General features: G+C 39.1%; 1 protein-coding gene and 1 non-coding gene across 2 annotated transcripts; both read left to right on the top strand.

Moving 5' to 3' along the window:
- Positions 1–71,985: 71,985 nt before the first annotated feature.
- On the top strand, positions 71,986–204,945 carry LOC149302910 (uncharacterized). The gene is made up of 29 exons (XM_089481700.1): positions 71,986–72,075; positions 75,536–75,542; positions 94,549–94,753; positions 95,748–95,899; positions 96,899–97,066; positions 97,405–97,579; positions 100,713–100,917; positions 101,936–102,021; positions 102,649–102,917; positions 103,020–103,158; positions 103,423–103,646; positions 104,129–104,377; positions 105,052–105,318; positions 105,780–105,956; positions 106,552–106,756; positions 106,957–107,108; positions 107,331–107,498; positions 108,701–108,875; positions 110,116–110,317; positions 110,736–110,821; positions 111,548–111,816; positions 112,711–112,854; positions 113,129–113,284; positions 113,594–113,842; positions 114,552–114,818; positions 115,630–115,806; positions 194,145–194,224; positions 202,173–202,253; positions 204,850–204,945. Exons 1-29 carry the CDS (start codon positions 71,986–71,988, stop codon positions 204,943–204,945), a joined length of 4,920 nt encoding a protein of 1,639 aa, XP_089337826.1.
- Positions 90,807–90,938, top strand: LOC149302911 (small nucleolar RNA SNORA35). Its single transcript, XR_016272062.1, has one exon. It is a non-coding gene; the product is annotated as a small nucleolar RNA SNORA35 (small nucleolar RNA).
- Positions 204,946–209,054: the final 4,109 nt, after the last annotated feature.

Here is a 209,054-nt window from a genome sequence, read left to right on the forward strand (position 1 = left end):
GTCTTGCCTTTATTTAAAGCAACTTTATGCTATGTTTAGTGTTAGGTTCCTTAAAAATCAGGTGTACTTTTCTAACCCATATGTGTAACCTACACACTTCTGCACTTTCACTGAATACGGGTCTCTTAAGGTCTCTTAGTGTAGTTAAACTTGTTAAACTTGCTTTATGGTACGAGAGCTTATTTATTTAATGTAAACAGTTACGCCCCCGTATTATGTCCTTCTGTTTCTTCTCTTTACTACGGTATATTCCTTCTACTGTTTTTTCTACTACATACATCTACTGTATGTCCTTTTGCTTTAAACCATAAACTAACGTGTTCGTATAATCAGATTTTATATTAAATAACAATGTTAAGAACTGATATGTGTACATTATGAGATTTGATTATTCTGCCTTTTGTTTGCCCTCCATTTTGGGAAAAGCAGGTATTGAGAGTGGTAGAGAAACACTTGTGTAGATACTGTTCCACTGATTCTGCCTAATTTAATATTGTTTAAATAAAATCGCACAATTTGAAACACAGTTCCTTGTAATGTTGAATGCTAAGGCGTTTAACAGGAATACATTCTATAACTATGTAAAATTTGGTCTCACTTTAAATTTTTGCCAGTAATATGTAATTGCCCTATGCCAGAAAAATAGATACTAATAGGTAGTTGCCTTGGCAATTGGAAAAAAAACTCAACTTAATCTGCTGGACAATGTGTGTAGTCTCTGTGATTATACCTTCTGAGATTTATGTGCTGAACAGCACCTTTACATATGACAAAGTCAAAGTGTTCATCCATCTCAAATGGTACACAGAATGCTCTGTTCTAAGAATATGATAACTACAGGGGTTGTAGCGGTCACTGCTGCAAACGGGCCCGTGCCACTAGGGGGCCCGGTTTCGCCCCAGCAACCCATTCTCCTTGTACCGGTTCAAACTAATTTAGAAAGGGCCCTTCTGACCCGGACTGCACTGATTCAGGTCGAAAGGGCCCTTTCTAAACTATTTTGAACCGGCACGGGGAGACAGGAACATATCGGGGTCACTTTACGTCACGTGGCTCTGTGTTGAAACTAGGGCTGCAACTAACGATTATTTTAATAATCGATTAGTTGGCCGATTATTTTTTCGATTAATCGGATAAAAAAAAACAATATGCAAATTTTTTGTTTATTTAAAATAATTTAATGAACTGGATGTTAAAAAACAACTTAAAATTTACATTAACATTCTTATTTTGTTATGATGTAATAAAAAAACAATATTTTCAAAGTACAAAAACCCAAACACAATATTTATGAAACAAAATAACCCCAAACATTCTGAAAAGAGGTGGACTATTACTGTTCAAGAAACTTTGCCCCAGCCCTGGTACTTTGCACCCAGCACTTTGCACTTTGCACCCAGCACTTTGCACCCAGCACTTTGCACCCAGCCCTGGCACTTTGCACCCAGCACTTTGCCCCACCCCTGGCACTTTGCACCCGGCACTTTGCACCCAGCCCTGGCACTTTGCACCCAGCACTCAGCACTTTGCCCCAGCCCTGGCACTTTGCACCCAGCCCTGGCATTTTGCACCCAGCCCTGGCACTTTGCACCCAGCACTTTGCCCCTGCACCCAGTCTCCAACTCTGCCCTGCACCCAGCCCTGCCCCCACATTCTGCCCTGCCCCCACACTCACACCCTGCCCCCACTCTGCCCTGCACCCACACTCACACCCTGCCCTGCATCCACACCCCCACTCTGCCCTGCACCCAGTCTCCCACTCTGCCCTGCACCCCCACCCCCACTCTGCCCTGCACCCAGTCTCCTGCCCTGCCCCCACACTCACACCCTGCCCTGCATCCCCACCCCCACCCCCACTCTGCCCTGCACCCCCACCCCCACTCTGCCCTGCACTCAGTCTCCTACCCTGGCCTGCCCCCCCACCCCCACTCTGCCCTGCATCCCCTGAAACCCCACCCCCACCCCCGCGAATCGCTCTGTGCGAATGGAGCCACTCGCACAGAGCGAACCGCTCTGTGCGAACGGAGCCACTCGCACAGAGCGAACCGCTCTGTGCGAACGGAGCCACTCGCACAGAGCGAACCGCTCTGTGCGAACGGAGCCACTCGCACAGAGCGAACCGCTCTGTGCGAACGGAGCCACTCGCACAGAGCGAACCGCTCTGTGCGAACGGAGCCACTCGCACAGAGCGAACCGCTCTGTGCGAACGGAGCCACTCGCACAGAGCGAACCGCTCTGTGCGAACGGAGCCACTCGCACAGAGCGAATCGCTCTGTGCGAACGGAGCCACTCGCACAGAGCGATTCGCACAGACATGAAGAATACTTACCTCCGGAACGCATCACATCCGTCACGCAGTGCAGAGCGTGTAGCGGAAGCAGGGAACGCTCGCGGAGGTAAGTAAAAGGAGCCAACAACGAATCGATCACTCGATTATTCGATAACGGAAATCGTCGACAACGATTTCCGTTATCGATTATTATCGATTTTATCGATTCGTTGTTTCAGCCCTAGTTGAAACCTAGGATGCTGGCACACTGTACTCGAGCAGCCAGAGATAAAGCTGCAGGAGCGGTGAGAGGTATGCAGGGGCAGGAGGTGGGATATATGTATATGTGTTTGTGTGTATATATATATATATATATGTATGTACGGATGTGAGCATGGATGTGTACTTGTTTTTGTGTGTGTGTGTGTGTATGAGCATGGATGTGTACTTTTTTTTATGTGTGCGTATGAGCATGGATGTGTACTTGTGAGTGTGAGCATTGATCTGTACGTGTGTGTGAACACGGATCTGTACTTGTGTGTGAGCATGGATGTGTACTTGTGTGTGAGTGTGTTTACATATGTTGTATGTTAGAACGAGGGGCAATGGGCAAAGAAGGCACAGACCAGCTGTGTGAGGGAAATGAGGACACAGATGACATCTGTGGAAGTTAGGGGCCCCGGGGCAATGTTTGCACCAGGGCCCCGTGGTTTCTTATTACGCCCCTGATGGTAGGTATGTTTTTATTTTATAGCTATGGACTTGAGACTTTACTGTCCATTTAATAGTTACGCATTATTTTGCATGGAATGGGTTGCGCTTCAGTCAATTTCGAGCCTAAAAGCACCTTTCCTACAGAAATGGCCATACATGTAACATGTAAGACTTTACATAGAACAGCTAAACATTGTGAAACTTTACATTCTACGTGACCACATTTCTAATAATCCATTATGGTGATGCTATTTCAACAAAATGAACATGAGTCATCATTCCTTTAAATGGGTTTAACCATAACATGAAGACAGTAGCAATATTATATTCATTCATTTACTTTGCACTTCCCACATTAAAGTCTGAAATGAACAGACAAATCTATTTATAAAGTATAATGTAACTTAAGATAAGGTCTAAGATGGGAGCAAAACTAAAGGTTAACCAATGTAAAATGAATATGTATATGACTTTGCTCTGCTATAATTTTTCCCACACATTGCATTAAAAAAACAAGCATTATTATGTACTATATATTATTATGTATTATATATCTTTTATTGGTACTAAATGTACCTCAGGATGCCTGTAGAACAGTCTCTGTGATGAGATGCATCAGTCTGAAGTTCAACCCCAGCACGTACACTGAGCAGTCTGTCAAAATTGTTATAGCCTTTAGTCTTATTAAATATTTTATGTGCAAAGCCATGATATTTTAGTAGTTGTACTATGCTTTTTCCCTTTCTAATATGGTTAACATTTATATGTGTAGAATTATTGCATGCCTGGTCATCAATCTAGTAATCATTCAAGATATTGAGGGCTTCTTTCAGATTCCAGCTTTTTACAGTAACTCTGGATACACATTTCACCATCCATTATGTCTAGACTGAAATTTCCAGACATATTAGTAGCCCTGCATTATGCTGCAGTACGGACATATTTTCATTAAAACCACTCTGAAAATCCATTTGGAATAACAATTTTGGAGGCGTTCTGCTGATCTTCATTGCTACTGTATTGTGTTAGAGAGAAAAAAACCCCAAAGTTTTAAATGAAGTAATAAGCTGTAATGTACGGATTTCATCTTTTGTGGTACAACAGGATTGAACTAGCTCGGATAAAATAGTAAAATTGGGAGTGAAACGTGATCCCATAATTAACATGGAATTGCTAAAGTGCAATGGAAGGTTTGATTAAACAGTTCCATAAGATCCTGGTGCTACAGAGCCTTAAAGATGTATTTATTAAATGCGCCTATTGTGGGCGCCATCAGTCTAGTCATGCGTGACCACCAGCCAAAGCTGCAGTATAATTGGCTTTGCTGTGAGGCCTGTGTAACATGTGAATCTGTCGGCCATAGAATGTCCTTCCTAGTGGCAGTAATAGAAGGATCGAAGGACAGGTTTGATCTGTACTAATGTACACATCTTTGTCCTGCTTCACACGCAGTTCAGTAAATAACCAAAGCATAATGGGGTTGATCAAAAAAAAACCTGCAGTAAGCAATTTAATGGCCTGACTAAACCACATACAACTATTGTACATTTAATGGTACAAATGCTCAGAAATTGCTAATAAAAACCTTCAATGAGGTTTCAATGTTTCAATGAGGTGCGCAGATAGATACATTTATTTCAGACCGTCAAATTTTTTATCTAACCTCCAGTAGAACTGATGATGATGATGTCACTGTACAAAAAAACCCCAAAAACACACTTCACATGTGCAGTAAAGCAAAAATAAACTCCAGCAAGGGCGTTTAATCATCTCAATGTTCACATAGTCTTCTATGAATAGTTTACTTCAATCAACATTACTCATAAGAGACACATGTTTCTAATTTGAGTTGGCTGAGATTCAAGAACAATTCTGAGATTTCAGCTAACTCAAATTAGAAAACATATGTCTCTTGTGATTAATGTTTATCGAAACAAATTAATTATAGAACTTGAAATTGAGTGATTCCATATTGATTTAGCACATTGTTGAATGATTTAATCTCTGATCGGTTTTGTCCAGCGGATTTATTCCACCTAGTGTTAAATAATGCTCTGTGAATGGACGAACGTCTGTTGCAAGTCCCCCATCCCAATTAACTGTAATCAGCATTGGCTGCAACAAGGAAGTGGTCCAACTTGGTTTTGTATCTTTGATCTCATTGGTGGTTTAGTGGTCTTGCTGTTCTCTGAGTGCATTTTTGTTCTATATGTTCTAGGTTTAGCTTTAAAAATGTCTAGAATATAAATAAGGTAAATACATAGTAAATAATAAGCAGGTTGATAGCTAGGTCAAATTTAGAACCTGTGCTAACCAAAAGTCTAAGATAATTGTCATTAGTTATACTGTAGGTTTGTTCCCGATTCAACAATGTGCAATAATATTCTGCCAATTAGGGAAGATTGTCTCTCTTCTAGAACCACGTACAGGAGGTGGGAAGCACTTTAGTCAGGAGACAATACCCATGCCTGGTTCATCCTCCACATTTGGCAAGCCAAATCACTTTTAATATGAAATGAAGTTCAATATGAAATTACTGATTTTTTTTCATTTTAGATGTTTTTTTGTGTGTGTTATGCATATATAGTAATATTTTGATCACATACGTTTTCAAACAGGAATATTTTTATTAAGATTAATTCTTTGCTACATGCCAAACAACCTGCTTAGCAGTGTAAGCAGTTTCTAATGTGATTTTATCCGTAAAATGTTTAATGAACTTAGTGATTGAAAAAACATATCTGGATGCAACAACTGGAAGTAACAGAACACTAATTGCCGTATTAGGATAAATACGTTTTATAAGCAAAGAAGTCAGAAAATATTGTTTAGCCTAGACCTATGTTTCATTAAAACATTTAGGTAGGCATTGCTGCATGAATATTAATTAACAGATATACTACAGTCTTGATTAGATTATCTATTCATATTAGTCAAATTAGATTAATTGTCTATTATTTCTTTTCTGGAAGCAACAGCAGTATCTTTGAAGTTGCTTAATCTTTTTTTTTTATCACATTTTAACACCCCCTCCCCCAAAACGATAGAATTTGTATTTATAATCATGGCTGAAAAAGTATCAATATTTTCCAAACAGAAAAAGTTACTGTTGTCACGAAGAAAAAGTTACTTTGTTACCATTTAATGATTTTATCTGTTCATCTCGTATATATTAATGTAATCATGAATTTATATATTTTTTTAATCGTGATTTTCTTGCTAATTATATATATATATATATATATATATATATATATATGCTTTATTCTGTGAAAAATGATAGTCCCTCTATTTAATTAAACCAAAGTTAGCCCATTAATGATCACGAGGAGCATTGATTAACATTAACTGCAACAAAGTGCTATATATCTACAGAGAAAAAACAAGTGGGTATATTTAAGGCACTGTTCCTTACCATTTCATGATGGATATATAATTATGAACGCAGCTTTTAGAAATGTTGTCTCCAGGGCTGTTTGCTTCATGTAAACAATAGGTTTGGATAGCCTTCTGGGCTGGCTAGGTAGTTACCAACAGTAACTTATGGATAGCAGATCTAGGACACACTTATAGGTCATAATAATAAAATAAAGAAGGGGTTGCCAGGGTATGAAACCCTGCAGCTAGAGTAACAATTTGCAATGGTTCAGTAGGTAGGATCCCCTTGAGCAGGATAGGTGAAGGAGCAGCTGCAGTGAGATGGGAAACTGGAGCTGAATTGCTGGAGAAATGTCAAAGTCAGAACGTAGCCGGATAAGAGACAAAATACCTAATTCGTGATGTCTATACCTGGGAACTTCTCGGCTCCGGCTACCCGGAGCCTTCCCTTGCGGGACGCGGCCAGGACTACACACTGACGTCAGTGGGCGGTCCCACTGACGTCGGGGTAGTTCCCGCTGACGGCAGCGGGAAACACCCCCATTTAAAGGAAAAAATGGGTGAGGAGCAGGGCGTGTCAAGGCCCCCACTCCTACAACCCAGAGGATTTGGGTCTTGACCCGGAGGAGCAGCGCTCACCCGGCAATCTCCGGGTCAAACCCGGAGAGTTTCCAGGTATTGTTACACCTACCTGTCCGGCCGGGGTCCCACGGCGTTCCTCGGCACGCACACGAGGGGGCGTGCGTATCGAGCAGGCACGCCTCCCAGCCAATGACAGCCTTGATCGGGCTGCCGCAGCATATCAGCGGCGATCGGAGAGACGATCCGCCGCTACATGCTCGCGGCGCCCGACCAGTACCTCTTCTGCCTGTGTGGCGCTTCCGCGTCGCTCGCGGAGGCAACACAGGCAGAGAGGACTTGGTGGTTCTTCTGGTTGAGCCGCCGCAGGCATGTCGGCAGCGATCAGGTGTTCGATCGCCGCTACATGTCCACGGTGGCTGTTACATTACCTCTCCTGCCTGTGTGGCACTTCCGCGTCATTCGCGGAGGTAACACAGGCAGGAGGTTTGTTGTATCGTTGCCATCGCGACAACGCTATTATTGCGCCGGCCGCGATTACGTCATCTTACCTGCTCTCCCGCCATTGGCTCTATTTAAACTTCCTTGTCCTGTGTTTCCGTACCCGTTCAACAATTTCATATCATTTTTTCTCAGGGTGTTAGTGTTGCCATTGTTATCTTCCTGATTTTCACGTGTACCAGACCTCGGCTTTCGTTTTTCGGACCTTGATCCTACGCTGCCTGTCCCGACCTCAGCTATTGTTCTTTGACTTCGCTCCTGTGCTGCCTGCCCCGATTCCGGCTTGTTTATTGGAAATTCTCGCCATTTCTGCATTGTGGGTCCATCACCTGTGGTGCCAGATCCGACCTTACAGGTATGGTGATGTCAAATTGCAAAACCGTAGATAGGACAAGCCAGGTCAAAAACAGAAGAAATCAAAACAATGCACAAACCACATCAGTGTGTTACATCAACAAAGGACAACTGCAAACTGAAAGTCCTGCGTTAATATAGGCCGTCAGGGCCAAAACCAAGGCATTTCCCCAGTAGCGTACCTAGTGGGGGGCGGGGGGGGCGGTCCACACCGGGTACCGCTCATCAGGGGGGTGCCAACTTGCCGGCACCCGGCACCCCTCCAGAGACGGACAGTAATGTCCGCCGCTGGAGGAGCAGGCTCGCAAGGGAGCGGTATCGGAGGCCTTTAGCAGACCTCCGGCTCCCTTGAGTGATTTTAAGCCGGGTTCAACCCTTGAACCCGGCTTAAAACCACTCAAGGGAGCCGGAGGTCTGTTAAAGACCTCCGATATCGCTCCCTTGCGATCCACGCGGCAACAGCTGCTGTGCGCCGGGATTTGTTGTCAGATCCCGGCGCACAACACTGAAGCCGCGCCCACTGCCGTCCGTGCCCTCTGACCCGGAAGAAGACAGAAGAACTGAAGAAGAGGAGCGAAGAGGAGGAAAAGAAGCTGTAAGGAGAAAAGAGGAAAGGTAGGAAAGCATTCAGTGAGTGAGAGTTGATTGGTATATGTGTGGATTGGTACGTGTGGATTAGTATGTGTGGATTGGTGTATGTGTGGATTAGTGTATGTGTGGATTGGTATATGTGGATTAGTATATGTCTGGATTGGTATATGTCTGGATTGGTATATGTCTGGATTAGTATATGTCTGGATTGGTGTATGTGTGGATTGGTATGTGTGTGGGTTGGTATGTGTGTGGATTGGTATATGTGTGGATTGGTATGTGTGTGGATTGGTATGTGTGTGGATTGGTATGTGTGGATTAGTATGTGTGGATTGGTATATATGTGGATTGGTATATGTGTAGATTGGTATATGTGTGGATTGGTGTGTGGATTGGTGTGTGTGTGTGGATTGGTGTGTGTGTGGATTGGTATGTGTGTGGATTGGTATATGTGCGGATTGGTAAGTGTGTGAGAGTGATGGGTGTTATGCTGTACCATTTCCAATGTATTTTTCATTATATAATTATGCTCTAGTACATCATAACTCCCATCACTCTATACTGTTCCATACAGTGGCAGAGCTGGGAGACAGAGGCCTTGCACCCCCACCGCAGGACTCCTGAAAGGTAAGTGAACTTCAAAGTGGGAAAGGGTAGATAGTTAGGAGGGGGTAGATAGGGAGAAGGGAGTGAGAAGGGGTAGGTAGGACAAAAGGGAGTGAGAAGGGGTAGATAGGGCAATCATACTCCTATCATGCCAAGTCTGCGAGTACATCCTGGAATCTGGGTATGCCTGGGCATGATAGAAATGTGATTGCTGTTAACAGTCATATATATATATATATATATATATATATATATATATATATATATATATATATATATTAATATTGTTATTTAATTGTTTTGTCCTGTTTTGGTGTGTTACTTACTTGAAATAAAAGTGTTAGATTTTTTTTTATGGTGTGGGGGGGGGTCATATTCAGTTTCGGCCAGGTAAATGCTGCATTTTCAGTTTCAGTCCAGAATTCGTTTCGGTGCATCCCTACTACTAATGAAGTGGTAGGCCTACACCACATCAATGTTTGGCTTAGTATATAGTGATAGGAGTTATGTTGCACGATTGTCAATGTCTGGCTCAATGTATAGTGATAGGGATTACGCTGTACCACCGTCAATGTGTGCCTCAGTATATAGTGATAGGTGTTATGCTGTACCACCGTCAATTTCTGCCTCAGTATATAGTGATAAGTGTTATGCTGTACCACTGTCAATGTCTGCCTCAGTATATAATGATAACAGTAAGTGTTATGCTGTACCACCTTCAGTGTCTGCGCCGGTATATAACGGTAGAAGCTATGCAGTTTTAAAGTGTGTGTGTGGGGGGGGGGTGCCACATACAGGATCCGCCCCAGGTGCCAAATACTCTAGGTACGCCCCTGCATTTCCCCATCAACCAGGGGTCAATGAAACATACGTGTTGGCCACTCATGTACCCCACCAGAGGTGCAGTCACACAGCAGAACGAGGTAGGGGCTCTGCACAGCAGGAGCCTGCTACCTCAGAAGACCCAGCAAGATGTCCTAGGAAGCCTGTTTTGTGCATTTGTGGGTAGTGCTTGGTTTCAAGAGGTGGCTAGCACACAGCTTGTTATATTACAAAAAAACTACAAGAGAACAAAGAGAAAACTTTCTCTTATTTTGACTATTTTGGGTAAAAAGGGTCAGAGTTATGGTTTTTGGTAGAGTGTCAGGACAAAGGAGTGTATACTTCGAAAAGTACATATGAGCATTTGACCAAAAAAAACAATCTTCCCAAAATACATGTTTGGTACATATACAGGAAAACATACATAATTATACAAAATATTAATGAATTAATGTGCTTGCAGATCTGGCAAAGTAGTCCAACAAAGTTGAATAACTTTTGAATTCGGCAGGAGCCTGGTTTCAGAAGGTGGCTAGCACACAGCTTGTGATGTTGCAGTAACACTTTTGAATCCTGCAGGGGAAGGTTTCAGAAGGTGGCTAGCATTACATTGCATTTATTTATATAGTGCCGGTAGATTCCTTATAGCTGTTACAATCAGTGAAATAGTTTTTAAATCACAAATAATAAACTAGTACAAAATTAAAAAGAGGGCACACAGCTTGTGATGTTACAGATGGAACATTGGCAGTAAATACAAGATGTTGCTTTATCTGGGGTCATGCACGCTTAACAACTCTTCCAAATGGGGCGCACAGCCACATAGGGAAAAAGAGATATTTGACAAAAAAATTTGTAACTCTGTATGGAAATAGGGGCTTAGCAGTATTGCAGGTAAGTTAGCACTCACATTTCCAAGGACATAAATGAGCTCATCATAAAATATTCTTTAATTCTTCATAGCTAAAAAATACATCCTCTTTCTCCTATCATTTTTTTTCTCTCATACTGACCCCACTCCTTCCTGCCAGCATGGACTCTGCATCTGTCCAGAGATCAGAGGAGATGGCTGGAGAAGGTAACTGAGCAGGTGGAGAGGGAGTGGCAGATACAAGACATGGGGAGGGTCCAGGGGAAACAGACAGGACTGGGGGGGCAGATAGAGAGAGAGGCTTTTTTTGGGGCAATAACTTTCGTCATTCACTTCAGAATAAAAAAGCCAAATTTTGTCCGAACCGAAAGGGCAGGATACGAAGTTCTTTGTCCAAAAATGTCTAAACTACATGATTGCAGTCCTATGGATTGCGTTAAAGATAAACTGCACATGATACCATTTCTATTTTAATGAGCAGTACAACATGGCAGTCTTGCACCATCTCCCATTTTATCTGACCTGATGTACAATCCCGCATTCTAGTTATGTATTTCTATTTTATGTACGGAACATATAAGTTGACAGTTGACTTTATCTTCCAAGTAGTATAAAACATCTAAAATTATTTCTCAGCAATGAACTTGCTCTCAAAAATCTATTTTCATCTCAGAAAAAAATAAGCATTTGATGATCTTGTAAACCAGTAGAAGAAAATAGTGAGAGTGTGGTTCCAAAGCTTAATGTCTTTATTGGATCCAATCATATTTATGACAAGAAGCACTTGAGTAATTCTCAAGAGTTTTAATTAGCACATGATAGCCATGAGTTTTTGAATAACTACACCTCATCTTCATTCCGCTAATGATTTAATTTTCCTTAGACCTTTCGTGAAGTATTTCCTTCAAGATGGTAATGTGTGCTGACATGCATTTAACTCCTCTAGTGTTAGAAAGTATGGTTGAACAACTTTCTGTCAACATTGCTAATATTGAAAAGGTTAAATCTCTTCTACTTCAAGTCACAGTCATGGGATATGATTTTTTTGATCTGTTCACAAAATGACTAATATCTTCCCCATAAATATGTTATTTTATTAGAATATGAGCATGTGTGTATCTTTTTAGATAGCTGTGTACATGGATTGACTTTGTATCATTTATTTTAAGCAGTGACATTTAGAAAGGAATGCCAGAGTAAAATTAGAATGATATTGCTCAATAAAAAGTGCATTGAAACGCAGGCCTTTACTCTTATTAAGAAGCTTCCTTCTAGGGAGGTACCAAGTAGAAAATATTTGTTGAATAAATGTATGTACTCAGACTCGGCCTTAAGTGTTCAGGAGAGCCTCCGTTATACCCCCTAGAGTCCCTTTGTCCTCTTCTACTACTCAAAAGTGAAGGGGATTCAGATTACCACACAAAATACGAAGTACAAGCAGGTGAAAGGTTTAGCGCTGTTAAGCACTGGAATACACTCAGGTGGGCTGAAGACATTGTGCTGCAAAGCAAAAGTCAATAAACTATATGGGGTTTCTTTTTAGGTATACTTAAACTAAATACCCCAAGATACACAACATAGTGATCAACTGAATAATACATACATACACTGTATTGCTTGATCAAATAGCCAACACATGAAAACACAGCATTGTAGTTATAGATCAACTCAATTAACACATACAGACCCTTAATTTGTATGTATAGATTAATTAAATAAGACATGGAATTGATGCCACAATGTGACACCTGTGCTAAATCATAAGGCACCAAATTAACATGTCACATTCATAGTCATTTCCATAGATATGGTTTTCAATAATATATTTTGATTGTTCCCTCTGCAACAGCAGAACATATATATATATATATATTTACAATGGGGTGAACAGACATTCAAACAAAAATCGGCAAACAAAAACATACTCACACTTCTAACTAATCCTTACATTTCCTTTCACTCCGGAACTTACTTTTACATAAAACAAAACTGGTCCAACTGTATATTAAATACGTAAAAAGACACTGACCTCAATAATAGGCACAGGGGTCATGGTATTTAGCTGGTCTGGAAAACATGATAATAACATGAACAAAAAGCCAGGGCATGTAAGTAGTTTCATGTCTGTAGCTGGTCAGGCCAGGGAGCAGCAAAAGCAGCAGGAGAGCAATATTATCCACCAAGAGTATCTCTTTATATCTGACAACAGAGCAACAGTGTGTTTCACTTATGGCAACATACAAGGTTGAGTGAGTGTTAGCGAGCATGAATGAGAGTGTGAGACAGTGTGAGTAAGTGCATGAATGACAGCGAGTGAGTGAGTAAGAAAACATGAATAACAGTGAGTGTGAATGAGAGAGAAAGATCATGAATAAGTGAGAGCTAGAGTTAGAGCAAGAGTGAGAAAGAGAGAGAATGAGAAAGTGAGGGAATCTGAGAGAGCATGAGTGAGAGTGTTAGAGAGCGTGAATAAGAATGAATTAGACTAAGGAAGAGAGTGAGAGAACATGAGTCAGAGTGTAAGAGAGCATGAATAAGAGCAGGTGAGTGTGAATGGGAGTATGAGTGAGCTTGGATAAATGAAAGCATGAGTGAGGGAACATGAGAGTGTGAATAAAAGTGAGTGGGTATGAGAGTGAGGGAGCAAGAGAGCATAAGAAAGTGAGTGTGAAAGAGCATGAATAAGAGTGAGTAAAAATGTGAAAGTGTGAGCAAAAAAGGAACGAAATGCAAACAAAAATGATGGTGAGAGATGGGAGCTATGATATACCACCCTCAGTGCCTGCCTCAGCATATAATGATGGGAGTTATGGTTACCACCATTAGTGCCTGGCTCAGTATATAGTGATGGGAGTTATAGTGTATTACCGTCAATGTCTGGCACTGTATATAGTAATGGGAACTATGGTGTACCACCATCAGTGCCCGGCTCACTCTATAATGATAGGAGTTATGCTGTATCACCATCTGTGTCTGGATATAAAATGCTGCATGTATGCCTGGTATGTACACGCTACAACTGGGATCCTACCGTGAACACCTTCGTTTCTTGCTTTGTCCCACTATTCTTTGTGGGATATCAACATTAAAACTATGACCCTGCCTTGAACCTTCTCATTTCTTGCTATAACCTATTTTTGTCTGCCTGTGTCTGTCACGACCCTGGTAAGCAGGTCGGGTAGGAGCCCAGTAGCAGGGGATACAAGGGGTTCTGTTTGTACCCCACGATGCATGACGGTAAGTGATGTGGTACGGACAGGCGAAATAACACACAGCACAACAGAATACGAGGAAAGGTACTGTATTGATATAGGATATCACCAGCAAGTAAAGGCAGTAGTCTCTAGGCAGAATGCCCACTGGCAGGGCTGACGGGTACGGAGGCCCACTGGGTGGGCTGACGGCAGGAAGCCCACTGGCAGGGCTGACGGGTACGGAGGCCCACTGGATGGGCTGACGGCAGGAAGCCCACTGGCAGGGCTGACTGGTACTGAGGCCCACTGGGTGGGCTGACGGCAGGATGCCCACTGGCAGGGCTGACGGGTACGGAGGCCCACTGGGTGGGCTGACGGCAGGAAGCCCACTGGCAGGGCTGACGGGTACGGAGGCCCACTGGGTGGGCTGACGGCAGGAAGCCCACTGGCAGGGCTGACTGGTACGGAGGCCCACTGGGTGGGCTGACGGCAGGAAGCCCACTGGCAGGGCTGACTGGTACGGAGGCCCACTGGGTGGGCTGACGGCAGGTAGCTCACGGTACAGGCAGGTAGCTCACGGTACAGGCAGGTAGCTCACGGTACAGGCAGGTAGCTCACGGTACCGGCAGGTAGCTCATGGTACCGGCAGGTAGCTCACGGTACAGGACACGGGTTTAGGTACAAGGCCAAAGCAGAGCGGTCCATGCACTTCAATGCAAAGGCCGTGACTACAGGGCAGGGCAGGTTAATAAAGACAGGTACCACCCCGGTGATCAGACCCAGCTGACCTGGTAATCTGATCCTGAGCACTGCAGAGAGAGGGAGAGGGTGGCCACTAGTGGTAGCAGCCGGACATAACGGCAAAAGTAATCATACATGGTCCGGGCTAGCAGGGTGGAATCCTGACAGTGTCAACGTGGAACGGATGGTCTGTGTGCAACAAAATCACTGTTGTTCATGGCGTCTTGATACCCAACCACCCCAGCCTCCTCTCTGTGACTGAAGCCTACTACCTGGTTGGCATGGGCCGAATGGTTCTTATCTGCCGTCACTTTCTGTGTTTATCCTGTTGCTGTTTCCTATGCTGGCCTACACTTCAGACACACCTAGACCTGGACAAATGTCTAAGTGCACCTTTCAATATTTACCATAAAGTCCCTCTATTTCTCTTCCTTCAATGTTTGCTTAACCTGTCTCTTTTTCCACCTATCATGCATCTGGCAGTGACTAACATACCTTCTCGTAAAACATCACATTTTTTTGATAATATTGTTAATCTTTACTTTCCCCTATTGTAACAACACTAAGGAATGTGCCGACACTCCATAAATAAAATGTAATGTAATATAGCAAGCAAGTCAAGCCAGACCTTCCTGGACTCAAGATGACCCAGGCTGATCCAGGTCATATGTCATTCGGGCATTTGGGGTTTTACACTGTCTTTACTACTCAAAGTTCTATGCATTGCTTAACACATCATAGTGAGGCCAGGCTATATTGCATGAAATCAACCATTTTTTCTTTTTTTTATATTCACAGCTTTTCTGTACACTTTTAAACCTAGACGATGGATTTAATAAAGCATTAGCTACCCTATGAAGCAGTAAAACATACTTTAGATTGCTAGACATGAACAAACATTGCAAAACCAGGTTACCATCGAGACTCTTTAAGCTTAATTAAAGTAGCGATCACATTTTGGTAACCAAGGTTTGAGTTTTATTTTGCTAATATATAAAATGTAAAGCATCCTAATTATCTTTCTCAAGTGATCATCAAGCTTCTGAGTGTTACTTTTTCTTTTTAGTGCACGCAAACACACAGCTTCATCTGTTTCACAAATGATAAAAACATATTCCCACAAAGGATGTTTCTTCTTCCATCTTCGAGAACCTTATTAGTGTTTACAGTTTCTGCTTACTAATTAATTTTACCCACGTGGGGTTTACGTTTTAATCCTATTGTAACCCTATTACTTAACAGTGTGTTTTTGCATGGCAAAATGTTGAGAGCTCTCTGTGTAATTATGAGTGGATTTGCTCATAATTGCTCGTGTTTGCTGTTGCCATTGATTGTGATTCATATATATGGACAAAAGTATTGGGACACCTGACCATTATACCAACAGGGACTTTATGATATCGCATTCTAAATACATAGACAGCAATATGTAGTTTTGCAGCTAAAACAGCTTCCATTCTTCTGAGAAGCATTTCCACAAGATTTTGGAGTGATTCTGTGGGAATGTTTGCTCATTCATTTAGTAGAGTATTTGTGAGGTCAGGTACTGATGTTGGTCGAGAAGGCCTGGCTTGCAATCTCTGTTCTAGTTCATCCCAAAGGTGTTCGATGGGTTTGAGGTAAGGATTCTGGTCAGTCAAGTTCTTCCACCAGAAACTCATCCAACCATATCTTTGTGGACCTTGCTTTGTGCACTGGGGTGCAGTCATGCTGGAAAATAAATGGGCCTTCCCCAAACTGGGACCACAGAGATGGAAACATTTTTGTATAAAAAAAGGGAAAATTTACATTTTATTATAGATAATTGTTTACATAAACCTTCTGTGCTTTATGGCTTAGTGCAGAGGCAGAGAAGTGTGTATCCACACAGGTTGGAGCTTCGGACCCAAAAGAGAAAACAATCGTTAGACAATAGTAGCACAACACATAAAATATTATGATCACAATAGAGTATTTTAGGTTTTGTTATTACAAACTACATTTGAATGTGCCACGTTGGTAATGGCAGGACTTTAAGACATGGAATATACTTGTAATAATAGGAGGGAGGGAGCAGTTGTTTTGTGTTTTAAAAGGCTTTTACTGTAGCAGCTGGAGCAGCATCCACTTAGACTTATGATGCCAACTGCACAAAGCTAGTATTACCAGACAAAAGGTAATTTTTCCAAAAATTGTGAAGGCAGGAGGATGCATACATTACATGTCACTATTAAAGGCTGAACTTGATGGACGCATGTCTTTTTTCAGCCTAACTTTGTAATTTCTTTCCTGTAAATTACTGCTATACCAAGTCCACATGCCAAAATCAAAGATACAGCATATTTTCCCTTACTGAATGCCAGTTAATTAGACCGCTGTACCACCATAACCGGTAACATTAAGTGTTCACATAGAGGCAGCAGAGGTTGGCTGCTAATGTGTAACTCTACAAAGAAAACAGGTTTTGTCATTCAGCGTTCAGATCACAGAAGAGTCTTTATACACATTCATGTGGTGTCATTGTCTGATCCAGACAAAGTTACTGCAAGTTGTATCTAAGGCTTCATGTAGCTACATTTGCTTCAGTTCTTCGAAACCCACTTCTGAATATATATACATCTCTGTTAAGCTTGCAGTCAGGTAAACAGTGGGAATTGGCAAGTGTCCTGAGCATGATCAGCCAAGTAGGAGTGTCCAAAGAGGATGATGCATTTGAGATTGAAAGACTTGACAATCAAGAGAGTGAGTGCTTAATAGCCAGTGAGGAGTGCTGTGATATACCCATCTGGCCTAACATCTTTACTCACATCTGTCCCTCTGCTCTCCAACCTTGGGGTCTGCTCATTAAAGGGAGAACTGGAAATAGAGTTGTGGATTCAACTCCTCACTTTATATTCTAAAACTTAAATGATCGTCTGCTGCACAATGACCTTGCCTGTCTCTGTATACCTCCCAAGTGTCCCAGTTTTCACACGACAGTCCCGATTTTAAGGTGGGGATCATGAACTGGTTGGGGAGATCCTCTTACCAGTCCAGGCAATTGTAAAATCAAGCTGAGTACAGCAAGGTGACTGTTTGGTTATAGTGGGCAGACGGTTCCTGTGTGACCATGTCCCTCCTGTGTGCAGCAACACTTCTCCTTGCCTCAAGCCATGCCACCATATATAAGTGTCCCGATTTGGACACTTGAAATGTTAGGGAGTATGGTATAATGTATAGATAAATTAGTGAGATTCCTTCACCTCCTACCCTGTTGAATTATACAGTATGCATTACCAACTCAACCCTTCTTGCTGAAGAAACCCATCAATTTTTTCAGTGTTCCCTAGACATAGGTGTAGGAGAGTTACTTTCAACAAAGATAACGGGCACTATTTAAATGGGAAACATGTTTTCTCCAGATTCCTGAAATTATTTTACATACTTTTATTTTGTTTCACTAATGAATAAAGCAAACCTCTGTATGTTCTGAAAACAATAATTTTAACACACATTTACTTTAATCTCTACTGCTTTAACTAACATAGAAACTTTTTTTGAGGAAATAGTTAAGGAAACACTGTTTCCAAAATAAATGATGCTGTACAACAGGCATTTGATAGACTTTGGCTAGAAAATCATGTTTGTAAGAAAGATGGCAGTGACTTTGAATATCGCTGAGCTATGAAATTGGAAATTATTTGTACACAAAGTATGCAACATCTTTGGGTTTCCGACATGAAATGCATCATGTAGTCAAAGTGAAGGTCAGAAGTAAAGACTGTGTACAGGGACGTTTCTGCTGGGAATTTGTAGCCTCAAGCTGCATACATTCAAAGTGATTATACACAAAGGTTTTTGATTCTTTGGAAATAAAATGTAAAGATCTAAAAGAACTGCCTAGGTGAGAAGAACTGTAAACTGCGTAAATCTAACATCCCTGAGTTACAGTTGCACCCTTTTTCAGATGTTTGTGAGCATTGAATACAGGACGACACAACTTTAAATTACTTTGGAGACAAATGTTTCAATATTTTTGTATCACAGTCATTACATAAGAGATTTAGTATCCCCTTATGTTGTAATGAAGCTCAACATTTTAAGAAATACTTCTCTGCTTTATTATATCATAGAAACATAGAAAGGTCCTGCCTGATGATAGAGAATCATGCTTTTTTTCTCAAATTCTACATTTAATGGTTAAGTACATGAAATAAACATGTGCAATGGTGTTTATCAATCAAAACAAGAAACAAATTATGAATTACAAACCTTCTTTGTGTATACTATGGGAGCAACCATCTTACTGTCCTGTTCTCAGGATCCTGCCAATTATTTGTCCCCCCCAACCCGCATTACTAATTTGCTGATTATTGTCGATTGGTTTAGACAACCTTTGCAAGGCTGGAGAACTTGGAATGAAATGTCGTAAATATGCTACACAACCCAGCTCAATTATTCCTTACATTAAAACAAAGTATCCAAAACAATTAAATTGGCTGAGAAGCAAAGCTATAGGTACATATGAACTACATACCAATATCAGTACATCAAAAGGATTTTAAACCTAAGGGAGTACCTGCAGAAGTAATACACCTTTTTAAAAAAGAAACCAATCAAAGACATTTTGTAATTTTCAGGAGCCAGAATAATTTGGCTTGTACAGTGAATATCCACGTAGGTGGTTTACAAAAAAAATATATCAACACCTTCCACAAACAGAAGTAATAACATTTCTTCCTCTTGTCAGTATATATAAAAATGGCCGAACACATCTGGTACAAGGATTTTGCAAAGGAAAGTGAGGAAGGAAACATTAAGAGAGGTCTGTGCCATCTGGTGCATAGACCACCACCAGCCTATAACATCTGGTGATGGGGTCCATGTGTTGCTGTTGTGGATCCCTTGTTGAGTCTGGGGTAATAGCCCCTCTTGGTCCGCAGTAAAGACAGCTATTTACATTTTTTATTTTACATGTTTTGCATTTAGCTGTATATGCTTCTGATAACTTGCTTTCATTAAAAGCAGTTTCCAATCAGTGCCTTAATTCAGAAGAAGCAGATAAATAATTTTATATAATAGAACAACTGGATGGTAAATATACCACTAGTAGAAATCTATAAAACGTGCTTGCATTCTTCCTATCACAACTTATTTAATCAGAATGGTTATTATACACTGTGCAAAAATGTCATTTCATTGTTATAATTTAGGTGCATTGTGGATGAAATGATCAGTCTATATTAGCGGCTACAAGGGACTTCTCAAAGGCTGACATTTGGCTATAAACCAGCTACTTATTTTTAGTGATCAGGAAGCAAGAGAGCACTTAAAAAAAATAAAACAAATGAGTCTTAGAAACCATATCGTGCATATTAATAGATCAAGTGAACAAAATCAAACATAATGAACCAGCTCACACTATCAATAAATAAAATGAAAAGCAAGTGTATTTAATCTCCATGGCAGGCAATGCTTGCATCCCTAAGGAGGATCCCTGGCTGGCAGCATATGACGGCTCATTATTTTTGATTCTGGCTGCATAAGTTGTAAGATATATTTCTCATGGTTATAGCGGGTAATACAGATTTCTTGTCAATGAAAGGTGAGGAAGTATTTTTTTTTAAATGCATATTTTATTGGCTAACTTTTAAAATGGATACATCAGCCATATCTTATTTGTCATGTGTTTACTTTGGAGGTTAAAAAAAGTGGCAGTGCTCATGAAGTCCCACTTTTACAATGATATTCCAGACATCCCAACTCTCCCAGAAGTTCCTGGAGTCTCCCGCATTTTAATAGCGGCTCCATGATGCCTGCAAACTGTAACAGACACCCTGGAAGTAGAGCAAGCCCAAGAAAGAGTTCAATTATGACCACTGAACTCTCTCTTGGGCTTCCTCTGTGGCGCATCCCGATTGGTCTCTCTTTGTGCCAACTAACTTATCAGTTTTCTTGGTGGGTGGGCTTTACAGTATAAATCGGAAACATTGGATACATAATAGGATAAGTTGAAGGATCCTACCCCTTACAGTGCTGAGAGGATACAAAGGGGTTAATGTAGAAGAAGACTGTTACTTGGTATTGTGAGACTGTAATTATGATGTGTCCTACATCTAAACCTTGTGTATCTGAGAGATTCAATCTGCATTTGCTAATGCACCATCTTCCTATAAATACCAGACAGATGCATTTGTATTTTTGTTTTTTCTATTATATCTTCTGTAATGCATCAGTCTCTTGTCAATGAAGGTTGTGACAGGGGAAATGGGTCTCAAAGATAAACTGCTCAATTCTTCTTCAGAGACCACATTTCACTCTTCCCAGAGGGACATATTACATAGTAGTTGTGCATACTGTAAACTCAGTATGTAAACAGAGCTTGGCATAGAGATCTCTTTCTACAAGGGGAAACCTTCAAGTTCAGTTAACCACTTAACAGTAAAATAAAACTGTCAAGAATATCGGGTTGTAAAAATGGCTTACACATGAAGGCATATTTGAGTTTGACTTAGGCACCAGAATTATTAAATTCTAGAATTGTGAGTAATACAATTAAAGGACAATGAACACAGTGAACAGTGCCCAGGTCTATACACTAGTTGACTGATCAGTAGAGTTAAGGGTTAACTCGGCTGATGAGACTTGACTCTAGTCCCAAGACTTTGCATGCTAACATTTGTAGAACAACTGTTGATTGTTTTCCAGGGCTTGTGTGTGATTGCGACTTTAAACTTTGCGAGTTACGTGTGAGGGCATTCACATTCAACGTGAAATTGACTGTACCAAATCCCAGCTGAAATTGTAGCTGTCCTTTGCGGATTTCTAAGTTGTTCAATGTCATTTAACACACCCATGTCATGCATAGGGTTAATTCTGGTAACCTCCATTTTTTACTAAAATAATACGTAGCTCCAGAAATTATTCCGGTGACTCTAACATTAAAATTCAACACTGTGGTAATGACTGACTTTCATGGATTAACTTCAGTGGAAATCAGTGGGAGATTTTGTTTGATTCTTCCCTGATTAGCATTATTACAGTACTCTTTTTAGACATACGTGCCTTTCTTTCGCTGATTAATGGAAGGTGAACCTATTGTCAACATTAAATAAACACCATTAAGTAACATGCTAAATTAGTGTATGCCTCCTAACAAATATAATCTGTATACAAAAATGTAAACGTTAATAGTCAATTTGGAGTCTTGTGATACAAGAATCACAAGATGGTTGCCTATATAAATCAGCAGCTCCTAGCATTTAGTGCTGGAGCATTACAGCCCCAATGTCCCAATTACTCCAATACTTCAAGTAGTAATAGAGGATGCCTTCTGAAATAAAAAATCCCACAAAAATGACCTTTGCTTGTTTGAAAAGTCAATATATACGTAGTGCTTGTGATAAGTCAGTTTAATTTCACATCATCTAATGTATATCTGATACTTGCTAATAAACTCTCAAAATTAGATGTTTGTGGTGTGCTGGTCAATGAAATATTTATTTCACATAGATCATGAACACTTTCATTTATTCATTGTCATCATATGCTGAGAACCTCCAGAGAACCTGTCCACTATATAATTATAATGATTGACATATCGGTTATTATTTTGCAATAAATAAACAACATACAAAGTAGCTTAAAGAATATAATTGTTCTATACATATGCAGTCCATGTAAACGTCCACAGCACAGGAAGGGCGTATAGTGCTCTTAGCACATCTGAAATGATTTCAGGTGCCACTTTCGCTGGAGATGCTTCCTGCAGATCCGACAACTTAATAACATAGCACTGTGAAGTGTGAGGACTACAGACAAAAAAGCCTCTGAAATCAAAATTAGAACAGGAGTTTAAAGTCTTAGGTTCGAAGTAATGCTATGGGTATTATTTGTGGACCTACCATTACCACCAAGGGGAGTCAACTGATGTCTATCTGTTTTCAAGGGGGAAGGGCAGACTTCCTCTGTTAAAAGCTCTTGAAAATGAAATCCATGACATGTGCTTACAGTAAATCGTTTCCTTTTAGCTAGCATGAAATGCATTTTAACTGCAGAGCGAAGGAGGTGTCAACCTTACCTCTTCAACCGTATGGCCAGTTAGATGACACCTGAGCAGGAACAGAGTCTCAGCTGGCTAATCCTCAATCTCCCATTTGCAGAACATGTTAAAACACCTTGATTTTTCATGAAGTTGAATTTTAAGTAATAGGTCAATAGCCAATAATATTTCACTTGACTATCATTAAACTAAGAAAACAAGACCACCGCTTGTCTTAAGCCTTTCTGCGCTCTCCTGTGGCAGGATTATATTTCTAAGCAGTCTCCAGATTTTCAGTCATGGTCCGGGTAGAGTATACTCAGTATATAGTATTTCAGGCTCCCCTAGTCACCCCTAGTCACAAAAGAAGTGACACCCTCTTTTTTTTAGTAGAACAGACTCCCAGCAAAAGTGATGGAGTTAATACTGTGACAGAACAGACATGGGATAGACATATTACAATCCAAGAATCAAAGACAAGACCCAGAACTGGTTAACGGTGTAGTCTTGACAGTAGAAATGATGGACAAGTTGGTTTTTTATCTGCTGTCCAATTTTGTTTCAGAGCTGTAAACACTTAACCCCTTAATGACTATTGACATATCAGTCACTATAATGTGCAAATAGCATGTCAATTAAAAAGTGCAGTAAAAGCCCTCAATGCGTTTTACTAGTAATTCCTGGCATCCTCAGGACAATGAAGTACAATCCCTCAAACACGATCCTTATATTATTGTTTTTATTTTAAAGCTATACTGCACCATTGGTGTCTTCTTATTACCATTTTTCAGAGCCAATAATTGGATATATTTGGCGAGCCTTCTCCTAACAGTTGTTTGTGAATTCATGGATATTATATTTCTTTTGTTGTAACTATGTTTTGTTTTCCATTTTATGTAAATGCACCTCTTTCTGGTGGGTTTGATTACTATGCGTTTTTCAAGAGGTCAAGCATCGACATAAGCCTGTTTGTGTGACTTTCCTAGAAAATTGAAGACTGTTGCCAGCTGATAATATAAACAGGACACTGAAGAGTTCATTAATATGATATTGCTTCCTTTTATCTGGAAATATAGCTAAACTGGGTGCCAGTGGCTAACTGAATCATATGCCACTGCTATTTTGTTCTTTGTATGGGCTGAATACCCCCAGTAAATCTGTGAGTTACGTTTGCAGTGTGTCTAGCCAAAAGCGTTCATTCCTTTAATTGATTTTTTTTTATGTTTGCAAAACTGACATCCATGTTGCTTTGGATTCTATCAAACAGTAGATAAAAGGCATATCTAATTGTGGTTTGACCTTGGCTACCCTTGATTTAGAACTCAAATCCTCGGAGATGGTACATGCTCTTATGCCCACTTTGCGAGTGTTATATGAGTGTAATAAGTTCACCTTCTATGTGAGATGGCATACTGTGTACTGCCCTATGAGACACATGGGCGATTGAAGGATATACCGTATTGGCTCGGATATAGGCCGCCCCCGTATATAGGCCGCACCCTAAAAGTTTGGTGCTTTTTGAAAGCACCAAAAAAACATGCTGCCACCCTGTTCTCCCTCCCCGAGATATGCTACCACTGTCCTCCCGCCCCGAGATATGCCGCCACTGTCCTCCTCCCCCCCGAGAAATGCTGCCACTGTCCTCCTCCCTGCCCGAGATATGCTGCCACTGTCCTCCCTGCCCGAGATATGCTGCCACTGTCCTCCCTCCCCGAGATATGCTACCACTGTCCTCCTCCCTGCCCGAGATATGCTGCCACTGTCCTCCCTCCCCGAGATATGCTACCACTGTCCTCCTCCCTGCCCGAGATATGCTGCCACTGTCCTCCCTCCCCGAGATATGCTACCACTGTCCTCCTCCCTGCCCGAGATATGCTTCCACTGTCCTCCTCACTTACCGGAGCACTGGATGTGCCGGCACCGGAAGTTGTATACGCGTATTGCGTAGGTGTCCCCCGCCGGCCCCGCAAGACACCCGGGAGTCTGCTCCGGTAAGTCGGGGGGGGGCAGAGGTAAAACGCATCGTGCGGATGGGGATTAGGATGCAGGTCCCCTGCACCGCTGCGGGGGATCTGTATCCAAACCCCGCTGCCTGCCCGGCGCCCGGGACTGCATGTCCCGGGCGTCGGGCGCTAGACCCCGAATATAGGCCGCACCCCCACTTTAAAAACTTAAAGTGGGGGGAAAAAGTGCGGCCTATATTCGTGCCAATACGGTATTATGGTAAAGCTCTCACAGTACATACAGGCACCCAGGAGACTACCTATATTTATGGGATCGGTGATGCCATAGCATGTATGTTGCAGAAAAGATTAACATTATCAAGTTTGATTTCCCTAGCTTTCTAAAAACAATGAACCTCAAAAAAGAAATTTTCTTTGAGGTTTAGTCACATACTTTTCATCAGTGACACGAAAATTGTGCACCATTTCTAGTTTGTAAAATAGCCTGGTGGCTGACAAAGTAATTTGTAGTTCAGATCAGAGCAGCTGGCAACCTCACTCCCTCCAAACACCCCCACCTAGCAAGCTGTCTTCTGCCAGTATGAGAGGAAAGCAAAGCTTCAACTCTTCTCCCCTGCCTCTTCATGCGTCGCATTCCCACTCCTCTCAGCCATAACAGCCACTATAAGGTGACAAAGATCCTGTGTGCTAAAAAAGGTGTAAGGCAATGAAAAAAGAATTGGTGGAGATGCTTGAAGCTAACCAAGAACTGATAGTGTAAAACAAATTCTTAGGATACTAATGGATTGGAAATAGGAAGACTTAAATATTATCTGGTTAAAATAATCTGACCATGAGGCACTTGAAATTTAAACACCTATAATAGTCTATAGTGACTCATCAAATGTTTTAACCAAATGGATCTAATACCTGTCCTCGTGGAACACTTGAGTTTAAAGATACACTTGAGTCACCTGCATTCAGGCAGGGATATCAACCATAATATACTAATAGAAAAAGTACCAGTTAGGAGTCTTTAGACGTGATGGAGTCTTTAGACGTCATTACAGCAGTGTAGAATTGGAAGGAGTCACTTTGAGACACTGAGATTGGGCATAAACCCTGAGACTCCGGGTAAAATCCAGTTCCCAGGTAGAGCCATTAGTAGACAGCATGATATTTAGCTCTTTCTGTCCTTTAGTACTGCAAAGTTTATCTGTTTTTCTTCTTGGAAGAAAATGTTTTACAGTCAATCGACTGACATTGATGCGATTTGTTAAATGTGATGGTGTTGCAGTGCTGCAGGACACCAGGTTGCAATGGATAGTAAACAAGCAGGCTGGTTGGCAGAGACACTTGCCTAAGGACCATAATGCAGACCGAATGGCGCCTCCACTCTCCCATAGTACACCCCATTCATGGGGGAACACTACATGTTTGTGCGTTGCCTAATTCATCCCATTTTGACTTTTAATATAGTACATGGACAGGAATATATATGATGCAGCTATATAAGTTTCAAAAAGGGCTTTCGCTTACGAAGATTGATGAACCTAAGCTAATCTTATGAAGGAGGAACATTAAAGAAAAAAATCTAACTGTAAAAATGAGTTTTAATCCTGGATTTTTAAATGCTCATTAAATTAGGATATTAAATTAGGATATCTAATTACTCACTTTCCTTATACATATCTTTTGGGACTTCTGAATTCTAGTTTGTAGTCTTTAACAAAAAGGGGTTCTTTGTAAAAAAATGAAAAGCATCTCTTCTTTTTTTATTTAAATAGACCTTTTGAGGCAATATTTAAAATAAACCTTACCTAGGGTTATTTATGTTACCTGATGGACGTACTCACCTAGTGGTCTATCTATACTATTTGGACAAAAGTACTGGGACACCTGACCATAACACCAACAAGGACTTTTATGACATTACATTCTAAATACATAGTATCCCACTCTTCTTGGAAGGCTTTCCACATGATTTTGGAGTGATTCTGTGGGAATCATGTCTTTAAGGACCTTGCTTTGTGCTCTGGGGCATAGTCATGCTGGAACAGAAAAGGACTTTCCCCTAACATAGTATTGTCTCTTGGTACGCTGAAGGGGACATACCAACACATTTCCAACAATGCTATGCTTCCAACTTTGTGGGAACAGTTTGAGGATTGTTATTGTCTGGTCCATTTGTCCAGTATAGTGCATGAGGAACTACAGCTTTGATTTCAGTTTTTCATGGATTTGTGCATATGTGCTAAACTATACATTTTCTAGATGCAAAATCAATATTCATATTTTTTTTGTTTTTTGGTCAGCAGACTACTTCATCATTTTAGTACTGGATGTATCAGCAGTGGCTACTTATATGACATTTAAAATAAAACAGTTGATCTGGTCCTAGGTACTCTTGTGTCTTCCTCAGGCCTATATGCCACTTCTGGCCCATCCATTCCTTGTGATGTTCTTTTTAGTAGTCCATGATTTATACTTAATACATACGGTTTCCAAACAGTAGAAGATGTTAGTTCCAGTTTAGTTAAGGAGCTTGCTTGTCCTAATATAAGTAACATTACTTTGGTTTGATGCCAGCGAGTTCTCGCAAATTAATTAAGGTGATATCTTCTTTACTTTATAGGTTTTGACCATGCCACATGAAAACTGTGTGATAGATAACATTTAATGCCTTCTGTTCTGACAGTGAAGAACAAGATATGTCTGATTTTTCAGAAAAAAAACCAACAGAAATATTTTGGTGTGTTTAGAAGCAGAAAACCTAATGGCTGTTCAAATAGTCATCCCAAAGTGAAGGGAAATATTACAGAACCAGGATATTTCTTATCTCTCTCTATGCAGCTATTCTGCGGAGGGTTGAGGACTTTATAATCTCTCCAGCCTCTTATAGATGAAAGTTACTTTGCTATAAAGCCATAATGTGTTCTTCATAATGCAAAGCTTTTTGGAATGAAAATTCCACCAATAATCCAAAGGTTCTTGCATACAACACAAAGTGTTTTAGGAGCTGATAAGATCTATTAATTTGATTAAAAGCTATTTTTCACAGGGTTAATGGCGCATTTATTGTTGGCGTCCATGCTCAGTCATATGGGTAATGGGAGCTCAGAGAGAGGAAGGCAGGCTGTGTACATATTTATTGAATGCATTCATGTCTTGCAATTAGAACACCAGGTTACACCAACAGAAAATAAATAGCGCTGAAGAAAGATGAGTTGCATTGCCATCTAATGGTGGATTAATGCATGTGCAAGGCATATCAATCCAAAACTAATATAAATTGTATACATTTCTGTATTTTACTCATCATTATTGAACAATCCACAAATATATTTTACATGGATGATGTAGTAATGTATGTTTCATGAGAACAATGGGGTTGGCCCAATAGACTTCCAAGTAAGGAAGTCGAAATGTTCAAATGACATTAAGACTCACTCTCGGGTGGATACACCCCATTGAGTACAAGCACTGCTGTCTCTAGGAAAATTACATATTTCCTTAGTAATAATTAGACTTGGGCACCAGGGGGCTCTTCGTGTTCGTCTTCGTGCTCGTCTTCGGCAAAAAAAAAAACTTCGTATTCCGCGAATATTCGCCTGGTCCTGTCTTCTCTTCGGGCGAATATTCGCGGACATTCTTCGTGTTCGGGTTTTCTTAGTTTTCCCCGGTTAAGCGGTTAAAACGGGGTTAAAGCCGCTCTGGCGCCAGGAGTTTAAATGTCCGTATGAGCAACTCTATTGGTCGTCAGCAGGGGGCTCGTCTGCCATTGGTTGATGGCAGACGAGCCCCCTGCTGGCGACCAATAGGGTCGCTCGTTCAGACTGTTAAACTCCTGGTGCCGTAATTGTCCGGCAGATCCCGCTGGTCTCCCTGTTCTATCATTTATTAACTGATAGAACAGGGAGACCAGTGGGATCTGCCGGGTAAATTGCAGCATTGGGATTTTAAAAGTCTGTACGAGCGACTCTGTTGGTCACTCGTACAGACTTTTAGGGTCCTGGTGCTGTAACTTACCCGGCACATCCCACTGGTCTCCCTGTTCTATCAGTTAAATGTCCATACGAGCAACCAATAAAGTCGTTCGTACGGACATTTAACTGATAGAACAGGGAGACCAGTGGGATGTGCCGGGTAAGTTTCAGCATTGGGGTTTTAAAAGTCTGCACGAGCCACTCTGTTGGTCGCTCGTGCAGACTTTTAAAACCCCAATGCTGCAACTTACCCGGCACATCCCACTGGTCTCCCTCCCTGTTCAATAAATTAAATGTCCTTACGAGCGAACAATAAAGTCGCTCGTACGGACATTTAACTAATTGAACAGGGAGGGAGACCAGTGGCATCGGCAGGGTAAGTTGCAGCATTGAGGTTTTAAAACCCCAATGCTGCAACTTGCCCTGCAGATGCCACTGGTCTTTAACTAATTGAACAGGGAGGGAGACCAGTGGCATCTGCAGGGTAAGTTGCAGCATTGGGGTTTTAAAACCCCAATGCTGCAACTTACCCGGCACATCCCACTGGTCTCCCTCCCTGTTTAATTAATCAAATGTCCGTACGAGCGAACAATAAAGTCGCTCGTACGGACATTTAACTAATTGAACAGGGAGGGAGACCAGTGGCATCGGCAGGGTAAGTTGCAGCATTGGGGTTTTAAAACCTCAATGCTGCAACTTACCCGGCAGATCCCACTGGTCTCCCTCCCTGTTCAATTAGTTAGGGGTTAACTTTATTTTTTAAAGGGTTAAGGGGCCGTGCAAGTGAGCCTATTGGTCGCTTGCCCTTTAACCTATGGATTTCCGCTCCCGTTAACCCCTTCGATGCTGTGTTAGATAACGCAGCATCGAAGGGGTTAACGGGAGCGGAAATCCATAGGTTCGCTGGCAGGGGTTACAAAGACCGTGCGAGTGAGCCTATTGGTCACCTGCAGGGTCTTCCGCTGGCATCAACCAATTGGTTGATGCCAGAGGAGGTCCCTGTAGGCGACCAATAAGCTCATTCGCACTGCCCTGTAACGGCGAACCTGCGGATTTCCACTTCCGGGTACTGCCGCGAAGACAAGGTAAGTTAGAAGAGGGGGGGAGAATGGTAGACGAAGACAATCACGAAGATCTTCGTGGTGTGTGTCTTCGTCTTCGCCTACGTTTTACCGCCGCCGTCTTCTCTTCGGCGTGTCTTCGGAACGAACACAAAAACGCACTCTTCGTGTTCGTTTCCATGTTCGCCCAAAGACGAATGCACAAGTCTAGTAATAATACATATTGTATAATGGGTTCCCCCTTTGAGGAAAAACTGTAAAATATGTGAATTATTTTTTATTTGTCAATCGTAATCCATTGTTTAGTTTAATTGCTAAAACTATTGAGTTTTATAACCAAACCGAGTTGTAGGTAAGAGGAAGCATTTCCAAAACAGGAGAATTCTAATTATGGCTGGCCCTTTATAATATTCACTTGATGTGGTTAGTTGATTTTTGTTTTGATTAGTTGCTACTAGCATATTGCTACCATTGCGTTTCATCTTGCTGATTACTATGTATTATGAAGTATGGACCCTGGTAAGTTTTTGGAAGAAGGTCCTTTATAATGCATCGATAATGTGTGAGATTTCTGAAAACTCTTTACTCTAAGTTTCACTCTGATTTACCAATGCATTATAAAGGGCCAGCTCAGCCATTCATATAGAAGAATCTCACTGGGGTTTACCCTTAATGATTTATAATATTATCCAGATGTTGACATGTACAACACACCTGCAAATTCTCTCTTTAGTGAATAGACCCCTTTAGGTTTTTTATGTTGCAATATAAATAAGAATTACCATTACCATTAACATTCAATAATTTATGATATACTTATCTTTGGGATTGAATCCAGCCCATCACCTCTTTTAAAGTCTATTCCACATAAACCGTCCTTCAGAAAACCAACAATCTCTTGTCTTATTCTGTGTGCAGCAGTGGGTATAGAGACATTAGATAATAAAACATTTGTCTCGTCTTACTTTGAAATCATGGATGCTTTATATTTTGTGAATGATGCCTTGATTTAATTCCACGGCAGACGAGAAGTGTTGAATTGCAAAGCACTAAAGCTAATTATCCTGCCTTCTCAACAAAAGTTTCTCTGCATACAGCTTCACACTGCCTTTGAGCATGAAGATATTAACTGTCCTGCCTTCAACACACCTTTATTAATGTTTAAAATTGTATTGCATTATTTTTTCATTTTATTTTTTTATTCATATTGTCTGTGGTCAGTGTTTCAGAATTTGGTTTATTGTTCTGTAATTGCATTCAGTGTGAGTTCTGGAAACAAAAAGTTTTCATCTGTGCTTTTCTCACTGACAAGATCTACTGACTAAGCATCATCTCCCTCAGCCCTTTTGCTAATTTCCACACCCTTTCCTAATTTCAGCCCTCATTCTTCATTTTTGTTCTTCCTATTTAATTCCTTCCTCTTACCCTGTTTGATAACCCTTCTTTTGTGTGTGCCCTATCTTTTTAGCATTGTATGAGGCTCTATACTAGGGGAGAGGTTCTGCAGACACCTTTCCTTAAGAATCCAAATCAAACTGATTTCCTTTTGTGAGTCTATACATTCCCTTACTGGAGAGTAGCAATAAAGGTGGTGGTCAACAACATATAAACATTTAACACCTCTCAAAAAAAATCGCAGATCGGTAAATCAGATCCCTGATCGAAAACAATGATAATGGTGAAAGTTAGAATGTGTTCCATACCAGCTACAATGCACTTGAAATGTGTAAAGTCAAAAAAAAAATAAATAGTATCCATTACCTTATATCCATGAAAGGGTAAAGCGCATTGAATCAGAATTAGTCATACATAGAATAAAATCTGGTAGTATATCCAAATAAACCTTACTTACTGGATTGGGTTATTATAGTTATCACATCATTCCGACATTGTGTCGCATTATATGTGTTCTGTTCACATCACTGTTCATATCTATATTTTTATAGATCTTGATGAAATTTTAATGGTTTTTTTTTTGGTTAAGGATTCCAAGCCAGATGTCTCTATAAGTGAAAATGAAGTAGACGAGGATACCACAGAGGATCTTCCATCTAAAATCTCTGGACCTAGAGCTGTAAGTAAGAAAGTCAGGTGGTATTTAGTTCCAGCAAGGCTACTCAAGATTTGCCCTATGGTTTCAGACAAATGCTGGAGGAAATGTGACATGAGAGGGTTGATGCTCCACATCTGGTGAGAGTGCCCAGTGATAGTGTCTTTGTGGCTCTGGATTTTTTAAATAATAATGGACATCACAGGCTAGCATATCATACCTACACCAGAGTTTGCCTTCCTTGATTTCATACCAGAATCGATCTCTGGCTTAATGAAAAAAATCATTACTATAACGAGGACTTAAACAAACCATAGCAAGAAACTAGAAATCCTCTAACCACATTCCTCCTAAAGGCGTGGTAGACACCCATATTGAAACATTATTTTGAACGACTGTCCTACAAGTATCAACACACTCTGTCCGCTTTACAAAAATACAGTCACCTTGGAAAATCTAGGTAACTAAGCAATCACCAAAGTACCTGCAACTTACCTGGGGAGATGTCCTAGATCCGCTGGGATCTCTTTTTTTTTCTCTTCTTCTTTTTTTCTTACCTCATCATTCTTTTCTTCGCATGTTCTCCTTTACTGGTTCTTGGCCATTAAGGACCATTAATGGAGACCTAGAGGAACAATTTGCTCTCTCTCTCTCTCTCTTTATATATATTAAGGTGAATAAGTCTCACTACTAATTTAACTAATTAAATGATTTTAATTAAATGTTTGCAGCTAAATTCAATGACTGTGTCCATGGAAAATCTAGTAGAAACGTGACCCAACGAGAAATTGTACTTATGAAATACCTACTTTTGTTCTCAGTTAATGAAGTCATGTATAAAGCACTAGGAATGGAATAATGTTCTTTAACATGCCACAGAGCAATACCATAAGTATATTACAGACACTGCTTAGCTATAATAGGAAGGAGGCCAGCGGAATCTCTGAATATAGACTGATTATACAATCTATAAAAGCACTTTTAGCATTTGGAAATAAACAGATTAACCCATCTATCACAGCCCCACAATCACAATTGTAATTAGTCATATATTTAAAGGGATCTTCATGTTTTTGTATACACCATAGAGAAAAGCTTATTTATGTACACTTTTATGGATATTGCGAACCTTATTGAAGCATTATTGTATATTGTATTTAAACCATACATTTGTCTCCAAGAATATTTATACACTAGACATTGTATGTGTGCACATTTTCTATGATTAAGCTAATCCATTCTGCAAAGGACATTGTGTTATTGTTGCTAATGGGTGCTTTGTGTATGAGTTACTATACAGGGTTGGATAGCCACTTCATATACTTAGACCTTTCACCAATCATTAAGTATATGTATTATTATCTTGAGCAAGAGCCACTTCATGTAGCTTTGCTGTATTTTTTGTCTGTGACATATTAAACATTGTAGTTATGATTTTTCTGATTGCTTCTTTTTTTTCCAAGCCTGTATCATCGGTTTCCTCGTTGTACCTAAAGCATAGAAGAAGAGACTCAAGCTGCTTTAACAAGCAGATGCAGCATACCAAGTAAGTCTAATATTTATAATAGCATACCAAGTAAGTCTAATTTTTATAATATATATAATAATATATCATTTCCCCATGGTAATTATAAACTCATTATATAAGTTTTTTAATGTGTTACCATTAATCTGCATTCATACCTGTCTATATACAATAGATTGTAAGCTCTCAAGAGCAGGACCCTCTTCTCCTTTTGTGCCAGTTTGTTATTGTGTGTAATTAATAATTATTCCACTGATAACAGCACTATGGAATCTGCTGGCGCTATATAAATACATGTAATAAATAATGATATTACTAATTCACTAATATTTCTATTCACTAGCTAAACAGAATTTCTGTAATTACCCATGTAAAACTATATCTACATATTTCATGTGCTTATGTGAAATTAAATACTATCTGATGTTGAATAACTTAATGGATTGTGGCAACAGTGTAATAAATAAAAAAGATTAATTCAGTCATGGAAAATGCAGAAGACACAGCCAATGCAGCGTTTGAAAAATACCTCCATAGTTCGGTCCCTGCTCTATGAGCCAAAGAAATATAAATAAGATGTTACGTTTGGTATAGAAGAGATATTAATCAAACATTGCTATTATTTTCAGTACACAAAACACAGGTTAACCTACAGGATCTTTTTCTGACCTCCTGATTATTCTGTGCATAATGGTTTTACTTTACCAATGGCTATAGGTGAGACCATGCATACATGCAATACATTAGGATTATAAATTTAAAATGACATATCTCATTAAAGCTGGGATCAGCCTATTTTAAAAGAGTGATATAGTCTTAGATTTAATGTCAGGAAGTTTTACTTTACTGAAAGGGTGGTAGAACAGCTTCCCATCAGAAGTGGTAGCGGCTAATACAGTAATTTAAACATGCATGGAACAGACATAAAACTTTCCTGAAGATAAGTAAGGCTGATTGAGGCTTCAGTTTATATCAGGAAAAACTGAAAGACTAGATGGATCAATTGGTTCTTATCTGCTGTCAAATCCTATGTTTGGATAAGTGTAGACTGGCCAACTGGTGTCCCAAAAAGTGCACTTGTGCGATCACACCATAAAAACAGAGAAACTACATCTAGATCTGACAAAATTAACTCATACATCCGCAACAGACATTTTTAAAGACTTATAACACAAGCACAATTAGCTTTATGTCTATCATAAACTTAATTTACCTTTATAAAACAGTGCCGTAACTCCTTTTTCTTGTCTCCTTGTACCGGTTTAACATTTTTTAGAGGCCCTTCTGACATAGACCACAGCGGTGCAGGTAAAAAGGGCGGCCCTTTCTAAACTAGTTTGAACTTTCATGGGGAGACAGGAACGTACCAGGGTCACGTTACGTCACGTGAGCCAGAGGTGAAACTGGGGGTGCTCACGCATTGTGTGTGTGTGAGGGGTAAGATGGAGTCTGTGTTAGAATGAATGTGTATGTGTGTGTTAGTGAGTATGAGTAAGCGTGTGTGGTTTCTAGTTATGTCCCTGTTCATAAATAACTATTGAGTTGTTTCACCTATTCTGTTAGATGTAAAGGAATTATACCTATAGGCAAAGCTACTAGTATTGAAGATATTAGACAATGGAACTTGCAATTGCTTGATTTGGGAAAAGAGACGGGTCTGCCTTAAGACCATGTGCACATTTAAAGAAGTGACACAGTTGATATTGAATAGTGGCACTGCATTGGATTCGCAAGGGAAGGACGTATGCAAGGGTTAGAGAAAGTTTAGGGATGGGTGATCAGAGCATCAGTGGTGAAATAAACTTTGTAGGGTTTTCTGTTCAAAGTTAACTGAAATATTTGGAAATTGTTGGGATTCGATAAATATAAATGTTCAATGTCGTGGGTCTGTCACCTCCATCTTCTGATGGAGGCAACAAAGACCAGTAGGGGTTTTAAGCAGTTGTTTAGCACATCCTATGGATTCTATATTGAAAGTTCCATTTTGCCTAAACTCATTATTAAGTTAACCAGCTTCACAAGTTGACTTCTAAAGAAGTGTTTGATATCAAGTCAGAATAAGCAATTCAGGGGTTTAGATTAAAGCTATCAAGCTAGCATTTCAAACTATACCTATGGATCTAATTTGCCAAATAGATTCTGTAACCCCCATATTTTAAGAAAATGCAAAATTGAAATTATTTTTTTTAAAGGGAATTGCATCAATTAGAAGTCATGTTTTGCTTTTAATGTTCTGATCTAGGCTGCTGGCATGTTTGGCAAACCCTCCCCTCTCCCTGCAGACAGAAAAGTCACACATTCCCTTTAATTGGGCACTAATTGATCCATCTTGGCCTGCACACCATGGATGAAAGGGCCTGTATTCACAGAACATTGTATAATAATTAGGGGGAACCAAAAACATGTCGTGCACTTCTAGTCAGGCCCAATTATGCAACGTAAATGGAAATTAATTTCATCCACACACTCTCAGACAAGGCGTTAAAGCATTTTGAGTTATGGTTTCATGCCCTTTGGAAATGTAATTCTAGGCTCGTATCAGAGGCCTTAGACATCAGCCGTGCTTATCAAATGATTACAGCAAGTGAGAGAGGCTGATCCAATTTGTTGCAATTGTCATTCCAGGAATTAGCAATACAGCTCAGTTTGTATTATAGTTATTTGAACTAGAGCACAGGGTAAGCACATAACGAATCCTGCTAGAAAGCGGTGGATGGACTGTGTCCTCGTGACCGCCGGGCGCTTGCTTAGTTCAAAGATCAAGGTTTTAGTAGCAAATTACATAGACATTTCGACAATGACAACATAGACGTTTAAACCTGAATAACTTAATTGGAGTGATCTTGTGAAGCTCTATATGCTAAATTTGAATAACACTTACAATATGTTTAACACAAACTAATTTAGGCCTTTTGAATTTTAGCCAAAGGGCTTATTCTCAAAATGGTAATTTGCGATAAAGTGGCTGTTTCAACTCATCAACTTTGCTATGCATTACGAAGGGTTGAACTCAAAAGGTGTCTCCTTGCCAATGGGACAGACTCGCCAATGTTGGCCCCTCGTAACTGTGTAATGAATGAGTTGAAATCCCAGACTCTTAGTTTTGTGAATACATCAACTTCCCCTTCTCGAATGCAAATCTTAAGGTAACTGGCTATTTCTGAGTCACGTTTTTAAATCTATGCTTAAAAAGCCAGGGATGTTATCAAAAGTTCCGGAACGCCATTGAGACTGGACAATGTTCTTAGCGCGATCATGGGGAAATGAGAGTATTAACAATGTATCATCTCATTTATTCTGTGGGTTTCGCATGTACAGTAAATGAACCATTGGCGTAAATGTATTCCAATACTACGTCTACACTGTCCATGTAGGTCACTTTTTCTTTACGTGAAAGAAAGTTATTCTTCTTTTGTTTTGTTTTACCTCTCAGCCAGTCACCGTTTAGTGAATGAACTACACAGGCTTTCCTGGTACAGTAAAATATTTTTATTGCATTCTTGTTTATCACCCTACACGAGAACTACAGGTTCTTTACCTGGTGGTTCAGGATATAGTATCTGATAACCAAGAGAGGTGTGTTTTCAAAACACATCATCTTCAGTTAATTAGGTTTATTTTGGCACCAACCAGGGGAGACATGTGCAACGTTTGTTTGTTTGTCTGTGCGATGATTGTTTGTTTTTTGACATTTTACTTTTTGCTTTCCCTCCCATACCATGTGATAGTCGATGTAAGGCAGTGCAGTGCGCTTAGTCCTCAGAATGCTAGCAGGGAAGCAAGTTCCAAAAGTAGCAGATTTTATCAATGTGTAAGGATGCTTTTCACTGCCTTGCTTCTCCTAGGTTTAAATGTGTGTTGTAGTTTAATTTATATATTACTAGTTTGGTTTCCATTTTAACTTTACTCCTAATAATCAAATACATTTTTTCCCTAAACTATTTTCTTTTTTCCTTCTTTCTTCCTTTTCTTTCCATTTCCTTTACTCCATATTCTTTAATAGACTAGATTAAGACTATATGAAGATAACGATGTGAGAAATCTGGCTTGTCACAAATACAACTTTTAGTCAATCATAGTTAAGGAAAAATGACATGTCAAAAAATTATATTACTAAATCCTAAAGGCTAAATTTACAGCTCAGTGTCTGGGCAGAAACATTGATGCTGTGTTGATAGTTACACTGTGACGACAAGCAGTTCAAATATTAGTCTTTACCCCACCACAAGATCTAAGTGTTAAAAATACACAAAATGAATCGTAGGTCCGTGCTCTTAAATAAGTATATCTATCCACACGCTCTGTCTAATTAATATGAGTCATTGTTCTTTTAGAGAAAAATGGGCAAAAAATAATTGTGAAAAATGTTAGGAACAGGCAATTAAATCGATTTTTCTTGCCTTGCAGCAAAATGGCAATGATTTTTTTGGTTTCCTTGACAACCCGTAGGATAGCATTTAACCAGTGGATTTCCAGTTGCTCGTGTAGTGCATTGTTGATCAATGTATTGCTCACTCAGCTGGTATGCATACGGTTAAAGCTGCAGACCGAATTATTTTAGTACTTTTAGTAAAAGCTGAATTAGCAATAATGTGGAACACTTTGGCTTTGCGGCTTCTAGCGTCCTTGGGTCTTCATATTCATGAGGGTGACATGAAGTCTCTAAACTGCACATCTCAGCGAGTGTTTTCTTTTACACAAATCTGAATTTCTCTTAATTAATCTAACATATGAAAACACATATTATGTTGTAGATTTTGGAATACTCCATTGCTGCCTTAAATCCCCCCTCCCCCCAAAAAAATTAATGACTTTGCTGTATGTCACTGGTGCTCTATGCCACTTTTCTTCCAAAAGCATGATCCTTATCTGCGAGATAAGACTGGAATTAACATCGAGGTAAGGGCATGGACACATGATTTATTAATATTAACCAGCCACACATGGTACTGCATTACCTAAATTAATAAAGACGTCTTCATCTCTTGCAGTGGTTCAAAGCTACATTTGTCACAAGAAAAAAAATAATAAAAGGGAGAGGGGAAAAAGTTGAAGTGTGTCATAATCTGGTCATTAAATGGCATAAAAGTACTCGTTATGCCTTCTTGTGAACTCCTGCTTCTTTTTTTTTTTTCAGTTCTTTTTTTTCGTTACTAAAGAGTTTTTTGTGCATAAAGTAGTATAAGAGCGTACATTAACAAGAAAATTGTGTAGAAAGACCAACTGTACCCGTAAAAAGGCAAAAGGTACTGAAGTACGATGTTGCCGCTTCTGTTTTTCATATGTTTGTCCAAAGGTGGGTTTTTTCAAAACATACTATAACTCAGGACCACATATTTTAGAAGCCTTACCCATAAATTAGTAACTTAACTACAATATATCATATTGTATCGACACAAATGGAAAAACAATAGGTTTTTTGAGTCTTTGGTTGTCTCATTAGGACTAACTTTTCTTCCAATGGCTCAATGTAATATATGACTTTGGGTTTATATTCACTGAAAGGAGCTCTTGGTGGATAATGATGTCTTCAACAGCAATAAGGTCTAAGATGGCCATATGTTTAAGGAGACTTTGGAGAAATCTCACTGACTATAACTATAGACTATACAGGGACAACCAAGCTAGCTCACTGGGGTTGGATTAATGAATAGTGAAGTTGAGGAGTTAAAACATAACTCTGCTACCGATTCTCCTTTTAGTGAATTGACCCCTTTCTTGAACGAATACCATGCAATTAGACCTATGACACTTATTTTGCCATAGCTAACATCAACCCAGCTCTGTACTGCACACACATTAAATGTAAATCACATTAGAATTATCCACGCATATATACTCTCCAATGGTAACAGGGCTGTTGACTGACATTTACATACGCAGCTATTAACTAAACAAGCATCACTTAAGGTTGACAAGCTGCGCGAAATCCATGTTGTGACTGAAAACTGACTGAGACTCAATTAAAGTAATGAATGTGTTCCAAATTTCAAGTCATTTGCATTTAGACTTTATTTTATAGACACTCCTCCTTCTTTTCCACTTGCTGAATTCATGCTCAGCTATCTGGCAGGCGGATTGATGGTGTGCTTTCTGTCAGATGTAAATGGAACCTCGCACCATAGTAATATGACAAAGCAGGATGAGAAACAACTTAAATTTCTCACGGCAGTTCTTTTCAAAGTATTGTCACTGACCATTTGTGGACGCTAATGCTATTAATATTATTTTTGTTCAGTAAAGACAATGGTAAGTGAAACATATGAACAGAATTTGATGGCAGATAAGAACAATTTGGCCCATCCAGTCTGCTCATTATGCTGATGTAGCGACTCGGACCTTAATCAGTGCTTGGTCCCGTCTTAGATTCAGGATAGCTTTCTGTTTATCCCTAGTTTTCCAAAAGTTTACTATTGAAGAGGATTTGTCACTATTTTACAGTTCAGCAGCAACCCGGGAAATCGATTGTCTATGCCTTTTATGCTATTTTCACTCTGCTCCCCGTTTTGTATATTTTTTGTGCTGTGCATATTTGCAGGTTCTGACCAAACCCAGCAGATCTGGAACATTGTGTCCAAGAGTGTCATCTGGGCTTGTGGTCTACAAAAAACACTGTATCTCGCAATGGTCTGACTCCTTCACTGTTCCAGGGTAAAAAGCATAATAGAAAGCTAAACACTACTACTTTTTATGTAAAAAAGGAAGTGGTCCATCTGCAAAGTTCCAAGTTAAAATTCCATAGGCATGTGTATAATTCTTTACGGGAATTTATTTTTGCTATAATAGCCAGGTTATAGTTTACCAGATGTAATTATGCAGACATGTTAAAGTATAAAGATATATATATATATATTAGTATGCACTTATTGTTGTTGTTAGCTTCAGATGTGACATTTTGTTTGAAGACAATGTTGTTTCCTAAGTCATTTCTATGCAAATGTTTGCTCTATTGCTGTTTATATATAAACATAGACGATATACAGCAATGCAAACAAAATAAGACGTTTCACCCCAAAGCAGTGAAAGTAATTTGAATTTAGTGATACTGCTTTATGAAGATAAGGAACCTGAGAGATAAAAGAGTATTTTAGGGAAATAATTTGCCATAGGGTATGCCATAGTTGTTTCAATGGGACTGGAAAAGAAAAAATGCTGATTGCAGAAAGTGTATATATTTTATCAGTATGAATAGGACATGAAAAAAAGATTAAAGCACACAAATGTGAGTAAGGTTTAATCATCTAGCATTTTAATTCAGCATAAGGTCAGTAAAATGATTTCCATTTTCAGCCATAACCTTTAGAATTTAGTGTTAATGGCTGTGTTCATAAAAGTCTTGGCATGAGATCATAGCAGAGACTGGATTAATCAACTTTGGAAATATGTCTATTACAAACTGCTAATTATATACCTACTTTAGAGATTTGCAATAACCCATGGAATTAATGTATAGATCTCAATGCTTGTGGAATGGGTACATTTTATTGTGCCATCAAGACAATGAAGTAAGTGCAATGATAACAGCACTGCAAATTATCCTAAACAAATTACTAATAAACTGTAGGTTTTAGGGACCTTTTCAGTGCTAACTGTGGTTTAGCAATGCAAACTCTAGATCACAAATATTATATAAATAATACATTTACTAAAAGGCAGTTTTTTGTTAGGCCAGCCCCAGCCACAGAGAGATATTCAGACATAGGACATAGCTCTAATGCAGCTTTACCCATTCAACAACACTGTAGAATATAATGGTGCTATATAAATCAATAAATAATTAATAAATAATAGTAATTTCTAACGTAGAGAAAAAATGAATTAGCACATACATCCTGATTAAGGATGCACGGCTTGGACCTCCCTAATTGCTATATTAATCAATAACTAACAAATTAACAAATAATATTAATCCATAATTTAGGAAAAAGTGCATTACTAAATGTACCCCTGAACTCTGAACGACATGGCAGTGCGGTAACCACCTTTCATATCACATGAAAAAACACTAGAATTAAAAATAAACAAAATGTTTTACATTTAGAATTAATACAGTATGTGCAATTACGGTACTATTTAATACACTTGATGTATTGATCTGTATTGCAGCTATTTTTTTATTGGACTTTTAATCATTTTGTAGGATTTCACCATTAGGTTGGTTGGGTGCAATCAGATAATTAGTGGTGGTAGGGACAAAAACCTGGAAGAAAGTAAATAAATTGCTAATATAAAAATAAAACAATAGATTTTGCCAAATAATTTTGGCAGTTTGTCATTGTTGTAATGCAGATGAAGCATACAAAAGCTGAGGCAGCATTATTAAGTGTCTGTGGGTTTCCAAGATGAGGTTCATCTAAAGAATGAAATCACAGCAGCACGATCTCGTGAATTTATTAAAATTACATATTTTCAAGCAGACAAACTGGGAGGCTCACACTCAAAATGTGGTTGAGGAGGGCATGGTTAAAGAAGATGAGTGAAAAAGCGGAATAAACTGAAAAGTATCCGCTACTGGTCAAGTGCTAGATGAAATATTATGTGATTTATATGGCTTCCAACATTTCAAATGGCCAAAAAGGACATTTTGTGGTTAGGCGTGCTTAAGAGGCTTTGTGAAGACCTTTTTGTGTGACATACTGAGACATACTGTCAGCTATCAATAATATAATTTAGAAGAAGGATTTTATTTAAACATGTGAGTTATATACCTACTTCCTGCAGGTTGTATGCTCATTTATGGTTGATTTAGGTCTATGCAACACCCAAAAAAAAGCTTTTAGAAAAGAGGGTCATCATGGTTGGAAAAGGGATGAAGGAATCTGGGTCCAGAAGAGGGGCTGGAAGGTACGATACTACCGTATACACCAACAAGCAGGGCCGGCCCGACAATGGAGCCAAGTGGGGCAACCGCTCCAGGCGGCACTTTTGAAGCCCTTTTTTTTTTAAAAAAAAAAAGCGAAAGAGAGAAAGGGGCGCCGAGTGGTTTTCGCTAACCAAGCAGTCAGTACCCGCTCGGCGCCCCTCTCTCCTCTGCGGCGAGTCTCCCTGTTCGGTCTCGGTGCCGGCTTGTAATGCTGAGTGCCGGAAGATTTCCTCATAGCCGGAACCGAGACCGAACGGGGAGACTCGCCGCAGGACTGCTGAAAGGTAAGTACAAGGGGGGGGGACGGAGGGAGAGGAAGGGTAGATAATGGGGGGGGGCGGCAGGGACGGAGGGAGAGGAAGGGTAGATAAGGGCGGGGGGCGGCATTTTAAAATTCGCCCCAGGCGGCATTTTGCCTTGGGCCGGCCCTTGCAATCTTGTATTCAGCAGCATCTATAACCTGGCTGAATCCTTTCTGTGTTACTTTTTTGCTATCCAATGTGATATATTACTACCCATATACGATTGGTTTCCTGCCTCTGTGAGATATGATTGTAACTCTTGTTAGATCTTTTAACAGTTTATGTCTTATTTGGCAGGCACCTAGTCAGCAATGTGAGGCGAGGCAAGGGGTACTTTCATCTGTTGCATAATGAAGAAGAAGCAAAGAAATTAGACCAGCAAGCAAAGGAACAACAACAAAAAGAGAAACGTCGGACTGAACCAAGGCCTTTCATGGACTCTGAAGAAGAATGCTCACAAGATCAGGAAGTTATATGTAAAAAGACAAATAAGACAAGGTGATTTACTTTTCTTTCTAAAATGCTCCTTTTACCACCTAAAATGGGAATTGCGAACATAAATAATATTTTGAGCATTACACTAAATTTAGTTTAGCATTGTTCTAGTCATCTGCAGACTGGGAGGTCACATTGTAGACCTTGCTATATAGGTAACACCATACTGAGCTTATTATTTATGACCATGCTAATGAAATCCTGCTTATCTACTACAGTCCCTTCCCCTATAAGTCATAGAGTCTCCTTGGATAATTAAAACACTTCTGCTGAGCGACTGAGTTAGAACACATATACACATTATATAATTGGAGTTCCCTCGCAAAATGTCTGTCGCACACGCTTAGGATTAGATGGGTTTATGACCTGCTGCTGAGCCAGTGATCCATAAAATATTAAAGAAAAATGCATTCATTCTCTTGAGTCAGTTATTTGTGGAGAGAGCATGAATTTCAGTCTAAACCCTACACCTTTCCAAGTTCCATTTGCTTCTGCTGCTCCTAATTAAGCAGGTTGCGTGAGGCAGTTTGGATCACCTTTATGCACTGGGCTGTGTAAACAGATGGAACGACAAGCTGTTAGGATGTTCACAGCTTTGATGCCGTATATTCTGTGAAAGTACTGTTGCCTTTGTGTTTGGTGATATCTTTATGCAACATTCTTCTCCTCGGGGTGTTTTTAAATTGGCCTTTTAGTTTAGCAGACTTGCCTGAGTGCATGATGATATCACGTTTCTTCCCCATACCTTGTTTTCCCTTGGCAGTCATCAGGTGTTTATTATCATGAACAATTTATTTGATTTAACTCTATGTGTTCTAAAGTACAGCCAGCTTTTGGCAAGCAATGTTTTAGAAACCTTTGTTCCATTGAGTGTTAGAATGTGTTCCTTTGAGTGAAAGAATGCTGAAATGTCAAATAATAGGTAAAAGTAATATTTCACACAGTATTTCTTCCTTCAGGTTCTTCCTAACAGAAGTCTCAGAACAAAAGAAGAAAGAGAACAAGGTCATAAGACGGCCATTTACTCCTATCCACAACAGCTTATTCTCCGATGAAGTCCTCAATGAAGACCCGTAGGTTTCACATTGTTTTGCATTACAAAGTTTTCTTCTGTTGTGAGTTTTTGAGGATAATGCACATGCTATACATTTTTTGGTCCTAGACTAAGAAGTATTGAACTGTTCAGTTGAGAACTATACCCCTGGAACAACTAGTCATGAGAGGTGTCTATAAGATCCACCACACTTTTCGTAGTATATGATGTTCCATAAACTGACAGAAGACCAATTGTAGAAAGGTTTCAGTTTCCTGACTTCCCCATGCATTGTGGAGGGCTGACGCCAGTGATTTCCTCATACATCATGAGCGGAGTTGCATAGTGTATAGTTCAATAAGTGATTATAATGGTGCCTTATTTAAGGCCAGCAAAGCTCATATTGCAAGTAAAGTTAACTGCATGTATAACTTTTAGTTAATGAACCCAGTTGTGAATAAATGTAGAAGGTTGCCTTTTAGGTATAATCTATCAGTAAATTGTGTGACACGTCATGTGTTTCCGCTGGGGCACCACCTTCCAGCATCGCATAGAGAGGGAATAACGCCAAATCAGCTCTGTATACAGCCGGTAAGGGTTCAGCAGGTGAAACGCTAGACAAAATGAGGCAAATTGTAGTTTCCATTGGTGACCAACGTCTGGGGTTTGTTAAACCTTGCGAGAAGGAAGATATCACTACTGTAGGAAGGAATTCTGCTGTGAGAATCCAATTAATTACAAAACTTAGAAAGGTTACAGTGAAGTACATTCTTCCTGCAACCCATGATTTAATAGTTAAACCCAAAAGCAGTACTTTTGGACTCAGGCTACTATACATTTTACTTGCAAACTGCAACCCAGATTTGGAAACACTGTGCACTTCTAACCACTTTTATACATGGGGTGCAAAGATAATGTAAGTGCAGATTTAAATCGCCAGCACAGCTTCATTGCCACTGATTAGCATCATCCTCATCTACCGGTATATCTGTCTGTCCTGAATTATTCACATTATAGGGTCATGAACTTCTTTCAAAAGCAGAATCCTCTGTAATGTTAACTATCTTATCAGGTATTCTCCAGAGATGAATATATTCCGGTAATTAGAAATGTATCTGTCATGTTCAGTAGTGTATGTTTCAAGCAATGGTATTCTAGCTGTGATGAGATTTTAAATTAGATTCTAAGGCCTAATGAACAATGATTCATCATACTTACATTGTCAGTCAGTTCCAAATCATTTTAGTAGAACTTGTTAATACCAGTTACATATTTAGCACATTTGCACGGCTGGCCAGTGGTTTCCGAATCTTTAGTACTATATTGCAATTTAACTAGTTTATGGAAAAGTATTTATTTTATATTTTTATATGTATTGTTTCTGTTCAATAATTTTAATATATAAAAAGAACATGAGTGCAAGGAAATAATAATAATAATAGTAATAATGTCATATATTAATTGATAATTACATACTTCAGTGACAGCTCTAAGCACACTTAAGGCATACTGTTATACGTGGCGGATGAAATGAGGAAGATGGTTGAAACAATCAACAGCTTCTATGTGATACAACAGTAAACAGTGAAAATAGATTTAAAATAATGTGAACTAAAAATATGAACAAAGTAAGAAAATAAGAATTGCGGGTAAAATTTCCGAGTTTCAAAAACAATTAAATAGCAAACTGCATTACTTGAAATTGCACTCAACCCACTTTACTTCTCATCTAATTTGCAAGGCATGCTTTTTTGAAATTTACTGCTTTTTCAGGAAATGTATTTTAGCAAAAGTTTTCTTTTACTGCATTGTTTATAGCAGGTTTTAAGCTCCAGTTTGCCCTTAAAGTAAAGATGATATTATTCCTGTGGACACATTAATCTTAGAAACTATTCTAACACTCTGTGAACTCAATCCGCTTACCATATCGCTTAGATTTATCAGCTTCTAGAACAGTTTTATTTGTTCTAGTCCACAAGATATGTTTTTTTTATTATTGTTTTCTTTTACATTTCTGCCATATATGTCTTCCAAAGCCAGTATCAAATTGCTATAAAATATCTGCATTATGTACAAGAAGAAACAAAGGCAACACTACATTACAGTGCTTTTATCATCATACTGATATGCCTACTACATCCATTCCAATGGAACACATTGGAGAGGAGAAATTTGTATCCAGGGGCTTTCTGGCCAGCCTGACCATATGTGCCTTATTGCAGTTGTCTATGGATTGTTACCTTACAAAGTAAAAGTTTAAAAAGAAAAATAGCAGGTGCATTGCAACAGGTTTTTGCTTAGAACAGAAAGTTCTACTACAATTCAGACTGGCATATGCTATCACTTGTAACTATAATTAGGTTGGTGATTAGCTCCAAATCTACCAAAAACACCCATAGCACTTGCATCCTACTGTTCTTCACCATTGGATCGTAGAGCAACGGCAGTAAAACTGTATTTACCCGAAGGTGTTTGTTTGAGAATGCCAAATGAAAAATATGTAGAAAGAATGTAGCTTCACAGTGAGCTGTCTGACGTCCAAGTCCTTCTTTGAGTGCTGAGGTCAACATCTGCATGAAGGTCAACAATACTAGAATTATCAACGATGCCGAAATGATTGCTCATGAAATGCGATATTGCGTATTATTATATGTTACCTTCTTGTTTAACAGGGAATTCCTCTTCCGTCAGTTGTGTGCACTTCATTGGCTCTTAGAGTCTTTAATCATGGAACCAAATCTCTCCATGAGACCTGTGTCCTCTTGCTGGAGTATAAGGTACAAACATATGCTTATGCTGTATTTGATGCGTATTGTATTATGCAATAAAGAGCATTTCCTTGAAGGTTGTTCTACCTACTCTGCACTAGCATCATAACTTCTACTTCTGTCGAATGCCCAAACCTTTCCCATAAATAATTCTTTAATCACATCCATTCATATTCTTCTGGAAACCATTGCCATGTGACAGGAAAGCAGTCACCAATAGGCTGTCATACTAACTAAAGTACTGCCATTAAGGTGTTCTCTTTACCTATAGGAGTCCATCAGGGTGATTATATTTATGGACAGGGTGATATATAGACATTGGGATCCTTCATTGATGAATACAGCATCAGCTATATTAGAGATATGCTGGAAAACTCACTGTAGAGTATTCACAACCCAATTTGCAACACAAGAATTGTGTTTAAAAGTCATCTGCATTGTATAGATTTAGAAGAGTTTCTCTTTAATTATTGTAATATTCTCAAATCCATGTATGTATAAAAATAAATGTAAAAAATATTAAATGAAAAGTAGGGGAGTGTAAAACCATAACCAGACAACAGCATTAAGATACTTTTTTTATTCTTATTTAATGCAGAGATCCTGGCAGCAGTAAAACTTCATTAAAAAGAATCAATCGAGAGAAGGAAGTGGAAGTGAAATGGGAGCAGTTTATCATGCCAGGGAAGGTAAATGGTTTTGTTGTATGGCTGCCAGAAATATTTTGCTGTATTTTACAGGTGCAAATAAATTTGATGTCTCTAAAATGGAGTGGTAAAATTTCAGCTAGTTGATTTTATTTTAGTGTACGAAATATATTGAGAGTGTAGACATCATTAAAAAACAGAAATATGTAGGAAGAATGGCAATTCTCTATTTTTTTTTACCAGTGTGTCTCTATTGTTTATCCTGGTTACTAGGAATAGTATTCAAGCCACATGTTATTGGTGGAGTTAAGGTGCAAGTGTCCAACGTGAAAGTATTGATTTAAAGATATGTGATTGCAACCCTTGTAATTGAAGCATAAGAAGGTACAGTAGCATGGTCTTTTCACTAAAGAGGAAGAAAACACTATGTATCATGGAAAAAAAGAGGTTTAAGAAAATATGCGGGACATATTTACTACTGTACTGATTTATATAAAATGGTTAAACGTGGCTAAACGGTATATTATACACACCACATCACAGAGATATAATGTCTGCTATATTATTATAAATCATAGATACTTATAAATAAATAGTCTGTGTGAACTAGCACATCTGAGTTAGAAAATGATCCACAGTTTCTGTGCTGAACACACAACAAAGCAGTTTTTTAGCAATATTCTAACATACTTTTAGTGCCCATCCACTTGGATTTGGCTTTTAATTGCAGTTAAAATGCTTGTACACTAGAGGGTATTAAAGAGCGGTACTGGGAAGTGATGTTCAAATTTGAGATTTGTTTGCAGAACAGTAGTCTTCAAATATTTTTTGGGGTATTAGGTTGTGTAACACACAACATTTGCAGATGTAAAAACTCATAAAAAATGCATATCTTGATGTGTTGAGAAGTATTGCTATTACATACGGTATATACTGTTTACTGCAAGGTATGTTGCATAGTACAGTATTGTCCCAGTTTTGATATCTTCCTGTTCAGTGACAATTTTCTGTTTGTGATTCTAAGTAAGTGGCTCAAGGGATATAGCTTTTAACACATGGGAAAAAAATGGCTGCCTTTATAATTTAGTAGAATAACCTGAGTATGTGTTATGTCTCTGCTGTTTTTACAGTAGTGGCTTATTTTACTCTGTGTTGTAGTAGATGTTCATGTAGTAGTGTTTTCAGTGCTGATGTTATGTTCTTTGTAAAAACCTTGTTTTTGTATTGTTTTGTTGAAATGCTCTGGCTATGAATAATACTAGTTTAGTATTGCTTGAGCTGTGCAGCTAGCTGCAAGTATGGCTGTCCAGGGGTGGGCAAATACTAGCCCTACCCAAGAGACATAGACTGAATAGCATTGCCACTGTATTCCGGAGGAAAGGAGTGTCTATGTCCTACTTGTGCTCTCCTGCAGACACAGATGGCTGCATCTATTTGGGGGGGGGGCATTTGTGTATAGATGAATTTAAGTTGAGTTTCCTTCTTCTCTCCATATGATTGATATGTAATTTATAGAGATAGCATCTATATGGTTTTTATCAGTGTATACTAAGAAATCCCTCATTTGCATGTGCCTGACATGTTATACATAGTTCTGAGCGCAGGACGCGGTTGACATTGCATGAGCTTATGCATGCCACCCACGTGCAGCTGTTTCAATCTTGTTAGATTTCATCAGTGCAGAAATCATGCTCCTATCATTCATTAATGGAATCAAACAACATCTGTTACAGATGTTACATGTCCCAGCCACATGACAGCCTCCATTTTCTCAATGTTTTCAGAGTAAAAAGTCAAGCCAAAAACTCTTCCGTAGCCATTTTCTGAGGCCACGGAAAGCATCTTTCCTCAGCATCTCACGCTTCAGTGGAGTGTCATCAACTCAGACTCCAACCATCGGGAGTGTCTCATCCCTCATTCCAAGCTCAGAAGAGATGCCTTTAGTGGGCACCATCTCATCAGATGCTCTCCAGGAAGGTGTAGAGGATCTTGAATTAGCTGCTCAAAGCTCCCTCCACAACCAGGGAAAATTAGGCAAAGAGGAGGACGAAGAACCTGTGTCTGACTGTAAGTATCTCAAGAATTACAAATTAAAATACAACCTGACATATGGGTATAAACATAGAAATTAAGTGCAGAGTAACAAGATGAACATATTCTGTGCCAATCGTACCACAAAAAGTGACACAAAACACTGGCTTACACATGTAGCTTAGCAATGAACCTTTTCTATTTTTTAATACCAAAAATGAAAATACTTATGTGAGTCCTTTGTTTGGGTGTGTCTATCAAGCTTTCAAAAATTAGGTGGTAACCGCACACAAACAGTGACAAACAGTATTACTGGACAAATATATCGATGACAATTGCCGGTCCGGGCACGTCACGGAAAATCAAGTCGTTAACGACAAATGACGTACCAGGACCGGCACGTCTTTAAACGGGTGCAGAAAGCGATCTACTTTCGCTTTCTGCATCCAAACGGTGTTGCTGTAATGCCTCGACCTAGAGGCATTCAGCAACGCCACGATCGGCACTAGGGGCCATCTCTGGCCCCTCCCCGGGGCGTCAACATCCGCCATACATTGTATGGCGGCGGACGCCCGTTTTAAAAGCGTTTAGGAGGTGATCAACGACACCAAACACTTACCTCTGGATGGACTGTGACCGCTCCGGGAAAAAAAACAATAAAGACGAAAAAGTTCGCTAGACGGTCTCCAGACCCTCTAGAGAACTCTGGCTCCACTTGCAGGTTGAATACAGGTACTGCATTCAACCATGCAAGTCAATGGAGCCCAGCTTTCTAATCACAGTGTGATTAGTAAAAATAAATTAAAAAATAAAATAAAATTAATAATAATTAGAAAAAAATTGTAAAAAAAACAGTAAAATGTAAAAATACTTTCCCAATGATGTCACTATCAGGGGAACCTTCAAGTTGAAATTTTTTTTTACATTTTTTTTATAAAAAGGCAAAAAAAATAAAATATATATATAAAAAATATATTTTTGTGAGCAAGTCCTAAAATTAGCATATTAGCTTAAAACAATTCTTGCATGGAAAGAGTTAAAATACTGGCATATTAAATGCCCATGGGGTGTCTACTTTTAAAAAATTTATGATTTGATGGAGTAAAATGAATTGGCCGGGTTCAGCAATGTCCCAAATAACACGGGGGGAAGGATGGCCACACATCTCATTTCCAATTAGAAAAATGCACACGTACCAAATGTGGCCTTTTGGTTCCCCCCAAAAATGACAAACCCATGCATGTGGGGTACTCAGGAGATGTTGCTGAACACATATCGGGGTGTCGTGTGACAGCGGCATAAACCAGGAGCTGTAAATTCATACATAAAGTAGGTGTGTGGGGGAAAAATACACACACAAAAATACTACTGGAAACTTTGAAAAAATTCTGGTGGTAAAATGTGTGCATGCAAAGAGTTAAAATACCAGCATTTAAAATACCCTGGGGTGTCTAGTTTTCAAAAATATATGGCTTTATTGGGCATACTGAAATGGCCCGGCTCAAAGATGTACCAGATAGGGCATGGGCCGTGGATCCCCAAATGCCAAAGTTCAACATTGAAAATGCGCATGCCCCAAATGTGGCCCTTTGCAAAATCATTCATGTGAGGTATCGCTGTACTCAGGAGATGTTGCTAAACACATATTGAGGTGTTTTATGATTATGACATATACCAGAACCTGTTTATTCATACCTGAAGTAAAATGTGTGTGAAAAAACAAATGCAAAAAGAATTACTACCATAAAGTTTGACAAAGGCTGATGGTAGAATTAGTGCTTGGAAAGGGTTAAAATACTAGCATTTGGAATACCCTGTTTTCAAAAATATAGGATTTGATGGGGTAAATTGCGTGGGCCGGCTTCAAATATACCTGAAATGGCAGATGGGGGCAGGCCCGGACTGGGACAAAAAATAGGCCCGGGCATTTAAGCCTGAGCAGCCCATATTTATTTATTTATTTATTGTTAAAGCCCACCCTTCATGTACCATCTTTGCATTTAATCATTCACACAAATCATTAACACATTCATTAATGCAGTCTCACAAATCATTCAAGCAATTCATCCACACATGAATTCATTAATTGTCATACGCATTCACACAATTCATCCACACATTTATTCATTCATTCTCATACGCATTCACACTACCCCCTCTCATCATCTTATCTGCCCCTTCTCACTATGTTCCCCCTTTTCACTATGTAACCCCCTTCCCCACTTCTCAATATGTACCGCCTCTATCTATCCCCTCTCCCCCTTTCTCACTACCTAACCCCCCTCTGCCCCTTCTCACTGCAGCCCCTTCCCTCACCCTATTTACCTTGTTGCCAGAGCAAGCAGCAACTGTGACCGCGCCTGTGGCAGGGCAGGATTGACTTAGGGGCTGATGGAGCTGCAGCTCCAGGCTCCTACCCTAAAATAGGCCCAGTCAGGACCGGACTGACTGGGCCTATATGGCCGCATTAAGGCAGAGCCCCTTAAGCCCGCCGCAACTGCAACCGGGTCCGCAGAGCCGGCCTTAGGTGTTCTGGCGCCCTGTGCGGACTACTCCTCTGGTGCCCCCCCATCCCAAAAAAAGAAAGGAATAAAAACTTGTAACAAAACTCCCCTTTCTCACTATCTATCCCCCTGTATCACTATCTACCACCTCTGCCTCTTCTCACTGTTATCATTATATACTGAGGCAGACATTGACGGTGGTACAGCATAATACTTATCACTATATACTGAGGCAGAAATTGACGGTGGTACAGCATAACACCTACCACTATATACTGAGGCAGACAATGACGGTGGTACAGCATAACACCTATCACTATATACTGAGGCACACATTGACAGTGGTACAGCGTAATCCCTATCACTATACATTGAGCCAGACATTGACAATAGTGCAGCATAACCCCAATCACTATATACTACGCCAAACATTGTTGTGGTGTAGGCCTACCACTTAGTAGTAGGGATGCACCGAAACGAATTCTGGACTGAAACCGAAAATGCAGCATTTACCTGTCCGAAACCGAATATGACCTCCCCACACCATTAAAAAAACCCTTTTATTTAAAGTAAGTAACACACCAAAATAGGACAAAACAATTAAAAAACAATATTATATGTATATATATATGATTGTTAACAGCAATCACATTCCTATAATGCCCAGGCATACCCAGATTCCAGGATGTACTCGCAGACTTGGCATGATAGGAGTATGATTGCCCTATCTACCCCTTCTCACTCCCTTCTGCCCCATCTACCCCTTCTCCCCTATCTACCCCCTTTCCCCCTATCCACCCCCTTTCCCCCGTCTCACGCCCTTCTCCCTATCTACCCCCTCCTAACTATCTGCCCTCTCCCTCTTTGAAGTTCACTTACCTTTCAGGAGTTCTGCGGTGAGGGTGCAAGGCCTCTGCCTCCCAGCTCTGCCACTGTATGGAACAGTATAGAGTGATGGGAGTTATGATGTACTTTTAGAGCATAATTAGATCATGAAAAAGACATTGGAAATGGTACAGCATAACACCCATCACTCTCACACACTTACCAATCCACACCTATATACCAATCCACACGTATATACCAATCCACACGTATATACCAATCCACACGTACATACCAATCCACACGTATATACCAATCCACACATATATATACCAATCCACACATATATATACCAATCCACACATATATACCAATCCACACATATATACTAATCCACTCTCACTGAATGTTTTCCTACCTTTCCTTTTTTTCTCCTTACAGCTCCTTTTCCTCCTCTTCGCTCCTCTTCTTCAGTTCTTCTGTCTTCTCTGTCTTCTTCCGGGTCAGAGGGCACGAACAGCGGTGGGCGCGGCTTCAGTGTTGTGCGCCGGGATCTAACAACAAACCCCGGCGCACAGCAGCTGTTGCCGCGCGGATCACAAGGGAGCGGTATTGGAGGTCTTTAGCAGACCTCCGGCTCCCTTGAGTGATTTTAAGCCGGGTTGAACCCGGCTTAAAATCACTCAAGGGAACCGGAGGTCTGTTAAAGACCTCCGATACCGCTCCCTTGCGAGCCTGCTCCTCCAGCGGCGGACATTACTGTCCGTCTCTGGAGGGGTGCCGGGTGCCGCAAGTTGGCACCCCCTGATGAGCGGCACCCGGTGCGGACCGCCCCCTAGAGTGTGACGCCCTGTGCGGTCGCACACCCCAAAGGCCGGTCCTGCTCTAAGGGGCCGGGAAGCCCCCACCAGGGCCGGCCTTAGAGGTTTGCGGCCGCACAGGGTTTAAATTAAAACATCGGGGTTTTTTTTCAACTTTATTTAACATCCTCCATGTTAAATAAAGTTAAAAAAAACTTTATTTAACATGGAGGATGTTAAATAAAGTTAAAAAAACCCCGATGTTTTAATTTAAACCCTGTGCGGCCGCGTTAATGCGGCCGTAGGTAGGGTAGGGGCCTGGAGCTGCAGCTCCATCAGCCCCTAAGTCAATGCGGCCCGGCCCACCGGGCAAACGCCCGGTGTGCCCGATGGCCAGTCCGGGCCTGGATGGGGGGAAGAATTACCAGATTTGGAAAAAATGGCTTTGAAATAGCAAAACGCTACCTGTACTTATTGCCCCATAATGTGTAAAAATATTGGGTATTTCTAAACTCAGGACAAATAGTAGAATCTATTTAGCAGGTTTTTTCATTACCTTTTATAGATGAGTAAAAGATTTTTCAACTAAAAGTTAGAAACAGTAATTTTTTTGTTTTATTTTTACCATATTTTATACTTTTTTAATAGTAAATAATATGATACAATCAAAACAATGTCATCTAAAGAAAGCCCTTCTTGTCCTGAAAAAAACAATATATAATGTGTGTGGGTTTAGTAAACGGGAAAGAAGAAAATTACAGCTAAACACGAGCAGCGCAGAAATGTTAAAACGGCCATTGTCACGAAGGGTACAAAAAGTAAAATCAGCCTTTGTCACGAAGGGGATATATATATATATATATATATATATATATATATATACAGTATCTCACAAAAGTGAGTACACCCCTCCCATTTTTGTAAGTATTTTATTATATCTTTTCATGTGACAACACTGAAGAAATTACACTCTGCTACAATGTAAAGTAGTGAGTGTACAGCCTGCTGTCCCCTCAAAATAACTCAACGCACAGCCATTAATGTCTAAATGTCTAAACCTTGGCAACAAAAGTGAGTACACCCCTGTGTGGAAATGTCCAAATTGGGCCCAAAGTGTCAATATTTTGTGTGCCCACCATTCACAGGTTGCCACTGAAGTCCTCTTCCACTCCTCCATGATGACATCACAGAGCTGGTGGATGTTACCTTGCGCTCTCCCACCTTCTGTTTGAGGATGCCCCACAGATGCTCAATAGGATTTAGGTCTGGAGACATGCTTGGCCAGTCCATCACCTTTACCCTCAGCTTCTTTAGCAAGGCTCAGCTTCTTTAGCGGGCGTCTTGGAGGTGTGTTTCGGGTCGTTATCATGTTGGAATACTGCCCTGCGGCCCAGTCTCCGAAGGGAGGGAATCATGCTCTGCTTCATTATGTCACAGTACATGTTGGCATTCATGGTTCCCTCAATGAACTGTAGCTCCCCAGTTCCGGCAGCACTCATGCAGGCCCAGAACATGACACTCCCACCACCATGCTTGACTGTTGGAAAGACACATTTGTCTTTGTACTCCTCACCTGGTTGCCGCCACACATGCTTGACACCATCTGACACCACTGGATATGACACTGAGCATGTGCACTCAACTTCTTTGGTCGACCATGGCGAGGTCTGTTCTGAGTGGAACCTGTCCTGTGAAACCACTGTATGGTCTTGCCCACCATGCTGCAGCTCAGCTTCAGGGTCTTGGCAATCTTCTTATAGCCTAGGCCATCTTTATGTAGAGCAACAATTCTGTTTTTCAGATCCTCAGAGTTTTTTGCCATGAGGTGCCATGTTGAACTTCCAGTGACCAGTATGAGAGAGTGTGAGAGCGATAACACCAAATTTAACACACCTGGTCCCCATTCACACCTGAGACCTTGTAATACTAACGAGTCACATGACACCGGGGAGGGGAAATGGCTAATTGGGCCCATTTTGGACATTTCCACTTAGGGGTGTACTCACTTTTGTTGCCAAGGTGTTAGACACTAATGGCTGTGTGTTGTTATACAGGATCTACACCCCCTACTTTATATTGTAGCCGAGGGTAATTTCTTCAGTCTTGTCACATAAAAAGATATACTAAAATTGTTACAAAAATGTGAGGGGTGTACTCACTTTTGTGAGATACTATATATATATATATTAGCCATAATGTACTGTAAATAAATTATGTATAGTTCATTCCTTTATAAGGATATCAAAGATATATGAAGGGGTGATAGTTTTATTGTGACATTTAAATCATAACTTGTAAACCCTAGCAACATAAATACACATCATTTTTAACCTGACTTTGATGGAAATTATGACCTTACATAAGTAAAAATTATTAGATTGTATTGTTCTGCCATGTTAAAAATGGGAATTGTGATAGAACAATAGTTTAATGTATTTAATGCATCATAATATGCTTCATATTAGTATAGAATAGATTTGCCAGCATGCAAAAAAAGTATAAGTATCACTTGTTTTATATTCAAACGTTAAAGGAACTTGTCTTTGCTCCCGCTGGAGTTACCATGGTAACAGGAGAAAACATGAAGTTTCCACGGTTCTCCATCTAGCTTTAACTACCATGTTACTTTCTGCAATTTTCCAAATTAAGGTGGATTTAGCTTAGTGTGTACATTTTTCTTAAAACATTTTTGTAAATCAGGCTGAATTTTCTAATTATACAAAACCCATCAAAAAAAAACTGTATGATGCATCTGCTCATGATATGTATGTAATCAGGAAAGGCAGAATCATAGTCATTAAATCAGCATTTGCAATTTGCAGAATACCCAGAAAATCTTAGTTTCATGTTTGTAAAGGTTATGTTAAGGAACATGATAGACATTTACATTAGTGGTTTTAGTAAAGTTTTTGTGAAACAACCATTGATAACAATATGTGAATACAAGACAAGAAAGCATATTGTGAAACAAGATCTTTGTTTACCTATAAAGTATTCTTCTGTCTGAGGATGAAAAGAATCATATGTTGATGAAGTAAAGGCTAAATATGTTGACACTTATTCTATAGCCTGCATAGTATTCTATAACATCCATTTTACAGAGAGTAAGGTGCATATAATATTTACTGTGACAGGATGCCCTGTACCCCGACTGGGTACTTCCGCCAAACTGCGTTTCCTCCTGTCCGGCACACAACTTAGTATTTGCACTCAGCCCACCTCAGCGCAATAGGGGTCGCTATTGTAGTTTGTGGGGAAGATGGTAAACACGGGCGGATCCCTTATTTCTGTCTGAAACCTGCTGGATATCAGATCCTGGTGCAAATACTGGCCATGGAGGTCTCTGTCCTGTAAGTCCTGAGCTGATGGAGAATAAAACACCACACATAAAACTCCCAAAATGCAAGTGCCCCAAACATACCTGGGAACTTCTTGGCTCTGGCTACCCGGAGCCTTTTCTTGCGGGACGTGGCCAGGACTGCACACTGACGTCAGCGGGCGGTCCCACTGACGTCGGTGGGCGGTTTCACTGACGTCGGTGGGCGGTCCCACGGTCGTCGGTGGGCAGTCCCACTGACGGTCGGCGGTCCCGCTGACGTCCATGGGAGTTCCCGCTGCCGGGAACTCCCCCATTTAAAGGGGAAATGAGCGGGGAGCGCGGAGTGTCAAGACCCCGCTCCTGCGACCAGGAGGATTTGGGTCTTGAACCGGAGGAGCAGCGCTCACCCGGTCAAACCCGGAGAGTTCCCAGGTATGGCCCCAAATCTGCATCCAAGCTCCACAGTCTTTAGAGTATCCGGTAATTGGGTGGGAACCAGTGGGAAGAAGTAGTCCAAATGGACCCCCTATACCCACCACCCCAAAACCAGAACCCCTTCCAAAGTCAAGGAGGAGGCTGGCCCCCAAGCCCCTTCAGGAGCCAAAAGCACAGAGCCTTCTGTGACAATTATCGTATTTGCTCAGTTATAAGAGGACCCTGATTATAAGACAACCCCCCCCCGAATTTTGAATATTAATTTAGGGGGGAAAAAAGCCTGGATATAAGACTACCCTATAGGAAAACAAGTTTTACTAGTAAATATTAATTCACATGTAAACTATTTTTTCATATTTAATAAAAACTATGATTGAGAAAAATGATTTTTTTGTTTTTATTTCCTTTTATTTGCCAATCTGCCCCAGTTATGCACATCTGCCCCCCAGATATGCCTTATAACCCTTCTATGCCACTCTGTCCCCCATATATGCCTTATACGCCCCTATATGCCACTCTGCTTCCCTGATATGCCTTTTAACCCCCTATATGCCACTCTGCCTCCAGAAAACCATTATACCCCCCCATGCCACTGTTCGCACAGACATCCACTGGCTGCCAGAGAGAAGGATCCAGGTCCTTTGCAGCACTGCGGGGGATCTGGATCTTAGTCTTGTAGTCAGACATCTGTAGTCAGAGGTCTGATTATAAGACGACTTTGAATATAAGATAAGGGATATTTTTCCGAGCATTTTAATTTTGAGTTTCTGCCTTTCACCCTCTGTCTCTAACTGAAGAAATAAGAGCCAGGCCTGGCAATAAACTGGCTTCCACTTGTGCCTAACCTTTACCAACTCACCAACTCAATTCTATGTCTATCAGTTCCTCTCTTTTTCTAGACAGGAGAAATTACCTTCATGAATCAAAGGACAATAAGTTAAAGAGGCAGAGAAAAGATCACACTGTTTACTGTGACATTCATTTCTAACACTGTTTCTGTCACGGCTGGACAAAAATTAGCTTCATATAGTATTTTTTTATGTTTTTCATACAAAGTGAAACAACATTTTTTAAGCAAGCTCAAGCTGTGAATATTAACTGCATGTTATAGTTCATCATATATTAGGAAGCAAAATAAAAACTGCAAATGACATCATTTAGTCATTTCTTGGGTAGCATTTTTTTTTATTCTTCAAAAACCCAAAATTAAATTACAATTTTGATTCCAGACAATGGATGATTTTACCTATGCAACTAAATAGGTAAAGTACATCAGGTCTTGCGTTTCGGCCCAGCATCAGGACATTTTTTTTTACATATAAGTAAATAAAATTGGATTCTTAATCAGAGAGTCAGCCTTCTTTTCTTGGGCAGCAATTTGTTTACAACAACATTCTAAACCTTAATCTCTCGCATTTTTAACAGTACAATTTTTAGATATCCCTGTATTAGTAAAGCTTGTTAAAATCTGATTGCATTTTATTCCCAGTTGTATCATATTACTTCTATTATTATTAAGTTATTTGAAGTTATTAGAAGTAATTATTATTAAAATATTTATAACATGAAGCCAGCAATAATTCTGCCATTCTCTTGGTATTTTTATTTTTTATTGTTTTATAAAGCTCCATCATGTTTTTCAGAGCTGTACAATGGGTAAACAGGACATATCAAGTAGTATATAACCTAACAATTTGAGTTACAGAAACAACAGGTGAAATATAAGGGATGGCTCCTTTTCAGATATTGACCAATTGATTAATTACACTGCAATAAAATCACAGACACATGGAGCAGAGAGGGAGTTAGTTAACAGGGTACTTATAATTCAGTCTAGACAAATCAAAGGACAAACAAAGGAATGATACTAATGCAAAGAATGGATTACCTAAACAATTAATTAATTAAGCAGGACAGCCAGTAGTAATGAAGATAACAAACAGGGTTAAATGCAAAAAGTAGATTAGCTGAAGATGAGAGAAAAGAGATGACAAATTTAGTTTCTGATGATGAGTATGCAGTGGAATGAATTGTAAACTCCTAATTTTTGACACTTACAGTAGGGTGACCACATGTCCAGGATTGCCCACGACACGATATATATATATATATATATATATACCTGTGTGTGTAATCTCATGCGCTTCATGTCCCTGAATGGCAGAAATAAAATGTGGTCACTTAACTTACAGTAGATGGAAAGTAGCACATAGATTGAATGTGGCCTGTGCCACAAAAGTCAGTATAATTACTGTATTTGCCCGATTATAAGATGAGGTTTTTTCCAGAGCAAATGCTCTGAAAAATACCCCTCGTCTTATAATCGGGGTCGTCTTATAATCAGACCTCAAATAGGTCTGACTATGAGACTAAGATCCAGATCCCCCGCAGCGATGCAGGGGACCTGGATCCTCCTGTGTTATGCCCCCCCCCAACTTACCGGTGCTTCTGAGTCCCCGCTGCTTAGTCCGGGCAGCGTGTAGAGCTCTACGCGATTCACGTAGAGCTCTACACACTTCCCGGACTAAGCACAGGGGACTCAGAAGCAGGGGACCTGGATCCCCCTGTGTTATGCCCCCCCCAACTTACTGGTGCTTCTGAGTCCCCGGTGCTTAGTCAGGGCAGCGTGTAGAGCTCTACGCGAATCGCGTAGACAACTTCCGTTCTACACGCTGCCCGGACTAAGAACCGGGGACTCAGAAGCACCGGTAAGTTTGGAGGAGGGAGTGTTAAATGGGGGGGCATAAGGCATTTCTGGAGGCAGAATGCTCTGTGAAATGCCTTTTAACCCCCTTAATGCCACTCTGCCTCCAGAAATGCCTTTTAACCCTCTATACGCCACTCGGCCTCCTGAAATGCCTTATACCTCCCTATATGCCACTCTGCCCCATAATATGCCTTTTAACCCCCTAAATGCCAGAGTGACATATAGGGGTATAAGGCAATTCTGGAGGAAGAGTGGCACATAAGGGGTCAAAAGGCATATCATGGGGCACAGTGGCATATAGAGGGTTAAAAGGCGTATCATGGGGCACAGTGGCATTTAGAGGGTATAAGACATTTCTGGGGCAGAGTGACAAGCCTGGGGGCAGATGTGCATAACTGGGGGGGGGCAGGTTGAAAAAAAGGAAATAAATACAAAATATTTTTCTCAATCATAGCTTTTATTAACAAACAATTGTTCACATAGTTTACATGAATTAACATTTACTGGTAAAACTTTTTTCCTATAGGGTCGTCTTATATTCAGGCTTTTTCTTTTTTTCATAAATTAATGTTCAGATTTTGGGGGGGTCGTCTTATAATCGAGCAAATACGGTATTAGTGTTTTATTGTATATTATCATCCCTTTTTTTTATTTTGTCTTTGAGACAATGTTCTTTACATGGATATTAGCTGATCATTTAGATGCTATTTAGATGATACCTTGTTACTGGGGTACGTAGAACCTGCATATTTTAGCCAGAATGTTTTAATTGCTGAAAACTTTAAATCATTTTGCATGTTAGAATTGATTAATTTTAATGAGATTTGCAAGCTTTGTGTATTTACTGTACATAAAAAGTTATTTCAAAATAGTTTTAGGTCAGTCTCAGATAAAGCAGGATTCTTCACCTTGAAAATGAATAACTTTCTCACAGAAAGTCTCACATAAGCTTTAGAGTTAATCATAAATTATCGTAGCAGGGAACCCTTGGGGCCTGGTCTGTAAAGCTAGAAGTTTCAGCATGTAACATCTCCAAAATATGTTATTTCCCAACTGGGTGAGTAGATTGACTGACAGTGCTAAGGCTTCTGTAATGAAACTAAGCAATAAAATCTTACAAGAACCTTTCGAATATTCTTAAATTAACTGGTAATAGCTCACTGTGAATTTCAGTAGGCAATATGGATCGAGACCTTTATCTGGTCTTCTTTTATAGAAAAAAAAAATAACATAACAAGAATTGGAGACAGCTGTCACGGTTCCATCCTACATGCCATATTCCTGTTGTGATGTTCTTTCCACTTGTAGCCTCTAGTGGCTGTTATTCTGGGTGTGGGAACTCTCTTGAACGGTGTTGCTGTAACGCCTCAATGTCAAGGCATTCAGCAACAATGAGATCTGCAGCAGGGGCCCCGTGTGGCCTCTCTTCCAGACTTCAGTGTTCGGCATATATTATTTAAAAGAGCTGAGGAGGTGATCATTGATCGCCTCTGGAGAGCGGTCACAGGTACCACTGCGAAAGAGTTTGCCTCGCCCTTTAAAATATAAACAAGTTCTCAAGAGGGTTTCTCTAGACCCTCTTAAGAACTCTGGGCTGCTAAAGTCCTACGATTAGCGCTATAACTTCACAGAAATCTTCGCATTGGAAAGAGTTCAAATACTGGCATTTTTTATGTCCATGGGCTGTCTCGCTTTAAAAAAAAATATGATTTAATGGTCTAAATTGAATTGACCATGTTCAAAGATGTCACAAAAATAGGGCATGGGCAACTAACTGACCAGATGTTGAAATTCTAAAAAATGCACACCTCCCAAAGGAGGCCCTTTACCTCCCAAATAACCCAACAAACGCATGTTTGGGGGAGTATCTGTCAGGGTCCACGAGATTGGGGTGTTGGTTGGCAGTGATGCATACAAGAAGCTATAAATTTATATGTAAAGTAGAATGTGTGTGGAAAAAAAAACCACAAAAAATACTATCGCATACTTTGACAAAGGCTGGTGGTAAAATGTGTGCATGAAAAGAGTTGAAATACCAGCATTTGAAATACTGTGGAGGATGTATTCAAACATATATGGTTTTTATGGGGGTACATTGAAGTGGCCAGCTTCAAAGATGTCCCAAATAAGGCATTGGGGCAGTATGACTATATTTTTTTTTAAATGGTTTTGAAGTAGCAAAATGCTACTTGTACTTATTGCCCTATAACCCATAAAATCATTGGATATTTTAAAACTCAGGACAAAGATTTTTTCAGTAAAAGTCTTTTTTTCTTAGTTTTTCACCATATATTATACTTTTTTTTATAGTTAATATGATCAACATAATGTTATCTAAAGAAAGCTCTTTTTGTCCAAAAAAACCCTCCAATATATAACTTGTGTGGGTACAGTAAATGAGAATATTACAGCTAAACACGAGCACCACAGAAATGTTAAAACAGCCACGAAGGGTAAAAAAAATTAAATCAGCCATTGTCATAAAGGGGTAATATCCTCAGCTGTGCCTTGTTATCTAATGCAGCCCTATTCCTTAAATACCTGCTGGTTTCATCATATAGGGCCATTGCATTGTGTGAGTTGCAACCTTCAGTCGCTGGCCCCTGACCAGTTACTGTTAGCAGCATATCCTGTTCATATCCTACTGTGTGCCCTCCCAATGGGCTATCCTTCCACAGTGCTCTGCTTGAGGACTATCCTGCCACATCACCCTGCCTGTAAGCTATCCAGCCCCAGGGCTATCTAGCCTGTGCTATCCACCTGGCCTAGTCCCAGTCCTGTCTTGGTGTATGCATTTATAATTGCTTGGTTCTGCCTGTGTATTTCTCTTATATGTTTAACACCTATATTTGCAACTCATGGGTTAATGAATTAATGAGTTGCTTTGTTTTTCAACTCCACTCACCTAAAGTTGGGTGTCTGGAAATTGATTATACCATGCTTAGTAAATTGACTTCATTGTTTTAGGGCCTTTAGAACATTTTAGTTCACCGACCTTTAACCATATGGGAATTTCAAATATTTGTACAAATAATAGTAGGTCTCAAGCATACCAAATAAATATTCTCTCTATATTTCTGATGTCAAAAGGGGGATTGTCCAGTATATGTGTTTCATAACACATAATATGTATCAATATAATAATGTTATGTGCGAACTGGGCTGGTTAAGTATTTGCAAAATGTATTAGCCTAGCAGGCAGTTTTTTTTAGAAACCAGCTTCATTTTAAGTTGAAAATGTTATTAATAAGGACCCTTATAAAAAGAAAGTACAAAAACGTTAGCCTTCAATTACCCAAACATTTGGGAACGATAAATATGTAGCTCATAGCATTTGTCTGGCCCTTTGTAGATGACTGATGTAAAATTAACGTTTATGAAAAAATCTCATTCTATAATTGTATCAGACATGCAGAAATTGCTTGAAATGATTGCTGAGAGTGTGAACAAGGAATTAGATGAGGAAGAAATTCACAAGAAGCACAACATGACGAGGTATGTAAGATACATGGACATTTAGTATATGGGGACTGAAATGGCATTCACTTTATGCCTGGCTGATTTCTTATTTTACTTCTTATTTGTTCATAATAATCCAAATACTGACTAATTCTTAGGCATTCTAGAACAGTGGTGTCAAACCTTCTTCTGGAGGATCTGTTAAAAAATGGGTATTATCATGAAATGTTATGTGTTGACAGTGTTTTTTATTTGTTTAATGCCTACAGTATGTTTGTGCAAATAAATGTCCTAAGCAAAAACATGGATCAGGAGAAAATAGTTAATGGTTCCCCCTATTCCTGCTCGGGAACCAGGGATCTTTAATGAAACAATAGATAACAGTAGTATAGGGTTATTTAGGGTGAATATACTTATGTATAAGATAGCAGTATACTATTAAATATAGATTTTTTTTCTCTGCAGACTAGTGAGTTCATACTAGATTAAATACCCCTGTGGTTACCATCCCCTTTCACACAAGTTTCTGTATCTGACAAAATAACATTTCTTTAGCCTCAAGAAACACTTGGTAATTCCTGGTATAAACTATTGTTTTGGAAGCCTTTATTAATATGAAAAGAGGATGCCTGACATGATAATAGCAACCAGATTTTACTATTCTACTTTTGACGTTAATAAATGTACTGAGATTAAGGGTATTAGAGCCCAGTGAGATGTCACAGACTGTAAACTGTTTTTTTTTTCTTACAGAGACCAATCTTCTGACATCAGGGAAACGTCAGTCACAGAAGAACAAGGAAGTCTCAATGCTAACACACAAAGACCCAAAAGGTTTGATACAATTAAGAAATTTAGTCCTCACAAAAACTCTTCTCCTCATACCCTCCACCTTTTTGTAATAAAGCTTAACTGCCCTTTGTCCCTAAATCTCACTACCATGTGCAAAAATTTTGAAAATAACAATTTATTTCAGTCTTTCCATGTGCATTTGAACCTCTTCGCTAACTAGCCTCAGTTTCTAAATATGTTACTGCATTTTGTATTCTATTTTCTTTGGATTGTGGAAATCTGGATCCTGCCCCACTCTGTGTTGCACTGTTACTAGTTTCGTAATGGTCTCCCATCATACCTTTCCCAAGTTTGTTATTCTACGTCCTCTTTTTTGAAAACCTATGTGTGTGATTTTTCTATATCTATTGCAACTCTCCTTCTACCAGTATGAGTCCCACTGGCCTTCTCATTAAGAGGAAACAAAGCACATTCACAGAGTTGAGAGAGATGTTCTTTGAAGTGGCTGATGAGGCAGACATGTACCTTCATGATAAAGTGGAGGCAATAGAAAGGCAAGTAACACTGACAGTTGTCCATTTTATATGAACTGTGTATAGAAATTACTGTGCAATAGGTTAAAAAGATGCTTTGACATAGTAGGAAAAAAATGCTCATCACAAGAATGTCACAGAATGAACAGACTTAAGTGAGTAACCAACAGATCCTTCCAGCCTTCCTTCCTTAGTTCCTTCCATGCATCCATCCACATGGGCAATTTAAGACGTATGGTCCCATCCTTAAATAAAATGCATCAGTAATTATTTAGGCCCTATAGTGGGAGGAAGCAGCATGCCTATACACAGGATTTCTAATTTTGTATCATTATAGTTGGACATGTTATGAATTTTAATATCTCAGCTTCTGATCTTTTAGGATGCGCCACGAGTTAAGTGTGCAGAAATATCGATCATTAGACACTATCAGCCACTTCCATAAAGACCTGGAGAAAATGCGGAAGACTTATTGTAATCTAAAGGAAGAGAAAGACTACACAGACACCAACAACTGGTGAGATATAGTGTTGATAAAATCCCCAAAAGACAACCAGTGAAGCTTTAACAAAAAATATATTTTTTATGATAACATTATAGCTTTTAACAGGTTTTGTATATTAGATATGGAGAAACAGGTTAGGTCTGTGCTGCAATTGAATTAAGAAGAATGACTTCCGCAATTAATTAATTAATTATACCAAGAGATTGAAAATTAGCATTATAATATCTTCAAAACTGTTGAGCTGCTTTAAAATATTACTATAACCACTTGATAAATGTAAATGCATTTTGTGGCTTATATAGTTAGCGCACTTTTGGCAGGATTCTGTAATTGTCTATTAGACTGTGGTTCAGGCCCAATTGTCAGTGGTAGTTCTTCAAAATCTGATAATTTTATTCAAAGTTTTACCCACTATAAATAATGGATATGTGCTCAAATTTCTTTGCTAACATATTTTTATCCCTGCCACAGGTTTGTAGTTTTGCTTTCTAGAATCTCACCGACAATGAAGAAGAACCCGAAAATACGGCATGTTCTAAGCAAGCTTCAAAAATTAGAGGAGAAACACTTTGTAAGAATAAGACCTAATGCCTTCTTGAAGGTGCTCAGTGGACTCTGCACTTGGGAGCTTTGTGCTCCTGACATAAGTGTGGCTATAGAGGTTAGTCTGAGCTTTATTCACCACGGTTTTTAACTTTGAGTTTTTTAACCCTGTTTGCTCAAAAGGTTTAGTTGATCCAACTGACTGTTTACTCAGGCTATTCAATTACTTTTGTTCTATCATCGTTCTGTCATCATTTTAAACATGCATGGGACAGCTCTAAAGCTACCCTGAATCTAAAACAAGATCAAGGCCTGAATAACGTCTGAGTCTTTGCATCAGGAGAAATGGGCAGACAAATTCTATGTTTATCTATGTTTATGCTTCTATCTTCTACATGCCATAATGGTTCAATCTGGTGGTCAACTCAAATTAGCTTTAATCACTTTAAAACCACAAAGAAACTTTTAGAAACTATCTTCTTCTCATATCAAATCCATTGTTCTTTGTGTCACCTGACTACAAGCTACATTTAAGCATTTCCTGAGAAAGTATGAATTAGCTGAATTTGACATGATTACAGAATTTTTCTTCGGCAGGATTTGACATCAAGACAAGGAAAGTAATTCAGCGGAGGTGGAACAGTACATTTAATTGAATTCTGGTCTTCCACACACACTCGCAGTTTTCAGTGTTTTCACTTCTATGTCACTAAATTGTCACAATACATTGCCAATATGTAAGACACAAAGGCTCCCTCTAGTGGCAATGATTTAGCAGAACACCGTCTCTTCATGGTTTTGAGGTCGAACCTATGAAGCACAGTGAGTGTCAGCGGTAGTATTTGTAGAATCTCCAAGCCATCAAGTTGCATCAAGTAAAATACATTCTAAACATAGTGATATTATTAATTGTCCCAAAAAAAACCTCTGAGATGAAACTATTTGGGTCTTTCTGTACCTCTGATCTCAGCAAGTCCCATAGGAACATGCAAGAACATAGCAGGTTAACTCTGTGTTTAGCATTGTGAACAAACTTCACTATGTGTATGGCAAAATATAGTTGGAAAGCATTGTAAACATGCATGAATAGTTGCCACCCTATTGTTAGTTAGTGACATCTCCCACATCCCTGAGAATGTGCACTCTTAAATTTGGGAAATACTCCTCCTTGGTCATTTTCATTACATTTTGGCATATCTCAACCTATCAAAAGTATAATAGGATCCTCCATTGAAATAAATATAGTTTATTTGTAGAATTATAAAATGATTAAGGTAAAAAAACACACAAAAAAAAACAGATGACATTGCAAAGATTAAGGATCTTTTAAGTTCACACACTTGTTTATTTACAGTTTAATTTCCAGCTGCTGATTGTTTCTTGGCACAAAGGGAGGAACCATAAAATTGATTCATTACTGATACTTAAACCCAGATCAATTTCCTCATTTCTGGAAAGATTTGTATCATCTATAAACATGTAGTTTTAACAATTTGAGTTATTGGTGCCTAAAGTAAGTTGATAAAGCATTTAAATTAGTACAGTTCAGAAACAAATTAATATGCTGATTAATTATTTTATTAATAAAATTAATATTAATAGGCGGATTTGTGCACAATGTACCTAATGTAAACACCCGACACCCCCGTACTGAGACTTACTGAATGAAATGCAGCACTGGTGGATGATCTATACATCCTTTATTCATTAAAATACAGTGAATGGTAGAGAGTGTTATAGTGAGGGATGTTGTTCATCCTTCAACCACTTGATGCCACTGGTTACATTGGAGTTGTTTTACATGCCCCTGCGCAACTAGCACCATTTAAAATACAGTGCCATTGCCACAGACCAGATGGAAGCTCCCTATGCCTCACTGAAAAAGTATGTCCATCCCTTAGCATAGAGAATAGCAAGGGTTAACAATATTACTTAACCTCACCATCCCACTCCATAGTGATTAGGGATAAGGGTGGCACCCACAAGGGCACATTATAAGCCTCCCACCTACCAGAACACAGGGTGGGAAAAGTGCAATACCTACTGCCCCTCTTGTTATTGAGGGGTCCTCATAGGATATCCTTGTAGGATGTCCTCATTTTACCATTTTTTATTTTTTGTAAAGGTTTTATATTTTAAAACTTTTTTTTGCATTTATATGGGGATAAAGAATTTTCAGTTGCAGTGATTCGATCTAGTATGGTATAGTAGTATAGTGTAGTAGGTTGAAAAAATACTTCAGTCCATCAAGTTCAACCTTTCACACATACCTAGTTCTAAAGTTGATCCAAAAGAAGGCAAAAAAAACAATAATGGGGTTTTTATTGGGGCAATTACCAATCAAGTCTTACTTTCCTCAAGTCTGAACTGATGACCCCGTGTCTTTTGTAGACAGCTCTTGGTGAATAGATCACTAGAGAGATCTCCAGCTCTATAGCATTTCATCTCGTGATTTAATACTCCTCTTTATGCATGCCAATACCTTACTGGCTTTTGCAACCGCAGACTGGCACTGCACTTTGTTGCTAAGTCTATGGTCTACAATTATTCCTAAATCCTTCTTGTTTTCTGCTGAAGAATAGATGTCTGAGTTCCTAAAAGCTTACATTTTTCTCTGCCCATAAAAGATATCCTCGCAGCTGCTTTGTGTGTTTTACTGTTAATAAAATGGGTTTGTGATCTGTTATTCAATAATGGTTAATGTTCCAATATTCGCTTTTTTTTGTTACAGTTTGTGAGGGAATATCTGGTGCAGATGCCTACAGAAGATTATGAAGCCTGGCTTAACTCCAGAATTAATTCTTCACCAACAGCCCGGGTTCAGAGCGCACCTCCACTCAGATAACCTCTTCATCTTTCATCAGTCTATAATTGCATAGTGTGGTACTACAGGCGAAGCAAATGAAAAACAGCTTGAACAAAACAGACTTCATATTATGTGTCCTTACCACCACCAAGGACACAAATACGTTGTTTTTTTTTAAATGTATGCCACAATATATCAGTAGCATTACACTGACACAGGCAAATGTTGTTTCTGTCTGCTCATTTCATTTTAATCAATGCAATGGGGAGGCATTAAGTAATTAAGAGAGCTTTGGCTCTAGGAAGGAAATCGAGGGGATGTAAAAGGTATCTGAGTATCAAATACAAAATCTGTGCATCATCGTATGATTAGTAACATATATCAATAGAGCATTTACATGTTGATTCACAAAGTGCTAATATCCTAGCACCCTTAGATTTCTTTATCTCTATATTCAAATAATTACATTTCTATATTGAATTTTTTTATAGCACTGGAACCGGTTGAATATGCTATGCTTAACAATTTTCTTTATTCTTATGTGAATGTATTTTTTTTTCTGAAACTAAAATTTTTGTTTTTACTGCACCAATTGTCATTCTTTCTATTTCTTGCTCTTTTTCATGGCACTTGGATATATATATATATATACCGTATTGGCTCAGATATAGGCCGCACCCGAATATAGGCCGCACCCTAAAAGTTAGGTGCTTTTTTAAAGAAAAACATTTCTTACACACTTAGTGGAACAGATATGCTGCCACTCTCCCCTCCCCAGACATGCTGGCACTCTATCCCCCCCTGAGATATGCACTCTGTCCCCCCCCCCCCGAGATATGCTGCCACTCTGCCCCCAAGAGGTCCCCCCCCCTCTAGACTTACTCCCCGGGGTCTTGCAGGGCCGGCGGGGGACAGCTACGCAGTACGCGTATTCAAGTTTCGGAAGATTGTTAGCGTACAGCGCGCAGACGTTCACCAGCTGCGGCGATGCAAGGGTTAACAACCTCTCGCTGCTGGCATGTCCGCACGATGTGCTTTAACAATCTCCCTTGCCGGGACTCCCCCTGTGGGAATTCCCGGCAAGGGAGATTGTTAAAGCACACCGTGCAGATGTGCCGGCAGCAGGGGCTGTACACTCACATCACCGCTGGCGGTGAACGTCTGTGCGATGCGCTTAGAAAACCTCCCGTGCCGGCACTCCCCCCGTGGAAAGTGCTGGTAGGGGAGGTTGTCTGGGCGTATCGGAGAGTAGGATACAGGTGCACCGCTGTGGGGGATCTCTATCCTAACCCTGCTGCCTGCCCGGCGCCCGGAACTGCATGTCCCGGGCGTCGGGCGCTAGACCCCGAATATAGGCCGCACCCCCACTTTAAAGACTTAAAGTGGGGCCTACATTCGAGCTAATACGGTATATGTATATACTTACGTTTCTCTCTCTGTGTGTGTGTTACTATGCCTACGTTTGTGTTTTTGTATATTTATTGTTTTAATATGCAACGTTCACTAGTAGTTCCTGTAATAATTACAGTTCTCATTTGATCAATTTTTCCAAATTTATGAATATTTGTTGCCACTGCCGATTCTGACGAACACATCTAGCACTGGCTCGGCTAGTGTTCAAGGACAGTCTTACAAGACTTGCGCATGTGCTTCATTTTTTCTTTGCAGGTTAAATGGATGCATGTGAAAGTACTTACAAAGTACTTTTATAGGGGGCTAGACTGGCAATGAAAAGCAGCACTGGAAATATTTGAACACCAGCCATCCCAACTTCACAAGCAACGTGTCCCACAGTACCACCTTTTCACCATCTGTTCCCCCAAACATGTCTGTGCCATCTTTGCCTCCAAAGCAGCTTTTCAGTACCCCTAAACAGCCTGCCTGCACCATCTCTGCCCCCCTAAATAGCCAACCTGTGCCACCTCTGCCCTTGAAACGGCCTGCCTGTGCCACCAGTGCCACTGAAATAGCCTGTCTGTGACTTGAGTGTCACTTTAATTAGTATTCTCAGCCTTTTCTAACCATCTTTCCAATTCTTAAAAGAGCTTTTTGATTATTTACTTTAGAGGGTGAAAAGTGTTGCTTTGGTCTCTCCTTACACTTAGCCAGTCTCTTTTAATGAATAAGAAAGGTTTACTTGAATTATCAATTTAAATTGTAGTGGTTGTAAATGCGTTTTTTCTGGAAGTTATTTGCTTTGCACTTAAAATTTCTAAAGATTTTGAAATATGTTTTCTGGGAAACACTTGACCTTTTTCATTCTGGTGCAGGGTTATGCCATGTGTTTGCCTTCTTCTGGATCAACAGCAAGGTTGAACTTAATATAGTTGTGTCCTTTTCAACCTTAATTATTATGTTACTATGTAACACGGCATGTGTAATAATGTGTTTTATAGTACTTGATGTGGCATTATCAACTGGTCCCACAGAGCTATGAGGAATCTCTTAAATGTCCCATGTTATTTTACCTTTATATTGCCTTTAATTGGAGACAGATATAGCTCAAAGGTTCATAAGAAAACATGGCGAATCTGTCATATATTTGCATCAGTAAGCATTTTGAAAGCACTGAGAAAATCTACCTGAAGCTGGGAACATGATTCCTCAGCAAAGTGTCTTCTGCCATTATACTGTGTATTGTACTGTATATTCATTTTGATCTTATTATTTTTAAATATTTAATGGTGAATCAAGGTATGTTAACCGTTACTTATTCACCTGAAATGCCCTTTAAGGTCTATTTCACAATCCCATATGTTACTGTAGCTGCTTTCTGAACACATTGGGTATTGAAATGTCTCCCAGAAAGGCTTAAGTTCTTTGAACCTAGTCAGATGTATTCACCAAATTGAAAACTTGGTTATGTTAGTTAAAGCGAAGGGTCTGGGATGTATCCAATAAGTGTATATGGCCTGTTAGCAGCTATCTCTACACACAGCAAATCTACTATGTATTAATGCAGACTCATGGTAATTCTATGTGTTCAGTATCGACTTAAACAATGGTAACTGATACATGCTGATGTATTTCCTTTTTTTCCTGTATGTTAATTTTCTTTCTTTGCTTTTTTGGTTTTCTCTTTCTTTTTCTTCTGCCCCTTTCTCTTTACTCTCTCCTACTTTTCAGTTCACTACACCTGCAGTAAAGTGCTGCAAGAAGGGTATTTGTTATATCGGTTTGGTCTGATGCTAGAATGTAATACTATGTGTCATATTCTTCTGTGTGTACCGTCCTGTTCTTCTTGCTATGATGCTCAAGAAACGGAGAATTGAAAAAATATATTTAAACCTGTAACATCAGGAGAGAGGCAGGTGAGGGAACTTCCCAGGCCACCTAAAGCTTTCCCAATTTTGGGAGAGCGGCTTTATGCGGAAGCAGAGCTAGCCATGTGTAAGAGCTTGCCTTCAAGTAGGAGGGAAAGTGTGCATGACCAAATGCAGTTCCTCCGCCTGGAAGGTGACCCAGAGACCCAGGGAAGCAGTGCTTCACCAGGAGATTCTGGGTCAAAGCTGGAGAGTACCCAGGTATGTACATACCTGCTCAAATGCTTAGAAATAAAACACAGATAATTATTCATGTGCTTTGTAATAACAGGAAACTATGTACAGCTGTGGCCATGACATGTGGACGGTCTGTTGGTGTTATTTACGTGGTATCACTGGGACCAGTGTCATGTGCAGAACACCCCTTCTTCCTTTTCTCACATGCACTGGAAAAGTGTATGTAAATGCTGTGGGAATCCCATTAAATGACAGTGACATTTGATAGGCAGTCATATAGCCAGAGCCGGCCTTAAGTGTTCCGGCGCCCTATGCGGACTACTCCTGTGGTGCCCCCCCATCCCAAAAAAGGAAAGGAAAAAAATCTTGTCACAAAACTCCCCTTTCTCACTATCTACCACCTCTGCCCCTTCTCACTGCCTTCCCCATCTCACTGCCCCTTCTAACTGCCTCCCCCCCTGCCCCTTCTCACTGCCTTCCCCTCACCCCCTCCCCCTACTTCTCATTATCCTTACTTACCTTGTTGAGTCCTGCAGTGGGAGCGGGAGGCGTCCGTCTTCTCGCTCTGCCGCTCTTGATGTTAAATAAAGTTTAAAACAACAAAAAAAAACTGATGCTTTAATTTAAGTCCGATCGGCGCCCCTCACTCTCCGTGACTCTGTTACAGTCAGTTTACAGCTGAGCGCCGGAATATGACATCATATTTTGGTGCTCAGCATGAAACGCCGGCACCGCAACCGCAACCGCTCTGCGCCCCTGCTCGGGACTTAAATTAAAGCATCGGGGTTTTTTTGTTTTAACTTTATTTAACATCCTCCATGTTAAATAAAGTAAAAAAAAAACTTTATTTAACATGGAGGATTTAAAGTAAAAAAAAAAAAAAAGATGTTTTAATTTAAGTCCCGGGCAGGTGCCCCTGTTGCCATGGCGCCCTGTGCAGCCGCACAGGTCGCACACCCCTAAGGCAGGCCCTGCATATAGCTTTAATTAACATTAATTAATTAACCAAGTTGTTGGGACTGTTGGCAGCTGTGCACTGAAAACCTGACCAGCTAAATGTACATATAACATTTCCTTAAAGAGCATTAAAAGGTGTATTAGGAATATATTAACATTTCAATATCACTTTAAAGGTGCTATTGGATCTACTCTGGTGTGTGAATCAATTGTATAACTCAATAAAGCATTAGAAGCATTATTCCTAGTACTGATGAATGTCAGGAATACTTAATTGTCATGTGACACAAAAGCAGATACTGATAGGTTGCTGAATTAGAAACATTTTTGTGATAAACCCTATCTTTTATTTAATACAGTACATTCAAAGTGTATGACAAAACTAGAACTGACAGACAAAATACAAATCGATACATTAGGTAAAGAAGGCCCTGCTATCAAGCTTACAATTCAATGGGAATTGAATGTAAGAAGCTATGAGGTTTATAGAAAGAAAGCGAGAGAATGCCTTTGGTGAATGTGGGAGTTTTAATTCAGTGCTAACATTTATTTGCTTAATATACTGCCAAATATAATGCTTTGTATAGGAGGAATAGCACCTACAGAGTGGTGGCTGCAATTGGAATACAGAACAATGTTAAAAAGTACCTTAATAGTAGTAGTGTTAAGCAAAACAGTGACAACTAATAAGAATGATCATGTTGGCTTATTTCCTCCGTTTTATGGTATATTGCATCTGTGCGTTTTAATTATTACAACTACATTTGCTATATTTAAATAAATGGTGTGACGATGTGCAGCTGGGCGTGTGAGGAACCTGTCCAGGATTGCTCAAGACTACTGATCTCTCCTAATTTACGAGATCCAATTATATTTTATAAAATGATACACTCTTTCGTTTAAGAACTTTCTTTTGACTGGTTTGAATATGATGTGCTTAAAATACTGGGATTGAATCAGCAGCATAACCAGAAACTACAGGGCCTTGTTGCGAAAAATTGCCCTGGGGTCCCCCAACTACACCAAGCAACATGTTCACAGTGCCTCCTTTGCCCCAAACAGCTTGTGAGTGCCTTTGCCCCAAACAGTGTATCAGTGCCATTCTAACCCCCCCAAGCAGCCTGTTTGTGCTATCTTTGCCCCGAGCTTGCCAGTGCCCCCAACCACCGTATTTGTGCCATCTTTGCCACAAACAGCGGGTCTGTGCCATCATTGCCCTCAAAGAGCTTGTCTGTACCGTCATTGGCCCAAACAACTTGTCTGCGCCTTCTTTACACACAAATTACACACACTTATTCATACTCATTAACGCACCCAGACACATTCATTCTAACACACACTCACTCTACTTACACATACATGCTCACACACAATTATACATCCATTCTCACACACACAAACACTTTTTTTTGCCCTCTATTACACCTTGTATTTACCTGTTCTGATGTCCCTGATGGTTTATGTAAATCATTACACATGTCTGTGGTAGGGTGACCACAGGGTGGGGTGGCCATGTATTCCACAACACACATATTTTTCACATTTTTCTGACAACACATAAAGTACTGCCCTGCAGTGTGTGAAATGTATACCTAAGCAATTCTCTTCTATGTATTTTTAAGTTCCGTTCATTTTAATGTTTAGAGGCATAATCATGTACAATGAATCTGTTTTCATGAGCTTGTGTTGCACCTAAAAATTGAAACTGCCATGCAGAATATTTCCCCATGAAGCCCTTTTCTCTGTCCTTGCATTGTTTCTTTTTCTGCCTAGTAGGGTAGTGTGCCAGCTTCTAGATGGGAATAAGGCTGTGGAAAGCACATGCCTGCTGTAGATGAATGACTGAAGTTGGGACAGCCACCAGGAAAGTGAAAGAGCAGCATTTTTAATCATGCAGGTCATGCTAACATATAGGCATGGCTGCTCCTTTAAACTAGTGGGAGGGATTGCTTATTTTTTCATAGTTCCCCTTCAGTACTTTAGGTCCAAAGGTAATTCCAAGTTAGCAGATTGAGTTTCTGTCCCTGGGTCTTTCGCAGCCACCGCTCTTGTCTGTCTGACAAAGGGCGCATAGTTTGTGCTGTAGATTTGCTTCCTGTCAGCAGTGGATAAAACCTGGAACTTCTCTCACACACTGTCAGTCTTTCCCTGGGAGAGCTGCCAGATTGACTGTGTAAAATCTGCTCTTTAGGACTTCAGAGTCCTGGGCTGAACTGCTTGGGCCACAATTTTCCTGCCAGCCTTACCAGGCAGAACCTCTACTGTATTAGGGAGAGGCACATAATACTCCTACTCATAATTCTGTGAACTCTAGTTATTACAATGTATGAGACAAAAGTAGCTGTGCCTGACTGACACAGTGTAGCTCCTAAACCCAGCCAGGATCTGGTTTCCCCTCTCTTACCTGGACGTCGTCCCTCACCTTGTATCAGACAAGCATCAAGAGCGACTGAATCTTGACCCGAGGGACACCATGCCATTCACTTCGCTCTTAATGATGTGCCTTCTCTGCTCTTTTAACCATCAGGTCTCAGGTAAGCCTGCTAAATGTAATTTTGCTGCATAACCTCATTGTCTAGTTCTGTGATATCATCTGGTACCCATCTAAAATGAATGTATATGCTATGTTGCAGCATTGGTATACCAGCCAAAGTATACTTCAGTTTAAGTTTGTTAGCCAACAAAGGAAACCACTTTTTTTACTAGGGAGACCATTGTGCTACGTTAACTAAGGATGCTTATGATAAAAGCATATTGCTAGTTACATTAAAATCTTTGCATCTTTGGTACATTTTCATTCTAAGTATTCTAAGGAGCCATCTGGTCACTCTTCTTTTAGCATCACTAGCGAAATAGTTATTCATTTTTATTAATCATTTTGAGGCGGATGTCTATGAAACGTTAAGTAGTTATGGGGTTTATGAGATTTCGAGTTTGTTGGTTTTTCCATATTTGCATCCCTTTTTTCTATATATAGGATCAATATAAACTTCAAAAGCTTCTCTGTAACAGTCCTGGGAACTGAATAAACACTTTGCTCCAGCTGTGAAATTCATATCATTTGGCAGACCGATAACTCCTATTGGCTCATTTTTTTAAAAAAATACCTGCACTATATGGATTAAGGGCAAATGAGTTAATGGAACCTAGGAAAAATGATCATAATAACAATATTTATATTTTTTTTAACCCCTTAATGACAAAGCCCGTACATGTATGGGCTCAAAATGCATTGTTTTCAATGGGTTTAGGGACCGCCCATTGTCCTTAAGGGGTTAAAAAATCTGGCGTTTTATATTAACGCCAGAATATATTTCTATCTTCTTTTTCATGCCAACACTAATCGATTTGTTGCAGTTCATTTTCTTATTTATACATGTTAAGGAATGTTAAGACAATGTAAATTTGTGGGATTATCTTTAGAATGTGCACCGTAAGCACCATGTTCCTTTGCGAATTAGCTTGCTGAAGCAGCTGTCTTAAAAGTTGGTTAAGTAATATTTGACTGTTTCTTAAAACAGTGTGTTTATTGAGTCACACTTTTGTTAAGTTATTTCTTGGTACTTGGATTAAGTCACACACTCATGGCCTCTGCAGACTCCAGGTAGTGGTAAATTCTAGCCAAAAGGTTATTCTTAATCATTTGTGGGACTACAACCCCCAGAATTCTCAGCCAGTCACAGGCAGTGTTTTTTAGGATACCTATGACGTAAGCACAACAGCTGGAGCGCATCAACTGTACCTGTTAGTGGGCATCTGCTTATTGTGTAGCCAAGGTTAACAAGAAACATTGTTTAGGAACTGCTATGGCATTCTAGTTATTGAGAATCCATGTACACTTTAATGTAAAGATACTTGGAAAATATTATGTTTCATAACACTTTTGATTAGAGTGGAAGAAGGTTTGCTCGGACTCAGTAGCGTTGTCTTGTGTATCTGGGGGGAAGCCACCTATATTTGTAAAGGTCATTTAGCTGCCAATGTGTTGCTATCATCCAATAGGTCCAGAGATACTAGATGTATTAGAGACTATTTCAGCTGAAAGCTCTAAGGCATGCTTCTGTTTTTGTATATATTTAGCCAATTCCCTCGCTTGTCTTGAGCCCACTACAGGATCTTTTTCCTCACCTGTATTCATAGAGGGCATAGCTTACACCAAAGGTGTGGAATAATATAATGACAAAGTTTATGAAAACCCTGCGAATATGGCTGCCCACAGCAAGATGAATGTGGCAAGAAGAAGCATTTGTGTGGTGTAGATGAATATGCACAGGATATCTTCTGATGTCTGTATTATGCATATATTAAAGTTATCAATGAAGCAGACTGTGCTTGCTTTTATGATCCTTGGCTTTCAGTTGGACAAGCAATATTTCACTTAGAAACATTGCTCATTTATCTTCTTGTTGCCTACTTTCAGACTTCAGTCAAGAAACTATGTTGGTCATGCAACTCGCGCTTGCGTTCTCATACAAGCACCAAAATACAACGGTGCAGCTGGTCTGATGAATACTCTATGATGCCTGATCTCAGAAAGGACCAAGCACTCCAAAAATAACTCAGGGATATTGGAAACAAGTGAAATTCTTCGGTAAAGTGAACAATGGTTTTCAGAGAAAAAAAAACATGTACTCTCAATGTGTATCATGCACTAGTGTAGTTGACGTACTAGGAATGAAGCCTTTGGGGAGGCATTTAGGGCTTTGAAATGAGTGAGGTTACTTATTATCAAAATCAGTTTTTTCTGTGAATTGTAAGATAACAACCATTAGGGTTCTATGTAAATAATTTATTGACCTTTAATATTGCCTTACAATATAGCACACAGGCCTTGTCACTCAAAGTGTTAATAAGATATGTACAACTAGACCCCTCTCCCACTCTTCCCTCCTCTATTGTTTTCTGACCCGCACAGAGAGGTCATGGGGATTAAGGTTAAAAACACAATTTAAAGTCCTTGTGAACAGCTCCTGCAAGCTATTTTCAAAATGTACCTAATTAAAAGTACACAGAAAATATTTCCTTTTGGAACATGCTTGTTAAGTGAAAGACACTAATTAAATTGTATGATTGTTGACGGGATGTGTTTTGGCTGATCCGCTGCATTTCCAATCATTTTCCAGTGAATGAGTATAGGGAGGCAGAGAAGAGCTGTGAATAGATACAGTCAGAAAGAACAAAGTACGGTATACTTCATAACATACAGAACCTGAGAGTAAAATGCATGAAGGGCAAAGTACTGATCGAGTGGAAGAATGAGAGTGGGAAAATCAGGTTTTTCTACATTTAATAAACGAATGCCAGTGGTGCCAAGTACAACAGACAAAGAGTTTAAGACTCTCAAGCAGTTCCTTTTACAAAGCTTATATTTTATTAATCTCTCGGATATTTGTTTTAGAAAGTTGTTTAATGAAATAATCATACCATTTGCATTAAACGCTAGTTAAAAAAAGAATGCATGCTGTGCTGCGTTTTAAAACCATTACATTGAAAGTATATATTCAATAATGTATTAGATCATAGAGGCATAGATGAAATGTTAAAAGTACTTTTTTTACTGAGCTGGTAGATAAGTGGAATAGTCTGATCGCAGAAGTGGTAAAGGTTAAAGTGATATTCCAGCCGTCACTACATTACCTTACATTTATTTATATAGCAGCATTCACTAGAACTTGTTCCTCCTATTGTTTAAAATCACAAACAATAACAAACTGATACAAAAGAAGAAGCGGGTCCTGCTCTTGTGAACTTACAATGTAGTTGGTTGATGGGGAAATGAAACAGTAGGAGAGAAATGCTTGGAATGGGATGAGTTTGTTGAGTCAGGATGAGCTGTAGAGGTTGTTGGTTGTTTAGATGGCTTAGACAGGATCCTGGCTGAGACTGTTATAAGGAAAGGTTGTATGCTTCTTGTAAAAGGTTTTCAGAGTTCTTTTGAAATTTGCATATGAGGAAGAAAATCTGACAGAATGGGGAAGGGAATTCCAGAGAGGGGTTACAGAGATCCTGGATGCGGGAGAGGGAAGAGGTAATGATGAACGAAGAGGGCAGTTAGGGTGTATTTGGATAAGGGGGTAGAGATATAAGGGGGTGCAGAATTGTTAAGGGCTCTGTAGGTCAGGGTCAGGAGTTTGAATTTGACTGAAGGGTATGGGAAGCCAGTGGAGCGATTGGCACAGAGGAGCAGTAGATAAGTAACAGAGACAGAGAAAGGTTAATCTAGCTGCAGTGTGGAAGACGGATTGGAGCAGCGAAAGGCAGGAGAGGGTGAGACCAGTTAGAAGAGAGTTGCAATAATCCAAGTGGGATATCACAGGGGAGTGAATTAGTATTTTTGTCATTTCTTGTGTGAGCAATGGGCAAATTCAGAAGATGTTTTTCAGGTGAAGGCGGCAGGATTTGGTATGGCACTTGATGTGAGGGAGAGAGTTACACCAAGGCAACAAACTTGGTCAGTTGGGTGGATGGTTGAGTTGTTAACAGTGAAAGAAATTTCAGGAATTGTGGAAAGACCAGATGTTGGGATTATCATAACTTCAGTCTTGGAGATGTTGAGCTTCAAGTAATGCAATGCCATCCATAATGCAATTCCAGAAAGATAGTCGATGAGCTGCGTTAGAAGAGAGGGTGAGGATCGGGAGAGGAGATATTTTACACTAGCCCTCTCTTGCTAAAGTCCTGCAACATACAGTAAACAATACTACATGGATATGTGGTTGTCCTGATAAATAAACCCAATTAAACATTTTTAATGATTTTGAATGTGATGCTTAAGCAAGCTTTATGTTAAAATTTGCTTTTACATTGTTGTGGAAATCAAAAAATTCAGAGAACACCCAGCTTTACTAAATGTTTATTCTTGATATATACAGCTTGGGAAAAATGTAACTGCTCATGTCACATCCAACTCAATGTTCCACATCGTGATTGTATTTATTTTCTCTGAACCCCACAGTCACTACTGCTTAACAATAATAATATTCTTATGTCTTCAGGGCCGGCCGAAGACTTAACGCCGCCTGGGGCGAAGTTTAAAATGCCGCCCCCCGCCGACGCCGGGGGGGGCGGCATTATCTACCCCCCCCGGTACTTACCCTTAAACAGTCCTGCGGCGAGTCTCCCTGTGCTGCCACGGTGCCGGCTTGTAATGCTGAGCGCCGGAAATTCGCGTCACTTCCGGCGCTCTGCATTACAAGCCGGCACCGAGACCGAACAGGGAAACTCGCCGCAGAGGAGAGAGAGAGGGGCGCCGAGCGGGTAAGCGAAAATCACTCGGTGCCCCTCTCTCTCTCCTCCGCTTCAAAAAAAACAAAAAAAACCCGCAATTGCCCCAGTCGGCCCCATTGTAGGGCCGGCCCTGTATGTATTAAGACAATTGGGTCAACATTGTTGGCTTCTTTTATGGTAACCAGATGAATATCAGAAAAAATACATTCACTCCTCCCAAATGTCCCAATCTATGCTTGGCAGCCCTAATTTTAGGTCTCAGTTGCTCGGTCACAGAAATTAGTGACCTGAACCAGCGGCGAGGCATCGCTCAGTTCTACAATGTGTCTGCCTTATTCTGCTATCCACCTCCAAAGTCCTCCCAGTATTAGTGCTGGCGTTTTTATTTATTTTTGTCTGCAGGATTCATTTTTAGTCATTCACATTCAGAATAGACACTGTGCTCGCCTTTGAAAATAGCTTCGGTACAACTGGAAACTTGGCCTGGAATAACCTCACCAAGTGTTACTGCTGGATTGCTTTCTGAAAAGGAAAATAATATTTTCTAAATGCCTCTTCTCCCAGTGGGCTACCATTATGTAACACATTTGAAAGGAACATATTTTGCATATAACTGTAAAGTTAACAGTATGACACTACAAATGTTTTGAATGTTTTTAAATTGATTTTTTTAATTTTAAAAAAACTGCCGTTTCTTAAAAACATTGCCCACATTCATTTTCAAACCTTAAATCTTACTTTCAAAGCTTTTCATAACATCTCATACATATATCACATGACTCATTTCTAAATACATTCTTACCCGTTCCTCTGCTCATCCGATGATCTCCGTGTGTCCACTCATCTGATTTCTAGTTCTCATGCGTGCTTCCCCAGACTATCTTTCTACCTGCCTTGGGTCCTTCAAAAAATCCCTTAAGACCCACTTCTTTAGGGATGCCTATGAACTTGCATGTTAACACCCTTCCTCCCTCCTTCCTTTAGCTCACTTTCCCTCACCTGCCTTCAGACAATACTTATGTCTAACAAAATGATTATTTTTTAACTAGTTCGGCTGGGCCATCCTTAAAATTGGCATACACCATAACTCCTTTGAGATTGTAAGCTTCTTTGCCCTCCTTAACCTCTTTTTCTGTAAGTCAAATTGTTATGTTCTCTATTACTTTCTATGTCCTGTCTACCCACTGGACAGCGCTGCGGAATATGTTGGCGCTATACAAACCAATAAATAATTTTAATGGGACATCTTGCTTTCATCACAGTACATTCCATAGTTTATAGCTTGCTCTATGGTCACCAGGATTAGAATTCAACTCTTCCTTATCTATAAAAAAATGATAAGCAATATCTTCAGTATCTTTTCCTGTAGCTGTTGTCTACAGTAGTTACTTATTAATGTGAATAGTACTTTTGACCCTCTTGTTTGGATCTTACTTTGCTTCTCAGCCCCTTTCTCTTACATGTCCTACAATTTATCATATAATTTGTTGAGTAAATGTATTTCTTTAGAATCTATTTATTTTGTATGGGACCAAAACACAATTAAGAGTAATTATGTCCATTTCATTCATAGCACATTAGTTCACTTTCTGTGCAACATCTTTAGAAGCAGTCTCCGACATGCCCTATATTCCACACTCCAATTATATCATAATCAAGGTGGGGTGAGAGGAATTACTTGTCCAGCTAGTCAACTGTGCCAGATCTGATTCTAAACTGACTATACCAGGACTCAGCTGACACTAGATTACCCGGGATGTCTGTCATTCAGATAGGAACCTTGCCATTATCCCAGCAATGTAAAATTTGAACTGTGAGAGTGTATGGGTTGTAAATAATTTTATGTTATGCTATTTGCCAGTGTTTCTATCACAATGAACTATGAACTATTACGTTCACTCATTGTACTTTAAAGAAAAATTAAAGTCCTCCTACTCCACGTGTCTTCTTTAGAACTACATATACTATGACTCCAAGCTGTCATGAAGATGAGGTTACCATACCTATTACCACACTATGGATGCAGTCATAATAATAGGAGTGTACAGGAGGGAAATCAAACACTTCTTTTTATAGGGCAATGGCCTTTAACATATAGACATCAGCTTTATCATATTAAAGTGAGTATGCAGCGTTTCATTATATTGAAATCCTACGAAGGCCAGCTCCTCTATTACATGGAAGCAAGGCCAGTCGAATGCACCAGTATTAGAGCAGCCCAAAGCACAGTTGGTAAACACACTTCCTGATAGAAACTGTTGCCCAGTTCAATACATCCTTAATATTTACTTCAAAGGGCTACAGAAATCATAGTTTCATTACATGAAGAAATGGGGCTCATATCCCTATTTGTTTGTCTGTCTAGATGCAACATCTGAGTATACAAAAGAGTACTACAATATTAATCTTGGGGGGCATAGATCCCCACTTCACACCCAGTTCCCAGTGGCAATAAAAACTACCTTTAGGAGGTACCAAGATCTCCCTCATGTTCCCCATTTTGTGCCCAGTGGGATGAGAGGGGTTAAATGAAAGGTTAAGGTTTATAAGAAAAAATGTAATATTTAATAAAATATTTTAATACACCCTACCTAACCTCGCCCACACACACACACCCACCACCTTTAGATAGGAAACTAAAAAAAAGTGTTTTAAAAATATGTCTACCTACATATGAATGCAGAACATTTGTGACATAATATGATGATAATGTGTAGCGTTTAACATATATATGCAGTATTTATGTTTGTCTTGTGTCAGTTTCAATTTGTATCAGGGGGATCTGGACACATTTCTATGGCTAGTTTAACTTATTAGGTTTAGTTCCTAAATTACTTTGATCTTAATTGGCTGCTCAGAGGCTTGATTTGACCTGCCTAGACAGTGATCTTAAATTGAAGATGTAATTTGCTATAAGTAAGTCCAACGTTACGTTAGCTTAATGTGTATACAAGGCTGAGTAATCAGCCGTTTTAAAAGGGGCATGTTAAGGTGGGTGCTGCTGATGCATGGCACTCAGGCACCTAGTAACTGTTATGTCTGTTACATGACCCCATGGTGGTAGGACAGCAGCAGTGCGGCAGCTCACACACAGAGTCTGAGCTTCATAGAAGACAGGGCTCTGTGGGGTAATAGGGAGTTGCAGTGAATGGAGATGCAGTTTACATGTGTTAATGTATGTTGTTAGCATGGGTGTTAGTATATGGTGTTTGAGAGTGTATGGAGTTCATGTTACTGAATTGTGTTTGAGGGTGTGGGTTAGTGTATGGTGTTAGTGTGAATGTGTGTCTGCATGTGTTACAGTGTATATGTATGTCAGTGTATGGTGTTACTATGAGCGTGTGTTAGTATTTGGTGTTAACTTGCATGTGTGGGTGGGTGTTGGCATGAATGTCAGCATATGGTTAAAATGGGTGTATGATGTTAGCATGTGTAGTAAAAAAGCTGCTCCTACATTTGGCAACCTGTGTTAACCAAATACTGAAACTTAAATATTAATGTGACGGTAACAGTTTATTATGAGGAAACATAATTATACTTGTATATGTGGACAAGTTAGAAAGCTGATTGCAGAAATCCATGGAAAGGGGTGGAAAGTGCCAGCCCCCCCCCCCAAAGAAAACTAAAAATGGAAAGTAACATTTACTCTACTTGGATGATAGCATCAAACCAGTAATTAAAAGGCTATAAGACACAACAGGAAAGTCATTTGTTTTTTTCTTTTTGGAACTCCCCTTTAAGAATCATAATCATCCTAATCCTTTTTGTAATAAAATGTAAAATAAGGCAGGGCTGTAGATTTCACATTTTATGGAATTAATGATGTTCACGGGGAAATTCAACCTTCATCACCTTCAGGGAATGAAGTCTACAATTAAGTGACATGTGTAACACCTACTGAAACTTTGTAACCCAGAAGCAAACTCAGCTCAGCTGAGCTCTATTATAGAAGTCAGGAATGCCAGAAAGACTAAGAGCAGTGCTCACATAAGATGCCAGACGAGGGTCAGCCGCTGGACTAACAGCGGCTGCTGTTTAGAGCTTTTTGCAATGTAATAAAATCTGAAAGAGGGCTAGACTAGCTTTGAATGAGCACACAACTCTAAATAAGTTTGAGTGAGTCTACCCTTAGGGGCATCTGAAAGTTTGTTCCACTGCGCCATTACAGACCATAAATTTAGCACATCAAACTAGTCCAGAAATAAAACTAGTGTTCAGACCACTCTAGAATTGAAACCATAGGCTAATTTCATCTGTATGAGACAACCAAGCATATGTTATAGCCTTTTTGGTCCTTGTCAGTGGGGTGCAGATGGTATCACTCTAGATACAGTGAACAAGAAGGACCAATGTTGGATTTCCTATTACTCCTACCCTAGAGTTTTGCAAAGAATTACAAATACAAAAGAGTGTGAACCTTGCACGTGTTTATATAATAAGCACTCATCAAAGTTCTTAAACGCTATTGAACATTATTGAAACCACTTAACAGAGCACTGGAAGCCATAAAGGTTGGCAATTTAGAAGTAACTTGCAAATATTTATTTTAAGTTACTAATGTTACGTTCCAGTGTAATTCCTTATCCAGGAAGCTCCAATACAATTTAAATTCCAAAATAATGTTTAGGAAGTTAATTACCTTAAAATGTAAATACTGAATTTAAATGTAAATATATTTCAGTATATGTTTCCAGAAACAGGATATCAAGCAGACCCAAATTCTAACTTCTAATGTTCCATGAGCCATCAATATAAATATTACCCAACACAGAAAAGGATAGAGCAGACCGTTAATCACCATGCTGTGGTCTCAACTTATGGGATACAATACTGGTGTTTCACTGATGTGATTAATTGTGCATGTTCTAGTTGCAGCAGTTAATACATGCTCATTAAAGCCAAAAATATACAACAGGACAAGGTGTCAGTTGCTGTATGTGGTAGCTCCCAAGTGCCTAAGGCCAGAGCTCTTTGGTTTTTGTTAAGCAAAGTGGAGTGTAGAACGTAGTCAACTCCCTGTTCTTAAGATGTAAGCATTCTACCTGAAAAAGACCCTTCTAGCGACTAGAATGTGGACAATACAGTTACATTTTCCTCTGATTATCAAGAAAAATGACTTGACAACAAATAGATTCAGGAATGTTTGTAGATAACATTATGTAGGGATACAATAAAGTGATGAAGACCTTGGACATGAACTGAATTCTCAACAAAACCAACATCCTAACCAGGAGTGTATTCATATCACCAAAAATGTGATTTAAAAAATTGCTAAAATAAGCACCACTGAGTTTGGCTTTTCCTCTGTAATTTTCACTTAAATATCATGTGTGACTGACTTATTTTTAACATAAAGCCAGTGCCTAATTAACCATGTATTGCTTTTTTATTTCTTTTTTTCTCACTCAGATAAAAGGAAACAGCACAAAAGTATTTTGTGTGACTCTGAGCGGTTTCAAGACAGTTAGGAAAACAAAATAAATTATGCACATACACTGTTGTTAGGATCCATTGTTTGGACAGAATCAAGATTAAACATACATCCGGTGTGTATTTAAATATTATCTAATGCAAGTGTTTTCATTGTGTGCCAAACCAGGATATTGACAATAGCATTAAAAGTGTTTCTGCTGTTACAGTAAAATGTTTAGCAAAACTCCCTTAAGGATTTATCTTTACATAATATATAATTGTATTATTCTACATTCGGCCGCCTGCAGTAACATGAAACTTCCTTCAATTCCTCTATCCATACCTGGGAACTTCCCAGGCTAGGCTACCTAGAGCTTTGCCACTTGGGGAGTGGCTTTGTGAAGGGCAGGGGTAGCTATAAGTGGTGGTGGGGTTAGGAGGGGTTTTCACATGTAACCATCTCTCCTACCTACCAGGCCCGATGCCTTGGGGTCATCATTGACTCAAACCTCTCCTTCATCCCTCACATTCAGTCCCTCACCAGATCCTGCCGCTTGCACCTAAAAAACATCTCTCGCATCCGCCCATTCCTCACCCAAGAATTCACAAAACTCTGGTTCATTCACTTATCGTTTCTGGTCTTGATTACTGCGTCAGTCTTCTGGTCTCAACTCTCTCATCTGCAGTCTGTCCTAAATGCTGCTGCTTGGCTTATCTTCCTTGTACGCCGCTCCTCTTCTGCTTCCCCACTCTGTGAAATCCTCCACTGGCTCCCTATTACCTTTAGAATTAAATTGAAATAACATATAAGGCCCTCCATAACACCGCTCCTCCATACATAAAGCAATGCTCCCCTACTCGATCTTTATGTTCTTCCCATGGGCTGAGGCTCTCTTTCTCACTTATCACCTCTTCCTGTTCCATCTACATTATTTCACTTGAGCTGCCACATATCTCTGGAACCTACTTCCACTGAACCTCAGCTTTCCCCCTCCCTCCCAACATTCAAGAAACATCTCAAAACCCGCAGAGAAGCCGCACCATCTTAGCTGCCAGAACTTCCCAGTCAATTCTAGGCTTGTCATACCCCTTAAATATATGTATTGGATGAAGCGCTGCATAAATTGTTGGCAGTATATAAATAAAATATATTATTATTATTATTACTATTATTATTATGAATAACCACAGGTAATTAGATTGGAGTAAGACCTACATGTCTGGGGGAAAAAATGTGTTTACCAGCTGAAGAATGAAGAATAGTTTGTTTTCTTTGACATGTGTGTCTGTAATCTGTCTCTGGTCCAACATAATACTGTAGACCCCAAGGGACTGTCTAAAAGTGAACACCATTAAGGTCCTATGCCTACCATAAACTCACTTCCTTGTACTTAGGAAGCTTATTGAATGTTCCTATATTCTGTTAACACGACTGGAAAGACCTTGCACAGAAAAAATATGAGATTTCTTTCATTTTGGAGAATGTCCCAAATGCGGTGTTTGTATATTTTGTATTTCTAGAACATTAACAACATTATGTTAACTGGACTTTCCATATATGTAAATAAACATTTCCCTTTAGAGATGAATAACAATAATTAATAATAATATTTCTCCGCTCATAGTTACATTTCAAATAGTTACATATTTACATTTTAAATTGAGTTTGAAAAAAGGGATGTAGAGTAAGTTCAGACTTCCCACAAGAGGTTGTCATTTATTATATTATTGTGTTTGCTTTACGTAAGGCGACAAGACAAGCATATTTCCACCTGGATGAGGCATTGGAAGTATATATCTATCTTAATCTACCTACCTTCCAAGATACATTAAATACAAAAATAAAGACATAAACAATTACATACATGGTCCAGTCAAATGCTATTTGATTTGATGTCCCTTAACTCCATTCTAACCAAAAATCATTAGTAAGAGGTCCTTGCAAACAAGTACCCCGAATACCTACATTTACTGAATGATACTCTCTAAAAATGTGTCTTGTACCATTAACACCTTAAAATGAAGAAGGTTCAAATGCCCTGAAAAATTCACAGGGATGGAAATACATCATATATGTGGGGCACTATAAAAAGATCTTACACATGCATCGTATTGGGGACTTGAAGTTGCATTCTATTTTACCCCCGCTCCCATTATAGTGAGTCACCAGGGAAATAGGATGGAAGCACTCACAAATGGCTAAAGTGCAGCTGAGAAACCTACCCAGGTATGATCATAAACAACTTGATTGATATTTTAATGGATGACTATAATTATGTACTAATGAAATGTGTACTTTATTCATAAAATAAATGTATACAGTCAGATACTCAATTTCAGATCATTAACCATGACACATGCCATAAATGCACTTGCTGTCAAGTTTAACCAGCAATTTCAAGCTTATGTACCCTGGATACGCAGTGCAATAAACAGACATTTAGCCCAAGTCTGCAGGGTTACCACATGGACCCTTTGCTAAAATGGCCTGCAATGAAACTAAGTAGCAGCTCACGTAATGCCAGCTGACATTCAAAGTTACTTTTCAACAACAACGAAAATTTTAAATCTTTTTTGTCATTTTGGACATCTGTGTGTATGACTGCCTATCATGTATGTCTGCTTATGTGTCTCTCCTTTATTGCTAAAAGTGTTGGCTGTGATTTAGTAATAGAATATAAAAGAGTCAAATATTTGTATTTTCACAGAATGGTATTCTAGCACTATATTAACCTGTTCATGATGTTTTAGATCATGACTATCATGCCATGAAAAAAAGATGCTGCAATGACCACTAGGACATAACATTGCGTCCTCACTATCTTAAATCAACAGGGAGATCTCCCTGATGATGAGTAGGAGATCTGTCTGTCTCTTGGCAGCCTACTCTCCAGCTGGCGCCAACATTGATAATTTAGTGTAGACCCTGCAGGGTCTGTGTGTATTAGACCACATATATTGATTATCATCGGAGAGGGTCAGACCAGAAGAGTTTCTCTGTCTTCAAAAAAGAAAAAAAAAACAGTAATAAAAATAGTTATAAATATAAATAAAAAACAGTCTTATAGTGCTAATGCCACCATGTCACCATCCCTGATACCATCTACTGTAATTACAACAGAGATCTATGAGGACCCCAAGAGGATATCTAGGCATGTTGCATGCATGTTGCATGTTGCATTGAAGAAAAAAGGTCCAAACACATTGGAGTTATTATATTAGATGTTTAAATAAATAACAATTTATAGATGTCATAAAACGCTCCAACCTTTAAGGATGAGTACAGTTCCAATCCATTTCAATTGGCCACTTAAGTAATGTTGCTACAGGGAGCCTAATCGCTCAATAGTGTATTTGATGCCTTGTTATGTGACAAAGGGTCTGTTGCTCCCATGAACCTGCCAACCTAGGTCTAGTTGGCTACTGAGTATGTAAGGGAATGTATTGGGCCTTCCAAAACATAAAAATATGTGTGCGGTTTATTACTGGTATTCAGATGATGTTTACTGAACACTCACTTTTCATATTTAGTGGTAATGGTAATTAATTAATTAAATCATATTTGAACAAACAACAATTCTGTTTTTGGTGAGCAAGAAAGTGACAAAGCACTCCACTGTACAGAGCATAGCAAGTAAATATGGATATGTCTAAGACTAAAAATCTAAACTGCTGTCTGTAGATGGAAGGTCCATGCATTTCCAACCTTAAACCGTCCCTCTCGTGTTCGTTCCTGATCTGACAGAAGTGTAGTGATCTAGGGGTGCAGACGTTGACATCATTACAGGAGTGAGGACATCGGTTTTACTACATGTATTTCTACTGCTCCCACTAATGTGGCTGCAATGTATCAGTGAATGTGCAGACAGGTGGAGTACCAAGAGAAGTGTGGTGCCCCCTCCATCGCAGACACAATGTTTTTATACAATAGACAGACAGTAAAGATCTTATGGGACCCTGGGTAATACAGACACAGTTTCAGCTGCAGCTTTTATAGTTAGACGACCACAACACTTTAAGATAAAGATGTATATAAAGGTGTTTCATATGGTTCTGAAAGAAGTGAAACTACATCACATAGCTTATTGAAGTCTGGTGGAGTTGCCTAACTTAATGCTTTATTATCGTACAAAAAGAAAAACCACCCAAGCTGTTGCAACAGCGCTGGATTTATGACAATCTCCAGATTACCAGCAAGCTCAATAAACAACGTATTTCCTGGATGAGCACACCCTAAATGTTGTCTATCAATATCAAGCTCATATTACCCAATATTTAGTTCAACAGGAAGCTTACCCTTTGTGTTGACATAAGAAGTACTGTTTTCTATCAGCAAATGTTACATAGATGCCATTTTCTGGGTCCAGCACCATTCAATGGGGTATAGACTCAGTAATGGAGCCAACTGTGATACTATAGGTATCTATATACTACAGATTTAATGGGACAGTTTTACTTTGACTTTGTATGCCACCATCTCTTTGAAGGCCCCTCTCTGTGCACTCTGACAGTTTGAACTATAAAAGCAGCAGGACATTGCTCCCATTGAAATACCCGATCTCCTTCAAGAACCCAAGCTATCAGGAACCTACAAATTTACATTGTAACAGTTTGTACAAATTTCTGGGCAAGATGAATGCAAATATGGAGTACATAGAGAGGTTAATGTGTATATATATATATATATATATATATATATATATATATATATTGTGACAGGCCTCCCTTTTCCTTGGGATTTTTGTCAAGGATCTTGGCTGTAACCACAGTCTTCTAGGGTAAATGAAGTCCAGGACACATCCAGCTCAGCTTCAATGTTTATTTTAAAGGAATAAACAGCAGCAGTTATAAGTAGAATAACAGTCTTTGCTTTAGCACTTGCTTAGGACAAAACAGGTCACAAGTTACAATCAATATGGCTTTGCAGAGAGAAACCACCCCTCAGTTTATCAGCTCTCCTAACTGGCATAACAGTGGCTTCCTCCTCTGAATCAGGCTCAAACCCTTTAACATTCTGCCTGCTAATTAATCTAAAAGAAATTTTTTTTTAATTTTTTTTTTTGTTTGTTCCTGTTCCACTATTATATTTTTTTAGATTTTTTTGTACATTTACTGCTTTTTAGATTTTTTTTTTTGCTGCACCATTTTTGAGCCTTTATTTGCACTGACAAGTGACCTCTGTGTCTTTCCCATGGCATGAGGGAATCGCTTAACGGTGCTAGATCAAATCCCTTCTTGGAGAAAGGCCAGGCTTTCTTGTAGCCTGCCCCTTCCGTAAGTTGGGTGCAAAAAAAGTTTTTAACGGATGTCAAAATTTCTAATTGAAACCGTGAATTACGCATGTCCCAAATGTTACCTTTTAGCCCCCACACAACCTGACAAACCATGCATGTGGGATATCACTGTACTCAGGAGATGTTGCTGAACACATATTGGGGTGTTGTTTGACAGGGACATATACCATATATATTTATATGTATAACTAAAATCCAATTTGTGTGGAAAAAAAATAAAAAAAAATTACTATTACAAAGTTTGACAAAGTGTGGTTGTATAATTAGTGTATGGAAAGGGTTAAAATACCAGCATTTGAAATACCTTGGAGTGTCTAGTTTCCAAAAATATATGGTTTCATGGGGATAAATTGAGTTAACCGGCTTCAAAGATGTTCCAAAGAGGAGATGGAGGCAGACTGACCAGATGCTAAAAGTCTGTGTTGAAAACCTGAATTACGCATGTCCCAAAAGTAGCCTTTTACCAGCCAAACAATCCGACAAACCTATACATGCGGGGTATCGCCATACTCAGGAGATGTTGCTGAACACATATTGGGGTGTTGTTTGACAGGGACATACACCATATATATTTGTATTTATAACTAAAATCCAATTTGTGTGAAATTTTTTTTTTTTAAATACTATTACAAAGTTTGACAAAGTGTGGTTGTATAATTAGTGCATGGAAAGGGTTAAAATACCAGCATTTGAAATACCTTGGAGTGTCTAGTTTCCAAAAATATATGGTTTCATGGGGATAAATTGTGTGAACCGGCTTCAAAGATGTTCCAAAGAGGAGATGGAGGCAGAATGACCAGATTTGGAAAGAAAGGTTTGGAAATCATAAAACGCTACTTGTACTTATTGCCCTATAACTTACAAAAAACAGCAAAAAAACATAAAAACATTGGGTATTTCTAAACTCAGGACAAATAGTAGAATCTATTTAGCTGTTTTTTTTACTTGCTTTCGTCGATGAGTAAAAGATTTTTCAATTAAAAGTCATTAAAGGTGTTTTTTGTCAAATTTTCACCATGTTTTATTAATTTTTTTATAGTAAATTAGATGATATGATCAAATAAAGCCCATCTTGTCCTGAAAAAAACAACATATAACTTGTGTGGGTACACTACATGGGTGAGGAGAAAATTACATTTAAACACGAACACCGCAAAAGTGTTAAAACAGGCTCGGTCCCAAAGGGTACATAAAGAAAAATAAGCCCGGTCCTTAAGGGGTTAAAGCAGGCTACTATTGACCAAGGCTGGTCTAATATACCTGCCATCTATCACTTTACCACACCTTTTGTCACAATATATATATACACAGATACATGGTTGTGTTCCCTAATCCAAGTTTAAATTTAAAAGATTAATGGATCTTTGGAAAACCCTTTTGCAATTATGATAACACAGCTAGAAATGTCTTTGGTTTTTTAAGAAAACAGCTAAGTGATCCCAAACTTTTGAATGGTAGTGCATATATAAGTATATATATACATATATATATATAACTCCACAGGGTATCTAATTTGGATGGTGACTGGTTTTATCACTATCACATGGAAATGCATACATTATATACTTTTACAATTTTGTTACCAAGCTAGAAGGTGATTTATTTTAAAGATATGGATTTTCTAAAGGCCTTCTTGTAAAATCCAAGACACCTCAAAGCAATTAATATTTTGCATGCTAATGTTAAATTGTCCATGTGAACCTGTGGATAGACAGTGTCTGGAAAATATAAATATTACTTTAAAGAAATCACATTACGGGAGCAGCCCTAAGACAACTAACTGATGTAGATATATGTATGCAGTAGTTAGCAAATCCCTCAATTTTCTAAGAACCTCAGGGGATTAATTACATATAGCCTGTCTGAAGGTTTTATTAATGTGAAGGGATTATTTTATTCTGAGAACAAATCTAACTGTGTCCACTTTTTATTATTTATCCAAAATATGCAAATATCTAATCCACCAGGTTGGCCAATTATTTCAGAAATTGCATCTGTCAATGGGTGTATAAGCTCTTAAAACAGTAAGTGTTAAAGCTAAAAGGTTATTTAGAAGACATGAAGCAGCTTCTGAATTGAATAAGGTCCATTAGAGGTTTACTCCTTATAGTTATTGATCCCCCACCAACAAGGTATCCAAGCTTCTTGACCAAGAGTTCTTCAATTATTCTCTACTTTTCTACCTAGATATGAGATATTGGATGATGGGGAAGTTTGCTACATCTTTAGAGATAGTAATCTATGTTACTATACTATGTGTTATTACTAAAAACAATGGAAAGACGGCAACTGGAAATACCTTTTTATTGGCATCTAGTTGTTATTCAAAACACATGTTCAATGTGGAATCCATGGGTGAATTTATAACTTGATTTGTGTAGCCTTTGGAACACATACACAAAAATCATAGTAAGCCAATGCAAATGTTGACAGTTTGTACCCACAGTAACTACAAACGTATATTTCATAAACACTTTCTTAAATGGTTACATCAAAAAGGTACTGTATATTACTATATGTTGTAAGTGTGATATTCAATGTGCTGGGCAAACCTAGAATCCCTTGGAAGAAAGAATAGATTGTAATATCTCAAAAACAGGACCCTTGTCTTCTGTACAATAAAATCTTATGTTGATTTTATCTTGGGCACTATTGGTGAGACGAATAATGCCCAACTTCATTTGGTATTATGGTAGTAGGTTTCTATTAGAATGTTTCCTTCCACAGTTGTTAAGTGATTTTAATTATTAATATCACTCTGTGTCAGGCAAGCTGGACATATGATTTAAGCATATAATCCCACAAAATGTGTAAGGCAGCGGCTTTCTTTTCCCCTGCTCTGTTATTACACTCTCAATAAAATATTTAAGGGACTTATGAAATGAGTCTGTGTCTTTGCTTCAGAGAAGGAATTGAGTGAAAGTTCATTTGCTTGTTATAAATATTGTTAGCAGCTTTTTATTTTATGTGAAGACCAAATGCTTGACTATTCCTTATCGTATGTTTGTGCCTACTTGTATAATACATGTGTACGTTACAGATAACATTATATGCAAGGCATGGAAAGGAGAAATAAGAAATATATTATAATAATAATAATATTGATATATGTTAAAACCTCCAAAGGGATACATATTCTTGTATAATATTATTATTACTCTAGACTTTCAAACGAAAGACAACTTTTTATGAAAGTGCAGATTGGCACATTTACTGTCAATGAAGCCTCTTTTGCATATAAATGTCATTTTATTCTTTTGGCTCATAAGCACAACTGTCATGCTTTAATTTTTAATTAATCTAGATGGCAAATCTCCAAGGCCCTACCTAGTATATTACAGCAAGTTCTGTGGCAATCTTTCACGTGTCCCAGTAACATTAAGAAAACACCCACCATACTACCATAACGATTTATGTTATTTTCTTGACATTATTAAGTAAAGGGATGACTTACATGTACAATGGCAAAAGCATCCATGTGGATGTCACATTACAGAGAGCGCCAATCTTTGAACTCTATTAATATATGCTCTTGAAATCAGATAGAGGTCTGCGTGCTGTTTGCGAACTTCCACAAACTTAATGTCTTTTACATTTTTGTCTTTAGGTGCCCCGGAGAGCTGCAACTTAAAGTGTGGAGAAAGGCTGCAAAGTTGCTCCTGCCAGGCATCTTGTGAAGCCCTAGGCACCTGCTGCGCTGATTACCATAAATTATGCCTCCAAATCGCCCCCTACTCAGGAACATTAATGGGAGGAAAAGACTTTATCATTCAGAATCTGACCTTTCATTCAAGTGTTAATATAACATGCAGGTGAGGTGTATCCATCTGGAATTGGACCATGAGTATTGGTTCACAGATGAAAATATATTATCATTATGTTTATCATATGTTGGACTTGACAGAAAAATAAATTACACAGGCAGTCCAACATTCATGAAGTTTGTCTCTGTATGGCAATTGCCTCATCTGCTTTTTCGTGATATACGTCTCCTTCCATATAAGTGGTATAAACAAAATGGCTGCTGTTGTTAACCCAACGGTAAAAGATTTAGCAATATTAAACAATATTAAATCTTAGCAAGCTAGGATGGTACTTTTTATAGAAATGTAAAAACCCAACTTTGCAATGTTACTTTATTTTTTGGCACCGCAGTGCTCTGAATTGCTGAATGGTTACTATTGTGTTACATTCTTAACTGTGCGCCATCTCTCGGCGGACATGAAATGATGACGCTTCAAGTGTTTATCACTGGCGTAAATTGAAAAATGAGGTGCAGTTTGCATTGTGGCAAATATTTAGTAACACGCATGATAATAAATGTAGACACTAATATTAATATGCTAATAATTAAGCATATTAATATATTAAGCCTTGGTTCCTGCCTGCAACAGCATTACATGCCACGCTGGGTTTGAGTGGCAGAGATAATTTTCCAATGCATGGCTCACCCCTGTTAAAGTAGAGAAACATCTTTTTCTGATTTGTTATGTTACAACGACTGACATAAATGGTACAATTATTTGTATTTCTACATCAAAAATCCAGCAGAAAAAAAAAATTGTATCGCCTTGTGAAATGCTCCGCTCTGTCCTAAGTCTGCATACACTTTAGATGACTGTCTACTTATAAATTGAGTATAGTTATAATGTAAACCTTTCAACGTGTTATCAATAAATAAAACAACTATTGAAGTTGAGAGAGCAAATTTTAGGTAATTAATAGCATTACCCTCCTTTCACATCAGCTTTGATATGGAAAAAATAACCATTAACTAGTAGAAATATTTTCTTTTTCTGTCCACAGATTCAGCAATGAAATAAATACTCAAGGCTATGTGGATGGATCTGGAAGAGCTCACTGCATTTCCCCACTGTTGTATGAAACTGGTCGCATCCCTTTTACGCTGTCTGTCAATGGAGAGAGCACAGTACTGCCATCAGGAACATGGTTAGCAGGTCAGTTAACTATAAGAAATTACACATTGCTTGCCTATGGATGTGAAACATACATTATATAGCCAGTTAACACAAGCAGAGCTCCATTCAAAGGGACCAAAGAGGGGCACTTTTGATTGGGGCAGTAGATACAAGTGTGGAAGAATACAGGATGACCTGTGTCCCATATTCTGTTCTCCTGAACAGAATATTTCCACTAACCACTGATAACACCAGTTTGTTTGGATACTAAGCCCAAGGTTTGTCTGGATACATCATCCTGACCTTCTTCGCTATTAGTTGTATAAATATGTTTACTAATAAGGGCATAGAACTATTTTATGTATTATGATTGGTTTAGGATAGGGCGTTATTTCCGGTATGATTTAATAAATATATCCATAATGCATCATAATAAACAGGAATCTTATTATACAAACACTCTTGTCCGTGTGTCTGATTTCTCTCGGCTCGATAAAGATATCTACATAATTTGGAAGGGCTTTATCAAGACTTTATGTGAATTGGTGACCCACTATTGACCACTTCATTTAATAGTAAGAAGAATATGTGTTTCATTTACACAATTTAATTTACAAAAACTATTTTCTGCTGTTTCTTTACACATATAAGGCTGTAGAACACCATAATATACCCATACTCAGCAAACATTCTGAGTTACATCGTGGAAAGGAAGAGGGACAGTAAGATTTAGGTAACAAAAGTTGGACTGTCACACTTAATTTTAGCTGGTCAAATTAAGATAGAGGTCAAATGCCAGTGCGTTACAATATCAGGTGGTCCACAAAAGAGACATTGCTAGTGAAGACATGTCCTCAAAAAGCTTGTATGTTACACACACACACACACACACACACACAGTGTCAGTTATTGTAATATCTATAACACTAAGTAAGAAAGAGCTTCCTTTATGAAATTAGCACACACATAGAAAAAACTTATTTTACTTCATCTTGGTATTTCACTGTCCCTTCACTTTGTCTCTTTTTTTTATCAAAGTGCATCACAGCAAGGCATCTGAGAAAGAAAAGAGTGTTTTGAGAAACTCAAAAAAATGGCAATACTATGGAACACCTGGCTACAATGGAACCCTCACCTTGGTATGGGACCCCAGCCTCCTCCAAACTGAGAACATTCGTATAGAGGTCTGGGGTTACAATGAAACTGGTAAGCATGTAATTGATTATGTAATTCCTCACAGTATGTATGAATGCAAAACTCTCTACTGGGAGATCTACAATAATAATTGAAGTAATACGTGGTGAAGAAAAACAATCACAGAAAAACACATGCTACGCTCTTACAGCCATGTGTATCCAACAGGCACACCACATGAGTACAGAATCTATACTATAATTATTTTTATACCTTCCTTCCTCAGGTGGGAATCATTTTAAATTTCATGTTTAATTGGGCCTCTGAAAAGTGACATCAGATCATTAATGACAAGTATTTTTATACCAGCATTATTGATGTTTCATGAATACATGAATTTGGCTCCTCAGGAATTCCGTACAGTGACTCCTGGAGCGCTAACTGGACCTATCTCTACACTCTCAGTGCACATGGCCCGAACAATGGCAATTATACATTTACACCATCTCCTGCCGAATCACCCTATAGCCAATGGGAAGTTGGGATGCTAAGGATTGTTCCCAGTGTACTCCCTATTGGAGAGAGGTACATACCCTTCATGTCTTTACTGTATTACCATTACTCTTCACACAACAAATTTACTTTATTGCCTGATAATTATAATATAATATTTATTGGAATTAAAAAAAACATTCTGGTAGGCATAAAGGAGCCAAAAAGGTATTATTTAAGGGTAATAAACCTAACGCTGTATTATTGCACCTAGGTACACTAACCAATAAGTAATTCACCTTGATAGGGTAATGTGTTATGGTTTAATAACCTGATTACAGGACTTTATCTGTGGGTGATTGTTTATTTCCCTTTTTGGCTCAGAAGAGAGGGTTCCCGGTGGGAGGCAAATTTTACCTATTAATAAGAAAAATTAAATGATCATGGTAGCAATAACCAAAATACCAGCATGTACCTACGCAACATAAGACCTTTAGTTTACAATGGTAAAGATTAGCCTCAACTACCCCAGTATATAATCCCTATGGTATTCAGCCAGTAATGGCTGACTGTGTAAAATGGGAGCTGCAGTCAACAACAAAAACCTTAGTGTCTAGTGTAGGCCCCCACAACCTCATTCTATAACTACGATTCCCATGAAGTTCAGCTAGCAATATGGCTGACTGAATATTATTGTAGATGCAGTCAACAAAAGTTAGTACGTTTTGTAATATAGACTAAGTGTACCCCTCCCCCTTAACTAACAATGTTGCTGATCACCATCATGGGAGTTACAAAAATAGGGGTAGTTAGAGGGTAGTAAGAAAGGGACCAAAATAGGACACTGGCTAGTTTTGCAGCAGTTGTGGCTAACATTTGGCACTTGAAGTGCTGTTATTACATTTCTCATGATGTTCAGCCAACCAAGTCTGTGGATGCAAAACATAAGATGTACATTACACAACAGCTGTATTACCAATCCATAATGATATAAAAGTTAACTTTTTGGCACTCCAGTTGTTAAGTACCAACTTTCCCATGATGCTTAACATACCAGATTGGCTTAGAGTCATGGAATATGTAGTCTCAACAGCTGGAGTATTAATAAACTCTATGTCAGGACGTGGGCCTGGGAGTCAAGGAGGAGCCCAGATGCAAGGGAGCTGATGGTCTCTGTCTATACCCCACGGTGCATGATACAGGAAGGGAAAGTACAGACAGGGTAAAAGAAAACACACACAAGGCTGGCTATATACGAAACAGTCTATATTGTAGCGTGCTGGCAGATCATGTCAATGCTAACAGAACTGGTTTACACAGGATACGGACTTCAGATTAAAACCTGATACAGGACTTTGGACACAGATTTTGGAACAGATAGGGTACGAATCTTGAAGCGGATAGGGTACAGACTTTGGACACAGATCTTGGAACAGACAGGGTACAGATGGTTAGGAAAGTCCACGGCTGAAGTACCCTGGTAGGACACAAGGCAGGAACATGACTGAAGCCCAATGGTATGACACAAGGCAGGAAGCCATTATGTAGGGCACAAAATAATGTCTTACATTTATTAATATAGTTTTTAATGAAATAAATGTATTTGTTACAATTGAAATGGTAATTTAAGACAGCAGGCCAAATCAGGAACCAAAGAGCAGAGTCAGAAACAAGCCAGATCACAGCAGGTTGCATGTCAATATGATGCGGGAACCAAACGCAGATCCAGAACAGAGTTGCATGCACCACAATAGAAGGTTGAAGACTGGAGGGCAGAATAGGTATTTAAGAGCAGCGCTACACCCAGGTAACGTGGCTCAGCTGTCCAATATAATTAGTAATAGGGGTGCTGTGGAGAGGGAAGGGCAGCCACTAGTGGCTACAGGTAGGCATGACAGTAGGTATACAATAGACAGGACTCCAGCAGGCAGGGAGGAACCCTGACACCCTAGGTGCAATACATAGTTAAAAATACACTACCTTGTGTCTGTAGCATGCAAACTGCCTCTGCCCTCTGGGCCTGTGAAGTAACTGCTGCCAGAATATAGGGGAGGAAGAGAGCAGACCAAACCAGTCTAATGTACAGGGGGTGTAAAGCATTTTTTGCTGCAGTCCCTGACTAACAGATGTGTTTTATGCTCTATATGTCTAGTTAACCTACTCTACTGTTTGGTGCTGTCACAGTAACCCCCTGATGTGGAGGACACATGGGGGTATGTTTGAGTTTGGGAGGGGGTCACTGGTGGATTCCTGGGGAGACTCCTCACCTGCCTGCCCAGTCCCCTCATATGTCTTAGTAACCCTGTGCACATGGGGGGCACAGGGTGACCGTGAAAACCCATCTGGTGTGTGCCCAAACCAGACTCCCATGAACTAGCCGGCTATGGTGGCTCTACAATCCAGGAAACACTTGATGCGTCTAACCGGGACCTAGCCGCAAATTTATGGAACTGTACGGCGGCTAGGAACCGGGGCAATGGCCACTTTTTTGAGGTTACATTAAGCTTTGTGGTGGGCAACACTTGGTGATGGTTACGGAGAGGGAGCTCGTTTGGGAACCCTGGTTCTACTACCAATCTTTATGGAATTCTGGCCCAGCTACCATGCCGACTATTCCCAGGAAAAGTTTCTGACGATGTCGTTCAGGGTCCTGACGTCAGGTCACGTCCCTTTTTGGACCATAATATCTTCGGACCCTGAGCTCTCAATTGGTATCCTGGGAATTACGCCGCTTCTTTCAGGACTTTAGTGACTCTTTGTCAGTGGGCATTGCTGGCCATAGAACCGTATGAAGGCGCCGGACTGATTATAACTCTAATCCAATCATGTCTTCATGTGTATAAATATCTGTGCTGTCTTCAACAAACTGAGTTCTGTTTGTACCCTACACTAAGTCTCGGTCAGTGCTTGGGGGAATATGAGGGCTTAATCCTTTGAGCAATTGAGCTTTCAGCAGTAAGGAAGGTCTATACGGCGGAGCTACACAGTCCGTGTACGGGTCTTTGTCACAGGTGCATATGGGGGATTTAGCAAAAAGACCAAAAGCGAATGCCTGGCTGACCATTCGGTTAATTCTGAACTTTTCATATGATAACATGAAGAAACATGTTCAAAATGCACATTTAATGTTCCTTATTATTAGTGGTTCTTTGGTTAATTTCATGTGTAGTTACTGAAGCACATTTAAATAATGCTGCTGTCTGTTTCCATGTCCTCTGTGTTGCAGGGATGTGCAGTCAGTATGGAGCCCTGTCCATGCTTTGGCCTGGCACCTAGAAGAGAACTTCAGGCATGACCCATCTGCCTGGGCATATAACAAATGCATGATCTGGAGTGAATCAGAGAAGAATAGCCTGCCAAACTTCCTGGCAGAAACATCAGACTGCCCCTGTACACTTGCACAGTCAAGGGCTGACACTGGTAGATATCACGTATGTGTCAAATAAAAGATTATGTGTAATACGAACAGTGTACCATATTTATAATATGAAGGTTCGGATATCGTGCACATAGTATGTCGTTTTCATTTGGACCCTGAAAGCAAATGTATCATGTATCTGAGAACCATCCACTATCCTTCAAAACTCCTTAACACATGGTGCATAAAAACACAGAAAGGATTCAGCCAATAAGTAAATTCTTCCTAAAGCACTTGATATAAAATACACACTGGTTGGTGTTTACAGAATTGCTAAAGTCATTGCTATTCTACACACTCTGCTGGCTGTATGTGAAATTGCAAGGGGAATTCATTGGATCTTTAGGCAGTGCCCAGTGCCCCAGAGCCAAGAAATGGCCTCTTCCTTTGCAATCCCTTCCCTGCCATGGGCATGTTTGGTTAGTACAAATCTGTATGACGAGTAACCACATCCATTGCTGTACACGTGCTCTCCTCTATTCCTACTTGTGCTTCATCGGGAGTCATTATGACACTGTGGAAATAATGTAGATATGTAATTATGTCCTGAACCCTTCAGTTTACAGTTCTGGACACAAAATAAACAGATGGAAAACTATAAACCATGAGGTCATCACGTCCTGTTCTCAGGATCCACATGATTAAGATCATCCATAAATGCTTTCCCCCTTATATATAAGGTGCTAGTTGTTGATTTGTTCAACCAACCAGCTTGACCCACCAGCTACATGTAGTTTCAACACATGAACACTATGATAACATAAGCAATGAACCCCTTTTAAAATAAGAACAGCATTCAAAAGGTGAAAGCCTGCTGGCTGTTAATATGACAAATGCACACAAGATTTCCTATTTTGTCTATAAAGTAAAACATTACCATATTTTTCTCTAGATCGATTATAGGGACATTCCTGTTATCACATTCCATCTAATAGGCACTTTTTCCCGATAGTTTTTTACAATTAAATTGTTATTTAAATTAATAAATTGTCAAGGACAGAGTGTGATATATTGTGTTTTTATTTTTTCAGACTGATTATGGTTGCAACATTGAAAAAAATAGTGTGTGTACATACCACCCTGGGGCCGTGCACTGTGTGAGGAGCATTAAGGCAAGGTGAGCTTCAAGTATTCCACTGAAGAGACCACAGAACCATACATTCCTTACCTCTCTGAGGTTTTTGGTGCTTTATGATCTCAAAATCTCTGTGAGGGGGTATGCCAATGATCCACAGCTTTATGTACTAAAGAAACTTTTGTATAGCCTGAATGGAAGCCATTAATTCCATAAGTGGACAATGGCTCAAGAAAAAAACAGAGGGACAACCTAATAAAAGATAGGTTGGAAAAGCTGCTTGAAATTTACAAAAGATATTCTGCATCAGGTAATTTGGTCCTTGTTGGATTTGGGATTAAAATGTCAAAACTGCACATGACATATCGTGTATTTGATATTCTGCCTCCCTGGCAATGGTATCATAGACAAATTATTAGAAGTTCTATCCAAATCGGACTCAATGCGTCTATATTATATTTTAAGGTTGTTACTTTATGTACAAGTTAAGCCAACAAAATATTGTTCATATTAAGAAAAAAATTGATTTGGATTCCCTTCTTTTCAACTAAAATCTGTGTGCATCCCATTCATAGGCAATGCATTCTCTGTTGTTGGGCTTGAAAATACTAGTGCTTTGGTCTTCCAGGAATTGTCTTTGAGACCTGTTTCTCCTTTTTTTGTTTGTAGTCCTCAGTATGCAGCAGGACAACAGTGCTGCTATGACTCTACTGGAGCTCAGGTGCTCACCAGTGACTCTCTAGGTGGTAGTACACCTGATAGAGGCCACGACTGGGGATCCCCACCATACAGGAAGCCCCCAAGGGTGCCAGGCTTTTCCCACTGGTTGTATGATGTAATCACCTTCTATTACTGCTGCCTGTGGTCCGATAACTGCAAGTATTACTTGGAGCTCAGACCATCCAGTGACTGTCGCACATACAAGCCACCAAAAGTTGGTATGTAAATTATCTAAAATCTGAAACAAACTGTTTGTTTTGATGTAATGTAAGCATGTTTACAAAGTATTTCATGGAAGTAACTGTCACTTTCTGAAATAGCTTCTGCTTTTGGTGATCCTCACTTTCTAACGTTTGATGGTTTGCAATACATGTTCAATGGAAAAGGGGAATACACATTGGTCACTACCTCTGACCACGTTTTGGCTGTTCAAGGTCGGACAACACCCTTTGAAGGTAGGTTATTTAAGAACTGCTAATGAGACCATAACTAACTAGTTTAAATAATCGTAAGATGTCTGGAAAGAGTAGAGTCTAGACAAAACAAGGTTGTATGATAAAGACTCCAGTATGTATTGAAAATTAGAGAACTTTGGGGACTAGGCTGTGCCTTTAAATCTAAAGTAAAATATAACCTGATAATTTTTTTGGAATATTCTTGTGGTCAGTGATATGGTTTTTAGGATCTGTGACACCTGGAGTAATACATTTAATAAAATCTGAGACTAATTGTTTATTTTTTCACTTATACGGAAGCAGGTCAGGGCAATTCACATAGAGCCACTTCTGAAGAGATAAACGTGGCCAGCTTTTGTTCAGTGGCCATGAAAGAAGGTGCATCTGATGTAGTTGAAGTACGTCTAAAGCAGAAACCATTAGAAGAGCTGGAAACCTTACTTAATGGAGAGGTGATCAGCTTTGACGAACAAAGTTGGCTGGATTTGAAAGGTCAGTTTTCATTTGCCTCTTCACTGCTTTGTATACATGTAAGCTGGGAGGGTAGGTTGAATATTGGAGGGGGCACTGTGCTGTATAATGCCTTCCTGCCATTAATCTATATGATTATTGAGGCTAACCACCCTAGGAAAAAACTGTCCAAGCATCCAGTATATGGGACTTCTCAGGTATTTGCAAATGCTTGCCCGTTCTTGAAGTACTAGATTCCTCCTTAGAAAAAAACAACCTTTTATGTTGCCTTGCTATGTTCTGTTTGTTGTATACATACCTGCGAACACATCATAGTTTTGGTGAATGTTTTTTTGCGCAAGCCTGCAAAATAGAACCATGTTTGGTGTTGCTTTTTAGCGCCTCTAATCTAGTGCATTGTTGGAAGTCCTACTAAAATACGATCTGCATCGTACTATTATATTGTAGCAAGTAATAATAAAAAGTAAACATTACTAATAACATTTGCTTTTCATATTTCTCAGGAGTGTTCCTTTACTCTGCTACTAAGCAAAATGTTACAGCAATGTTCCCCTCTGGGGCTGGGGTGGAGGTGAGAGCAAGAGGGGGATTTTTGGCTATCAATGTCTTGCTTCCTGGTGAATTCCTGAACCGAACTCAAGGGCTTATGGGAGTCATGAACAATGATCCTGCGGATGACTTCACTTTCCTTAATGGCACGATATTGAGACCTGATGCCACCCCCCAGGAGATATTTCAATTCGGTGCTGAATGTAAGTGAATATCTGCACACAAGATGGCGGTGACAAGCATTTAATATTGTATGCATAAAGTTGGATGCTTGTACAACTCAACCCACTAACAACAACTGTCGAGGAGAGATTAACAAGATCTATGAATTACATTCATGCTATATGATTATGAGATCTATTAAGGTATAAATAAAAAAGAATTAATGCAACATTCCAGTCAAGCAATTTGCCAGATTAAATAATTTTACTTGTTTTAAAGACTATAGTGTGCCTTTAAGCAAATGTATGATTAATTATACTAGTGCAAAGAATAGAGAGTATCAGAGAGAAGCAATAAATAAATCATCATTTTTTTGTATTTTTGTGCAAAACAAAAATGTATGATGCTCCTGGGGGGGGACATAAGATCATCTCTTTTACTACTAAGGATATAGATGCTTCTTAATTATTGAACTTACACTATAATATATTTACTACTATCACTTCACTTTGCATTATTAAGGGCCAACTGATGTAAGTAAGATAGGGAGAGGGGGGGGGCATTGATGGAGTCACAGCAAGATAATAAAAAGAACAAAATAGCACACACTGAAAATAATAGAAATTAGTAATTTATCAGAATATTTATGTTTTTGTCCCTCACAACAAGGGACTTTTATCAAGTGCAAATGTTGCATATGTTTTGTATTTTTTAGGGGCAGTAACCAATGAGACCTCTCTCTTTACCTATGACTCTCCACGGCTCATCAGTGACTACCAAGTTAAGCATGACCCTCTGTTCGTACCCACATTTTCCATTGAAGAGGATCCAAATGACCCGTTATATGCAGAAATGATATCATTATGTGGAAATGATACACTTTGCAGGTTTGATGTCCTCAGCACAAAGGACCTAGATATTGGCAATGCCACAAGAATATCACATCTCAGCCACATCAGCTTGGTGGAAAGCCTTCAACCAGGTGATAGAGCCAGACAGGATATTTAGTACACTTATCTCAATGTATTCAGTTTATAGATTTTTCATTCTTGAAAAGTGTATAGCATTAATTAAAAGAACAAACATTTTCCCTGGTTAACCTCAGAGCCCTCAGGTGTCTTAAAATCCAATGGAATACTCGCTGGGGTTGGGGGGCAACACTGTTTCTAGTTGACTTAAAAGTTATAAATAACTTGTATGTAACATGGCAAAATATCTGAATGTATTGATTTAACAACACATCATTATGAGCACATTTATTGTGCAGAATTGTTGTTCACGTAACATACATGCTGAGTCTGTACGATACCGGAACACACATGTGAATAATCCGCAGAGAAGATGTTCAGCAAGAGAGAATGTCATTTTAAGAGGTCATTTGCGAGGTAGCGCCTTGCCATGTGTGAATTTCCAGATTATCGTTAACCATCTCTTTCATGTCAGTGGTCTCCTGTGGTTGGCTGGCACCCCCAGCAAATGGAACAAAGAATGGGACAGCATACCTGGAGGGATCTGTTGTCACATTCAATTGCAACAAAGGTTTTATTCTCAGTGGATCTATGCACAGAACCTGCCTGTTTAACGGGACGTGGTCAGGCGATCCAGCTCAATGTCTTTTAGGTAAATAGTGTTTTTTCTTACATTTTTAGATAATATTGCTGTGCATAGTTTGAGTTTATTTTGCATTTAGCTCATATAATTATACTGTATGTATATACAAAGGTGTAAAAGCAATATGATGATAGTTTTCATGGATCTGTTTTACTGTTATTTTCACCAAGGTTGTCACCTTTTAATGTTTTTACGTAATTTGATTTCAGTGCATTACACTGGTATTTCAGGTCCCTATAAAATGCTTGTTGGATGGTGAAACAATATCACACGAACACAAAGGAATTGCAATGAAAAATCTTTGTCTTTGTTTAAGACTTTCTTATGCCATCCCTACTCTCTGGTAATGACAAGGAACCCAGGCCCGTGTTTGTAATTGAATATTGTTCTATAAAAGTTATATTTTACTTTTCTAGTGTATATCAAATCAGCTCGGCAACAAAGACAACAGCCCTAGAAAGTACTGTTTGTATTTGATGTACTAAATGTAGCATTTCCAAAGTTGGGAAAGTGGATATGGATCTGTTTAAAAAGACTACCCTGTTCATTGGGTGTTCACTCTTTCAACGTATCGTTGGTTAAGGTATTTATTAAATTCTTTTAGGAAAAACAGATTCGTGTGCAAGTCAGTGTGGGAAGGAGCTGGCGGAATGCTCTTGTCACGTGACTTGCGAAAATCTTGGTACCTGCTGCTCCGACTATCGCAGTTTCTGCGTCCGCATCGCCCCAGAGTCTGGCTTGGTCATGGGAGGCAGGGACTTTATGGTTCTGAATGTGACCTTCAGTAACAGCTCCGATGTGAAATGCAGGTATATTAAAGGTCTTTACAAGAAGAAGCACCCAGCATTCTACACATGTTAAAAACAAAGAAAGGCATAAAGACAAAATTAAGCCTAACATGGCCGTTAGTCTTAATCAACTGGCATCAACAGTGATTTAATGTAGGAGAAAGATACATTTAATATTGCAGCCCTTTGGGGTTTTTTGTTTTTACATTTTTTTTCTATAGATTCAACAATGACATAACAAGGAATGGCTATATAGATGAAGCAGGGCACGCACACTGTACATCTCCTCTTCTATACGAAACGGGTCGTATTCGCTTTGAAATGTCTGTAGATGGAGGAAAGACGTATCCTCGCTTTGGCACATGGCTGTCAGGTGATTGTATTCCTTTGTCGCTTTTTATTTATTCTGCTTCTTATTAAAAAAAATATTATCCCTTAAGTAAGATTTGCCTAGAATTGCACATGATATGTATCTGTGTATTCCCATATTTGTCTCATGTTGTCGTATTTAAAATGACTAAATACATGTGTTTTCTATTTTGTTACCTGCTCAGACTATAGAAGTGCATTTTCACAGAAACATCTACTTTTTCAGTGCATCCTGGAAAGGTGTCAGAGACTGAAAAATGCACCTTGGTAAATGACACAAAGTGGCAATATTACGGCACTCCAAATACAGAAGGCACTCTGACTGTTACATGGGACCCCAAGACATTCAAGGAAAAAATGGTCAATATTGAAGTCTGGGGTTACCAGGAATTAGGTAATTGACATTGCTGATATCTGTATTACACAGTTGCAAAATACACAGTCATTCAAACTTTGAAATGCCCCGGACAGGACAATGTTGTCCAACATGTCACATAGAAGGCTGCATATCATGGAGAAACATAGGGAGATCTGTGAAGGAAGACTCAGTGAATCGATAGGACTCTCAGGGCACCGCTTGAGCTGCATTGATCTGAAACATTATCAACTATTTTGCTTCCAAACAGATAAAACAAACCTGGGGAAAAAACAAAGTGTGTCTAAAACGCTCAAGTGATAGTGAAGCTTCAATCTGAACTGTGATACCCTTATTCACAAATAAACATATCAAGGAAACATACAAATGGAAGAATACTTTATCATATGAAGTATATAGGAAGGTGTCCAAAAATGCATAAAAAGGTACAACCTTTTAAAAAAACTTTGAAATTTCCTTTGATTTGCAAAAATCCTAAACATAGGATAGTGTTAAGCCTTAAGTGCAATATAGGAGGTCTTTCTGTAGGTTTCTGTAGGGATGCCAAGTAAATATCTTGAAAGCTTCCCAGTGTGGTAATAACAGAGCCTCCAAATAAGGAAAGAGCCAAAATCAAAATATAATTTAATAGTCGCAAATACCTTACATGAGGGTTTGCAGAAAAAATCACCAGCTATGATGAACAAGTCAGCAACATGATGTCTAGCCTGCTGCGATGGGTGAAACGCGTTGCTGACTTGTTCATCATTGCTATGTTTAGGATTTTTACAAATCAGAGGACATTTCCAAGTCCTTTTAAAGGTTTCCTATATACGTCACATGGTGGGGGACACCATAATTCTATTGTATTTTATGAGAAGCGCATCTTTACCATTTGTTTTTTTTTTAGATAAAACAAACCTCTTAACTCCTTGAGAAATCTAATTTCTCTTCTAAGAAATTGCAATTATTCTAAAACTAAAACTCAAATGAAACATGCCCAAGATCTCTCGCTCAAATGTCATGTTTATTGAAACATAAAGTATTTTAATAGAATAGCATAGATTCTGATTAATATAAAAAGGCTTTATGTTGTTACTTAGAGTGACAGCTGGATGATTCATGTAATCATATGGAATATGCTGCATGTTGCACTAATATTGAAAACACTTGTTTTTGCCTGGTTAGTCTTTATGTAATATTTTTCTAATGATTGTGTACATTTCATTTTTACATTTAAGGTGTACCTTATTCCCCTTCCTGGACGGCATCCTGGAACTATTTGTATTCTTTAGCAAAACATCATGACAATAATGGGTCTTTCACATTCACCCCGGTGCCTGCTAAGCCAGAACATAGTATATTTGAGTTTGGAAGTCTGAGAATTAACCCCAGCCAGTATGAAGATGGACAAATGTAAGTTATTTTAATAACGATCTGCATCTAAAAATGCGTAACCTAAGTGATGGGGTGCAGTGGGTTTTAGTAATATTACTGAGCAAAATACATTAGATTTTATTTAAGTAGATGGAGAGGTATTTCTAGATCGTGACTGTGGACCAATATTTTAAGACAGTAAGAAGTTGATACGAAGGTTAGGTTAGAGTTAAATCTAGGTGGAGGTCTTTACTGGGGTGTTTTTATGATCATCATCTATTAAAATCTATTTGTATCATTTTTTTTACGACAAAGAAATATATCGATATCAAGAAAAAATGTGTAAATGCATTTCACACTGTGTATGCATATTATTGAAACTTTCAGGGTTACAGAACACTGTGATACACTTTAAGACACCAATACTTGTACTTATTTTATATGTTGTTAAGGCCGTACTCAAGGTTTGCAGAAAGACTTGTGAATGGGATTTTGTGTTATCCCCCTTAGTTGGTATACCATTTCACAAAGTTACCTAGCAAGTTCAGATCAGTGAAGCTGGATAACATATTACTTGCTCCACTGGGCATACACAACGTCATTGACAATCTATGTCAATCTATGTTTGTGTTTTTGTTCCTTATATTGGCTAATAAGCAGAATTGCCCCATTTGTGGGTCTTTATGTTAGCAAACAATGCAGAGAAACTGTCCTCTAAAATATATTTAAATACCTGTGATGAAAGATGAGGTCTTATTCGCCACATTGTAAGTTAAATGTGTATTGTGGAAAGTTTAAACTCAAAGATTGTTACGCACTTCAGAGGACCAAGGTTCACCTCCAAGAATGTCTATGCGAGCCCTACATAGTTCAAATAAATGCAGAGTGAAAATGTAATCACAAATGAAATTCAATAGAACTTGCCCTTTTAACAATTTATTATGTAAAGTGAACTATGTCCTTTTTTAGGAGAATATTGGAAATTTAATGTTTCAATCATCTCATCCTCTCAAATATTAATAAATAAATCCAAGAATCAGTACAGGGTGGCCTCCAATGTCTGCGACATTATTTCATCAGAAACAAAAGCTCAGTTTTGCCAAGGGTTCTGTAAATTTCCGATGAAATTGTTGCCGTTTATATTGTGTATCTGATCAATAAATACAATAATTGTATACTTTTTAAACTAGCAAAACATAGGTAATGAATTACATTATGATCACATCAAAGTTTTTGGTGGCAGTCTTTAAAAGGCTCAATGCTCTACAATTTCTTTTAGGGATGTACATTCACTATGGAGCGTGGACCATGCCATGGCTTGGCATCTTGGAGAAGACTTCCGAAAGGATTCTGCTGGCTGGGCACATGAAAAATGTCTGAAATGGCACGAAAGCGACATGAACCTTCCCAACTTCCTACCGGAGATTATTGACTGTCCTTGCACACTCGCACAGTCCCGAGCAGACACTGGAAGGTTTCACGTATGTCATGTGATCCTGAATGCATGTTTTTGTACACTGACCTATAGTTTTATAATATAGTAGTAACTCAAAGTATACAAAATGAGGAGATCGTAAATGTTTCAAATGGGGGACTTGAGTAAAAAACAAGATGTTTATGTCATCTAAATTTATTTTTAATCTAAAAAATAATTCTACAAGTACTACTAACTAGATGACAAAAATGACAAAAAATTCAGAAGGTGTAATCAGGAACCTGGAAGGTAAAATTGACTCATTACAAATCTTAAGCTTCTGAGCTTAAGTTATGTGTCTGCAATTCAAAGTGAATGCCACGGTGCCAATGCCCAAAAGGTTTCATCCATATGGAATATTGTTGACTAAAGCAGAATAAAATAGAGCATTCTGATTTGTATATGTCTTCTCTTTTGTACTGCAGCCAGATTATGGATGTGACATAGAGACGGGCAGCGTATGTACTTACCATCCTGGGGCTGTGCACTGTGTGAGGGGGATCTATGGCAGGTAACTTTCTTCTGTCCTCCTTTATGTTTAGACGAAGTACTGTATCACCATAGCACTGATTTATATATACCTCTCAAGATCCTTACATCAAAATGAACATCTTATTTCCGCAGCACCAGAATATATTCACATATCTTGGTCTTCAAATGTCTGTCCTTACTAATCTTTTCCCTCTGCCTGCGACTCACACCTCACCTCCTTTCACCTCGTCGCCTGCCTTTCCCATCTGCAAGATCTTTTCAGAAGGTCCATGTCTCGCAAACCTTTTCTAGATTCCAGCCTTTAAGAGATCTTTAAACTGCTCCTCTCACAGAGATCATTAAACCTCAAACCAACCTAAGCTACTTCTACCTATGTTATAAATGAAGGGGTTCCTTTTTGTGAATAACAATAAGTTGTATAGAACCCTACACTAGGTTTTGTGTTGGACATCAGACAAACAACTCTATGGAAGAACACATTTTTAGACTTTTTAAGATCAAAAGTTGGTACTCCTTTCTTTTCATGCACAGCACTTACTTAGTCTTTAGCCTCAAAGTATTACCGAAAACATATAAACCACAAGGAAACATGCTGCAGTAATACCTCATTCATATGATACTGCCAACATAATCTTGGAACCGTATACAAGATGTAACATAAATCTGATGTACACATGGATTTTGTGTTCTTTTGTGTGCATACCATCCAGCTTGTGCTCTCTACAACCTGCCTGCCTCTCCACAGCCCACTATACGCAGCAGGACAGCAGTGCTGCTATGATTCCAGAGGACTGCAAGTCCTTACCAGCGACTCTCTAGGCGGGAGCACCCCAGATCGAGGCCATGACTGGGGATCCCCACCATACAAGAAGCCTCCCAGAGTACCAGGTTTCTCACATTGGATCTATGATGTTATTAGCTTTTACTACTGCTGCCTGTGGTCCCATAACTGCCACTACTACTTAGAGCTCAGACCATCCAGTGACTGCCGCACATACAAGCCACCAAAAGTTGGTATGTACTACTCAGGATCTGGGTGTAAAGTATATACCATAAACTGTTTAGGGTTCAATCATTACAAGTACTTTTACTCAACAAAGTAATGTTTTCATTGTTCATTCGTATGATCCATGCCAAGTGACTAATACAGGCAAACACTGTGAGCGTTATACCAATGATCTTGCATATTTAATTTAAAAGTGAGCGTGTTTATATGTATACAAAAATATATCAACACAGCTGGTACATTAAATGAAAATAAGGATTTTTGAATCAATTTATATTTATTTCAGCCAATACAAAGGCAAATAGGTATTACACAGGCTAGCATATAGTACTGTAAAATAAAATTGAAATGGCCCCCTTAGTGTGCTCTATCATTCATTGTTGTACTTGTCTCCGGCTTGTGACACCAATGACATTTTATGAGCGCTGAAGTCTGATTTGGGGACCATCAACATAGCCAAGCTTTGCACTGGTAAAGTCTGCAGTTTTCAAGTCAATATTGCCATCTAGTGGATATTTTGTGCATTGTAGCCTTCTTCACTGCCAAGATAATCTGCCTATTTAGGGTAGCTGTAATGTGCTTTAAATATACATGGACACTTTAGGGGTAATACGGTGTATAATAAGCTATGGTTTGACAAAGAATAATTGCAAAGCATTTAGTTCAGATAGTTTTTCCTGACATGAAATTTGTGTGTAGTAAATATTATTTTGTATACATGTTATACATGCATTACTTGTTGTTAGAGGAAACACATGCAACATACACACAGTGTGATTAGTTAACAAAGGAAAGCATAATGTCAACGTGCTTGTTATCGCTTGTACTCTACAATGCTATGAAATGTTTTGAAGCTTTATACCACCTCTGTTCTACTGTTGTCTCATCTAATAATTTTACAGCATCTGCATTTGGGGATCCTCACTTAATCACTTTGGATGGGGCAAATTTCACTTTCAAGGGTAAAGGAGAGTACACTTTGGTCACATCACCTTACACATCTCTAAACATCCAGGGCCGGACACAACCTGCTACTTTTTCAAATGGTATGTACCGTTAATATACTATATAATTAAGTGTATAAATAAATATAATAAAGGTACTGTGGAAAGTAATACAATGCTTAGGAAACTACCAGCCAAACATATTGAGGTTGAATGTATGCTTGATGTTTGTCTGAATCTGAAATACACTGGCAGATTTTCTTTCTTTTTTGTTCTTCTGGATATAGAAGAAATATATGCCTTATTACGGTTATAATCCAGAGTGCAATGGATCTCCTGTTTATAATTTCTATAACATGCCTTCTTTATCTACAAGGATCTGCCAGTTCTGTAACTGGATTTTCCTCGGTGGTCGTGAAAGAAAATAATAGTGACATTATTGAGGTACGTCTAGCTGGAAATTCACAGAGACTGGAAATCCTCCTGAACAAAGAAGTTGTCAACTTTGATCGGAGTTGGATCGATCTCAGTGGTAAGCACATGCCTTGGTACATTTTTGAACTGAATTTCCCTGAATTGTCTATGCAATACACAGGGTCATGTAAGATCTATATACACACAGTTCTCTCCTTTTATCTGTTGGAAAAATGAAAGCATTCAGAGACATGCTTATAAGACAAGCTCAGCGATTACCACCAGAGACAAATGCTAGTTAGATTTTAAGTACTTTTAAGCATTACTCCTCCTCATTACTTGTTTGGTTCATAATTAATTAATTATTCTGTTAGGTAAAACATCATCTTTTTTATTTATTATGCTTATGATATTATTTGTGTCTTAGGGGTATTTCTGTATTCTGCTACCAACCAAAATGTCACAGTGATGTTCCCTTCTGGAGCTGGAGTGGAGGTTAGAGGAAGAGGAAGTTTTCTGAGTGTTACCGCTTTACTACCTGATAAGTTTATGAACCAAACACAGGGGCTTCTTGGAGTGATGAATCATAACCCATTAGATGATTTTACCTTTAGAAATGGGACCATCCTACCGCTCGATGCTTCCCCTCAGGAACTCTTCCAGCTGGGTGCCGACTGTAAGTGATGAATAATTTGTTTGCCATATATAATGGAATGGACTGGCGTTTGACTGAGTGCGAAGAAAGTAAAAACATGCCGTATATAGAGTCTATGGCTTCTACAAGTCATATAGGGGAATGGGATTTCTGTCTGCTACAGTATTAGTACGTGTGCTCCACACCCTGTTAAAAGTAAGTTCAAAAGATGCACTTCATCCTGTGCATTATGAGAGGCCATGGCATTGTGGAATCCCAATCCAGCCCAATATTTATGGCATGTTGCCCATATTTTGTTTTGTTGTTTCCTTTCGAGTGATGTGTTTTGGGGTGGTACCTTATACTTAATACAGTTTGCATGTTTTTCCATCTTGCGTTCCTTTGGATTTGCAGCCGCCTTTCTTTCTGTATTGTTTGTTATCCTAACGATGAGATGATGGAATAATGAATAGTTTGCGAAAGAAAGACATCATTCAATTCATGATCAAATCAGAACAGGACGAAATCTGCAGGATGTTTTTCATCTCTGTTTCGAAACAAACCCTTTAGCACCACACCTTCCATTGTGCTTTTATTAATAACAAGGCGCAAAAACCTTATCATCTTTCTGTGAAATTATAGGAAATAGTATTAACGCATGATTTGTAAATCTGACTTCACACTAGTCTATTGAATATTTACTTTCTTTTATACAGGATGATAATTAAACTAACCATTGTATTCTTTGTAGGGGCGGTGACCAACCAAAGTTCTCTCTTCACTTATGATTCCCACTTTCTAATAGAGACTTATAAAACAAAACACGACCCACATTTTTTGCCCACTTTTTCTGTCCAAGAAGTCCCCAATGATCCAATCAAAGAAGAAATGGACAAGTTATGTGGCTCAGATACATTCTGTAGGTTTGATGTCCTCACTACCCGGGATCTAGGAGTAGGAAATGCAACCAAATTATCCCACTTTTACCATGCGAGCCTAGTGGACAGTCTGCAGCCGGGTAAGACAATCTTCTCTATGCTTCCCTGTGCTACATTTTTTAAGATAATTCATAACCAGGATCCATTGTATTAGATACAGAAGGTGGCATGTACATAGCCACCCCACATACTCGGTTGTTTACTTGCACATATATGAACTTTATTACCATAAAAAATAAGATGGATCGGTTTTAGGGCCCGAGTTTTAATGTCCTGGTCTGGACACTGGAAGTAAGATTAGTGTCCTGGTCAAAATTGTCCTGCTCCTAACCCTCCTAAAGCCTAATATCTTCCCTCCACATTATATACTTAACAGCAGTCAGCTCCAGCCCTAGCTCTGTGAAGGCTGTGAATGGGGCTCTTTCCTGCCACTTACCTTCCACTGCTGACTCCTGTCTGCCATATTGGCCCTGGTTTTCAATTCTGAAGCCAGTTTACAACAGGTGCGGACTTTTTTAAAAAGCATGCATCGCTGTTTGATATAAGTAAGGTTGGCTTAATTGTTTACATTTAATGCCATTTAAATCTCCATTACACTGAAAGCAAGCAATGGCTTATGTTACATAGTTACATAGTTATATAGGCTGAAAAAAGACATGCGTCCATCAAGTTCAGCCTTTTCTATATCTGTTAATTTGTTGCTGTTGATCCAAAAGAAGGCAAAAAACCCCAATTTCCAATTTTGCACTAACCAGGGAAAAAATTCCTTCTTGACCCCAAAATGGCAGTCATATTTCTCTTTGGATCAATAAGCTGTTTATGCTATCGTCGATATTTCTATTCCCTACCATTTTTTTTATTAAGCTCTCTCCTCTGTTCTTTTATGTACAGTGGTTTCATGTGGGTGGCTGAAACCCCCCACCAATGGGAAAAAGGAAGGGACCAGTTATCTGGCAAGCTCGGAGGTGAGGTTTACCTGTAACAAAGGCTATGTGCTGGTTGGATCTTCTAAACGCACCTGTCAAATGGACGGAACATGGAGTGGCCAAGAGACCCAATGTGTACCTGGTGAGTATAATATTCTTCTTACTTTCTCTGCTGTTTTTCTTGCATGTAATATCTTCATACTGTTCACTATTCTTTATGTGTTTATTAAAGAATGTGTCTGGATTTGACAGCTTTGTGATCTGGTTTCTGCTTATTTCTGTGTGGCATGGTGCAGATGTTAACAAACTTTACATGTTTCTGGTGGCAGAGTGGACTGATGGCTGATGTGGCCTGCAGTGGGCTTTACCATTCTCTAACATGCCAGTGACCTTGTGCACATCAGAGCAGTGATCAACACATTGCAAGGCTATGTGTTGTGCATGCATTTCCCCTTACACGTATTAGGGGCTTTTAGGGGCTTTCTTACAAAACAAGTATCAGGCCATAGACATCCCTGATCTATGAGCAGATAGTATGGGGTTTTACTTGGTTGTTGGTGTTGGTGGTGAAGGGACAATATCATGTTATTCAGAAACAAAGCTCACCCAAATATCTATTTCCCCAGCCACAAGAGAGTAAGCTGGTGGCATAAAGACGCCACTAGGTATCAAGCCATGAATTCTGAGATAACTAAACTATGGAGCTAGCAGAAAAGTGGATGCAGAAACAAGTTAAGACACACTAACACAACATTTGCACAAACTGATTATTTTCTTGTTGATTCATGCTGTAAAATGACATTAGTCCATATTTTATCTATGTACGCCAAATGTGCGGTTATATTTATTTTATGTGTGTGGTGTCTTACTTCATTTTACCTATGTCTTTGTACATTCCCATCCAGTCAATAAGCACTTTGGGGATACGGTTTCCCAACAGGGCAGCCTCCAGTGGTTGCATTCGCTATAGTGCTCAGATTCCGATGTGCCCCCTGCAGGATTATACTGCAGAAACTTCACAAATGAGTTAATTGCCTGTTTCTTTATCATACAATGTAACTAATCACTTAACAGTTTCCAGTGTAAGGAATTTGTTCACTGGTGTCATTGCTTTTTGATGAACAGATCCTATTTTTCTTTTACGCATGCATATAAATGCAGTTCCAGCCAAAATAAGAATAAATACATCCTGAAAACATTATTGTGCAATATGAGGGCCCAGGGCAAGCAAAGATTTTCAAGGCCCTATGCCGGTGTTTTAGCCCTTTCTTCAAGTTGTGGTGAATGGACAATACAGTAGACTGCTGGAATATTATTCATGGTGACCACGTGACTTCATGAACGCATGCACTTACTGCAATGTGAGGAAAAGGCTTGATCTTTCTTCACTTCTTCACAGGGCCCAGTTCTCCCTATCGGCTAGAAGGCTCTTACAGTACATATAAGGAAAAAAAATATGATAGATAACATTATACAACTGAAGAGATCTATAACCTCCTTATAACAGGGCTAGATTTATACAAAATGTATTTATATAAAAATGCTCAACAGGAACATTCCACCTGTTTTTATACTGACTATTCCAAATTTAGAGCTTTGGTCCCAAATTGCTCTTTATGATTATGGTCCTTCATATTATTAAAACATAATATATTTATATATATATATATATATATATATATATAATATCTTTATAAGAATGGATGCCCCATGACAGTGGGCAGGATGTAGGACAACATGGAGAAAACAAGCAGGAGGAAAACCTGTTCCTATACTATATTACAGCTCAAACTATGGGCTCAATCATCAAAACTTAAATACTAACGCAGCCTGTAAAATTACACATTATGAGGAAAGCCTTTGTTAAAAATATTGTAGAAGAAATGCAACCAGAATTGTTTCTCCATGTGCATACTGTGATGTGTACGCAGTGTATAAGCCATAACGAGAGAAGTATTAATCAAAGCAAATGACGTTCCTCTGTCCCTCCCTGTCTTTTCACACACCGTATCTAAATGTTGTCTGTCCCCACATGAAGCCTCCAGCTGTCCCCTCTGCTCAGGCAGAGGGTTTAGAGATAAGCCAGACTTGGCTATAGTTTAAAGACTGCTGTGTGTCATTTATCCAGGCTTCCAGACAAGAGTTTATTTTTCAGGAGCTGCCCAACCTTGAATGTTCCAAACTTGTCGCGTGGCGCTACTTAGAGTTGAGATGAAGTACGCTGAAATAGAAACATGATGAGCCGTCATGTGTTATAGTAAAGAAACACTATAATTTGTTACATGCTTATATGGGATACTTATAGGGTTTAATAAATACATGTATTAATGGGAAAACAGGTTAAAAAATCTATAGGTGTTGGTCCTTTTAGGAAATTATTTTGTAAAAAAGGACATAAATTTGGATTTCCTTTTTTTTATTAGCAGCCAGCGTTTATAAGTTCTTGTGAATCTTCTTGAGGCCTTTCTCTTCAGTCCTCTTTTGGATGTTACACATGCTGCCTTTTCACATGGATTATTTGAAAAACCTTTAAATATTACACTTACATAAAAGATTTTAAAAATAAATAAATAAAACATGGGGTCACTTGGACCCCTTGTTAATCAAGGGGCAAAGTAATATAATAAAAAAATTAAGTAACTTTTAAAAAGTCCCACAGGTTGTCATTCAGGGATGATTATGGAAGCCCTCAAAAAGCAGTAACCCATGGGAAAGCACAACCAAATTAAAAAAAAATGGTAAAAAGAAACAATATAATATAGTAAATCTTATTCAGAGCTGATGGCAGTGGATTTCAAAAGGGCTGCAAGCTACATAGTAGCAAATACTCCTGAGCACCAGCGGCTCCAAGTGGTTGGAGGATATATTGCATGCTTCATAAACTATATTGAAAGCAATAGACCTACGGGGAAACAGATCCCAGACCCTTATACCCTATTATGTTTCCTAGGACGGGTGGTGTTCAATTTCTCCCCAACTGGCAAAATCACAATCTACTACTTAAAAGTAATATTTATGACTGTATCCATATTTACTAGACAAAAGACGATAGAAAGTCCTCTTAGCCTTTATTACTTTGGTTTTTCAATTCTTTTTTGTGCTTATGGATCAGTCATAATCATGTTATTTGTAATTAATCTTAAAGGCAATGGTCTGCTTCCCATACTGACATAGATTTTTCCTGTAGTGCAATGTTTTTGGCCTATTTCCAACCAATTACATCTACTTTGTAATGACCCCTGTATACAACCTTTCTTTAGTACCCACTTTAAAATAATAATAAGTATTATACATTTTAGGAGTAAACAGGTTTGAAGTACCCATGGACCATCCAAAAGTAGTCCATGGAGTAAATAAGTATATTCACAAGCATCATGTTGTAATGACTGTTGTGTAGATGGATGTATGCCTTCCATCACTGGGCAGGTATTTCCTTCCAGACAAACTAGGTATGTAGCTTGGGTTCCATGTTTCCACAGCAAACTGGCCATCGCCTGTCCTGACCTGTGCCCTGAGCCTTCAAACTTTATCATAATTTATAGTGCCCAAAAATGTGGCCCAACAATATGTTGGGTTATACAAAAGGTGTATAGGGCTCTGATCATTAAACTTAATTTAAAACAATCCACGTATACATAAGAGCAGGAATGCATATGTATGTATGCAACATTTCATTTCATTTTGCATATGGTTGATACTTGTGGCAGATGGGTGGTTATTTCATGCATCATCTAAAATGATCAAATGCATTCTGCCTGATTACATCGGCAAAGTTGTGCGAATTAGGAAAAACATTTTTTTTGTGGAATCATTTCTACATAATGTACTAATTTTTAATTAAGCTATTAGCAATCATAGACATGTATTAGAAGGAATTCTTCCTCCATAGTTTAGGTTTTCATTAAGTAGAAACTTTTTTTTTTATAAAAATTATTTTTTGCTGTGACTTGATTTGGTTTAACTGTTTCATCCAATGGAAACTGAGATCACGCAATATAAGATATTATATAATATATAATATTATTTTAGAAAAATTAAATCTAACATACTGTAACGGGTTCACCAAGAGAGCTGTAGTAACTCCCAGAGATCACCCACATGTATCCTCCTGTTGTCCCCGGAATAACTTCCAGCACCAGCCAGCATGCGCACCTTGGAACCCTGCTATGTGTACCCAATAAGTAGACACAACTACCTTGAACTGAGTACAGCAGGAATGAACAGTTTATTGTTGTAAAACAACCACAGAACTTCATTAACATAAATTAACATTGATAAACAGGTAGACAACCCAACCTTTAATCCCCTTTAGCTACTGAATATCCCCCTGGTAGCCATCCTGTTAATGGGATTAGTTTAACAATGGAGTTCCTGCCTGTTTGGCAGCCAGGCTGGAGCCATCTCTGAGTACCTTGTTTGACAGGTCATTCTGTCACATATCTCCCCTTTTAAAAAGAAGACTGAACTGGGGCCAGACCCCAACCGGGTCTGCATCCAGTTCAGTTGGGGAGCGCAGCTCCGTCGCTCCTAGAGTTGTGGATGCAGGGGGCTGGCAAAGGGCACCTGTCCCACTAACCAGTCCTGGGGTGCACTTACAGACTGGGGAGTTCGGGTCCCAGACGAGGACAACAGTCTCACTCGCCAGGGCAGGGAGACAGGGTCCATAATATGTGGGTAGCAGGCTTGCTTTCAGTCCTCTCCAGGGGCCCCAGTAATGGACAGTTCCGTCACACACTCCATCACATATCTCCTTTTTCTGGGGGAGACTGACGTCTGATAAGACCCCACGCGGCTTGACTCCAAAGTCAGTCTGTATATCCGGACCACCACTGCCAGCCACACATTGGTACTCCCCAAAACAATTTAACAAAGGACCAGTACTCACCCAGCCGCACTCTGCTTCTCCTAAATAGTGTAACTGCCGCTGGGGAGAAGGGCCAAATGTGCCTTCTCCCTGGAGTCCTCTCAGCCGCTGGGGAGAAAACAGAGCGGCTGGGGTTCCATATGGGGTTCTGGGCTGACTGCTCGGCACCTCTGGGGACTGCAGGTGGCGACCATAGTCCAATCCACCTGCATGGTACAAATGTTTGTATGATCCTCGGCGAGGGGAGGAAAGCCACATGCATCCCCTCCTGTATACTCCATCTGCTGGGGAGAAATGTCGATCTGCCTCTCTCCCATTGCTAACACTTCTGCTGGGGATACAGGATCCATATAAATCACTGCCTCTGGGCAACATTGGGGGGTAAAGCCAATGGAGCTGGGGTCACAGAGGGGAGCGGGCAGAGGCCAGCGGCATTTGTAAAATCCAGTGGCACCACCAACTCTGTGGCTGCCTGACCGGACCCTCCTTGGTTACTGCGGTCAGGCTTGGGAACAAGTGGAAGGGGTGGGCAGAGGCCAGCAGCGCTCTGCCTCAAAGCCAGCAGTTCAGCTGGGGGATGTGGCTGGGACATGCAGGGGGGTTCTTGGTCAGTTTCTGTGCCATATTGCGGGGAATAGGGAAAAGTGTCTGGGGTGAGGGAAGGGAGTGGGCAGAGGCCAGCTGCGCTCTGCTCGGATGTTTGTGCTTCTGGTGGGGGCACAATACTCACAGGATCCACCGATACTTCCATGGGCTCCCAAATTCTCGGTCCTCTTGTAGGCTTTCCATTATAAATCCCAGGCCGCCAAAGTCATCGCCCTCTGGCATGTAGTCATCCTTCAGCTCTGGACACCACTGCACGGCCTGCCAATACAGGGCCCGGTATCCACAATCCACAGTCATTTCAAGTGGAAGCAACTTCTCCAACTCAGCCACCAAGTTCTCTTGAGGCTGCTCTCCCAGGTACTGCATTCGCCAATCTAGTTGTAGCACGTACCATTCCTTGGAGGATGGGACGACTATTCCCCGGACACCCTGGTCCACTCTGAGAGTCTTGCAACTCTGCTGTGCACCAACACGTCTTGTAGTGCTGGAACCATCTTTGGCTTGCTGCTGGTATACCCGCTGGTACTCCGCTGGGACGTTTTCAAGGAGGATCCCGCCGCTGCCGCCAATGTAACTTGTTCACCAAGAGAGCTGTAGTAACTCCCAGAGATCACCTTCATGTATCCTCCTGTTGTCCCCGGAATAACTTCCAGCACCAGCCAGCATGCGCACCTTGGAACCCTGCTATGTGTACCCAATAAGTAGGCACACAAATACCTTGAACTGAGTACAGCAGGAATGAACAGTTTATTGTTGTAAAACATAGACTGATATAGCCACAGTCTACTTCATTAACATAAATTAACATTGATAAACAGGTACATGTGGACAACCCAACCTTTAATCCCCTTTAGCTACTGAATATCCCCCTGGTAGCCTTCCTGTTAATGGGATTAGTTTAACAATGGAGTTCCTGCCTGTTTGGCAGCCAGGCTGGAGCCATCTCTGAGTACCTTGGGGCCTTGTTTGACAGGTCATTCTGTCACACATACCATTCTAACTTGTATGAAAATAGATAGTTGCTCCAGCAGAAGAGAGGAATAGCCAAGAGCCATAGTATGTATCTCCTTCTTCTCCATCTGCATGGAGGAAATGTGAGGAAAGTAGCATGAAGAAGGGAACAGGGATTTAACCAGTGATCAGGAAATTGGGCAACGTAGAATCACAGTCTCCAGTACATATGGTCCAGCTCTCTAGCTACACCACTAAGATGCATTAGGGTGATATTCTCATAATCACCAAGTGTGTGTATATACACAACCGTTCAAATGTTGGGGTCACTTACAAATTTCCTTGCTTTTGAAAGAAAAGCAAATTGTATCCATTAAAATAAAAATAAGTGGATCACAAATACAGTGTAGACTAGTTAACGTTGTAAATGACTATTGAGACATAAACATCTGATTTTTAATGGAATATTCTCATAAGCGTACAGAGGTCCTTTATCAGCAACCATCACTCATCACTCCTGTGTTTCAATAGCATATTGTGTTCGTTAATCCAAGTTCTGATCATAAGAGAATGCACAGCTAGACATTTTCTTGTTTTCCATGAAAACAGCTAAGTGACCCTAAACATTTGAAAGGTAGTGTATATATATATATATATATATATATATATATATAAAGTCCAAAATTAACAATTGCACACCAATTACCACTTTTTTAGCCCGGTGTCAAGTAGCTGCAACAGCAAATCATAAAACATCCAAAAATAGTTACCGGCACTCCAGGGACTTCTTTAAATAATCATTCGAGAAACTGCAGTTTTCTAATCAACGTTTCAGTCTGTTTATTAGACTTTCATCAGGACATCATAATCAGGATTATTTAAAGAAATCCCTGGAGTGCCGGTAACTATTTTTGGATGTTTTATATATATATATATATATATATATATATATATTTATATATATATATATATATATACATATATATCCACATATTCGTATTCACTGGCAGAGAACTTTGGTGGCTATCCCTCCATACAAACTTGTTAGTCTTTATATAAGACATCTTGTTTCTTAGAGGAAAAAAGTAATACCTACATTTGTTGTTACCAGAGGTCAATAATTAAAATTATGTTTGAAGGTTAATGAAGGTAGTTAATAAACTAGTACACTGGTGTACTTTACTAGACTTATTTAAAATGTTTACAGAATGTATAGTTAAAAAAATGTTTACATGGCATGTTGGTGTGACATGCCTCATCTTTTGACGTCGCCCCATATACTTAAAAAAGAGTGTGCCGTAAGACTGTAAAAGAGAACTCAGAGTAGTGTCATGCACAGACACATTAGGAGACATCACTTGCATGGAACCATCAAAGCTTAAAGAGAAATAAGTGCCCAGAGTGGTCTTCACTTTGTTCCCATGCATGTGAAGACACATTCCTATCAGCAATACATTACACCAATAAATACATTGCTGACTCTAGCAATAAATATTTAATAATTAATATTAATGAAGACAAACATTATTCACTCTATTCATTCAGTGAACTATTTTTATTGAGCCAGTAAAACCGTTACTTTGATGTGCTCCCATGACTTCTCCAGGAATCCGGCCTGTTGTTTTGACTGTAGGAAAGAATTGGTCTGGAAAAGGCGCTGTCTGCTATCTGCAAAGCTTTGCTTGTTACTTTAGAAAGATATTTTCTTGTGTTGTTGTTGAAGGGAACAGCTGTGGGACAAGAGGTTAAACAATTCATTCCTCTAGAAGATAAAACAGAGCGGTTTTCCCACAGGAGCAACTAGAGAGGATAGGTTCTTCTAAAAATACAAGTCCCACCAGTTCTGGCTAGTTATTTATTAAAATAGCAGTTGATGATCAACAGAGAGATTGACATCAAGCATTGCACATATTCAGCTGTGAAGAAATGTACAGCAGGGTCTGAAGAATGAATGTCTGGCTGCATCTTACATTGGTTTTATAGAAAATAGAACTCTTGAACATTTTAAATTCTTTAAGGTATTTTAAGCCAAGGACCAGTCAAACGTAAATAGAGATATAATAGCTTAAAATCAATACAACCAATATAGCATGTTTGGCATGCATGTTTAGTGTCTTTAAAAATATGTAGTAACACATTGACAAGTAATTTTAAGGACCATCGTGGAGGCCCTTTCTTTACAGAAACCATGGGTCTTTAAAAACTATCCTTGGCCATGGTTGCCAATGTTCTTCTCAGGTCCCTCAGAAATGAGGATCCTATGACACACCCAAGCAGAAGCACTTAGTCTTCAGGATTATAAAAATATATGCTGGCTGCAGTGAAAAAGGTCTTGACATTAGCTTTTCTATCCCATTAAAGTGGGCAACTTTCTGTATTGAGCCAAACAAGCACTGCTGTCAGGAACAAAACTTTGTCTTTATACACTGCAGTACAATTAAAAAGGTATTAAAGCATCAGATAACAATAAAAATTAGGCATGAGAACAAATACACAAATGAACAGAGATATTTCCACAAAGCAACTAATCAGTAGAGGGATATTATTGCACACCCTCAAGGCCAGAGGTGTATCCTGGCATAGGCTGTCCCCCTGGTATAAAACCTAGAGGGAGAGTGCAGATCTCCCTCTCATACGATCAACTGCCGCACACTGGGCAGATTACAAGGCCTCTATAGACTTTATTAAAAGGTGCTCATGTTATATCCTGGCACACTGTTTCCTAAAGGCATGCGGTGTCTTTTATTGCATCAAAGGCACTGACCATAGAGGCTGCCCTTGGTTGGACCCAAAGGTAAATACACCACTGCTCAAGGCAAAGTAGCTCATGGGAGGATCGTCTCACTTCTCTTGGGCCTACCTTCCCCATGTTATTCTATGGAGAAGGACACTAAACAAGCAAGTGTCTACCTTCTATGGGTTATTCATTTGAGATTGACATAAGCATCCTGGCTCAATGTTTATTTTATGTGGCTGCCAATACTAATCTGGGGCCTCCTTTTGGGCGCAAGCACTCCCGCTCCCATCATACCTCTTAATCCGTGACACCTTTGAACCACAAGCAACCTTTAGATCACAGGTAGATGTTTTTTTATAACATATATAACCTAGGTAATGATTGTACCACACACATCACTACAGTAGTCCCAACACATGTATTTTGTATTTACATTTTCTTAGCCCATTTGAATGTAGAATATGGGCCATTGATCTTTAAAAGCAGTTGAGAATCCTTTCACATTGTCTGACAACAGGAAAATGAGTCTCAAAGAACAACAGCCGTTTTCATGGAAAAGAGGTATTACAGGCATCTGTCGTATTCCACAAAGTTTGTTTTTAAATAGTTGTATTGCCTTATTTACAAACAGATTTTTTTGATTTTTTACATTTATACGTTTATTTGTTGGAAAACAATGATCAGCCTCGGCTTCCAGTGACGCAAACAGTGTGCAACTCATCATGACAAATTAGACCAGCGATTATGTAGGGTCTGAGACATTGCATCATATTAGCTGCCCACACATCCCTTGGAACAGTGAAGCCCTTCACATGCGTGTTCGAGGATTAATTTCCCATGGAACAGGGAAAACCCTGCTGCCATTGTTTTTGAGTCATGGACATGTGGACAGAGATATACACACACACACTTTATCCAAAATAAAGATTTTTACTGCGTTCTGGACAACAGAGGACAGTGAATGTTGTTCATTGTTACCAACCACCCCATGTGTTTAACATCAAGGATCTGTCATGGGATTTATATTTTTCCTTTGTTCCTCACATGTTCTTGATTTGAGACAATATGTGTTTGGTCTCTGATTGGGTAAATATCCCAGGGAATTAAATCCATTGTAACAAAATGAAATATATATACATATATTGCTTTATATCTATAATCCATGTTGCTTGTATACATTTTGTACATTAGTATCATCAAAGCCTAACCACTAACTAATACCAGTGCTTCTGTTAAATATAAAGCTTCAAATCCATCAGGCACAAATTAGGAAGTGAAGTTCCATCATTAATTGCAAATGAAATCAACCACAACAAATGCAAATTTAGGGAATGAACCCAATTCTTTTGGTGTTGGACATGATTCTACTATTTATAACATGTCGCTATGGTTCATACAAAATAAAAGTCTACTAATTGTATTCCAAAAAGTCTGCTATATTAGGAAGCCTAATAATGACTTATCAAGTTGTAGTGTGTGCAGATGGGTCCAGTACTCCGTGTTGTCACTTATATTGTCCCTGTAGCATTCATTCTAACTTACTACCTGTTCAAATGATGTCATCACTAAATTCCAGCACACATTTTGCATGAGGACAGCAGTTTCCAACAAAGGCATGTTTAACATGCCATTGATAAACATAGTACACAGGCATTCTACCAGAATCTTATACACATGCCAGGGCTAAAGGCAGGAAGCCTACTTGGAAGGCCACAAGGTAGGAAGCCCACTTGGCAGGGCTGAAGGCAGGAAACCAGGAACCCTACAGGTACAGGTGAAGGCCAAAGCAAAATGGTCAAAAACTTCGATGCAAAGGCCATGACTGAAGGGCAAAGCTGGATTAAATAGGCAGGTTTCAATCCAGGAAAAAAGGCTCAGCTGGATGTAATGATTACGGCTGGGTGCTCCAGAGTGAGAAGGGTTACACCCAGGTAAGTAGAGGCAGCTGGTCCGCTCGTTAGCCTACAGGCTACTGGCTGACATGGTTCATGGAGAAGTGGACAAAGAAAGAAGACATGGGGAGAAGCAGAAGAAGACAGAAGAAAGAAAACAGTAGACAGACGAAAAAGAAGATGCAAGATCTATGAGAAAGGAGACAAGGACAAGGAAGCAGTCAGTGGAGAATGTAGGGAGACATTGAGAGAGAGGGAATTTCGGGGAGCCTTGAGACCTCTGTGTGGCAGTGTAGCACCTTCCCTAATGAGTGGCAAACAGGGCTGGCTGGCCACCCTAAAGTACACCACTGCGATTACGGATATTAGTCATCATCAAGGATTAGTAAACCGCACTTGTCCACCAAGTGTGGATGCTACAGATTTCCCAACCACACTACCCCCAGACAACCAACGATTGATATATAAAGGAAAAGTAAAGAAAGGGAGGATAGGGAGGCTAGGGAAACAGATCCAGGGGTGCTACTTTCCCTCTGCTGCAAAACCCTCTCTCTTGGGGGATCAGCCCCTGGTGTGCTTTTTTTCCAAGGGTGATCTTGACTGGCTTATCTACACTATGCAAGACGCAGGGCACTGGGATATGACATATCCCAAGCACTCTTTAAAGAGTACTACAGCCGCCTAGGGGCAACTGGAGCACTGCCCTGGATTAGGCCTCTAAATCAAGGACACTAAATAGTGCTCTACACAGGAGCCTAATGTGCCCTGTGAGAAATTCAGACAAGCCATTTTTACTTATGAGAGGACTGAGTAAATTAAAGTGAGACATTTCTGCACATATTAAAGCAATCAATCCACTAAATTTGTTTGCAGATATCACAACAAACTAATTTGTGTAGAGAAAGCAATTCCGTTGCAGATAATTAATGAAGATTTTGGTATGTAATGTTTAGTACTCTTATTTGTGTGCATTTTGTACAGGTTTTCAACATTGGCTAATAAACTCATTGTTTTCTTTGAGCAAGAAATACAATGCTGCATATAGTAATGTAGATTAGCATTGAAGAAAAGTTTCCTTGCTCATATACCACAATGAGCTTACTGTTTATGGCAATGCAAAATAAGTCCTACTTGTACAATTTAATAATTTCCTCAATAGAATCTTATTAGAGTGTCAGCATCTGGACTATTTAGAATTATTGGTCTAATAGATTGAGCTGGAACACATACGAATGACTGTTGCGCAGCAGTCTGAAAGCATTATATTATGCAAAAGCTAAGACTAAGTTTTTACACAAGAAATCAATACCACTAAATTTAACGAAAGCTAAATTATTTAAATCAGCTAAAAAAAAGTACTTGAATTGAGAAAACTAGCTAAAAATTTGATATGATTCGTATGTAATATAGATGGAATCCATAGTTGGAAGATAATATTAATTATCACTATTTTTGAACTAATAGTAATTAGTAATTTTAATAACTGGATGTTGTATTATCTAACTCTGTGGATATTTTTAAGAAAGATGTGGATGCTTTTCTGGTTAAGCATAACATAAAGTGCTACAACTGCTAAAAGGACAGTTGTATTAGAAAGTTGATCCAGGGAGTAATCCGATTGCCACTATGGAATCAAGAAGGAATTTTTTCCCTGTTGTGGCAAAATTGGTAATTGCACCAAGTAGGGTTTTTTTTTACCTTCTTTTGGATCAACTTTAGAACTAGGTATGTGTGAAAGGTTGAACTTGATGGACTGAAGTCTTTTTTTCGACCTGCTTTACAATACTAAACCTGCTCTTGCCAAATGTAGAATCTTTGTCACTGACACGATAGTAGTGATGTCATGTGTCATGTTTCTTGTATTTTTGCATTTTGTCACGCTTAAATGTTTCTGATCATCCAACTACTTTTAATATTAGACAAGCATAACCAGAGTAAATACAAAAGTGACATTTTTAAATGATCATTTTATGTATAGAAGGAAAAAAAGCTATACAACCCTACCCATTGTCCCCTTAGTAAATAAATCAACAATTAACTTAATTTAATTCATAATTGGGATCAATTTTACAAGACACACCCAGGGATGATTACTGCCAGCCCCATTGAATCTAAATATTAATGAAATAGACCCGGTCTTACAAAGTTAAGTATAAATATTCTGTGGACTGATTAGTCAAAAGTTGAACTTTTTGGAAGACACAGATTACATCTGGCAAAAAGCTAACTCAGCATTCCACAATAAGAATATTATACCTACAGTGAAACACAGTGATGGTCTGGGGCTGCTTTCCTGCTTTAGGACCCGAGTGACTTACCATAATTGATGGAACCATGAATCCTGCTTTCTACCAGAAATTGTCCGGCTATCACTGTAACCTAAAGCTCAAGTACCGTTTCATTATGCAGCAGGGCAATGATCCGAAGCATACAAGCAAGTCCACCTCTGAATGGCTCAAAAGAAACAAAATTAAGGTTTTGGAGTGGCCTAACAAATGTCCCAACTTAAATCTGATTGACATACCTGGGAACTCTGGGTCAACGTGTGAACCCTCTAGGTTCCCCTTTAAATAGGGGTGTTTCCCGCAATTTCAGCAGGAACACTCACTGTCATCAACGGGAACGCCCACTGACAGCAGGAATGCCCCCAAAGTCAGCAGGACCGCCCACCGACATCAGCGAGAACGCCTACTGAGGTCAGTGGCCAGTCCTGGCCGCGGTCCGCAAGGTTGAGGTCCGGGTAGCCAGAGCCAACAAGTGTCCAGGTATGCTGACTGAGATGCTGTGACATGACCTTAAAGGCAGTTTATGCTCTTAAACCCTGCAATATGACGGAATTAAAACAATTCTACCAAGAAGATTGGAACATTTCTCCACAGTGATGTGAAAGACTCATTTTGAGAAATCGCAAATGGTTGATTGCTGTTGTTGCTGCCAAAAGTGGCACAACTAGTTATTAGGTTTAGGGGAGCAAATACTTTTTCACAAGGGTGATACAAGTTTTGATGAACTCTTCACCTTCAATAAATGAACTGATCATTTAACAACTGTATTTAGCGTTTACTCACTTGTCTTTTTGTGGAATGAAACGTGTTCTTGCTGCAGTCCTCACAAATTGTTTCCTTTGCATGCAAGGGCTGGTTATTGCAGGCAAGAGGATATATTCTTGGCTACTTCTATGTATGTATTCCTATGTGTGTTTTAAGTACAATTTACCCTATAACCAGATTCTTTATGTGTTCCCTTTAAGGGATTTTATTACAGTCCTGTATTGTGAATGTGTGTTGGATAGGGCTCAATTATATTCGAGTGTATTGTCTGCCAAATATATGTCTGGAGCTGCCTCCTGGATGAAAGCTTTCAGTCCACCTCTGGCTGGGGACCCTTAATAAAAATGGCATTCTTTGGGGATTATTGTTTTCTTGGCACATTGATATTTTAAGTAATCCACTTTGCCTCGCCCAAGGGCATATAGTTTGTTTCTCATGGTATGTACGTAACAATCAGTAACTATATTCCCCTATATCCTTCTACAAGAACTATAGATTTCTAAGCCACTTTGCTGCGTCTCAAATGTACTTTCTCTATGGTTCCTTTGAATAACACACTCTACTGTGGATGAATGGTAGATTAGCCTACAAATTATTCATATGACAAGAATGTGTATGAGTTGGTGGATATGAGGAAAGGGGGGCTAGTGGTGAAGTCTATGCATTCCTTAATTTATACAAGACAACTGTAGGGATACATTGTGTGCTGCTGTTGGGAACATACCATGAATATTATTTTCTCACATTAGTCAAGGATTTCATAAGGCTTGATGAGGTTTCACAAAGAATTCAAAAAATTCCTGTATGAAATTTCAAGTCTGTTCTGAGGCTCCACCTGTTTGGGTATTGGAAAAGTTACAAAACGCAAAGGTGGTATTATATGGTCTGCCGCGCTAAATACTGAAATTTTTTTGAGGCTCTTAAGTGAAGAGTAGATAAGACTATAGCAAAATGCTAACTAGGTTACAAAGAACTGATCAAGTATGAGGCAAAGAGGAGATTCTCTTACTGGATAGGCCAAGTTCAGGATTTACTATAATATTGTGAATACGTGTGAGAAAGATATTTTCCATAGCAGCTATTGTAATCACTGCATGTTCCCATCCTACATCCCCATCAAACTACTATCTGGCCTTAAAACTGCTAGAATGCTTAACATATAATTGACTAACTTGTTTTTTCCCTCTTACTCCCGGCTTGACCTTCTACAATCTTGTTTCCATTTACAGACATCTCCAAAATTACTAATGCAAATATTTCATGACCTCTCTGCAACATTTGACACTGTTGACCACCTCCTCTTTCTGCAAACACTTCATGCTCATGGCATCTGTAAAAAGGCTCTGCCCAGTCTCAAATCAAATCTCTCTGACCATACCTTCACTGTCTCTTTTTCTGGGACTTGTTACTCTCTTACTTCAATTGGTTGGTGTTCCTCAGGGCTTTTTCTCCTTTGATATTATCTTCTAATTTGACTAAACAACAGTATTTCTGCAATTGCATCATGGGTGGCATTCCATTGAAGGTCAACATGCCCAAGACTGAGGTTCTGGACATTTTTCATCCCCCCGTCCACAATTGCTGAGATCTCTATCACTGTTGACATTTCCTCAGTCCACCCAAAAGACCAAGTTTACTGCTTTGGCGTCACAGTTCTCGCTTTCTTCAGTCACTCACCAAATCATGACACCTTCACCTGAGCAACATCTTCCAAATCTGTCCTTTCCTCACACAACAAGAGATGACAACATACTAATCCATTCCCATGTAATATCTCATCTGAATTATTGCAACTCTCTACTAACTGGTCTCCCCTCTGCCTGATTTCACGCCCAGGACATTCTGGGCAGGGGACCTGGATCCTCCTCTCCGTCAGCTGTGGACATCTGCACCGGAAGGTTACGTCACGCCGGTGCTCCACCATAGAAGCCCTGGCGGAAATGCCGGCAGCGGAGGTCTTCTACGCTCATCGCACAGACCTTCACCGGCTGTGGCGATGCCCATAGACAACCTCCGCTGCCGGCACTTCCGCCAGTGCTTCTCCGTCATAGAAGCCCGGCGAAAATGCCGCCAGCAGAGGTCCACCGGCCAGCCCCGCTAGACACCAGGGAGTCTGGGGGTGCATTGGTAATTCTGGGGGGAGTGGCATATCTAGGGAGCAGAGTGGCATTTCTACAAGTAAGGTGCATGATGAATTAAGGGGGACCTTCAAATGGCTATTGGTTTTCCAAATTTCTGCTTGTATATAACCTATGCTGACTAACTGCATAATAGATACAAAATTTTTTAAAATACATGTATTCCTCTTTATTAGGTAAAATACTGTTTTACCATTCCACTAATGTGTATTTTTTCCTTAAAAATAAATTTTTCTTTAAAATAGCACCAAACATTTAGGGTGCGGCCTATAATCGGGTGTGGCCTCTAATCGAGCCAATACAGTATATCTTTACTCTCATATCCAAATAGACTCCAAACCATCCACTTTGTTCCTCCCACCTGTGTTAAACACTCTAACCCCTTGTGGCATTTGATTGTATGATGACTATAGAAATCACACAAAAAAACCGAAGTGGTCAAAGCAGGATTTTTTCGGCATTAATCAGCCAATAATATGTACAGATTTAGCTAATTTGGTGTTGTATGCACCCGTTGAGACCCACCCACCAGATGTGCATATGTGTCTACAGTCTAGAAGATAGCATGTCGCTGCAAAGGTTAAATGATCTTTAGTCACAAAATCAAAATTGTAAAATGTATTACATATGCAACCAATTTTTAAAATATATATACTACAGTAGTAATCATTAAAGGCATCACTAAATGAACCTGTTAATCATCAACCTCATCATGACCAAGGGTATTTCACAGCCAAAAGACAGAAGTTTTGTCTGTGTTTGTCACCATGTTTATGTTTAACCATAATTCCCTTCTTTTGTATTTAGTGTACCCAAACATACGGTATATTTTGTTTCTCAAATAGCAAAAGTTGGGGTTTTGTTTTAAACCACCTGCATTAATATAGAAAAAATGCATTTTAGGGTGACATATTATCATTATACAAATACATATGGAGACAATACCAGACACTCTCTGATGACCTGTTTGTTAATAGGAATGTACAAAGATTGACTTTGACCGGTGCCAAATTGTAATAGCTAGACGACTGGGTCAGAGCATCTCCAAAACTGCAACTCTTGTGGGGTGTTCCTGGTCTGCAGTGGTCAGTACCTATCAAAAGTGGTCCAAGGAAGGAAAATCAGTCACTTCGCTAAGGCTCATGGGTGGTAAGGCTCATTGATGCTGGTGGGGTGGGGTGCTGGCTTGTGTGGTTAAATCCACACAGGCAGACGAGCTACTGCTACTGACCCCTGTACGCTGCTGAAAGCTCCTATAATGGGTGCGTGAGCATAAGAACTGGACCAGGGAGCAATGGAAGAAGGTGGCCTAGAATCACTTTTTCTTTTAAATCACATGGATGGAGTGCGTCACTTACCTGGATGCATCCATGGAGGCCCTACCTCGCAACCTACAGGACTTAAAGGATCTGCTGCCAACCACAGCACACCTTCAGAGGTCTAGTGGAGTCCATGCCTCGACAGGTCTGCGCTGTTTTGGCAACAAAAGGGGGACCTACGCAATAATAGGCCGGTGGTCATAATGTTACGTCTGATTGTTGTACAGTATATATATATATATATATATATATATATATATATATACTGTACATACTATTTCATTACTACTACTATTTTTTCAAGCCAACAGGCAGTCCAGAATAAAACTAAACACAACTACAAAATAATGCAAACAATGGCTAACTATATATGAAAAAGATCATCCGTTAAGGGACGCATAACATTACACAACGATATTGCTTGCATTGTAAAAACAACTTATTCCTATGGCATGAGTGACGAGACAGAAGATCGCACAAAAACAGAGGGATAATTATAGCCTGTAAGGGACTTTTCCAACCAGCAAAACTGGCTAATGAAATGGTAGACTCAGAGTTCAGCTACAGCACAGTATTTGCGGTGTCATCTGATATCAGTCGGTTTTGCATTTATTTCCATGATCAACTCTTAAGTAGCTAATTTAAAGAGAAAAATAAACAAAACCCTTTAATTTAGTTCAGAAAGACTGGTACAGAAATGAGGGGATAGAAAAGAAAGAGCATTACCGCATTGGAGATCAATGCAATAATGAATAAATCAAAAAAAGGAAAATCATACCTCACAATTGATACAATGGCAAATCATTAGACTGTGGGGTAACCGTGCTGCGACATAAAAAGTACTCGTGCTTTTAACAAGCTAGGAATTAGGAGAATAGCTGCAAATGGCAAAAACACATATTACAAAAAACAAGAGACCAAATACAGTAATGTGTACAATAAAATGCCCATAAGCATGCCCTTGCTAATATAAAAAATGTGTGACATTCTGTGCACTTTGCACTGCTGTTACCTGAGTACCAGATCCCGCAGCAGATTTGATAGCAGTGGAGTCTGCTTTGGGAGTGGACACTCCGCACACTGCATATATATACACAAATATTTGCTAAACATTTATAAAATTCTGATTTCTTTATTTCCAACAACCTATGTGAAATATGCAACCAAGTCTTTCCAAATATTAGCTTTATAATATGTGCTGTGATGGGAACGACCTATACCCCGACTGGGTACACCCGCCAGACGTTGCTTCCTTCTGCAGTCAACAGGAATACAAGACTTTGATCATCGGGTGGAAATAGTGTCGAAGATAGCAGGAAATACAGCCTCTCAGGAACCTCGGTGGCCCTGTAATATAGCAATACAGTGCTTTACTGTCCTGACAAGGACAGCACCGAGGCTTACCCCAATAACAAGACACAGTTTATATTGAGGTAAAACAGGAACTATTTAGACACAAAACATAATAGGATTAGGAGTATAATCTCATCAACTGCCAGACAGCCAGGCGCCTCCATACAGTTCTAAGGCAAGAAATGCCCACCCAACAAAGAGTCACTGGGTGATCCAGAAGGAGCGGTGTCAATCCCTGAGTACAAATAGAGAGCTCATGAGCAGGGTCCGAGGATTTTATGGTCCAAAAAGTGACGTGATCAGACGTCGGGACTATGAGCAAAGTCCATAGCCGCGGCTGGGTAAACCCCGGTCTTAAAGATTGGTAATAAAACAAGTGTTCCCAAACGAGCTCCCTCTCTCCGTAACCACCACGAGCTTAATATAGCCTCAGAAGAGCGACATGGTGGGACAAAGTGTGTCTGTAGGGACGCAGTTCCAATTGTCAGCTGGCATCGCTGCGTTTCCTAGCCATTATACAGTTCCATGAATTTTCGGCTAGGTCCCGGTCTGGCGCATTGAGCGTTTTGGGGCTTGTAGTGCTACCATAGCTGGCTATTTCATGGAAGTCTGGTTAAGGCAGAACATAAGGGTTTTCCCATTCATCCTGTGCCCCCCAATGAGCACAGGGTGACTTAGTCAGGGGACAGGGCAGGCAGGTAGGGAGTCACCCCAGGTGTCACCAGTGCCCCTTCCAAACTCAAACATACCCTCATGTGTCCTCAGCCTCAGGAGGTTACCATGACATGTACATAAGGACTTGCCCCAGCACCCAGATTGCACCCCTAGGATTTGCCCCAGCACCCAGATTGCACTCACAGGACTTCCTCCGCAGTCAGTTTGCACCCATAGTGGTCTCCTCTCAAGAGTCTCAGGTCTCCCCTTGATCCTCCCCTTTCTCATCTCTTTAATTTCTCAACTCTCCCTTTGTTCTTCATCTCTCCTCCACTCTCCCTTTATCTCTCCTATTTTTCTTTATGCCTCTTTTTTCTCCTTATCTCTCCCCCTTCTGTTTGAATTCACGTTTCATTATGTCTCCTCCTCTTTCTCCTTACCCATATCTTCTATTCCCTTTCTGATTATCTCTTCTTTTTATATCTCTCAATGTTCTCTTTATATTCCCACTTATCCCTCATCCTCTCTCTCTCTCTCTCTCTCTCTCTCCATTCTCTTTACTTGTCTCTTTTCTCCTCTTACTTCTCCTCTGTCTCCCTACCTCACCTTTTATCCTATCTTCCCTTTCTGTATATGTCCCCTCCTCTCTCTCTCTTAATCTCTTCTCCTCTTTACTGCCTCTTGTCTTTCTCTCTCCCTTTTCTTCCTACCGCTCTCTTTCTCTTTTATCACTCCCTCTTTCTTTGATCCTCCTTTCTCATTATATCTTCTATTTTTATTTATCTCATTTCTTCCATTTCTCTTTATCTCTTCCCCACTTCTGATTATTTCCTCCATTCTCATTATCCCTCCTACTTTAGAGAAAAGAGATCCATCTTTCTTTTTTCTCCTCATCTCTTGTTATCCTTCTCATCATTATCTCTCTCCTTTCTACCCATCACTCCTCTTATTCATTATTATATTTGGCCTTCGCCAATACTTTTGACTCTTCACCAGTAATTTATATACGCAGTTGCACATACACTCACATTTACACAGACTTGCACACTCACACCAATACACATGCTTACTAATATGCACTTACATATACACATCCATGGTCACACAATTACAAATCCATGCTCATACGTACAAATCCATGCACACACACATATCCACATCCATGCCCACATACACATCCACATATTTTAGGCTGATGTAAGTAGAGAACGCTGGTTGACTGGGTTGTTTGTTAATTAGAAATTATTCATAGACTTATTGATTTATTCAGCAAACTGAGTTTGCATGTAAATGCAGATCTTATAATAATTGATTCACAGATTAACTTTTTAGCTCCAATTAAAGTATATTGTTTTGTGTTCTTTAAAACAACTGAACATCTACAGGCCTTCATGTATGATTTTAACTATATAATTAATTAATATTTGACTGCTGGTTTTTGTTTTTTTTAACCTGTTTCTTTGTAACCATTTTTATAACAGCAGCAATAAAACTGAACATGGGTGGTACTTTCTCTCCAACAATGTATGTTGCATTCAGACACCCCCTTATGTCCTAGGGAGCATTTAAAAAACGTGTAACTTATGGCTGTACTGGATTGAGCTCACACTTCTACTACAATTTACTGTAATAGAGGGAGATCCAATTCAATGATTTCATCAAAATAAGATTAAGACATAAAACTGCACTTTAAAAAAACACACAAAGAACCATATTCCTCCCACTCTACTGTCCGTTCAAGTATTCCAAACCACAAATGTGCTGGAAGGATGAATCTGTACTCTTTTAAAATGTTGTTTGATTTAATGAAAGTTTCCATGGAGCATCTCTGTTAATGATTACTCTTAATATGCTTCTAATTATAACTCAAGTGGATTGCTGGGACTGTTGATGCTGGGCTCATTCTCTTCTCTTTGAAATAATTCTTGCATTTTTTACATTCCAAGATCCATTCCAAGCTCTAGATACATATACAGAAACAGATACACAAAAGCACGTTAATTCAACTGAGCATTCCAGCAGTGTACAGTGTCAATGATATCAAGCTACAAATTAGATCTACGTTTGTCAAATGGCTACAAATTGAAAAGTTTAATTTCAATGTTTAAAGCATAATTTCTTAATGCTCTTCAAGTACTCCTGACAATGCTCGTTTTTAGGATATTCTCAGATGAGGATGTGTGTAACAGTTATTGTCTGCCTTCTCGACCACATGTGTTCTTTGGGGGGGTTGTAGCATTGTTAATACTATTGCTCACAGCTGCACTAAGGCTACTGTAGCTGCTTGACAGAGTACGAATGGACCAGATCCCACCTTGTACTTTGGACCAAGAACACCTGTCTTATCTTCATAATGTGAGACAAAGTTAACTCTATGGTGGATAGTTATATGCTAAAATCTCTTTGTGTAAAATAATACATGTTATACAGGCTAAAGGTTAATACTTGCATGTAATTAGCTTTATTACACACAAAAAATAAAAAATAGTTGCCTAACAAGTTCCATTCATAGTGATTTCAGTTCATGCAGCAAGTAGAATAGGGGTCCATTCCTTGTACATGACTGATTCATAAACTATCCCTAACATCATCAAGGTTATACGTTACAGAAAACTCACTCTGCACTGCACGTATTTGGTATACATAATGCCCGGGACATGTGGTCACCCTACATGGAGTTCAGCTTTCTAATCACAATGTTATTAGTAAAATATATTTAAAAAAATAAGAACGAATAAAAATAGTTTAAACATTTTTAATGTAGTTACATTTAAAAATAATTAAGCAGTGATGTCCTAAAAATCCTGGCATAGAAAGAGCTAGCATAGTAGCATTTGAAATTCCCATAGGAGTGTCTAGTTAAAAAAAAAATTATGGTTTGACGGGGTAAATTGAATTGGCTTGGTTTAAAGATGTCCCAAATAGGCGCAGACTGGCCAGATGTCAAAATAAAAAGAAAAAAAAAGACTACCAAAAACTTTGACAAAGGCTGGTTGTAGAATTAGTGCATGGAAATGATTAAAATACAACCATTTTAAATAGCCTGGGTGTCTGTTTTCAATAATATATGATTTGATGGGGTAAACTGAATTCGCTTGTGTCAGACACTTGCTGGCGTCTGTATTAGCAGGGTAGAAGGAGCCCAGAAAGCAGGACTACTGGAGGTAAGTGAAAACAGTCCAGAGAAGTGGAGATAGGGCACGATAAAAATAAATCAGGTAGAGGCAGCACACAAAGTGTAGTCAGGTCACAGGCAGAGATCAGGTTCAGGCAGCAATCAATAGCGTAGTCAGGTCACAGGCAGAGATCAGGTTCAGGCAGCAATCAAATATAGCGTAGTCGGGTCACAGGCGATGATCAGGCAACGGATAGGGTCAAACAGGAGGCAAACAGGTTAAGGAGCACAGAACTGGAGACGCTGTGTAGGGTACAGAGCGTCTCAGAATATCTGAGCGCCGACATAAGGGAGCTTGGGAGTTTTATAGAGATCCCAGACGTGGCGTCTGACGTCACGTCTGTATCTCCACCCTCCGTACCGCCCCCAACCACCTCTTTCCTATGGGACGGCACCAGAGATGCCGCCCCTTCAGGGGAAGCCTCTGTCCCCACTCCTCCCCCTCCCTCCGGCATACAGTTAGCAGGACGAGGGGGACTTAGGGCGGCATGCCGAAGCGCCGCCCCGTTCATGGGGACCCGGACCGCGTCGCCGACGTGTTCCCCGGCTCCCCGCGTGGACGCGGGGAGTGAAGAACACGCTGCCCGCGCTGGTGACCGGGACCAGGAGGCTGCCGCAAGCAGATGCGGTCTGCCCCGGGAGGTACGTCCCGGACCTCGGACGGCGCGTACCGTACGCTGGACGGTACGTGCCTTACAGCTTGCTTCAAAGATGTCCCAAATAGGACACCACACCACCTACATGTGGCCTTTTAGCCCCCAAACAACCAGTAAAACCCATGCATGGGTGATAAGACTGTACTCAGGAGATGTTGCTGAACAGATTTTGGGGTGATGTTTGACAGTAACATATACCAGGAGCTATAAATTCATACCTGAAGTACAATGTGTTAAAAAAACACACACAAAAAATGACTACCACAAAGTTTGACAAAGGCTGGTGGCAGAATAAGTGCACGGAAAGAGTTCAAATAGCACCATTTTAAATACACTCTAGTTTTCAAAGATATATAGTTTCATCAGGTTAAATTGAATTGCACAGCTTCAAAGATGTCCAAATTAGGGCATGGGGGCATAAGCAGGACAGCCCAGTCCTTAAGGGGTTAAGTTTTACGTTGTTACTACTGCCTCTTCTTTGATATAAACATGTAAAAATAACTTTATAAATTGAGTCATGTAAATACAATGAGTCCTCCTGTTTCTAAATGTGTTACTTTCATAAAAAGCTATCAATAGGTTGCAAAGTCGTTTCGGAAGTCTCTGACCCCATCCATGCCTTTGAGCACAACCCCTAAAGCAAAAGTGTCCAATAAAATATGGGAGGTATGCAACATTTACTGCAGCCAGAATAAAATGTCCCCGAAGAGACAGGTACATTACCTGTTTATATTTACAATGGTATATGGGAGTATCTATAGTTAATCACAGTTTCTTATACCATTATATATTGTAGTTTAAGCAGCCATTAATGTGCGTTTCAAAGGGTGGAATGAGGAGAAGGGCAAGTTTGCACAATATTAATACATGTATACATTTCTGAATGTTGCTTCTGATTATAGTCCATCTAAATGAAGGTGACAGGAAGCTGATCTTTCACTTTGACTGTTGTGAAGTTATCAATGAGCACATTGTTAGATTCAGTCTTCTTTGTCCACGAGATTGGAACATTCTGTTCATGTTTCCTCCCTGGAAAACATAGCAATGTAGATGACATGAATTAGGGAATTGGACAAGATATGAGTCAGTATCTTGACTGAATTGAACTACTGATTGTGCTTTCTTATATTTTAGTGTAGCGGAACCAGAATGTGAGATGTGTTTTGTCTGATCGGAGTTTGACACTGTACATTTGACAAAAGTCTGGTGAACAAGTTCATCAAGTTTCGCATTTTCTTGACTGTGCATAGACATTTGAATATCTAGGCAACTCCTAGACCTCTAGGCCTCCTAAGTTCCTCTTTGAAGACTGCTAATAGAAAACTACAAATAGGCACTTATAAGTAAACATACATCTACATATACAGTAGGTAAATATGCATATAGCCGCATGTACAGAATATGCACACACTTTGATAAATAACTTACTTCCACGGTTAACTGTATCAAGAAATATGCATTGAAAAATGAACTTGCACCCCAGATGAACACAAAGAGTGATCTAGTTTGAAATAATTTTCTCCTGCATTTAAACAATTCTCTCTCTCCTTGCAGATAACACCCTTGGCATTGTCCTTGGATGTGTATTCGGATTCCTAACATTATTAGTCTTAATAATACTGATCATTGTCAATGAAAAAAAGCGCAGCAAGTAAGTATTTCATACATAAAGGGGATGGTTACAAAGGTGTAAAGATGGATATTTAAGATATTATCAAGTATTTTATTAATATATTAAAAGTAATCTTATTAAGACATTTCTTATTTGAAAACCTTATAAGGAATATTGTTTGGAAATATTTGTTCTGGGTTAATATCATCATATGGGAAAATAAAGATGGGGCACGACCTAGACATTGTGGTTATGTTTTTGTTGTAGAATATGTATTTTGGGACAGGGGGAACTGATAGGGGGCTGATAATTAACGAACCCCTCTTAAACCTAAAGTTGAACAGGCTGTACTGGTTGTGCTGTAGAATGTGGAACAACTGATAGTTTCCAGGTATAGATTTCATTCTATTGGATAAGAGGACTATTGATAAGGTACTGCCCAGGGCCAGGTGGGTGCCGCGCCAGTCGCAGCAGCTCTTAGTAGAGGCACTGGACACCCCAACTTTGTGGCATCTTGACCCAGATCTGCCCTACAGCTAGCAGTATAAGCATGAAGAGTCCTAAATGGGTCACTTCTCTTGATCCAGCTGAGATAAATGTCTTCATTGACAGTGCCATTCTATAGATATGATTATATAGTAAATTAATTTAGGTGACAGAAATGCTTCTGTAACCCAAGCAAACACTCTGTCATCACATATACATTAACTTATGAAATATGAATATAATATCTGTTATGGTATGTACAAAGACGTGACAATTTGTAAACACATTATATTGAGAACCTTCCTCGTGGAGTCAGATGTGTGCTGTTAGTCTTGCTGTGTGCAGGCAGTGTAACATAATACTGGAGCTGGAGATGTTTCTTTTGCTGCCGAGAAATTACTCCAACTCATGTCACAGCGGGTCCCAGAAACCTAGATAGGTAGTAAGTGGCTTGTAGCAAATCTTGCCCATTTTCAGAATTGTGACACCAGCGCCCCAAATGAAAACAAAATAGATGATTTTTCAAATTGAGATGAAAACCCCTTTTTCATACTATATTGGGTTCCCTTGTCCTTTTATGTGTAACAAAGGTGAATACACATGGCCTTGTGGAGTCAGAGAGCATTTTCCTCCACTTTGAAGCAGGCAGAATTGTTGCTATGCAAAGCATTACAGTGTTTACATTCTTGGTGGGACATCTGACATGGTTCTTCCAAAGTATTGGATGAAATGTATGTGATTTATTTTGAAACCTATATACTTAGCATTTCATAACTTAATAACTAGCATGTTATCACATGCTTACAGAAGTGTTCTGCAACTTGATTAGTAAAGATTTTGTCTCTTAAAACATGGAGTTAAATTAGAAATAGTTTCCAGATTATTATTATATTTTATTTATATAGTCCCAACCATTTACGCAGCGCTTCTTACCGGACATACAGTCGAAGGGTATGACAAAACTAGAGTTGACAGACCTACATTACATTAGGTTAAGAGAACCCTGCTTGCAATCTTACAATCTAGAGGCATTGTGTTATAAAGATATCCATGCCTGCCATCTCTTCCTTCTTTATGCCTTATTTTCCTCCATACCTGCCATCTAGGGAATATAATTTGTTTGTGCACGTTAACACTAAATGCACACACTACATGTTTTTTGTGTTTGTTTTCCTTTATAATTCAGTTGTTAACATAAAAAACAAAACATTAGAAATGGCAACACTCAAATCAGACAATGGCAGCTTGATCCTTCTGTTCGGCTTTTGCATGTTTCTCAACCCTTTGTATGCCTGCGCTTTTTGTGATAATGACTATGCCTCTCCCCTTCATGACATGGTCAAAAAGGTGCGGAACATGATAAAATTAAAATTATGCTCCTTCTCCCCCCAAAAAACTTCTGTGGAAGCCCATGATTCCACTACATCTATAACTTAATTCCCCCAACCTGCTGTAATACATTTGAATGCTTCCTTAAACATTGCTGCTTTTGGTTATAACTCCATGGGGTTTACCTCCTTCCAAAACCTGCGCTTTGTGCCATGACTGTATTACAATGACATTGCAAGATTTGAGAAAACTTAGACTGAATTCCAGTGTGACCAATACTCCCTTCAGCAAAAAAAAAAAAAAAAAAGAACTAAGATATTTCAATAGTGTGTGTCTCGGACATCACAAGCAATAGGAAAAATGCTTTGTTGAATTTAAAAATAAATAAATGGTTTGTGACATTTTTAAATAGATTTCAATTAAAATAAATGCAAATAGTTTTTAAACTTCTACTTAATTTTGCTTGTTATGATTAAAAATATCTTGGGATAGGATGTTCTGTTAGCTCTAGGATTTAGCTGTGAAGTAATACCATAGCAACATCGTAACCATCATCTGTTCATCGTAACCATCATCTATATGTGCAATGGAACAGTAATTTATACTTGTGCTGAAAAATAAAAGGAAATCATTCTAAATATATCAAGGTAACATTTGTTGATGATATATCACTATAAATAACTTAAAATTGGATCTGTGGCCAGAAACAAAACATGGATATCTTGTTTCCTAGCCGGTGATCAGGGTTGGCCTCCTGCTGCTGCTCAGGTTCCACCTTCTCTAGTGCACCATCGGGCTGTCCTCCTGCAGGTGATCCTCACCGCCGAAGAGGATGTCTTGTAGCCAGTTCGCCTGGTATACCCATCCGTCTTTCAGCCACTGCTCCGGCTCCTTCAGGCTGCAGTGGTCGTTTCAGGCGTCACGTGCAGCCGCACCACACTAAAGATGGCCGTGAACGCAAACACATTGTGGATAGACGCCACTCCATTTCTAATTTTGCTGCCAAAATCTAAATATGGTGCCAACATCTCATATGAAGCCCTTTATAAACCCCAGGTACTAGAATGCTATGCCCATAGATGGTCATACCTGTGCTAATCATAGTATATCCTGTCCCACTGCATTCTTATTTATATTGATTCTATGTTTGACCCCAGCTTGACCTCAACAACTCTGTTCTCAACAACTCTGTTCTCATACTCAGTTTTATTATACAACTCTCCTGAACTCCAGTGCCCTGACTACAGCTTGTCTCTGGTTATCATGTCTGTGCTCCATAGAGTTCCCCCCTGATCTCTGTAAGATCATCGAACTCAAAATGCTCAACGCAAGGGGGAACCGGTTGGAGGATCGACAAGCTCTTTTCGGACACTGCTATATAGTCTCCTCTGGTACACTGAGTGTGACATATATGTTGTATTTTATTTTTTTGGGTGGTTTTCAAATATTTTTTAATAATGTATTCTCTTTTACTTTGCAAGGGTGTGGTGCTAAGCACTTCAATAGCTGGCATGCTCCTGTACAAGACCTGACTGGGCATAAATATTAACTCCACTTTTAAAGTACACCAGTCCGTGATGATTTGGTTCAACCTAAATATATACGCCACCCCGCTCGGTCAACTATGTGTCCAATATAGGTCTATTTCTCAATCCTCGTTTATTTTTAATATTTAAAATTATTCTTCCTCTGGGAATTCCACTTCTGAGAGGGGCATATGCCAGCTATGACAGTACCATAATGAATTCCTCTGCATTAAGGTTAAACATGCAAACATAATTTACTGCTCTTGAAACTGTACCAAAATACAAGTGTCTTTTCTTGTACTAATGTTTTATATTAGAGGAATATTAGACATGTACTAAACTGTTTAGACACATTCAATTCATTATTTTTGTCTTGCTGATATGCAGTATTTTCAAAACTCACTAATTTAACACATGCCCCTGTCTGGCAAATAATCAAAACATCATTTCACAACTTTTAATAGCACGATAGTCTTAAGCCTATTCTATGATCTGCCGAGTTCTACTCACTTGCCACAAGCTTTGTACTTATGAGGTGAGGCCGATCTGACCTCTATTTGAATCGTTCGCTAATTTTAGACTTACCAAGAATAGGAGTATTGTGGTTTGTATTAATGTATTTTAATCCAGTATATTTTATTTCCATTGATAAAGTTAGCTTCAGCAGGTGGCATGTCTTAGCTAGGAATTTGTGACCATGTTTATTAGATATCTACAACAGTTGTAAAAGGGAACAGGATTGCAACCAAAAAGGAGAGTGGTGTGATGTTCTCTTGCTGAGCTAAACATTTGCATCTCCAGTCTGGTAGTTTAGCAAATAGACATGAACTACATAATTAGATGCAGTTAATTACAGTAAGGTATAAATAAATGAGACAATGTAAAGAAAGAGAGAAACCACCCCTGTTGTCTTGTGCTACCGATATTTGTACAAGAGTCAAAATCTAAACATTTCAGTCATGGTGGACCCCATGAAATAACTAGAGTCTCTGACTGGGGCTATGTTCTATAATAATCAATTTGAAGTACCGTATATATGCCAATTTTTTATGATATTGTACCAGAAATGAGTATAAATCATTAATTGGAATCCAGGTTCTTCATGCAATGAAGGATTGCTATCATCACTTGTTAGGTGACTAACCCAAAATTAGCTCAACAAAAGACCTACACAATGTAGAAATACTGTAACTTGCAATAACCCCTTTTTTCTGACCTTTACAGGAAGAAGGAAATAACTGTTCCACCAGTGACATTCCAGCAATCTAGCGAACCTTAAGGAGAATCCTAAAGGAACTTGTCAACATGACCTTGCCACTGAATATAAACTTTGATAACATATTGCAGAAAAGTGGAAAAAAATAACTATTATGGCAAGATTGTAACATGTACTCACTAGCAACTCATGCTACTAGAAACCTGGAAAATTCAGTTGTATCCCCTAATGATGTCATGCAATATGTAATGACACTATGACATGCGCTGGGAGCAGGTGTATAATAATTGTATTGATTTTAACCTTTGGTCTTCCATTTTACACACTGATGAATCCAGTGTAAATGATATTTTCCCAAGATTTTGTAATACATGTAATTGGGAGTGATGGTTCATTACGCATTTCACGTTTTATGTTCCTATTTATTTCAGATACTATTATATATAAACACTATACATTTAAATATATGTTTGTTGAGGCAAACTATGTATTTATTTAAAATAATAAACCCAAACAAAAAGCTCATAAAAAGTAATTTGGAGTTGTCTCTGGCCTATACTTGCTGGTCTTGGCTTATCCTCCCTAGCCATGTCTTCTAAAGCCTTGCCCTGACCCTGCTCAGCTTTCACTCTCATGTCTATGTAGTGCAGGGTTTTTACATGGTTTATATTTGCCCTTGGGGTATAGCCTTTGATTTCCCATCAGTAGCATTGGTAGGCAGCAATGGCTCTGCGCATGTGAAGACTCTAACCACTCGTTCCCTACTGAGGAGATCCCACTGTAAAAAATAGTTGCTCCTCCAATCCCCAAAAACAGGCATTATTGTTCCCTCACTTCTCCAATGTCTCAGCCTCGTATTTCAAATTAAGTGTATATTGCAAGCAGTTTAAAGAAAATCCCTTGCGGGTGAGGAATTTTTAAACATCTTGATCCTGGATTTTCACGCAGTTATAAATATAATAACTATGTAACATAATTTTCTCTCTGCTAATCAGGAAACAAAAGAAATCACCCAAACTGAAATAGTAACAGCAGATCACACAGCTCACTGCTTATCACCAGATTGCAAATTCTAAAGACAGAAAGTAATATACTAGACCAAAGTGATCTCCCTCACTACAAGCCAGTCGCCACTCAATTATTATTAGGTTTAGAATGGAAGAAAATGTTCTCACAAGCTGTGCATTATAGTTTAATCTTCCAAGTAGTCCATACCACTGGTTGTGTTCAATGAGTTATTTTGTAACCCTATGGAGGCAGGTCCAGGTGGGTGACAGTCCCGCTGCTGTGGGGCAGATGGCACTCTTGGGTGATCAGGCCCCCTGCTGTGTAGCTACTAAATTGTACAGATCTCCACAACTAGCTTGTTAACACTATGAAGACCTTTCCCGGGCACAGCTTCTATATGATACATTTAAAGGCACTGGGTGGTTTTAAGGCACAGAGTGGCCGTATTCTGCAATGAAAACAGTGGCCACAGAGGGGGTGGTTGGTGGCATACCCTACAACCAAGGTAAAATACCCCAGTCAGCATGTCTGCATGTCAGCAGTCAGAATAGTCAAAGGAATTTTCTTGTAGTAATAGGTTATTTTTACGGGCACTCTAATGTATCATGTTCAAACAGAACAACAATCTACTGGGATAAATATCACATTTGTAATATATTCTAAATGTTACTGCTGCTGTGCATTGAGATACACACAATGGACAATCCAATGTACTCTTAGTTGCCTCTGTGTGAATTTGTTAATGGCACGTTGCTTGTGTAAACATGATATTAGTGTATCATCCAAAAACTGGTGTCCTTTTTCTGTGTTAATGATCTCTATTAAGTTATAGGCTATAAAATACTGCATTTTGACTGTGTTTTGGCAACTATTTATTTGACCTTTTATCCACTGCTATTTCTGGTTTGGAAACATTAATGGCAAAAAAGATAAACAATACCAAAGATACATTTGATGGTAAAGTATGTAAAACCAGATGTTTTAAATGTAGACTGACATCAGTTCTTACACCTATTTACAACATATATAACATATATCATGTCAGAGGTGGTTTCCTTAAATGCAAAACAATTTTCCTATGGTTTAAGTGGATGAAAGAGATGAGAAATATAAATCTGAATAACTTAAAAAAATGAACATTAAATAAAAATAATTACTCGAGTGACAGATGGTTTTCAGCGCTCAATTTAGTTTTCCATGGTATTATACCAGCTATGACAGTTCCGCTCAGCTATTGGGGTCTCTTAGCAATTAAATTTCTAATTATATTCTTTTTATTTCTTCATTGACTGAATCACAATTCCAGTTGTGGAATAGAATTAAAATAGAATCATTGGATGTGTGGTAGAAATGAAGGCATTGAAGGCTTCAAAAGACTGCAACTTTCCGATTCAATGACTACCTCTTTGTAAAGGCCACTACAAAAAGCTTTAGAATAATCATATGATGTGTATATTGATTTTTATGCAATAAATACATTGTTTGTTTGATATGTCTGATACTGTACCTTTAAAGAGACCTATGTTGATTTAAATGATCTGGGATTTCAATAGGAGACTGGACATTTTGTATTTGTGTGTCTTGTTTTTGTTTGTTAAATATTTGTTATATGTTTGCTAATTATGAAATGTTGCTTACAATATCACAAAGAATCTGTTTTTTGACATGTAAAATAAAATCTATGAATGGCTAAAAAGTTGTTGTTTGGATCCCTAACTCAGGAACTATATCCCTTGGTATTCTAATTGGGAAAGTGCACATCTATATCACATCTTCCATCATCAGCATCACCTTCAGAAGTTGAAGTATATGCATCCAATAAAAAGAAATTCAGGGATCAAAACCGAAGAAGAAAATGTTCACAGCACAATGAAAAGGGGGTGCTGTAACCTTAAGGTGTTTTTCCCTCCATATCCCAAAAATATAAACAAGGTCAACACACCAAAAAATGCTATGCAGAATTGTAATTCAAAGCAATAATGAGCAATCACATAATGAGTTATGAGTAACAGTGTATTTGCACATCAGCATAAACAGATATACATATATCACAATCTTAAACATGATACAACACGTAAACAGGCTGTTTGTAGGCTTTTCTTTATAGGTTGGATTTTAAATAGTGTTTAAAGTAGACTTGGATCAATTTTATGAAATGCAAATTAAAGCTCTCAGCTAGCGTTTCAATGGGGGCCCTTCCTTTTTTTGGCACAAGTCACTTTACATATTACCCTCTATTATACATTTGTTATTTCTACTAGCTTAAGGGGCTTGGAGGTAGTAATTTTTTAATAAATTTTTTCTAACACTTGTAGTGATAGGGCTAAGAGATATTACGTACGTTTAAAAAAATATTATTTGTTTAAGCTTCTTATTAAAACGAAATATGAACTTTAACATTGTGGTTGCAAACATCTTTGCAGCTCTATCACAGCTTCTCTGTTAGCATTAACACTGGATACATGATCCACTGTATAGCAAAACCTAACAAATAATTATGCATACTAGGCAAATGAGCACTGTGTATACAGCATCATAATGGTTTTGTTAAAATCAAAATATTTCAAACTCAACAAGTTTTTCTTGCAAAAAAGTGAACATTTCAAGAAATGTAACTATGCCTTATGCATGGCCAACTTTGGCCTTCCGCCATAAGAAACTCAGTGAGATGATTTATCTTGCCTCTAATGTAGCCCTTCTCAGGGGAGAACCTCGTAGGAGTTTCACAAATCCTCTCTATTGAGAGGTTTCACAAGTTGCTTGACTACATAGACTACATGGTAGAATCTCTTAACAGAGCTTAAAACAGTGATACATAAACTCCAAATATTGCCAAATATCTGGCAATGCTTGCAAAGAGATCTTAAAAAAACAGACACAAAGAAAAAGTGCAATGCAGTCAAACAAAAATATAACATATATACTGCAGTCGAAATACGCAATGCGTTTCACCCGTTCAGGGATTTGACTAGGCGTGGGACTTGCTGGAGCAGGAGGATGTGATCATGTGACCCTGGAAAATGTCTGTAACATGCAGGAACAACATGAGATTTTATATTATTTTAACTCATAGTTTGATAAAACTGCTCTCACACAATGGCTGATCTACTGCTGCCTTTATCATATAGATAACGTTATTCGAGTTACATATCAGTTGCAGTAGTTAAGGCTCTAGGAGATTTATGAAAAAAAAGAGCTGTTTTAGAGAGGAGTCCATTAAAAGACTGGAAACTAAAGAATCTTAACCTATTTTCTTATGATCTTGTCCAGGTGGAAACTATATAATATACAGTTATGACTACAGAAAGTCCTGCAATAAGGTCTGAGCAGCATTCCGGTTCTGTGGCCAGCTAATAAGTACAATCATATATGGAGTTTGCAATTCTATTCTGTACACTGCAAATTCCGAGAGCGTATGCAGTGTTCTCTGTCCACCCACTGCCTGTTCCCTGTCCTCCAGTATTGTTGGTTTGGCTACAGATCAAGTGGAGTATTGTAACTGTCAATCATCATGTAGCAATCAAGTAACTCCAATAAACCCACATCAATTGCTTTCATACAACCACAAATCCCAACAAAATGATTTTGTAGAAGCCTGAGCAAAACAGCCTGCTTTGCAGATAACCAGAGAAAGGCCTGCGATGGAAACCACCAAAGGGATGTCAGAGTTAGCATTTTACAGAAAAGTGGATTACAGATGCATTACAAATGTGTAACTGAGATTCTTCCATATGATTGCTATATTAACTCTTAGGGTTCACATACGTAAACCTGTGAGTTTATATATAGTTCACCGGAGAGCCCAATGCAATGAGATGTTGTGTTTTGATATTTACCGCTTATGACTATCTACAAGGCATATTGTGTTTGATCAACAAACAGAGCTTGCCACAAAGCAGCCGATATAAACGGCAACATCATGGCTTCAATTCGTAATAGAGCTACCATGGAGTTTTACATGACCTTCCTCGCAGTGTAAGGGTTAACATTGGAGGAAGTGATAGTTAAACTCTAACTGGAAGAGAGTTACAAAGAGTGGAGATATGACTGAGGCATCAAACCACAAAGACATTGCGAGGAATTTCTAATTACAGGGTAGGAGATCTCAAAATGCTCAGGCCACATAAATACCTCCTGTGCCTTTGTAGCATAACCAAATATTTGGGGGCTGAACAGATTTTAACTGTTCAACCGAAAGAAGTATATATTTTATCCTTTCCTTTGTGAACTGATATTTGTGTGCTTTGTTTTATGTGGGCTCAGACTATCCTACTCAGTGTAGGATATGTGGAATATGAACTCACATGAAAATATGCTGAATTCTTCCAGACATTTTTACACTCACGAGAGCAGATTTACATATCATGGACCCGCAAAAGCATGTCCTGATTTAGTATGTTTGTCCTGATTTTGGTCCTCCGATGTATAGAGTGATTTTACATGCCAGAAACAAACAGGGATTCATATATTCAGTGTGCACTGAATGAGTTAGGGTGTCCTAAGAAGAATATACATTTGAAATTGCTAAAGAGGGATCTCATTTTACAAAATTTTATCATATAATGGGATATTATTCACCCAACTATTCTCATAAATTGCCTTACAAAAGCTTGCTAGTCCTAGTGTCTTCATCTCCACACAGACCTACTTCGTAGAGGGAGATTTTAGCATTGACCCACAAACCCCTGTTTGCCACATCAGCCACATTGTATACATTTAATATTTGGCTACCCAGTGGTACCTTGTCAGGAAATGGGTTTCCGTGGCCAAGCAGCTGCACACAAGCCAAAGATCACTATGTGCATTGTCAAGTGTAGGCTAAAGTGGTGTAAAGAGCACCGCCACTCAACTCTGGATCAGTAGAAACATGTTCTTTGGAGTGATAAACCATGCCTCACTATCTGGAAGTCTGATGGATGAATCTGGGTAAAGCTGATACCAGGAGAATGCTACCTAACGGATTGCATAGTGCCAACTGCGGCTAAGGGGGGATAATGGTCTGGGGTGTTTTTTTTCAGGGTTTTTGCTTGGAATATACAGTGTACAAAGAAATTGTAGACAGCTGTATGCTTCCAACTTTGTGGCACCAGTTTGGAAAAGATCCTTTGCCTATTGAGCAGTGGCACTGAGCGGTTTCATAGTGTGTTTACTAGATGTCAGCCTTTAAAATGTCTAATTCTATTGATCTCAATACAATGTATATGTGGGAACTGAAAATGTGATATCTTAAAGCAGTGAATGTTTGATGTCTTCTCAACGGAGCAAAAATCTGTTTGGTATACACAACAAGTCTCTGCATGTAGAGATTCCTGGAAATAGTCTCTTTCACAAAATGAAACCCTGCATTTCTAAATGTTATATATGGACTGACACATTCTTCCAGGTATTTACAGGTGTTTCATAATTAAATTACTGTTTCCCAATAAATTATTACAAGCAAAATAAAATACTTATGTTAATATGGACAAATCTAAGAATAAGACACGCACAGAACAACACGCCAGAAGATATGTCCATTTTGGTGGTTATGTTGGTTCTCTCATTTGAATATCTTTTTTGATCTCTTCAATGCAGAATAGGAGCTGCTGTAGCTCATACAACAAATTATTGTACCCATGAAGAGCTTCTTCTTCTCATCAAAACCTAATACTAAAGTGACATGCTTCTAAATCCTGAAACAGGATCTGCTGGGAGTCTGAGAACATAATCCTATAAAATCACTTTTAAAACCTTGGTTTCCAAAACAACTGGAAAATATTGTCTTACTTATCACATTTTTAATTTCTGTTCTGTGGGGCTTCTCATTTCAGACACGCACAGACTGGTTTCCCGGTAACCATGCAGAAGGTGTAATTAATAACTTAAATACTTAAATGAGTCAACTCGTCAAAGTGAACATACAAATCAAAGGCTGGGTATGGGGGTTAGACAGTGGGGTGTTCACTAAAAGGGATATGATTGATTTGGACATAACAGTGATGGGTAAAATAGCAGCTGACATCTCAGAAACAAGATTACAAGGATAAGCATTGTTTTTGGGACAAGGCTTTGAACCTTGTAGTCTACATTGTGTTTATTTAAGAGGTGAATAGGTCACAAACCTAAATGAAGGGATGAGTCAATAGAGGAGACTGCTCAGGTCAAAAGGGTGAGGCGATTTTAATTAAAAAGAACTTACTTGTACCATTATGTGTAGATAAGGAAGGAAGTCATGGTGTAAGATGGACATAAAGTAATAGTTTGAGGGCAGGAATGTAGGTGGAGAAATTCATGTGAAGGATGGACAGAGAGATGATGGTGCAGAAAGAAGGTGTGGGAGGTTAATGGGGACATTAGGTAAAGAGATAATATACCTGGTTACTTTCTGAACGAATTGGCCTAAAAAGGGATCCATTACTATCACAGCTTTTACACAAACTAAATTCACTACTTTAATCAACCTACTGTATAGCTTGTAATTTGTTTTGGCAATCGGAGCAATTTTGGGGGGAATTATTTGGGGTAAGTGTTAACCTCTTTCAAGCTGAGATCTGTGTCAGTGTGTGGCAGAACTAACTAGTATCCAACTTAACAACACGTCAGAGGGTGGAAGAATAATCATGCAGATCTTATAAACACAAAAAATGTATATATATATATATATATATATATATATATATATATTATATATATAATTTTATATCTGTAAACACACCAGTATGGGTATGTCCATAGATGCGTGACACTCTTAATCACTTTTTACCTATTAATTATTTTGGATAGGTTTATCCGTATCACAAACTTTCTTGAGTTCCTTTACTATTGCCACAGTTGATTCCAGCTATCTATTACCCTTCCTGTGGACATATTCCTCACATTACCTCTGTCTTCTACTCCATAAATGTAAATTATGTTCTTTAACATTGGCACTCTTTTTTTATATGCTTCCCTCTTGGACCAAGAGTGCATGGCATTGTCAAATATAAAACCTTGGATTTGAGAAAAGTCACAAATCTGTATAAAATAATAACATTTATTACTTTTTATTGACAGCATAGTAATATTAAGAACTTACCTTACGTTTACTTTTGTTGAAGGTGGATCCTCAAGTACTAGTTATGATTCAGCCCATTGCATGCTAAAACTATAGTTTGCACCTTTTCTGAATAATAATTAAAATATTAATACACAACATTTTATAGCTTGCATAATAGTATTATTATTATAAATTAGTACATAATCAGTTCTGAATATGGTCTACATTTATAGTAGGAGACATATAAAAGCAATATACCAGTGCATTTTTTTTAGATGTTTAAAACTGAAACATAGTTTACCTTATGGTGTTGCAGAGGAAATGGGAGATAATTCAGTACTTCCCTTAGAGAGCCAATCTATGCAGGAACACAGGTCACACACCCCAAGGCTAATCACTGAGGAGATGATAGATCTTACTCTATCCGGAAAGCTGGGAATTCATGATAGCGGGTGATGGCCCAGGCCAGAGAGTAGAAAGAGACAGATAAATGGGGATGATAAGAAAGGTAAAGATTGATGAGGACACATTGCAGAGCACAAAAAGGAAAAGAGGGATGAGAAAGGCACAGCCAGCCAAAGGGTAGCTGTCTCCTTCACAGCCTTTGGCCTGATTAAACCACATGGAAGCAGATATAACAGCCTATAGCAGAGCCAGTGTTATCCAATTTTCTGTCATGAACTTTCCACCCTTCTGCTTTCCTTGCCAGGGCCGCCATCAGAAATCCTGGGATCCAGTACAGGCGTAGGTCCTGGGCCCATGACTCTCCCATCAGCCTGTCTAATGCTCATCCCATTTTCTCACCTATTACCCCACCCATGTTTCAACCATCCCTCCGTCTTACAATCCTCCCATAAGCACACTTTATGAGAGCAAGGGTGAGCTTGGGTCAGTGGTGCCTGGGTGCAGTATTTATTTGCCCCTAATAACTAACACACATGCATACTAACATGCAAACTTGTTCTAACTCCACTCACTCTAACACCATAGACTTACATACACAAATTGTTTCTCCATCTCCCTGGCACCTATAACCCTAGGCTCATCAGAGATAGTCCAACACCAAACACTGACACACATTCATGGTATCACTATACGTTGACACCCACACAGACACATATTACACATACTAACATATTACACATAATATATATGCACATGTATATATATATATATATATTGATAACTACTCAGAAGATTGGTATATAAGATGAATTATTTATGTATCAGTGCACCAATCAGCCATAACATTATGACCACTGATTGGCGAAGTGAATAACACTGATAATCTTGTTATCATGGCACCTGTCAGTGGGTGTGATATATTAGGCAGCAAGTGAACATTTCATCCTCAAATTTGATGTGTTAGAAGCAGGAAAAATGGGCAAGCGTAAGGATCTGAGTGACTTTGACAAGGGCCAAATTGTGATGGCTAGATGACGGAGTCAGAGCATCTCCAAAACGGCAGCTCTTGTGTTCCCAGTCTGCAATGGTCAGTACCTATCAAAAGTGGTCCAAGAAAGGAAAAGCAGTGAACCAGCGACAGGGTCATGGGAAACCAAGGCCCACTGATGACGTGGGGGGCGAAGGCTGGCCCATGTGGTCAAATCCAACATACAAGCTACTGTAGTTCAAACTGCTTTAAAAATTTATGTTGGTTCTGAGAGAAAGGTGTCAGAACACATAGTGCATCGCAGTTTGTTGTGTATGGAGCTGCGTAGCTGCAGACCAGTCAGGGTGCCCATGCTGACCCCTGTCCACTGCTGAAAGCAGCTACAATGGGCACGTGAGCATAAGAACTGGACCATGGAGCAATGGAAGAAGGTGGCCTAATCTGATGAATCATGTTTTCTTTTACATCATGTGGATGGCCGGGTGCGTGGCTTACCTGGAGAACACATGGAACCTGGATGCATCTATGGAGGCCCTACTTCGAACTTAAAGGACCTAAAGTATCTGCTGCTAACATCATGGTAACATCAGATATCAGAGCACACCTTCAGAGGTCTAGTGGAGTCAATGCCTCGAAGGGTCAGGGCTGTTTTGGTGGCATAAGGGGGACCTACAAAATATTACACAGGTGGTCATAATGTTATGGCTGATCAGTCTATATTAATCTGTGAACACACACTGTAAAATGTAAGATATGAGTAAAATCCGCTTTACTGTTAAGCAGATAATTAGTAGGTAATTGTAATACAAAAGGAAACATTTTTATGTGGAAAAAATGATACACGTGAGCCTAATTTGAAAGTTTTATTTGAAAATATTGTTGAACTATGTTGCTCCATAATTGACATTTTTAATCCAGGAGAGAAAGTACGAAATTACCCACAGCCAAGTAAAACTATTAAAAGTAAAACATAATATGTTTTAATATAATCTGTATGGATTGTTGAATGTCATCTGAGGACCAGTCAAATTATTATATAATGTAAATTTATACAAAAACAAGCCTGGGATACCTCAAAACTGCCATGTTTGAAATATTAAATTGATCATTTTGCACATTCTGCTTATTAACTAAAAAAAAACACAAAAATAAGGTAAATAACCATATACACAGATAAACTTTATTAGCGGAACTTTGATCAGAGCCAAAGACTCCAACTTATGGTACCTCAAATATTATTGCTGGCTTTTTCCTTCTTTTGGTTTTAAAACATAATTCATTATTCAAATCTTGCAGGAATAATGCTATTTGTGGAAGCAGAGTGTTTATTTTTGGACTATAGAGCGTTATTAATAAAACAGCCCTCTCATTGATTTATTGATCTGTTAGGGCTGATTCCACCAGTGTGCTTCCTCGGCTCTCTTATCTTTATGTTGCCTTGTCCTTGTTCCTGGTGTCAGGTAATTTCCTTTGCAAATTGTGGTGAGGACTCTGTGGTGGGTTTTCTGTTGGTGACAGGTTCGGTAGCACTATCTCTTGTCACCACCTCAGAAGATCCAATTCCCTGTACTGCATCATAAGATCTTTTCTGTTATAGTCCCGTCCTACCCCCTCCTCCTTCACTCTCTGGCCGTGCAGTTAGGCCACATTGGATAGTGAGAGGCTGCAGTACCATCACAATTTGTGCCAGGAGTACACATTAAATAAAAACTGGAAAATTAAGTAAAGGCAAGGCATAGGGACTAAGTCAGGTTCTGAGATGATAGTGTGGCTGCCTCATTATGCACACTTTTGTCTAACAATGTATTACCAAACTGCTCCAGTGGATTAAATGGTATGAAAGAATGAATGAGAGCATCATAGTAATGATATATACTATTGACACTTGTTCGCCAGCACAGTCCACACAATACAGCAATGGGTGAAGCCCAATTGAAAGAAGAGAGGAGATGGTGTGGAATTTTGTGGAAATTCACCAGGAGGTCATGTTGTCCATGGAGAAGCAGACAAAGTAGCGGATGAAGAAAAAAGATGCAAGAAGAAGGTGCAAGAGATAAAGCAGAACTATGCAGCAAGACAGAAAGGGCTCCGTGGAGAAGGTAGAAGTTAATTTTAAAGTTTAGCAGCACTAAGTATCAAGCATCAATGCACTTTACCATACACCTTCATTTTACTATGATTTCATAGACCGACATCAATTTACATGCTAAGTGTAAATCTGAATTTTTAACTGTTTCCAAGTGTTTGTTCCAGTGTTTCAAATTTTGTATTATTTGGTTTTCATTTGTTTTCTATAGCTGTGGCAATAGATTCATCAAATGTACAATAGGGCAAACAAGTTAGAACTCCCAAAATACCATCCCACATCCTGTAATGCACTTATATTTGTCTGTCTCTATGGTGAGGATTAGACTGTACACACATTTGCTTTTTCAGTTCTGTACAATAGCATGGATTGGAACAGCTGAAACGGCCCTGGGCCTGCTGGCTCTTATTTCTTAGCCTCCTAGTGAAAGAACAAAACACCAAAACATGTGGGCAAGAAGAAAAGGGAAACTATAATGAATTGATCCCTCAAAGTAAGGAGCAGCAGTAGTATTAGTAGTAGAGCACTAGGGAGGCACTGGCAGATATACACAGCCAGCCCCATGGTACAGGACACCAATTTTTGGGAAGCTTTGGTGGTACCCAAGGGAAGAGACCCTTGATATTTTAATAGGAACCAAAATGCTGGTACCCCCCAGAGGATCTAGTACTTCTGCATGGGTGCAAGGGATTGGTGGGTGGTGCTACTTCTTTTAGCATGCCTCTTTTCTGCTGCATCTTACATGTGTCTCTCCAAGTGTAGGCTGCTAACTTCCCTTCACGTTGGGTGAAAGTACTTAGAAATCTTCTTTTGAATCAGTTTGGACAACCTACACTGCCCATCAGTTGGAATAGCTGCCCTTACCACCAGATTTAGTATATGCCGTGGAATGCAAAATCACAAAGTCTTCACCACTCTCATTTCTACTCTTGTGTCTGACTGTGGTCCAATCCACTGCATCAGCATCCTTCTAAAAGCTGCCAAAATATGAGCTGATGAGTGCTGGTCATCCACAACCTCAGCATGGAGTAAAAGAGAGCTAAAACCCTGCTACCAGTTATGCCCCTCCTGTCATTCTGTGGGCAGCCAGCAGTGTGCCATCAGTGAAAGAAATGTATGATACGCACTAGTGGCGCTCCGTATGTCGGAGGTGAAGTGGATGGTTTGTCCAGCTGCCTTGGACAGTTCATCTTTCTGTAATGACACACAAGACTGGTAAAGGAGGGCTTACTTTTGTGGCTTGGATGCATTTATTTAGAGGGTCTGAATCTGTCACTTTGGTTTGCAGAGCACTGACCATTTTTCTTGGGGATTGGGAATTTTCATTTGGAGTGGAGACGCTCGCTATTGTCAGTATCACCTGATACCTGATGAGTAGTGCCTGCCAATCTTTACTCTGGGGAGTTTTTTCTAGCGATTGCAGTAGTGACGGCACTGGTTTTATTCCGCTTCACCATAGAATAGTTAACATCTTTGCCCTGGGTCCCTTCAAGGCACCGGCACATGACCTCTCTGTGAATCCTTGGTAGTAACTAAAATCATGCCTTACATTTGGGTGAAGTAGTTGGGTGAAAAACTAAAACCGCCAGAGCACCCAATAGCCTAGACAGCTGAATCAATTAGGGGAGAAGCCGGGCTCACCGCATACCTCTCATTCTGAACACAAACCAACGCCAGTCTTGTAAAACAAAGTGACAAACAGCTCAGCTGACACTGACTGAGGGCAAGGATGTCACTGGAAGTTATTATTATTATTGTTTTATATAGCGCCATCAAATTCTGTAGCGCTGTACAATGGGTAGACAGGACATAACAAGTAGCATGTAACATAACAAATTGACTAACAGAGACAACAGGTGAGGAGGGCCCTGCTCAAACGAGCTTACAGTCTAGAGGTTCAAGTTAATTAATAATTGTCTTTGCATAAAGTGTAAGTTACTCATTGCTGAATTAAATATGTATCTTTGGTGTGGTTTAATTGCAAATTGTTCCTTTGACAAATGTGAATTTGTATTAAATTCTGTCACGGTGAACAGATTCATTTATCCTTGCACTGTGGCCATACTGAGATATATATATATATATATATATATATATATATATATACAGTATATCCAACAGTGGAAGTAAACAATTTTTTATTTACAATAAAGTCTATGTGTTAATTATGTTAACTAATGCCAAACTAATGTGAGCACAGTACAGTGGAACTGTAAATCAAGAAATGTAAATGTTATTGGTATAAAACAGTACTCCTGTACAAAATGTGCAACTTTCCCATCAATCCAGGACAAGAAAAATGCAGTTTATGTTTATTTAAAAATACTTCACAATGTAAGTCTACTACGGAAGTATCTTCTTTAAATGAACGTCTTTTCTGGACTATGTTTGTAGGCCTTCCAAAACATAGTTTGTATACAATGACCTGATTTACACATGGAGAACAATTTGTTTAATGATTTAAATGTGTGCTATTTGCAAATGTACTCGCTTAACTAGTAAAATTATCTCTACATCAAAGCATAAAAGATGAAATCATGGAGATTTGTTAGGGAAATTACGTGTATATCAATATTTTACTGGAATTGAGTAAACAGAGTGTGTTTATAAGAAAGGAAATGGACAGATTGTTTTTATATTCTCAAAGCTAGACTGTCATGAAATTTAAATGTAACCTCAAACACACCCTTATAAACCGGACTAAAACCAAACTATGGCAAAACAATGTTAGCTTAGGATATATATCAAATGTAATATGTTTATAATAATTGTGCTTTTTTACATAATAATTGAATAACCTGAATGACGTGCATCCTTACCTTACATGCATTTCTGTAAAAAGTCTGGGGCCCTATGTGGCCTATTTACTAAAGGTAAAGGAGAGTTGTGCTAGGGCTCCTACATTATGGAGGCCCCAGTAAACTTCTGCAGCTGGAAGAGCTTGATTGGCCCTGTATAATGTAAAGTTAAATCAGTCTTCTCACCCATTAAATTATGCAGGGCTGACAGGAGAAACCTTCTGGTATTGGACCTCCTTAATTACTAATTAAGGTAGAGAGTTAAAACCACAAATCTCCTGCAAACTCTCCATTCAGTGAAAAGACCCCTATAATTGGCGATGAAAATAAGGCCACTGATGAGACATTCTGCTGCAGCTTCTTCTAATGGTGGTTAATTTATTGTTTTAATATGTATTCTCCGTTAGTGAGGCTGAATAAAAAAAGAGTGTCTGTTTAAGCTACATACATTCTTACTAGCCTTCAGATTGTATTAATGAACTATACACTGTTAAAGAACCCTTAGACTTGGCATAAAACATCAATTTAAAAACTACTGATCAACATTAACTTTAAGCAGATAGACAATACCTTCAACATACAAATATACAACAGGTTAATGCCAACTGTGTCTTAACGACCATTTGAGGGGCTGAGTTTTAGTATATTGCTCTATATTGAAGACATTCTGCTGTATTAGTTTACTTTGATCTATGCATTTCTGGTATGCACCATGTTTAAACTTGCTGCTTTTGCAGACAACCTGTTGTTGGTCCTCCCTAACCCTAAACAGGCCATACCGGAGATTCTATCCATTCTGCATAGATTTTGTAGTGCCTCAGGATTTGTAATAAACCAACAGAACACAAAAGCCATCTATCCACGGTGCAAAATTGTTTAGTCCACTCCATTTGCCTTTAAGTGGACGCCAGTTATGGAAGCAGTAAGGGTGTACTTCGTTTTTCACACACGGCTTCTGCATTTTGGCTTTATTTTCGTTGAATAAATCATGATATGGTGTAATGTGTGATGTGTTGTTGTTCAACTGAGGTTGTATTTACCTCATTTTTAGAATTTAAAGTGTTTACTTTTTTAGAATTCAAAGGGTGTACTTTTTTTCCACGTGACTGTAACAGGAGGAAAAGTTATACCTTAATTGTAACTAAGAACAGATAACTTAAAACCATGAAAAAAGGGTGCAACTCACATCAAAATTCCATATTACTCATCATAAAATACTTCAATGCATGTTAAACTTAAATTATAAAAAAAAAAAATCAAAGAAATAAAGAAACCTGAAATAAAATTCTGGATTAAATCAAGAAAATATAAAAATGTACTACATTTTTCATTGTGAATCAAGACAGATTGTAAAAGCAGGTTGGTATGATGTATATTCTTGTTTTACAGCAGGTCTGCAGGTCCACACCTACAGATTGAGTTTCAGTTGTAGCGCTAAACATAGCCTGGCACAGTGAGTCTCTACATGCATGTGGACCTTCACCCCCACACCACAGACAGTACCCTTGGACCTACTTGTCAAAGGCGGTCCTTTGGTGTAGTGTATGCCTGCTTTGTATAGAGATGTAAGATATGACATCATATCCTGACATTAGAAGGTCGCACAGTATTTGGTAAGATTAAGTGGCACAGGGGCTGCAGAGCGCAGGACAAAAAGATCTAGGCCAGAATAGCATTCTTTGCAAATCTCCTGCTTTCCACTGTCAGCAATTGACAACCCCTCCAATGAAGGTGTCTCACTTTGGACATGTGAAAAGAAAGCCACATAACCCTAAGTGCTGGAGCTGCATGACAAGGAAGAGGAGTAACTTTTGTTATCTTGATATTATTAGGGAAGCTTATCAGGTGTACAGGAGCCAAGGTTGGCCTGATCTGGTGGGGCAGTTAACCAAGGCATGCATAAAAGTGAATAAGATGGTTTTGCATTTTGTAGCATGGAATGGGGGTGTTGTAATGCGGTATGATGGAGTCCATCTTAATGATATTGGTTTAGATACTTTATTCTGGTTCTCAAAGATAGTGTGGCTCTTGCTGTTTGGAGGGGTCAGGAAGTAAAAGGCAGTCAAAATTCCTTTGGTGGCATTGTTCAAGGAGCCCGGTTGCAACCTAAATTAATGGATTACATATTGGTAATTGAGGTTAATAATACATTTGTTATGATTATAACTGGTTGGTGTGCTGCTCAAAGGGAGCAGTTATTTGGTTAAAGTGTGGTGTCCACTGAGCTGGTGTTTTGCGGCTAGTTGTAATTGGGGGTAAGACTGCATGGTCGGTGGGCTCCCTGTAAGTAGCAATGTGGGGTCTAATGGGTTAATTTATTAATGTTTCATGTACTTTGCAAAATTCTGAATAAAGCTGTGGCCATTCCGTCCAAAAGAATATTGTGTTGTGTGTTTTTATTGGGAAAAAGGTGGGGGGGGATGTAAAAGGTAGGAAAGAGGTGGATTGAGAAGGGGTCCTACAGGATGTACGGTCAGAAGGAACCTTCCCCATGCCTAAGTTATTTTGATAAGCATAGAATACACACTAGGGTATCTACGAAGTGCATAGAACTCTGACCTAAACGTCCTGAGCACAATGACAGCCACTCCGGCAGCTACATATATATCACTGTTGATTTTCCATTCTTTTATATTGTTGCATGGTAAGCACAGAACACTTAGCTGAAAAAGCATTAAAAACACTAATAAAACAGTACAAACTGAGCTGAAAGGGAGTATTAAAGTCTATTTACATATTTTACAGTCCATTTTCATCAAATAAAGTATATGAGCAGAGCAAAAAAAGCAGATCACAGGCTCAGCTTTAGAGACTCAGTTCTATAAACAAATGAACCTTTTGCTTACTGCCCATCTTTAATCATGTTTACAATTACTTGGATTTGTATTTTTGTTTATGACTTTCTATGAATCATGCGAAACTTGTAATAAAAAAGCATACGGTGGGTGAAAAGAGTGCTGGGAAAAAAACAGTGCCTTTGCCCATATGTCCAACATACTGCACACTGGTCATCTATCTTGCGTGCTAATACTTGCATGCAATCACGTGAGACCACACACGTTACATCACATGTGTGATTAAAGATCATGGACAATGATTCTTCTGATATCAATTACTGTGCATTGTTTGCCCACAGACCCGCAGGCAGTGCCTTCCACATACGGCTGAGAAATTAAAAGACAATGCTGGAGAAGACCATCTGTGGTGCACAAATAGAAACATAAATGTGATTTTAATTGATAGCAGAGAGAAACAGACAAATCATAGAGGCTATTTCTTAATAAAATGAATTATATATTCAGGGAACCAGAGGAGTGACTGGTATAATGTATTTAGGGTATAAGATTTAGGGATTAGTGTGTCCCAGGAACTTGGTAAAGGACCTGTTCTCTAAGAAAACGTAACACTAGCTTTTTAGGATGATATGTAACTCAATTGGGGACATGCTGTCAAGTTTCGGCACAGGGGAAAACCCAGCCATATGACCATACCTTAATAACATTATTTCTTAGGACACACATATGGTGAAAACTCCAGTATCCGGGTTCAACATAAAACAAGTAAATTAAGAATAAAATTTGAAAATACATTACCATTGTCATTTTACATAAAAATAATACAGCAATATATTTTAATTACTTCAGCAATAACATTGACTTCAAATCTGATTGCAGACATTGAAACTTAATGCTCATCCATTAATCTGCTTCACCTTCTCTGCCTTCTAGTTTTATGTGACTTGAATTCAGATGTAATGACATATTTGTAAATTGTGTATCTCTCAGACCATGAGTACAAGACATCTAGGCAAACACATATTTTACATTCTAATGTGCCCATCACCCATCCATATGCTCACATTTGTTTTGTAATTGTAATGGCATACATGCAGTATATGATCTCCAAAAGGCTTCAAGTTGGCAAGAACTAGAGTCACATATAGTGGAAGATCCACAGAAACATATAAATTAATGATAAAGGTACTATTTATGAGCCTTTTCACAATAAATATTACTAATAAATTCTTACAAACAAAGGGCAATAACTAAAGGATCTAAAGGTATAGTGAGAGTGTCAACTTAATTAATGAAGCATGTCTTTGGAACCATCATCATTTATTAATTGATTCCCTTCTGTGAGCATATGGAGGCTACATACTGCTGAGCATCTTTACGTATGGCAATTGGCAGCTTGTGAATCTTGTATTTAACCTGGAGGAAAGAGAATCGGGAAGGTGAAAGGCTAGGAGGAGGTCATGGCGCCCATATGGAGTCAGCAGGGTATATGAACGCTGAAGCGGCTGGCAGCTCAGAGCAGGTCATTGTTAATAATATGATGTGGATGACTGAGGGATCAGTAGGCTCTGAAATGATGGTGCTTTTTTCACCAGTAGCTTACTCATAAAACTGACATGTAAAATGATGCTCTGATTCTGTGGGTTAGGTAAAACAAATCTGGCACAGTTTGGCGCAGAAAACTGTGCCAAAAAATCAGCCCAACTCTGTATAGGAACCCAGCATATATCCAGGGAATTGTGCTATCTCAACTGGCATCTCTAGTACTTATCTAGAATTCTGTGTTAGTCTGTTATGTCTATTTTTGGCTAAATTGCTCCTCCCTTGATTGTCCTAAATTGCTTATTGTCTAATAAGGTGAACACTAAAAGCTTGTCATGCCTGCTTTTCTTATGTCATGATAACCAACATACTAGAGGCAGACAGGTAAGCACTAAAGGACCAACGATAATTGGTTCCATATACATATATCAGGTCAGCTGTGTATCAAAGACACATAAATAATATGGGAACTTCACTACAATGCAGATCCTCAAACATGAAAAAACCCTTTGAATTAGGATTTAACAGCGTAACAAATACATTTATAATTATCAAAGAAATAAAGTCCTGTGTAAGCTCCGTTTCCTCACTACAACTAGGACAACACCCCTCTACCCAGTAATTACGGCTATTAATTGCTTTACCAAAGCAATTCACTCATTTACCTGGCAGAGCTGGAAAGTGGATGGATTAGAGATGAAAGCGTTGGATTTAAGGAAATATGTGAACTAAGCAGCTTAGCAAATGGAAATAATTATTATTGTGAATTCTGCACGCTTGTGACGTTGCATTGACGCAAACAAAAATACGTATACAACATTATAATAATAATATGAGACCTTTAACTCATGGCGGTTCCCTGTCTGAACTTGAACACACGTAGAAATTGCATGAGGATATTTCAGATTCAGATTTCAGAAGTCATTAATCACTGTGATATTAATATCCATCGTAAATACTCCCCTCAAACCTTTAGATCATAGTTATATTGGGGGGGGGGATATTTTTTAATCAGCTATCATTGACATAATGAAAATGTATAATCCTGCCTCATTCACTAAGCCATATTGAGGGCCACCTTGATCCTTCTGGAAGAAGAAAGGCGCTTCATAGCCTCAAAGTCTAGCAGATCTTCTGTAACTTGCTCATCTCAAGAGAAAGTCACATTGAGATGTTTTTTTGACCCTTTATACTGCGTAGTTAACATGGATTGGTGAAATATTATATGCACCAGCTGTGCCAGTTTCATAAGAAATACTATGGCAAGTTGGGTGATATTAACTATGAAACTACTTGTGTAGCTTTAATGAGGAATGCATATATAATTTTGAGGAATTTTGACTTCATGTTACAAATATGGATGATAAATGTGTTAAATGTGGCATAACAACATCTGCATTAATTCTAACATCGGATTTGCTAAACACGCATATAAGTGCTAAATTCCACTGAAAAACTACACGACGGAGAAACATCAGAGCAGTGCTTCAACCTCTGAGTTACTAGTGAGTATCCACTTAATAAAAAATAAAGTTTCTTGTGTAGGGTATCAAAGGTGAGGCTTCTGTCCCATGACTTGTCCTTCAGGATGTTGTACAACATGCAACAGACAATTACAGAGACCTCTCTATAATTCCTGTTCACGTAATGACTGCATTGTTTGTGAGATAAAATCTGCTTTATAGTATCTGCAGGGAAAATGCTTCCACAAAGAAGTAAAAATCAATATACTGTATGATAATAAGCAGAGTGATTCCTTGCTTTAATGTCTTATTAGATGAAACTTACCGTGTATCTGGCACAGAAATAACAAGGTCATTCTCATCTTCCAAGAAGATAATTATGTAAGTTTTAAATTAGGTCAGTTTAAGAACTCAATGCCGGAACAAAAAAAAATTAGCTCAGACAAAACCAGCATTATGTATATGGAGAATTTGGATGTAAATACATATCTATATGTTAATGAAATTAACAACAATGAACAAAATCTTTTTAAAATAAAGTTTGCAAAGCAGTAGATGCTAAAATGATTTTAAAAAAAAAAGCTTGCAAAGATATATAAAATTCAAAGGGTCCTCTTGCAGCTAAATAAAATTAGATGAACCAGGGGTCTAACACAGGCTCCTATGGTGGTGGGGGAGACCAGGTCTAATGAGCTCCTCCAGGGCTTTTGGGGACAGAAGTGAGTTCTTTTTAACTATTGCTAATTTGATGTTAATGAAATCTGGAATATTTTATTAATGTGCATATTCAAGGTGTTTTACCTATCACTGGTTCTTATTTTAAGCAAAAGTCATTCCTCCATAATATAAGTGTATATAAGTGAGCACTAACTGCATGTTCAATAACCATACCGTGGAACCCTTTGGGTCTTGCCTGAAGACTCCGGGTGAAGCACAGTAGAGCCCTGCGCGGGACAGTTTTTTTAATCCCGCTCCCGCTGATTTTTTGTCCAATCCCGCCTGCTCCTGCAATGTGTGTGATCTACTCCTGCCCGCTCCCGCAACATGTGTGTCCAATCCCGCCCGCTTCCGCCACATATATGGTCAATTCCGCCCGCTCCCGCCACATATGTGGTCAATCCCGCCCGCTCCCGCCACATATGTGGTCAATCACGCCCACCCCTTACCTGATCTGCAGATTTCCAGCGCAGTCCTGCAAGGCTGCCTTCGTGTTGCTCTCTCACAGCGTTTCTTCTCTTGTTCCGCCCAGGAACACAGCGGAGTCACGGGAAGTGAAGTCACATCACGTGACTCTGCTGGGTTCCTGGGTGGAGCAAGAGAAGAGACGGTGTGAGGGAGCAGCGCAAAGGCAGCCTTGTGGGATTAGCGGCACCCGCAGGTACAGTGTCTGACCGCCCGCGGGACCCGTATCCCAATGCAGTCCTCTAAAGCACAGCTTATTTAGGTCTCCGGGTCACTAAGGGGAAACTCAAGGTTTTGGGAGTGGCTTTGTGGCACGCCCACTCCGTAATTCAAAATAGGATGTGTCCCGTGACATCAGCGAGGCCGCCCACTGATGTCAGGACCTCCTACCTGCATCCCGCAGGGGGGACTCTGGGGAAGCCACAGTTCCCAGGTATGTCAATAACATGTTACCACATTGACTAGGTCATATATTAAGTTATCGGAACATACCAAGTCGTCTGTGAAATGTCTTTATCAAGAACACAGAATGTTTAAAAAATCTGGACTGTCCCTCAAAAAACAGGTCTCTTCTCTTATAACTTGACTTGTTAACTGAAAAATCACCTTAAACAACTACTTAACATCGGATTCATAAATATTTGCCAGATCCCATATTAACACACAATAATGAGAAACACCACGCTAACATTACACAGGGCTCAAAGTCTGAACAAATACATATCCAACGGATAAAGGTATGCAGGTTTAATATTCTGGTAAACTATGGTATTCTATCACAGTCGTTGTTTCCATTACATTTTATTTATAAAGTTTTTATTTAAAAATGTCATTATAAAATATTGGTGATAGATTTCTTTAAACAGACATCCATAGATAGAACACACACAGATATTTATTTGACTCATCTTAAGTTTTTATAAAAGTCAAACAATTTCCCTGATCCGTGCGTGAAGGTCAGATTTCTAGAGGTGTTTGGTTGTATTAATGTGTTTTATGTACTCTGTCAGCCTAATGTGGTGGTAAATTCCTGTATGATATGGCTATAGCTCCATTGCAATACGAGCGTGATTACATTTCCTTGCCAAAAATAATACGGACATTTTTTTTTTGTTAAATAACATATTCAAATGTTGATGGGATTTGACAAAATTACTGGCATCAGACAAATCACTGAAGCCGAGTTCAGCCAGTACATTCAAATCATTAAGAGGGCCAGATATCCAAGCATTCAGGCTAACACTTCCAAAAAAGTATATTTTCTATACATAACATTTCCTATAATGTAAATGGGACGCCCTTATGTGTAATATATATTACAAAATCAGACCAGCTACAATATAATACAATTATCAGTTAATGGAACATTTCATTTTTTATGGGACCAGCAGTTCCATGTATGAAGCATGGGTATCCACCATTTTAGCAACCTTGCAACGAAAACTGCAGAACTGGAAAGCCTGTATGGATTGTAAACCAAACAGATAAATACATACTAAACCAAACAGATAAATAAATACTTCACTTCCTTCCCTGAACAAACAGTGAGAGACAGATTGGCATTGACCCTAAATGCCAAGTGTCCAAGGACAATTCATGGGTGCCACACAAATTCTATCTAGCATCAGAGAGCTAATTGATGGATAACTTCAACGTGATACATTAAGTAATTATGTGTCTCATCAGATCTCCTTGTCAAGCATTATTGCTCCGATGGACATTGACTACTGATAAAATTAAACCTGTTAAGTGGCCGGGTCAGGTCATATTCTTCATTGTGGGAGGTTGAGCCAATGTTTCTGGTTTTTCTTTAGCTTGCTTGGAATGATAACCATATAAGCAGTTTACACTTTAACAAGGGATATATATATATATATGTACATACACTGTATATATACTGTATATATCTCTCCATCTTTGCCAATGACGTATCCCGTGTTACCTGAAGGATCAGTTTCATCTAGTAATTGCCTTGTGTTTTAAGTATCTATCATAGAACTTACTATCATTTTAATACTTCCATTAATGCCCCGTGTGTAGTTTAGGACGAAAATGTGACCTCTGATACAGACAATATATTTTTTTATTATAGCTATGTAACAACTGTGCCAGTTATGGTTTCAGTTTATTTACTTTGTGAATTGTTTCTGCCAATTTTCCAACCTCCCCATGGAACAGATGTGTGGTCTCAGCTTAATTTTGTCATTTCATTCCATTCATTTTAACACTTCCCACTAACCATAACATTGATCTGTTCCCCTTGCCCCAGACATATCAGGAGAAACACACCTGACTTAGTTTCAATCCAAAAAATGGAGAGGGAAATGTCAATTTGTGATCAACAAAAACACACGCATACATTTAAGGAGGTGAGGGTAATCATTAACAGAGCCATGTTTTAACTGCTCCCTAAATCTTTCTTCTGGTGGCTTTATGTTAATTCAGAAAATATTTAGATGTTTCGTTATTTTTACTAAAGATACACTGGAGAGACCCAGTGAGATCCCTAAACAATACTGATCACCTGAGGTGCCCCACTACAAACAAGACCTTCCTCTGAATATCCATCCTTAACTACAACCTTCTGTCTCCTGTCACCAATGCCTTATCCATTCAACTATTTTAACATCCAAACCCAAAGATTACAATGTATTTATGTTTCTATAGGGGACAGTGTCAAATGCGTTACTGAAATTAAATTGGTACGATTTGGCTGCGGCAGGCTTCACAAAGCCCCAATTAGTTACCTTTGCTGCAGTAAAGCCCTACAGCAGGACTTCCAAGGTGCGTTCATTGATCACATGAGGCAGAACTCCCCAGAAGGGTGTGCACTCAACCTGAGGAAGATACCCAAAACCACTTAGCAGATCAAGGCTGTTGGTTCGGCAGTCTATGACATCATCTCAGCAAATAAGGCAAAGCCTGGAATCTAAAAAGCCTGGTGAGTCTCATGGGAAGGAACTATCTCATTCTCGGCGCTTTGTTTTTCTGATGCTGTTCTATCCATTTTTTCTCCTTTTTCTTAACTGTCCTGGTGTCAGGTTTTAGAGATTTATTAGCCAGATGTGAGATATGCTCCCTATATCCATTGAGCAGTCAGTAGTTTTGGAGGGATTTGTGCCCTGTGAGTTTTCATTTTCAACAAAACTCAAACTTTTAGATGGGTCATTTGTATATAGTCGTCTTCATCTCAATAAAAACTTGAGATGCTCAATTCTTTTTCAGTTGTGACAAGGTAAGGCCATGTCTTTAATTCTATTCTATTCGCATCCATAGTATATCAGTGTATATCTACATGTAGCAAAAACACTCCTTTTTCATGACAGGGAAGGGGCAAATGAAGGTTAAAGTCACACACAGCATGTAACTGGCCAAACTTCTGAAAAAGCAGAGAACTCAATAACCGCCAACTCACCTGATCAAGGGGCTCCCTTAATAGTTTTTGTTAACTACAGGATTACCAGACCATGACAGAAACTACTTTTTTCATTGTACATATTAAATGTAATCATATAGCTAATTTTATTGGTGGAGGTTTGGTAACCTAATACAGTGCATAATCAGTTACAGATAGGTGGGAAATATCATTAAGATTGTCTGAATCTGCTGCTTTTTTCATGCAATTGTCTAATCAGATATAGAGTCATACCAGCACCTTTGCTTACTGCTCTTTACTGTGATCAGTAATAAATGTATATCTAATCATCATCAGACCACAACTAGGCCAGTCTGCATTACCTGTGTATTTGCTTATCTGTACGCCAATTTATTTACCTACAGAAAAGCAGGTGGCATGCAACCATTGACTTTATTTTACCCTGACTAACATAGTAATGTAGGTTGAAAAAAGTCAATCAATTTCAATCATTCTTATTTTACAAAATGCAAAAAAAAACAACAATTAAGCTATTTTGCAAATGTTGCCACTTAGGGTGCAAAATCCTACTTGACTCCAAAAGGCAATCAGAAGTCTCCTTGGATCACTTAGCTCTAAAATATTAATGTTTATTCTAATATTTATACCCCTGTATGGTCTGCTTTTCTAAAAAAAAAATATCAAGACCCTTTTGGAAGGCATCCATTTTATTTGATAACACCACCTCTCTTGCCAGTGAATTCCATACCTTAAATAATTCCTTCCTCTGTTGTCTATGAAATCTTCGCTCTTCCAGTCTCGGAGGATGGTCTCTTGTTCTTTGTAACTTTCTGTTAATTAACAGGTCACTGAAGAGCTCTTTATATCAACCCTGCATATATATATGTATAATATATAATAGCCCCTCTTAGATTTAATTTTGGTAGCGTATATGTATGCAACTTTTTTAAACATTCTTCATAACTAGTTAATTCACAAACAAATATTAGTTGTTGTGGTTCAAAGCATGGTTAAAGGAAATGCCTTACACATTTTATGTTACATGAGGGTAATAAAAGCTTTTTATATTGAAGCTTCTTTTGGGTAGGTTGGTATATTAGGATCTTAAGCCATGGTTGAGTGAGGACAGAACAATTTTGAAGTCACACCAAAACAGTAAAAAAACACTGTGCTGACATGTAAGTAGGGTACAAATCCAAAGGCAACCACACCAATAAACTAATAATTTTTTATCTTCTTATATGAAACCTTGGTGACTTCTAATATACCACAATAATACGCCATGTTCTGACCTTGCTATTATGAAGGGGTTCCATTTTCTGTTACATATACAGTAAAATATGTTAATATGTTTTTGTATTTATATACTTGGGACATTTTTGCTTGACACATTCGCCACTCACTGGTTTAGGTAATGCTGCCTTTCTAAATATAGTATGCTCACAGAAGGAAATCAATTAATTAATCATGGTATTGAGCTCATAGGAACCCCCATGATTAATTAATCAATGGGTTGCTTTCCATGAGCATATGGATGCTACCTACAGCTTGGCTGCACTTGAACACAAGCAATAGAAGGAGAATCACTAATAAACCCATCACTGTACATGTCAAAATGTTGATATTCTTTTCCACATATTAAAATTTTGCCTGATATTATTTAATAGTATTTACTAATAATATCATAGAAAAGCAGAAACTGGTGTATTGTTTCATTTGATTATACCCTCAAGGTATAGAGGAAACAATAAAAACAGATAGTGACTGCAGTTCATGTTTTGTCTAAATGGAATGGCGTCTTTAAATAGACAGTTACTGATTAGATGGGAAGCTGGCTGGAAGATGACTTTATGGAATACCTATCAAAATACACACATCGAGTTGTTATGCAGGAACTGGGAGGGTAATATAAAATTGTTACATTTTAAAAGCTGCCTGAAATGGTTTTCCTATTGGGAATTATGTATGTTTTCATGGTTTTCAGGTCTGTAACATTGCATGGAGAGGGGCACATTTGAACCACCAAGGCTAGACTGGCAATGACTGGGTGGCCCTGGCACTTTAAGGAAAGAGGCCACCTGATGATAAAAGTGCGGCTGATGGCTGTAAATGCACGGCTTCTTCTGCTTCCCAAAGTGGATTTGACGTCAGCACAAGACAGGACTTCTGATGCTTTTAGTTTCCCTATGTGTTAGAAACCTGGAGGGGATTGTCCATAAACATGTGCATATATCTTTCTGGTTATGTATATTTGTATGTGTGTGACCATGAATGTGTATGTGAACATGAATGTGCACGTATAAGTGTATGCGAGCATGAATATGTATTTAAAAGCTGTTGTATGAACTAGCGTGAATATGTAAGTGCTTGTGTGTTAGCAGATGTGCATAAGCATTGATGAGTATGTGTAAGAGTTTGTGTGTGAGAATGTATGTGGTGTGAGTTACCATGAGTGTGTATGTGTTTGTGTTAGCATGGATGTGTGTGAGTTTGAATGTGTATATATATATATATATATATATATGGTGTGAGAGGGAGTGTGTGTGTTACAATGAGTTTGTATGTGTTCTAGTGAGTATGAGCAAGCGCATGTGTTAACGTGTTTACCTATGTGTGTAAAGGGGCAAACAAGCTGTTTAGGGGGAATGATGGCACAGACAAGCTTTTTGAGGGCAATGATGACATGGACCAACTGTTTGGGGGCTAAGATGGCACAGACAGTGTTCGTGGGTTATGATGCCACTGATAAGCTGCTTGGGGCAAAGGTGGCACATTGGGACATGTTGCTTGGTGATTTTCACACCAGGCCCTGTAGCAGGACAGAAGTCGTTGTCACCCACCAGCCTTACCTCAATAGCCAATTACAACAGCACAGACCTCAACAGATGCTCCACATTCTTGAGCAGGAGCCCCTTAACCAGGACTGTTGTGAGGTATGGCAAAAACCGAGCTAGAGGGCTCGCAGAGGAGAGAGGGGCGCCGAGTGGGTACTGACAACTTGGTAAGATAAAACCACTCGGCGCCCCTCTCTCTCTTCCGCTTTAAAAAAAAAAAAAAAAGGGGGGGGGCTTGGGGCTTCAAAAGTGCCGCCTGGAGCAATTGCCCCACTCTGCTCCATGGTAGGGCAGGCCCTGGGTGCAAATTTGTAGTGATTTGGAATTTATCAATTACATTAATGTAAACGAACCGACATGATCCAGAAGATTATTAATATGAAGTTCATAGCCTCCATCATTTCACAGTAAAAGTAGGAAATGGTTTAGGGGCAAAGACCTAATAATAAGGTGGAGGCTTAGTGACCTATAGCTTGCTATTATTAAGGCAAATTACTTAAACACACAAATAATTTTCAACCACATTTACTGAAGTTTGTACACAAACATTATCACTTGTTTTTTGTTGTGGAGCTCTGTGCAATCCTTGTACCTGGAAATGCGTGGCATTGGGGAGGAAAAAGAAACAGAAGGATTTGGGTCTCAGAGAAGAACTGTTATTCTTAAACAGGGTTAAAGTACCGTATATTTAATAGGCTGTTTTAAGAAAAATGTTAATTGTTTACTGTTTTGTTACTAATGTTTTTTTTTCTGTTGCTTGTTATTTGAAAACAAATAATAAAAATAATAAAAAATATTTCCGATTTGTTTTTGTTTAAACTTTAACCAAATATTGTTTTGCAATCAGCCGTCCGCTGCACTACAATACGAGCAAACTTCCCAGCACAGACTCATTCATAAGCACTGCAGACCCCGCTGACACACGCCTGACATCATTAACACACATGACATCACACACTTTATATACTAAGAACCATTAATCAGTTCTTGGTCTCGTCTTAGATTCCGGATAGCTTTACCCCCTATCCCACACATGCTTAAATCCCCCCCACTACCACTTCTGCTGGGAGGCTGTCCCCACCCTCCCAGTAAAGTAAACCGTCCTCCGAGCCTCTAGTATTAGATAATGACCTCTTGTTCTAACATTTCTCCTCCTTTGAAACAATGTTGTGAGTTTTGGGATGTTCTGCTGCCTTTCTGGGTTGTATTGGCTTCCCTTTTATGTTAGAGAGAATTCTTTTTTCCTCCGCCTAGTATGTATCCTGTCACATGATCTTTTGTAATAGGATCCCTAACCCTGTCTCTAGAATGACTTCTTTGCTTTTGGAAGTGACTGCAGTTGCTGTGAGACGTCAGTAGGGTTCCCCTTTGCCTTATCCTACATGATCTCTCCGTTTTCCTCTCCAATCCGTAACAACAACCAAAAATAAAAGACATCCCCCAAAGCCCAGCCAGTCCCTCTCAGTATCAGAGCAAATTAGCAACCTGCTACATCAGGGGGGCTCCTCTGCCGGGAGACCTGTCACTCTCAACTACTCAGATCCTCACATCAAGCCAGCGAACGAGATGGATTTTTGGGCACTTTTACTGAGGACCTTTCTCTTCCCATCAGCCTTGGTCTTCTCGTCCGATCTCTTTCATTCTGGTGAGTGCAGGAGGGGGCAAAACTGACCAGCAGCCTACAGAGAGGGGAGAGAGACTGAGACATATGCATTGGGATTGAATGGATTGGGGAATAAGGGTAATTCAGGTTACTGGGTGCTGATCTGTGTACTGTTACCCCTGGAACTATTACAGGTAAACTACTGGCATTGCTGATCAAAGCTGCACTTAATATTAAGGGATATATATATATATATATAAAATTATTATTTTATAATTATTTATTTTTTGTACATGTATACTTTTTTTGTGTTCTTTGTATGAGTTGATATTTGCATTCCGGGCTGTCCTTTTTCCCAGGAGAATATGTGATCAGGTTCAGAAATAATAGGTGTATACATGATTACTGAGGTTAAACACAATTGCATATAGAATAGAGTTAAACGCTGCTGTCGTCACACACAGGAAATGTCGCCGGTTGCTGATTGTGTTTTCACTGCAGTTAAAAAATAATGCCCCCGATCGCTGCGCTGTAAGGTCTGCTACAGGTAAATCGCGTTGAACTTTTACGGTGCGGCAGAAAACACATGGAAAAGACCATAGAAGTTGAAGTGATTCGGAAGGTTTATCATTATCAGATTCTCCTTTCACAATGCAGTGATGGGTGAGGGGTTTACTGTCTGATACTACTTTGTTAAGGGGATCCTATGATGTCATAGTTAAAGAGAAATTAAAGGCTTGCTATGAAATTAACCGCAGGGGTACATGACATCTACACGTAACACCTGTTATTTTGCATTGCATTCTTCACCTTAGCCACCAAAGAACACCTGAATCCAGGACTAGTTTGTCGGGTCATCTGGTTTTCAGGTGTTAGCTGCACAGTACAAGAGGATTCGGCTTTTGATCTTTACATTCCACAATCTAAACACTGTATTGTTCCCTGTAGAAAGCAGGCCCCCTCATTGCATTCATGCCTCTGCATGTTTCCATTTCTTTCTAGTTTATTTATATACTAAGTAATTGAAGTTGGTATTTGGAAAATAATAATATTAATACAGGTATAGGCAGAATTCCATCTTGTATATCGCCAATTGATGTTGTTGCTTTGTGTGTGGAATATCAATATATCAATACATATTAGCTGGTTAAACACTGGAGGATTCCGTGGAGTCACCTTAGTGATGTAATAAATTCCCGGCTGTCTCCGTTCTGGCTGATAGTGATTGTTCCATTGTTTGTCCATCTGATGATGACCTCAAATGTCGATGCTTAGTCTAAACACAATCACTATCCACGGTTTGAGTCTCATTCACGCTCAGATCCACCCTGCACGTGTCACAGGGAAATTCCCTTCTCGTCACGTCCCAATCTCAGGACGCGATTCCAAGATTCAGGGTTAAAACGCGTTAGTAATGGAAAACACCCCATTAAATGGAGAGACGCGTGTGAATATGAACTGTGGACAGGCTCCTGAAAATTCCAGCATAGTATCTGCTGTAGTAAAATGCTATATTACAGCGTAAATACATGATAAAACCAGAGCTGTGCACTGTGCTGTGTATATTATAGCTCATTTGATGCAGAAATATTTGCTTTAGCATAGTCACAGTTACAATACTGTGTTACACCAGCTACAACATTCATTGTTAGCTAATTATACAATCCGGATTTGAAGCCCTTGAGGGATCCAGAGCCCAGCAGAGTATGAATTAGTTTGCCGCGTTGGTTTAATGTGCTTGTCTAGTCCATATTCTTGGATACACAATGGCAGTCGTTTGTCCACTTCATTCATCCTCTCTCACCTCTTGAGTGAAGCGATCTATCTTGGATAGAGATATGTTCAACTTCAAGGAGGATAAATGAAGCTGTGTGATCTGCTTACAAAAGCACTTGCAATGAACTGATGTCATTTTCTATTTCTATTTTGCCGCACATTCACCTTTGATTACAGGGGTTAGAGGCGTACGAGGGGTGTTAGAGGCTCTAATTGATCATTGAGAAGTCCTAATTTGACCCAGAAGCAACCAGTGATGTCAGCCTTGCAACCAGCTTTTGGTCCTTGCTAATCTCATGCCCCAGTGCTTCCGATTCTCAGATCTTCTGTATTCCTTCCACCCTACACGATATTACTTTATTAGTGTCATCTGCAAGGGCATTATTACGGGATAGACTTTGTAAAGGTCTACCTAACATCACATATCCACGTTTGTATTGTGTTTCACCAACAAGCTGTCAAAAATAAAATCACCCACCTGTGCTTACAGAGGGCGTGTTGATTTTTTTTGTTTCTAGAAAAGAATTGTCTTGGTAAATATAGAATTCTAGAAACAGACTTTAATCTATTAAGGCATATAAAAAAGGTTATTGTCTTACTTTACTGAATGGTGGTAGATACGTGGAACAGCCTCCCAGTGGACGTAGCGGTAAATACAATGAGGGAGATTAAATAGGTATGGGATAGGCATATGGCTAGACGAGACCAAGGACTGGTTAAGTAAGTCTTTACAGCAGGGAAATAGACCAAAATGGGTCTCATGTCTCTTATCTGCCTTAAAATTCCATGTTTCTATTCATAAAAGTGATAGCATTAGAAAGGTAGGTAAGTTTTCCGCCTGTTACTCGTCAGAATGTTCCCCATACTGACATAACTTAAAAATAGTATAATGTCTCTGCGAACAAGCTGTACAGTGGATTTAGGATTTGCATATAATTAGTTCTGCGGATGGTCCATTAGGTCAGGGAACATTATATGCACAGAGGAATATTATCAAATTACTTTCCCATGGGTTAGCCCTGTAAGAACACAAAGGGTACCTTTGTGCTGGCGATTCACCTAAAGGGTCTATTAGATACCTATTGTACCTTGATCATCAGTTGTTCTCTTGAGGAGCAGAAATATGCTAGACTTACCTGTTTTTGTAAAGTACTGGAATGTGCAGAAATGTGCAAAACCTTCTTGATTGCAGTGGTGGGCATTCATAGGATACAAAAGGCTACAACATCTTGTTGCCATTGCAGCAAAGTAACCTTGTTTGTATGTATTTAGATATGCTGAGTAGACTTCATAGGGATAAATACTAGATACATGTATTTAATACCGTGTTATTACCGGCTTCTCGGGGTCCAGCTCTGTATCACGTTAGCATATGCTATACACTATATAGTACACCATACACTTTATTGTGTGTTTGGAGAATATGTGTGTAATAATAATAATAACTATTATTTATTATATTATAGTTAGTATTATTATTATTATAGTTATTGCTTAATTCATTGCTTGTATATATGGGACAGGAGATGTATGGAATTCCCACTGGTCAGTTGTGTATACTGAGTATGGCGGAAACTAGGTGGCTTACTACAAAGTCTGAATGGATCGCCATGGGTTAAGGGAGACTCTTGTCTGTTGTGCTGAAGACCAGTCCGGGTGAAAAGGATCTTTGAACACCAGTAAATCCTTGACAGATGTGAACCACATGCCTTGCAAATAATATGCATGCGCCCAATTACTATACTCTGGGTCTGTTTCCTTGAGAGTCACTGGTTTACTGATATTAATTATAAGAATTCTCTTTGAGTTAAAACTTCACAGCTGCATTTCCAAATTGCCAAAGAGCTTTGATTAGTAAGGGAGCCGCTATTGTGTTTTTACCACTTTAATTTGTCGATTCCATCATATTGCAAGTAAATTGCAATGAGAAGATACATAGAGACGCACACTTTTGGAGCCCAGGTCATCATAGTAATTTATAAGGGGAGGCTCCTGGCATGATATAGTAGCCTGTGGGTTGTTATGATCAGACTGGGGCAGGTAAATAATGAGCATATAATTATAATCATTTGCTCAGTAAAATTGGTGAATCATAAAAAAGGGGGAATCATAAGCTGCCGCAACAGCGTAGCACAAGCAGGCTGTTCACAGGGCCTCGGACTAACTGTACAAACCCGCATCGGCCTGTCATACGTAGAGGACTCCGTCATCACCCATTGGGCTAGACATCCCTGAAGCCCCCAACATTTTTGTATGGGTGCACCCCATAGCCTGTGATGAACATATATGCACCCAGGGCAAGAGGGCCGAGGGGTGTCTGATCCATGCTCTGGAAGATAACCGTGAGAATGTTTGAGTGCAATACTTTTGTATGGGGCATGCTTGTATCTTCCCATGCTTCTTAGAGTGTAACACTGTTTCAACTAGAGCCATATATTCTACGGGATATTATGGGGACACGTTTGGTAGCGGTTTTAAGACCAGCATCCCTGCTTGTATCAGCTGTGACTGCCAATAAAAGCTACTTTGAAAAAAATAATGAATAAGTGTCCTACCGCCCTTTGCCTTTAGTATCCCTGATATTTTTTTATTGGTTTGGACTCTCTGGATCAGTTCCCTGTTCCTCCAGTCTGGCCCATGCCAACTCCCTGCCTACTTCCTTCCTACTCAGTGCCCTCTAAAGTATGTCTGGGGCTAGTCCAAACCTTAAGTGTGGCTACCCCTGTCCCCTCACAAAACGTCTCCCCCAGATGATGAAGAGCTCTGGGTAACCTACCCTAGTAAGTTCACAGGCATGGTGAGCTCAAAAGCCTGAAGTTGTCAGGCTGGCTGTCATGTCAAAGCTTTCTCTGTGCTACATCCAGCCTGAGGGCCTTGAGATGGACAGCTGTGATGCCACTCCTTGTGAGCATGTCGCTGAGGGCATATTACCTGTTAGTCAAGGACTTGAGCAGTGTGTTTGTCCTTATTGCTACAATCCCAAACATAGAAAGTACACTCTGCATGGGAAATAAAGCCGTTGTTTTCACAGCATTTACTTGTATGACAGTGTTGTTGTTTTACAGGCCGCTGCGTTCTGTTCAAGTAATTTGAATGTACCCTGGTTTCATTTTTCGACTTTTAATAAAATCCACACTAGGTGGCAAGGACCTTGTATTATAACTCAAAATATAGAGTAAAAATCCCCTACCGCGCGCCTGTTGATATTGAGTAAAGAAAATACAGTTTATTGTTAAGTTGCATTCTAAAGAGAATATATACTCCAAACAACTAAATTAGTTTTTAAAAACTTTTGAATAATTACACCAAATAGGATCGATAAAGGTTTTGGTTTTTAAAATATTCACCAGTCTTCAAGATATTTTTTAATACCAGATTTGTACTTGGTGCTGAGCCCACATGCACCGCTGTCCTCTAAGGAGCTTATTGCATTAAAATTGAAGTATAAAGGTAGCTTGTATAGAATGTGTGTATTGCTGTTTAATTAAATGGAGGGTCATGTCCATACCTGGGAACATGCGTGGATGAGGTTTGTCCACAACATCTTAAATTTGTATGGGGATGGGATCCAGAGATTGAGCACCATGACCTTAAGAATTGGACAAGTGCTGCAGACCCTCCGGGGCAAAACCTGGAGGGTGTCCATGCATTGTCATGTTGAAAAACATTGAAGCCCCCTACCTTTTTTTTATACCAAATCATGATGTTTCTATAAGATATGCTACACTTGGTGCCCTACCCCTTCCATGCACAGACTATCTAGCCTTTCTAACTGGGTGCCTCAGGGTTCAGTCTGGGTGACAGCTGAACATATGGAATTTGTAAAGAAAACAACATTCAAATTTATCTGACTTTCATATTAAGCTATTTCACAATACGTGAAACTATGATTATAAGTAAAACTTTTTCATGGTAGCATGCCTTTAAAATAATTAAAAATTGTTAATATTTCTTTAGAACATGTTATATAATATATTTTTCTGTATCCTTAAAGCTTCTTGGTGCCCAAGTTGACCCTTTGAACCTGGCATTAATGATCATCTATTTCTAATGGCTTTTGTAATTACTATCACATTACTGCTTTATTTTTGTGCAAAATTATGCTTGTACCTACTAAATTGATTCAGTTATTACTGTTTTTTTAATCTCGGTTTGAGACCTACATGTAACATATACAGTATGCTTTCCATTTTACAGGTATTATTCTTCCACTTGCAACTTTTCACATAATAATTCCTTATATGGTTAAATAAAAAGTTAAAAAGAGATCATGGTTAAAAATAGAGCGTGCCTTAATTATTCATGTCCTTTTTCACAAATTTAGGCCATAAAGCTCGGTGTGTGCATCTATATACCAACCACTACTGAGAAATATCTAGTAGGTCATCTTAGGTAACGCCGAATGATAATTATATATTCTTCTCACTGTTCAATTAGATATGCGTGGCAGGTACAATGGAGTTTTTTTTATGGAAATGTCTCCTCTTGATGGTAACCTTTGGTTATATCGATATAGCAGGTTCTCGTTGGATGGTATGTGCCAAGGTTTTTTTCCCATCCAACACATATAAAGTGCCTCCCTGCAGTAAGGAAAGAAGACAATTGATTCCCTTCTCTACAGTTCAACTACAGAAGGGTCAGACTTGATGTGTTGGTCAGCAACACGTGAAACATATTTGTGTGTCCTGACAAAACGGCCAGTGTGGCAAGCCTAGCCAAGGACAATCAGTGACCCCACTACACCCATTATTATCACACTGTATTTATAGAGCTCCAGCAGATTCTGGACTGCGGTTGCAATAGGGAAGGATACAAATTAACAGTAACATAAAAAATGACAATATACATAATTGACCATAACGCTAGGACACACTAAGACATTGTGGCACCGACGGAGCCTTCTTTTAAGGTTACAGGCTTTTAGGGGGTTGAGGAAGGACGAGACAGAAGGTGAGGGACTGCTTGGGGCTATAACGAGTTAGATTTTCAAACTATATAAAACTGAAATTGAACTATTTTTTTAATTATGACTATAGTGGAGGAGCCACCCCCACAGTTTTTAGCATTAAATTAATTTGTTAAAACTATATTTAGTTTCTGATGATTGAATTTGTAATTAGTAATTTTTTCTGGAATATATATAGTTTAAAGGTGGACTATTTTACCTAAATAAGCTGGAATCTGTGACAAAAAGTGGCAAAACCAGCATAACTAGTTTCTTGTTCCAAAATCTTCTCCCTTCTCACTCACTTTTCAGAATGCTCTTAGAACTAAAGGGAAGTGGGGGGGGGGATAATGTAATGAGGAGGAATGATCATGCACAATCCTAAAAACATGTTACAATGATTGCTCCTACAGTATATATGAGTTTCTGACACATTACTTATTTGGATCTGTAAACACTATTACTTAGGTTTATGTGGTCAGTAAAGAACTTGAAAATACATAAAAGACATGAAAAAGCAAACATTTAATAAAGGTAGGGAGATTTTAGCTTCTGACGTCAAAGTTTAGATAAAGGGACTAAAGTCTTAATAGATAATCCAAACTTTATCCTGGGTTTGTTGATCCCTGCTTGTACTTTTGGCTAACCTGTTGATTTTATTATTATTATTTATTCTTTTTTTTAAATACCGGATTCCCGGTAATACCTGGTGAATTTCCTTTTGGTTGCCTGAAGATATATTGCCAGAATTATTATACGTTGAAGGAGTAACCGAGATAGCAACCCACTCCCAACGGTGAATTTGGAGATTATGTAGATTTTTGAAACATGCTAAGAGGTACATGGGTGAATAGAAAAAAATGCACATTGATTCCATCTATTTAGCAACTAAAATAAATGGGAAGTGTCCCATTATCATCAGATGCCTGTGCACGTGTTGTACTACTAATGCCGGAGGCACAAATTATAGAATAAATCATTCCTCTCAAATCTCAGACAATCTTTAATGCATGTAGCCTTTAATTTTAAGCAATATAGAGTAGAAACCTCACTATCCTGGGTTGCATACCCTTGTTAATTTTGGCCATGTTGATTTAGTTGTGTAGTCTCAAAAAATATTCTTTGCTTGATTTAATTTCAATCTTCACTGGTTGTTAATGGAACAGTGAACCTGTTTGTCTGGTTGGGCATTTGTTAGCAGAAGGGATGCGACACAGGAAAGAATTGTTAAGATATCTTACTCTGGGCACACTGGGAAAGCTTATATATAGCTTGTCATGTCTGTGGCTAGCTGACCAAACCAATTGATCCAGTTGTAGTATTAAGCTTCAGGCTGTGGGTCAAAAAAGGATAAGGGGTGAGTCTGGTACATAGCATTTCTTATAAGATCAAAAAGCACTAAAAAAACCCCACACCTTTTGCCATTTGTATAAAGGTCCATTGCTGGGTTAGCAGCAGAAAAGCCAGAAGTCAAATAGTTATTTACATTAGCATAGCTTTTAATATTTTTTGAGGGTTTTTTATTTGGAGCCGAGTTCCAAGCCACAAGGGTAGATTTTCTATAAGGAGAACAGTTTTGATGGATAACAGTAGGTTTGACATTATTCAATTGATATAGAGAACTGTAACCCCATAAAAGTACCCAGAGTTACCATATCTGCAATTAAAAAGAGGACATTTACGTAGGTGGAAAATACAAAGATAAAAATAAAACATCCACGATTTAAGCAGCAGGTACAGTCTGTTATTTTTAATGGGCTGAGCAACTTAAGTGCACGTATTGATCGTCAAATAATAGAGGAACTGTCATATCCAAGATAAAAGTAACTGAATCCAGCACTGAAAATCACTATGACTTGTGCTATTAGTATTTTTTAATGATGCTTTTTTCTAAAGTATTTTATGTTCTGTTTTCTAGTTATTCGGACTTATAGATCCGACAGATCTGACATCACAGAGCTTCTACTTAAGGCTTTTCATCCAAAAAACAAAATACCGTTATACATCTGTGAAGACTGCAGTGGAAGCCTATGGGCAGCCTAAGCAGGAAGGTAGCACACTTCCTATATTTACTACAATTATAGTACTGGGTATCGTTTCTGGTTTATATCTTAATAAGAAAATGCATATAGCCATATTAGCCAAAAACTAGGATACCTAGTAAGCCATGCTTGCAGGATCTATGTTCAGACCTAGGCCGACGGTACAGGTGCCAGATCAGGTACAGATCTTGAAAGCGAGCAGGCACGACAAACCAAAGGGAAGCACAGGGATACAGGCAACTATAAAACAAAAACATAGGTAAAAAAGAAACACACAGCTTAGCTCTAGGACCTAACATTAATTCAAAATGTGGAGATTTAGTTGGTTGTTTGGCTATAAGATGGAATCTTGCCACCACTTCACGGTACTTCACATTAGGCAGCCCTAAACTAAAAAAAAACAGGACACCACAACTAAAACATGGCTAACAGACCCAAGGAGCTTACCTGTAGCAGATAAGAAATAGAAGTACAGGGTGAGACAGTTAAAATAGAATTAACCGAGAAACACAAACCAGGGCACAGACATACAGGGGACCGGACGCGTACTACTAATACGGTGACACTTCTTATGTTCTAGTGGCAAACAGCTGTTTCTTTAACCCCCTTCGTGCCCCTTAGGACGCACCATTGCATCCTTAAAATCTGTTCCAAGACACCCATTAGGAAATACCAGTACATCCTGAATTTGTTCCAGCGACATGGACATCTCCCTGCCGCCACACAGCCAGGAGTCCCATCTGTCAGCAGAAGCCCAGCGTGGCTGGCTTCCTGCCAACCGATCTTGTGTAATGGTGCTTTGCGCTCGCTTCAGTTCGCTGTTTCATAAGGAATGTCCGATCGCTTGATTGGGCATTCACTTCCTTTTTTTACATACTAGCACTCATAATTCGTATTCTTCATGTGTGTCTATGGTTTCAAACGAAAGCCCTATTTTTTTCTGAAAGAAAGGATGTATAATTTGTGTGGCTACATCAAGCACAAAAAAAGAGGAATCTTGATTAAGCCACATATGGTAAAAATGGCAACGTAGGGTACTAAAAAACCTTGGTATGGAAGGGGTTACCTTATACTTGGAAGACTGGTAGAAGACATTCACTAAGTAAGACTACAGTAAAGATGGTCTCCCAGGTGGATAGGGTTGGATGAGCAAAAGCATATTAGCATAAAAATCTAGGTGGGGATCATTCAGAGCGGATTTGCAACAGGAAGGGATTTTTTCAGTATTAACATGCAAATGATCAAACTGCTTTTTGCTTTTCTATTCTTTCCTAAAATCCCAAAGGTGCTTCTTCAGCTGGTGCCTAAGCAGCGATACTTGGCACGTTCTTCTCTAGTTGATCGAGCCGGAATGTTAAAAACAACTGACTGTTTTAAGTATCACTAAACTGGTACTTTGCTGCTTGATCACTTATTAAGGGCAATGGAAACTTCAATATCAGGGCAGTGCTTTTGATGCAAAATAATACAAATAGTCCAGGGGCACCTTGCTACTTGTCCATTTCTTTTGCCAGAATATTGGAAGAAAATACTGAATAACAAAAACAGACCTTATGAAACCAATTTCTATAAATTATCAGGAATGTAAGTAGGGAGTACTGTGCTCATAAACGTCATTACATCATAAAACTAAATGAATTTATTATTTTTATTATTGATTGATTTTTTAAAGTTCCATCATATTCTGCAGCTCTATACAGTAGGATTTATTAAAACATATGTACAGTATTATTTTATTGACAATATTTTTTTTTATTTTTTTTATTTATAAACATAGAAAAAGACCAACTAACATTACAAAACATACAAAAACATACAAACTAATAACAATTCCATTTGATTCAATTATACTTTACTAACTTCTTATCCAAGTTCTGAGTGGGTGATTTTAAATATCTCTAACGGATTATCCTCTTGTTTCAAGGATTTAAGTTACCTTCAACCACAAATTTTATTCTGTCCTCCCAGAGAATGTAAGTATTAGTGTTCCAGCTGGTTTGTGTCAATATTCCCTTTTCCATGTTACACTGATATATTAACTGAGCTTTTATCTTAGCCTATAGGATTGGCTCTCCAGAACGCCAATTTCTGGCGATCACTATTTTTATAGCAGTCAATAATTGTAGAAGGAATTGAATATCTTTTCTTTCATTATTAGGTAGATTTAAATGGAGTGGAGCTCTTTCAGGGGTTAGTTCCCAATCTAATCCGAATTTATTGACTAATCTATGTTAAATCCTTTGCCATAGTTTTTTAATAGGATTACAGTTCCACCAAATGTGGAGCATATCTTCTTTTTCTGCACCACATCTCCAGCAATTTGGAAGGTTATTGGGTAACATTTTTGCCAGGACAGAAGGAACTAAATACCACCTATTCATAAATTTGAATTGGAGCTCATTCAGATTTAAACAATGTACGGTATCATATGTTATATTTAATGCTTTATTCCAGTCTTCAATATTTATTGTAATGTCTAAACCCTTCTCCCATTTTGCTAGTGCCGGAAAAGTATATTCAGTTCTACATAGCTTAATCAATTTTAATGATTAAAATTGACAATATTGAGTTTAAAAGCAAAGGTTTATTTCAGTTCCTAGAAGGTAAGATATGTGACATCACAACGATGACACACTTGTCAAAACTGTGTCATGATCTCACACGCAGATCATCTCCCAAACAAAAAGATCTATTGTAAATTGGGAACTGTGTATCTTGTTTTTAAGTTGAAGTTGAAGTTCCCTTAGGCTACCATTGTCTTTAAAATTATAGTTAAAACTTAAAACTATGGGTGGTGACAGTATGTGGGGAAATATTTAAATATATTTTAAACAAGTTGTCTAATTTCAGATACTGTAACAGTTTGCATAGTTCTGCTTAAACCCAAATATAGATAAATGCAAATAACTTTCAAATGCATCAGATACCTGACATATCTGACATTTAGGGTCTTTTGTTGCCTATTTCTGGCTACCAAAATGTTGCTGCGCTGTGTATTGTCCACCCGAGGCACTCGATGCTTTAATTGTTTTTAAATCTCAACAGCAGAAGTGATGATATTTTACAGTTTTCTTTAATGCATTAGTCTGATTAAGTAAGAAAAAAAAACTTTGACCACTGCTTTGATCATTCACTGTAACTTTACTCACGCTTTTAATGGTCAATGTTCTCTTAGCCCTGTAATTGTAATGATTCTACATGCCGTAATGTTGGTTTTCCTTCTTATCAGACCTGTTCCTATGGTATTATTCTCCGCTATGTCCTTGCATAAAACTAGAATTTTGCTAAAGAAAACCTCTGCTGATCCTGCTGTGATCCATTAAGAATCCCGAACCAAGTCAGGACAAGCAGATGCTTTTTGACACAGTTGTACTCCCATATAGTTTCACTTCTGAGAAAAGTATACAGCCGTTTCCTTTTTTAATGGGTATGTGTAGTCCGACCAGCCGAGACTGCTGATCTTTAGCTTTTGAAATCTTTCAGGCTGTGATATGGATGGGCAGCTTTGAGCTTTGTCTGCCTGGACCAGAAGCAGCTTTATGGATAAAATAATGTCCCATGCCATGCTTTGTTCTTGTGTCAGCCCCAATGAGACAACCCATTTTCTACATGAAGAGGCTTTAGGCTCTAAGGAGTTTTGGAGCACACATAGACCAGGCCTCCCTTTTGGCCCTAGATGCTTGTGGGAATTATAGACTGCGTGCCATATTGGACGATTGCTACACTGGTGGATTATTTACCACCCAGAACCTACTATTTGCTCTAATGTTTAATCTCATTTAATAAGATCACCAGAAATAGCTGGAAATAGGATTTAGAATGGAACCATTCACAATGATTGGTTTTAATTGGAACCAAAAACAGGTAGTTATTCAGTAGCTTCAGGTCAATAGGTGTGGGATGCTACTTCCATTGGTGTAATAAAAATATACAGCAAATCAAGTATTGCTATAATATGATTTCAGTCCTTTGCAGATTAGGTGATTAATACAATAACATCCACTTTGAAACCCTGTTTTGTTGGTAATTTAATTGTAAAGTAATTATGTCTACATACACACATAGCATTTTTATAAGCTGTAGAGGTTTATCCGAGATCTACTTACAAACACATTGTCTGATAATGACTGGCGTCAACATCTGCTCTACAGCCTCCCCCTCCGCCAAGTGATTTATTGCAAGATTTATTATTGTGTCCTGTTAGTTTGCCAAGCTTTTAAACATAGGGTAACCACAAAAAGACAATACATGCCCTTGTGTCTGTTCTGCATCCAGAAGGAATGCAAACAATTATATTGCAACATGGCCAACTTTCAGAATGAATTTGATCCTCAGGTGAGATTGAATGAAAAGATAATCAGTTTATTTGTCTTGATGAAAGATTGACACAAGTGCAGATCCATCACGGGTAGTTGGGAAGCCACATCAGATGTCGATCATGTTTAATTGTAAATTTGTGTGGAGAGTTTATCCGACGATCACCTCTCCAAAAAACAAAACAGAAATAATACTGTTTCCCATACTATTTATTAATAATATATATTCTGTTTCTATTTATAAAGCAGCATAATTGTTAAAGGAAATATTATAGCTGATTGCAGCTATAATTAATAGAGGGAAATGAGAGCCAGGTCAGCATATAAACATAGTAGGGCAAGAGGTTACCCACCCAAAGGCAGGACAACGGCCAACCAAAGCTGGAACCGTGTCCTTCAGTAACTCATGTAGACTGAGGAGCTCTACAAGAACTGTATCCACCAGGGGTATCCTATAATATTATACTGTACACATTCCAGGGCTCTGTCTCATATATTGCACGCGCCACAGCTAGTTAAATGTTAAAGGAAATCCATCTGCATAATTTTGTTTAATCATATTTACATTTAAATACAAGCGTCAGCGATGCCATGTAATTTCCTGTTACACCTATGTGTTAATTTGCATAAAATGAAAAAGAATTGGTTCTGTGCACACAATCTGGACAGGACGTTGAATTCCCATTTTTGAAAATGTATGTCCTTTTGTCAAGTAGATTACATTTCTAGGGTTGTGCCTGCGTTCCAGCGAGACTTAGGTGGCACACCTTGGTTAAGGTTAAATAAGGTAAAGGAAGCGTACCTCCCAACATTCAGGATAGCTGGCAGATGACATCTGAGTACATGTGCATTAAAAATCACTGCTATTTAGGTCGTGGTTCCTATATATACTGGATTCATTTATTTGACTAATAACTGGAAATAGGTACTCTGGAGTCCACCATTTTTTCAATGTGTGGCACATAGGAGAAGCAGAGTCTGGTTGCAAAAGGCAGAAGTAATGGAGGTGGTAAGGTTTGGGCCAGTTGTCAAAGGAGCACTTTCTCAATTTTTTTTATGTTAAATGCATATTGAAGTCGTGTTTGCTTGGATTCAAGTGTGTTTTATTAAAATCTTTAGTAATTGAAGGTAGAAAATAATACTTCTGTCTCATTTAACTCCTCCCCAGCTGCCTCTCCTAAAGGCAGGGATCATTCTTCAGTACAGTTATTACACATGCTCTGTAGTTAATGGGGGCTGTGCCACCACTGAAACTAATGGGAATAGCAGCAGCCAATCACATATATGCAATCCAAACACTGTTTCGCTGACACACATGAAGATTGGCTACCGATACTCCCTTTGCACCTGCACCAATATGCATGCAATAAAATGCAAAATAGACTTTAAAATGGATTAAAAAAAAATTGGGGGCATGTAGACTATTTGTTTAAAGGAGCAAGGCCAGATAAGATTGCTTGACGGTTTGCAATAAATTATCTTCCAGCAATGAGAATATTTAGTCACCTTCGTAGTACTTGCAGAGGGTGTAGTAGAATGTATCAAGTGATCCACCTGTACACGGCGTCAACACAATTGCTAGAGAATTTACAGATCAAGAGAAAAAAAATCATTTGCAACACCATTTATTTATGACATCACCTTTCGGAACCATGAGGAAATTGACCTAGTGCTAATCCAGCCAGTTTGAATAAGGTGTCGCAGGTATAAAAGGGAGGGACAAGTTCAGAGAGATAAATTTAGAGATAAAACAACCTTAACATACTGTTTGCAGAAACTCCCAAGATGGAGCACTTACTATAAGTCATTAAGAAACGCAAATTCAACTTATAGATATTTTCCGACAGGGGACTGCATGACCAATATTCAATTTTTTTATCGCTTCTCCGTTTTACAGGCTTGCTTCATAAATATTTCATATACGGATATTACGCTGCTTGGCACCAATATCTTAACCCTTCTGTTGCAAATGGCTCTTTGGCCGTTTTTTCAGTTTCTCTACAGTTTCTCGTTGCATTTAATGATTGAACGTAATGTAAAACAGAGCACCCTGGATAAAAAAAGGAGCACGGCCACAACACACAGAGCAAATCAAGATAAATCTAGATGTTGATGAGTGATTTTTATATGTGAAGTGACACTTGTGCAGGAATGAAAGTGGATGGGGTATGCTGTGGTACAGCGGTAATTATATTGCTTATTGAGTTAACATTTGATACGGACCAGTGTAGGTTTTCTGCAGTTACCACTGTGTCCTGGCACGGAGATCAGACACCATAGATTTCTTAGAGGAATTTTTATGGCGTTGTAATCATTGAGAAATTTCAGTTTCTGTATTTGATATAAAAAAAAAATGCCAATCAAGCATCTTAAAATAGAAGCTCGTTTGAGCAAGGTTCCCCTAACCTCTGGTTTCAGTAAGTAAAATAACTTTTCTTGTAAACTACTTGTTATGTCCTGTCTGCGGAATATGATGGCGCTATATAAAACAATAGATAATAATAAAAGAGCTTTGGGCATTTAAGTTCTAGTCCGGTCATATCTTCTTGATATGAAAGAAGAAGTCTCTTTTATTTATGCGCTTATTTGCTTACAGCTAAATGCATTGGAGTCTATGGGGAAAAAAAGCTTCCCAAAATGCATTAAAATGGGGGGGGGGGGGAAACACTTTATTACTAGACTATTCCTTTAACGTGTCTTCTGAGTCTCTGAGAGAATTTCTGTCACATATAATGACGTTCATATTGATCAGATGCCGTTTAATTGCATTGGTTGTGGCGATGTACATTTATTTTACAGCTGCGACGTGGATTTAATATTGTGCTGTTTTGTGATACCTTTTTTTTTTATTATTGGATTATCCTTCGATTTCAGGAGAGAAGCGAATGGGAAGAAATATTTGTTAGTCTCCTAACAGGCAAACAGGAAACTCTAGAGAATTCTACTTATGCTGGGATTGGGGTAACTCAATATGCTGCGTTGTATCAGGGCTTTCCAAAACTCGGTGGAAATTCAATATAAAGGATAAAGTTTAATACCCAGAGATTGAAATCAAACAGGTTTAGTGCATTAGAAAGACAGGTCCACACGAGAATTGGTTTACAAGTATGATCTGAAGCGAGCAGGTGTAAGAATTCTATACAATCATAATATTAATAAAAATCATATACAAGAAAGAAACATAATTTACATTGACAGCAATATTTTTGGGCCAATTTTGCATATTTTTAATACTTGTACTTGGGCTTTACCCAGTGAGTTCCCAGAATTAATCATACTTCATTGATTTGATAAATTCATTTTTTTTGTCTCATCTGTACCAACAGTTATGGCCAGAAATTCAACAGTACAAGGGAAATAAAAAAATATAATAACTATTTTATTTTTAACAATATAAACAAAAAAGGTATTTTCCCTAAAGAGAACCATACTGCAGAATTAGTAAATGAAACACGTTTTAAATTTTTCATTTTCTGTATTACATGGAATATCATGATTTTTTTCTCAATGTAAGAACCTGTTACTGAAATCCAAAGGATTGGCTTTGAGTTATAGATTTTTATGTCATACAATTTGGTGACTATTTTAACACAGTTGTAACACGTAATTTCAGATTACAGTGCGGCATTCCAGTGACCCTGTATTAAGTTTTTGCAAGCCAAATTTCGTAACGCAAGGAGAACCGAGTTCTTTTACTTGTCTCCTAAAATTTACTTTAAGCAGTTTCAGTCTTTTCAATGCATTACATGTGTAACGTCCCTGATGTATTAAGGGATCCTCTTATTTTTGAAGTGTGCATTGGTTTGAAAGCACAATCAAGTTCAGAGCGCTTCTGCCTGGAGCAACAGATAACCAGATAACTGCCTTGATTACTAAACCCGAATGACCCATTTCTGAAGCTTTCAATCAGTGCATAATGAGAGTATGTGTGGCCTATTTTGTAGAAAGCTATGTGGATGATGTCACGGATTGCCACTCAAGAGATTTTTGAACTTGAATTTTTGTTTATCTTATTTTTATGCAGTTATTATTATGTTGCTGACGTTTGATGTCACTACTACAAACAGAGCTTGTTGGCTTTGGAGTGTTTATCCCAAGCATTGAAGATCTCCTGGTTAGGATCTGTGTGCACATTGTCCTCCCATTACCATTAAACTATAAATTAAAATGATTGAATCTGTGCTTAGAAATTTTATTTTCAGACTTAAACTAACTAAACTAACATGTGTGAATGACCTTCACAAAGAGAAATTCAGAAAATAGCATGCGTCGATGGAGCTGAGTGGGCCAGATCTGTCTCAGGGTGAGATACTGTTAGGGCTTCAACATAGATTAGCATTTAGTGACTAACAGCAGTCCCTTAACGTTAACCTTAACATTAAATGGATATGAGTTTTCACATCAGGAATAACTCACTTTACAGAAGGTTGGACTTTTTACAGGATTCCTTTTCTTTGAAATTAATGTGATATTCTGGATGAGGTTTGTTCTATGGATTTTATCTTTCTAGTTTTAGAGGCATTAATAAAAGAACTGTGCAATACGATTGCATTAAATAAGTCAATAATTGACTTATAATTGGCGCCCACTCCCTTGAGCATAAAATTATCTGAAATGGAGCTTGCGGACTGAGCACTTATAGTGGCTAACAGGTTATAAGCCAGAATGTCTCCATCATGATACTCAAGAAGATATTTCAACTGTGATGCACCAGCAATAAAATTGCCATCGTGAAACCTTGAATATCATGAAGGCAAAGAGCTAGAGTGTATAAACTTGTTGGACATATAAGACTGCAGATCATACTGAGTATGATGAGACTTGTTCACCCACAGCTGAAGTAGCCCACCACTGAGCTAACTGGCCCATATGTTTAATGCATACCAGGTGATTCCTTGATATATGGCATTACACGACCTAAAAAATACGCAATATTATGAGACCAGGCCTTGCGTGGAGTCTCTACTGTAAGGCTCAAGGATAAGTGCTTTGGTAACTTGTAATAGGAATTTCCATCCAACTTCTTGGAATGTGGAAGTCATTGGTTCATACGGGGGAATTAGTAAAGTGTCCACCACAAAGTGGGACAAACAAAATCATCGATTAGAAAGTGTCCAAGTGGCAGGATAGACCGTACAAAAAAGTGGAATTGTGTGCTATATGGGGTGTATTCTATGTACTCAGGGAAATACGTGGCATATTTTACATCACAGGCTTATGTATATGGTGGTTCATTTTTGTTCTATGAAATAAGAACAAAAATTCTTCCTTGTGATTGTTGTTAAGCACAGAATTCCCTGGTATGAGCACTTAACATATCTCCAAAGAATATTTATGGTGTGTTACAAAATTCATCTAATGTCTATCAGTCTATCTGAACTAAGGAATTCAGAAAATCTACAGAATAATTAAACTTTATTTTTATACAGCACATTCGAGCTTTTATCTGCCAAATCTCTCATAAAGTACAATACAAAAAAAGAACATCAAATGCTGTAAAAAAACCAAAACATTTTCACGGGCAATTGAATTTACGTTATATTACTTGCAAAATCATTGTTTTCAAGCTTTGTATTTTATTCACACTAAATCCTAACCCTAAGTACATTGTAGCCGAAACGATGCGGCTTATGATTAGAGAAAACCAAGCATAAACAGACGGCGGCTCGTCACAGCAAGGGCTGTAAAGCCTTGGGATGCACTGCCTATGGAGGAGGTGGTCATCGATGCTGTGAAGGCTTTCAAGAATAAACTGGATCACTTTTTGGCAAGAAGGGGTATTTATGGGTATCCATGGGAATTTGAAAGTTATTGATTTTCTGTTCAAAACTAGCTTGTGCGGAAACAGGGTTATTTGCCTTCATTTCGATGAAATGCCTGGGAGAAGGCAAGGCGGTATCTGGTGCTCATGGTGCGTAATCTACTAACAAGCTGGGAATACTAGTCCCATTCGTTTCCCGATTGGACTACAGGTCTCATCATCATTTGCTGGTCATAGGAGCTTAAACCCCATAAAAAAAAAATCCATTGACATAAAATGTAGTTAAATCTCCTTACTAATAAGCATCTGCTAATTTCGACAGTTGATTTACAATTGGGAAACCAATAAATAGCCGTGTGCCTGTAAATTAAGCAAGATGCAAATTATAAATCATTTTGAAGTGGGTGATTTAATTAGTTATTAAGAGCTTGGCAACAAGGATGAATGCTCCTGCGATGCTTTAAGCAATCTTCTACTCTTACCATATTAAACAAATCGCCATGACACCGTCCGTACTTTAATTTGGCTCTGCCTTGGGATTTTATCATACTGTAGGAGGCAAATTTCATCTATGGTATTTTATAAATACCATCACTCTCATCCAGTCATGTGAAAGATTATCTAACTTGTCGTTGAATATTTAAAATTCAGTGTTAATAAAATTGTGTTTACTATGATTCATAGTTGCCAACTGTCCCAATATAGACAGGAAATCCTGACATTACTTGTGTCTCATAGCTAATTTTGTGATAGATTAGCATTCTGGTGAGCGAATTGCCCAATGTATACTTAACATTGGCTTAATATTTGTTTGGTGTGATATTTGCCCCGCTGTGAAGTGTGACATAATGCCATGATGTCACAACTTTCACCACCAGTGACATAATTTGTAAATGTTCCTACAAAGCAGGGCAAACTGTTTGCTATTATGTAGTTCCACATTTTATAATGACTTGCAACGTTTTTTGCTATTTGCTCTAGTGTTACTAACATACTGCATCAGGATACAAATCCAGAAGCTTCTGAAAGATGAAAGTGATCGGAGTTGTAGTCCAGCATCGGTTAGTAAGCTTTGAACTATGCAGGCCTGCTTTATGGGATTATTTAAAGGCAGCCTCTTGTTTTATAAAGCAGGGTTAAATCCTGGTTATTGTTGACAGTGATGGGCTGTGGTTGTTCTTTTTCTTCTGCATTTTGGTCTTTCATTACAGACTTTCTGACTGCTAATTATATGCTTTGGACTAAATTAGAGACTGTGCATCTGGCTACAGTGTCTTTATAACCATTCCCATCTGCAGTGGTTTGGAATGAAGTCCTCTTCGCTTAAACAGGATTCCTCTCCCTCCACAAGTAAGGGGAGTGGTGTCGTTCAAAGGTAGTTCTATATACTGTTGGGGGCCGTTAACCCATTGATTGCTGGATGGCCATCCTTATAACATGTAAGGAAATATATAACATACTAATACATAATATTCCACAATAATCTTGACTTAACCTTGCAACGTGTCATTTAATACAAATAAATCAAAAGCTTCCTGAATGAATCTGAGTGATATGATGTAATCAAGGGAAGTTAAGGTCATAAAGCTGTCTTTTAACCTTTTGGCTGCCAGATTTTTAATTGCAGCAGTGCTATAGTGGTTTGCAGTACTGGCTTCAGACTTAGGTTGCTCTTGAATAAAAGATTTTTCGAAAGACCCCAGTAGACGTAAATGCTAAAAAAAAGTCTTAAGTTGTTTATTATCCTTTGATTATAGTGTAATTGGTTACGTTACAAAATGACTCACAATGGACTACAGCGGAGTTGGCTTTTTTAAAGCATAAAGTCTGGGCAGTATAAGTATCTTAAATTAGAATGTACGACAAAGGCAGTGTTATGATCCGGAATGTCTTATCCTGTATTTTCCTACCACCCTCCATATAGAATGCATCATACAGACATACAAACCTCTGTCACCACTCATCAAGCACGTTAAAGATTCCTTCTCTAGATCTGATCTTAGTAAATAGAGAAACTTGAAGGGACTTGATGAGCACATTTGGAATTGAAAACAATTCTTTTATCACTCATTTATAAACTTTTGCCCTAAGGGTCTGCTTGTAATTGAACCATATTACTTAAATTTCACAGCTATTGTCAAGAACCTGCCAAGTATGCGTTGAAAACAAAACTTGTGGTTAAGAACAGCTGCAGCATTCCTTGAAAACTGACTTCCTTTATATTGCAATATCAGTATTTTTGGCCTAAAGCTGGCTATAGGGTCCATGTTGAATTAGCCATATTTTTGCATTTTTCCACATTCTATTGTAAAATATTGCAGAATATTATGGCACTATATAAATCAATGATTATTAATAATAAAAATAATAATAATTTTAACAACTTGGGTGTAAATGGACAGTAAATCTTGTCAACCACAGAATGCGCTGCTCCTAGGTTTTTGGTAAATCTGCCCACAAGCCGTTACTTGAAAACATGTTTGTTTTTTTAACGGGATAAAGACTTGGAACAAGAATGTTTGTCATGGCATTTTTTTAGTGCTGAGGGAATAGTTAAAAAAAAATAAAACAAATTATATTTTTAACAATTCTATTGCTAATGCAAGTAGGTATTATTTTAGCTATTCTTCTGTCTCACTTAAGCCTGTCTTGCTATATTGAAAGCAGAGAGCGTTAGTACCGTATTTGCTCGATTATAAGACGAGGTTTTTTTCAGAGCAAATGCTCTGAAAAATACCCCTCGTCTTATAATCGGGGTCGTCTTTTAATCAGACCTCAAATAGGTCTGACTATGAGACGACTAAGATCCAGATCCCCCGCAGCTGCAGGGGACCTGGATCCTCCTGTCTTCCGTGCGGTGCCGCACCGGTGCGGGGAACTCTGACAGTCGGGGAAGGTCTGCGCGATGGACGCAGACAACCCCCGCTGGTAGCCACGCCTCCTTCCGGCTGCAGCGTAAGTGCGTGGGATCTACACGCTGCCCCGGCTACATGACAGGGAAGTCAGAAGCACCGGTAAGTTTGGGGGGGGGGAGTGTTAAATGGGGGGCATAAGGCATTTCTGGAGGCAGAGTGCTCTGTGAAATGCGTTTTAACCCCCTTAATGCCACTCTGCCTCCAGAAATGCCTTTTTAACCCTCTATACGCCACTCTGCCTCCTGAATGCCTTAAACCTCCCTATATGCCACTCTTCCCCATAATATGCCTTTTAACCCTCTAAATGCCAGAGTGGCATATAGGGGTATAAGGCATTTCTGGAGGCAGAGTGGAACATAGGGGGTCAAAAGGCATATCATGGGGCACAGTGGCATATAGGGTTAAAAGGCATATCATGGGGCACAGTGGCATTTAGAGGGTTAAAAGGCATATAATGGGGCACAGTGGCATATAGGGAGTATAAGGCATTTCTGGGGCAGATGTACATAACTGGGGGGCAGGTTGGAAAATAGAAGGAAATAAAACCAAAATGTTTTTTCAATCATAGCTTTTATTAAAAAAAAATAGTTTAGATGAATTAACATTTACTGGTAAAACTTTTTTCCTATAGGGTCGTCTTATATTCAGGCTTTTTCTTTTTTTCCTAAATTAATATTCAGATTTGGGGGGTCGTCTTATAATCGAGCAAATACGGTATGTAGACTTCTTGCACATATGAAGTAGTGTGTCCACTAAGCAGCAGCCAATCACTTGTATACTAGCAAAACCACAGTGTTCAGATAGTTTGCATGTGATTAGCTACATCTATTCTCATTGAGTTCTACTGAGCATGTGCAAGAGGTACATTTCAGCATGCTCCCTGCCTTCAGTAGAGGCTGCAGGAGGAGGAGTTAAGTGAGATGCATTTAACACGAACATAGACCTAGAGTGTTCCAGTAATTTTTCTACTACTAATTTCTTCTTAATGGCATATTTGCATGTCTGCCATGATAGTATTTTATGATGTAAACCTCATCATAGTGATCTATATATAGTGTATATAGCAGGGGTGTCCAAGTTTTTTCTGCAGTGGGCCACTTCATCAAAATTGTATACGTGCGAGGGCCGCACTCATATTTCACTGTGTGAAAATATGGCCTTTAATAAAATATGCAGATTAAAATAACCTCCCCCGGGTTAGCCCCCCCATATTAAATTTTTTTACAAAAGATCATGGCATTTGTTAGATCATTGTTAGATCAGGTTTGATCAACTGTTTTTTTCGTTAGATCTACTCTAAAATAGGCAATATTAACAATCTTTTTCAGGGGGGGCTAACCCGTAGCCAGCCCCCCCTCAACAAAAATTTCAACAAAATGTTACTGATTATGATAGCTCTACGTTAGATCAGGTTTGATCAGACAAAATTTTTGTTAGATCTAGTCTAATTACTGAGATATTGCATATTTAATGAGGGGGGCTGGCCCCCCTCAACTGAAATTTGGATTTTTTTTAATGGATCTTGGTAGATATTCGTTAGATCAGGTTAGATCAACAGTTTTTTTCGTTAGATCTACCACGCAGGAGGCGGTATTCACAATCCTATTTTGTGTGCGGGGGATGGGTACACATACGGTCTGGCCCCCCCTCAACTGAAATTTGGATTTTTTTTAATGGATCCTGGTAGATATTCGTTAGATCAGGTTAGATCAACTGTTTTTTTCGTTAGATCTACCACGCAGGAGGCGGTATTCACAATCCTATTTTGTGTGCGGGGGATGGGTACACATACGGTCTGGCCCCCCCTCAACTGAAATCTGGATTTTTTTTAATGGATTTTGGTAGATATTCGTTAGATCCGGTTAGATCAACAGTTTTTTTCGTTAGATCTATCACCCAGGAGGCGGTATTCACAATCCTATTTTATGTGCGGGGGATGGGTATACATACGGGCTGGCCCCCCCTCAACTGAAATTTGGATTTTTTTAAATGGATTTTGGTAGATATTCGTTAGATCCGGTTAGATCAACTGTTTTTTTTTTCGTTAGATCTATCACGCAGGAGGCGGTATTCACAATCCTATTTTGTTTGTGGGGGATGGCAATACATACGGGTTGGCCCCCCCTCAACTGAAATTTGGATTTTTTTAAATGGATTTTGGTAGATATTCGTTAGATCCGGTTAGATCAACAGTTTTTTTCGTTAGATCTACCACGCAGGAGGCGGTATTCACAATCCTATTTTGTGTACGGGGGATGGGTATACATACGAGTTGGCCCCCCCCAACTGAAATTTGGATTTTTTTTAATGGATTTTGGTAGATATTCGTTAGATCCGGTTAGATCAACTGTTTTTTTCGTTAGATCTATCACACAGGAGGCGGTATTCACAATCCTATTTTATGTGCAGGGGATGGGTATACATACGGGCTGGCCCCCCCTTAACTGAAATTTGGAAAAAAAATTATGGATTTTGGTAGATATTCGTTAGATCTGGTTAGATCAACAGTTTGTTTCGTTAGATCTATCACCCAGTAGGCTGTATTCACAATCCTATTTTGTGTGCGGGGGGTGGGTATACATACGGGTTGGCCCCCCCTCAACTGAAATTTGGAATTTTTTTCATGTATTTTGGTAGATATTCATTAGATCCGGTTAGATCAACTGTGTTCTTTGTTAGATCTATCACACAAGAGGGGGTATTGACAATCCTATATAGTGTGCGGGGGGATGGGAATACATATGGGTTGTCCCTCCAACCGAAACAAACTGTTGATCTAACCAGATCTAACGAATATCTACCAAAATCCATAATTCTTTTTCCAAATTTCAGTTGAGGGGGGGCCAGCCCGTATGTATACCCATCCCCCCGCACATAAAATAGGATTGTGAATACCGCCTCCTGCGTGGTAGATCTAACGAAAAAAACAGTTGATCTAACCTGATCTAACGAATATCTACCAGGATCCATTAAAAAAAAAATCAAAATTTCAGTTGAGGGGGGGCCAGACCGTATGTGTACCCATCCCCCGCACACAAAATAGGATTGTGAATACCGCCTCCTGCGTGGTAGATCTAACGAAAAAAACTGTTGATCTAACCTGATCTAACGAATATCTACCAAGATCCATTAAAAAAAATCCAAATTTCAGTTGAGGGGGGGCCAGCCCCTATGTATACCCATCCCCCGCACACAAAATAGGATTGTGAATATCGCCTCCTGTGTGATAGATCTAACGAAAAAAACTGTTGATCTAACCTGATCTAACGAATATCTACCAAGATCCATTAAAAAAAAATCAAAATTTCAGTTGAGGGGGGGCCAGACCGTATGTGTACCCATCCCCCGCACACAAAATAGGATTGTGAATACCGCCTCCTGCGTGGTAGATCTAACGAAAAAAACAGTTGATCTAACCTGATCTAACGAATATCTACCAAGATCCATTAAAAAAAATCCAAATTTCAGTTGAGGGGGGGCCAGACCGTATGTGTACCCATCCCCCGCACACAAAATAGGATTGTGAATACCGCCTCCTGCGTGGTAGATCTAACGAAAAAAACTGTTGATCTAACCTGATCTAACGAATATCTACCAAGATCCATTAAAAAAAATCCAAATTTCAGTTGAGGGGGATATGCAATATCTCAGTAATTAGACTAGATCTAACAAAAATTTTGTCTGATCAAACCTGATCTAACGTAGAGCTATCATAATCAGTAACATTTTGTTGAAATTTTTGTTGAGGGGGGGCTGGCTACGGGTTAGCCCCCCCTGAAAAAGATTGTTAATATTGCCTATTTTAGAGTAGATCTAACGAAAAAAACAGTTGATCAAACCTGATCTAACAATGATCTAACAAATGCCATGATCTTTTGTAAAAAAATTTAATATGGGGGGGCTAACCCGGGGGAGGTATTAAAATAAAGTAAATGACACAAAACCTTTACTTTTCCTCTCACTGATTTCTGGGCCTAGAAGGTTTTGTGACTACAAATTCAGGATTCTGGATAAGTTAAAATGAAATAGTTCTATTTATTTTAGGGATACACCGATAAAAAAATTATATATTATGATTGTTAACAGCAATCTCAGGCATACCCAGATTCCAGCATGTACTGGTTGGCTGGGCATTGTACCAGTAATTTTTGTCCAATTTTAGTGTGTAACCACACTTTTATTAAAAGTAACACACCACAATTGGACAAAAAAATATGACTTGGCATGATAGGAGTGTGATTGCTAACAGCAAACACACTCTTTTCATACCCAGGCAACCAGTAAATGCTGGAACCTAGACATAATGGGACTGTGATTGCTGTTAGCAATCACACTCCTATCATGCCAAGTCAGCCAGTACATGCTGGTACAGGGTGGCTGTAGGTGCAGACCCCATACTGCTGGCAGCATCAATACACAAGGGGGGCAGCTATCCAGGCTTCAGCATGTACTGGCTGACTTAGCATGATAGGAGTGTGATTGCTAACAGCAATCACAGTCCCATCAGGCCTAGGTTCCAGAACTTACGCATCCATGCTATCACACACACACTCATTCATTCATATACTCATTCACACTCATTCACACATTCATTTCCTCACAGGCATACTCATTCAAACAACCTCCCCCACCCCGTTACCTACTACAACTCTCGATGCCGCTCACAGAGTTCAGCAGGGGGCGCGGCCTCCCTCGTTCTCCCCACAGAGGAGGCAGGACTGGAGCAGAGAATAGACCCTCCCACAAGTAAGCGGCAGGGCTTGTGATCCTGGCTGCCGATCTCACGCGGGCCGCACCTCGAGGTCACGCGGGCCGCATTTGCCCCGCGGGCCGCATGTTGGACGCCCCTGGTATATAGTATTAATCATTTAAGACATCATGTTCCACAGCTCTGTACCAGGGGTATATATAGATTGGTATTTTACTTATGAGCAAAGGTTTGTGATGAATGTCCTTTTTAATTTTTAGGAATTGTAACTGTAAATGAAGCGTTCTCCTGGGTATTATCACTGATTCATGTGCTGTTCTGTGGCGTTACAATAACGTGACGTTTTTCCACATTTGTATATACGTTATGTAAACTTTTGCGTGAAATTCATATGTTCTAATTCCACTTCAAAGGTTACTACAAGTGATGACTGAAAAAATGCAGAGAATTGTTGCTTTCTTTTTATATTTGTTACAAAATCCTTCAAAATATATGCGTCCTAAGTATTTTACTTTTCATTTAGCTTTCATTTCTCTTGAAAATGTAAAATGTCAGGGAAATTGAGAAATGTAGTTCTTAAAAGCTGAGGTCTTAAAAGCTTGCGATTCTCCGCATTTTTCTGTGAATATTGTCGGTCAATGAATGTTATGGGGAACACGTAAACAAGCACGTCTTTGTTGTTTCCGTCGTTTCCATATTACTAATACGGAACATAATGCGCTGGCAGTGAAATAATTATGAAGGGGGTACAAGCTTTTACATGTGCATACTGGCCTAGTGTGCAAATAAAAATGTTGCTCAATGAAGCATTAGAATGTAAACCTCATCCCAATGTTTCAGGAACAGTCTACTTATATAACAACCACATACAACTGTGCCGCCAAAGCTTTTTGGGCCAGATCCACATGCGGTTATGCCAATGGGTGCAGTATACCATATTTTTTGCCTTCTATCTGTAAGTTTTACTACAAGTAGTGTCCTCTAACATGGATGCTAAAAAATAGAGAGAACATATTAGACATAATGAAGAGGAACACATGAGGGCTTCCCATCATAGCTTACTATGTAGAAAAATGTTTCCTAAAGTTTATGACTATATCCAAGCCGCAAGAAGCAACAGGCTCAACTAACTACTGGGGAAAACCATTTGGAGCAATTATTCAAGAAAAATACCCAGTTACTAACAATCTAACAAATTACCCAGCAGCTACCCAGTGACTACCTCAATTAAACATCCAAGAAACGTATCCAAGTAACCATTACTTAAAATATAACCTTTATTGAGATAATTACAAGATTCCTAAATATCTAAACATATACTATTCCCTGTCCCCACACCTATTCCCTCTAAGCACCCAAATACATTGATACAACCGCTAAATACAGACCATAAACCTCAAAACATCAAGTGTTAACCGTTCGGAGCCTCGCAACGCAAGATCTCATTCCATCCGTACTCTGATTGAGGTAAGTCCGTTCTATAAAACTAGTGTTGGTGTGCGGGTGAAACTAGAAAAAAAAAAGGAAAAGACCCTTTGTCTGTATTTAGCTATTATATCGATGTATGTGGTGCTTAAGGGGGATAGGTGTAGGGACAGGGAATAGTAGAGGTTTAGTTATTTAGGAATCCTTTAAGGATCATCCACTAGTGTTGTGGGAAACACCTCATATGAAACAGTGAAGATACAAAAGTGCCTTCCGTTTGTGTTGATACAGCATTTAAAGGTTAACGACATTGGGTTTTGAAGCACATTCTGTTTTTAATGAGTAAAAGGACCGTCCCCATCATAAGCCCAGCGTGCTCTTAATTCAACTTCTGCAGCCAGTAAATTCCAGGGGCTTTGTTGTGGTGATTGATGTAGCTTTAAAGAGGTATTGCACATCTGTGTCCATCCGTTTGATGGTATTCCCTTTGCATGTAAAGTCCAAAAGATATAACTATAGGTATGTAGCTACTGTACTAATTACTAACAATTATTTGTATGTCATTACCCATTATTCTATGGACTTGGATTTTGAAATCTGTAGCACGTTTGGTGAGACCATACGTTTTATTTTAATAAGTACCTTATATGTTGATACAGCTCGTTTTAGACAAAGAGACAATCTGGATCTAATCCCTGCATGTATTTTTAACTCGAGAATTCGAGGAAAAAAAGGAAGACAGAAAAATAAAATAAATATTATAAATATTTATTAGTTGATATCACCGGCGGTACTTGATTACACTACCCCTTTGTTTCCTTGTTAAGCAGTAAATATGAGATGCTTGCTTACCTGAAATAGATTATAACCCAAGGACATTTATGTCAGATCAATAAACAAGAACAAGAATGTGAAGTAGAATTACAGTGTGTTAAACACGTCTTGTCATGTAACTAAATCTTCATTAGCGTCGGCACTCCCAGGACCATAGAGCAGGTTTCACTTGGTGAAATTAGACCAACAATCCATTTTAACAAATGAAAACTATTTATCTGCGTTAATGTTATCTCCTTTACCAAGGAGAAATATTTTAACACTATGTATGCCAGGTCTGGGGTATCTAGCCTCAATACATTGACTAAGAAAAGTGCTTAAAAAAACTAATAAAACAATAACTTGATGTGGGAAGATACAGAGTTATATACCAGGTATTACCAGGTAAAGGTAATTTATTATCTTTTTGTGAAAAGTATCATAGATGATCCTCAAGTTGAAATAAAAGCCCTCATAAGAATTATGTACGTTAGCCCGGTGTCGTTTTGTCATGTATAATAATTCTACAAATTTATATTTCCAACTTGTGACTGGCCTGCTTATTCCAGGACACTTGTGTGGTATGGTATGAATACCAGACCAATCCAGGAATGCATGGAGTTGAAATAATGATTACATGGATAGTCTTATTCAGGGATTCCATTCTGCTTGAGTCTTGATGCAAAAAAATCAATTAAAAAAATCAATTGTGATGAAAAATTGCATAAAACATGAGGAGCAAATTACGTTTTCACCCACCGCTAGCTGTAGGCATGCAGAATAAGATCAGAAAAGGTTGATTTCAGATTTCAAAAACCCTGACCTGACCTGTAATCATGTTTAAAATATAAACTATTATTTTTATGCTAATTACCCACTCTGTGTTAATCAAGATTTGCGAATAATTCCTGAACCTGCCTTGCACGGGGTGAATAATCACCACAACTCCTGCAGTTTCTGCGAGGCAGCTCTGGAAGACGGCTGACTAAATTTAGGTGCTATTTTGGGTTGTAAAATAATTCACAGATGGCACAGCATTTTTTAATAAGATATTATGAAGCGTGTAGTAAACTCTGCTGAGCAAAATATTTGCCAGATGATTGTGTGACCCCAGACTAGCAGTTTATACTTCTAATCAAGTACAGTGAAAAAAAAAGCATTGCATTTAACCCTTGAAGCGGCACTGGAGTGATCCAGATATCACCAGAAATTTCCAGACCCTATGGCTGTGAAGAGAGACTGGGTTTTGTTGTAATATTGGGAATTTTCGGCCTGTATGAGCATATGATTGGCTAGAGCTTTTAGCGAAATGCTATTAGATAACGTATTTATCTAAAGGGACAGTCCTATAGAGCATCACCAACAAAAAAATCCATATTTAAGTACTTTTAAGTATTTTAATATGCCTTCTTTACCTGTAAGTGCCATATTGAAACTTACGGGTGTAACAGGGTACTACAGAGGTAGATGTGTTCATTCGTATGCATCTCCTACAAACCAAGGAGCTAGGAGCAGGAGAAAATGGGCAATTCAGGGGCATTCAGAGGAATGCAGTCTTGCAAGGAGAATAAGTTAATTACGTTTTTATATGTGCATATGATGACCAGAGTGTGCCTTTAAGCTGATAAGGGTTGATGCAACTATACACTGAAAGTGCTCCAAGTCCTTTCAATAAGATAAATGGATATTGCCACATTAGCCCAAGAGAAAATTTAGTATTTAGTCACAGTTGATCAGTAAACGTACACAATATGATCACCAGTTGTTGCATGCAGAGATATATGGTCATGGAATTAGCCCTTTGGGTGTATTTTTTTGTTTGTAGAACCTGTCAGAGTGGGAAGGAAGAGACATCTTTATTTCCAATCAGCGACACTTCAAAGAAGTTGGAGAAGTAGTGGGCAAAGGACAGGATGAGTGAATCACATCCATTCCTTCCCCCAACTCACACTGGACTACTTAGAGCGGTGCTGCAGTCAAAAATAACTAAATAGACTTTGACAGCATTTTCCCTAAAGCTCACACAAGAGTATGTGACACACAAACACGCCGTGTGTTTTATTATAAAAGACTGGTGTAAATTAGTGTGGAATGTGGGTCCTTTTTTCTTCTTCATTCTTTCACTCAGACATTTATGAATAAACACATCTGGACATCTTATCAAATACACTTGCCTGGATTCAGTAAATGACTCTACTAGGTGCCATGAGTGGCTAAGATTGCACAAAATGTGCAGACAAGTAACTTTTTAAGAACACAGCTACAATCCAATTTAGAGCTTACGCAGATCTTCAATGTCATGCTTAGCCTTCATACCCAACTCACATTCTGTCTACTTTTGCCACATGCAAAGCTTGTTTTTCTATGAAATTGGGTTTGAACATTAGCAGCGAAGCCAGTCTATAGATAGCCAGTTGGCCATGAGTCCTGATGTCGGACTATCTGAACAACATTGTTCACAACTATGCAAATATTCTAGCTGTTCACAGCTATCACAGTTCCGTGTCTTGCAAATGAATGAACCTAAACAAGTAATGATAGTATCTTGGCAGCTGGCTTTATCTAAAGGTTTAGATATGAAATTTGAGAAATTGTATGGTTAAATAAAATAAAGCCACACAAAAGACGGGAAAGTAAAATATTTGTTTCTTTTACTTAATCAGGTGATGACACAAGTCATGTCTTCCATAAAAATAATAACAGAGGATTATGCAAGGAGTGTCTGTATACGGTTTCATTTGTCATTGCATATAATTGTCTAAATGCTAAGTGCGTAATAAGTGACATAGTTACAGAATTATAGATTAGTGGGACATTATTAGAAAATATCAATAATTATACATAATGATAATATGTTAAATTAGTTCCAGCTTTGACTTTCATTTTTAATGTATTAAACATTTAGAGCAAGTTAGAAATACTTTAAATGAGACACACGAGATTAGGAAAGATATGACTACTTCAAGAAGGATGTTATGGTAAGGCCAATTCTGGACTTTTGTCACGGTCCATCCATTGAATCAATACTAAAGTAAATTCCTGCACCCTTCCAAGAAGAGTTTAACATGAAAGATCATGGGTTGGTCACAGATAGGGCTGAAACAACGAATCGATAAAATCGATAATAATCGATAACGGAAATCGTCGACGATTTCCGTTATCGATTAATCGAGTGATCGATTCGTTGTTGGAGCACTCGGCTCCTTTTACTTACCTCCGCGAGCGTTCCCCGCTTCCGCTGCACTCTCCGCCTTCTTTTAGTTGCGTGTGGCTCCGTTCACACAGAGCGGTTCGCTCTGTGCGAGTGGCTCCGTTCGCACAGAGCGGTTCGCTCTGTGCGAGTGGCTCCGTTCGCACAGAGCGGTTCGCTCTGTGCGAGTGGCTCCGTTCGCACAGAGCGGTTCGCGGGGGTGGGGGTGGGGTTTCAGGGGATGCAGGGCAGAGTGGGGGTGGGGGGGCAGGCCAGGGTAGGAGACTGAGTGCAGGGCAGAGTGGGGGTGGGGATGCAGGGCAGGGTGTGAGTGTGGGGGCAGGGCAGGAGACTGGGTGCAGGGCAGAGTTGGAGACTGGGTGCAGGGCAGAGTTGGAGACTGGGTGCAGGGCAGAGTGGGTGCAGGGTGTGAGTGTGGGTGCAGGGTGTGAGTGTGGGTGCAGGGCAGAGTGGGTGCAGGGTGTGAGTGTGGGTGCAGGGTGTGAGTGTGGGTGCAGGGCAGAGTGGGTGCAGGGTGTGAGTGTGGGTGCAGGGCAGAGTGGGTGCAGGGTGTGAGTGTGGGGGCAGGGCAGAATGTGGGGGCAGGGCTGGGTGCAGGGCAGAGTTGGAGACTGGGTGCAGGGGCACAGTGCAAAGTGCTGGGTGCAAAGTGCCAGGGCTGGGTGCAAAGTGCCAGGGCTGGGTGCAAAGTGCCAGGGTGCAAAGTTCTGGGTGCAAAGTGCCAGGGCTGGGGCAAAGTGCTGGGTGCAAAGTGCCGGGTGCTGGGTGCAAAGTGCCAGGGCTGGGTGCAAAGTGCCAGGGCTGGGTGCAAAGTGCCAGGGCTGGGTGCAAAGTTCTGGGGGCAAAGTGCTGGGTGCAAAGTGCCGGGTGCAAAGTGCCAGGGCTGGGTGCAAAGTGCCAGGGCTGGGTGCAAAGTGCTGGGTGCAAAGTGCCAGGGCTGGGGCAAAGTGCCGGGTGCAAAGTGCCGGGTGCAAAGTGCCAGGGGTGGGGCAAAGTGCTGGGTGCAAAGTGCCAGGGCTGGGTGCAAAGTGCTGGGTGCAAAGTGCCAGGGCTGGGGCAAAGTTTCTTGAACAGTAATAGTCCACCTCTTTTCAGAATGTTTGGGGTTATTTTGTTTCATAAATATTGTGTTTGGGTTTTTGTACTTTGAACATATTGTTTTTTATTACATCATAACAAAATAAGAATGTTAATGTAAATTTTAAGTTGTTTTTTAACATCCAGTTCATTAAATTTTAAATAAACAAAAAATTTGCATATTGTTTTTTTTTATCCGATTAATCGATTAATCGAAAAAATAATCGGCCAACTAATCGATTATTAAAATAATCGTTAGTTGCAGCCCTAGTCACAGACAGAATGCGGTTGTATTAGCAGAACAATTGGCTTTGTTCTCATCTTAGTTAAAGCATTGGCTCCCACAGTTACAAATAAGAGACAGTTTTTGGGCTTCGGCAGAGTAATGTCTATGGCTTACCATTGTCTTCTGTTTGAACACTACTTCTAAAAGGCATTGAACAGAAAGGGTCACCTTCATGCTCATATGGAATCATGAAAAAAAAAAACAATACACAAAAATAATAGCTTAAATGGCCCATTATTTTTTCGATTAATTGATTAATCGGATAAAAAAATGCAATTTTTTTTTATTTAAAATAACAATAAAAAACGTACAATTTACACTTTCATCTCTTTATTGTAATGGCCTCTCCCTATTCACCTTCTTATTTTACTGACATAATAATAAAAGCTACAAGAACCCAAACACAGTGTTTCTAAAAACTAGGTTTTAATACAAAGTTATTAGTAAATATTAATTCATATGTTAACTTTTTTTCATATTTAATAAAAACTATGAGAAAAAAGCCTTGTTTATATTTTCTTTTATTTACTAAACTGCCCACAGTTATGCACATCTGACCCCCAGCTTGCCCCCATATATGCCTTATACCTCCTATATGCCAGAGATTCCACTGTGCCCTCTGATATGCAACTGAGCCCTCTGATATACCTTTTACCCCCAGATATGTCTTATGCCGCCCTGATATGCCTAATATCGATATGCCCTATACCCCTTATATGCCACTGTGCCCCCTGATATGCCTCATAACTTCCAATGCCATTAGCCCCCATTTATGCCTTATACCTCCCTATATGCCACTGTGCAGCCTGATATGCCACTCCGCCCCCCCCATAAATGCCCTGCACCACCCTGAAATTCATTATACTCCCTGATTCACCAATCTGTCTCCCCCAGATATGCCACTCTGAAATTCATTATACCCCCCATACACCACTCTACCTCCCCCTATACACCACTCTAACTCCCCCAGATATGCCATTCTGCCTCCCTGAAATTCATTACACCCCCATACACCACTCTGCTACCCTGAAATTCATTATACCCCCCATACACCACTATAACTCACCCATATACCACTCTGCCTCCTCTCCCATCCCATACACCACTCTGCCTCCTCCCCCTCCCATACACAACTCTGCATCCTCCCCCCTCCCATACACCACTCTGCCTCCTCCCCCTCCCATACACCACTCTGCCTCCTCCCCCTCCCATACACCACTTTGCCCCCCCCATAATCCACTCTGCCTCCTCCCCCCTCCCATACTCCACTCTGCCTCCTCCCACAAGACACCAGGGAGCCGGGTGGAGAGGCAGAGTGACGTATGGGAGAGGGAGGAGCCAGAGTGGTGTATGGGAGGGTGGCTCCCATACACCCCTCTGACTCCTCCCCCTCCCATACACCACTCTGCCTTTCTCCCGACTCCCTGGTGTTTTGTGAACCTCCGTTGCTGACAGG

This window comes from Sceloporus occidentalis, unplaced genomic scaffold, assembly GCF_023333645.1.
Source record: "Sceloporus occidentalis isolate IW3139 unplaced genomic scaffold, rSceOcc1.0.p SCAF_16, whole genome shotgun sequence".
Lineage (NCBI taxonomy): Eukaryota > Metazoa > Chordata > Lepidosauria > Squamata > Phrynosomatidae > Sceloporus > Sceloporus occidentalis.

What these genes read in the sequence shown, in the direction of transcription:
- LOC149302910 (XM_089481700.1), top strand. Translation starts at nt 71,986, where the DNA reads ATGCAGTTCCTCCGCCTGGAAGGTGACCCAGAGACCCAGGGAAGCAGT. An exon ending in GGAGTTGTAGTCCAGCATCG is followed by an intron (nt 194,225 to 202,172) that starts GTTAGTAAGCTT and finishes CGCTAAATACAG; the next exon opens with ACCATAAACCTCAAAACATC. An exon ending in CCATCCGTACTCTGATTGAG is followed by an intron (nt 202,254 to 204,849) that starts GTAAGTCCGTTC and finishes TTTTGTTTGTAG; the next exon opens with AACCTGTCAGAGTGGGAAGG.